Source organism: Heptranchias perlo, chromosome 20, assembly GCF_035084215.1.
Source record: "Heptranchias perlo isolate sHepPer1 chromosome 20, sHepPer1.hap1, whole genome shotgun sequence".
Classification (NCBI taxonomy): Eukaryota; Metazoa; Chordata; class Chondrichthyes; order Hexanchiformes; family Hexanchidae; genus Heptranchias; species Heptranchias perlo.
In genome coordinates, this window is record NC_090344.1 from 17,636,262 (window position 1) to 17,924,548 (window position 288,287).

At 45.9% G+C, this 288,287-nt stretch overlaps 1 protein-coding gene, 22 non-coding genes and 1 pseudogene across 23 annotated transcripts; 15 read left to right on the forward strand and 9 right to left on the reverse strand.

Annotated features, from left to right (window-relative positions):
• Positions 1–51,932: 51,932 nt before the first annotated feature.
• On the reverse strand, positions 51,933–52,004 carry trnag-ucc (transfer RNA glycine (anticodon UCC)). Its single transcript has one exon. It is a non-coding gene; the product is annotated as a tRNA-Gly (tRNA).
• Positions 52,005–70,575: 18,571 nt separating this feature from the next.
• Positions 70,576–70,668, reverse strand: trnay-gua (transfer RNA tyrosine (anticodon GUA)). Its single transcript has 2 exons — positions 70,632–70,668; positions 70,576–70,611 (listed from the first exon to the last, which is right to left on the reverse strand). It is a non-coding gene; the product is annotated as a tRNA-Tyr (tRNA).
• Positions 70,669–74,255: 3,587 nt separating this feature from the next.
• Positions 74,256–74,348, reverse strand: trnay-gua (transfer RNA tyrosine (anticodon GUA)). Its single transcript has 2 exons — positions 74,312–74,348; positions 74,256–74,291 (listed from the first exon to the last, which is right to left on the reverse strand). It is a non-coding gene; the product is annotated as a tRNA-Tyr (tRNA).
• A 20,061-nt stretch (positions 74,349–94,409) lies between these two features.
• Positions 94,410–126,086, forward strand: LOC137335945 (zinc finger protein 271-like; annotated as a pseudogene).
• On the reverse strand, positions 110,333–110,417 carry trnak-uuu (transfer RNA lysine (anticodon UUU)). Its single transcript is given in 2 exon segments — positions 110,333–110,368; positions 110,381–110,417. It is a non-coding gene; the product is annotated as a tRNA-Lys (tRNA).
• A 4,785-nt stretch (positions 126,087–130,871) lies between the features above and the next one.
• Positions 130,872–130,944, reverse strand: trnag-gcc (transfer RNA glycine (anticodon GCC)). The gene has a single exon. It is a non-coding gene; the product is annotated as a tRNA-Gly (tRNA).
• A 3,428-nt stretch (positions 130,945–134,372) lies between these two features.
• On the reverse strand, positions 134,373–134,454 carry trnas-gcu (transfer RNA serine (anticodon GCU)). The gene has a single exon. It is a non-coding gene; the product is annotated as a tRNA-Ser (tRNA).
• Positions 134,455–141,521: 7,067 nt separating this feature from the next.
• trnac-gca (transfer RNA cysteine (anticodon GCA)) lies at positions 141,522–141,593 on the forward strand. The gene has a single exon. It is a non-coding gene; the product is annotated as a tRNA-Cys (tRNA).
• A 5,415-nt stretch (positions 141,594–147,008) lies between these two features.
• Positions 147,009–147,081, forward strand: trnac-gca (transfer RNA cysteine (anticodon GCA)). The gene has a single exon. It is a non-coding gene; the product is annotated as a tRNA-Cys (tRNA).
• A 6,623-nt stretch (positions 147,082–153,704) lies between these two features.
• Positions 153,705–153,793, forward strand: trnap-agg (transfer RNA proline (anticodon AGG)). Its single transcript is given in 2 exon segments — positions 153,705–153,740; positions 153,758–153,793. It is a non-coding gene; the product is annotated as a tRNA-Pro (tRNA).
• A 4,844-nt stretch (positions 153,794–158,637) lies between these two features.
• On the reverse strand, positions 158,638–158,719 carry trnas-gcu (transfer RNA serine (anticodon GCU)). Its single transcript has one exon. It is a non-coding gene; the product is annotated as a tRNA-Ser (tRNA).
• A 10,056-nt stretch (positions 158,720–168,775) lies between these two features.
• Positions 168,776–168,846, forward strand: trnag-gcc (transfer RNA glycine (anticodon GCC)). Its single transcript has one exon. It is a non-coding gene; the product is annotated as a tRNA-Gly (tRNA).
• Positions 168,847–181,660: 12,814 nt separating this feature from the next.
• Positions 181,661–181,733, forward strand: trnav-cac (transfer RNA valine (anticodon CAC)). Its single transcript has one exon. It is a non-coding gene; the product is annotated as a tRNA-Val (tRNA).
• A 7,106-nt stretch (positions 181,734–188,839) lies between these two features.
• On the forward strand, positions 188,840–188,913 carry trnat-ugu (transfer RNA threonine (anticodon UGU)). The gene has a single exon. It is a non-coding gene; the product is annotated as a tRNA-Thr (tRNA).
• A 3,363-nt stretch (positions 188,914–192,276) lies between these two features.
• On the forward strand, positions 192,277–192,358 carry trnas-gcu (transfer RNA serine (anticodon GCU)). Its single transcript has one exon. It is a non-coding gene; the product is annotated as a tRNA-Ser (tRNA).
• A 4,984-nt stretch (positions 192,359–197,342) lies between these two features.
• On the reverse strand, positions 197,343–197,431 carry trnap-agg (transfer RNA proline (anticodon AGG)). Its single transcript is given in 2 exon segments — positions 197,343–197,378; positions 197,396–197,431. It is a non-coding gene; the product is annotated as a tRNA-Pro (tRNA).
• A 4,406-nt stretch (positions 197,432–201,837) lies between these two features.
• Positions 201,838–201,911, forward strand: trnat-agu (transfer RNA threonine (anticodon AGU)). Its single transcript has one exon. It is a non-coding gene; the product is annotated as a tRNA-Thr (tRNA).
• Positions 201,912–215,403: 13,492 nt separating this feature from the next.
• Positions 215,404–215,477, forward strand: trnan-auu (transfer RNA asparagine (anticodon AUU)). The gene has a single exon. It is a non-coding gene; the product is annotated as a tRNA-Asn (tRNA).
• Positions 215,478–219,960: 4,483 nt separating this feature from the next.
• Positions 219,961–222,293, reverse strand: LOC137335946 (zona pellucida sperm-binding protein 4-like; the record flags this gene model as incomplete). The annotated part of the gene is made up of 7 exons (XM_068001455.1): positions 219,961–220,146; positions 220,220–220,333; positions 221,106–221,178; positions 221,333–221,480; positions 221,717–221,906; positions 221,987–222,120; positions 222,196–222,293. Coding segments are annotated over 7 exons (906 nt in total), but the record flags the coding sequence as incomplete, so codon positions are not given.
• A 7,442-nt stretch (positions 222,294–229,735) lies between these two features.
• trnav-aac (transfer RNA valine (anticodon AAC)) lies at positions 229,736–229,808 on the forward strand. Its single transcript has one exon. It is a non-coding gene; the product is annotated as a tRNA-Val (tRNA).
• A 7,625-nt stretch (positions 229,809–237,433) lies between these two features.
• On the forward strand, positions 237,434–237,504 carry trnag-ccc (transfer RNA glycine (anticodon CCC)). The gene has a single exon. It is a non-coding gene; the product is annotated as a tRNA-Gly (tRNA).
• Positions 237,505–242,837: 5,333 nt separating this feature from the next.
• On the forward strand, positions 242,838–242,911 carry trnat-ugu (transfer RNA threonine (anticodon UGU)). The gene has a single exon. It is a non-coding gene; the product is annotated as a tRNA-Thr (tRNA).
• A 6,989-nt stretch (positions 242,912–249,900) lies between these two features.
• trnag-gcc (transfer RNA glycine (anticodon GCC)) lies at positions 249,901–249,971 on the forward strand. Its single transcript has one exon. It is a non-coding gene; the product is annotated as a tRNA-Gly (tRNA).
• A 17,045-nt stretch (positions 249,972–267,016) lies between these two features.
• On the forward strand, positions 267,017–267,102 carry trnak-uuu (transfer RNA lysine (anticodon UUU)). Its single transcript is given in 2 exon segments — positions 267,017–267,053; positions 267,067–267,102. It is a non-coding gene; the product is annotated as a tRNA-Lys (tRNA).
• Positions 267,103–288,287: the final 21,185 nt, after the last annotated feature.

Below are 288,287 nucleotides of genomic sequence, written 5' to 3' on the forward strand. Positions count from 1 at the left end.
TAAATAAACACAACTTGTTCTTGTTGTACAAAGAGTGAACTCTGTCTGTAATGAAAATTACTCACTCAGGTAACCCAGAATCAGCAACAGAGTCCTCATCTCACTGGCTGCTATTCTGGAAAAAAACACGGAATTAGTTTGAGAGAGCGTTAAAGTGATAGGGGATCAGAGGGAACTTTAAATAGGGAGTGGGACTGGGAATCAGTCGGTATAGCTATCTCTCGTGGGTGAGATCTACCTCTCTCCCTCACTGGGACCCTACAAACAGAGGTGAGATCTACCTCTCTCCCTCACTGGGACCTTACACACAGAGGTGAGGTTTACCTCTCTCCCTCATTGGGACCGTCCACACAGAGGTGTGCTCCACCTCCTTCCATGTCCTCGAGAAACACCAATTCCTTGACTCCAATCTTTCCCTGTTTATCTCTTCAATCTCCAAACCCCCAATGATTAAACCACATGTGGTCCTGACCTGCCGTCTCTCTCCTCCATGTCCCTCTCTAGTCTCCCTTTATATATCCCTTTCTAATATTCACACACAGGTCATTGATGAGCCCTGTATTGGGACAGGACAAGCTGCACACCCCTGAGTCCATACTTAGTAAGTGACAAATTTCTGAGCATGTTCTAAAAGTCCATTCATGCCTGACTGCTCACCAGGGTGTCCGAAGGAGGTGTCGCTGTGTGAGATGGGGTGAGTTCAGTTCACCTGCACCCTCCTCAGTCTCAGGTACGACCTGCTGTGAACGGTGTCGGACTTAGTGATCGCTCATCCACTGCCACCTATCACATTGGAGTCATGTGTGACTGAGGCCAGTGCTGGTTGGCTAAAACATTATTGTTTATTAAAGTTATATAATATGGCAGAATCCATGCAAATTAAAGACTTTCTGTGAAACGGCCTGAGATAAACAAACAAGTAAATATCTCTCCTGGGCCCTAAGTAACCAGCTGGGCTTTGGTGCTGAAAAATAATTTGTATTCAGATGCCCAGCATCAAGGGTGGAGGGAGATTGGAACTGGGGGGAGGGTCTGAACAAGTTCTGGTCAGTAATAGGTCAGTATTTGGGAATGGACTGTGTATATTGTAGCATTGATGGTACTGAGAGTTAGAGAGAGAATATTCACAGGATAAATCCCTCGCATATCAGTAATGGGTCAGTATTGGGGAATGGCCTCTGTATATTGGAGTGTTACTGGGCACTGAGTTTTAGAGAGAGAAAATTTACAGGATACATCCCTCCCAAACCAGTAATGGGTTAGTTTCGGGGAATGGGCTGTATATATTTGAGCATTAATGGTACTGAGTGTTAGCGAGATAACATTCACAGGTTAATTCCCTTCCATATCAGCAATGGGTCAGTATTGGGGAATGGGCTGTATATATTGGAGTGTTAATGGGTACTGAGTGTTAGAGAGAGAATATTTACAGGATAAATCACTCCCACATCAGTAATGGGTCATTATTGGGGTGATGTCTGGAGGGGATTGTTGGGACATAGAAAAGGGCAGAATGATCCAGGGAGGCAAACGGGAGGACGTCCATCTGTGTTCTCTTCAGCACATCAGAGGTGGGACAATGTCGGCTTGTAAAAAGTGGAGCTTGTTGTGTTTGTCAGAGGATGGTCACAGAATGAGAACAAATGACTCTTCATATCAGAGGCACAGATAAGATCTCCCAAAGGCCACAAGTGCACATTTCGCAACACATGCAAACAAGAGTGGGGAGAGAGAGAGAGAGAGAGAGCTGGGAGATTGTTTGAGTAACCAGGACACGGGACATTGTGAGGCCCCGAACCAGATGTCAATGTCCCAGACACTGACTGCTGCTCACCCACTGACATTGGGACAGTAAAGGGACTGCGATGGTCTCTGTATTTAAGTTTAAAGTCAAACGTCACCGAGGATGTGTTTATCAAAGGATTAGTGTAATCTGTACAAATGAGGGAGTCACTGATAGACCATTGCCCAATACTGACACACACATTACTGATATGGGTGGGATTTCTCTTTGATGTTGGTGGGATTTCCCTCTGATATGGGTGGGATTTCTCTCTGATATGGGTGGGATTTCTCTCTGATATGGGTGGGATTTCTCTCTGATATGGATGGGATTTCTCTCTGATATGGGTGGGATTTCTCTCTGATATGGGTGGGATTTCTCTCTGATAATGTGGGATTTCTCTCTGCCTACAATCCCCTGTCAGACAGTCAGTGCACCGGGGATTGAAATAATTCTAAATTGAAGGAGTGGGGTGAAAGTGCGGGGCGTCCAGCCCAAGGATTGCATTACAGGTGAATAGCGGATATATTTATTCATTCTCGGGATGTGTCGTCGTTTGCAAGGCCGGCCTTTATTGCCTGTCCCTAGTTGCCCTGAGAAGGTGATGATGCGCCCTCCTCTTGAACCGCTGGTGGCGGATTGAGACAACTGAGTGGCCACTTGATAGGGCAGTTAAGAGGCGGCCATGTTGGTGTGGGACTGGAGTCACCTATAGGCCCAGACCGGGCAGGTTTCATTCCCGAAAGGGACATTAATGGGCATTGAGTGTCAGGGAGAGAATATTCCTAGGATAAATCTCTCCCATATCAGGAATACGATGAGGGATTTTAGTTATGTGGAGAGATGGGAGACGCTGGGATTGTTCTCCTCAGAGCAGAGAAGGTTAAGGGGAGACCTGATCGAGGTGTTCAAAATCATGAGAGGGTTTGGATAGAGCAAATAGGGAGAAACCGTTTCCTCTGACAAGTGGGTCGGTAACCAGAGATCATCGATTTAAAATAATTGGCAAAAGATCTAGAGGGGAAATTAGGAGAAATGATTTTACACCGGGAGTTGTCATGATCTAGATCGCACTCCTTGAAAGCGGAAGGTGGAAGCAGGTTCCATCGGGACCGTCAAAAGGCAATTGGACATGGACTTGAAAGGGGCTAATTTGTAGGGTAATGGGGTAAAAGCTGGGGTGTGGGACCAAATTGGACAGCTCTTTTAAAAAGAGCCAGCACAGGCACGACGGGCCGTACGGCCTCCTTCTGCCCTGTAAGATTCTATGATTCTATTTCAGTATTGGGGCAATGGTATATCAGTAACTCCCTCAGGTGTACAGATTAGACTAATCCTTTGATAAACACAACCTCGGTGATGCTTGACTTTAAATTTAATTCCAGAGACCATCGCAGTCCCTTTACTGTCCCAATGTTAGTGGGTGAGCAGCAGTCAGTGTCTGGGACATTGACACCTCGTCAGGGGCCTCACAATATCCCGTGTCTTGGTGAATCAAATGCTCTCCCAGCTCTCTCTCTCTCTCTTGCGGACTTGTGGCCTTTGGGAGATCTTATCTGTGCCTCTGATATGAAGAGTCAATTGTTCTCATTCTGTGACCATCCTCTGACAAACACGATATCAGGAATGGGTCAGAATTGGGGAATGGCCTGTGTGTTGATTGGAAATTTATAGGGAATTGAGTGCTACAGGCAGAATATTCGCTGGATAAATCCCTCCCACAATTGGTAATGGGTTGAGTGTAATGGAACTTTATATACTAACAGGAGGAGGCCATTCAGCCCCTCGAACCTGCTCTGCCATTCAGTTCGATCATGTCTGATCTGTATCTTAACTCCCTCTACACGCTATGGTTCCATATCCCTTCATACCCTCATCCAACAAAAATCGATTAATCTCAGTTTTGACATTTTCACTTGACCCCCAGCCTCAACAGCTTTTTGGGGGAGAGAGTTCCAGATTTCCACTCCCCTTTGTGTGAAGAAATGCTTCCTGACATCACTCCTGAACGGCCGAGCTCGAATTTTAAGGTTCTGCCGCCACCCCCCGCCTTGTCCTGGACTCCCCCCACCCCCACACCCCCTCCAGCGGAAATAGTTTCTCTCCATCTACCCTATTAAATCCTTTAATCATCTTAAACCCCTCGATTAGATCACCCCTTCATCTTCTATACTCGAGGAAATACAAGCCGAGTCTATGCAACCTGTCCTCGTAATTTAACCCTTTTAGCCCCGGTATTAGTCTGGTGAATCTGGGCTGCACCCCCTCCAAGGCCAATATATCCGTCCTGAGGTGCGGTGCCCAGAACTGAACCCAATTCTCCAGATGGGGTCTGACCAGAGCCTCATATAACTGGAGCATAACTTCCTCACTTTGTATTCCAGCCCCCTTCAGATGAAGGCCAACATTCCATCAGCCTTATATATTATTTTCTGTACCTGCCCATTAGTTTTTAGTGATTTCTGTACATGGGCCCCTAAATCTTTCTGCTCTCTGTAGAGGGTACAAATCTAAAAGGGGTACAGGAACAGAGAGATCTGGGGGTATATGTGCACAAATCGTTGAAGGTGGCAGGTCAGGTTGAGAAAGTCGTTAAAAAAGCAGACGGGATCCTGGGCTTTATAAATAGATGCATAGAGTAAAAAAAGCAAGGAAGTCATGATGAACCTTTATAAAACGCTGGTTCGACCACAACTGGATTATTGTATCCAGTTCTCGGCACTATACTTTAGGAAAGATGTGAAGGCCTGATAGAGGGTGCAGAAGAGATTTACTAGAATGATTCCAGGGATGAGGGACTTTAGTTAAGTGGATAGACTGGAGAATCTGGGGTTGTTCTCCTTGGAACAGGGACGGTTGCGAGGAGATTTGATCGAGGTATTCAAAATCATGAAGGGTCGAGACTGAGTATATAGAGAGAAACCACCCAGCCTAATGCCACTTTCCAGCACTTGGTCCGTAGCCCTGTGGGTTAATGCACTTCAGGTGCACATCCAGGTACTTTTTAAATGAGTTGAGGGTTCCTGCCTCTCCCACCCTCTCAGGCAGTGAGTTCCAGGCCCCCACCACCCTCTGGGTGAAATAATTCTAAATTGAAGGTGTGGGGTTGAAGTGCGGGGAGTCCAGCCCAAGGATTGCCTTACAGGTGAATAGCGGATATATTTATTCATTCTCGGGATGTGGGCGTCGCTGGCAATGCTGGCATTATTGTCCATCCCTCGTTGCCCTGAGAAGGTGGTGGTGAGCCCTCACCTTGAACTTCAGAGGGGAATTAAGCGTCATCCACGTTGGTCTGGGACTGGAGTCACATATCGGCTCAGACCGGGTATGGACGGCAGGTTTCCTTCCCCAAAAGACATTGGTGAACCAGTTGGGTTTGTACAATCCGACAGTTTCACAGTCATTGTTACTGACACCAGCTCTTTATTTTTAACTGGTTTATAAACTGAATTCAATTTTTCAAATGGACATGGTGCGATTTGAACTGCCGTTCATACTGGATTAATAGTCCAGGCCTCTAGATCAATAGTCCAGAGATATAACCAATGTGCTACCGTGCCCTCGGTAACCTCAATCTTTCTGCAGCACTTTATTCCTCTGTGTCTTAAACTGTGTGTGAAAATGGACGCCTGACTTTCCATCTCAATCCCAACTGCCCCTTGTCCAAGGCCTGGTCCCTGATGGTTTCATCGATCTCTGTTATCACCAATTTGCTGATTCCCTGAATCCCCGTGAGTTAACGCCAGGATACAAGGAAGTTGCTCGATCCCAAACTGCACCCAATGTCACTTCTGAGGCTGCCTGATATTCTCATTCCCTGCGACCAGCAGATTTGAATGTTGCACCGTGTGTCAAGGATCGGACAATGTTGGCCTTTAAAATGTGGGAGCTTGTTGTGTTCGTCAAAGGATGGTCACAGAATGAGAACAATACACTCTTCATATCAGAGGCACAGATAAGATCTCCCAAAGGCCACAGATGCACATTTCGCAACACATGCAAACAAGAGTGAGGAGAGAGAGAGAGAGAGCTGGGAGAGTGTTTGAGTAACCAGGACACGGGACATTGTGAGGCCCCTGTCCAGATGTCAATGTCCTAGACACTGACTGCTGCTCACCCACTAACATTGGGACAGTAAAGGGAGTGCGATGGTCTCTGTATTTAAATTTAAAGTTAAGAATCACCGAAGGTGTGTTCATCGAAGGATTAGTGTAATCTGTACACCTGAGGGGGTTACTGATAGACCATTGCCCAGTACTGACAGGTTACAGATATGGGTGGGATTTCTCTCTGATATGAGTGGGATTTCTCTCTGATATGGGTGGGATTTCACTCTGATATGGGTGGGATTTATCTCTGATATGAGTGGGATTTCTCTCTGATATAGGTGGGATTTCTGTCAGGTTACTCATATGGGAGGGACTCAAGCCACCCATATCAGAGACAAATCCAACCCACATCAGAGAGAAATCCCACCCATATCAGAGAGAAATCCCACCCATATCGGAGAGAAATTGCAACCATATCGGAGAGAAATCCCATCCATATCGGAGAGATATCCCACCCATATCGGAGAGATATCCTATCCATATCGGAGAGATATCCCACCAACATCAGAGAGAAATCCCACCCATATCAGTGACAAATCCCAACCACTTCAAAGACACATCTCACCCATATCAGAGACAAATTTCACCCATATCAGGGAGAAGTCCCACCCATAACAGAGACAAATCCCACTCATATTAGTGAAAAATCCCACCTATATCAGAGACAAATCACACTCATCTCAGAGAGAAATGCCAACCATATCTGAGTCAAGTTCCACTCATATCGGAGAGAAATCCCACCCATATAGAAATAAATCCAACCCATTTCACAGAGAAATCCCACCCATATCAGAGACAAATCCCAACCATTTCAGAGAGAAATCCCACCCATATCAGAGACAAATCCCAACCATTTCAGAGAGAAATCCCACCCATATCAGAGACAAATCCCACCCATATCAGAGACAAATCCCACCCATATCAGAGACAAATCCCAACCATTTCAGAGACAAATCCCACCCATATCAGAGACAAATCCCAACCATTTCAGAGAGAAATCCCACCCATATCAGAGACAAATCCCAACCATTTCAGAGAGAAATCCCACCCATTTCAGAGAGAAAGCCCACAACAAGCTGCCACTTTTTACAAGCCGGTATTGTCCCACCTCCGATGTGCTGAAGAGAACAAAGATGGACGTCCTCCCATTCACCTGCCTGGATCATTCTGATTCTGCCCATTTCTCAGTCCCAAAAATCCCCTCTCGGCATCACCTCAATACTCACCCATTACTGATATGGGAGGGATTTATCCTGTGAATATTGTCTCTCCAACACTCAGCACCGATTAACACTTCAATATACAAAGCCTATTCCCCAATACTGACCCATTACTGACCATAACTTGCTCAGATCTTCCCCCTTGTTCCAATCTCCCCGCACCCAGGAGAGATATTTACTTGTTTGTTTATCTCAGGTCCATTTCACTCAAATTCTTTAATTTGCATGGATTTTGCCATATTATAGATCGTCATTAATAGATAATGTTTCAGCCAACCAGCACTGGCCTCAGTCACACATGTCTCCGATGTGATAGGTGGCAGTGAATGAGTTGTCACTAAGTCCGACACCATTCACAGCAGGTCGTACCTGAGACTGAAGAGGGTGCAGGTGAACTGAACTCACTCCATCTCACACAGCGACACCTCCTTCGGACACTCTGGTGAGCAGTCAGGTATTAATGGACTTTTATAACAGGCTCAGAAGTTTGTGACTTACTAAGTATGGAGTCATGGGTGTGCAGCTGGTCCTGTCCCAATACAGGGCTCAGTAATGACCTGTGTGTGAATATTAGAAGGAGGTCTATAAAGGGAGACGAGAGAGGGACCTGGAGGTGAGAGACGACAGGCCAGGACCACATGTGGTTTAATCATTGGGGGTTTGGAGATTGAAGAGAGAAACAGGGAAAGATTGGAGTCAAGGAATTGGTGTTTCTCGAGGACATGGAAGGAGGTGGAGCTCACCTCTGTGTGTAAGGTCCCAGTGAGGGAGAGAGGTAGATCTCACCTCTGTCTGTCGGGTCTCAGTGAGGGAGAGAGGGAGATCTCACCTCTGTCTGTCGGGTCTCAGTGAGGGAGAGAGGTAGATCTCACCTCTGTCTGTCGGGTCTCAGTGAGGGAGAGAGGGAGATCTCACCTCTGTCTGTCGGGTCTCAGTGAGGGAGAGAGGTAGATCTCACCTCTGTCCATAGAGTCCCAGTGAGGGAGAGGGGGAGATCTCACCTACTGTAGATAGATATACCGACTGATTCCCAGTCCCATTCCCTATTTAAAGTTCCCTCTGATTCGCCTATCCCTTTATTGCTCTCTAATAATAATTCCATGTTTTTCTTTCCAGAATAGCAGCCAGTGAGATGAGGACTCTGTTGCTGATTCTGGGTTACCTGAGTGAGTAATTTTCATTATAGACAAAGTTCACTCTTTTTACAACAAGAACAAGTTGTGTTTATTTATCCTCTTCACGGAGAAAAACTTCCCAAGGTGCTTCACAGAGATCTGATCAAAGAAATGGATGACGTGACAGAGAAGGAGATGTTTGGAGGGGTGACCAAAACTTTGGTCCAAGAGTGTGTTTTAAGGAGGGTTTGAAAGGAGGAGAGGGAGGTGGAGAGGGGGAGAGGTTTAGGGAGGGAGTTCCAGAACTTGAGGTCTTGGTGGTTAAAGGCATGGCCGCCAATGGTGCGGTGAATGGAGTCGGCGGGAGATGTACAAGAGCCTGGAGTCAGAGGAACAGAGAGAGTTGGATTGTACTGCTGGAGGAGGTTTCGAGATAGGGAGGGGCGAGGACATGAAAGGATTTAAACAGCAGGATGAAAATTGTACATCAGAGGCGTTTGCGGACTGAGAACCAGTGGAGGGCAGCGAGCACAGGGGGTGATGCGTGAACGGGACTTGGTGCGAGTTAGGATACGGGCACCAGAGTTTTGGATGAGCTCAAGTTTATGGAGGGTGGAAGACGTGGTGCCGGCCAGGAGAGCACTGGAATAGTCGAGTCCGGACTGAGGGTCCGTGTGGTCAACCGTGTCAAAGGCTGCAGACAGGTGGAGAAGGAGGAGGAGGGAGAGTTCACCACGGTCACAGTCACAGAGAATTTTAGTTGAGACTTCGATTGGGGCCCTTTCAGGGTTGTGTCAGGGGCGGAAACCTGATTGAAGAGGTTCAAACATGGAGTTTATATTAAATTTCTCAATTTCTATTCTTTATACTTTTAATGACGAGTTTGATTTAAAATTTGTGCATTTGTAATCGGTATTAAATATTTACATTATTGATTTCTATGATTTATTCTCCTCTTTCTTGGACTCTGGGTTTGCCTGAAGAGAATTGAGAAAGTTTTCTATCTTTAAGATGTCCTGAAATCCTTGTTCTTTATTTACACATATAGACTGAGAATATTGTGGATATTATAGTTATATTTACACATTTCTCTCCAATATTTAGCTCAATGTAATTCGTTTAAAATTTAATTCCGATCTTTATATATCTGTATATTTAAATTATCGTTTCCTTTTATATCTTTGTTTATATTTCCCATCGTCGTTTATTGGTTATTTTTACATTCAGATCTTATATTTCTCTTTATGATATTTGATATCAATATCCTCAGTATTTATAGAGCATATTTATCAGAGGTTTTATTTAAAATATCATTAAAATACTATTTATATTCAGACTCCAATTTATTTATAGATTCAGTGTTGATCTATTCAATATTCATAGAAAATTATATAATTTTACATTTTATCAATGAAGAACAGACAACAGAAAGTTGTTCCAAATTTAGTTCCACCTGGGAACTGAGAAAGCCCATGATATCTCTCACCTACAATCGAGTGTTCCTCACCATCTACACTCAGTGTTCACAAGGGGACTGAGATACCCCATGATATCTCTCACCTACAATCGAGTGTCCCTCACCATCTGCACTCAGTGTTCACCTGGGGTCTGAGATACCCCATGATATCTCTCACTGACCATCGAGTGTCCCTCACCATCTGCACTCAGTGTTCACAAGGGGACTGAGATACCCCATGATATCTCTCACCTACCATCGAGTGTCCCTCACCATCTCCACTCAGTGTTCACCTGGGGACTGAGATACCCCATGATATCTCTCACTGACCATCGAGTGTCCCTCACCATCTGCACTCAGTGTTCACAAGGGGACTGAGATACCCCATGATATCTCTCGCTGACCATCGAGTGTCCCTCACCATCTGCACTCAGTGTTCGCAAGGGGACTGAGATACCCCATGATATCTCTCACTGACCATCGAGTGTCTCTCACCTTCTACACTCAGTGTTCACCTGGGGTCTGAGATACCCCATGATATCTCTACTTGACCATCGAGTGTCCCTCACCATCTCCACTCAGTGTTCACCTGGGGACTGAGATACCCCATGATATCTCTCACTGGCCATCGAGAGTACCTCACCATCTACACTCAGTGTTCACCTGGGGTCTGAGATACCCCGTGAAATCTCTCACTGACCATCGAGTGTCTCTCACCTTCTACACTCAGTGTTCACCTGGGGTCTGAGATACCCCATGATATCTCTACTTGACCATCGAGTGTCCCTCACCATCTACACTCAGTGTTCACCTGGGGTCTGAGATACCCCGTGAAATCTCTCACTGACCATCGAGTGTCCCTCGCCATCTACACTCTGTTTACCTGGGGACTGAGATACCCCATGATATCTCACACTGACCATCGAGTGTTTCTCACCATCCCCACTCCGTGTTCGCGAGGGGACAGAAATATCCCATGATATCACTCACTGACCATCGAGTGTCCCTCACCATCTACACTCAGTGTCCACCTGGGGACGAAAATACCCCATGATATCTCTCACCGACCATCGATTGTTCCTCACCATCTACACTCAGTGTTCACCTGGGGACTGAGATACCCCATGATATCTCTCACTGACCATCGAGTGTTCCTCACCATCTACACTCAGTGTTCACCTGGGGACTGAGATACCCCATGATATCTCTCACTGACCATCGAGTGTCCCTCACCATCTACACTCAGTGTCCACCTGGGGACGAAAATACCCCATGATATCTCACACTGACCATCGAGTGTCCCTCACCATCTACACTCAGTGTCCACCTGGGGACTGAGATACCCCATTATAGCTCTCACCGACCATCGAGTGTCCCTCACCATCTACACTCAGTGTTCACCTGGGGACTGAGATACCCCATGATATCTCTCACTGACCATCGAGTGTCCCCCACCATCTACACTCTATATCCACCTGGGGACGAAAATATCCCATGATATCTCACACTGACCATCGAGTGTCCCTCACCATCTCCACTCAGTGTTCACCTGGGGACTGAGATACCCCATGATATATCTCACTGAACATCGAGTGTTCCTCACCATCTCCACTCAGTGTTCACCTGGGGACTGAGATACCCCATGATATCTCTCACCGACCATCGAGTGTCCCTCACCATCTACACTCTGTGTTCACCTGGGGACTGAGATACCCCATGATATCTCTCACTGACCATCGAGTGTCCCCCACCATCTACACTCAATATCCACCTGGGGACTGAGATACACTATGATATCTCTCACTGACCATCCAGTGTCCCTCAACATCTACACTAAATATCCACCTGGGGACTGAGATACCCCATGATATCTCTCACCGACCATCGAGTGTCCCTCACCATCTACACTCAGTGTCCACCTGGGGACTGAGATACCCCATGATATCTTTCACTGACCATCGAGTGTCCCTCACCATCTACACTCAGTGTTCACCTGGGGACTGAGATACCCCATGATATCGTTCACCGACCATCGAGTGTCCCTCACCATCTACACTCAGTGTCCACCTGGGGACTGAGATACCCCATGATATCTTTCACTGACCATCGAGTGTCCCCCTCCATCTACACTCAATATCGACCTGGGGACTGAGATACCCTATGATATCTCTCACTGACCATCCAGTGTCCCTCACCATCTACACTAAATATCCACCTGGGGACTGAGATACCCCATGATATCTCTCACCGACCATCGAGTGTCCCTCACCATCTACACTCAGTGTCCACCCGGGGACTGAGATACCCCATGATATCTCTCATTGGCACTGACTGTCCCTCACCATCTTAGATATGGTGACCAAACCTGCACACAGTACTCCAGGTGAGGTCTCACCGAAGCCCTGTACAATTGTATTAAGACTTCCTTACTCTTGTACTCCATCCCCCTTGCAATAAAGGCCAACATACCGTTTGCCTTCCTAATTGATTGCTGTACTTGCATACTAACTTTCTGAGTTTATTGTATCAGGACACCCTTAATCTATCTGAATACCAACATTTAATAGTTTCTCACCAATTAAAAAATATTCCGTTTTTCTATTCTTCCGACCAAAGTGAATAACTTCACATTTCCCCACATTATACTCCATCTGTCACCTTCTTGCCCACTCACTTAATCTGTCTATACCCCTTTGCAGACTCTTTGTGTCCTCCTCACAGATTACTTACCCAATCACAGGGCATTGTGTAGCTGGGAGGTAACAGTTAATGTAGAGCAGAGAGATCTGTCTGTGAGGAGTGCGGGAGAGGGTGAGAGTGAGGGAGAGGATGAGAGTGAGGGAGAGGTTGAGAGTGAGCCCGACATCCTGAGTCTCTGTGTTAATAAAAGTAAAACAGAGCCCAACTTTGAGGGAGACGGAACGAAAACTGGTTTAGAGAATCGCTGGAATCCAGCTTTAAATTTACAGCTTTTCTATTTGGAGGAAGTGAAGCTGAGGTTATTGGTGCTTTCTGTTTCCTGAGAGCTGATGGTTAATCAGGAGAAGGGAGCACTGTCTGTGAGCAGTGAGTTACAGAGAGAGGTTGAGCTGGGAAAGAGATGGAAACCTGGGTTCGAGAAGGAGGGAAGTTTCCAGCTTTCATTTGGGGGATTTTCACCCCGGGCGGTGAGTGAATCTGAGGTTATAGGTGCTTCGGGGGGTACAAGCCGCTGTGTAACATGAACTACTCTTAATATTAACATTAAACATCTTTCTGTCACTCAGCCGCAGACTCCGCACTCACTGACCCGTGTGAAGATCACACAGTCCTGGACCAGTCCTGGAGGAGCACGGATTGTGTTAAGACTCAATGCACCGCTCAGTTGAAGAGCGATGATACACTTGTCCGAGGATGGTACAGATTTAAAAGGTATCGTGAAGGGTAAATTTCAGGTAAACCAGTCGATAAGGGAGGAGGAAATGTACAAAGGAGAACAGAGTGTGAGTGTAGGACTGAGAACTACAGGGAGAGCGGGATCATCAGTCAGAGAAATGGGGCAGGGAGTGGATACAGGGAAAGGGGAACAAACAGACTCAACAGAGAGAAACAGGGGAGAGAGGAATATAGAACAGGGAAAGAGAGTAATGGGAGATAAACAGGGTAGAAAGGAATATAGAACAGGGAAAGAGAGTAATGGGAGATAAACAGGTTAGAAAGGAATATAGAACAGGGAAAGAGAGTAATGGGAGATACCCGGGGTAGGGGGAATATAGAACGGGGACAGAGAGTAAAGGTACATACACGGGGTAGAGGGGAATATAGAACGGGGACAGAGATTAAAGGAAGACACCAGGGGTAGAGGGGAATATAGGACGGGGACAGATAGTAAAGGATGGGCCCCAGTTTCCGATACTTTTTCCCGGTTCCAGTCTCTCTCTCCGTTAATAAGTTCCATCAGTTCAGGGCCTGACTCTGTGAATGTTTTTTCAGTTCTGGTGGATGGAAGATTCCGGAGACTTCTGTCCCATTCGGTCACTGCTCCACAGAGTCCCCAGGCTGGTTAAAGGGTAATTTCAGACTTTCCAATCTCAGATTTACACTCACTGTCCAGCACTGTTCAGATCGCTCACATTCATCAATATTTACAAACCTCATTTCAGGTTCTCATCCGACCGTGGGACAGGGAGAAGTAACGAGGACAGTTTGTTTTACCAATTATGGAAATAACTGCAGGTGGCCCCGGGAGATAAAAATTAAAAACTGCACCAGTTACTTCGTTTATGAGTTGGGACCGACAAGTGGATACGTTGTTCATTGTACAGGTATATTGCTGTTTATAAATGTCCCAGGAGGGTGACTCTGGGAAACCCCCGTGTGATCAAGAGAAAAAATCAAACTTACTCGAGAACCTCCTTTTTGTCAGGGAAACAATGAATAAAGGAACTGAAACACAAAGTGAACTTTTCACCAATACTAAAGGACACGGAATCACAGGCTGCTGTCCGTCTCTATCGGAACTCTGTTCACTGCAGGACCCACGGGTCACGATAGGCCCCGATTGTATCATTGGACAGCCCACACTCCTTCTCCAGCGCCCACGGGTCGCGATAGGCCTCGAGTGTATCACTGGACACCCCACACTCCCTCTCCAGGTCCCATGGATCACGATAGACCCCGAGTGTATCACTGGACACCCCACACTCACTCTCCAGGTCCCATGGATCACGATAGACCCCGAGTGTATCACTGGACACCCCACACTCACTCTCCAGGTCCCACGGGTCACGATAGGCTCCGAGTGTATCACTGGACACCCCACACTCACTCTCCAGGTCCCATGGATCACGATAGACCCCGAGTGTATCACTGGACACCCCACACTCACTCTCCAGGTCCCATGGATCACGATAGACCCCGAGTGTATCACTGGACACCCCACACTCCCTCTCCAGGGCCCATGGATCACGATAGACCCCGAGTGTATCACTGGACACCCCACACTCCCTCTCCAGGTCCCACGGGTCACGATAGGCCCCGAGTGTATCACTGGACACCCCACACTCCCTCTCCAGGGCCCACTGGTCGCGATAGGCCCCGAGTGTATCACTGGACACCCCACACTCCCACTTCAGGACCCACCGGTCGCGATAGGCCCCGAGTGTATCACTGGACACCCCGTACTCCCTCTCCAGGGCCCAGTGGTCGCGATAGATCCCAGGTCTAACACTGGACACTGCGCACTCCCTCTCTAGTGCCCACGGGTCGCGATAGGCCCCAAGTGTATCACTGGAAACGCCAGACTGCTTCTCGAGGGCCGACGGGTCATGGTACTGAGTGTATCACTGGACACCCCATACTCCAGGGATGTCGTGACTGAGGGGAGTGGGATGTAATGACAGTGGGGAGTGGGATGTAGTGACTGACGAGAGTGGATTGTAGTGACTGAGGAGGGTGGGATATAGTGACTGAGGGAAGTGAGATGTAGTGACTGAGTGGAGTGGGATGTCGTGATTGAGGAGAGTGAAATATAGTGACTGAGGGGTTGAGGTGTATTGACTAAGGGGAGTGGGATGTAGTGTCTGAGGGGAGTGGAATGTAGCGAGTGAGGTGAATGGGATGCAGAGACTGAGGGGTGCGTGACGTAGTGACTGATGGGAGTGGAATATAGTGAATGAGGGGAGTGGAATGTAGTGGCTGAGGGGAGTGGAATGTAGTGACTGAGGGGAGTGGGATGTAGTGCTTCAGGGGAGTGTCATGTAGTGACAGAGGGGAGTGGGAAGTACAAGCTGAGGGGAGAGGGATGTAGAGACTGAGGGGAGCGAGATATAATGACTGAGGGGAGCAGAATGTAATGCTTGAGGGGTTTGGGATGTCGTGACTGAAGGGAAAGGGATATATTGACGGAGGGCAGTGGGATTTCGTGACTGAGGTGAAAGGGAACTGAGGCCTGAGAGACGATGAATGCAGAGACTGAGGGGAGTGGGATTTCATGACTGGGGCATGTGGGAACTGATGACTGAGAGTTGTGGGATGTTGAGACTGAGGGGAGTGGGATGTAGTCACTGAGGAGAGTAGGATGTAGTGAATGAGGGGAGTGTGATGTATTGACTGAAGGGAGTGCGATGTAGTAACTGAGTGGAGTAGGATGGCGTGACTGAGGGGATTGCGATAGAGTGACTGAGGGGAGTGGGATGGAGTGACTGAGGGGATTGGGATGTAGTGACTGATGAGGGTGGGATATAGTGATTGAGGGGATTGGGATGTAGCGACAGAGGGGAGTGGGATCTAATGACTGTGGGAAGTGGAATGTAATGACTGAGCGGAGTTGGCTGTAGTGACTGAGGTGAGTGGGATATAGTGTCTGAGGGGAGTGAGATGTAGTTACTGAGTGGAGTTGGAGGTCTTGACTGAGGGGAGTGGGATGCAGTGAATGAGGGGAATGAGATGTAGTGTCAGAGGGGATGGGGATTTTGTAACTGAGGGGAGTGGGATGTAGTGCCTGATGGGAGTGGGATGTAGTGACTGAGGGGAGTGGGATTGGATGATTATGGGTTATATTAAGACCAGTGTCTCCCATTCTCCGGACTCCAGTACCAGTCCGATGACCTGTCCGTGTGTGCTCCACTCCTGCACTCTCCCATGTTTCTGTCCCTTCATTACAGATCCAGAGACATCCACAAGTCAGGGACCCGAGCACCAAACGAATCTAGAATCCGCGGAGAGACCGTCCTCTATCCCAGCGGGGTCTCCAGACTCAGGTATCTGTCTTGTGGGTTCATTCAAACAGACTACTCACCAAATGTGACTCCTGAAATGCTCAGTCCCTGAGAATCATCCAGTCTCGAACTGAGGGGAGTGGGATGTAGAGTTGAGGTCAGTGGAGTGTAGTCACTGAGGGCAGTGGGATGTAATGCCTCAAGGGAGTGGGATGCATTGACTGAGGGGAGTGGGTAGTCGTGAATGAGGGGTTTAGGAAGTTGTGACTGAGTGGAGCGAGATATTGTGACTGAGGGGAGTGGGATGTATTGACTGAAGGGAGTGGGTTGTAGTGACTGTGGGGAGTGGGATGTTATGACTGAGGAGAGTGCGATTTGAAGATTATGGGTTATAGAAGTTTACAACATGGAATCAGGCCCTTCGGCCCAACATGTCCATGTCGCCCAGTTTATACCACTGAGCTAGTCCCAATTGACTGCACATGGCCCATATCCTTCTATACCCATCTTACCCATGTAACTGTCCAAATTATTTTTAAAAGACACATTTGTACCCGCCTCTACTACTGCCTCTGGCAGCTCGTTCCAGACACTCACCACCCTTTGAGTGAAAAGATTGCCCCTCTGGACCATTTTGGATCTCTCCCCTCTCACCTTAAATCTTTGCCCCCTCGTTATAGGCTCCCCTACCTTTGGGAAAAGATTTTGACTATCTACCTTATCTATGCCCCTCATTATTTTATAGACTTCTATAAGATCACCCCTAAACCTCCTACTCTCCAGGGAAAAAAGTCTCAGTCTATCCAACCTCTCCCTAAAAGTCAAACCATCAAGTCCCGGTAGCATCCCAGTAAATCTTTTCTGCACTCTTTCTAGTTTAATAATATCCTTTCTATAATAGGGTGACCAGAACTGTACACAGTATTCCAAGTGTGGCCTTACTAATGTCTTCCACAACTTCAATAAGACATCCCAACTCCTGTATTCAATGTTCTGACCAATGAAACCAAGCATGCTGAATGCCTTCTTCACCACCCTATCCACATGTGACTCCACTTTCAAGGAGCTATGAACCTGTACTCCTAGATCTCTTTGTTCTATAACTCTCCCCAACGCCCAACCATTAACGGAGTAGGTCCTGGTCCGATTCGATCTAACAAAATGCATCACCTCACATTTATCTAAATTAAACTCCATCTGCCATTCATCGGCCCACTCGCCCAATTTATCAAGATCCGTTGCAATCCTAGATAACCTTGTTCACTGTCCACAATGCCACCAATCGTGGTGTCATCTGCAAACTTACTAACCATGCCTCCTAAATTCTCATCCAAATCATTAATATAAATAACAAATAACAGCGGACCCAGCACCGATCCCTGAGGCACACTGCTGGTCACAGGCCTCCAGTTTGAAAAACAACCCTCTACAACCACCCTCTGTCTTCTGTCATCAATCTAGTTTTGTATCCAATTGGCTACCTCACCTTGGATACCGTGAGATTTAACCTTATGTAACAACCTACCATGCGGTACCTTGTCAAAGGCTTTGCTAAAGTCCATGTAGACCACGTCTACTGCACAGCCCTCATCTGTCTTCTTGGTTACCCCTTCAAAAAACTCAATCAAATTCGTGAGACATGATTTTCCTCTCACAAAACCATGCTGACTGTTCCTAATCAGTCCCTGCCTCTCCAAATGCCTGTAGATCCTGTCTCTCAGAATACCCTCTAACAACTTACCCACTACAGATGTCAGGCTCACCGGTCTGTAGTTCCCAGGCTTTTCCCTGCCGCCCTTCTTAAACAAAGGCACAACATTTGCTGCCCTCCAATCATCAGGCACCTCACTTGGGTTATATTAAGACCGATGTCTCCCATTCTCCGGACTCCTGTACCAGCCCGACGACCTGTGCGAGTATTCTCCGGTCCTGAACTCTCCCATGTTTCTGTCCCTTTATTACAGATCCAGTGACATCCACAAGTCAGGGACCCGAGGAACAAACGACTATAGAATCCGCTGAGAGTCCGTCCTCTATCCCAACGGGGTCTGCAGACTCAGGTATCAGTATTGTGGGTTCATTCAAACAGACTCTTCACCCAATGTGACTCCTGAAATGCTCAGTCTCCAAGAATCATTCAGTCTCGAACTGAAGGGAGAAGGATGTAGTGACTGAGGGAAGTGGGATGTAGTGACTGAGGGGAGTGGGATGGAATGACTCTGGGGAGTGGGATGTAGTGACTGAGGGGATTGGGAAGCAGTCACTGTGGAGGGTGGAATGCAGTGAATGAGGAGATTGGGGTGTAATGCCTGAGGGGAGTGGGATAAGTTGACTGACGGTAGTGGGATGTAATGCTTGATGGGAGAGGGATGTATTGACTGAGGGTAGTGGGATGTAGCGAATGAGGGGATTGGGATGTAATGACTGAGGGGAGTGGGATGTTTTGGCTGAGGGGAGTTGGATTTAGTGACTGAGGGGATTGCGTTGTAGTGACTGAGGGGAGTAGGATGTAGCGACTGAGGGGATTGGGATGCAATGACTGAAGGGAGTGGGACTTCTTGACTGAGGGGAGTGGGAACTCATTACTGAGAGCAATGGGAAGTAGTGACTGAGGGGAGTGGGATGTAGTGACTGAGGACTGTGGGATGTAGTGACTGAGCGGAGTGGGATGCAGTGTCTGAGGGGAGTGGGATGTAGTGAAAGAGGGAAGTTGGAACTAATGACTGAGAGGAGTGGGAAATAGCGAATGAGGGGCGTGGGATGTACTGACCGAGGGGAGTGGGATGTAATGACTGAGGGGTGTGGGTTGTAGTGACTGAGGGGAGTGGGATGTAGTGACTGAGGGGTGTGGGATGTAGTGACTGCGGGGTGTGGGATGAAGAGACTGAGTGGAGTGGGATGTGGTGACTTAGGGAAGTGTGATTGGATGATTATGAGATATATTAAGACCGGTGACTACCATTCTCCGGACTCCAGTACCAGCCCGATGACCTCTCCGTGAGTGCTCCACTCCTGCACTCTCCCATGTTTCTGTCCCTTTATAACAGATCCAGTGACATGCACAAGTCAGGGACCCGAGGAAAAAAATCATTTATCAGTCTTGTGGGTTCTTTCAAACAGACTCTTCACCCAATGTGACTCCTGAAATGCTCAGTCCCTGAGAATCATCCAGTCTCTAGCTGAAGGGAGTGGGATATAGTGACTGAGGGGAGTGGGGGGTAGTGAATAGGGCATTGGCGTGTAGTGACTGAGGGGAGTGTGCTATATTGCCTGAGGTGTTTGGGATGTCGTGATGAGGGGAGTGGGAACTGATGCCTGAGGGAAGATCAATTTAGAGACTGAGGGGAGTGGGATTTCGTGCCTGGGGGTATGGGAACTGTTGCCTGATAGGAGTGGGATGAAGAGTCTGAGGGGAGTGGGATGTAGTGACCGTAGGGAGTGGGTTGTCGTGACTGCAGGGAATGGGATGAACAGAATGAGGCGAGATGGATGTCGTGAATGAGGGGAGTGGAATGTAGTGACAGAGGTGAGTGGAATGCAGTGACTGAGGGAAGTGAGATGCAGTGCCTGAGCGGAGTGGTATGTAATGATTTTGCGAGCGGGATGTAGAGACTGAGGGGAGTGGGATGCAATGATTGAGAGGAGTGGGATGTAGCGACTTAGAGGTGTGGGATGTATTGACTGAGGGGAGTGGGATGCACAGAGTGAGGGGTTTGGAATGTAGCGACTGAGGGGAGTAGGATGAAGTGATTGATGGGACTGGGATGCAATGACGGTGGGGAATGAAATGCAGTGACTGAGGGGAATGGGATGCAGTTTCTGAGGGGAGTGGGATGCAGTGACTGAAGGGAATGGGATGCAGTGATTGAGGTCAGTGCGATGTTGTGACTGAAGGACGTGGGATGTAGTGACTGAGGGGAGTGGAATGTAGTGAATGAGGGGAGTGAGATGTAGTGACTGAGGAGAGTGGGATGTAGTGACTGAGGGGAGTGGGATGCAGTGACTGAAGGGAATGGGATGCAGTAATTTGATTCAGTGCGATGTTGTGACTGAAGGGCGTGGGATGTAGTGACTGAGGGGAGTGGAATGCAGTGAGTGAGGTTAATGTGATATTGTTACTGAGGGGCGTGGGATGTAGTGACTGCATGGAGTGGGATGTAGTGTCTGAGGGGAGTGAGATGTAGTGACTGAGAAGAGTGGGATGTAGTGACAGAGGGGATTGGAATGTAGTGACTGAGGGGAGTGGGATGTAATGACTGAGGGTGTGATATATCGTGACTGAGGAGAGAGGGATGCAATGACTGAGGGGAGTGTTATGTAGTGACTGAGGGGAGTGCGATGTAGTAATTGAGTGGAGTACAATGTCGTGACTAAGGGGATTGCGATGGAGTGACTGAGGGGAGTGGGATGTAGTGACCGAGGGGATTGGGATGTTGTGACTGATGACGGTGGGCTGTAGTGACTGAGGTGAGTGGGTTATAGTGACTGAGGGGAGTGAGATGTAGTTACTGAGTGGAGTTGGAGGTCTTGACTGAGTGGAGTGGGATGTAGTGAATGAGGGGAATGAGATGTAGTGTCAGAGGGGATGGGGATGTAGTAACTGAGGGGAGTGGGATGTGGTGCCTGATGGGAGTGGGATGTAGTGACTGAGGGGAGTGGGATACAGTGACTGAGGGGAGTGGGATTGGATGAGTATGGGTTATATTAAGACCAGTGTCTCCCATTCTCCGGACTCCAGTACCAGTCCGATGACCTGTTCGTGTGTTTTCACTCCTGCACTCTCCCATGTTTCTGTCCCTTTATTACAGATCCAGAGACATCCACAAGTCAGGGACCCGAGGAACAAACGAATCTAGAATCCGCTGAGAGACCGTCCTCGATCCCTGCGGGGTCTGCAGACTCAGGTATCTGTCTTATGGGTTCATTCAAACAGACTCTTCACCCAATGTGACTCCTGAAATGCTCAGTCCCTGAGAATCATCCAGTCTCGAACTGAGGGGAGTGGGATATAGAGTTGAGGTCAGTGGGGTGTAGTCACTGAGGGCAGTGGGATGTAATGCCTCAAGGGAGTGGGATGCATTGACTGAGGGGAGTGGGAAGTCGTGAATGAGGGGTTTAGGATGTTGTGACTGAGTGGAGCGAGATATTGTGACTGAGGTGAGTGGGATGTAGTGACTGAGTGGAGTGGGATGTATTGACTGAGGGGTGTGGGATGTAGTGGATGTGGGGAGTGGGATGTTATGACTGAGGAGAGTGCGATTTGAAGATTATGGGTTATATTAAGACCGGTGTCTCCCATTCTCCGGACTCTTGTACCAGCTCAACGACCTGTACGAGTGTTCTCCGGTCCTGAATTCTCCCATGTTTCTGTCCATTTATTACAGATCCAGAGGCATCCACAAATCAGCGACCCGAGGAACAAACGACTATAGAATCCGCTGAGGGACCATCCTCTATCCCAGCGGGGTCTGCAGACTCAGGTATCAGTCTTGTGGGTTCATTCAAACAGACTCTTCACCCAATGTGACTCCTGAAATGCTCAGTCTCCAAGGATCATTCAGTCTCGAACTGAAGGGAGAAGGATGTAGTGACTGAGGGAAGTGGGATGTAGTGACTGAGGGGAGTGGGATGGAATGACTCTGGGGAGTGGGATGTAGTGACTGAGGGGATTGGGAAGCAGTCACTGTGGAGGGTGGAATGCAGTGAATGAGGAGATTGGGGTGTAATGCCTGAGGGGAGTGGGATAAGTTGACTGACGGTAGTGGGATGTAATGCCTGATGGGAGTGGGATGTAGTGACTGATGGTAGTGGGATGTCGTCGCTGAGTGGAGTGGGATGTAGTGACTGAGAGAAGTGTGATTGGATGATTATGGGTTATATTAAGACCGGTGACTACCATTCTCCGGACTACAGTACCAGCCCGATGAGCTCTCCGTGAGTGCTCCACTCCTGCACTCTCCCATGTTTCTGTCCCTTTATAACAGATCCAGTGACATGCACAAGTCCGGGACCCGAGGAACAAACTCAGTTATCAGTCTTGTGGTTTATTTCAAACAGACTCTTCACCCAATGTGACTCCTGAAATGCTCAGTCCCTGAGAATCATCCAGTCTCTAACTGAAGGGAGTGGGATATAGTGACTGAGGGGAGTGGGGAGGATTGAATTGGGGATTGGCGTGTAGTGACTGAGGTGAGTGAATGAGGTGAGTGGGATATAGTGACTGAGGGGAGTGGGATGTAGTTACTGAGTGGAGTAGGATGTAGTGACTGAGGGGTGTGTGTTGCAGTCACTGAGGTGAGTGTGTTTTAGTGATTGAGGGTAGTGGAAAGTAGTGACTGAGGGGAGTTGGATGTAGAATCTGAGTGGATTTGGATTTAGTGACTGAGGGGAGTGGGATGTAATGACAGAGGTGAGTGGGATATAGAAACTGAGGTGTGTGAGATGTCGTGACAGGGGGAGTGGGATGTAGTGAATGAGGGCAGTTGGATATAGTGACAGAGGACAGTGGGATGTAGTGACTGAGGGGAGTCAGACGCAGTGACAGAGGAGAGTGGGATGCAGTGACTGAAGGGTGAGGGTTGCAGTGAGAGCGGGGAGTGGGATGTAGTGACTGATGGGAGTGGGCTGTCGTGAGAGAGGGGCGTGGGATGTAGTGACTGATGGGAGTGGAAAGGAGTGAAAGAGGGGAGTTGGATATTGTGACTGAGCGTAGTGGGTTGCAGTGAGAGAGTGGAGTGGGATGTAGTGGCTGAGGGGAGCGGGATGTAGTGAATGAGGGGAGTGGGATGTAGTGACCTCGGAGAGTGAGATATAGTGACTGTGGGAAGTGGGATGTGGTGACTGAGCGGATTGGGCTGTAGTGATTGAAGGGAGTGGGATGTGGTCTCTGAAGGGATTGGGAAGGAGTGACAGATTGGAGTTGGATGTAGTGACTGAGAGGACTGGGAAGCAGTGAGAGATTGGAGTGGGATGTAGTGTCTGAGGGGAGTGGGATGCAGTGCCTAAGTGGAGTGGGATGTCGTGACTGAGAGGAGTGGGATGTTGTGACTGAGTGGAGTGGAATATAGTGACTGAGGGGAGTGGGATGTCGTGACTGAGGGGAGTGGGATGTAGTGATTGAGGAAATTGGGTTGCAGTGACTGAGGAGATTGGAATGGAGTGACAGAGGGGAGGGGATGTAGTGACTGAGGGGAGTGGGATACCGTACCTGAGGTGAGTGCGATGTAGTGAATGAGGTGAGTGGGATGTAGTGACTGAGGGGAGTGGGTTATAGTGGCTGAGGGGAGTGGGATGTAGTGAATGAGGTGAATGGGATGTCGTGACTGAAGGGATTGTGATGCAGTGACTGAGTGGAGTGGGATGTAGTGAATGAGGTGAGTGCGATGTTGTGACTGAGGGGAGTGTGATGTAGTGACTGAGGGGAGTGGGATGTGGTGGATGAGGTGAGTGGGATGTCGTGACTGAGAGTTGATTGATGTAATGATTGAGTGAAGTGGTATGTAGTGACTGTGGGGTTTGAGCTTTGGTCACTGAGGCGAGTGGGAAATATTGAATGAGGGGAGTGGGATGTAGTGAATGAGGGGAGTGGGATGTCGTGACTGAGTGGAGTGGGATGCAGTGATTAAGAGGTGTGGGTTGCTGTGAATGAGGTGAGTGGGATGCAGTGACTGAGGGGAGTGGAATGTAGTGAGTGAGGGAAGTGGGATGCAGTGACTGAGGGGAGTGGGCTGTCGTGAGAGAGGGGCGTGGGATGTAGTGACTGAGGGGAGTGGAAAGGAGTGACAGAGGGGAGTGGGATAGAGTTACTGAGTGGAGTAGGATGTAGTGACTGAGGGGAGTGGCATCTTGTGACTGAGGGAGTGGGTTATTGTGACTGAGGAGAGTGGGATGTAGCAACTGAGCGGAGTGGCATCTCGTGACTGAGGGGAGTGCACTATTATGTCTGATGGGAGTGGGATGTAGTGACTGAGGGGAGTGGCACGTAGTGACTGAGGGTAGTAGGATGTTGTGACTGAGTGGAGTGCGATGCAGTGATTAAGGGGTGTGGGTTTGCTGTGAATGAGGTGAGTGGGATGCAGTGACTGAGGGGAGTGGGATGTCGTGAGTGAGGGGAGTGGAACGTAGAAACTGAGTGGAGTGGGATTTAGTGACAGAGGGGAGTGGGATGTAGTTGCTGAGTGGAGTAGGATGTAGTGACTGAGGGGAGTGGGTTGCAGTCACTGAGGTGAGTGTGTTTTAGTGATTGAGGGTAGTGGAAAGTCGTGGCTGAGGGGAGTTGGATGTAGAAACTGAGTGGATTTGGATTTAGTGACTGAGGGGAGTGGGATGTAATGACAGAGGTGAGTGGGATATATCAACTGAGGTGTGTGAGATGTCGTGACAGGGGGAGTGGGATGTAGTGAATGAGGGCAATGGGATGTATTGACAGAGGACAGTGGGATGTAGTGACTGAGTGGAGTCAGACGCAGTGACAGAGGAGAGTGGGATGCAGTGACTGAAGGGTGAGGGTTGCAGTGAGAGAGGGGATTAGGATGTAGTGACTGAGGGAAGAGGGTTGCAGTGAGAGAGTGGAGTGGGATGTAGTGACTGAGGGGAGTGGGATGTAGTGACTGAGGGGAGTGGGATGTAGTGGCTGAGGGGAGTGGGATGTAGTGATTGAGGTGAGTGGGATGTAGTGACTGAGGGGAGTGGGATGTAGTGACTGAGGGGAGTGTGATGTAGTGACTGAGGGGAGTGGGATGTCGTGATTGAGGGGAGTGGGATGCAGTGCCTTAGTGGAGTGGGATGTAGTGACTGAGGGGAGTGGGATGTAGTGATTGAGGGGATTGGGATGCAGTAACTGAGGAGATTGGAATGTAGTGACTGAGGGGAGTGGGATGTAGTGATTGAGGGGAGTGGAATATAGTGACTGAGGGAAGTGGGATGTGGTGACTGAGGTGATTGGGCTTTGTGAGAGAGGCGTGTGGGATGTAGTGGCTGAGAGGAGTGGGAAGCAGTGAGAGAGTGGAGTGGGATGTAATATCTGAGGGGAGTGGGATGTTGTGACCGAGTGCAGTGGAATGTAGTGACTGAGGGGAGTGGAATGTAGTGACTGAGGGGAGTGGGATGTAGTGATTGAGGGGATTTTGATGTAGTGACTGAAGGGAGTGGGATGTAGTGACTTGGGGGAGTGGGATGTCGTGATTGAGGGGAGTGGGATGCAGTGCCTAAGTGGAGTGGGATGTAGTGGCTGAGGGGAGTGGGACACCGTACCTGAGGTGAGTGCGATGTTGTGACTGAGGGGCGTGGGATGTAGTGGCTGAGGGGAGTGGGATGTCGTTGCTGAGCGGAGTGCAATGTAGTGACTGAGGGAATTGAGATGCAGTGACTGAGAGGATTCGGATGGAGTGACTGAGGGGACTAGGTTGTCGTGGCTGAGGGGAGTGGGATGTCGTGTATGAGGTGAGTGGGATAAAGTGACAGAGGATAGTGGGATGTATTGACTGAGGGAAGTGGGATGTGGTGACTGAGGGGAGTGGGATATAATGTCTGTGGGGTGTGGGATGTAGTGAATGAGTGTAGTGGGATATAGTGTCAGAGGATAGTGGGATGTAGTGACTGAGGGAAGTGGGATGTGGTGACTGAGGTGAGTGGGCTGTAGTGAGAGAGGGGAGTGGGATGTAGAGTCTGAGGGGATTGGGAAGGTGTGACAGAGGGGAGTTGGATCTAGCGACTGAGAGGAATGGGAAGCAGTGAGAGAGTGGAGTGCGATGTAATGTCTGAGGGGTGTTGGGATGCAGTGCCAAAGTGGAGTGGGATGTAGTGACTGAGAGGAGTGGGATGTAGTGACTGAGGGGAGTGGGATGTAGTGATTGAGGGGATTGTGATGCAGTGACAGAGGAGCTTGGAATGGAGTGACTGAGGGGAGTGGGATGTCGTGATTGAGGGTGTGGAATGCAGTGCCTAAGTGGAGTGGGATGTGGTGTCTGAGGGGAGTGGGATGCAGTGATTGAGGGGATTGGGATGCAGTGACTGAGGAGATTGGAATGGAGTGACTGAGGGGAGTGGGATGTAGAGATTGAGGGGAGTGGGATGCAGTGCCTAAGTGGAGTGGGATGCAGTGACCGAGGGCTTGGGATGTCGTGACTGAGGGGAGTGGGATGTAGTGATTGAGGGGATTGGGATGCAGTGACTGAGGAGATTGGAATGGAGTGACTGAGGGGATTGGGATGTAGTGATTGAGGGGAGTGTGATGCAGTGCCTAAGTGGAGTGGGAGGCGTGACTAGGGGAGTGGGATACCGTACCTGAGGTGAGTGCGATGTTGTGACTGAGGGGAGTGGGATGTCGTAGCTGTGCGGAGTGCAATATAGTGACTGAGGGAATTGGGATGCAGTGACTGAGAGGATTCGGATGCAGTGACTGAAGGGACTCGGTTGTAGTGGCTGAGGGCAGTGGGGTGTCGTGTATGAGGTGAGTGGGATGTCGTGACTGAGGGGAGTGGGATGTAGTGACTGAGGGGAGTGGTATGTAGTAGCTGAGGGGAGTGGGATATAGTGAATGAGGTGTCGGAAGTAGTGACTCAGGGGAGTGGGATGTAGTGGCTGAGGGGAGTGGGATGTAGTGAATGAGGGGAGTGGGATATAGTGACAGAGGAGAGTGGGATGTAGTGACTGAGGGAAGTGGGATGTGGTGAAAGAGGGGAGTGAGCTGTAGTGAGAGAGGGGAGTGGGATGTCGTGTCTGAGTGGATTGGGAAGGAGTGACAGAGAGGAGTTGGATGTAGCGACTGAGAGGAGTGGGAAGCAGTGATAGAGTGGAGTGGGATGTAGTGTCTGAGGGGAGTGGGATGCAGTGCCAAAGTGGAGTTGGATGTAGTGACTGAGGGGAGTGGGATGTAGTGATTGAGGGGACTGGGATGCAGGGATTGAGGGGATTGTGTTGCAGTGACTGAGGAGATTGGAATGGAGTGACTGAGGGGAGCGGGATTTCGTGATTGCGGGGAGTGGAATGCAGTGCCTAAGTGGAGTGGGATGTAGTGTCTGAGGGGAGTGGGATGTAGTGATTGAGGGGATTGGGATGCTGTGACTGAGGAGATTGGAATGGAGTGTCTGAGGGGAGTGGGATGTAGTGACTGAGGGAATTGGGATGCAGTGACTGAAGGATTCGGATGCAGTGACTGAGGGGACTCGGTTGTAGTGGCTGAGGGCAGTTGGATGTCGTGTATGAGGTGAGTGAGATGTCGTGACTGAGGGGAGTGGGATGTAGTGACTGAGGGGAGTGGGATGTAGTGACTGAGGGGAGTGGGATGAAGTGGCTGAGGGGAGTGGGATGAAGTGAATGAGGTGAGTGTGATGTAGTGACTGAGGGGAGTGGGATGTAGTTGCTGAGGGGAGTGGGATGTAGTGAATGAGGGAAGTGGGATGTGGTGACTGAGGGGAGTGGGCTGTAGTGAGAGAGGGGAGTGGGATGTACAGTCTGAGGGGATTGGGGAGGAGCGAGTGAGGGGAGTTGGTTGTTGTGACTGAGAGGAATGGGAAGCAGCGAGAGAGTGGAGTGGGATGTAGTGTCTGAGGGGAGTGGGATGCAGTGATTGAGGGGAGTGGGATGCAGGGATTGAGGGGATTGTGTTGCAGTGACTGAGGAGATTGGAATGGAGTGACTGAGAGTAGTGGGATGCAGTGCCTAAGTGGAGTTGGATGTAGTGACTGAGAGGAGTGGGATGTAGTGGCTGAGTGGAGTGGAATGTAGTGAATGAGGGTAGTGGGATTTAGTGACTGAGGTGAGTGGGATGTAGTAGCTGAGTGGAGTGGGATGTAGTGAATGAGGTGAGTGGGATGTATTGAGAGAGGGGAGTGGGATGTACTGTCTGAGGGGATTGGGAAGGAGTGACAGAGGGGAGCTGGATGTAGTGACTGAGAGGAGTGGGAAGCAGTGAGAGAATGGAGTGGGATGTAATGTATGAGGGATGTGGGATGCAGTGCCTCAGTGGAGTTGGATGTAGTGACTGAGAGGAGTGGGATGTTGTGACTGAGTGGAGTGGAATGCACTGACTGAGAGGAGTGGGATACTGTACCTGAGGTGAGTGCGATGTTGTGACTGAGGGGCGTGGGATGTAGTGGCTGAGGGGAGTGGGATGTCGTGGCTGAGCGGAGTGCAATGTAGTGACTGAGGGAATTGGGATTCTGTGACTGAGAGGATTCGGATGCAGTGACTGAGCAGAGTGGGATGTGGTGAATGAGGGGAGTGGGTTGTCGTGACTTAGGGGATTGGGATGCAGCGACTGAGGCGGGGAGATGTCGTGTCTGAGACGATTGGTTGTTGTGACTGAGAGGTGAGGTATTTAATGACTGAATGAAGTGGTATGTAGTGACTGTGGGGTTTGAGTTTTGGTCACTGATGGGAGTGGGATATAGCGAATGAGGGGAATGGGATGTCGTGAATGAGAGGAGTGGGATGCAGTGCCTGAGAGCAGTGGGAAGTAGTGACTGAGAGGAGTGGCATCTCGTGACTGAGGGGAGTGTGATGTAGTGACTGAGGGGAAAGGGATTAAGCAACTGAGGGGACTGGGATGCAGTTACTGAGGCTAGTGGCATCTGGTGACTAATGGGATGGGTTATAGTGACTGAGGGGAGTGGGATGCCTTGAATGATGGGAGTGAGATGTATTGACTGAGGAGAGTGGGATGTAGCAACTGAGGGGACGAGGATGCAGTTCCTGAGCGGAGTGGCATCTCGTGACTGAGGGGAGTGCGATATTTTGTCTGATGGGAGTGGGATGTAGTGACTGACGGTAGTAGGATGTTGTGACTGAGTGGAGTGGGATGCAGTGATTAAGGGGTGTGGGTTGCTGTGAGTGGGATGCAGTGACTGAGGGGAGTGGGATGTAGTGAGTGAGGGGAGTGGAACGTAGAAACTGAGTGGAGGGGGATTTAGTGACAGGTGAGTGGGATATAGAAAATGAGGTGTGTGAGATGTAGTGACAGGGGGAGTGGGATGTCGTGAACGAGGGGAGTGGGATCGAGTGACAGGTGAGAGTGGGATGTCGTGACTGAGGGGAGTCGGACGCAGTGACAGAGGAGAGTGGGATGCAGTGACTGAGGGGTGTGGGTTTCAGTGAAAGAGGGGTTTGTGATGTAGTGACTGAGGGAAGTGGGATGCAGTGACTGAGGGGAGTGGGCTGTCGTGAGAGAGGGGCGTGGGATGTAGTGACTGAGGGGAGTCGGACGCAGTGACAGAGGAGAGTGGGATGCAGTGACTGAGGGGTGTGGGTTTCAGTGAAAGAGGGGTTTGTGATGTAGTGACTGAGGGAAGTGGGATGCAGTGACTGAGGGGAGTGGGCTGTCGTGAGAGAGGGGCGTGGGATGTAGTGACTGAGGGGAGTGGAAAGGAGTGACAGAGGGGAGTTGGATGTTGTGATTGAGGGGAGTTGAATGCAGTGACAGAGGAGAGTGGGATGCAATGACTGAGGGGAGTGGGTTGCAGTGAGAGAAGGGAGTGGGATCTAGTGAATGAGGGGAGGGGGATGCAGTGCCGAAGTGGAGTGGGATGTAGTGGCTGAGAGGAGTGGGATGTTGTGACTGAGTGGAATGGAATGTACTGACTGAGGGGAGTGAGATGTAGTGACTGAGGGGAGTGGGATGTAGTGATTGAGGGAATTGGGATGCAGTGACCGTGGAGATTGGAATGGATTGACTGAGGGGAGCAGAATGAAGTGACTGAGGGGAGTCGGATGCAGTGACTGAGGGGAGTGTGATGCAGTAACTGAGGTGAGTGCGATGTTGTGACTGAGGGGCATGGGATGGAGTGGCTGAGGGGAGTGGGATGTAGTGACTGAGCGCAGTGCAATGCAGTGACTGAGGGGATTGTGAGACAGTGACTGACAGGATTGGGATGCAGTGACTGAGGGAAGTGGGATGTAGTGGCTGAGCGGAGGGGATGCAGTGAATGAGGGGAGTGGGATGTACTGACTGAGGGGAGTGGGGTGTAGTGACTGAGGGGAGTGGTATATAGTGACTGTGGGGTTTGAGTTTTGTTCACTGAGTGGAGTGGGATTTCGTGAATGATGGGCGTGGAATGAAGTGACTGAGGAGAGTGGGATGTCGCAACTGAGAGGAGTGGCATCTCGTGACTGAGGGGCGTGCCATATAGTGACTGATGGGAGTGGGATGCAGTGACTGAGGGTAGTCGGATGTAGTGAGTGAGAGGAGTGGAATGTATAAACTGAGTGGAGTGGGATTTAGTGACAGAGGGGAGTGGGATGTAGTTACTGAGTAGAGTAGGATGTAGTGACTGAGGAGAGTGGGTTGCAGTGACTGAGGTGAGTGTGCTTTAGTGACTGAGGGAGTGGAACGTAGTGACTGAGGGGAGTTGGATGTAGAAACTGAGTGGATTTGGATTTAGTGACTGAGGGGAGTGCGATGTAGTGACAGAGGTGAGTGGGATATAGAAACTGAGGTGTGCGAGATGTAGTGACAGGGGAAGTGGGATGTAGTGAATGAGGGTAGTAGGATATAGTGACAGAGGATAGTGGGATGTAGTGACTGAGGGGAGTCGGAAACAGTGACAGAGGAGAGTGGGATGCAGTGACTGAGGGGAGTGGGTTGCAGTGAGATAGGGGAGTGGGATGTAGTGACTGAGGGAAGTGGGATGTAATGTCTGAGGGGAGTGGGCTGTAGTGAGAGAGGGGAGTGGGATATTGTGACTGAAGGGAGCGGAATATCATGACTGATGGCTGTCGGCTATATTGACTGTGGAGACTCGGATTCAGTGATCGAGAGGGTGAGTGTAATGCCTGAGGGGAATGGGAAGTAGTGTCAGAGGGGAGTGGGATGCGGTGCCTGAGGGGAGTGGGATGTAGTACCTGAGAGGAGGGGGATGCAATGACTGACGGGAGTGGGATGCAGTGACTGAATGGAGTGGGATGTAGTGGGTGAGGGAAGGGGAATGTTGTGAGTGAGGGGAGTGGAATATAGTGAGTGAGGGGAGTGGGATGCACAGACTGAGGGGAGTGGGATGGTGCGACGGAGGGGAGTGGGATGTAGCAACTGAGGGGACTGGGAAGCAGTTACTGAGGCTAATGGCATCTCGTGACTGATGGGAGTGGGTTATAGTGACTGAGGGGAGTGGGATGCCATGATTGATGGGAGTGGAATTTAGTGTCTGAGGAGAGTGGGATGGAGCAACTGAGGAGAGTGGGATGCAGTTACTGAGTGGAGTGGCATCTCGTGACTGAGGGGAGTGCGATATAGTGACTGATGGGAGTGGGATGTAGTGACTGAGGGGAGTGGGTTGCTGCGAATGCGGTGAGTGGGATGCAGTGACTGAGGGGAATGGGATGTAGAGATTGAGGGGAGTGGAAAATAGAAACTGAGTGGAGTTGGATGTAGTGATTGAGGGGAGTGGGATGTAATGACTGAGAGGATGGGATGTAGTGATTGAGGGGTGTGGGATATAGTGACAGAGGTGAGTGGGATGCACAGACCGAGGGGAGTGGGATGGTGTGACTGAGTGGAGTCGGATGTAGTGACTGAGGTGAGTGGAATGCACAGGCTGAGGGGAGTGGGATGGTGTGACTGAGTGGAATTGGATGTAGTGATTGAGGGGAGTGTGCTGTAGTGGCTGAGGGGGGTGCTATGTTGTGATTGAGGGGATTGGGAGGTAGTGACTGAGGAGATTGGAATGGAGTGACTGAAGGGAGGAGGATGAAGTGACTGAGCGGAATGGGATGCAGTGTCTGAGGGGAATGGGATTTCGTTACTGAGGGGAGTGGGAATGTAGTGACTGAGGGGAGTGGGATGTAGTGACTGAGGGGAGTGGTGTGTAGTGACTGATGGATTTCAGCTATATTGACTGTGGGGAGTCGGATTCAGTGATCGAGGGGAGTGGGATGCACAGACTGACGGGAGTGGGATGTAGTGACTGATGGGAATGGCATGCAGTGACTGAGGGGACTGGGATGCTGTTACTGAGGGAAGTGGGAATGTAGTGATTGAAGTGAGTGGGATGTAGTGACTGAGAGGAGTTGGATGTAGTCACTGAGAGGAGAGAGATGTATTGACTGAGTGGAGTGGAGTGCACAGACTGACGGTAGTGGGATGTAGTGACTGAGTGGAGTGGGATGTAGTGAATGTGGGGCGCGGGATGTAGTGCCTGAGCAGAGTGGGATGTAGGAATAGAGGGGAGTAGGATGAAGTGACTGAGGGGAGTGGGATGTATTGAGTGAGGGGAGCGGAATTTAGTGAGTGAGGGGGATATGATGCAGTGACTCAGGGGTGTGGGTTTGCAGCGACTGAGGTTAGTGTAATGTTGTGACTGAGGGGCATGGGCTGTAGTGACTGAGGTGAGTGGGATGTAGTGACTGAGAGGAGTGGGATGCAGTGTCCGAGGGGAGTGGGATATAGTGACTGAGGGGAGTGGGTAGCAGTGACTGAGATCAGTGGGATGTAGTGACTGAGCGGAGTGGGATTTAGTGACGGAGAGGAGTGGGATTTTGTGACTGAGGTGAGTGGGATGTTGTGAGCGAGGGGAGTGGAATGTAGTGACTGAGGGGATTAGGATGTAATGACTGAGGTGAGTGGGATGTAGTGACTGAGTGCAGTGGAATGTAGTGACTGAGGGGAGTGGGATGTAGTGAATGAGGTGAGTGTGATGTAGTGACTGAGGGGATAAGGTTGTAATGACTGAGGTGAGTGGGATGTAGTGACTGAGTGCAGTTGGATGTAGTGACTGAGGGGATTAGGATGTAATGACTGAGGTGAGTGTGATGCAATGACTGAATGCAGTGGGATGTAGTGACTTAGGAGAGTGGGATGTGGTGACTGAGGGGAGTGCCATGTAGTGACAGAGCGGATTGGGATGTAGTGACTGAGAGGAGTGGGGTGTAGTTGCTGAGATGAGTGGGAAGAAGTGACTGAGAGGATTGGGATGCACTGATTGAGGGGAGTGGGATGTAATAACTGAGGGGATTGTCATCTCGTGTCGGAGGTGAGTGGGATATAGTGACTGAGTGGAGTGTGATATAGTGACTGAAGGGAGTCGGATACACTGAATGAGGGGAGTGGGATGTAGTGACTGAGAGGAGTGGGATGCAGTGACTGAGGGGAGAGGGATATAGTGACTGAGGGGAGTGGGTAGCAGTGACTGAGATCAGTAGGATGTAGTGACTGAGCGGAGTGGGATTTAGTGACGGAGAGGAGTGGGATATTGTGACTGAGGTGAGTGGGATGTAGTGACTGAGGGGAATGGGATGTAGTGTCTGAGCAGAGTGGGGTGTAGGAATTGACGGGAGTAGGATGAAGTGACTGAGGGGAGTGTGATGTATTGAGTGTTGGGGAGCGGAATTTAGTGAGTGAGGGGTGTGTGATGCAGTGACTCAGGGTTGTGGGTTTGCAGTGACTGAGGTTAGAGTAATGTCGTGACTGAGGGGCATGGTCTGTAGTGACTGAGGGGAGTGGGATGTCGTGACTGAGGGGAGTGGGATTTAGTGATTGAGGGGATTGGGATGTAGTGACTGAGGAGATTGGAATGGAGTTACTGAAGGGAGGAGGATGAAGTGACTGAGGGGATTTGGTTGCAGTGACTGAGGGGAATGGGATGTAGTTACTGAGGGGAGGGGTAATGTAGTGACTGAGGAGAGTGGGATGTAGTGACTGAAGTGAGTGGTGTACAGTGATTGATGGGTGTCGGCTATATTGACTGTGGGGAGTCGGTTGCAGTGATGGAGGGAAGTGGGATGTAGTGACAGAGGGGAGTGGGACTTTGTGACTGAAAGGATTGGGATGCAGTGTCTGAGGGGAGAGGGATGTAGTGACTGAGGGGAGAGTGATGTAGTGACTGAGGTGAGTGGGATGCAATGACTGAGAGGAGTTGGATGTAGTCACTGAGAGGAGAGGGATGTATTGACTGAGGTGAGTTCGATGCACAGACTGACGGGAGTGGGATGTAGATCGTGGCTGAAGTGGGATGTAGTTAATGAGGGGAGAGGTTTGCAGTGTCTGAGGAGAGTGGGATGTAATTACAGAGGGAGTAGGAAAAAGTGACTCGGGGGAGTGGGATGTTGTGAGTGAGGGGAGTGGAATGTAGTGACTGAGGGGAGTGGTTAGCAGCGGCTGAGGTGATTGTGATGACGTGACTGAGGGGATTAGGATGTAATGACTGAGGTGAGTGGGATGTAGTGACTGAGTGCAGTGGAATGTAGTGACTGAGGGGATTGGGATGCAGTGACAGAGGGGAGTGGGTTGTAGTCACTGAGGGGAGTGGGATGTAGTTAATGAGGTGAGTGTGATGTAGTGACTGAGGGGATTAGGATGTAATGACTGAGGTGAGTGTGAAGTAGTGACTGAGGGGATAAGGGTGTAATGACTGAGGTGAGTGGGATGTTGTGACTGAGTGCAGTGGGATGTAGTGACTTAGGAGAGTGGGATGTGGTGACTGAGGGGAGTGCCATGTAGTGACAGAGCGGAGTGGGATGTATTGACTGAGAGGAGTGGGGTGTAGTTGCTGAGATGAGTGGGACGAAGTGATTGAGAGGATTGGGATGCACTGATTGAGGGGAGTGGGATGTAGTCACTGAGGGGAGTGACATCTCGTGACGGAGGTGAGTGGGATATAGTGAGTGAGTGGAGTGTGATATAGTGACTGAAGGGAGTCGGATACACTGAATGAGGGGAGTGGGATGTAGTGACTGAGAGGAGTGGGATGCAGTGACTGAGGGGAGTGGGATATAGTGACTGAGGGGAGTGGGTAGCAGAGACTGAGATCAGTAGGATGTAGTGACTGAGCGGAGTGGGATTTAGTGACGGAGAGGAGTGGGATATTGTGACTGAGTGGAGTGGGATGTAGTGACTGAGGGGAATGGGATGTAGTAATTGAGTGGTGTGGGATTGGATGATTTTGGATTATATTAAGACTGGTGTCTACCATTCTCCGGACTCCAGTACCAGCCCGATGACCTGTCCGTGTGTTCTCCACTCCTGCACTCTCCCATGTTTCTGTCATCCACAAGTCAGGGACCCGAGGAACGACTCTCGAATCCGCTCAGATACCGTCCTCTATCCCAGCGGGGTCTGCGGACTCAGGTATTATTCTGGTGGGTTCATTGAAACAGACTCTTCACCCAATGTGACTCCTGACATGCTCAGTCCTTGAGAATCATCCAGTCTCGAACTGAAATGATTGGGATGCAGTTACTGAGGGGAGAGGGATGCAGTGAGTGAGAGGAGTGCGATGTTCTGACTGAGGGGAGTGGGATGTGATGATTGAGGTGAGTGGGATGTAGTGACTGAATGTCGTGGGATTTTGTGACTGAGGAGAGTGGGATGTAGTGACTGAGGGGAGTGTCATATAGTGTCTTTTGGAGTGGTATGTAGTGAATGAGGCGATTGGGTTTTAATCACTGAGGGGAGTGGGATTTAGTGACTGAGATGCGTGTCATGTAGTGACTGAGGGGAGTGGGATTTTGTGACTGAGTGGAGTGGGATGTAGTGACTGTGAAAAGTGGGATGCAGTGACGGAGTGGATTGGAATGTATTGACTGAGTGGCGTGGAATGTAGTGACTCAGGGGAATGTCATCTAGTGACTGATGGGTGTGGGATTTAGTGACTGAGGGGAGTGGGATGCAGTGCCTTAGTTGAGTGGGATGTAGTGACTGAGGGGAGTGGGATACAGTGCCTGAGGCGAGTGCAGTTCCTAGTGATATAAAGACCCTTGACCGTGAGCTATTTCTCCTCCCTCCAATTCCCATGTGACTCTTCTTGCGTTACAGTTTCGGAGAGGAAGACAAGTCCGAGAGCCGCTGATCAGTTGACATCAGACCGTCATTTGAATCCAACAGAGAAGGTCCATTTCAAACCAGGTATCTGTCATCTTCTGGTCGGCACGATCCAATCAGCCCCATTCCAGGGTCCGAGCCCCGAAGCATTCAGTCCCCGACACCATCCCCCAACATTTAGTGATTGCACCTCCCAAATCTCCTGGTTTATAATCTGACATCTCAGTCCATGTGATCAGTGCAAGTCTCTCCCAAAATGAACCTGGAAACCACACCCCCTCCCTTTTACTGTGTTTTGGTTGTCGCGCGGTGGGGTGGGTGGGTGGTCCTCATTTATTGCCCCCTCCCCCGTTGCCCTTTGAAAGTGGAGGTGTGGGGTGAGGGATAGTGAAAGCAGTGACCCTCGTTGCCTCATTCCGCTTCCAGGGCAGAAGACCTCGGGTTGGCTTGGCGCTCCGAGATTGCCCCCTCCTCTCCTCCCCTCCCCTCTCCTGTACCCGGTTGGTGTTTTGGCCTCTAACTCTGCTCAGGGGTGGGTGGTGCGGCTGAAAACATATCCTCTCCATGTTTCAGGGGCGCTGGTCCTGTCGGACGAGGCGTGTGAGCAGGTCAGTGCCGAGGTCCAAGTGATGTACTTCGGGAAAACCAAACTGGACACCGCCGAGAAAAAGGAAGCCCATCTCCGTCAGGTGAGCGATTGATTCTTCGTTCATTCTCGGGGTGTGGGCCTCGCTGGACAAGGCTGGCATTGATTGACCATCTGTAATTGGCATTGAATGAGCATCTGTAATTGGCATTGATGGGGAGGGGATTCCCCTGGAGTTAAGGGTAGGGGATTCTCCTGGTGCTATGGGGAGGAAATTCTCCTGGTGCTATGGGGAGGGGATTCCCCTCGTGTTATGGGGAGGGGATTCTCCTGGTGTTATGGGGAGGAGATTCCCCTGGTGCTATGGGAGGGGGTTCTCCTGGTGTTATGGGGAGGAGATTCCCCTGGTGTTATGGGGAGGAGATTTCCCTGGTGTTATGGGGAGGAGATTTTCCTGGTGTTATGGGGAGGGGATTCCCCTGGTGTTATGGGGAGGATATTCCCCTGGTGTTATGGGAGGGGTTTCTCCTGGTGCTATGGGGATGGGATTCCCCTGGTGTTATGGGAGGGGTTTCTCCTGGTGTTATGGGGAGGAGATTCCCCTGGTGTTATGGGAGGGGTTTCTCCTGGTGCTATGGGGATGGGATTCCCCTCGTGTTATGGGGAGGAGATTCCTCTGGTGTTGGGAGGGGATTCTCCTGGTGCTATGGGGAGAGGATTCCCCTCCTGTTATGGCGAGGAGATTCCCCTGGTGTTGGGAGGGGTTTCTCCTGGTGCTATGGGGAGGGGATTCCCCTGGTGTTATGGGGAGGAGATTCCCCTGGTGTTATGGGGAGGAGATTCCCCTGCTGTTATGGGAGGAGATTCCCCTGGTGCTATGGGGAGGAGATTCCCCTGGTGATATGGGAGGGGTTTCTTCTGGTGTTATGTGGAGGAGATTCCCCTGGTGTTATGGGGAGGAGATTCCCCTGGTGTTATGGGGAGGAGATTTTCCTGGTGTTATGGGGTGGGGATTCCCCTGGTGTTATGGGAGGGGTTTCTGCTGGTGTTATGGGGAGGGGATTCCCCTGGTGTTATGAGGAGGGGATTCCCCTGGTGTTATGAGGAGGGGATTCCCCTCGTGTTAAGGGGATTCCCCTGGTGTTATGGGGAGGGGAGATGTTTCCTGAGACCCCCTGGTAATGTGCGGTATAACTGTGATCCCTCTATCGTACCTGACTCCTCACCGGGAATTCTCACCCGTTCCCAGATACAAGAGATGTTTAAAGACCATCTCCCCTGCAAGAAATACACGCTGAAGTTTAACGGTGAAGAGGAGAATGTGAATGGGAAGAAGTAACAGATCGGAACCAAGAGATGAGGGAATGTCAGTGGGTGGGTTTCAACCCGACTCTGGGCCAATGTGTTGAAAAAGGGTGTTTAAAGGGTTTTTAAAAGGGGTGTTGAAATGGTGTTTAAAAGGGGTGTACAAAGTATGTTTCAAGGGTGTTTAAAAGGGGTGTTTAAAAGAGGAATTTAAAGTGTGTTTAAACGGTGTTTAAAAGGGGAGTTTAAAGTGTGTTTAAAATGGTGTTTATTAAGGTGATTAATAAAGAGGTTTTTGATAAGAAAGGGTTAATCAATCAGTCTTGAAATGGGCGAATGTAACACTGGCGATGGGTTTCTCTTTAAACTGTAGTAATGTCAGTTTTTAGCCTTTGTTTGTTCCGTCGGGAAGGAAGATTCTGAAATTCTAAGCTCTTCACATAGTGGGAATTATACAGCAATGTGAAGGCCGTAACCACCTGTTTGATGGGCGAAGTTAATCAGAGACTCGGGTAAGACGGGATTCAGCTCAGGCACAGGACGGGCAGAAAGGTTCCTTTGTGAGGGAGAGAAAGATTCCATTCATTAGAAGGGAGGACATGAAGCCTTTCATGCAACGAGAAGAAGGTGAATTTATATAGTGCCTTTAACGTAGTAAATCGTCCCAAGGGGCTTCACAGGAGCGATTATCAAACAAAATTTGACACCGAGCCATATAAGTAGATATGAGGACAGGTGACCAAAAGCTTGGTCAAAGAGGTAGGTTTTAAGGAGAGTCGTAAAGGAGGAGAGATGTAAAGAGTCAGATAGGTTTAGGGAGGTAATTTCAGAGCTTAGGGCCGAGGCAGCTGAAGGCACGGCCGCCAATGGTGGAGCGATGGGAATCGGCGGATGAGCAAGAGTCCAGAATTGGAGGAGGTTACAGAGAGAGGGAGGGGGTTGAGGTCCATGCAGAGATCTCGTAAGGTTGTAGGGGCTGGAGGAGGTTACAGAGATAGGGAGGGGGGAGGGCAATGCAGAGATCTCGTAGGGTTGTATGGGCTGGAGGAGGTTACAGAGATAGGGAGAGGGGGAGGGCCATGCAGAGATCTCGGAGTGTTTAGGGGCTGGAGGAGGTTACAGAGATAGGAAGTGAGGGGGTGGTGCGAGGGCCATGCACAGATCTCGGAGGGCTAAGGCCTGGAGGAGGTTATAAAGATAGGGAGGGTGGTGAGGGCCAATCAGAGATCTCGGAGGGTTTAGGAGCTGGAGGAGGTTATCGAGATAGGAAGGGGATCGAGAGCCATGGAGGGATTTGAACACGAGGATGAGAATTTTAAAATCGAGGCGTTGCCGGACCGGGGGCCAATGTAGATGATAAGAACATAAGAACATAATAAATAGGAGCAGGAGTAGGCCAATCGGCCCCTCGAGCCTGCTCCGACATTCAATAAGATCATGGCTGATCTGATCCGAACCTCAAATCTAAATTCATGTCCAATTTCCTGCCCGCTCCCCGTAACCCCTAATTCCCTTTACTTCGAGGAAACTGTCTATTTCACAGGCTCTTTCTCAGGCTGGTGCTTATCATCATTAATAGGGCAAAGTCAGCATGGCTTTACGAAGGGGAAGTCATGTATGACAAATTTGCTTGAGTTCTTTGAGGACATAACGTACAGTGTGGATAAAGGGGAACCAGTGGACATAGTGTATTTAGACTTCCAGAAGGCATTCGACAAGGTGCCACATAAAAGATTATTGCTCAAAATAAAGAATCACTGGATTGGGGGTAATATTCTGGCATGGGTGGAGGATTGGTTATCTAACAGGAAGCAGAGAGTTGGGATAAATGGTTCATTCTTGGATTGGCAACCAGTAGCCAGTGGTGTTCCGCAGGGGTCGGTGCTGGGTCCCCAACTCTTTACAATCTATATTAACGATTTGGAGGAGGGGACCGATTGTAACATATCAAAGTTTGCAGATGATACAAAGATGGGAGGGAAAGTAATGAGTGAGGAGGACATAAGAAACCTACAAGGGGATAAAGACAGGCTGGGTGAGTGGGCAGAGATTTGGCAGATGCAATACAATATTGGAAAATGTGAGATTATGCACTTTGGCAGGAAAAATCAGAGAGCAAGTTATTATTTTAATGGCAAGAAACTGGAAAGTACTGCAGTACAAAGGGATCTGGGGGTCCCAGTTCAAGAAAATCAAAAAGTTAGTTTGCAGGTGCAGCAGGTGATCAAGAAGGCCAACGGAATGTTGGCGCTTATTGCTAGGGGGATAGAATATAAAAACAGGGAGGTATTGCTGCAGTTATATAAGGTATTGGTGAGACCGCACCTGGAATACTGCATACAGTTTTGGTCTCCATACTTAAGAAAAGACATATTTGCTCTTGAGGCAGTACAAAGAAGTTTCACTCGGTTAATCCCGGGGATGAGGGGGCGGACATATGAGGAGAGGTTGAGTAGATTGGGACTCTACTCATTGGAGTTCAGAAGAATGAGAGGCGATCTTATTGAAACATCTCAGATTGTGAAGGGGCTTGATCGGGTGGATGCGGTAAGGATGTTCCCAAGGATAGGTGAAACTAGAACTAGGGGGCATAATCTTAGAATAAGGGGCTGCTCTTTCAAAACTGAGATGAGGAGAAACTTCTTCACTCAGAGGGTAGTCGGTCTGTGGAATTTGCTGCCCCAGGAAGCTGTGGAAGCTACATCATTGAATAAATTTAAAACTGAAATAGACAGTTTCCTGGAAGTAAAGGGAATTAGGGGTTACGGGGAGCGGGCAGGAAATTGGACATGAATTTCGATTTGAGGTTAGGATCAGATCAGCCATGATCCTATTGAATGTCGGAGCAGGCTCGAGGGGCCGATTGGCCTCCTCCTTCTCCTATTTCTTATGTTCTTATGTTCTTAGCCGTAACCTCATGGCCCGGCATATTCCTCACTCTCCCATTACCAACAAGCGAGGGGATCAACCCTGGTTCAATGAGAAGTGAGGAACAGCATGCCAGGAGCAGCACCAGGCGATCCTAAAAATGAGGTGCCAACCTGGTGAAGCGACAACTCAGGACTACATGCATGCTGAACAGCGGAAGCCACATGCTATAGACAGAGCTAAGCGATTCCTCAACCAACGGATCAGATCAAAGTTCTGCAGTGCTGCCACATCCACTCGTGAATGGTGGTGGACAATTAAACAACTAACGGGAGGAGGAGGCTCTGTGAACATTCCCATCCTCAACGATCGCGGAGTCCAGCACGTGAGTGCAAAAGACAAGGCTGAAGTGTTTGCAACCATCTTCAGCCAGAAGTGCCGAGTGGATGATCCATTTCGGCCTCCTCCCAATATCCCCACCACCACTGAAGACAGTCTTCAGCCAATTCGATTCACTCCACGTAATGTATAGAAACAGCTGAGTGCACTAGATACAGCAAAGCTTATGAGCCCCGACAAAAACCCGGCTGTAGTGCTGAAGTCTTGTGCTCCAGAACTAGCCCTGCCTCCAGCCAAGCTGTTCCAGTACAGCTACAACACTGGCATCTACCCCACAATGTGGAAAATTGCCCAGGTATGTCCTGTCCAAAAAAGGACATATCCAATTCGGCCAATTACTTGCCCATCAGCCTACTCTCACTCATCAGCAAAGTGTTGGAAGGTGTCGTTGACAGTGCTATCAAGCGGCACTCACTCACCAATAACCTGCTCATCGATGCTCAGTTTGGGTTCCTCCAGGACCACTCGGCTCCAGACCTCATTACAGCCTTGGTCCAAACATGGACAAAAGAGCTGAATTCCAGAGGTGAGGTAAGAGTGAGTGCCCTTGATATTAAGGCAGCATTTGACTGAGTGTGGCACCAAGGAGCCCGAGTAAAATTTAAGTCAATGGGAATCAGGGGGAAAACTCTCCAGTGGCTGGAGTCATACCTAGCACAAAGGAAGATGGTAGTGGTTGTTGGAGGCCAATCATCTCAGCCCCAGGGCATTGCTGCAGGAGTTCCTCAGGGCAGTGTCTGTGGCCGAACCATCTTCAGCTCCTTCATCAATGACCTTCCCTCCATCATAAGGTCAGAAATGGGGATGTTAGCTGATGATTGCACATTGTTCATTTGCATTCGCAACCCCTCAAATAATGAAGCATTCCGTGCCCGCATGCAGCAAGACCTGGACAACATCCAGGCTTGGGCTGGTAAGTAGCAAGTAACATTCGCGACAGACAAGTGATAGGCAATGACCATCTCCAACAAGAGAGATACTAACCATCTGCCCTTGACATTTAATGGCATTACCATCGACGAATCCCCCACCATCAACAGCCTGGAGGTCACCATTGACCAGAAACTTAACTGTACCAGCCACATAAATACAGTGGCTACAAGAGCAGGTCAGAGGATGGGTATTCTGCAGTGAGTGACTCACCTCGTGACGCCCCAAAGCCTTTCCACCATCTACAAGGCACAAGTCAGGAGTGTGATGGAATACTCTCCACTTGCTTGGATGAGTGCAGCTCCAACAACACTCAAGGAGTTCGACACCATCCAGGACTAAGCAGCCCACTTGATTGTCACCCCATACACCACCATAAACATCTACTCCATTCACCAACGGCGCATTGTGGCTGCAGTGTATACCATCCACAGGATGCACTGCAGCAACTCGCCATGGCTTCTTCGACAGCACCTCCCAAACCCGCGACTTGAACCACCTAGAAGGACAAGAGTGGCAGGCACATGGGAACAACACCACCTGCACGTTCCCCTCCAAGTCACACACTATCCCGACTTGGAAATATATCGCCGTTCCTTCATCGTCGCTGGGTCAAAATTCTGTAATTCCCTTCCAAACAGCACTGTGGGAGAACCTTCACCACACGGACTGCCGCGGTTCAAGACTGCGGCTCACCACCACCTTCTCAAGGGCAATTAGAGATGGGCAATAAATGCTGGCCTAGCCAGCGACGCCCACATCCCATGAACGAATAAAAAAAAAGATGCATTACAACATGGATATATGTGAAGTTATCCACTTCAGAAGGAGAAACAGAAAGGCAGAGTATTACTTAAATGGTGATAGATTGGGTAACGTTGATGTACAAGGGACCTGGGTGTCCTTGTACACCAGTCACTGAAAGCAAACATGCAGATGCATCAAGCAGTTAGGAAGGGAAATGGTATGCTGGCCTTCATTGGCAAGAGGACTTGAGTACAGGAGCAAGGGTATCTTGCTGCAATTATAAAGTGCCTTGGTGAGACCAGACATGGAGTATTGTGTGCAGTTTTGTTCTCCTTACCTAAGAAAGGATATACTTGCCATAGAGGTAGTGCAGCGAAGGGTCACCAGACTGATTCCTGGGATGGCAGGACTGTTTTATGAAGAGGGATGAGATCGACTAGGCCTGTATTCACTGGAGTTTACAAGAATGATAGAGAATATCATTTAAACGTATACAATTCTTAAAGGGCTAGAAAGACTGGATGCAGGAAGGACGTCTCCCCTGGCTGGGGGTCTCGAACGAAGGTTCACAGTCTCAGGATTCAAAGTAGGACATTTCGGACTGAGAAGACGAGAGATTTCTTCACTCAGAGGGTGGTGAGCCTGTGGAATTCTCCACCACAGAAGGCTGTGGAGGCCAAGTCACTGGATATATTTAAGAAAGAGCGAGATAGATTTCTGGACACAAAAGGCATCAAGTGGTATGGGGAGAAAGCAGGAATATGGAATTTAGACAGAGGATTAGCCATGATCACATTGAATGGCGGAGCAGACTCGAAGTGCCGAATGGCCTCCGCCTGATCCTATTTTCTATGTTTCTATGTTTCTCAGTCTCCGTCCATGTACAGCACACAGTGGGTAAAAGGGAACGATTCACTCCTGTCTGGTACTGTACGGCCCGTGTGTGTCTCAGTGTCTGCTCCGGTACATGTACAGTACACAGTGGGTAAAGGGGAATGATTCGCTCCTGTCTGGTACTGTACAGCCCGTGTGTGTCTCAGTTTCAGCTCCTGTACATGTACAGCACACAGTGGGTAAAAGAGAACGATTCACTCCTGTCTGGTGCTGTCCAGCCCGTGTGTGTCCCAGTGTCAACCCCCGTACCTGTACAGCACACAGAGGGTAAAAGAGAACGATTCACTCCTGTCTGGTACTGTACGGCCCGTGTGTGTCTCAGTGTCAGCTCCTGTACATGTAGAGTACACAGTGGGTAAAAGGGAACAATTCACTCCTGTCTGGTAATGTACCGCCCGTGTGTGTCCCAGTGTCAGCTCCCGTACATGTACAGCACACAGTGGGTAATGGGGAACGATTCACTCCTGTCTGGTACTGTACGGCCCGTGTGTGTCTCAGTGTCAGCTCCTGTAAATGTACAGCACACAGTGGGTAAAAGGGAACGATTCACTCCTGTCTGGTACTGTACGGCCCGTGTGTGTCTCAGTATCAGCTCCTGTACATGTACAGTACACAGTGGGTAAAAGGGAACGATTCGCTCCTATCTGGTATAGCATGGCTCTTGTGTGTCTCAGTGTCAACTCCTGTACATGTACAGTACACAGTGGGTAAAAGGGAACGATTCACTTCTGTCTGGTACTGTATGGCCCGTGTGTGTCTCAGTGTCAGCTCCTGTACATGTACAGTACACAGTGGGTGAAAGGGAACGATTCACTCCTGTCTGTTACTGTACGGCCCATGTGTGTCTCAGTGTCAGCTCCTGTACATGTACAGTACACAGTGGGTAAAGGGGAACTAGTCACTCCTGTCTGGTACTGTACGGCCCGTGCATGTCTCAGTGTCAGCTCCTGTACATGTACAGTACACAGTGGGTAAAAGGGAACGATTCACTCCTGTCCGGTACTGTACGGCGCGTGTGTGTCTCAGTGTCAGCTCCTGTACATGTGCAGTACACAGTGGGTAAAAGTGAACAATTCGCTTCTGTCTGGTACGGTACGACCCGTGTGCATCTCAGTGTCAGCTCCTGTACATGTACAGTACACAGTGGGTAAAAGGGAACGATTCACTCCTGTCTGTTACTGTACGGCCCGTGTGTGTCTCAGTGTCAGCTCCTGTACATGTACAGTACACAGTGGGTAAAAGGGAATGATTGACCCCTGTCTGGTACTGTACGGCCCGTGTGTGTCTCAGTGTCAGCTCCTGTACATGTACAGTACACAGTGGGTAAAAGGGAATGATTGACCCCTGTCTGGTACTGTACGGCCCGTGTGTGTCTCAGTGTCAGCTCCTGTACATGTACAGTACACAGTGGGTAAAGGGGAATGATTCGCTCCTGTCTGGTACTGTACGGCCCGTGTGTGTCTCAGTTTCAGCTCCTGTACATGTACAGCACACAGTGGGTAAAATAGAACGATTCACTCCTGTCTGGTGCTGTCCAGCCCGTGTGTGTCCCAGTGTCAGCCCCCGTACCTGTACAGCACACAGTGGGTAATAGGGAACGATTCACTCCTGTCTGGTACTGTACGGCCCGTGTGTGTCTCAGTGTCAGCTCCTGTACATGTGCAGTACACAGTGGGTAAAAGGGAACGATTCACTCCTGTCTGGTACTGTACGGCCCGTGTGTGTCTCACTGTCAGCTCCTGCACATGTACAGTAGACAGTGGGTAAAAGGGAACGATTCACTCCTGTCAGGTACTTGTAAATCTCATCTATGTCTCAGTGTCAGCTCCTGTGATGGAGCTGTACATATCGGGTAAAAGGGAACGATTCACTCCTGTCTGGTAATGCCGAACCGTATGTGTTTACCGCAGAGGGTAGAAAGGCATGTCTGAGGATTTAAGTAGCAGATGGCAGGGCGGGTGTGATGTGCATTATTACGGACACGCAAGTAGGTGGTCTTTGCGATGGAGAGGAGAGTGGTTCAGACGCTCAACTCGGGGTTGATTTGGACATCGAAGTTCCGAACAGTCGGGATTCCCCTCAGACAAAAGCCCGGAATGGGAATGCAATCAGTGCAAGGATGTGAAGATTGTGAGACCAAAGATCATGACTTTCGAATTCTAACTGGAGGAAATTATGTCTCATCTATAACAGAATGTCGGTCTGACAACACAACGACATTGGAAGGGTCAAGAGAGGCGCTGGTTTTATCAGCATGCAGCTGAAAGTTGGTCCATCTCTGCGGGCTATGTCACCAATGGGCAGCATGTAGATGAGGAAGAGGAGGGAGCCAAGGATTGAACCTTTAGAGACAACAGAGATAACGGTGATAGGGTGGGAAGAGAAGCTTCTCCTGGCCGTGATTAGATCGGTGAGTGAACGAAGTGAGGGTTGTCCCAACAAAAGAGGTCAGAGTCAGATGAATGAGGAGGTCACAGTTTACTGCAGGTGGACGGGGAAATCTGCAGGGCTATGGGGCAAGAGCAGGGGCATGCGACTAATTGGACAGCTCTGTCACAGGGCCGCCTCAGGTACGATGGGTCGAATGACCTTCTGTGCAGTATGGTTCTTTCATTTTATGTGTGGGTGTGTGTGTGTGGGAGGGTGCGGAATGTTGGGCCATGGAGGGATTTAAACCCAAGACTGAGAATTTCAACTGGAAAGCGATGTTGAACTGAAAGTCAGCGAAGTTCAGTGAGGCCGAACAGGACCTGGTCCGGGTCCAAAGGTCGAGGATGAGTGGCCGGCCAGGAGAAAACTGGAGGAATGGAGTCTGGAGGGGACAGGGGCATAGGTGAGGCTTTCACTGGCAATGAGTGAGGGAAGCACTGGGACTTCATGACGGAGGTCAAATCGGATCCTGAGCTGAGCTCAGTTGCAGGTGACAAATTTTACTAGAGCCATGTATCAAATGTAGAATAAACGGGTGAAGGTGTGCAGTAAAACAACGGAGAGAGGAATGGCAACGAAGCTCGTTCAGTGTCCGATACCTAATATCACCCACAGTCATTTCTCGGTTCATATCCTGAACCTGTCGTTCTGTCAGAGACTCAAATTCATATTTGAACTGGGAAACTGCAGTACCAGAGTGAAACGGGTCTGTTTGTGTCCCTGGATTCAGTGTAGACTGTGGAGAAATCCGTAACAGTGATAAATGAATGGGCAGGAGTGAACGTGGTCAATTCAATTCTATGAAAACTGTAAATGAAGCCACTTATTATTGTTGGATCAGTCATGAACGAGCACAGCTTGTAACTCTATTCCTGTGAGAAACCCGATTAAGATAATGTCCTGGACGTTGAGATGTTTCTTTATATCCACGTCATTATTGTACATTGGAATCAAAGCTGTTGATGCAACGTGTTTGTTCAAGTTACTCTAATTAATGACAGTGATCAGCGGTATAACCGTGTCAGGGGAGAATTATCCTCTGTATAAATCAGGGGTGGTTGGAATGAATCAGCTCACGGTGCCTGCTGGAGCAGTGGTTTCCAGGCCAACAGAAGTCAGTATCTCTCACAGAAATGGGATACACAGTAATCGATCAGATACAACTCATTTATTATTCTGTTCTTGCGGCCCTTGGAATTTCTGGTAAGTTGTTATCTCAACTGTTAATGGTGTAAATCGGTGTTAACTATGCTGCTCTACTTGGCAATTCATTTCTCCCATCATGTTTTACACTGCAACCTGTTCTGTTCTTTCAATTGATGGAATGTTTTGTCTCTGCTCTTTTGGTCTTGTCGGAATTACATTATATATGTAATGTACCTTGTATATCCAACCCTGGGATTGTTGCTGGATTATTGTCTGTGCTGAATGTATTTGAATCAGGTGTCTGGGCTAAGAGCTGTTGCCAGACCACCAGGAGCTGCTAACAGTTTGATATTGTGGAACAAACCTGTCCTGGAATATTATTTCATCAATGTGCTTTCAGTGATTGATAATGAGACAGCTCACGGTCTCGGTGTTACAAGGAGGCAGCACAATCTCCTCCCTCCACAATAATATGGTTCAGTTTAACTGGGATTTCAATGTATTTATTGGTTCTGACTGTTATGAAATATTATTTCATTATATGTGTATCTGCTACAGCCCCAGAGGTCTGGTTACTGAATTGAATTTGCTGCTGATTCTTTCACATCTCATTCTCTGAGGCACTGTGGATGAATTCATTGTAAAATGCAATGTTTTGATGTTATGTTGTATCAGTTTGCACTGTTTCTGTTGGAATCATGAGCCCTTCTATTTATCTGCAGATTGTGAGCAGCAGCGGGGATGTTGGCGTTTTGTTAATTGAACAATGCCGCCATCTAACGGTGTACTTTATAGTTACAGGAGAAGTGATTTCAATTATTGCGAGGTGTGTGTAACAGGCTTTCGATTGTTTCTTCCTTGCATTGTAGATGAAGTGAACAGTGCAGGGAAACACGTGGAGACCTATATGATCTATAGAAACATTAAACTATTCAGAGAGGTTTCACCATTTAATAAACTGACACTGATAATAGAATCGTTGGAACACGGGGCAGGTGAACAGAAAACAGGCGCAGGATGTTAGGATTTAGTCGGATGTGAAATCGGGCATTGCTAAAGAGAGGAAAGACTGAGGAGAGATAGAGAGGAGCGATAGAGAACGCGACTGAGAAGGAAAATGAGAGGGAGGGGAGAGAAGAAACGAGAGAAAGGAGAGAGAGGGAGAGCTGGAGAGGTCGAAACACACAGAGTGAAAGAGAGAGAGACACAGAAAGAGAGAGAGGGAGAGCAAAAAAGGAAACAGAGAGGAGAGAGACAGAGAGAGAGGCCGATGATCTGCAGGTGCTGGTGAATCGAGTGACGGTCAGATCTTGATGTGATGTTTGGTTTGAGTTTCCCGTCTGCAAATCCTCCCCTTATAATACCCTGTAAAAGTATGTAACAAAAGTCCTCACCTTGAATACAGGGAATACAGGATAGCAATTCAGAACAGGCAAATCTAGTTTCTATGGAAGATTCTTCCTGCTCATTCCCCCAGACTGTAAATCCCCGTCTCACACACTTACCCTTCTCTCTCTGCTGAAATCCAAACCCATCGCACCATCTCCAACATTGGGTTGGTTTGGAGGCATTGAATCTGAGTTGGGAAATACAATTGGAGAAAATTTATACAATTCAGAAACAAAACTATTTAAAATCAAATAACATGGATTGTTGCTTCGCGCCAAGTGGGAAACAGATTTTGTTTTGGCTGTGGGTGAGTGTTTGCGCCCGGTTACACAGCGAGTCCCCCTCTCTCTCTCTCTGCTTCATTATTGATTCAGGATTTTCGAAAGCAAAAGGATCTTTCACCTAACGCTTTTCCACCAAATTTTGAAATCCCTCTGCTGGGAAGTAGCGATCAAAATGATCAGGCAGAGCAGCGAGATGTAACTGTATGACATATTCCATTTCATTCCCGTTATCTTCGTCGAGGCTGTTCTCTCCACCACAGAGGGTTGTGGATGCTCAGTCGTTTAGTGTATTCAAGATTGAGTTTGAAAGAGTTTTGGACAAGGCAATCATGGGATATGGGGATAGGGCAATAAAGTGGAGTTGAGGTGGAAGATCAGCTGTGATCTATTGAATGACGGAGCAGGCTCGAGGGCGGAACTAGAACCTCTAGTTCTTGACTCCACAGCCAGGGGAATCAACCTCTCAGCATCTACCCTGTCAAGCCGTCTAAGAAAGTTATACATTTCAATGAGATTCCGTCTCATTCTTCTAACTCCACCGAATATAGGCCAATTTTACACAGTATTTCCTCATACTACAATTGCAGCAAGACCTCCTTACTCTGATATTCCAACACCGTTGCAATAAAGGCTAGCATATCATTTGCCTTCCTCACTCTCATTAGATACTTTGAGGCTCACTATTTCCAGCATGTTTTTCCTCTATTCCGTCTATAGGGAAAATAAATGAAGGTGGAAAACATTTTACTATAATTATACCCGTTTATGTTTTGGAAACAATGGGCCCGATGTTAGCAGGGCTGCGGGTTCTCCCCGGGGGGGCTATCGGGCGCGTGGGTAACGCGCCCGGTGAAATTAGTCAGCTCCCCGCGCGATTGTAGCATCCAATCCACTAATTGGATCCACTTCCCTGCTCCTCCGGATTCCCCACTGCTGATCTGCGCGTCGGGCGGACTGCGCATGCACAGTAAGATCTGTCAGCTGGAGGAGCTCTATTTAAAGGGGCAGTCCTCCACTGACAGATGCTGCAACAAATAACAAAAATTACAGCATGGAGCAGCCCAGGGGGAAGGCTGCTCCCAGTTTAATGATGCCTCACTCCAGGTATCAATAAGTGAGGAGGAGGGGGAGGACAGAGATCTTCCTCCCGGCCTGCCTCTGCCACCAGGAAGGCCTGGCTCACCAGCGCAACCAACATATCGCCCACCTGCATACTGTGCAGGAGGCGCTCCAATTATGTCAGTAGGTCAGCCAAAGTGAGTACACGTAGTCTTTCCCCTACACTCCGTCTGCCACATCACTGCCCCCACCCCACATCTCCTTCAGCACTGCCAACACAACTCTGTCACATCACCCCTCATACCCACTCAAACCTCATCGTCATCTTACCTGCACCGACTCACCTCGCCAGTACTCATCCCGCCACTACCACTCAACCCAATCCTCATACAATCTCATGGCTCTATCTCATAATCACCCTCTCGTGCATCTCTTTCACGGCCAGCCTCACTCAACCTGCCACTACCTGTGCTGCAGCCACAGGGCATGCATCACATATGTGCAGTAGGCAGCGTAAGGCAAACGTGTCGTGAGCATGAAGGGGATGCACAAGGGTGTTTGAGGGTTTGTCATGGGTGTTACTTACAATGAATTTCTGACAAGCTCACATTACATATTATATTGGCACCATTACTACCATGTCTTCGCGAATGCTGTCTGGTTTGTGCAATAATGCCCTCTCCTGAGGATCACTATGAGGACCCACAACTGATACCACCCATTGTGTCACTGCAGAGTGGGTGTAGGTGTATTTGCAGGGCTCTTTTGCGCAGATGACTGAGAGACATCGGCGCTGTCCCTGGTTGCAACCTGGAAGGATGCGGAGGAGAAGTTGTTGAGGGCAGTGGTGACTTTGACAGCGACAGGTAAGAAGATGGTGCTCGGGCCAGCCAGGAGCAGCTCGGCATGAAAGAGGCTGCAGATCTCCACGACTACATGTCGAGTGACTCTGAGCCTCCGTGTGCACTGCTGCTCAGAGAGGTCCAGGAGGCTGAGCCTCGGTCTGCGGACCCTGTGGCGAGGATAGTGCCCTCTGCGACGCATCTCTCTCTGCGGTAGCCCTCCCTCCTGCTGTACAGGTGGATGTGTCACAGCACTCTGTTGTGGAGCTCCACGTGTCAGAGGTGGACGGCGTGGATGGCGAGGCTGTTGAGGCTGGTGATGCTGTTCACCCTCCGAGGAGGTCAAGACTGCAGCTACGGCGGCCCCCATCCGCAAGATGTACATCTGAGGGGGTCCGCAAGGTAGGTACGGTCCGCAAGGTAGGTACATGTCTGCGGACCCCGGCGTAAGTGTGCGGGTTGATGACTTTGACTGTCAGGAGGAGGGTGGTGGAGGCCAAACTTTGTCCCAAGTGACAGAGTGGCCTCCTGCAATGGGTGAGGGTCTCCCACCACCACCTGTCAAATAGACCTTTGCAGCTGCCACAGGCTGACAGCTGCAACACGTCCATTTGACCTGGGAGTGTTTCCCCCAGTGTGGGAAACAGTCCGAGTTTGCTCTTGAATCCCACCCCTCCTCACATAATCCCTTAATCAGGTCAGTTAATGACCTGAAATACCTAAATAAATACTTTCAAGTGGCATCCCGCTGGCTTTAATTGCCTGCGGGATTCCCTCCAGCGGGGGCTGCGCGCGCACGCCGGCGCGTCAGCGGAGAACCCGGAAGTGCGCCGGTTCGGGGCGGGCTCCGGTCACGCGCCGGGATTCTCCGATTTTCTGCAAACTTCGAGTTTCTGAAGGAAATAAACTCATAAGAACACTTAATTGCGATGGCCGGGAATCGAACCCGGGTCAACTGCTTGGAAGGCAGCTATGCTCACCACTATACCACCATCGCTGACAATTCAGCGCACTAAAATATTTCCTAAACATCAGATCCTGAACAGACATGGCCGGCGCGGACACGATGGGCCGAAGGGCCTCTATCCGTGCTGTATAACTCTATGACTCTATGACTCTATGACACTGCAGGCTGTTGCATTTTGTTTTTCATTTCAACTGGTTTCTGACGGATCCTTTCTCGCTCTTTTGCAGTTCCCGTTTCCGCCCAGTAGATGTCGCCAACTCCCAATCTATGGAAATAACACAACAGCCAGTAATTCTTCACCTTATATCGGCCGCATTACCCATTCAGTGAGGTTAAATAATTACATTAAATGATTACGGGGTCCTGACTACCAACTGGGCACGAATGGCAGCTTAATATTCAAGTCTATAAGATCTTTAGAAAGGACAAGGAAATAGGGAAAGGAGGAGGAGCAGCAATATTGCTAAAGGACAATATTACAACAGTTGAAATATAGGTTATCAGTGAGGGTGAGCGGGCAGTGTAAACACTCTGAGAGAGACACATCACAAATGCCCCCACTGTATTCCCCCAGAAGGTATAAGTCGGGCGAGTGCTGGAGGATTTCTTTATTCTGTGTGAAAGTATTTGTGAGATTGTGGAAATGTCTGGAAGAGGAAAAACCGGCTGTAAAGCTCGGTCCAAGGCCAAGTCTCGTTCATCCCGGGCCGGACTGCAGTTCCCTGTGGGCCGTGTTCACAGGCTTCTGCGAAAGGGCAACTACGCTGAACGTGTGGGTGCCTGAGCCCCGGTCTATCTGGCTGCTGTGCTCGAGTATCTGACGGCTGAAATCCTCGAGCTGGCCGGCAACGCGGCCCGGGACAACAAGAAGACCCGAATCATCCGCAGACGCCTGCAGCTGGCCATCCGCAACGACGAGGAGCTCAACAAGCTGCTGGGACGGGTGACCATCGCTCAGGGCGGGGTGCTGCCTGATATCCAGGCCGTGCTGCTGCCGAAGAAAAGCGCTGGGAGTACCAAGAGCAAGTAAAGCGGCCAAGATTTAATCGACTAACAGGACAAAGGCAGGACCAATCTTATTAAATCCTTTGAATAATTAACAGAAAGTGCAAATGAGGGTAACCTGGTCGATGTAATACATTTGGATTTTCAGTAGGCCTTTTATCAGGTACCGCATTGTAGACTCATGGCAAAGTTCAGTGCACGTGGAGTCAGGGGACAGGTAGCGGAATGGACAGCAAGCTGGCGACAAAACAGAAAACAGAGAATACGGGTTACGGGTCGCTGCTTAGAGTGGCAAAAAGTGGGAATTGGTTTAACACAGGGATCAGTGCGGGGAACACTGCTGTTCACAATTAACATTAACGATTTGGATTCGGGAATTGGAAGTAACATTTCAAAATTTGACGATGACACAATATTGAGGGGTACAGTTAATACAAAGGAATAATGCATCAAAATGCAAGAGGACATTAATAAACTTGCAGAATGAAAAATAAGGAGCTCACATACTGCTTGGATAATAACAGAATAAATGGGATAGAGCAGCAAAGCGATCGAGGGATACAGATAGACAAATTACTAAAAGTAGTGAATAAAAGTAGCTTCGCCAGTGTTATCGTCTCACAAAGACACTTGCCCTGAATCTGTGAAAAGATAATGAGCATGAACTGGGACTGAAGCCGAACAAATCCCCAGTAACAGTGTGGCCCGGCCCGGACATCTCATTCTCTCTGTTTTATATCAGACAGTATCCCACCTTCATGTACAGCAATAGAGAGAGAGAGAGAGAGAGAGAGAGAGACAGTATCAGTCTTACACTTCCTATCTGTGTCCAAATCACGCTCAATAGCAGTATCCACCTTCATATACAGCACCAGAGAGAGAGAGGGAGGCAAACACGGTGAGAGAGACAGAGAGAGCGGTGAGACACAGTGCCAGACAGACGTTAACAGTATTAGTTCCACACTGACCGGTAAAGTTCCGTTTTATCCAGAAAGATCGCGTTGGAGAGACAGAACATGCAATCTCATCTCTCACTGATGTTGTACAAGGGACAGAAACACTAATAATCCCACACTCAGGGACAGTGCAGAAAGTGACAGAAACAATGGGTCACATTTAACCCTCTAATGCCTGTTCTACTATCTGCAGTTTTACAGCTCAGAGCTGTTCGATATTACTCTCAGTGATCGAGAGTTTCACTCCGATTGAAATAAATTGGGACTGTTGCTGCCTGATATTAATCCTACACGGTCCCAGCAAATACACCGACTCCTACTTTCCTCCGGCGTTTCTCCAGGATTGGTTTGAGAAATCCTCCCTCCAGTTTCGGAGTCACACATTATAGGGGCCATTAATGAACAGGATCCTTTGGCTCGTTCCACAACCGCCCAATTTATCTATGAAAGCCCCTTTACCATCAAAAGACACCGAGAGAAACAGCAGGGAAGGAAACATCCACTTTAATAGTTGGAGATTGTAAAGTCAGTCTGGATTCCAGCGTTGGGCACTGGTGGAATCCTATCTGTTTCCCATTCTGGTGCCTGTTCCTGCATTGCTTGTGGACCCCATTCCCTCTGACCTTTCCCCCAGACCCACTTCCTTTGCTCAGACTCGGAAAAATTCCAATTGGGGGAAGTTTCCATCGATTTTTGTCTTGGGAATTAAACCAGATATCTGCGCATGCGTGTCTCAGCCCCGCCCCCAGCGCTGGTTGCTGGTGAGCAGAAGAGCGCATGCGCGCTGCGCTCCCCCATCAAGGCCTGTGGGCGCCATTCCCTTAGTGAGCGGAAGAAGATGGTTTAAAACAGCCGGGAATGGAGAGATCACGGTCCCCGGGGCAAGGGAGCAAAGAGCAGCCTCGTTACAGCAGCTCATCGCTCCGGGACCGTGTCCGCAGATGGGCTCAGAGATCGGCAGTGATTCCGGGGGAAGGGCAAGGGGAGTCCGGGGGCTGTTTGTAAGAGGCGGAGTGGATCAGGAACTGGTCCCGGAACATGGAGTGAGAGGGGGGAAGGGAGAGGTCATTCTCGGGCTGTGTGTGTCCAGGGTGTGTCCAGGGGAAGGGAGAGAGAATGGGAAGAACCTGCTGTTAAAATCATTGCTGCTTTCTCTCCCCAAACCAATAGTGAATGGCCCTGGTTTAGTTCCAGTCTCACCCTTTTTATTGTTATTGGACAGTGAAGAGCCGGACAGTAAGGATGTGGGGAGTTATACAAAGAACACCTATTGCAGGCACCAGGTGAGAAGTGTGAAGGACACATTTTAAACAGCCGCTGTTATGTTTGGGTTGAACGGTTAGTCCCATGGGAGAGGGGATTAGAAACCTGACCTGGACAAAGGTCCCTGCCCCATCGGGTAGTCCCACTCATGGATCAGTGCAGGGGTTGGGTTGTGTCTGGATGTCACTAAATTGTTGTAAAACAGCCCAACACACCTGGTATGCAGAAGCTGAGTGCTGCAGTACTGCAGTGGAGTCAGACACTGACACTGTTTGTATCACTGGTTTTCATTTGTGGATATTCAAAATGATCATTAGCAGAGATATTAAACCGTTTCTTGAGTGACAACAGATCATTTTTCTTCCTACAGGCGAATACTTGGAGGATCCTGTATGAATGTGATGTTTCCTCCACCCGAGGCACAAGGAACTATGCAGCCAGCTCCTTCTCACACACAGTAGGTACATTATCACCGACAGAGCACAGAGACACAGACAGGTCATCAGTTCCACAGTCTCAGACAGCAGAAGTAGTCAGTCCCACACTGATCCCAAGTTCCAGAGACACACTTTCAATCCAACATTCAAACAGAGCAGGTGAGGCAGACACTGTTCCATTTCCCCCGAACTCTGTCCCGCTGACAGGCAGATACAAAAATCCCAGTCCAAAATTACACTCTCAGAGTGAAAGGCACTTTGTCAATCTCACAATAGGGCAACATAGCTATGAATTAAATACCAGAGAGAAATCACACATCGTATCCGATTGAAAGAGACAGAATGAATCCCAATAATGTACCCGAGATTCCAATTGAATACTATCCCAGAACTCACACACATGATTTAATACATGCAATATCCATTCATAAAGTGCACCATTTGCTACAAATTGCATACAAATCCAAAACTCACGTAGAGTATCGATTGAGAAATACTGAAATATCGTAAACCTGAGAAACAAATTGGATTCCAGTTCAGAATGCACTCATAGTATGAGAGTTAAAGAAAGAGTATCAATACTATTAATGCAGTCCAAAAATCTCATACAATATTAGGCTGAAAGTTACAGAATTAATTCCATTTCTACAGACTGAGCTACACATTACATACCAATTCAAAAATGTCACCATATCAGTTTGAAAGATACATTACCATTCACAACATTACTCACAGAGATACAGATTTAATAGTTGTCCAAAAAGCACACAAATTATCTGATTAAAGCCTACAGCATCCAATCCTAAAGTGTATCCATATTTACCAATTAAATAATGAGAATAACTATTTAAACATTAAAATATAAAAGTTACAGTATTGAATGACATAATGTAAGCTGCGAATAATTACATACAGATAAGAATGAATCTCACACTCAGATAAAGTACCAGAGACACAGACACAGAATGAATCCAACACTCACAGATGCAGAGTGAATGCCAAACTCACATACAGTACTAGAGACTGTCAGATACAGAGTGAATCCCACACTCATGTATCATAACACAAATGACAGATACAGAATGAATCCCACACTCATGTATGGTACCAGAGTCTGAGAGATACAGAAAGAATCCCACACTAACATACAGTATGAGAAACTGTAAATTTAGAATGAATTCAACACCTACAGACAGTACTGGAGACTTTATATACAGAATCTATCCAACACTCACATCGAGTACCAGAGAGTGACAGATACAGAATGAATCCCACACTCAGAGAGGGACAGATAGAGAATGAATCCCACACTCAAACACAGTATGAGAGACTGAATATATAGAATTAATTCAACACCTACATACAGCACTGGACACTGACAGGCACAGATTAAATCCTAAACTCACACAGTATCAGAGACTTACCATATGGAGTGAATCGCAAACTCACACACACTACTGACAGATATAGAATGAATCCCACACTCACACACAGTATCAGAGACTGACAGATACAGAATTAATCTCACACTCACACACAGTACCAGAGAATGACAGATACACAATGAACCACACACTCACACACAGTATCAGAGACTGACAGATACAGAATGAATCCCACACTCACACACAGTATCAGAGACTGACAGATACAGAATGAATCCCAAACTCACATACAGTACCAGAGACTGATAGATCCAAAATGAATCTCACAGTCACCTCCAGTAGTACAGGCTGAGTTACACATTACATACCAGTCCAAAAATCTCAGAGTTTCAGATTGAAAGTTACAGTATCAATTGCATTAGTGCAGACTGAGCTACACATTATATACCACTACAAAAAACTGATACAGATTCAGACTGAAATATACAATATTCCATTCATGCAGACTGACCTACACATCATATACAATTCAAAAATATCGCCATATCAGTTTGGAAGATACATTAATTCAAATTGTGTTCCCATCAATACAGATTTATCAGTAGTCCAAAAAGTGCACACATTCTCTGATTATAACCAATAGCATTACATTTTAAAATGTATCATTATCAGCAATTAAACACTGGGAAAATTATTTGTACATTATGGTATTAAGGATACAGTTTTGAACACCATACTGTAAACGGATATACAAATTACATAAAGATAAAGAATGAATCTCACACTCACACACAGTACCAGAGACTGACAGATACTGAATCAATCCCACACTCACACACAGTACCAGAGACTGACAGATACTGAATCAATCCCACACTCACCTACAGTAGCAGAGATTGACAGATACTGAATCAATCCCACACTCACATACAGTAGCTGAGATTGACCCATACTGAATCAATCCCACACTCACATACAGCACCAGAGACTGACAGAAACAGAATGAATCCCACACTCACACACAGTAACAGGGACTGACATATAGAATGAATCCCACACTTACACACAGTGCCAGAGGCTGACAGGAACCGAATGAATCCCACACACACACAGTTCCAGATTAACAGATTCTGAATGAATTCTACACGCACACAGTACCAGAGAATGACGGATACAGAATGAATCCCACACTCATACACAGTACCAGAGACTGACAGGTACAGAATGAATCCCACACTCACACACAGTACCAGAGACTGACAGATACAGAATGAATCACACACTCACACACAGTACCAGAGACTGACAGATACAGAATGAATCATACAGTCACATTACTGCAGACTGAGCTACACATTACATACCAGTCCAAAATCTCATCACGTCAGATTGAAAGATACAGTATCAATTCCATTGATACAGACTGAGCTACACATTACATACCAGCCCGAAAATCTCATAAATGATCAGACTGAAAGTTACAGTAACAATTGCATTAATGCAGACTAAGCCACACATTATATAGGAGTCCAACAATTTCATACAGTGCCAGACTCAATGATACAATATCAATTCTATTAGCACAGACTGAGTTACATGATACACACCAGTTCAAAAATTTCATAGAATCTCAGATTGAAAGATTCAGTATCACTTCCATTATTGCAGACTGAGTTACACATCACCTTCCAGTACAAAAATCTCACAGAGTGTCAGACTGATCGATACAGTATCAATTCCAATAGTGCAGGTTGAGCTACATATTACATACCAGTCCAAAAATCTCATACAATGTCAGACTGAAATGCAGAATGAATCCCATTCTTGCAGACTGAGCTACATATTACTTACCAGTCTAATAATTTCACCGTGAACAGATTGAAAGGTACATTACCATTCACAATAGATTTCAGAGATTAAGATGTAATACCACTACAAAACTCACACAAGTTGTTTGATTAAAGAAAATAGAAAAGTGTATCCATATTTACAAATTAAATACTCGGCAAAGAGCTCTATATAATTTAAAGTATTAAAGATACAGTTTCAAATCCGAGACTGTAAACTGAAATAAGAATACAGAATGAATCTCAGAGACCGAATTACAGAATGAATCCCACACTGAGATAAAGTAGCAGAAAATGGAGATACAGAATGAATTCCACACTCACAGACAGCACCAGAGACTGACAGATATAGAATGAATCCCACACTCACAGACAGCACCAGAGACTGAGAGTTACAGAATGAATCCCACACTCACAGACAGCACCAGAGACTGAGAGTTACAGAGTTAATTCCACACCCACAGACAGCACCAGAGACTGAGAGTTACAGAGTTAATTCCACACTCACAGACAGCACCAGAGACTGAGAGTTACAGAGTTAATTCCACACTCACACATAGCACCAGAGACAGGCAGAAACAGAATAAATCCCTCACTCACATACAGTACCAGAGACTGACAGATACAGAATAAACCCCATGGACATGAATTCAGATTTGAGGTTAGGATCAGATCAGCCATAATCTAATTTAATGGCGGAGCAGGCTCGAGGAGCCAATTGGCCTACTCCTGCTCCTATTTCTTATGTTTTTATGTTCTTATGTTCTAGATGTTCTCACTGCCCCAGGCCCATTTTCTCCAGTCGCATCTCCCACCAATCTTGCATACGTTGCTTCGCTCTGAAATTGTGCATTTTTTTCACACTGGGGTTTAATTTGAAAAAAACATTGCTGTGATCAGCTAGTGTTGTTAAGGAGACGGAGCACAAGAAGATACATAAAAGTCCAATGATAACAGTGACTGTTAAGACACTGTGAGCTAAAGTTGAAGGTCGGCAACATTTAAAGTGTCAGGTCGCAGATCTTTTCCAAATCTTGACACAAATGGCAAGAAAATTCAACGCAGACTTTGATCAATGTCACGACTTTCAAATAGCGGACATTTTATACAAGGCAAGAAAGATTTACAAGGATGTTGCCTGGACTGTAGAATTTTAGCTAAGAGGAAAGATTGGATAGGCTGGGGATGTTTTCTTTGGAACAGAGGAGACTGAAGGCAGATTTAATTGAGGTGTACAAAATTATGAGGGGCCCAGATAGTGTGGATTGGAAGGACCCATTTCCCTTCACAGAGAGGATAGTAACCAGGGGCATAGATTTAAAGTGATTGGTAGGAGGATTAGTGGGGAACTGAGGAGAAATTATTTCTCCCAAGGGTTGTGGGGGTCTGGAACTCACTGCCTGAAAGGATGGTAGAGACGGACAGTCTCATTGCATTTAAAGAGTACGTGGGTACGTAATTGAAGTGCCGTAAACTATAAGGCTACAGACCAAGAGCTGGAAAGTGGGATTAAGCTGGATAGCTCTTTTTCGGCCGGCACAGACACGATGGGCCGAATGGCCTCTTTCTGTGCCGTACATTTCTTTGATTCTATGATTCTAATTAAGAATAAGCAGGGTAGTTCATGGGTCATGAGAACGTTACTGAAGAAAAATAACTGCTGGGAACCAAGCAATGTGTCCTTTTCAACCACAGACTGGGGAAGTTCCAGCTCGAGTGACAGAGATGGGTCACTGCAGGGTATAAAAGTGAGAGGATACTGATGTAAGGGGCAGTCAGGACTGGAGACACCGGAGATCAAGCTCAGGGCGCCTGAGGTTCCATCCAGTGGGATCATCTAGTGTACAGGGGGAACTTGCATGTTTACTCTGATACGGTACAGGAAAGAGAATTTGCTCAAATATTTCTTACTAAGATATTAAAGTTGCTGACTCTCAGACTTGTAATCAATAAGACAATGCATCAGTTAGAACCTTCCACCCCTAAGTCTCTCCGCTCCTCTGCTATAAAATTTAGACCATTTAGTTTATATTTCATCTCATTTTTCTTCATCTCAAAATCTATCACGTCACATTTCTCTCCATTAAACTTCACCTGCCTGTTTCCGAACCTGTGGACGTCACAATGAAGTCACTGACTCCTCTTCACAGTTCCCCACGCTGCCAATTTTGGCGGCATCGAGAGATTTTCACCTTGTGTCCCACATACCCAAGCTCAGATCATTCTCTATATTGAGAAGAGCAATGGTCACAACACTGACCCTGGGGGACACCACCTTTTACATCCCTCCAGTCTGAAGAACATCCATTAACCACTACTCTCTGTTTTCTGCCCTTAACACAACTTCCGATCCACACTGCCTCATTCATTTTAATACTGTGAGTATTAATTTTATCAACAAGCCTCCTGTCCGGCATCTTATCAAACACCTTTTCACAATCCATCTACACAACATCCACTCCATTCCCTTTATCAGTAGACTCGAGTTATCTCAAATAATCCATGTTCGCTATTCTTAATTTATGTGTTTTTCCAACAAATGTTGAAATGTTTGCTCCACCTCATCTGGTTTCATCTGTTTCAAGCCACAACAGAAAGGTCGGGTTTGCTCCTGGAGCTTAAGATAAGTTATTTTTTTACGATGATGCTTCAGACAATGGGGACATCTGGGCTTAGACCCGCCCATTCAGTGCCGCAACTCACGCCCCTCACACACTCCGATTGGTTGGAGGACCAAATGTTCTCTCATCCCTCCAGTCAATTTACCATAAAACCATAAGATCATAAGAGATAGGAGCAGGAGTAGGCCATTCGGCCCCTCAAGCCTGCTCCGCCATTTAATGAGATCACGGCTGATCTGATTTTTACCTCAACTCCACTTACCCGCCCTTTCCCCATATCCTTTGACTCCCTTGCGAATCAAAAATTTGTCGAACTCAGCCTTGAATGTATTCAATGACTCAGCCTCCACAGCTTTTTGGGGTAAAGAATTCCAAAGATTCACGATCCTCTGGGAGAAGAAATTCCTCCTCATTTCCGTCTTAAACGGGCGACCACTTATTCTGAGACTATGCCTCCTAGTTTTAGATTCCCCCATGAGGGGTAACAACCTCTCAGTATCTACCCTGTCGAGTCCCCTCAGAATCTTGTCTGTTTCAATAAGATCTCCTCTCATTCTTCTCAATTCCAATGATTATAGACCCAACCTGATCAATCTTTCCTCATAAGACAACCCTTCCATACCCGGAATCAACCGAGTGAACCTTCTCTGAACTGCCTCCAATGCAAGTATGCCCTTTCTTAAATAAGGTCACCAGAACTGTACGCAGTACTCCAGATGTGGTCTCACCAGCACCCTGTACAGTTGTAGCATGACTTCCCTGCTTTTACACTCCAACCCCCTCGAAATAATGGCCAATATTCCGTTTGCCTTCCGGATTACCTGCTGCACTTATATGTTGACTTTTTATGTTTCATGTACGAGGACACCCAGATTCCTCTGTACCGCAGCATTTTGTAGTATTGCTCCATTCAAATAATATTTTGCTTTTTTATTTTTCCTCCCAAAGTGCATGACTTCATATTTCCCACATTATATTCCATCTACCAAATTTTTGCCCATCCGCTTAACCTGTCAATATCTTTTTACAGTCACTTTTTGTCCTTATCGCAACTTGCTTTTCCACCTATCTTTGCATCATCAACAAATTTGCCCACAAGACACTCTGTTCCTTCATCCAAGCCATTATTATATACTGTAAAAAGTTGAGGCCCCAGCACTGATCGCTGCGGCACCCCACTCGTTACAGGAAATTCCTATAAATTCCTGCTGCTCCTTTTGGTCCGGATATCTCGTTAATCACCAGGGCGGGATTAATGGAGAAACTGACGGTTCTGAGGTGCAGTTGGAAAATAAACATTAATTGAACCCGTCAGTTGCAACAATTAATAAAACGAAATTAATACAAGTTACCGAAAAAAATATTTTCCGGAGTTCACCAAAGTGGGGGGAGGGGGCTTCTATGACGTGTGTTTGTGCCGGTTAAAATGGCACGAAGGGCTGGGCTTTCAGTTTATTTCATTATCCTTGATCCAAACGCGCTCTCCCTGCTTCAAATGTTTTTTTCTTTTCGTCCAGATATTAAGGTAAGCAATGGCGGCTGTACCACCCAGCATGCAGTGCGGTACAGATTGTGCCCTATCTAAATCAGTGGAGCACAGTGCGCAGGCGCGGTAGTGACTCATTATCGGGCAGTGTGTCCTGAGCATGCGCGGCCAGTCGAGGCTGCGGGAGGAGCGCGTTCGGTGCAGGTGAGAGGATCGGAGCAAGAGGATCAATAAACCCCGGGGCCAGGGTCCGGGCTCAGGCCCAGGCTCAGGCTTCACAAACCCCGAGTGCGGCCCCAGACCCGAATATAAAACAGTGAACATTATCCCCCCTCACTACCCGCCGGTTTCCGGTTTCTCCCGTTTCGCTCCGGACCAACTCTCAACAAAAGGCCGCGGCCCCGCGCATGCGCGGAGTATACTGGGACTTCTCAGGGAGACAGGGAACGTCTGTAAATGAAGGAGAAATGGAGATCGGTCAGGGAGCGTCTGTAAATATAGGAGAAATGGTGATCGGTCAGGGAGCGTCTGTAAATAAAGGAGAAATGATGATCTGTCAGGGAGCGTTTGGAAATAAAGGAGAAATGGTGATCGGTCAGGGAGCGTCTGTAAATGAAGATGGAATGGTGATCGGCCAGGGAGCGTCTGTAAATGAAGTAGAAATGCTGATCCGTTAGGGAGTGTCTATAAATGAAGGAGAAATGATGGTGGGTCAGGGAGCGTCTGTAAATGAAGGAGAAATTGTGATCGGTCAAGGAGCGTCTAAAAATGAAGGAGAAATCGTGATCGGTCAGGGAGCGTCTAAAAATGAAGGATAAATAGTGATCGGTCAGGGAGTGTCTGCAAATGAAGGAGAAATGTTGATCGGTCAGGGAGCGTCTGTAAATGAAGTAGAAATGCTGATCCGTTAGGGAGTGTCTATAAATGAAGGAGAAATGATGGTGGGTCAGGGAGCGTCTGTAAATGAAGGAGAAATGGTGATCGGTCAAGGAGCGTCTAAAAATGAAGGAGAAATAGTGATCGGTCAGGGAGCGTCTAAAAATGAAGGATAAATAGTGATCGGTCAGGGAGTGTCTGCAAATGAAGGAGAAATGTTGATCGGTCAGGGAGCGTCTGTAAATGAGTGAGAAATAACGATCTCTACACCTTTAGTCATCCAGGGATCTCGAGCTTTGGAGGCCGTTCCTTTCCTCCTCGTGGGAATCTGTCCACTCTGTCCTCAAACCAACTCCTCCTTGAAGGCCTCCCATTGTTCAATTACTGTTCTGCCTGCCAATTTGTGATTCCAATCCACCTGGACAAGATCCCTTTTTAACTCACTGGAATTCGCCCTCCTCCAGTTAGGAATTTTCACATTTGACTGTCCCTTGTCCTTTTCCATAACTGTTCTAAACCCAATGAGATTATGATCACTGCTGCCCCACTGAAACATGATCCACAGGCCCCACTTCATTCTCCACACCGAGCTCACTGCTGTTCTCACATTCACTCTCTCACGATCACTCTCACATTCACTCTTTCACACTCTCACAGTCACTCACTCACATTCACTCTCTCACATTCACTCTCATATTCACGCTCTCACCCTTTCACTCATGGTTTAGGGCCACTGAAAGATGATGCGATGGGTTTGGATTTCAGCTCAGGGAGGAGGGAGAGTGTGTGGGATGGGGATTTACAGCTTTGAGGAACAAGAGAGGAAAGAATGTTCCATAGAAACTAGAATTGTCTGTTCTAAATTTGTTTCCTGTACTTACAGTGATAACTTTTATAAACTCCTTTTACAGGGTATTTGAAGGGGTGGATTTGCAGACAGGAAACTCAAACCAAAGACCACGTCAAGATCTGACAGAGTCACACGATTCATCAGGACCTGAATATCATCGGCCTTTGAATGTGGAAGGAGAAATGTTTGTCTGTTCTGTCTTTGGGAAAAGATTTGAAACATCAGTGTGAGTGGAAAAGCACCAAGACACACACACCCGAGTGAGAGTGTTCCAGTGCACTGACTGTGGAAAGAGCTTTAACCAGTTCCAAAGCCTGAAAAAACATTGCACCATTCAAAGCAGGGAGACACCGTACACGTGTTCTGTGTGTGGACGAGGCTTCGACTGATCGTCCAACCTGGAGAGACACAAGGTCACCCGGACCACGGAGAAACCGTGGAAATGTGGGGACGGTGGGAAGGGATTCAATTACCCGTCACAGCTGGAAATTCATCGACGCAGACACACCGGGGAGAGGCCGTTCATCTGCTCCGTGTGTAAGAAGAGATTCACTGAGTCATCCCACCTGCTGACACACCAACGAGTTCACTCTGATGAGATACCTTTTACATGCTCTGACTGTGGGAAGAGCTTTAAAAGCAGAAACAAACTTCTGAGACATCAGCACGGTGACACTGGGGAGAGGCCGTTCATCTGCTCTGTGTGTAAGAAGAGATTTACTCGTTCGTCCACCCTGCTGAGACACCAGCGAATTCACACTGGGGAGAGGCCATTCTCCTGCTCTGTGTGTGGGAAGAGATTCACTCAGTCATCCACCCTGCTGATACACCAGCGAGTTCACACTGGGGAGAGGCCATTCTCCTGCTCTGTGTGTGGGAAGAGATTCACTGAGTCATCCAACCTGCTGAGACACCAGCGAGTTCACACTGATGAGAAACCTTTTAAATGTTCTGACTGTGGGAAGAGATATAAAAGCAAAAGGAATCTGCTGACACACCAACGTACTCACACTGGGGAGAGACTTTTTAAATGTTCTGAATGTGAGAAGGGCTTTAAAAGCACAAATGATCTGCTGAAACACCAACACACTCACACTGGGGAGAGACTGTTCACCTGCTCCGTGTGTGGGAAGGGATTCACTAATTCAGCCCACCTTCTGAGACATCAACTTGTTCACACTATTGAGTGACCTTTAAACTCAGTGACTGTGAGAAGAGCTTCAAAAGCAGAAATGAACTGCTGACACAGCAACTCACACCTATTGGGGAGAGACTGTTCACCTGCTCCGTGTGTGGGAAGGGATTCACTCAGTCATCACACGTGCTGAGACACCAGCGAGTTCACATATGACTGCAGGGGTTGGATTCTGCTGTTAATCCCATCCAGGACTGAACCATGTTCATTCTGACAGTTGGGGTTTGTTTCTTCTGATGTTAATAACCCCTATAACTGGGCTGGAGTTTAATATTCTGAATATCTGTAAAATAAATCAGCTTTATTTTAAACACTTTATTGTTGATTTTGGTCTTTCCCACCTGAGTGTTTAGCATCACCTGACTGGAGCTCAGAAAGGACAATCTGCGGGGAGGATCGTCCGGTGGGAACAGAACTTCAGCCTGGACACAGTCCTTCAGGGCCACACTGAGAGGGGCAAACGGCACTTTGGTCTTTCTCGTCTCTCTTCACTGACAGTAAAGTCGCCGTGCGGGTTTATCTTGCGTGTAAGAAATGTGTCCCAGCCGCTCTCTTTCATGGTTCCGATCTCCTAGGCACGGAACAGAAGGGTCCTTTCCAATGGATTCAAGAAGGACAATGGTGAATGCTGGAAAAGTGCTGTCAAATCAGAGATTGGTGTAAAACTGTGATCGATTCCTGACTGGAAGTGAAACGGCAGGTTTAAGTCTCCAGTCTAAAAATAACTGGTAATTATTCTATGAAGATTTAAATTGTTTGTGTGACAGTCCTGAGTCTACCAATTAAGGCAGGCGAAAATAAACCCATTTAAAATCAGTGGGTTAAAGTGTGCAATAAAATAATGAAGAGTTAATTCACAGGAGCCTGTTAACTGCTGGTACAATTATACAACAGTCATTTGATCTGCAGGTAAAGAAGGACCTGCAGTGTGTTTCCAGAATTCCCTGTTTTATTGATGTCTTTGTGTTAGACACCAGGATAATGAAAGATACACGACCCTGACCATTCACGGGGTGGGGGCGATCTCGACAGTTACTCTGGGATCACCCCCGCTGCGGGACTCCACCACTGACCTTGCTGAAGGTTGCAGGCTCAGGGAGTGGGGCCTCCAGGAGTGGACTGTAAGAAAGCTGGGTTTCAGTATCCTGATAAATATATGCCGAGGAACCAGAGGAATCCTTACTAAGGAACCATCTGGGGTTTTACATGTCAGTGTAGGTCTCGGGGTGAATGATTCCTGATTCGCAGAACTGTCTTACTTTTAACCCAGATCGGATCAGGATCAATTCAGTTTACAGGAGAATTGGGACAAATATCACCCACAATCGATGGAGACAAAAGCAGCCATTAGAGAAACTCAGAGATCTTTGGAAAAGAAGATGGTGCACAATTGTGGTAATAATAGTAAAAGATTTTCCAGCTACGTCAGGAGTCAGAAGACCATTAAAGATGGTTTAGGTCCACTGAAAGACAGTTCAGGACAGATCCCTGGGCTATGGTACAGCTGATAAATGAGTATTTCTCATCAGTCTACACTCCTGTGGATGATGCTCAGATTCCAGCTGTGGGATGTGCTGTCAACAATAACATCATAAATATTAAAATAGAAAGGGATGTGATCTTGGATAAAATATGAAATCTCAAAATGGATTGTGCTCCAGGTCCAGATGATATCCACCCCCGGGTGTTCAAAGAGATGGGACGGGTGCTCTGTGAGCCCATTGCCTGTATCTTCAACAGCTCAATAGAGTCGGCGATTGTACCCTGAGATTAGAAGGTAGCTCACATAGTTCCAATTTTCATTTACGGGGACAAAATTGAACAGCAAAATTGAAGTCAATGGGAATCGGGGGAATACTCTCCAGTGGCTGGAGTAATACCTAGCACAAAGGAAGATGGTAGTGGTTGTTGTAGGCTAATCATCTCAGCTCCAGGACATTGCTGCAGGAGTTCCTCAGGGCAGTGTCCTCGGCCCAACCATCTTCAGCTGCATCATTAATGACCCTCCCTCCATGATAAGTTCAGAAATGCAGATGTTCGCTGATGATTGCACAGTGTTCAGTTCCATTCACAACCCCTCAGATAATGAAGCAGTCTGTGCCTGCATGCAGCAAGACGTGGACAACATCCAGGCTTGGCCAGATAAGTGGCAAGCAACATTCGCGCCAGACAAGTGCCAGGCAATGACCATCTCCAACAAGAGAGAGTCTAACCATCTCCCCTTGACATTCAATGGCATTACCATCACCGAATCCCCCACCATCAACATCCTCGGGGTCACCATTGACCAGAAACTTAACTGGACCAGCCATATAAATACTGTGGCTACAAGAGCAGGTCAGAGGCTGGGTATTCTGCGCCAAGTGACTCACCTCCTGACTCCCCAAAGCCTTTCCACCATCTACAATGCACAAGTCAGGAGTATGATGGAATACTCTCCACTTGCCTGGATGAGTGCAGCTCCAACAACACTCAAGAAGCTCGACACCATCCAGGACAAAGCAGCCCGGTTGATTGGCATCCCATCCACCGAGCACCAATCACACATCCCACCACAAGATCTTTAATATCCCGTCTCATCCCCGGCCACCATCCAATTTATCCTAATTTGTCCTCCATATCTTCCCATTTAGGGTGTCCGCCTGCGTTAGAGCCACGGATCCGCTGCATTTCCGAATCGAATTGGGAATCTCTTGAAGTAAATCACTCTCCTCCTCACAGTTTATTATCCTCACTGTTCACTGCACTTTCAAGTTTTGTGTCATCTGCAAATTTGGAAATTGTGCCCTGTATACCCAGGTCCAAGTCATTAATATATATCAAGAAAAGCAGTGGTCCCAGCACCGACCCCTGGGGAACACCACTGCCCACCTCCCTCCAGTCCGAAAAACAACTCTTCACCACTACTCTCTGTTTCCTGCTATTTAGCCAATTCTATATCCATGCTGCTACTGCCCATTTTATTCCATGGGCTTCAATCTTGATGACAAGCCCATTATGCGACACTTTATCAAACGCCTTTTGAAAGTCCATACACACCACATCAACTGCATTGCCTTCATTGACCTTCTCTGTTACCTTATCAAAAAATCTGTATCAAGTTAGTTAAACAAGATTTGCCTTTAACAAATCCGTGCTGGCTTTCCCTAATCCTTGTCCAAATGACTGCTAATTCTATCCCGGATTATCGTTGCTAGAACTTTCCCCACTACCGAGGTTAAATTGACTGGTCTGCAGTTGCTGGGTTTTATCTTTCACCCTTTCTTGAACAGTGGTGTAACATTTGCAATTCTCCAGTCCTCTGGCATCACCCCCATACCTAGGGATGTTTGGAAGATTATGGCCAGCACCTCTGCAATTTCTACCATTACTTCCCTCAGCAACGTAGGATGCATCTCATCCGGACCAGGTGACGTTTCTCCTTCAAGTACAGCCAGCCATTCAAGTACCTCCTTTTTATGAATTTTTAGCCAATCCAGTATCTCAACTGCATCTTCCTTTACTGACACTTTGGCAGCATTTTCTTCCTTGGTAAAGACAGATACAAAGTATTTATTTAGTACCTCCGCCATGCCCACTGTCTCCCACTGCTACTTACTCACTATAACTGGGGCCAGTGGTGCAATGGATAAGGCATTTGACTAAAAATCACAAGATTATAAGTTCGACTCCTATCGGGCTTGGAATTTTTTTTTGCAAACTGTGCATTATTTTATCACATTCAATACCTTGCAAGCTGTCCTACTTGCTGGTGCTGCCTGGCTGCATACCTGGTAAGTGCCTTCTTAGTGCAGCAAGCAATGGTTCAGTGTCATAATCTGAAAGTCATGAATTCAATCTTCAGAGAAGGCATGAGGGATTACGAAGATTTTTTTCCATCTCTCACCTCATCTTTCCATCTTTCTGCAGAGCAAAATGAAGAGCTTTTGCTGACTGCAGCACATCAAAAGATTTGCTGCCCCTTGTCCTCTCTGTACCCAAACACACAGTGAAATTTTGGAAGTTCATGGGCTATGGACTCAGTGACAACACTCTTGTTTCTGTATAATTGCACCAAGACAATCGGTGAGTGGAGAATATAATCAACGATCCCACTACTTCTCACATGCCAAGTGAGCGCTCTACCAGTTGAGCTAATTCCTCGTTTGCTGTTTGTAAATCACCCTTCACAGTTCCCGCCTCGCACTCGCCTCCAAGCTGCTCCACGACCAGCAGAGAAATCTTGCCTTGGGTTGCCGCTCCCTGAATATATGAAATACTTTGCTCCAATCGGCGGTATTGAGCATCAGCAAGTGAGGAACAGCAGAACGGGAAGCCACAGTAATCATGAATGATGCTGAGAAGAGCCCGAGCCTGCGGAAGGAAGACGAGGTCACCGGAAAGCAACAGTCGCCCGAGCTTGAGGGAGCAGCGTGAGCCCTGACTGACTGATCGAAGACCTTTTTGCCTGAAATTGAGGGCGATTTGAAGTGTTGCTGCTCAAAGGCACTCCCTGCTGGTGAGCAGAGGCAAATGCTCGAGTGAAACAGCCGTGCTTGGGCAGAAACAGAAAGCTTTCAGGTTTGAGAAAGGAAAAGTGGTGTCCTGTGACTCAGTGGCAACATGTTAATCTGGGAGGTGCCTGTAAAGTTCAAAGAGCGACCTTGAGGTAATTGCTGCTTATTCCAAAAGCACACTCACTCCTTCGAGCCGGAATTGAACCAGCGACCTAAGGATGACTTTAATTGTTTAATTCACTACAGTCCTCCGCTCTACCAGCTGAGCTATCGAAGGGAAGTGATAAAAATTGATGTCTGTGGTGATTGTTCACCGTGCGCCTGTTGACATGTTCAGACTCATGGACTCCAGTGCTGATCGAAGACTTCTTTCACCTGAAAGCGAGAGCTGAGTGTTTTGAAGTATTGCTGCTCAAAAGCACTCCCTGCTGGTGAGCAGAGGCAAAACAGCCGTGTTTGGGCAGACACAAAAAGTTTTGCGGCTTGAGAAAGGAAAAGAGGCGTCCTGTGCCTTCATGGCAACATGTTAATCTGTAAGGTGCCTGTAAAGTTAAGAGAGCGACCTTGAACTAACTGCTGCTTATTGCAAAATCACGCATACTCCTTCGAGCAGGAATTGAACAAATGACGTAAGGATGACTTTATCTTATTTTCCACGACAGTCTTGTCGCGCTACCAGCTGAGATATCGAAGGGAAGCGGCAAAAATGTTTCACTTTGGTGATTGTTCACCGTGCACCTTTGACACACCCGGACTCGTGGATTCCAGTGCTCATGACTGAGGCTGACTCGGTACCTGCTCATACCGCAGCGCTGTGGGAGTGTGAGCTGCTCTGTGTTCTCCACAGCCTGGGCCAGTGACACAATGAATAATGTGACTGATTATTGATCTGGAGATTGTGGGTTTAAGTTTACGGAGGGTGTCAAGTGGAAGGCCGGGCCTGGAGAGCATTGGAATAGTCGAGTCTGGAAGCAAACAAAGGCACGGATGAGGGTTTCAGCAGCAGAACTTCATTCTGGCAGTTGGGATTTGTTTCTGCTGATGTTAATAACCGCTATAACTGGGCTGAAATTCAATATTCTGGATCTATGTCAAATAAATCAACTTTGTTTCAAACGGAATGGTTCAATTACTTGCTGAATTCAAGATAAGAGACTAATTGATGTCCTAATTACCGATTATTATGCCTATTCTCCTTTCTCACTGCAGATTATTTCAGCTCGCATACCTTCAATTACTCTCATGGCCAAGTCCCAGTTCCCCGGTCCTTCCTGATTGCCTTATCCAGCCTTCAGATCCATGGAAGGTATCGGTAATGTACCCGGGATCACTAAACACAAAACCCAGTCTGTGAATCACTTTCAGCTACTGGACTTATCGTGTGTCCCACAGCATCTCTCTCACCTTCAATGCGTGAATAGAGCATCAGGCCTGGAAATCTCGTCTTCAATTTAAATACACTCATCAAATGTATTTAACAAAATACAAACAAGTAAACACATCACGGACCAATAATCCAGCACTAAATTCAAAGGAGTAAGTCTGTTATCAAACTCCTTGAGTGGACAGAATAAAGAAAAATCCCAAATCTAAGATTCCCTCGAATCCTTTGCAAATACCTTACAAATCTTGACAATAATCAACAATTCTAATTTAATGTTGACCTTTATCTTGAGTGGGGTTGGAATACAGAAGTGATGCTTCAGTTGCAAAGAACCTTGGTCAGACCTCATCTGGAGAACTGGGCACTGAACCTAAGGAGAGATAAATCGGCCTTGGGAAAGATACAGTGCAGATTCACCAGAATGATGCCGGGGTTAAAAGGATTAAATTCTGAGGATAGGTGGCATGAACTTGGTTTTTATTCCCATGAGTTTGGAACATTGAGATGTGATCTCACTGAGGTGTTTAAAATAATAAATGTACACAATAAGGTAGATACAGCGAAATGATTTCTTCTGGAGGGGGAATCCAGAACAAGTCAGTAATATATATGAAGAAAAGCAGTGGTCCCAGCACCGACCCCTGGGGAACACCACTGTATACCTCCCTCCATTCCGAAAATCAGTCATTCACCACTACTCTCTGCTTCATGTTATTCAGCCAATTCTGTATCAATGCTGCTACTGCCCCTTTTATTCCATGGGCTTCAATCTTGATGACAAGCCTATTATGCGGCACTGTATCAAACGCCTTTTGAAAGTCCATACACACCACATCAACCGAATGGTCCTCATCGACCCTCTCTGTTACCTTGTCAAAAAACTGTATCAAGTTAGTTAAACACGATTTGCCTTTAACAAATCCGTGCTGGCTTTCCCTAATCCTTGTCCAAGTGACTGCTAATTCTATCCCGGATTATCGTTGCTAGAACTTTCCCCACTACCGAGGTTAAACTGACTGGTCTGTAGATGCTGGGTTTTATCATTCACCCTTTCTTGAACAAGAATGTAACATTTGCAATTCTCCAGTCCTCTGGCATCACCCTCATACCAAGGGATGTTTGGAAGATTATGGCCAGTACCTCTGCAATTTCCACCGTTACTTCCCCCAGCAAAGTAGGATGCATCCCATCCGGACCAGGTGACGTTTCTACTTTAAGTACAGCCAGCCTTTCAAGTACCTCCTCTTTATGAATTTTTCGCCAATCCAGTATCTCAACGACATCTTCCTTTACTGACACTTTGGCAGCATTTTCTTCCTTGGTAAAGACAGATGCAAAGTATTTATTTAGTGCCTCCGCCATGCCCACTGCCTCCTACTGCTACTTGCTCTCTCTATCCTGGGCCAGTGGTGCAATGGATAACGCATTTGACTAAAAATCACAAGATTATAAGTTCGACTCCAATCAGGCTTGGATTTTTTTTTGCAAACTGTGCATTATTTTATGGCCTTCAATACCTTGTAAGCTGTCCTACTTGCTGGTGCTGCCTGGCTGCATACCTGGTGAGTGCCTTCTTAGTGCAGCAAGCAGTGCATCAGTGTCATAATTTGAAAGTCCTGAATTCAATCCTCACAGAAGACATCAAGGATTACGAAGCTTTTTTTTTCCATCTCTCACCTCATCTTTCCATCTTTGCTGCAGAGCAAAATCAAGAACTTTTGCTTGCTGCAGCCCATCAAAAGATTTGCTGCCCGTTGACCTCTCTGTACCCAAACACACAGCGAAGTTTTGGAAATACATGGGCTATGGACTCACTGACAACACTCTTGTTTCTGTATAATTGCACCAAGACAAACGGTGAGTGGAGAATATAATCAACGATCCCACTACTTCTCACATGCTAAGTGACAGCTTTACCAGTTGAGCTAATTCCTCGTTTGCTGTTTGTAAATCGCCCTTCACAGTTCCCGCCTCGCACTCGCCTCCAAGCTGCTCCACGACCAGCAGAGAAATCTTGCCTTGGGTTGCCGCTCCCTGAATATATGAAATACTTTGCTCCAATCGGCGGTATCGAGCACCAGCAAATGAGGAACAGCAGAACGGGAAGCCACAATAATCATGAATGATGCTGAGAAGAGCCCGAGCCTGCGGAAGGAAGATGAGGTCACTGGAAAGCAACAGCCGCCCGAGCTTGAGGGAGCAGCGTGAGCCCTGACTGACTGACTGACTGATCGAAGAACTTTTTGCCTGAAATTGAGGGCGATTTGAAGTGTTCCTGCTCAAAGGCACTCCCTGCTGGTGAGCAGAGGGAAATGCTCGAGTGAAACAGCCGTGCTTGGGCAGAAACAGAAAGCTTTCAGGTTTGAGAAAGGAAACGTGGTGTCCTGTGACTCAGTGGCAACATGTTCATCTGGGAGGTGCCTGTGAAGTTCAAAGAGCGACATTGAGTTAATTGCTGCTTATTCCAAAAGCACACTCACTCCTTCGAGCCGGAATTGAACCAGCGACCTAAGGATTACTTCAATTGTTTAATTCACTACAGTCCTCCGCTCTACCAGCTGAGCTATCGAAGGGAAGTGATAAACAGTGTTGTCTTTGGTGATTGTTCACCGTGCGCCTGTTGACATGTTCAGACTCGTGGAGTCCGGTGCTGATCGAAGACTTCTTTTGCCTGAAAGCGAGAGCTGAGTGTTTTGAAGTATTGCTGCTCAAAAGCACTCCCTGCTGGTGAGCAGAGGCAAAACAGCCTTGTTTGGGCAGACACAGAAAGTTTTGCGGCTTGAGAAAGGAAAAGAGGCGTCCTGTGCCTTCATGGCAACATGTTAATCTGTAAGGTGCCTGTAAAGTTAAGAGAGCGACCTTGAACTAACTGCTGCTTATTGCAAAATCACGCATACTCCTTCGAGCAGGAATTGAACAAATGACGTAATGATGACTTTATCTTATTTTCCACGACAGTCTTGTCGCTCGACCAGCTGAGATATCGAAGGGAAGCGGCAAAAATGTTACACTTTGGTGATTGTTCACCGTGCACCTTTGACACACCCGGACTCGTGGATTCCAGTGCTCATGACTGAGGCTGACTCGGTACCTGCTCATACCGCAGCGCTGTGGGAGTGTGAGCTGCTCTGTGTTCTCCACAGCCTGGGCCAGTGACACAATGAATAATGTGACTGATTATTGATCAGGAGATTGTGGGTTTAAGTTTACGGAGGGTGTCAAGTGGAAGGCCGGGCCTGGAGAGCATTGGAATAGTTGAGTCTAGAAGCAAACAAAGGCACGGATGAGGGTTTCAGCAGCAGAACTTCATTCTGGCAGTTGGGATTTGTTTCTGATGATGTTAATAACCGCTATAACTGGGCTGAAATTCAATATTCTGGATAAATGTCAAATAAATCAACTTTGTTTCAAACAGAATGGTTCAATTACTTGCTGAATTCAAGATAAGAGACTAATTGATGTCCTAATTACCGATTATTATGCTTTTTCTCCTTTCTCACTGCAGATTATTTCAGTTCGCATACCTTCAATTACTCTCATGGCCAAGTCCCAGTTCCCCAGACCTTCCCGAGTGCCTCTCCCAGCCTTGGGATCCAGGGAAGGTATCGGTAATGTACCCGGGATCACTAAACACAAAACCCAGTCTGTGAATCACTTTCAGCAACTGGATTGTCGTGTGTCCCACAGCATCTCTCTCACCTTCGATGTGTGAATAGAGCATCAGGCCTGGAAATCTCGTCTTAAATTTAAATTCACTCAGCAAATGTATTTAACAAAATACAAACAAGTAAACACATCACGGCTCAATGATCCAGCACTAAATTCAAAGGAGTTATCAAACTCCTTGAGTGGACAGAATAAAGAAAAATCCCAAATCTAAGATCACCACGAATCCTTTGCAAATACCTTACAAATCTTGACAATAATCAACAAGTCTAATTTAATGTTGATCTTCATCTTGAGTGGGGTTGGAATACAGAAGTGATGCTTCAGTTGCAAAGAACCTTGGTCAGACCCCACCTGGAGAACTGGGCACCGAAACTAAGGAGAGATAAATCGGCCGTGGAAAAGATATAGTGTAGATTCACCAGAATTATGCCGGGGTTAAAATGATTAATTTAGGAGGATAAGTGGCATAAACTTGGTTTTTATTCCCATGAGTTTAGAACATTGAGATGTGACCTCGTCGAGATGTTTAAAATAATAAAGGGATTCAATAAGGTAGATACAGAGAAATGATTTCTTCTGGAGGAGGAATCCAGAACAAGAGGGCATAAGAAATAGGAGCAGGAGTGGGGATACGGCCCCTCGAGCCTGCTCTGCCATTCAGTAAGTACATGGCTGATCTTCTACCTTAACTCCACTTTCCTGCCCAATTCCTTGATTCCCTCCGAGTCCAAAAAATTCTCGATCTCATTCTTGAATATACTCAATGACTGAGCATTCACAGCCCTCTGAGGTAGAGAACTCCAAATATTCACAACCCTCTGAGTGAAGAATTTTTTCCTCATCTCAGTCCTAAATGGCCGATCCCTTATCCTGAGACTATGCCCCCTAGTTCTAGACTCTCCAGCCAGGGGAAACAGCCTCTCAGCATCAATCCTGTCAAGCTCTCTAAGAATTTTAGACGTTTCAATGAGATCACTTCTCATTCTTCTAAACTCCATCGAATATAGGGCCATTCTATCAAACTCTCATCTTACAACAATCCTCTCATCCCAGGAATCAATTGAGTGAACCTTCGTTGCACCCCCTCTAAGGCAAGTATATCCTTCCTCAGGTAAAGAGACCAAAACTGTGCGCTGTACTCCAGGTGTGGTTTCATCAAAGCCCAATATAACTGCAGCAAGACTTCCTGACTCTTATTTTCCAACACACTTGCAATAAAGTCCAGCATACTATTTGCTTTCCTAATTGTTTGCTGTACCTGTATGTTAACTTTCTGTGATCAGTGTACAAGGACACCCAAATCCCTCTGAACACCGTCATTTCTTAGTCTCTTAACTTTTACAAATATTCTGCTTTTCTATTCTTCCTACCAAATTGAATAATTTCGACATTTCCCCACATTGTACTCCATCTGCCACCTTCATGATAATCTTAAAATTAGAGCTCGGTCATTTATGAGCAAAATAAGGTGGCAATTTTTCACACAAAGGGGAGTGGAAATTACAAACTCACTTCCCCGAAAGGCTGTGGATGCTGGGGCTCGATTGAAATTTTCAATATTGAGATTGATAGATTTGTGTTGTGTGAAGGTTGCAAGGGATATGGAGCAAAGACAAGTAAATGGAGTTGTGGTACAGATTAGTCCGGATCCAATTGAATGGTAGAGTGGGCTTCAGGGGCTAAATGGCTAATTCCAGTTCCTGACACCAATCACCTCCAGTCTGATAAATAAAACCCACAGTCACTGACACAAATTTATCCTGTCTGATATAAACCAACCCCACAGTCACTGATACCAATCTCCTCCTGTCTGATATAAATCAACCCCACAGTAACAGACACCAATGTTATCCTGTCTGATATAAACCAACCCCACAGTCACTGATACCAATCTCCTCCAGTCTGATATAAACCAACCCCACAGCCACTGAAACCAATCTCGTCCAGTCTGATATAAACCAACCCCACAGCCACTGATACCAATCTCGTCCAGTCTGATATAAACCAACCTCACAGTCACAGGCACCAAGCTCAAACCGTCTGATATAAATCAACCCCTCAGTCACTGATACCAATCTCCTCCTGTCTGATATAAACCAACCCCACAGTAACTGACACAAAACTTATCCTGTCTGATATAAATCAACCCCACAGTTACTGACACCAATCTCCTTCTGTCTGATATCAACCTACCCCATCCTCAATGACAACAATCTCACTGAATGGTGGAACAGGCTTGAGGGGCTGAATGGCCTACTTCTGTTCCTAATGTTCCGATGCCACACTGAAGTTGCTAACATTCCTCTTCACAGTTCTTAATGCTCCCTATCCTGGTGTTGTCAGGAAATGTTGATCTTATGCCCTTGTTCCCAAGCCCAGGTCATTTCTGGATATTGAGAAGAGCAATGGTCCCAACACTGCCCCTGGGGGACACCACTGTTTACATCCCCACAGTCTAAAAAACATCCATTAACCACCACTCTGCCCTTTCTCCAACTTCCCATCCACACTGACCCACTCCCTTTAATACCGTGAGCTTTAATCTGATCAACAAGCCTCCTGTCCGGCATCTTCTCAAACACTTTTTAACAATCCATCTTCACAACCTCCATTGCATTTTATCCCCACACTGTGTTATTCCCTCCAATAATCCCTGCTGTCTGTCCTGAATTAATCCATTTCATTCCCAATGTTGAAATCTTTGCTCCACCCACTCGGTTCCATCGGTTTTTCTCCACAACACAAAGGGCCAGTTTTCCCCAAGAGTTTCACACCAATCAGCTTTCAAAATGAGGCAGAGTTTCAGCCAATGAGGGAGATCCGGGCTCAGCCCCGCCCACTCGGTGCCGCAAGTCCCGCCCCTCACACACTCCCATTGGTTGGAGGACCAACCGCCCGCTCGGTCCTCCAGTCCCTCTCCGCTCTTCCTATTGGTCCGGAGCTCCCGTCAATCACCCGGGCAGTGTGAGCTGAGCATGCGCGGCGGGCGGGAAGTGAGGCCGAGATCGTGTCGGCAACAGGTGAGAGATGGGCGGGGGGAGCGGGTTAATAAACCCCGGGGGAGGGGGCGGGGGCGGGGGCGGGGGCTTCACAAACCCCGAGTGCGGCCCCGGGCCCGAATATCAAACAGTGAACATTCTCCTCTCTCTCTCTACACTCCGGGGGCTCCGGTTTAGATCAGACCCGAAACTCAACACACGGCCCGCGGCCTCCGAGCATGCGCAGAGTCAGCGTCAAACCTCGTGACTCATCGAATCAGGGAGCGTCTGTAAATGAAGGAGAAATGGTGATCGGTCAGGGAGAGTCTGTAAATGAAGGAGAAATGGTGATCGGTCAGGGAGCGTCTGTAAATGAAGGAGTAATTGTGATCGTTCAGGGAGCGTCTGTCAATGAAGGCGAAATGGCGATCAGTCAGGGAGCGTCTGTAAATGAATGAGAAATGGTGATCGGTCAGGGAGCGTCTGTAAATGAAGGAGAAATGGTGATCGGTCAGGGAGCGTCTGTAAATGAAGGAGAAATGGTGATTGTTCAGTGAGCGTCTGTAAATGAAGGCGAAATGGTGATCGGTCAGGGAGCGTCTGTAAATGAATGAGAAATGGTGATCGGTCAGGGAGCGTCTGTAAATGAAGGAGAAATGGTGATCGGTCAGGGAGCGTCTGTAAATGAAGGAGAAATGGTGATCGTTCAGTGAGCGTCTGTCAATGAAGGCGAAATGGTGATCGGTCAGGGAGCGTCTGTAAATGAATGAGAAATGGTGATCTGTCAGGGAGCATCTGTCAATGAAGGAGAAATGGTGAACGGTCAGGGAGCGTCTGTCAATGGAGGAGAAATGGTGATCGGTCAGGGAGCGTCTGTAAATGAAGGAGTAATTGTGATCGTTCAGGGAGCGTCTGTCAATGAAGGCGAAATGGTGATCGGTCAGGGAGCGTCTGTAAATGAATGAGAAATGGTGATCTGTCACGGAGCGTCTGTCAATGAAGGAGAAATGGTGAACGGTCAGGGAGCGTCTGTCAATGAAGGAGAAATGGTGATTGGTCAGGGAGCATCTGTAAATGATGGAGTAATTGTGATCGTTCAGGGAGAGTCTGTCAATGAAGGAGAAATCGTGATCGGTCAGGGAGTGTCTGTAAATGAAGGAGAAATGGTGATCGGTCAGGGAGAGTCTGTAAATGAAGGAGAAATGGTGATCGGTCAGAGAGCGTCTGTCAATGAAGAAAAAATGGTGATAGGTCAGGGAACGTCTGTAGATGAAGGAGAAATGGTGATCGGTCAGGGAGCGTCTGTAAATGAAGGAGAAATGGTGATCAGTCAGGGAGCGTCTGTAAATGAATGAGAAATTGTGATCGTTCAGGGAGCGTCTGTCGATGAAGGAGAAATGGTGAAGGTCAGGGAGCATCTGTAAATGAAGGAGAAATGGTGGTCGGTCAGGGAGCATCAGTAAATGAAGGAGAAATTATGAATGTCAGGGCGAGTCTGTAAATGAGGAAGAAAATGTGACGGCTCATAAGAACATAAGAAATCGGGGGCAAATTTGCCAATCATGCCCCCTACATTCAAGTCCAAATCATTAAGATATACCACAAACAGCAATGGACCAAATACTGAGCCCTGTGGCTCACCACTGGAAACAGATATCCATTCGCAAAGACATCCATCGACTTTTACCCTTTGTTTCCTGTTACTGAGCCAATTTTGGATCTAATTCGCCACATTTCCCTGTATCCCATGGGCTTTTACCTTTCTGACCAGTCTGCCATGTGGGACCTTGTCAAATGCCTTACTGAAATCCATGCAGACAACATCCAACAGCACGACCATCATCAATCCTCCTTATCACTTCCTCAAAGAATTCAATCAGATTTGTAAGGCATGACCTTCCCTGAACAAATCCATGCTGACTATCCCTGATTAAACCATGCCTTTCCAAGTGACAGTTTATCCTATCTCTCAGTATTGATTCGAATAGTTTGCCCACCACCGAGGTAATTCTTCGCCCTATCCCTCGTACCCTTTTTAAACAATGGTCTTACGTTTGCAGTCTTCCAGTCCTCTAGTACCTCCCCTGTATCTAATGAGGATTGGAAAATGATCCTCAGAGCATCCGCCATTTCCTCCCTGGCTTCCTTCAATAGCCGAGGAAACAAGTCACCAGGGCCGGATGGATTATCAACTTTCAAGGATTCCAGTCCCTCTGGTACTTCCTCTCTCGTTATGTTTACCTCATCCAATATTTCACACCTCTCCTCTTTAACTACTACGTCCGGATCATCCTGTTCCTTTGTGAATACGGAGAAAAAATATTCATTTAAAACCCTACCCACATGTTCTGCTTCTACACACAAGTCACCCTTATCATCCCTGATAGGTCCCACCTTTTCCTTCGCTATCCTCTTGTTCTTAATGTACTGATAAAATATCTAACATTCTTCTAAACTCCAGAGAGTATAGGCCCATTCTATTCAATCTCTCCTCATAGGACAACTGTCTCATCCCAGGAATCAATCTAGTGAACCTTCGCTGCATATACCCTTCCTGAGATAAGGAGAGCACAACTGTACACAGTACTCCAGGTGTGGTCTCACCAAAGCCGTGTACAATTGCAACAAGACTTCCTTATTCTTCTACTCCAACCCCCTTTGCAATAAATTCCAACATTCCAGTTGCCTTCTGAATTGCTTGCAATACCTGCATGTTATCTTTCGGTGTTTCTTGTACGAGGACACCCAAATCTCTCTGAACACCAACATTTAATAGTTTCTCACTGTTTAAAAAATTCTGTTTTTCTATTCTTCCTACCAAAGTGAATAACCTCACATTTCCCCACATAATACTCTATCTTCCACCTTCTTGCCCACTCACTTAACCTGTCTGTATCCCTTTGCAGGCTCTTTGTGTCCTCCTCACAGTTTACTTTCCCACCTAGCTTCATGTCGTCAGCAAACTTGGATACATTACACTCGGTCCCATCATCGAAGTCATTGATATATATTGTAAATAGCTGAGGCCCAAGCACTGATCCTTGCGGCACCCCACTAGTTACACGTCCAGACCATCAATATATATCAAAAAGAGTCATGGTCCTGACACCAACCCCTGCGGAACACCACTGTATACTTCCTTCCAGTCTGTAAAACAACGGTTCACCACTGCTCTCTGCATTCTGTCTCTCAGCCAATTTTGCACCCATGCTGCCATGGGCTTCAATTTTACCAACAGGTCCATTCGGTGGCACTTTACCAAACGCCTTTTAAATGTCCGTGTACACAACATCGAGTGCACTACCCTCATCAACCCTCTCCGTTATTTCATTGAAGAACTCAATCAAATTAAATGATTTTACTTTTATCAAATCTACTTTTAACAAATCTATATTGACTGTCATTTATTAACGCACGTTCTTCCAAGTGAGAATTAATTTTGTCCCGGATTCTGGTCTCTTGAAGTTTCCCACCACCGACGTTAGGCTGACTGGCCTGTAATTGCCGGGTTTATCCCTCTCCCATATTCTTGAACAGGGGTGTAACACATGCAATCCTCCAGTCCTCAGACATCACTCCCATATCCAAGGAGGATTGGAAGATTGTGGTCAGAGCCTCCTCTATCTACACCCTAACTTCCCTCAGTAATCTAGGAGGCATCCCATCTGGACCGAAAGACTTTTTTACTTTGAGCACTGCCAGTCTTTTATGTACCTCCTCTTTATCTATTTTTATCGTCTCCAATATCACTACTACCTCCTCCTTTACTGTACAATGGCAGAATCCTCTTCTCTGGTGAAGATGGATGTAAAGTATTCATTTAGTGCCTCAGCCATGCCCTCTGCCTCCACAAGAAGATCTCCTTTTTTGTCCCTAATCGACCCCACCCTTCCTTTGACTCCCCTTTTACTATTTGTATGTTTATAAAAGACTTTTGGATTCCCTTTTATGTTAACCACCAATCTATTCTCATACTCTCTCTTTGCACCTCTTATTCCCTTTTTTTGGATCTCCTCTGTACTTTCTTTGTTCAGCCTGGTTCACTACTGTATTATGAACCTTACATTCGTCATAAACCTTCTTTTTCTGTTTCATTTTAATCTCTATCTCTTTAGTCATTCAGGGAGCTCTAGCTTTGGATGCCCTTCCTTTCTCCCCCGTGGGGATCTGTCTGCTCTGTACCTGAACCAACTCCTCCTTCAAGGCCTCCCATTGTTCAATTACTGTTTTGTTGCCAATTTTTGATTCCAATCCACCTGGACAAGATCCCGTTTTAACTCACTAGAATTCGCCCTCCTCCAGTTAAGTATTTTCACATTTGTTTGTTCCTTGTCCTTTTCCATAACTATTCGAAACCTAATGAGATTATGATCACTGCTGCCCCACTGAAACATGCTCCACCTGCCCCACTTCATTCTCGACACCGAGGTCACCGCTGTACTCACATTCACTCTCTCACATTCACCCTCTCACATTCGCTCTCTCACATTCACTCTCTCACATTCACTCTCTCACATTCACCCTCTCACATTCACCCTCTCACATTCACTCTCTCACATTCACTCTCTCACATTCACTCTCTCACATTCACCCTCTCACATTCACCCTCTCACATTCACTCTCTCACATTCACTCTCTCACATTCATTCTCACATTCACTCTCTCACATTCACTCTCTCACATTCACTCTCTCACATTCACTCTCTCACGCTCTCTCACCCTTTCACTCATGGTTTAGGACCACTGAAAGATGATGCAATGGGTTTGGATTTCAGCACAGGGAGGAGGGAGAGTGTGTGGGACGGGAATTTATAGCTTTGGGGGAACAAGAGAGGAAAGAATGTTCCATAGCAACTGGATTAGCCTGTTCTGAATTTCCATCCTGTACTTTCAGTGATGATTTTTGTAAATTCATTTTACAGGATATTGGAAGGGGAGGATGTGCAGACGGGAAACTCAAACCAAAGACCACGTCAAGAACTGACAGAGTCACTCAATTCATCAGGACCTGAATATCATCGGTCTTTGAATGTGGAAGGAGAAATGTTCATCTGTTCTATCTCTGGGAGAAGATTTCAAACATCAGTGTGAGTGGAAAAGCACCGAGACACACACACCCCCGAGTGAGAGTGTTCCAGTGCACTGACTGTGGAAAGAGCTTTCACCAGTTACACAGCCTGAAAAAACATCACACCATTCACAGCGGGGAGAAACCGTACACGTGTTCTGTGTGTGGACGAGGCTTCAACTGATCGTCCAACCTGGAGAGACACAAGGACACCCGGACCACGGAGAAACCGTGGAAATGTGGGGACTGTGGGAAGGGATTCAATTACCCTTCAGAGCTGGAAACTCATCGACGCAGTCACACTGGGGAGAGGCCGTTCACCTGCTCCGTGTGTGGGAAGGGATTCGCTCAGTCATGCGCCTCCTGATACACCGAACGCACTCACACTGGGGATAGGCCATTCTCCTGCTCCGTGTGTGAGAAGAGATTCACTCGGTCATCCAACCTGCTGAGACACCAGCGAGTTCATTCCGATAATAGACCTTTCAAATGTTCTGACTGTGGGAAGAGGTTTAAAAGCAAATGTAATCTGCTGAAACACCAACGCACTCACACTGGGGAGAGGCCGTTCATCTGCTCCATGTGTGGGAAGGGATTCATTATTTCATCTGAACTGCTAATGCACCAGCTAGTTCACTCTGGGGAGAGATCTTTGAAATGTTCTGACTGTGAGAAGAGCTTTAAAAGCAGAAACGAACTGTGGAGACACCAACGCACTCACACTGGGGAGAGACTGTTCACCTGTTCCGTGTGTAAGTAGAGATTCACTCGGTCATCCCACCTTCTGTCACACCAGCGAGTTCACTCTGGAGAGAGACCATTAAATATTCTGACAGTGAGAGGGCTTTAAAAGCACAAATGATCTGCTGAAACAGCAACGCACTCACACTGGGGAGAGACTGTTCACCTGCTCCGTGTGTGGGAAGGGATTCACTGATTCATCCCACCTTGTCAGACATCAACTTGTTCACACTGGGGAGAGACCTTTTAACTCAGTGACTGTGAGAAGAGCTTTAAAAGCAGAAACGAACTATGGAGACACCAGCGCACTCAAACCGGGGAGAGGCCGTTCACCTGCTCCGTGTGGAAGAAGAGATTCACTCGGTCATCCCACCTTCTGTCACACCAACGATTTCACTCTGATGAGAGACCCATTAAATGTTCTGACTGTGAGAAGAGCTTTAAAAGTGGAAACGAATTGCTGAGAGACCAACGCACTCACACTTCAGAGAGCACGTTCACCTGCTCCATGTGTAAGAAGAGATTTACTCAGTCATCCCACCTTCTGTCACACCAGCGAGTTCACACTGGGGAGGGACCTTTAAATGTTTTGACAGTGAGAGGGCTGTAAAAGCACAAATGATCTGCTGAAACACTAACGCACTCACACTGGGGAGAGACTGTTCACCTGCTCCCTGTGTGGGAAGGGATTCACTATTTCATCCCACCTTCTGAGATGGGTTGCACCCAAGCAGAACCGGGACCAATATCCTCGCGGGGGCTTTTGCTAGTTCTGTTGGTGACGGTTTAAGCTATATCGCAGAGGAATGGGTAGCAAAGGGCAGGTAAAGATAGAACAAATTCAGACCAGGAAACGGGGAGTAGAAAAGCAGTTAGTTACGTAGTTAGCGACTCAGAAAGGCAAAAGAAGCAAAGGTTAAATAGTGTTCAGCACAGGAATTTGACGGGGTTAAAGGGCATATACTTCAATGCAAGGAGTATTACAAACAAAGCGGATGGGGTGATACAAATAGTGTACAAAATTATGAGGGGCCTCGATCGAGGAGACAGGAAGTACCTGTTTCCCCTAGCGGAGAGTTCAAGAACTGGAGGACATAGATTTAAACTGATTGGCGGAAGGATTAGAGGGGACATGAGGAAAATCTTTTTTACCCAGAGGGTGGTGGGTGTATGGAATTCACTGCCCGAATTGGTGGTACAGGCAGGGACCCTCAACTCATTTAAAAAGTACCTGGACCTGCACCTAAATTGCTGTAAGCTGCAGGTCTACGGACTGGGTGCTGGAAGGTGGGATTAGAATGGGCACCTCGTTGTTCTTCGAGCCGGCGCGGACACGATGGGCCGAATGGCCCTCTTCTGTGCTGTATTTATTCTATGTTTCTATGGTTCTATGAGCTGAGGGCACAGTTAGACACATGGCGGCATGATATCATTGCTTTAATGGAAACCTGGGTTAAAGAGGGGGATAATTGGCAGCTCAATATTGGATTGTTTCGCAGGCTATTGAGTTTTCAGGCAGGATAGAGTGGGTGATAAAATGGATGGTGGTAGCATTATTGGTTAAAGAGTCAATTACAGTTGTGAGGAGGGGTGATATGCTAAATGGATCATCAATTGAGGCCATATGGGTTGATTTAAGAAATAAAAAAGGGGCTGTCACACTACTAGGCGTGTACTATCGACCCCCGAATAGCAAAAGAGAGATAGAAGAACAAATATGTCGGCAAATTTCTGAGTGCAAAAACAAGAGGGCAATAATAGTCGGGGACTTCAACTATCCTAACATCAACTGGGATTCAAACAGCGTGAGGGGCACAGAGGGCGCAAAATTCTTGATCGGTGTCCAGGAGAACTTTTTTAGCCAGTACGTGACAAGCCCAACAAGAGTGGATGCAATTCTAGATTTAGTCTAGATGGGAAATGAAGATGGACAAGTGGGTGAAGTGACAGTGGGTGGCTATATTGGGGATAGTGACCATAATTCAGTTAGTTTTAGCATTATTATGGAAAAGGACAAAGTTAAATCAGGAGTAAACGTTTTAAATTTGGGGAAGGCAAATTTTACAGCTCTAAGAGGTGATTTGGCAGAAGTGGACTGGACACAACTACTTGAGGAGAAATCAGTGGCAAGCCAGTGGGAGGCACTAAAAAGTGAAATTCTATGGGTGCAATGCAGACACGTCCCCTCAATGAAAAGGGTGACACTGCCAAATTTAGAGCCCCCTGGTTGTCTAGAAGTATACAGGGCAAGATAAAGCAGAAAAAGAAAGCATATGACTGTCACAGAAAACGAAATACTGCAGAAAGCCTAGGGGAGTATGGAAAGTACAGGGATGACGTAAAAAAGGAAATAAGGAAAGCAAAGGGAGGGCATGAAAAAATATTAGCTGGTAAGATTAAAGAAAACCCAAAGATGTTTTATCAGTACATTAAGAACAAGAGGATAGTGAAGGAAAAGGTGGGACCTATCAGGGATGATAAGGGTAACTTGTGTGTAGAAGCAGAGGATGTGGGTAGGGTTTTAAATGAATATTTTGTCTCCGTATTCACAAAGGAAGGGGATGATCCGGACGTAGTAGTTGAAGGGGAGAGTTGTGAAATATTGGATAAGGTAAACATAACGAGAGAGGAAGTACTAGATGGACTGGAATCCTTGAAAGTTGATAAGTCACCAGGGCCGGATGGATTGTTTCCTGGGCTATTGAAGGAAGCCAGGGAGGAAATAGCGGATGCTCTGAGGATCATTTTCCAATCCTCACTAGATACAGGGGAGGTACCGGAGGACTGGAAGACTGCAAACGTAGTACCATGGTTTAAAAAGGATACGAGGGAAAGGCTGAACAATTATTGGCCGGTCAGTCTTACCTCGGTGGTGGGCAAACTATTCGAATCAATACTGAGAGATGGGATAAACTGTCACTTGGAAAGGCATGGTTTAATCAGGGATAGTCAGCATGGATTTGTTCAGGGAAGGTTATGCCTTACAAATCTGATTGAATTCTTTGAGGAAGTGACAAGGAGGATTGATGAGGGTAGTGCTGTTGGATGTTGTCTACATGGATTGTAGTCAGGCATTTGACAAGGTCCCACGTGGCAGACTGGTCAGAAAGGTAAAAGCCCATGGGATACAGGGAAATGTGGTGAATTAGATCCAAAATTGGCTCAGTAACAGGAAACAAAGCTTATAATTCGATGGATGTCTTTGCGAATGGAAGTCCATTTCCAGTGGTGTGCCGCAGGGCACAGTGTTGGGTCCCTTGCTGTTTGTGGTATACATTAATGATTTGGACTTGAATGTTGGGGGCATGATTAGCAAATTGCAGACGACACACAAATTGACCGTGTAGCTGATAGTGAAGAGGATAGCTGCAGACTCCAAGAAGATATGAATGGGTTAGTGGAATGGGCGGAAAAGTGGCAAATGCAGTTCAACCCGGAGAAGTGTGAGATAATGCACTTAGGGAGGGCAAACAGTAAAAGGGAATACGCAGTAAACGGGAATATATTGAGAGGGGGAGAGGAAGTGAGATACCATGGAGTGCATGTGCACAGGTCCCTGAATGCGGCAGTACAGGTAGATAAGGTTGTGAAGAAGACATATGGAATGCTCTCCGTTATCAGCCAAGGTATAGAATACATAAGCAGGGATGTAACGATGGAATTGTATAAAATGCTGGTAAGGCCACAGCTGGAATATTGTGAGAAGTTCTGGTCACCACATTACAGGAAGGATGTAATTGCTCTGGAGAGAGTGCAGGGAAGATTTAGAAGAATGTTGCCAGGGTTTGTAAATTGCAGCTATGAGGAGAGATTGGATAGGCTGGGGTTGTTTTTCTTGGAGCAAAGGAGGCTGAGGGGAGACTTGATTGAGTTTTACAAAATGATGAGGGGACTGCATTGAGTCGACATGAAGTATCTGTTTCCCCTAGTGGAGAGGTCAAGAACTAGAGGACATAGAGTTAAGATGATTGGCAGAAGGATTAGAGGGGACATGAGGAAAAACTTTTTTACCCAGAGGGTGGTGGGTGTTTGGAATTCCCTGCCTGAATTGGTGGTAGAGGCAGGGACCCTCAACTCTTTTAAAAAGTACCTGTACCTGCACCGAAAGTGCTGTAAGCTGCAGGGCTATGGACCAGGTGCTGGAAGGTGGGATTAGAATGGGCAACTGGTTGTTCTTCGAGCCGACGCGGACACGATGGGCCGAATGGCCCCCTTCTGTGCTGTATCTTTTCCATGGTTCTCTGGTTACCCTATATCCAGTAATACCAGGTTTTGGCAGTTGTCAGAAATAGTCCCTTCGTGGTCGTCAATTGTAGGATTTAAACCACTATTTTCAGGATTATAATCTAATCCAATCTAAGGACTGGTTCCTGACAACAGCAAGATCACCACTGGTACTGGTATTGTGGTTGAAGGCAAAACAGATTTATTCAGCACATCACAATTAGTGCAAAAAAGGTGATACTTAAAAAAGAGAAAAAGTCACAGTCTGTTCCTTGAAACCTCGGAAGTATCCCTCCAAGTGACTACGGTGCGGTCTCTCTCTCTCTCGCTGTGATCTGTTGACTGAAGAGTTCTCTTCTTCCTTGCCAGAATCTTGTGCGCCTTCCTCAGATTTTGAGGTCTCTTCTTATCCCCATTTTCAGTCAATGTGGCAGTTCACTATCACATCCACATCTCTCAGCCTCACCATTATTCATGTCTCTCAACCTTCAGAAGTTACATTCCAAGCATAACTCCCGGTACCATCTGTGTCTTGTTGTTACAGACTTAACGATACCTTATCTTAGAGTTTACATTGCCAGCCTTCACAGAACCATTTGTATAAACAGACTTCTATTCACTTGCTTGTGGAGGCTCGAGATAGAGAGGCCTAAGCCTGCGTGACTCCTTGATTTAATTAATCTTCAGTCCCAGTTATCTACGTCTTTTAGACATTATGCTATTCCAGCACATCCTCCCTTTGTGCCTCTGATTTACCCACAGTCTGTTACTTCCCACTTTAATGTTGTCAGCATTCTATTAGTTTTAACTGCAAACTTGACTATAATAACCATCATGCATCCTTCTCGGCCCACCAGCACTTTCTTATTGAATACACGTTACATGGTTCATTCTATATTAATACACAGTACAGTTTACATTTATAGACACACAGATTCATGGTACATTTCATTCTACTTCTCCTATTGATTATAATTATACTGAATTATATCTGTTAATGGGTTAATCCTTACACATTGTTCTTGCTCTTCCTGACTCTTAAACACCATTGTACAGGACTCTTCTGTTCCGTTCCGAGGAGCCCTGAACCATAAAAGGGAGCGGCTGGGACACATTTCTTACACGCCTCAAGATTAACCCGCATGGCGACTTTGCTGTCAAGGAAGAGAGACGAGAAAGACCAAAGTGCCGTTTGCCCCTCTCAGTGTGGCCCTGAAGGACTGTGTCCAGGCTGAAGTTCTGTTCCCACCGGACGATCCTCCCCCCAGATTGTCCTTTCTGAGCTCCAGCCAGGTGATGCTAAACACTCAGGTGGGAAAGACCAAAATCTACAACAAGGTATTTGAAACTAAGCTGATTTATTTAACATGTATCCAGAAAATTAAACTCCAGCCCAGTTATAGGGGTTATTAACATCAGCAGAAACAAACCCCAACTGTCAGAATGAACATGGTTCAGTCCTGGATGTGATTAACAGCAGAATCCAACCCCTGCAGTCATATGTGAACTCGCTGGTGTCTCAGCATGTGTGATGACTGAGTGAATCCCTTCCCACACATGGAGCAGGTGAACAGTCTCTCCCCAATGGGCGTGAGTTGATGTGTCAGCAGTTCATTTCTGCTTTTAAAGCTCTTCTCACAGTCAGTAAATTAAAAGGTCACTGAATAGTGTGAACAAGTTGATGTCTCAGAAGATGAGATGAATTAGTGAATCCCTTCCCACACACAGAGCAGGTGAACAGTCTCTCCCCAGGGTGAGTACGTTGGTGTGTCAGCAGATTCCTTTTGCTTTTAAACCTCATCTCACAGTCAGAACATTTAAAAGGTCTCTTATCAGTGTGAACTCGCTGGTGTCTCAGCAGGGTGTATGAACGATTAAATCTCTTCTTACACACAGAGCAGGAGAATGGCCTCTCCCCAGTGTGAGTGCGTTGGTGTGTCAGCAGATTAATTTTGCTTTTAAACCTCTTCTCACAGACGGAACATTTAAAAGGTGCCTCATCTGAGTGAAGTCGCTGGTGTATCAGCAGGTTGGATGACTGAGTGAATCTCTTCCCACACACGTAGCAGGAGAACGGCCTCTCCCCAGTGTGAACTCGCTGGTGTCTCAACAGGTGGGATGACCGAGTAAATCTCTTCTTACACACGGAGCAGGAGAACGGCCTCTCCCCAGTGTGAGTGCGTTTGTGCGTCAGCAGATTAATTTTGCTTTTAAACCTCTTCTCACAGTCAGAACATTTAAAAGGTCTCTCATCGGAGTGAAGTCGCTGGTGTATCAGCAGGTTGGATGACTGAGTGAATCTCTTCCCACACACACAGCAAGAGAACGGCCTCTCCCCAGTGTGAACTCGTTGGTGTATCAGCAGGGTGGAGGACTGAGTGAATCTCTTCCCACACACAGAGCAGGAGAACGGCCTCTCCTCAGTGTGAACTCGCTGGTGTGCCATCAGGTGGGATGAACGAGTAAATCTCTTCTTACACAAGGAACAGGAGAACGGCCTCTCCCCAGTGTGAGCGCTTTGATGTCTCAGCAGATTAATTTTGCTTTTAAAGCTCCTCTCACAGTCAGAACATTTAAAAGGTCTCTCATCAGTGTGAACTCGCTGGTGTCTCAGCAGGTTGGATGACTGAGTGAATCTCTTCTTACACACGGAGCAGGTGAACGGCCTCTCCCCAGTGTGACTGTGTCGATGAGTTTCCAGCTCTGACGGGTAATTGAATCCCTTCCCACAGTCCCCACATTTCCACGGTTTCTCCGTGGTGAGGGTGTCCTTGTGTCTCTCCAGGTTGGACGATCAGTCGAAGCCTCATCCACACACAGAACACGTGTACGGTTTCTCCCCGCTGTGAATGGTGCGGTGATTTTTCAGGCTGTGTCACTGGTTAAAGCTCTTTCCACAGTCAGTGCACTGGAACACTCTCACTCGGTGCTTTTCCACTCACACTGATGCTTGAAATCTTCTCCCACAGACAGAACAGAGGCCGTTGATATTCAGGTCCTGATGAATCGAGTGACTGTCAGATTTGACGTGATCTTTGGTTTGAGTTTCCCTCTGCAAATCCTCCCCTTCTCATACCCTGTAAAACGTTATAAAAGTTATCACTGTAAGTAGAGGATACAAATTCAGAACAGACAATTCTAGTTTCTATGGAACATTCTTTCCTCTCTTTTTCCTACAAAGATGTAAATCCCCGTCCCACACACTGTCCCTCCTCCCTGTGCTGAAATCCAAACCCATCGCATCACCTTTCAGTGTCCCAAAACCATGAGCAAAAGGGTGAGAGAGCGTGAGAGAGTGAATGTGACAGAGGGTGAATGTGGGAATGTGAATGTGAGAGAGTGAATGTGAGTACAGCAGTGGGCTCGGTGTGGAGAATGAAGTGGGGCAGGTGGAGCATGTTTCAGTGGGGCAGCAGTGATCATAATCTCATTAGGGTTAGAATAGTTACGGAAAAGGACAAGGAACAAACAAATGTGAAAATACTTAATTGCAGGAAGGATAATTCCAGTGAGTTAAAAAGGGATCTTGTCCAGGTGGATTGGGATCAAAAATTGGCAACAAAACAGTAATTGAACAATGGGAGGCCTTGAAGGAGGAGTTGGTTCAGGTACAGAGCAGACGGATTCCCACGAGGAGGAATGGAACGGCCTCCAAAGCTCGAGATCCCTGGATGCAGAGATCACCATTTCTCCTCCATTTACAGATGCTCCCTGACCGATCACCATTTCTCCTTCATTTACAGACGCTCCCTGACCGATGACCATTTCCCCTTCATTTACAGACGCTCCCTGACCGATCACCATTTCTCCTTCATTTACAGACGCTCCGTGACCGATCACCATTTCTCCTTCATTTACAGACGCTCCCTGACCGATCTCCATTTCTCCTTCATTTACAGACGCTCCCTGACCGATCACCATTTCTCCTTCATTTACAGACGCTCCCTGAGAATTCCCAGTTTACACCGCGCATGCGCGGGCCCGCGGCCTTTTGTTGAGAGTTGGTCCGGAGCGAAACGGGAGAAACCGGAAACCGGCGGGTAGTGAGGGGGGATAATGTTCACTGTTTTATATTCGGGTCTGGGGCCGCACTCGGGGTTTGTGAAGCCTGAGCCTGGGCCTGAGCCCGGACCCGGGCCCCGGGGTTTATTGATCCTCTTGCTCCGATCCTCTCACCTGCACCGAACGCGCTCCTCCCGCAGCCTCGACTGACCGCGCATGCTCAGGACTCACTGCCCGATAATGAGTCAGACTGCGGCTGCGCACTGTGCTCCACTGATTCAGATAGGGCACAATCTGTACCGCGCTGCATGCTGGGTGATGCAGCCGCCATTGATGGTCTTAATATCTGGCCGAAAAGGAAATCGATTGGAAGCAGGAAGAGCGCGTTTGGACCAAGGATTAGAAAATAAACTGAAACCCCAGCCCTTCGTGCCATTTTAACCGGCACAAACACACCGCGTTGACGCGCCCACCCTCCCCACACTTTGGTGAACTCCAGAAAATATTTTTTTCGGTAACTTTTATTAAATTTGTTTTATGAAATATTGCAACTGACGGGTTCAATTAAGGTTTATTTTCCAACTGCACCTCAGGACCGCCAGTCTCACCATTAACCCCGTCCTGGTGGTAAATTTATAGGAATTTCCAATAACTAGTGGGGTGCCGCAGGGATCAGTGCTGGGGCCTCAACTATTTCCAATATGTATCAATGACTTGGATTTGTGGCCAAATTTGCTGATGATACAAAGATAGGTGGAAAAGCAAGTTGCGATGAGGACACAAAGTGTCTGCGAAGGGCTGCTGACAGGTTAAGCGAATGGGCAAAAATTTGGCAGATGGAATATAATGTGGGAAAATGTGAATTCATCCACTTTGGGAGGAAAAAATAAAAAAGCAAAATATTATTTGAATGGAGAAATACTCCAAAATGTTGCGGTACAGAGGGATCTGGTGGTCCTCTTGCATGAAACACAAAAAGTCAACATATAGGTGCAGCAGGTAATCCGGAAGGCAAACAGAATATTGGCGTTTATTTCGAGGGGGTTGGAGTATAAAAGCAGGGAAGTCATGCTACAACTGTACAGGGTGCTGCTGAGACCACATCTGGAGTACCGCGTACAATTCTGGTGCCCTTATTTAAGGAAGGACATACTTGCATTGGAGGCAGTTCAGAGAAGGTTCACTCGGTTGATTCCGGGTATGGAAGGGTTGTCTTATGAGAAAAGATTGAACAGGCTGGGTCTATACTCATTGGAGTTTAGAAGAAGGAGAGGAGATCTTATTGAAACATACAAGATTCTGATGGGGCTCGATAGGGTAGATGCTGAGAGGATGTTACCCCTCATGAGGGAATCTAAAACTAGGGGACATAGTCTCAGAATAAGGTGTCGCCCGTTTAAGACAGAAATTTCTTCTCCCAGAGGGCTGTGAATCTTTGGAATTCTTTACCCAATGAACTGTGGAGGCTGAGTCATTGAATACATTCAAGGCTAAGTTAGACAAATTTTTGATCAGCAAGGGAGTTAAAGGATATGGGGAACGGGCGGGAAAGTGGAGTTGAGGTAAAAATCAGATCAGCCATGATCTCATTGAAAGGCTGAGCAGGCTCGAGGGGCCGAATGACCTATTCCTGCTTCTATCTCTAAGGTCTTATGGTAAATTGACAGGAGGGATGAGCGGACAGTTGGTCCTCCAACCAATCGGTGTTGCAGCACCGAATGGGCGGGTCTGAGCCCAGATGTCCGTCATTGTCTGAAGCATCATTTTTAAAAATTAATTTATCTTAAGCTCCAGGAGAAAACTTGACCTTTCTGTTGTGGCTTGAAACAAATGAAACCAGATGAGGTGGAGCAAACATTTCAACATTTGTTAGAAAAACACATTAATTAAGAACAGCCATCATGGATTATTTTAGATAACTCAAGTCCATTGATAAAGGGAATGTTGTGTAGATGGATTGTGAAAAGGTGTTTGATAAGATGCCGGACAAGAGGCTTGTTGATAAAAATAAGACTCAAGGTATTAAAATGAATGAGGCAGTGTGGGTCGGAAGTTGTGTGAAGGGCAGAAAACAGAGAGTAGTTGTTAATGGATGTTCTTCAGACAGGACAGATGTAAACAGTGCTGTCCCCCAGGGTCAGTGTTGGGACCATTGCTCTTCTCAATACAGAGAATGATCTGAGCTTGGGTATGTGGGACACAAGGTGAAAATCTCGAGATGACGCCAAAATTGGCAGCGTGGGGAACTGTGAAGAGGAGTGTCAGTGACTTCATTGTGACGTCCACAGGTTCGGAATCAGGCAGGTGAACCGGGTACGGTAGCATAGTGGTTATGTTACTGGGCTAGTAATCCAGAGGCCTGGACTAAAATCCAAAGTCATGAGTTCAAATCCTGCCACGGCAGCTGGCGAATTTAAATTCAATTAATTAAATTCAATTAATTAAATAAAAATCTGGAATTAAAATACTCGTATCAGTAATGATGGCCATGAAACTACCGGATTGTCGTAAAAACCCATCTGGTTCACGAATGCCCTTTAGGGAAGGAAGCCTGCCGCCCTTACCCGGTCTGGCCTGTATGTGACTCCAGACCCACAGCAATGTGGTTGATTCTTAATTGCCCTCTGAAATGGCCTCGCAAGCCACTCAGTTGTAAAATCTCGCTACGAAAAGTCATAATAAGAATAAAACCGGACGGACCACGAGGCACCGGACACGACAACGGCAAAACACCAAGCCCAGTCGACCCTGCAAGGTCCTCCTGACTAGCATCTGGGGACTTGTGCCAAAATTGGGAGAGCTGTCCCACAGACGAGTCAAGCAACAGCCTGACATAGCCATACTCACAGAATCATATCTTTCAGCCAACGTCCCAAACTCTTCCATCACCATCCCTGGGTATGTCCTGTCCCACCGGCAGGACAGACCCACCAGAGGTGGCGGTACAGTGATATACAGTCAGGAGGGAGTGGCCCTGGGAGTCCTCAACATTAACTCTGGACCCCATGAAATCTCATGGCATCAGGTCAAACATGGGCAAGGAAACCTCCTGCTGATTACCACCGACCGTCCTCCCTCAGCTGATGAATCAGTCCTCCTCCATGTTGAGGAAGCACTGAGGGCAGCAAGGGCACAAAATATACTCTGGGTGGGGGACTTCAATGTCCATCACCAAGAGTGGCTCGGCAGCACCACTGCTGACCGAGCTGGCCGAGTCCTGAAGGACATAGCTGCTAGACTGGGCCTGCGGCAGGTGGTGAGCGAACCAACACGAGGGAAAAACTTACTTGACCTCGTCCTCACCAATCGACCTGTCGCAAATGCATCTGTCCATGACAGTATTGGTAGGAGTGACCACCGCACAGTCCTCGTGGAGTTGAAGTCCCGTCTTCGCACTGAGGACACCATCCAACGTGTCGTGTGGCACTACCACCGTGCTAAATGGGATAGATTCAGAACAGATCTAGCAGCTCAAAACTGGGCATCCACGAGGCGCTATGGGCCATCAGCAGCAGCAGAATTGTATTCCAGCACAATCTGTAACCTCAAGGCCCGGCATATTCCTCACTCTACCATTACCAACAAGCCAGGGGATCAACCCTGGTTCAATGAGGAGTGTAGAAGTGCATGCCAGGAGCAGCACCAGGGGTACCTAAAAATGAGGTGCCAACCTGGTGGAGCTACAACTCAGGACTACACGCATGCTAAACAGCGGAAGCAACATTTCCAAAGACAGAGCTAAGCGATTCCACAACCAACGGATCAGATCAAAGCTCTGCAGTCCTGCCACATCCAGTCGTGAATGGTGGTGGACAATTAAACAACTAACGGGAGGAGGAGGAGGCTCTGCAAACATCCCCATTCTCAATGATGGCGGAGTCCAGCACTGTGAGTGCAAAAGACAAGGCTGAAGCGTTTGCAACCATCTTCAGCCAGAAGTGCCGAGTGGATGATCCATCTCAGCCTCCTCCCGATATCCCCACCATCACGGAAGCCAGTCTTCGGCCAATTCGATTCACTCCACGTGATATCAAGAAACGGCTGAGTGCACTGGATACAGCAAAGGCTATGGGCCCCGACAACATCCCAGCTGTAGTGCTGAAGACTTGTGCTCCAGAACGAGCTGCGCCTCGAGCCAAGCTGTTCCAGTACAGCTACAACACTGGCATCTACCCGACAATGTGGAAAATTGCCCAGGTATGTCCTGTCCACAAAAAGCAGGACAAATCCAATCCGGCCAATTACCGCCCCATCAGTCTACTCTCAATCATCAGCAAAGTGATGGAAGGTGTCATCGACAGTGCTATCAAGCGGCACTTACTCACCAATAACCTGCTCACCGATGCTCAGTTTGGGTTCCGCCAGGACCACTCGGCTCCAGACCTCATTACAGCCTTGGTCCAAACATGGACAAAAGAGCTGAATTCCAGAGGTGAGGTGAGAGTGACTGCCCTTGACATCAAGGCAGCATTTGACCGAGTGTGGCACCAAGGAGCCCTAGTAAAATTGAAGTCAATGGGAATCAAGGGGAAAACTTTCCAGTGGCTGGAGTCATACCTCGCACAAAGGAATATGGTAGTGGTTGTTGCAGGCCAATCATCTCAGCCCCAGGGCATTGCTGCAGGAGTTCCTCAGGGCAGTGTCCTAGGCCCAACCATCTTCAGCTGCTTCATCAATGACCTTCCCTCCATCATAAGGTCAGAAATGGGGATGTTCGCTGATGACTGCACAGTTTTCAGTTCCATTCGCAACCCCTCAGATAATGAAGCAGTCCGAGCCTGCATGCAGCAAGACCTGGACAACATCCAGGCTTGGGCTGATAAGTGGCAAGTAACATTCGCGCCAGATAAGTGCCAGGCAATGACCATCTCCAACAAGAGAGAGTCTAAACACCTCCCCTTGACATTCAACGGCATTACCATCGCCGAATCCCCCACCATCAACATCCTGGGGGTCACCATTGACCAGAAACTTAACTGGACCAGCCATATAAATACTGTGGCTACAAGAGCAGGTCAGAGGCTGGGTATTCTGCGGCGAGTGACTCACCTCCTGACTCCCCAAAGCCTTTCCACCATCTACAAGGCACAAGTCAGGAGTGTGATGGAATACTCTCCACTTGCCTGGATGAGTGCAGCTCCAACAACACTCAAGAAGCTCGACACCATCCAAGATAAAGCAGCCCGCTTGATTGGCACCCCATCCACCACCCTAAACATTCACTCCCTTCACCACCGGCGCACTGTGGCTGCAGTGTGCACCATCCACAGGATGCACTGCAGCAACTCGCCAAGGCTTCTTCGACAGCACCTCCCAAACCCGCGACCTCTACCACCTAGAAGGACAAGGGCAGCAGGCGCATGGGAACAACACCACCTGCACGTTCCCCTCCAAGTCACACACCATCCCGACTTGGAAATATATCGCCGTTCCTTCATTGTCGCTGGGTCAAAATCCTGGAACTCCCTTCCTAACAGCACTGTGGGAGAACCGTCACCACACGGACTGCAGCGGTTCAAGAAGGTGGCTCACCACCACCTTCTCGAGGGCAATTAGGGATGGGCAATAAATGCTGGCCTTGCCAGCGACGCCCACATCCCGTGAACGAATAAAAAAAAACATTATGCTATTCCAGCACATCCTCCCTTAGTGCCTGTGATTTCCCCAAAGTCTGTTCATTCCCACTTTAATATTGTCAGCATCCTTTTAATTTTAACTGCAAACTTGACTGTAATAACCATCATGCATCCTTCTCGGCCCACCAGCACTTTCTTATTGAATACACGTTACATGGTTCATACTATATTAATACACAGTACAGTTTACATTTCGAGATACATAGATTCATAGTACATTTCATTGTACTTCTACTATTGATTATAATTATACTAAATTATATCTGTTAATGGGTTAATCCTTACACATTGTTCTTGTTCTTCCTGACTCGAAACACCATTGTAAAGGAGCCTTCTGTTCCGTTCCGAGGAGCCCTGAACCACGGAAGAGAGCAGCTGGGACACATTTCTTACACGCCTCAAGATTAACCCGCATGGCGACTTTGCTGTCAGGGAAGAGAGACGGGAAAGACCAAAGTGCCGTTTGCCCCTCTCAGTGTGGCCCTGAAGGACTGTGTCCAGGCTGAAGTTCTGTTCCCACCGGACGAACCTCCTCCCAGATTGTCCTTTCTGAGCTCCAGTCAGGTGATGCTAAACACTCAGGTGGGAAAGACCAAAATCTACAACAAGGTGTTTGAAACTAAGCTGATTTATTCAACATGTATCCAGAAAATTAAACTCCAGCCCACTTATAGGGGTTATTAACATCAGCAGAATCAAACCCCAACTGTCAGAATGAACATGGTTCAGTCCTGGATGGGATTAACAGCAGAATCCAACCCCTGCAGTCATATGTGAACTCGCTGGTGTCTCAGCACGTGTGATGACTGAGTGAATCCCTTCCCACATATGGAGCAGGTGAACAGTCTCTCCACAATATGCACGAGTTGATGTGTCAGCAGTTCATTTCTGCTTTTAAAGCTCTTCTCACAGTCAGCGAATTAAAAGGTCACTCAATAGTGTGAACAAGTTGATATCTCAGAAGGTGGGATGAATTAGTGAATCTCTTCCCACACACGGAGCAGGTGAACAGTCTCTCCCCAGTGTGAGTGTGTTGGTGTTTCAGGAGATCATTTGTGCTTTTAAAACACTTCTCACAGTCAGAACATTTAAAAAGTCTCTCCCCAGTGTGAGTACGTTGGTGTGTCAGCAGATTCCTTTTGCTTTTAAACCTCAGCTCACAGTCAGAACATTTAAAAGGTCTCTCATCAGTGTGAACTCGCTGGTGTCTCAGCAGGGTGTATGACCGAGTAAATCTCTTCTTACACACAGAGCAGGAGAACGGCCTCTCCCCAGTGTGAGTGCGTTGGTGTGTGTCAGCAGATTAATTTTGCTGTTAAACCTCTTCTCAGACGGAACATTTTAAAGGTGTCTCATCTGAGTGAAGTCGCTGGTGTATCCGCAGGTTGGATGACAGAGTAAATCTCTTCTTACTCATGGAGCAGGAGAACGGCCTCTCCCCAGTGTGAACTCGCTGGTGTACCAGCAGGTTGGATGACAGAGTAAATCTCTTCTTACACACGGAGCAGGAGAACGGCCTCTCCCCAGTGTGAACTCGCTGGTGTTTCAGCAGGTGGGATGACAGAGTAAATCTCTTCTTACACACGGAGCAGGAGAACGGCCTCTCCCCAGTGTGAGTGTGTTTGTGCGTCAGCAGATTAATTTTGCTTTTAAACCTCTTCTCACTGTCAGAACAATTAAAAGGTCTCTCGTCGGAGTGAAGTCGCTGGTGTATCAGCAGGTTGGGTGACTGAGTGAATCTCTTCCCACACACAGAGCAGGAGAACGGCCTCTCCCCAGTGTGAACTCGCTGGTGTGCCATCAGGTGGGATGACCTAGTAAATCTCTTCTTGCACAAGGAACAGGAGAACGGCCTCTCCCCAGTGTGAGCGCTTTGATGTCTCAGCAGATGAGTTTTTCTTTTAAAGCTCCTCTCACAGTCAGAACATTTAAAAGGTCTCTCATCAGTGTGAACTCGCTGATGTCTCAGCAGGTTGGATGACTGAGTGAATCTCTTCCCACACACGGAACAGGTGAACGGCCTCTCCCCAGTGTGACTGTGTCGATGAGTTTCCAGCTCTGACGGGTAATTGAATCCCTTCCCACAGTCCCCACATTTCCACGGTTTCTCCGTGGTCCGGGTGTCCTTGTGTCTCTCCAGGTTTGACGATCAGTTGAAGCCTCGTCCACACACAGAACACGTGTACGGTTTCTCCCCGCTGTGAATGGTGTGATGTTTTTTCAGGCTGTGTAACTGGTTAAAGCTCTTTCCACAGTCAGTGCACTGGAACACTCTCACTCGGGTGTGTGTGTCTCGGTGCTTTTCCAGTCACACTGATGTTTGAAATCTTCTCCCACAGACAGAACAGACAAACATTTCTCCTTCCACATTCAAAGGCCGATGATAGTCATGTCCTGATGAATCGAATGACTCTGTCAGATTTGACGTGATCTTTGGTTTGAGTTTCCCTCTGCAAATCCTCCCCTTCTCATACCCTGTAAAAGGAGGTTATAAAAGTTATCACTGTAAATACAGGATAGAAATTCAGAACAGACAATTCGAGTTTCTATGGAACATTCTTTCCTCTCTTTTTCCTCAAAGCTGTAAATCCCCATCCCACACACTCTCCCTCCTCCCTGTGCTGAAATCCAAACTCATCGCATCATCTTTCAGTGTCCCTAAACCATGAGCAAAAGGGTGAGAGAGCGTGAGAGAGTGAATGTGAGAGAGTGAATGTGAGAGTGAGAGAGTGAGTGTGAGAGAGTGAGTGTGAGAGAGTGAATGTGAGAGAGTGAGTGTGAGAGAGTGAGTGTGAGAGAGTGAGTGTGAGAGAGTGAGTGTGAGAGAGTGAATGTGAGAGAGTGAATGTGAGAGAGTGAATGTGAGAGAGGGAATGTGAGTACAGCAGTGGGCTCGATGTGGAGAATGAAGTGGGGCAGGTGGACCATGTTTCAGTGGAGCAGCAGTGATCATAATCTCAATAGGTTTAGAACAGTTACGGAAAAGGACAAGGGACAAACAAATGTGAAAATAATTAAATGCAGGAGGGATAATTTCAGTGAGTTAAAAAGGGATCTTGTCCAGGTGGACTGGAATCAAAAATTGGCAACAAAACAGTAATTGAATAATGGGAGACCTTCAAGGAGGAGTTGCTTTGGGTATAGCGTAGACAGATTCCCACGAGGAGGAATCGAACGGCCTCGAAAGCTCGAGCTCCCTGGATGACTAAAGACACAGAGATCACCATTTCCCCTTCATTTACAGACTCTCCCTGACCGATCACCATTTCTGCTTCATTTACAGACTCTCCCTGACCGATCACCATTTCTGCTTCATTTACAGACTCTCCCTGACCGATCACCATTTCTGCTTCATTTACAGACTCTCCCTGACCGATCACTATTTCCCCTTCATTTACAGACTCTCCCTGACCGATCACCATTTCTGCTTCATTTACAGACTCTCCCTGACCGATCACCATTTCTGCTTCATTTACAGACTCTCCCTGACCGATCACCATTTCTGCTTCATTTACAGACTCTCCCTGACCGATCACCATTTCTCCTTCATTTACAGACGCTCCCTGACCGATCACCATTTCTCCTTCATTTACAGACGCTCCCTGGGAATTCCCAGTTTACACCGCGCATGCGCGGGGCCGCGGCCTTTAGTTCAGAGTTGGTCCGGAGCGAAACGGGAGAAACCGGAAACCGGCGGGTAGTGAGGGGGGATAATGTTCACTGTTTTATATTCGGGTCTGGGGCCGCACTCGGGGTTTGTGAAGCCTGAGCCTGGGCCTGAGCCCGGACCCGGGCCCCGGGGTTTATTGATCCTCTTGCTCCGATCCTCTCACCTGCACCGAACGCGCTCCTCCCGCAGCCTCGACTGACCGCGCATGCTCAGGACACGCTGCCCGATAATGAGTCAGACTGCGCCTGCGCACTGTGCTCCACTGATTCAGATAGGGCACAATCTGTACCGCGCAGCATGCTGGGTGATGCAGCCGCCATTGATGATCTTAATTTCTGGCCGTAAAGCAAAGACATTGGAAGCAGAGAGAGCGCGTTTGGACCAAGGATTAGAAAATAAACTGAAACCCCAGCCCTTCGTGCCATTTGAACCGGCACAAACACACAGCGTTTACGCGCCCACCCTCCCCCCTCTTTGGTGAACTCCAGAAAATACTTTCTTCGGTCACTTTTATTAAATTTGTTGTATTAAATGTTGCAACTGACGGGTTCAATTAATGTTTATTTTCCAACTGCACCTCAGGACCGCCAGTCTCACCATTAACCCCGCCCTGGTGATTAAGGAGAGTTCTGCACCAATAGGAGGAGCGTAAATTTATCGGAATTTCCAATAATTAGTGGGGTGCCGCAGCGATCAGTGCTGGGGCTCAACTATTTCCAATATATATCAATGACTTGGATGAAGGAACAGAGTGTCTTGTGGCCAAATTTGCTGATGATACAACGATAGGTGGAAAACCAAGTTGCGATGAGGACACAAAGTGTCTGCGAAGGGACGCTGACAGGTTGAGCTAATGGGCAAAAAATTGGCAGATGGAATATAATGTGGGAAAATGTGAATTCATCCACTTTGGGAGGAAAACATAAAAAAAGCAAAATATTATTTGAATGGAGAAATACAACAAAATGCTGTGGTACAGAGTGATCTGGCAGTCCTCTTGCATGAAACACAATAAGTCAACATATAGGTGCAGTGGGTAATCCGGACGGCAAACAGAATATTGGCGTTTATTTCTAGGGGGTTGGAGTGTTAAAGCAGGGAAGTCATGCTACAACCGTACAGGGTGCTGGTGAGACATCTGGAGTACTGAATACAGTCCTGGTGCCCTTATTTAAGGAAGGACATACTTGCATTGGAGGCTGTTGAGATAAGGTTCACGAGGTTGATTCCGGGAATGGAAGGGTTGTCTTATGAGGAAAGATCGAACAGGCTGGGTCTACACTCATTGGAGTTTAGAAGAATGAGAGTGGATCTTATTGAAACATACAAGATTCTGAGGAGACTCGACAGGGTAGATGCTGAGAGAATGTTATCTCTCATGGGGGAATCTAAAACTAGGGGGCATAGTCTCAGAATAAGGGGTCGCCCGTTTGAGACGGAAATGAGGAGGAATTTCTTCTCCTAGAGGGTCGTGAATGTTTGGAATTCTTTACCCCAAAAAGCTGTGGAAACTGAGTCATTGAATACATTCAAGGCTGAGTTACACAAATTTTTGATCAGCAAGGGAGTTAAAGGATTTGGGGAAAGGCGGAAAAGTGGAGTTGAGGCAAACATCAGATCAGCCATAATCTCATTAAATAGCAGAGCAGGCTCGAGGGGCCGAATGGCTTACTCCTGCTCCTATCTCGTGTGGACTTTTGGTCTTATGGTAAATTGACAGGAGAGATGATCGGACAGTTGGCCCTCCAGCCAATCGGAGTGTTTGAGGGTCGGGAGTTGTGGCATCGAATGGGCGGGTCTGAGCCCAGATGTCCGTCATTGTCTGAAGCATCATTTTTAAAAATTAATTTATCTTAAGCTCCAGGAGAAAATCGACCTTTCTGTTGTGTCTTGAAACAGATGAAACCAGATAAGGTGGACCAAACATTTCATAATTTGTGAGAAAAACACATTAATTAAAAAACAGCCAACATTGATTATTTGAGATAATTCAATGCTGCTGATGAAGGGAATGAAATCGATGTTTTGTAGATGGATTGTGAAAGATGTTTGATAACATGCCAGACAGGAGGCTTATTGATAAAATTAATATTCGCTGTATTTAAATGAGTGGGGCAGTGTGGATAGGAAGTTGTTCAAAGGGCAGAAAACAGAGAGTAGTGTTTAATGGATGTTCATCAGGCTGGAGGGACGTAAACAGTGGTATCCCCCAGGGTCAGTGTTGGGACCATTGCTCTTCTCAATATAGAGAATGATCTGAGCTTGTGTATGTGAGACACTAAATGGTCAAAGTTTAAAAGTAGAGGATCAGAGAGACTTAGGGGAGGAAGGTTCTAACTAAAGCATTGTCTTATTAATTAACAAGTCTGAGAGTCAGCAACTTTAATGCCTTATTAACAAATATATGAGAACATTCTCTTTCCTCTACCGTACCAGAGTAAACATGCAAGTCCACCGTGTACATTAGATGATCCCGCTGGATGGAACCTCAGGCGCCCTGAGTTTGACTTCCAGTGTTTCCAGTCCCGACTGCCCCTTACATCATGTTCCCCTCACTTTTATACACTGCAGTGATCCAACTCTGTCACTGGAGCTGGAACTTCCCTAGCCTGTGGTTTACTAAGACACATTGCTTGGTTCCCAGCAGTTATTTTTCTTCAGTAGCGTTCTCATGACCCCTAAATTATATGTGACTCCAGACCCACAGCAATGTGGTTGATTCTTAATTGCCTTCTGAAATGGCCGAGCAAGCCACTCAGTTGTACAATCTCGCTAAAGAACGTCATAATTAGAATAAAACCGGACGGACGCCCCTGCATCGGACCACTGGGCACTGGACACGACAAAGGCAAACCAAGCCCAGTCTACCCTGCAAAGTCCTCCTCACTAACATCTGGGGACTTGTGCCAAAATTGGGACAGCTGTCCCACAGACTAGTCAAGGAACAGCCTGACATAACCATATTAACAGAATCATGCCTTTCAGCCAAAGTCCCAGTCTCTTCCATCACCATCCCTGGGTATGTCCTGTCCCACCGGCAGGACAGACCCACCAGAGGTGGCGGTACAGTGATATACAGTCAGGAGGGAGTGGCCCTGGGAGTCCTCAACATTGACTCCGGACCCAATGAAATCTCATGGCATCAGGTCAAACATGGGCAAGGAAACCTCCTGCTGATTACCACAGAGAGACTGTGACTTGCACATTCCCCTCAAAGTCACACACCATCCCGACTTGGAAATATATCGCCGTTCCGTCATCGTCGCTGGGTCAAATCCTGGAACTCCCAACCTAACAGCACTGTGGGAGAACCTTCACCACACGGACTGCAGCGGTTCATGAAGGCGGCTCACCCAACACCTCCTCAAGGGCAATTAGGGATGGGCAATAAATGCTGGCCTCGTCAGCGACGCCCACATCCCATGAATGAATATAACAAACTACGCTGCTTGTTGTAAATTAGAATCCTGGAATCAAAGAAATTTACGGCATAGAAAGAGGTCATTCGGCCCATTGTGTCAGTGCCGGCCGACAAACAACGATCCTGCTTAATCCCACTTTCCAGCCCTTGGTCTGTTGCCTTGTAGGTTACGGCACTTCAAGTACATACCCACGTACTCTTTAAATGCGATGAAGGTGTCCGCCTCTACCACCCTTTCAGACAGTGAGTTCCAGACCCCCACAACCCTTGGGTGAAGGAATTTCTCCTCAGCTCCCCACTAATCCTTCTACCAATCACTTTAAATCAAAGCCCCCAGTTATTAACCTCTCTGCTAAGGGAAATGGGTCCTTCCAATCCACACTCGGCCCCTCATAATTTTGTTCACCTCCATTAAATCTGCCCTCAGCCTCCCCTGTTCCAGAGAAAATAACCCCAGCCTTTCCAATCTTTTCCCTTCGCTAAAATTTTACAGTCCAGGCAACATCCTTGTAAATCTTTCTTGCCTTGTATAAAATGTCTGCTATTTGAAAGTCGTGATATTGATCAAAGTCTGCGTTAAGTTTTGTTGCCATTTGTGATCTATTACCTGACACTTTAAATGTTGCCGACCTTTAACTGTAGCTCACAGTGTCTGAACAGTCACTGTTATCATTAGCCTTTTATATATCTTCTTGTGATCCATCTCCTTAACAACACGAGCTGATCACAGCAATGTTTCCTTCAAATGGAATCTCATTGTGAAAAATGCACAATTTCAAAGCGAAGCAACATATGCAAGATTGGTAGGAGATGCGACTGGAGATAATGGGCCTGGGGCACTGAGAACATCTCTTGAGCATTAAGATATTCAGTATCCGAAGAAGCTGGGAGATGAGGTCGTTGTGTCTATTTATCCAGGTATCTGCAAAATCCATCGTCTCTCAATGCTCAGCATCATTCTCCCGCTCTCCTGCTTTCCAGTTAAGGTTTTTTTCTCGTTAAGTCGCAGTATTTGCTTTGAACATCTATTTCACCTGCATCTGGAGGAGCAGAGGAGGCTGGAGATAAAGTAGTGACAGAAACAGAAGGAGATGGCTCGTGATGGCAGAATCTTGTGTGTGCCGGTTGCTTCAAGTGAGACATGACAGCCCTGTGTTGCCCTGCATCATTCCAAGGAGCTGCACTGATTCGGTGCGTGCGTTTTGGAAATGGAAACAGTTCCACCAGCAGCTTGTGGTAATATTTCCCCTCACTGTCCATTTCATTTATCCACCAACCCGCAATTGGTGCTGTCATTGTCTGAACAAGTCTTTCATGTTCCAACAGCAAATTCATTTTTATGCGAGCAACTTGTCTGGGGCTAAAGTGACGTGAGTTTCAAAGGGACAAGTCGGAAAGGCAGCGTTGGTCTGCTTGCTTGAATGAAAATTGCAGCAGATTCGCTGGTGGTCTCGTGCTGAGGATTCGGCGCTCTCGCCGCCGTGGCACCATGTTTGATTCCCGATCAGGAAACTTGACTTTCCTGGTGTTGTTCAAAATAGCACCAACCAAATTCCCCCGACTAAGCACAAAGCTCGCTCCTGATCAACATGAGCAATTTCACCGCTCCCCATAAGAGCGATACACAATGCACTTTCTTGCCTTCTGTAAAATGCCTCCTGTTCCAAAGTCGTGCCGCTCATCAAAGTCTGCATGAAGATATCATGCCATTTCTGTCATGATTTGGAAAAGCTCTGTTGCCTGACACTTTAAATGTTGGCGACCTTTAACTGTAGCTCACAGTGTCTGAACAGTCACTGTTATCATTAGCCTTTTATGTATCTTCTTGCACTCCATTTGCTGAACAACTCTCGCTGATCACAGCATCGTTTTCTTCAAATTGAATCCCAGTGAGAAAAAATGTACAATTTCAAAGCTAAGCAAATTGTGCAAGATTGGAAAAAGACTATGAGAGGACATAATTGGCTTGGATCGGTAATCTGTTGAGCATTAAGACATTCATTATCTGAAGGAAGCACTGAGATGAGATTTTTGTCCAGATTTATCAGTATAGAAAAGAAGCAAGGAGTTGAGATCCTTTTGTCCATTCACCCTGCAACATACAAAATCCTTCGCCTCTCAATGCCCAGCATCTTTCTTTCCAACTCCTTGCTCTGCAGGGAAGTCTTGGTTTCATTAATTCTCCGTGTGTGCAGCAAACATCTAATTCACCTGGCAGATCTGGCCGTGTCTTCGAGTCAAACGTCATCCCATCGTGTTGACATCATGTTAGCAAATCAAGATAAGCCGTTTTATGTTGATGGAATGCATTCGAGCCAGTTTTCCAGATCAATATGTCGAGGAACCAACAAGGGAACAGGCTATTTTAGATCTAGTATTGTGTAATGAGACTGGATTAATTAGTAATCTTATAGTAAATGATTCTCTGGGGAAGAATGATCATAATATGATAGAATTGCATGTTGAGTTTGAGAGTGATGTCGTTAAGTCCGAAACTAGGGTTTTAAATTTAAACAAAAACAATGACGAAGTTATGAGGGGTGAGTTGGCTAAGGTAGTTTGGGAAATTAGATTAAAATATGATGGCAGATAAGCAATGGCGAACATTTAAAGAAATAATTCATTATTCCTCGACAAAATTACATTCGTTTGAGGATTAAAAACTCCAACGGAAAAGTGGTGCAACCTTGGTTAACTGGAGAAATTAATGATAGTATTAGGTTAAAAGAGCCTTACAATTTTGCCAAAAAGAGTACGATTAGGAGGGTTTTGGAAATCAGCAAAGGATGACCAAGAAATTGCTAAAATGGGAGAAAATAGAATGAGGGTAAACCAGCAAGAAATATAAAAATGGATTGTTAGAGCTTCTACAAGTATGTATAAAGGAAGTGATTAGCGAAAGTAAACACGTGTCCCTTGGAGGCAGAGACAGGAGAATTTACAATGGAGAATAAGAAAATGGCAGAGACGTTAAACAAGTATTTTGTATCTGTCGTCATCGTAGAAGACACAAAAATCATACCAGAACTATTGGGGAACCAAGGTTCTAATGAGAGTGAGGAACGTAAAGCAATTAAGATTAGCAATGAAAAAGTACCGATAAATTAATGGGACTAAAAGCTGACAAATTCATTGGCCTTGATGGCCTACATCCTAGGGTTTTAAAAGAGTTGGCTGCAGAGATAGTGGATGCATTGATTTTATTTTCCAGAGTTCCCATGATTCTTGAAAGGTCCCCATGGATTGGAAGATACCAAATGTAACCCCGCTGTTCAAGAAAAGAGGAAGAGAGAAAACAGGGAACGACAGGCTATTTAGCCTCAAAATAGTAGTCGGGAAATTGCGAGAATTTATTGCTAGGGACTTGGTAAGAGGACACTTAGAAAATCATAATATGGTTAGGCACATGGAACACCCTTTTATGAAAGGGAAATCGTGTATGACAACTCTATTAGAGGTTTTGAGGGTGCAGATAGAAGGTACGTTGGTTCTGTCTTCACAAAGGAGGACACAAATAACCTCCCGGAAATGTTCGGGTACCAAAGGTCAAGTGAGAGGGAGAAACTGAAGGAAATCAGTATTAGGAAAAAAATAGTGCTAGGGAAATTAATGGGGCTAAAAGCTGACAAATCCCCAGGGCCTGATAATCTACATCCCAGAGTACTAAAGGAAGTGGCCTTGGAAATAATGGATGCATTGGTGGTCATCTTCCAAAATTCTATGGACTTTGGAACAGTTCCTACAGTTTGGAGGGTGGTAAATGTAACCCCACTATTGAAAAAAGGAGGGAGAGAAAAAACAGGGAATTACCGACCAGTTAGTCTAACATCATTAGTGGGGAAAATGCTGGAGTCTATTATAAAGGATGTGATAACAGAACACATAGAAGGTAAAACGGATTGGACAAAGTCAACATGGGTTTATGAAAGGGATTGGGGATTTGTTGACGTACAGAAAACAGAAAGTCGGAATGAAGAGGTCATTTTCGGGTTGGCAGGTTGTAACTCGTGGAGTGCCGTGAAGATCAGTGCTTGGGCCTCAGCTGTTTACAATCTATATTAATGAATTAGAGGGGACCGAGTGTAATGTATCCAAGTTTGCTGACGATACAAAACTAGGTGGGAAAGTAAGCTGTGAGGAGGACGCAAAGAGGATGCAAAGTGATACAGACAGGTTAAGCGAGTGGGCCAGAAGTTGGCAAATTAAGTATAAAGTGGGGAAATGTGAGCTTATTCACTTTGGTAGGAAGAATAGAAAAGCAGAATACTTTTGAAAAGGTGAGAGATTAAGAAATGTTGGTATTCAGAGGAACGTGTGTGCTTGGACACGGATCACGGAAAGTTAATATGCAGGTGCAGCAAGCAATTATGAAAGCAAATGGTATGTTGGCTTTTATTGTGAGGTGGTTGGATTACAAAGATAAGGATGCGTTGCTGTAATTATATACCTGAGGAAGGAGGAAGTCTCCGAAAGCTTGTGAATTTAAAATAAAATTGCTGGACTATAACTTGGTGTTGTAAAATTGTTTACAGTAATTATATAGGGCTTTGGTGAGAATGCATCTGGAGTACTGTGTACAGTTTTGATCTCCTTATCTGGGGATCGATATACTTGTCTTCGGGTGGGTGCAACAAAGGTTCACTAGATTGATTCCTTGGATAAGAGGGTTGTCCTGTGAGGGGAGATTGAGTAGAATGGGCCTATATTCTCTGCAGTTTACAATAATGAGGTGATCTCATTGAAACATGTGAAATTCTTAGAGGGCTTGACAGGGTAGATGCTGGGATGCTGTTTCCTCTCGCTGGAGAGTCTGGAACTAATGGTTATAATCTCATGATAAGGGGCCGACCATTTAGTACAGTGATTTCTTCACTGAGACGGTTGTGAACCATTGGAATTCTCTACCCCAGAGGCCTGTGAATGCTGAGCCATTGAATAGATTCAAAACTGAGGATCGAGAGATTTTTGGACACAAAAGAACTGAAGGGATATGGGGATAGGTCGGGAAAGTGGAGTTGAGTTCGAAGATCAGCAATGACCTTATCAGATGGCGAAGCAGGCTCCAGCGACTGTTTGGCCAACTCGTGCTCCTTTCGCTGATGTGGGTCCGCTGAAAAAGCAGAACTTGCCAGCTGTTGTAAAACTTTTTGCCTGAACAGGGACTTGAACCCTGGACCCTCAGATCACTACCTATTTTAAAAGTCTGATGCTCTACCGACTGAGCTATCCAGGCTCGCTGTCAAATTGATTTCCATTGTAGCGATTCATGGTGGGACTCTGAATTATCCCTGTCGATGCCGAATTCGGGGGAGTATCCCTTTTGTGCAATTTTCAGCAACGTGTTGAGGAGAATCCTTGTTTCCGTTGAACATGGTGTAAGAAATATGGACAGTGAAATCATGAGTTTACAACTCTTCTTGTTTGTACAAAATGTCTTGTCATTCGTTTGCAGCAATAAAAAAAAACACTTTTCCCAGTGGCTCAAAAACTAAACTTTTTCCACACGGGAGCTGGAAAAGGCCTCTCGACATTTCAGCCGATCAACAATTGAAAGCTGAATAATTTCACCCGATGCACCGTGACAACGGGCAGCAGATTTGTCTCCCGAATTTTCCCTACACGACACTTCAAACCGATGAATACCTGCTTCACGGAAAGAAGAATTGTGTTTTTGGTTCTTTCGATTTAAAGATGTCGTGCCGGCCCCTTTACCATTTCAACTATCACCAATTGCCCCCTCTCCCTCCTATGTCCAAATAAACTCTCACCTGCTTTTGTAAGACGGGAGGCCAGAGGAGCCTCAGTGCCCACATGGGGACATGAAGAAGTCGATGCGTTATGGAACCGGTTGGACCTTGATCTCCAGTCAAAATGTTTAGAAGGTTCAACTATTGACATGGCGCTGGAGCTCACAATCTCGGCATTTCTCGAGTGTATAATTATTGTAGAAATAACGCGCGCCGACCGATTGCGCCACTGGAGCCGCGCACGGTCTGTGTCACCAGTGCTCCCATCAAACAGCTTCATCCTCGGTCTCTCAATTATCGCTTCGTGATCTTTCCCACACAGAAGCCTCGAACCAAGAGGCGATTCGTTAAACATCAGCAGTGAACTTTAAAAGCCGTGGAATCTGAAACAAAACCCCAAAAGATAAGACTTTAAATTATATTAGTAATGATTTAAGGACAGTTTTTTCATGGTATTTAAGGAGGATTTGCGGAAATTGGGAGCTGAAAGTAAGAAACTCTCTCAGAGCTGTCGTTGATTGAAGAGATGGGCGTTATTTCATTTGAAAACCGAGGCTCGGAACTTCCTGATGGAGAAGTGTGACAGAAGATTGTGGTTAGTGGCAGTTGCCGGGGAGATCGAGAGGAGAGGGAGAAAAGTCAAAGTCACAGCTGTGACAGCTCAAGTGCTCTGCTTATCTGTAATATTTAAAAAGTATTGTACAGTACAGGGCAAACCGATTTAGTGTCGGTTATCAAAAATACTAAAAGACACGGGGTCAAAGGCGGATTTGTGAAGAGGGAACGGATTTAACCGCCGGACTGAAATCATTCCCCATGAATCTGAAGCGTCTTGGGGAAAACGGCAGTGCGAACTGTTATGTTCGTGCCAAGACTTGAAAGACCCTCCAATTACCGACAGTATCTTTGAACGAGTTGTGCAGCCAAACCGCGATAGAAGCCGCTTTGCATTCGTCAAACGTGAAGGGGACGATATTGGGGTTTGATGAGGGTCGATTTCAATTATTTGAAATCTCACCATGTGACCCGAAGATTGACGGCAGAATCGAGTTTTTCCTGTAAGTCCTGGATTGAAGGGAAAGGCGCAACAAGCAGGTCGGAGAAATGAAGAGCAGAAAATGTGAATGAAGCTTAAAAATCCCTGTATGTTGAAAGACTCAGTCCCCAGTGGTGGAGAGGATTGGGATTTCAAGCTGTTTCACAGCTCACACACACATCATTGGCTCATTGAATCACCTTCAACAACTCGATTACATCATCACTTAATCTTCTATACACAAGGAAATACAAACTTTGTCCACGCAACCTGTTCGCATAATTTAAATATTTTAGCCCAGGTATCATTCTGGTCAATTCTGGTGAATCTGCACTGCACCCCCGCCAAAGCCAATATCTCCTCCCTCAGGCGTGGTGTCCAGAACTGAATGCAGTACTCTAAATGTGGTCTCAGCAGAATTTATTTAACTTTAAAAAAAATTTTATTCGTTCATGGGATGTGGGCGTCGCTGGCAAGGCCAGCATTTATTGCCCATCCCTAATTGCCCTTGAGAAGGTGGTGGTGAGCCGCCTTCATGAATCGATGCAGTCCGTGTCGTGAAGGTTATCCCACAGTGCTGTTAGGAAGGGAGTTCCAGGATTTTGACCCAACAACGATGAAGGAACGGCGATATATTTCCAAGTCGGGATGGTGTGTGACTTGGAGGGGGACGTGCAAGTGGTGTTGTTCCCATGTGCCTGCTGCCCTTGTCCTTTTAGGTGGTAGAGGTCGCGGGTTTGGGAGGTGCTGTCGAAGAAGCCTTGGCGAGTTGCTGCAGTGCATCCTGTGGATGGTACACACTGCAGACACAGTGCGCCGGTGGTGAAGGGAGTGAATGTTTAGGGTGGTGGATGGGGAGCCACTCAAGCGGGCTGTTTTGTCCTGGATGGTGTCGAGCTTCTTGAGTGTTGTTGGAGCTGCACTCATCCAGGCAAGTGGAGAGTATTCCATCACACTCCTGACTTGTGCCTTGTAGATGGCTTTGGTGAGTGAGGAGGTCATTCACTCGCCGCAGAATGCCCAGCCTCTGACCTGCTCTTGTAGCCACAGCATTTATGTGGATGGTCCAGTTACGTTTCTGGTCAATGGTGACTCCCAGGATGTTGATGGTGGGGGATTCGGCGATGGTAATGCCATTGAATGTCAAGGGGAGGTCGTTAGGCTCTCTCTTGTTGGAGATGGTCATTGCCTGGCACTTATCTGGCGCGAATGTTACTTGCCATTATCAGCCCCAGCCTGCATGTTGTCCAGGTCTTGCTGCATGCAGGCATGGACTGCTTCATTATCTGTGGGGTTGCGAATGGAACTGAACACTGTGCAATCATCAGCGAACGTCCCCATTTCTGACCTTATGATTGAGGGAAGGTCATTGATGAAGCAGCTGAAGATGGTTGGGCCCAGGACACTGCCCTGAGGAACTCCTGCAGCAATATCCTTTGGCTGAGATTATTGGCCTCCAACAACCGCCACCATCTTCCTTTTTGCTAAGTATGACACCAGCCACTGGAGAGTTTTCCCCCTAATTCCCATTGATTTCAATTTTACTTGGGCTCCTTGATGCCACACTCGGTCAAATGCTAGCTTGATGTCAAAGACAGTCACTCTCACCTCACCTCTGGAATTCAGCTCTTTTGTCCATGTTTGCTCTTAGGTTGTAATGTGCTCTGGAGCCGAGTGGTCCTGGCAGAACCCAAACTGAGCATCGGTGAGCAGGTTATTGGTGAGTAAGTGCCGCTTGATAGCACTGTCGACAACACCTTCCATCACTTTGCTGATGATTGAGAGTGGACTGATGGGGCGGTAATTGGCCGGATTGGATTTGTCCAGCTTTTTGTGGACAGGACATACCTGGGCAATTTTCTAATTTGTCGGGTAGATGCCAGTGTTGTAGCTGTACTGGAACAGCTTGGCTAGAGGCGCGGCTAGTTCTGGAGCACAAGTCTTCAGCACTACAGCCGGGATGTTGTTCGGGCCCATAGCCTTTGCTGTATCCAGTGCACTCAGCCGTTTCTTGATATCACGTGGAGTGAATCGAATTGGCTGAAAGCTGGCTTCTGTGATGGTGGGGATATCGGGAGGAGGCCGAGATGGATCATCCACTCGGCGTTTCTGGCTGAAGATGGTTGCAAACGCTTCAGCCTTGTCTTTTGCACTCACGTGCTGGACTCTGCCATCATTGAGGATGGAATTGTTTACAGAGCCTCCTCCTCCCGTTAGTTGTTTAAATGTACACCACCATTCACGACTGGATGTGGCAGGACTGCACCGCTTGGATCTATTCCATTGTTTGCGGAATCGCTTAGCTCTGTCTACATCATGTTGCTTATGCTGTTCAGCATGCATATAACTTCCACACCTTTGTATTCCAGCTCCCTTGAGATAAAGGCCCACATTCCATTATCCTTTTTGATTACTTTTGTACCTGTCCACTGATTTTTAGTGATTGCTGTACTTGGACCCCTAAATATCTCTGCTTCCCCACAGTTGCTTGCTTCTCTCCATTTAGAAAATGCTGTTCATGATCTTGCTTAGGTCCAAAGTGAATGACCTCACACTTTCCCATATTGAAAGTTTGAACACGCTGGGTGTCTTATCTATAGAAACGAGAAGGCTGAGGGTGACCTGATATAGTACTTTAAGATTATGCAAGGATTTGATAGGTCAGATGTAGATAAGGTGTTTGTACTTTGGTGGTAGGGACTCCAAAACCTGGGGCTAATAATATAAGATAGTGTTTAATAAATCCAAAATAACATTCAAGAGAACCATATTTACGCAGAGAGTCGTTAGAATGTGCAACTCGCTCGCACAAGGAGTAGTTAAGGCGAAAAGCATGGATGCATTTAAGGGGAAGCGAAATAATCACATGGAGGAGAAAGGAATATTCGGGTTTGTCATAGGGTTCGATGAAGAGGGGTTGGAGGTGGCTCGTCTGCAGCATAAACACCGGTATGCTCTAGTTGTGCCGAATTGCCTGTTTCTGTGATGTACATTCTATGTAATTCTATGTAAGCTCCATCTGACACAGCTTTACCAACTCACTTAATCCATCAATTTCCTTTTGCAACTTTATGCTCCCATCTGCACTACTCACGGTGCCACCAAACTTGGTGTCGTCGACAAACTTGGATATACGGCTCTCTATTCCTTCATCTACCTCATTTATACACATAGTAAAAAGCTGATGCCCCGGTACAGATCCCTGGGGAACTCCACAAATCACATCCTGTCAATTTGAGCGCAGATCCATTATCCCTACTCTCTGTCTGCTACCTCCAAACCAACTCCCTACCCATGTCAATAGGTTGCTTTAATTTCCATGCGCTCTCATTGTTTTTAACACTCTCTTATGTGGTACCTTATCGAATGCCTCTTGAAGTCAATGTACATATAACACCCATAGACACTGCATTATCTACCACGTTATTTACATCTTCAAAATCTTCAGCTTGTTTCGTTAGACTTGACTTACCCTTTACAAATCCATGCTGGCTCACTCTGATCAATTCATATTTATCCAAGTGCTCAGTCATTCTTTCCCTAATAACAGATACGGGTAACTTCCCCACAACAGGCATCAGACTAATAGGATTATAATTTCCTACTTTATCTCTCCTCCCCTTCCTAAATAATGGAGTGACATTGGCATTTTTTCAATCCATGGAACAAATCCTGAATCATGACAGTATGAAAGATCATGACCAAAGCTTGTAAAATTTCCTCACTTACTCCTTTTAATCCCCTGGGGTGGTAACCATCAGATCCTAGAGATATGACTATCTTTAGTCTCATTATTTTCTTCATTACCATTATTTTACTTACACTGAATCGCCTTGATTTATTTTCAGTTTTCCTCGTGTCTATGGTATATTATCCTCATCCTTTTCTGCGATTATTTCGCTGGTCTGCCATTTCCTGATTTTCAATTACAATATCACCGCCATTTGTCTTTAAGGGTTCCACATTACTCTTAGTCACCCTTCTTTCTCTTAATACACGTGTAAAAACCTTGAGACTTGTCCTTAATTTCCCTCACAAGTTTTTCTCTTTTACCCTTTTTTCACCTCTTATGATTTTTTTAGTTTCAGCATCACAATAAACAACACTTCGCTGTCAAATTTGCTTAATTAGTTCTTCAGTGTCAGAGCGAGAATTGTCTGATCCTCTAGTTTATTTAATGTAACAAACAAACACAAGCACAAATATTCATCCGTGCACCAACGCACTGATGGACACACAAAGATAAACATAGCCAGAAACGCAACCAGTATCTGGATTCACAAGTAAACGGGCAAGCGAAATAGACAAAGATAAAACAGTCTGAACCACCAACAGAATGTGCCGTGTCGGTGAAAAGGATCTCAACTCCCTGCTTCTTTTCTGTACTGATAAATGTAGACAAAAATCTCATCTCGGTGCTTTTTTCAGATAACGAATGTCTTAATGCTGAAGAGATCGCTGATCCAAGCCAATTATCCCCAGTCGCAATCTCCTTCCAATCTTGCACGTGTTGCTCAGCTTTGAATTTGTGCATTTTTTCACACTGGGATTTAATTTGAAGGAAACGATGCTGTGATCTGCTAATGTTGTTAAGGAGATGGAGCACAAGAAGATAGATAAATGGCCAATGATAACAGTGACTGTTTAGACACTGTGAGCTTCAGTTAAAGGTCAGCAACATTTAAAGTGTCAGGTAGCAGATCTTTTCCAAATCTTGACAGAAATGGCAAGAAAACTTAACGCAGATTTTGATCAATATCACAACTTTCAAATAGCGGACATTTTATACAAGGCAAGAAAGATTTACAAGGATGTTGCCTGGACTGTAGAATTTTAGCTAAGAGGAAAGATTGGATAGGCTGGGGTTGTTTTCTTTGGAACTAAGGAGGCTAAAGGCAGATTTAATTAACGTGTACAAAATTATGAGGGGAATTGATAGTGTAGATTGGAAGGACCTATTTCCCTGAACAGAGAGGTTAATAACCAGGGGTATAGATTTAAAGTGATTGGTAGAAGGATTAGTGGGGAGCTGAGGAGAAATACTTTCACCCAAGGGTTGTGGGATCTGGAACACACTGCCTGAAAGGGTGGTCGAGGCGGACACCCTCATCGCATTTAAAGAGGTTTTTTTTATTCGTTCACGGGATGTGGGCGTCGCTGGCAAGGCTGGCATTTATTGCCCATCCCTAATTGCCCTCGAGAAGGTGGTGGTGAGCCGCCTTCTTGAACCGCTGCAGTCTGTGTGGTGACGGTTCTCCCACAATGCTGTTAGGAAGGGAGTTCCAGGATTTTGACCCAGCGACAATGAAGGAACGGCGATATATTTCCAAGTCGGGATGGTGTGTGACTTGGAGGGGAACGTGCAGGTGGTGTTGTTCCCATGTGCCTGCTGCCCTTGTCCTTCTAGGTGGTAGAGGTCGCGGGTTTGGGTGGTGCTGTCGAAGAAGCCTTGGCGAGTTGCTGCAGTGCATCCTGTGGATGGTGCACACTGCAGCCACAGTGCGCCGGTGGTGAAGGGAGTGAATGTTTAGGGTGGTGGATGGGGTGCCAATCAAGCGGGCTGCTTTATCTTGGATGGTGTCGAGCTTCTTGAGTGTTGCTGGAGCTGCACTCATCCAGGCAAGTGGAGAGTATTCCATCACACTCCTGACTTGTGCCTTGTAGATGGTGGAAAGGCTTTGGGGAGTCAGGCGGTAAGTCACTCGCTGCAGAATACCCAGCCTCTGACCTGCTCTCGTAGCCACAGTATTTATATGGCTGGTCCAGTTACGTTTCTGGTCAATGGTGACCCCCAGGATGTTGATGGTGGGGGATTCGGCTATGGTAATGCCGTTGAATGTCAAGGGGAGGTGGTTAGACTCTCTCTTGTTGGAGATGGTCATTGCCTGGCACTTATCCGGCGCGAATGTTACTTGCCACTTATCAGCCCAAGCCTGGATGTTGTCCAGGTCTTGCTGCATGCAGGCTCGGACTGCTTCATTATCTGAGGGGTTGCGAATGGAACTGAACACTGTGCAGTCATCAGCGAACATCCCCATTTCTGACCTTATGATGGAGGGAAGGTCATTGATGAAGCAGCTGAAGATGGTTGGACCTAGGACACTGCCCTGAGGAACTCCTGCAGCAATGCCCTGGGGCTGAGATGATTGGTCTCCAACAACCACTACCATCTTCCTTTGTGCTAGGTATGACTCCAGCCACTGGAGAGTTTTCCCCCTGATTCCCATTGACTTCAATTTTACTAGGGCTCCTTGGTGCCACACTCGGTCAAATGCTGCCTTGATGTCAAGGGCAGTCACTCTCACCTCACCTCTGGAATTCAGCTCTTTTGTCCATGTTTGGACCAATGCTGTAATGAGGTCTGGAGCCGAGTGGTCCTGGCGGAACCCAAACTGGGCATCAGTGAGCAGGTTATTGGTGAGTAAGTGCCGCTTGATAGCACTGTCGACGACACCTTCCATCACTTTGCTGATGATTGAGATTTGTCCTGCTTTTTGTGGACAGGACATACCTGGGCAATTTTCCACATTGTCGGGTGGATGCCAGTGTTGTAGCTGTACTGGAACAGCTTGGCGAGAGGCGCAGCTAGTTCTGGAACACAAGTCTTCAGCACAACAGCTGGGATGTTGTCAGGGCCCATAGCCTTTGCTGTATCCAGTGCACTCAGCCGTTTCTTGATATCACGTGGAGTGAATCGAGTTGGCCGAAGACTGGCTTCCGTGATGGTGGGGATATCGGGATGAGGCTGAGATGGATTATCCACTCGGCACTTCTGGCTGAAGATGGTTGCAAACGCTTCAGCCTTGTCTTTTGCACTCACGTGCTGGACTCTGCCATCATTGAGAATGAGGATGTTTACACAGCCTCCTCCTCCCGTTAGTTGTTTAATTGTCCACCACCATTCACGACTGGATGTGGCAGGACTGCAGAGCTTTGATCTGATCCGTTGGTTGTGGAATCGCTTAGCTCTGTCTATAGCATGTTGCTTCCGCTGTTTAGCATGCATGTCGTCCTGAGTTGTAGCTTCACCAGGTTGGCACCTCATTTTTAGGTACGCCTGGTGCTGCTCCTGGCATGCTTTTCTGCACTCCTCATTGAACCAGGGTTGATCGCCTGGCTTGTTGGTGATGGTAGAGTGAGGAATATGCCGGGCCATGAGGTTACAGATTGTGCTGGAATACAATTCTGCTGCTGCTGATGGCCCACAGCGCCTCATGGATGCCCAGTTTTGAGCTGCTGGATCTGTTCTGAATCTATCCCATTTCGCACGGTGGTAGTGCCACACAACACGTTGGATGGTGTCCTCAGTGCGAAGACGGGATTTCATCTCCACGAGGACTATGCGGTGGTCACTCCTACCAATACTGTCATGGACAGATGCATTTGCGACAGGTGGATTGGTGAGGACGAGGTCAAGTCAGTTTTTCCCTCATGTTGGTTCGCTCACCACCTGCCGCAGGCCCAGTCTAGCAGTTGTGTCCTTCAGGACTCGGCCAGCTCGGTCAGTCGTGGTGCTACCGAGCTCACTCTTGGTGATGGACATTTTGTGCACTTGCCACCCTCAGTGCTTCCTCCAAGTGGTGTTCAACATGGAGGTGGACTGATTCATCAGCTGAGGGAGGACAGTCGGTGGTAATCAGCAGGAGGTTTCCTTGCCCATGTTTGACCTGATGCCATGAGATTTCATGGGGTCCAGAGTCAATGTTGAGGACTCCCAGGGCCACTCCCTCCCGACTGTATATCACTGTACCGCCACCTCTGGTGGGTCTGTCCTGCCGGTGGGACAGGACATACCCAGGGATGGTGATGGAAGAGTCTGGGACGTTGGCTGAAAGATATGATTCTGTGAGTATGGCTATGTCAGGCTGTTGCTTGACTCGTCTGTGGGACAGCTCTCCCAATTTTGGCACAAGTCCCCAGATGTCAGTGAGGAGGACCTTGCAGGGTCGACTGTGCTTGGTGTTTTGCCGTTGTCGTGTCCTGTGCCTCGTGGTCCGTCCGGTTTTATTCTTATTGTGACTTTTCGTTGCGAGATTTTACAACTGAGTGGCTTGCTAGGCCATTTCAGAGGGCAATTAAGAATCAGCACATTGTTGTGGGTCTGGAGTCACATCTCGGCCAGACCGGGTAAGGGCAGCAGGCTTCCTTCCCTAAAGGACATTAGTGAACCAGATGGGTTTTTACGACAATCCAGCAGTTTCATAACCATCGTTACTGATACTGGTATTTTAATTCCAGATTTTTATTTAATTAATTGAATTTAATTTAAATTTTTCTCCATTAAATAGCTGCCGTGGCGGTGATTTGAATTCATGACTCTGGATTTTAGTCCAGGCCTCTGGATTACTAGCCCAGTAACATAACCACTATGCTACCGTACCCTTGGTACGTGGGTATATACTCAAAGTGCCATAACATACAAGGTTACAGACCAAGAGCTGGGAAGTGGGATGAAGCTGGATAGCTCTATTTCGGCAGGAACAGACACGACGGGCCGAATGGCCTCTTTCTGTGCCGTAAGTTTATTTGATTCTCTGATTCTAATTAACAGTAAGCAGGCTAGTTTAGGGGTCATAAAAATGCTACTGAAGAAAAGTAACTGATGGGAACCAAGCAATGTGCCCTTGTAAACCACAGATTTGGGAAGTTCCAGCTCCAGTGACAGAGATGGATCACTACAGGGTATAAAAGTGAGAGGATACTGATGTAAGGGGCAGTCGGGAGTGGAGACACTGGAGATCAAGCTCAGGGTGCCTGAGGTTCCATCCAGCGGGATCATCTCGTGTACACGGGGGACTTGCATGTTTACTCTGGTGCGGTAGAGGAAAGAGAATTTGCTCATATATTTCTAAATAAGGTATTAAATTTGCGGACTCTCAGAATTGTTAATTAATAAGACAATGCATTAGTTAGAACCTTCCACCCCTAAGTCTCTCTGCTCCTCTACTTTTAAACTTTGACCATTTAATCTCATTTTTCTTCCTCTCAAAATGTATGACGTCACATTTCTCTCCATTAAACTTCACCTGCCTGTTTACGAACCTGTGGACGTCACAATGACGTCACTGACACTCCTCTTCACAGTTCCCCACGCTGCCAATTTTGGCGTCATCTAGAGATTTTCACCTTGTGTCCCACATACCCAAGCTCAGATCATTCTCTGTATTGAGAAGAGCAATGGTCCCAACACTGACTCTGGGGGACACCACCATTTACATCCCTCCAGTCTGAAGGACATCCATTAACCACTACTCTCTGTTTTCTGCCCTTTACACAACTTCATTTCCACACTGCCCCATTCATTTTAATACCGTGAGTATTAATTTTATCAACAAGCCTCCTGTCCGACATCTTATCAAACACCTTTTCACAATCCATCTACACAACATCCAATACATTCCCTTTAACGGTAGACTCGAGTTATCTCAAATAATCCATGTTGGCTATTCTTAATTAATGTGTTTATCCAACAAATGTTGAAATGTTTGCTCCACCTCATCTGGTTTCATCTGTTTCAAGCGACAACAGAAAGGTCGAGTTTGCTCCTGGAGCTTAAGATAAATTATTTTTTTTAAATGATGCTTCAGACAATGGGGTCATCTGGGCTCAGACCCGCCCGTTCGGTGCCGCAACTCACGCCCCTCACACACTCCGATTGGTTGGAGGACCAACTGTTCTCTAATCCCTCCAGCCAATTTACCATAAGACCATAAGATCATAAGGGATAGGATCAGGAGTAGGCCATTCGACCCCTCGAGCCTGCTCCGCCATTTAATGAGATCATGGCTGATCTGATGTTTACCTCAACTCCACTTACCCGCCCTTTCCCCATATCCTTTGACCCTCTTGCGAATCAAAAATTTGTCGAACTCAGCCTTGAATGTATTCAATGACTCAGCCTCCACAGCTTTTTGGGGTAAAGAATTCCAAAGATTCACAACCCTCTGGGAGAAGAAATTCCTCCTCATTTCCGTCTTAAACGGGCGACCACTTATTCTGAGACTATGCCTCCTAGTTTTAGATTTCCCCATGAGGGGTAACAACCTCTCAGTATCTATCCTGTCGAGTCCCCTCAGAATCTTGTATGTTTCAATAAGATCTCCTCTCATTCTTCTAAATTCCAATGAGTACAGACCCAACCTGTTCAATCTTTCCTCATAAGACAGCCCTTCCATACCCGGAATCAACCGAGTGAACCTTCTCTGAACTGCCTCCAATGCAAGTATGCCCTTCCTTAAATAAGGTCACCAGAACTGTACGCAGTACTCCAGATGTGGTCTCACCAGCACCCTGTACAGTTGTAGCATGACTTCCCTGCTTTAACACTCCAACCCCCTCGAAATAAAGGCCAATATTCCATTTGCCTTCCGGATTACCTGCTGCACTTGTATGTTGACTTTTTATGTTTCATGTACGAGGACACCCAGATTCCTCTGTACCGCAGCATTTTGTAGTATTTCTCCATTCAAATAATATTTTGCTTTTTTATTTTTCCTCCCAAAGTGCATGACTTCATATTTTCCCACGTTATATTCCATCGACCAAATTTTTGCCCATCCTCTTAACCTGTCAATACCTCTTTACAGTCACTTTGTGTCCTTATCGCAACTTGCTTTTCCACCTATCTTTGTATCATCAACAAATTTGGCCACAAGACACTCTGTTCCTTCATCCAAGCCATTATTATATACTGTAAAAAGTTCAGGCCCCAGCACTGATCGCTGTGGCACCCCACTCGTTACAGGAAATTGCAATAAATTCCTGCTGCTCCTTTTGGGCCGGATATCTCGTTAATCACCATGGCGGGATTAATGGAGAAACTGACGGTTCTGAGGTGCAGTTGGAAAATAAACATTAATTGAACCCGTCAGTTGCAACAATTAATAAAACGAAATTAAAACAAGTTACCGAATAAAATATTTTCTGGAGTTCACCAAAGTGTGTGTGGGGGGGCTTCTATGCCGTGTGTTTGTGCCGGTTTAAATGGCACGAAGGGCTGGGCTTTCAGTTTATTTCATTATCCTTGATCCAAACGCGCTCTCCCTGCTTCAAATGTTTTTGCTCATCGTACAGACATTACGATAACCAATGGCGGCTGTACCACCCAGCATGCATCGCGGTAGAGATTGTGCCCTATCTAAATCAGAGGAGCACAGTGCGCATGCGCAATAGTGACTTCATGATCAGGCAGCATTTCCTGAGCATGCGCGGTCAATGGAGGCTGCGGGAGGAGCGCGCTCGGTCCAGGGAAGAGGATCGGAGCAAGAGGATCAATAAACCCCGGGGCCCGGGTCCGGGCTCAGGCTTTACAAACCCCGAGTGCGGCCCCAGACCCGACTATAAAACAGTGAACATTATCCCCCCCTCACGACCCGCCGGTTTCCGGTTTCTCCCGTTTCGCTCCGGACCAACTCTCAACAAAAGGCCGCGGCCCCACGCCTGCGCGGTGTAAACTGGGAATTCTCAGGGAGCGTCTGTAAATGAAGGAGAAATGGTGATTGGTCAGGGAGCGTCTGTAAATGAAGGAGAAATGGTGATCGGTCAGGGAGTGTCTATAAATGAAGGAGAAATAATAGTGGGTCAGGGAGCGTCTGTAAATGAAGGAGAAATGGTGATCGGTCAGGGAGTGTCTATAAATGAAGGAGAAATGGTGATCGGTCAGGGAGCGTCTGTAAATGAAGTAGAAATGCTGATCCATCAGGGAGCGTCTGTAAATGAAGGAGATATGGTGATCGGTCAGGGAGCGTCTGTAAATGAAGGAGGAATGGTGATCGGTCAGGGAGCGTCTGTAAATGAAGTAGAAATGCTGATCCGTCAGGGAGTGTCTATAAATGAAGGAGAAATAATGGTGGGTCAGGGAGCGTCCGTAAATAAAGGAGAAATAGTGATCGGTCAGGGAGCGTCTAAAAATGAAGGAGAAATAACGATCTCTACACCTTTTGTCATCCAGAGATCTCCAGCCTTGGAGGCCGTTCCTTTACTCCTCGTGGGAATCTGTCTGCTCTGTACTCAAAGCAACTCCTCCTTCAAGGCCTCCCATTGTTCAATTACTGTTTTGTTGCCAATTTTTGATTCCAATCCACCTGGACAAGATCCCTTTTTAACTCACTGAAATTCGCCCTCTTCCAGTTAGGAATTTTCACATTTGACTGTCCCTTGTCCTTTTCCATAACTGTTCTAATCCTAATGAGATTATGATCACTGCTGCCCCACTGAAACATGCTCCACCTGTCCCACTTCATTCTCCACACCGAGCCCACTGCTGTTCTCACATTCACTCTCTCACATTCACTCTGTCACAGTCACTCTCTCACGCTTACTCTCACATTCACTCTTTCACACTCTCTCACATTCACTCTCTCACATTCACTCTTTCACACTCTCTCACATTCACTCTCTCACATTCACTCTCTCACATTCACTCTCTCACACTCACTCTCTCACATTCCTCTCTCACCCTTTCACTCATGGTTTAGCACCACTGAAAGATGATGCGATGGGTTTGGATTTCAGCTCAGGGACGAGGGAGAGTGTGTGGGACGGGGATTTACAGCTTTGAGGAACAAGAGAGGAAAGAATGTTCCATAGAAACTAGAATTGTCTGTTCTAAATTTTTATCCTGTACTTACAGTGATAACTTTTATAAACTCATTTTCCAGGGTATTTGAAGGGGTGGATTTGCAGACAGGAAACTCAAACCAAAGACCACGTCAAGATCTGACAGAGTCACTCGATTCATCAGGACGTGAATATCATCGGCCTTTGAATGTGGAAGGAGAAATGTTTGTCTGTTCTGTCTTTGGGAAAAGATTTGAAACATCAGTGTGAGTGGAAAAGCACCGAGACACACACACCCGAGTGAGAGTGTTCCAGTGCACTGACTGTGGAAAGAGCTTTAACCAGTTCCAAAGCCTGAAAAGACATCACACCATTCACAGCGGGGAGAAACTGTACACGTGTTCTGTGTGTGGACGAGGCTTCGACTGATCGTCCAACCTGGAGAGACACAAGGACACCCGGACCACGGAGAAACCGTGGAAATGTGGGGACTGTGGGAAGGGATTCAATTACCCGTCACAGCTGGAAATTCATCGACGCAGTCACACTGGGCAGAGGCCGTTCATCTGCTCCGTGTGTAAGAAGAGATTCACTGAGTCATCCCACCTGCTGACACACCAACGAGTTCACTCTGATGATAGATCTTTTACATGCTCTGACTGTGGGAAGAGCTTTAAAAGCAGAAACAAACTTCTGAGACATCAGCACGGTGACACTGGGGAGAGGCCGTTCATCTGCTCTGTGTGTAAGAAGAGATTTACTCGTTCGTCCACCCTGCTGAGACACCAGCGAATTCACACTGGGGAGAGGCCATTCTCCTGTTCCGTGTGTAAGAAGAGATTCACTCAGTCATCCAACCTGCTGAAACACCAGCGAGTTCACACTGGGGAGAGGCCATTCTCCTGCTCCGTGTGTAAGAAGAGATTCACTCAGTCATCCACCCTGCTGAGACACCAGCGAATTCACACTGGGGAGAGGCCATTCTCCTGCTCAGTGTGTAAGAAGAGATTCACTCAGTCATCCAACCTGCTGAGACACCAGCGAGTTCACATTGGGGAGAGGCCATTCTCCTGCTCCGTGTGTAAGAAGAGATTCACTCAGTCATCCAACCTGCTGAGACACCAGCGAGTTCACACTGATGAGAGACCTTTTAAATGTTCTGACTGTGGGAAGAGATTTAAAATCAAAAGGAATCTGCTGACACACCAACATACTCACCCTGGGGAGAGACTTTTTAAATGTTCTGACTGTGAGAAGGGCTTTAAAAGCACAAATGAGCTGCTGAAACACCAACGCACTCACACTGGGGAGAGACTGTTCACCTGCTCCGTGTGTGGGAAGGGATTCACTAATTCATCCCACCTTCTGAAACATCAACTTGTTCACACTATTGAGTGACCTTTAAACTCAGTGACTGTGAGAAGAGCTTCAAAAGCAGAAATGAACTGCTGACACATCAACTCACACCTATTGGGGAGAGACTGTTCACCTGCTCCGTGTGTGGGAAGGGATTCACTCAGTCATCACACGTGCTGAGACACCAGCGAGTTCACATATGACTGCAGGGGTTGGATTCAGCTGTTAATCCCATCCTGGACTGAACCATGTTCATTCTGACAGTTGGGGTTTGTTTCTGCTGATGTCAATAACCGCTATCACTGGGCTGGAGTTTAATATTCTGGATATCTGTTAAATAAATTAGCTTTGTTTTAAACACTTTATTGTTGATTTTGGTCTTTCCCACCTGAGTGTTTAGCATCACCTGGCTGGATTCCAGAAAGGACAATCTGGGGGGAGGATCGTCCGGTGAGAACTGAACTTCAGCCTGGACACAGTCCTTCAGGGCCACACTGAGAGGGGCAAACGGCACTTTGGTCTTTCTCGTCTCTCTTCACTGACAGTAAAGTCGCCGTGCGGGTTTATCTTGCGTGTAAGAAATGTGTCCCAGCCGCTCTCTTTCATGTTTCAGATCTCCAAGGAATGGAACAGAAGTGTCCTTTCCAATGGAGTCAAGAAGGACAATGGTGAATGCTGGAAAAGTGCTGTCAAATCAGAGATTGGTGTAAAACTGTGATCGATTCCTGACTGGAAGTGAAACGGCAGGTTTAAGTCTCCAGTCTAAAAATAACTGGTAATTATTCTATGAAGATTTAAATTGTTTGTGTGACAGTCCTGAGTCCACCAATTAAGGCAGGCGAAAATGAACCCATTTAAAATCAGTGGGTTAAAGCGTGCAATAAAATAGCAGAAGAGGTAATTCACATGAGCCTGTTAACTGCTGGTACAATTATACAACAGTCATTTGATCTGTAGGTAAAGAAGGATCTGCAGTGTGTTTCCAGAATTCCCTGTTTTATTGATGTCTTTGTGTTAGACACCAGGATAACGAAAGATACTCGACCCGGACCATCCACAGGGTGGGGGCGATCCCGACAGTTACTCTGGGATCACCCCCGCTGCGGAACTCTACCACTGACCCTGCTGAAGGTTGCAGGCTCAGGGATTGGGGCCTCCAGGAGTGGACTGTTTTGAAAGCTGGGTTTCAGTATCCTGACAAATGTATGCCGAGGAACCAGAGGAATCCTTACTGAGGAATCGTCTGAGGTTTTATCTGTCAGTGGAGGTCTTGTGGTGAATGATTCCTGACTCCCCGAACTGTCTTACATTTAACTCAGGTCAGGCCAGGATGAATTCAGTTCACAGGAGAATTGGGACAAATATCACCCACAATCAAGGGAGACAAAAGCAGCCATTAGAGAAGCTCAGAGATCTTTGGAAAAGAAGATGGTGCACAATTTTAATAATAGTAAAAGCTTTTCCAGCTGCGTCAGGAGTCAGAAGACCATTAAAGATGGTTTAGGGCCACTGAAAGACAGTTCAGGACAGATTCCCGGACTATGGCAGAGCTGTTAAATGACTATTTCTCATCAGCCTACACTCCTGTGGATGATGCTCAGATTCCAGCTGTGGGATGTGCTGTCGACAATAGCATCATAAATATTAAAATAGAAAGGGATGTGATCTTGGATAAAATATGAAATCTCAAAATACTTTGTGCTCCGGGTCCAGATGATATCCACCCCCGGATGTTTAAAGAGATGGGACGGGTGCTCTGTGAGCCCCTTGCCTGTATCGACAACTGCTCAATAGAGTCAGGGATTGTTCCCTGAGATTGGAAGGTAGCTCACGTAGTTCCCATTTTCATTAACGGGGACAAATCATAGCCAGGGAATGACAGGCCCATCAGTGTGACATCGATCAGAGGGAAGATGCTTGAAGGGATCCGAAGAGATGCTATTTATTATCACGGGGAAAAAGAAGGAGCCATTAGAGATACTCAACACGGCTTCCGGGAAAGAAGTTCGTGTCTCAAAAACTTGCTGGAGTTTTTTGAAGAAGTTACCGGATTAGTGGATGAGGGTAATCCGGTTCACATTGTCTATCTCAGGGGTGCGAAACTCATTTTCTATGGTGGGCCTGATCCGATATCCTGACACTTGGCCTGGGCCACATTCAACAAAAGTTGTAAACTAAAAATAGATGAAGATGGACTATATTGGTGCTTGCTTGCATTTGGGTTTCATTTACTGCTACTGCGGCTCCCGATACCTGGCACCTCTTAGCTTGAACCATTGCATCAACATTTGGAGTAAATGACTGGGCTGAGGCCTGTCTTGGATAAAAACATGAGGACCACTTGTCATTACAGTACTTTTTGCCCCAAACACTAACCGTGGAAGTGAATTTCACAGTCTCACAACTCCCTACGTAAAGAAGTTGCTCTTGATCATTGCTCTATAACAGATAGCAGGGGTTAAGGGTCGCTTCGCTGCTCAGACTGTATAAGGTGGAATGAGGTGTTCCACAAGGATCGGTTCTGGGACACTGTTCACAATTTACATAAACGATTTGGACTCGGGAATCGGAAGTACAATTTCAAAATTTACGGATGACACCAGATTAGCGGGGCGGGGGGCTGTGGGTGGGTGGGGTGGGGTATAGATAATATTGATGAAGATTGCGACCAAATACAAGAAAACATTAATAAACTGGCAAAATGGGTGTATAATTAGCAAATGAATCTAAATGCAGATGCGGGTGAAGTGGAGCATTTTGGTAGAAAGAACAAGGAGGCCGCATGCTACTTGGACAATAAGAGTCTAAATGTCCTTGGTTCCAAAGAAAACAATCCCAGCCTATCCAATCTTTCATCATAGCTAAAATTCTCAACTCCTGGCAACGTCGTCGTAAATCTCCTCTGTACCCTTTAATATTCTCTCTCTCTCTCTCTCTGCCATTTGGGTCTCTTTCTCTCTGTCTGTGTAATTGACACAATGTTTATTCAGTGTACTGGGACGTACTGTTCTCCGTGACTGGCCTGTTTGAACAACAACGACACCTTTTGATTGGTGTGATGCTGTCCCAGCCTAATATAAGATATGCAATTTGAGAACCTTTCACTCATTCACCTGACGAAGGGGATAATCTCCGAAAGCTTGTGATTTTAAAATAAAATTGTTGGACTATAACCTGGTGTTGTAAGATTCCTTAGATTTGTCCACCCCCGTCCATCACCGGCATCTCCACATCATGGCCCTCTCCAGAGCAATCACATCTTTCCCCTAATGTGGTGACCAGAACTGTACGCAGTACTCGAGCTGTGGCCTTACTAGTGTTTTATGTAGTTGTCAGATAACATCCCTGCTATTATATCCTATGCCTAGACTAATAAAGGAAAGTATCCCGAATGTCTTCTTAACCACCTTATCTACCTGTCCTGCTACCTTCAGTGATCTGTGGACATGCACTCCAAGTTCCGCTCTTCGGCTCCACCTCTCCGTATCCTCCCAAGCAATGTGGTTTCAGAGCAGCTAATTCTGGAACGTCTCACTTGATAATACAAGTCATAAGTCGAAACCAATTTGGTAAAGGGAGACTAATATTGGTGACTGGAAATAGTTAGTGTACAACTTGATATTGCTGCACACCGGAATAGAAAACGAGATTGGATGGACAGAAGAGGTCTGAAAGGATGGCCGAGCGGTTGTCGGAGGTAGTGAACGTTTACACTGGCTGCACAATGAGAGCGGTTCGTTGGTCTCGGGATATGATTCTCGCTTCGGGGGTTTTATTGATTGATGTGCGAGAGGTCCTGGTTTCAAATCGCGGACGAGCCCTGCTGTCTCGCTGCTATTAGTGAAAAGTCTCCAATTGGCTTCTGACATCTTTCCAGTGTTGCTGTTGGTAGAATTGAATTGCACCCAGAGCATGTTTGAGCTCCATCGGACAGAGTTCGGAAGTTTCCATGTCACAACACACGTGAAGTAAATAAAATGTCTCAAGATGATGAGGAGATTGAAGCTGACTGTGAATTTATCTCAATTCAGACGGTCTCATTGATATTGGATGATGGGATCGAGAGCCACATATCCAAGTTTGCTGATGACACCAAGATGGGCAGCATTGTAAGCAGAGTAGATAGAGGCATAAAATTACAGAGAGACAGTAATATAATAAATGAGTGGGAAAAACTGTGGCAAATGGATTTGAATTGACGCAAGTGTGAGGTCATCCACTTTGGACCTAAAAAGGATAGATCAGAATACGTTCCAAATGGAGAAAAACTCGAAACTGTGGAGTTCCAAAAGGACATAGGGTCCATGTACATAGATCATTAAATATCATGGACAGGTACAGAAAATAATCGAAAAGGCTAATGGAATGCTGGCCTTTATATCTAGAGGACTAGACGACAAGGGGATAGACATTATGCTACAGCTATACAAACCTCTGGACCACACCTGGAGTACTGTGTTCAGTTCTAGCACCGCATCTTTGGAAGGATATATTGGCCGTGAATGGAGTGCAGCGTAGATTTACTAGAATGATACCTGGACTCCAAGGGTTAATTACGAGGAGAGATTACACAAACGAGGGCTATATTCCCCGAAATTTAGTAGATTAAGGGCTGATTTGATCGAAGTTTTCAAGATATTAATGAGAACTGATGGGGTTGATGGAGAGAAACCATTTCCGCTGGTTGGGGAGTCCAGGATGGGGGGACACGGCCGAAACATTAGATTCAGGACTTTCAGGATTGAAGTTAGGAAATACTTCTATCAGCAAAAGGAGGTGGAAGTTTGAAAATCTTTTTCTCAAACGGCAGTTGATGCGAGCTCAATTGTTGATTTTAAAGCTGAGATTGAAATTATTTTGTTCACCAAAGGGATGAAGAGATATGCGGCTGAGGCCCATATATGGAGTTCCGTCACAGATCAGCCATGATCTCATTGAATTGTGGAACAGGCCCGAGGTGCCCAAATGGCCCACTCCTGTTCCGAAGTTCCGCATGTTGGCCGGGAATCGAACCCGGGTCTCCCGCGTGGCAGGCGAGAATTCTACCCCTGAACCACCAATGCTCATAAAGGCTGCCTTGCTTGTTTCCATTTGAAATGATCTCTGAACGAACATGCCGTTTGCTGTTGGGATGGCCGAGTGATTGAAGCGTTGGTCTCAAAATTCCAATGGTGTTTTTCTCCCTCGATTTGAATTCTGCTCGCAGCGTCACTGTTTAAAGATCTCTTCAATGCTGAAATAAAAAAATGGAGTTAGTTGACCGCATTTATTTCTCGCTCAGCATGACAGATATTTCAGCGTGGCCGGTGCTTTTGATTGGGTGCCCAAACTTCTCTTGAAAGAATTCAAGACCCGAGAAGGAATCTCTCCCAATCTGTAACTTAAATTCTGCTAGTTTACAAGACCTGACATTTATACTCTTTATTTTCTTTTCGTGTATCTCTCTATCTCCCCCTGTCTCTGACTCTTGTCTCTCTGTGTTGTCCCCGATGTAATTCTGATCTAAACTGCAAAACCAGCAGAGATGGGTAAAGAATAAAAAGATTGAGGCGGTTGGACAAGTAAAGGTGGAACCCAGCTGATAAATTCGGAGCTAATGTACCCACATTTATGTCTCTTCGCCCTCATAGTGAATGGAAGCAGCAATTTGAGTGTAGTATACTTATGGTAGAGTGTAAACTATGACGATGCCGAGACAGACGACAATGTCGTTTCGGAGCAATTCTTTCTGTAAATTGTTACTTGAAAATACAAGTCGTACATTCAAAACGAATTTGATAAAGAGAGGCTAATATTGTCGATGTGAAATAATTCGTGTACAACCTGATGTTGCTCTACATCGTACATCGTACAAGAAAGCGAGATTGGAGGGACAGAGCGTTCTGAAAGGATGGTGGATCGGCTTCAAGGCAGCGAAATTTTACAGTGGCTGCACGGCTCTGTTGCCAGTTGGTCTTTGGGTCTGATTCTCGCTCAGGGAGTTCCACTGGTTCAAGTGCCGGATCAGCCCCGTTGTGTCCCCATTTTTGGTCAAAAATCACCAATTGGCTTCTCACAGCTTTTCAGCGGTTTTGACTTATCTCCAGCAGAGAATGTTTGAGCGCCAGAGGACAGAATGCAAAGGGTTTGTCCACGCAACACACTGAGACGAAATGAAGACAAGTTTTCTAGAAGTTGTACTGACTGAAGCCGGCAAATTAATTTATCCCAACTCAGGCGATCTCACGGGTACAGAATACAAAAGGTAAAGGATGCTGAATTGGACTGGAACCAAATCCCTGATTTCCCACCGGCAGGCGAAGATACTAACACTGAAATACTAATGCACACACAACGGCAGGCTGCACGTGTAGCGTTGGGTACATGTCCAGAACATGCAGTCTGGCAGAGTTCCCGTGATGACCCTACGCAGTTTGCACTACTGCCGTGCAGTTCCTGTGGGTTACGTAAGGAGTGGGTCAAACATAGCCGTGTAATTCAATGGGGGCTTGAAACCACCTCACATCGCCACTGTGAAATGCTCAAATAAATAAGAGCTGTAGTTACCAGGCAGTGTTTACTCCCTCAGAGCATAAAGGATAATCCAGCCCATTGTTCACCTAAAAGATTTCACGACATGAGACTGAATTTATTTTAACCTGTACTTTAAATTCTGCTCAATCACAGAATTTGGAGATTTATACTATTTTTCTTTGCATGCATCTCTCTATCTCTGTCTGTGTTTCTTCTTTCTCTCTATTTCCCCTGATGGACTTATCAGGCTTTCTTGAACGGCCAGGTCTGGAAACCCGGGATGGGACAAGACTGTCGGATCTTCAGTCCAGTTGCTTTATTTCGACGGGATGAGCTTTGCTGTTTTTCGTCTCCGCTTTCGGAAAATATAAACCCAGATGGAAATTCCCCTCCTCGGGTCCGGTCACCTCCCGGTAATGGAAATGAACCCGATCTATCACTCGGTCTTAATATCTGTATTCTCATTGCTTAAGAATAAAATTACGGGGCTACAGCTAGTCTCAGGACACATTTTAGAAATTAACACATAACAGACTTATTCGGAAACGTGGGATTAAAGGGCAGGTGATAACCTGGGCACATAATTGGCTAAAGGGAAGGAGGCAGAGAGCAGTGGTGAACGGATGTTTTTCTGACTGGAGAGAAATATGCAGTGTGATCCCCCGGGGGTCGGTATTAGGACTATTGCTTTTCTTGTTTTTATAAATGACTTGGATGTGGGAATAGGGAGTACGATTTCGAAGTTTGCGGATGATTCAAAACTTGGCAAAGGAGCAAATAGTGAGGAAGATAGTAGCAGATTTCAGGAGGACATAGACAGACTAGTGAAACGGGAAGTCACGTGACAGATTTAACGCAGATCAGTTTGAAGTGATGCACTTTTGGAAGAAGAACAATTTATGGCTGGTTGCAAGAGCAGAGGGATCTGGGGTGCATATTCACAAAACAGGGCAAGTTGATAAGGCGGTTAAGCAAGCGAATGGTGTACTTCGCTTTGTAAATAGGACATTGAATATAGAAACAAGGAAGTCATACTAAACCATTACAAATCATTGGTTAGGCTCAGCTGGAATATATTGTACGGTTCTGGGCACCACACTTTAGAATGAAAAGGCATTGAAGAGGATTCAGAGCAGGTTGACCTGGATAATACCAGGGTTGAGGAACTTCAGTTATGTGGAGAGATTGGAGAAGCTGGAATTATTCCACTTACAGCAGAGAAGGTTAAGGAGTGAATCTAATGGATGTATTCAAAGTAATGAGGGGTTTTGAAATATCAAGGAGGTAGGAATTGCTTCCTCTGGCAAGTGGGTCAGTAACCAGAGGTCATAGATTTAAAATAATTGGCAAAAGAACTAGAGGGGAGTTGAGGAGAATTTTAACCGTGAAATTCGCTTTTCTATTCCCTTATGAATATCGCAGATTATAATGTCCAGGCGGGGTGGGACTGAATGGGGGATAGAGTGCGGAGATTGGAATGGAAGCTCATCAGAATGAACTTGGTCTCATCAGTTTTTGTTATTTTTCCTACCAGTTGCCCGAAGCAGGCGGTGAACCTTCTTCTCGAGAGAGGATCGTCATTTCAGTTCAGAAGGAAAAAGGTATCAAGAAAATCGGGTGACACAGACACGGAATGATCCGAGACTGACAGCAATTCCCATTTAAACTGACACAGACACGGAATGATCCGGGACTTACAGCACATCCCTTTTAAACAGACACAGGCACGGAATGATCCGGACATCAATCATCATTATGGTACATAAGTTTTTCTTACGTTGACCATAAGATTTGCTCCTTTCACAATGACTCCGCTATTCTCTTTGATGCTTCGCGACCATTCTCATTTCAACACGTTCGTGGAAGGAACTTTTGCTGATTTCAGCAAACAACGCAAAAACCTCTGCCCGCCGTTTCGAGAAGGATGGGACTTTAACCAGACCTGCTGAATGAGGGAAAGAAGACTTAAACACAATAACGACGAGGGTGGGATTCGAACCCACGCGTGCAGAGCACAATGGATTAGCAGTCCATCGCCTTAAACTCTCGGCCACCTCGTCACATGAGGAAACCTGCGAAATCCCTTTTATTCAAAATGAAAATACTGGTTATGTTGCCAATCTGAAATAAAAACAGGAAATGTGGATATCCTCAGCAGGTCAGGCAGAATCTTTAGATATAGAAACAGAGTTGACGTTTCAGGTCGATGACCATCACATGAGTATTACATCACACTCCTGACTTGCGCCTTGCAGATCGTAGAACAGCTTTGGAGAGTCACGAGGTGAGTCACTCACCGCAGAACATCCAGCCTCTGACCTGCTCTTGCAGCCACAGAATCGATGTGGCTGGCCCAGTTAAGTTTCTGGTCAATGGTGATCCTCAGGATGTTACTCGGGGGGATTCGGCGATGGTAATGCCATGGTAATGTTAATCTCCCACAGAAGAAATTTACTGGAAAGATTCATAAGAACATAAGAACATAAGAAATTGGAGCAGGAGTAGGCCAATCGGCCCCTCGAGCCTGCTCCGCCATTCAATAAGATCATGGCTGATCTGATCCCAACCACAAATCGAAAGAACACAAGAAGTAGGAGCAGGACCTGGCCACACAGCCCCTGGGCCCTCTCCGCCACCCACAGGGCATTGACCGATCCGAACTCAGCTTCATGTCCAATTTCCTGCCCGCTCCCCATAACCCCTAATTCCCTTTACTTCTAGAAAACTGTCTATTTCTGTTTTAAATTTATCTAATGATGTAGCTTCCACAGCTTCCTGGGGCAGCAAATTCCACAGACCTACCACCCTCTGAGTGAAGAAGTTTCTCCTCATCTCAGTTTTGAAAGAGCAGCCCCTTATTCTAAGATTATGCCCCCTGGTTCTAGTTTCACCCATCTTTGGGAACATCCTTACTGCATCCACCCGATCAAGCCCCTTCACAATCTTATATGTTTCAATAAGATCGCCTCTCATTCTTCTGAACTCCAATGAGTAGAGTCCCAATCTACTCAACCTCTCCTCATATGTCCGCCCCCTCATCCCCAGGATTAACCGAGTGAACCTTCTTTGTACTGCCTCGAGAGCAAGTATGTATTTTCTTAAATATGGAGACCAAAACTGTATGCAGTATTCCAGGTGCGGTCTCACCAATACCCTATATAACTGCAGCAATACCTCCCTGTTTTTATATTCTATCCCCCTAGCAATAAAAGCCAACATTCCGTTGGCTTTCTTGATCACCTGCTGCACCTGCATACCAACTTTTTGATTTTCTTGCACTAGGACCCCCAGATCCCTTTGTACTGCAGTACTTTCCAGTCTCTCACCATTAAGAAAATAACTTGCTCTCTGATTTTTCCTGCCAAAGTGCATAACCTCGCATTTTCCAATATTATATTGCATCTGCCAAATCTCCGCCCACTCACCCAGCCTGTCGATATCCCCTTGCAGGTTTTTTATGTCCTCCTCACTCTCTACTTTCCCTCCCATCTTTGTATCATCTGCAAATTTTGATATGTTGCACTCGGTCCCCTCCTCCAAATCGTTAATATAGATTGTAAAGAGTTGGGGACCCAGCACCGACCCCTGTGGAACACCACTGGTTACTGGTTGCCAGACCGAAAATGAACCATTTATCCCAACTCTCTGCTTCCTGTTCGATAACCAATCCTCCACCCATGCCAGAATATTACCCCCAATCCCGTGATTTTTTATCTTAAGTAATAATCTTTTATGTGGCACCTTGTCGAATGCCTTCTGGAAGTCTAAATACACTATGTCCACTGGTTCCCCTTTATCCACCCTGTACGTTATATCCTCAAAGAACTCAAGCAAATTTGTCAGACATGACTTCCCCTTCATAAAGCCATGCTGACTTTGTCGTATTAAATTATGCTTATCTAAATGTTCCGTTACTGTCTCCTTAATAATAGACTCCAAAATTTTACCCACCACAGATGTTAAGCTAACTGGCCTATAATTTCCAGCCTTCTGCCTACTACCCTTTTTAAATAACGGTGTTACATTAGCAGTTTTCCAATCTGCCGGGACCTCTCCTGAGTCCAGGGAATTTTGGAAAACTATCACCAAAGCATCCACAATCCCTACTGCCACTTCCCTCAAGACCCTAGGATGGAAGCCATCAGGTCCAGGGGATTTATCCGCTTTGAGTCCCATTATTTTACTGAGTACCATCTCCTGAGTGATTTTAATCGTATTTAGCTCCTCCCCCCGTAGAGTCCCCTGTTTGTCCAGTGTTGGGATATTCTTAGTGTCCTCTACTGTAAAGACTGAAACAAAATATTTGTTCAGCATTTTTGCCATCTCCATGTTTCCCACCATTAATTTCCCGGTCTCATCCTCTAAGGGACCTACGTTTGCCTCAGCCACCCTTTTTCTTTTTATATAACTATAGAAACTCTTGCTATCTGTTTTTATATTTTTTGCTAATTTCTTTTCATAATCTAACTTCCCTTTCTTAATCAATCCTTTAGTTACTTTTTGCTGTCTTTTGAAGAATTCCCAATCTTCTATCCTCCCACTAAGTTTGGCTACCTTATATGTCCTTGTTTTTAGTCGGATACTATCCTTGATTTCTTTACTTAGCCACGGATGGCTGTCATTTCTTTTACACCCTTTTTTCCTCAGTGGAATATATTTATTTTGAAAGTTGTAAAATAACTCCCTAAATGAACACCACTGCTCATGTACCGTCTTACCCTTTAATCTATTTTCCCAGTCCACTTTAATCAATTCCGCTCTCATACCATCATAGTCTCCTTTATTCAAGCTCAGTACGCTTGTTTGAGAATCAACCTTCTCACCCTCTAATTGGATATGGAATTCAACCATGTTGTGGTCGCTCGTTCCAAGGGGATCCTTAACTAGGACATTATTAATTAATCCTGACTCATTACACAGGACCAGGTCCAAGGTTGCCTGCCCCCTTGTAGGATCAGTTACATACTGCTCAAGAAATCCATCCCTGATGCACTCAATGAACTCGTCCTCAAGGCTGCTCTGCCCAATTTGATTTGTCCAGTTAATATGATAATTAAAATCCCCCATAATTATGGCTGTTCCCTTCTTACATGCCCCGACTATTTCCTGATTAATACTTCTTCCAGCATAGTTGCAACTATTAGGAGGCCTATATACTACGCCCACTAATGTTTTTTTCCCCTTATTATTCCTTATCTCCACCCAAACTGTTTCATTATCTTGATGCTTTGTCCCAATATCATTTATCTGTATTACAGTGATTTCTTCCTTTATTAACATAGCCACCCCACCTCCCCTTCCTTCCTGCCTGTCCTTCCTGATTGTTAAATACCCTGGCATATTTAATTCCCAGTCGTTGTCACCCTGCAGCCATGTTTCTGTAATGGCCACAAGATCATACCCATACGTAGTTATTTGTGCCGTTAACTCGTCCATTTTGTTACGAATGCTACGTGCATTCAGATAAAGAACTTTCAAATCTGTTTTGTGACGCTTAGTTCCTGCTTTTTCCTTTTTTAACACTTTACCTATAACTCCATACCTTCTGTCCCTTCCTGTTACGCTTTCCTCTCTCTCCCTGCTCAGGTTCCCAACGCCCTGCCACTTTTGTTTAAACCCTCCCCAACAGCACTAGCAAACACTCCTCCTAGGACAGCGGTCCCGGCCCTGCCCAGGTGCAGACCATCCGGTTTGTACTGGTCCCACCTCCCCCAGAACCGTTTCCAGTGTCCCAGGAATTTGAATCCCTCCCCCTTGCACCATTCCTCTAGCCACGTATTCATTTGAAATATCCTCCTATTTCTACTCTGACTAGCACGTGGCACTGGCAGCAATCCTGAGATTACTACCTTTGAGGTCCTATTTTTAAATTTACCTCCTAACTCCCTATATTCTGCTTTTAGGACCTCATCCCCTTTTTTACCTATATCGTTGGTGCCTATGTGCACCACGACAGCTGGCTGTTCTCCCTCCCCCTCCAAAATGTTCTGTAGCCGCTCCGAGACGTCCTTGATCCTTGCACCAGGGAGGCAACACACCATCCTGGAGTCTCGGTTGCGGCCGCAGAAACGCCTGTCTATTCCCCTTACAATTGAGTCCCCTATCACTATAGCTCTTTCACTCTTTTTCCTCCCAGCCTGTGCAGCAGAGCTACCCGTGGTGCCAGGAAGTTGGCTGCTGCTGCCTTCCCCTGATAAGTCATCCCCCCCCAACAGCATCCAAAGTGGCATATCTGTTTGAGAGGGGGATGGCCACAGGGGACCCCTGCACTACCTGCCTGCACCTCTTACTCTTCCTGGTGGTCACCCATTCACTTCCTGCCTGTATACCCTTTACCTGCGGTGTGACCAACTCGCTAAACGTGCTATCCACGAGTTTCTCTGCATCGCGGATGCTCCACAATGAGTCCACCCGCAGCTCCAGCTCCGAGATACGATCGGTCAGTAGCTGCAGGTGGACACACTTCCCGCACACATGGTCGGCAGGGACACTGGTAGTGTCCATGACTTCCCACATCTTGCAGGAGGAGCATATCACGGGTGCGAGGTCTGCTGCCATGGCTTGCCTTAGCTTAGTTACCCCTTTTAAATTACGTTGAAATTAGAAAATGTTAACTATACGAGGGACCTAGGTTCACTAAAAAAAACACTATCTGCTATAAAACCTGCAGATCTTCCCTTTCTTATTACTTTACTTACAGTAAAATGGTAGAAATACTCACCTGAACCTACTCACCAATCAGCTGCCTCCCCTGTGCCGCGTCACTTTCTGACTGGTGACGTCACCCCGAACTGCCGCTGGTCTCAGAGTCTCGCTCTCAGAGCAAGCTCTGGTCTCACTCTCTCCGCGCTGTTTATATCCCCGCTCTGGTCTCACTCTCTCCGCACTGTTTATATCCCCGCTCTGGTCTCGCTCTCTCCGCACTGTTTATATCCCCGCTCTGGTCTCGCTCTCTCCGCACTGTTTATATCCCCGCTCTGGTCTCACTCTCTCCGCGCTGTTTATATCTCCGCTCTGGTCTCGCTCTCTCCGCGCTGTTTATATCTCCGCTCTGGTCTCACTCTCTCCGCGCTGTTTATATCCCCGCTCTGGTCTCGCTCTCTCCGCACTGTTTATATCCCCGCTCTGGTCTCACTCTCTCCGCGCTGTTTATATCCCCGCTCCGGTCTCGCTCTCTCCGCGCTGTTTATATCCCCGCTCTGGTCTCGCTCTCTCTGCGCTGTGTATATCTCCGCTCTGGTCTCACTCTCTCCGCGCTGTGTATATCTCCGCTCTGGTCTCGCTCTCTCCGCGCTGTTTATATCCCCGCTCTGGTCTCACTCTCTCCGCGCTGTTTATATCCCCGCTCTGGTCTCGCTCTCTCCGCACTGTTTATATCCCCGCTCTGGTCTCACTCTCTCCGCGCTGTTTATATCCCCGCTCTGGTCTCACTCTCTCCGCGCTGTTTCTATCCCCGCTCTGGTCTCACTCTCTCCCGCCGCTCACCGACTGAACTCTCGCTCTCTCCGCGCTGTTTATATCCCCGCTCTGGTCTCGCTCTCTCCGCGCTGTTTATATCTCCGCTCTGGTCTCGCTCTCTCCGCGCTGTTTATATCCCCGCTCTGGTCTCGCTCTCTCCGCGCTGTTTATATCTCCGCTCTGGTCTCGCTCTCTCCGCGCTGTTTATATCCCCGCTCCGGTCTCGCTCTCTCCGCGCTGTGTATATCCCCGCTCTGGTCTCGCTCTCTCCGCGCTGTTTATATCTCCGCTCTGGTCTCGCTCTCTCCGCGCTGTTTATATCCCCGCTCTGGTCTCGCTCTCTCCGCGCTGTTTATATCCCCGCTCTGGTCTCGCTCTCTCCCGCCGCTCACCGACTGGACTCTCGCTCTCTCCGCGCTGTTTATATCTCCGCTCTGGTCTCGCTCTTTACCGCCGCTCACCGACTGGACTCTCGCTCTCTCCGCGCTGTTTTTATCCCCGCTCTGGTCTCGCTCTCTCCCGCCGCTCACCGCTCTCAGGTCCACTACCGCTCTGCAGGAAAAGCAAGGCAAAGCAGCACCTCCTTCCCCCACTTCACCAAACTCCCACACGTACCGAACTCTCAGCACACTGTGTTGTCCTCACACCGAGGGAGTGATGTGTGAGTGAGTGAGGGAGGGAGTGAGGGAAGGAGGAAATGAGGGATGGATAGAGTGAGTGAATTAGCGTGTTCGTGAGTGTGCGAGTGACTGAATGAGTGAGAGCGAGAGGGAGGTCTGGAGAGCAGGCAGGAGCGATAAAATTACAAATGAGAGACAGGCAGACAAGAGAGGAATCACTGCTGGATCTAGTAATGGGGAATGAAACGGAGGAGATAGGAGAAGTAAGTGTCGGCGAATATCGAGGCACTAGTGATAAGGTTTATAATAATAATTGAGAAAGACGGCCACACGCCTATTGCCAGCACTCTCTGCGAGCATCCGCGGGTCAAATAGAGGCTTTCAGCATTTTCCACTTTTATTTCCTGGCGACGTCACAATTTCGACACTCACAGCTTCTTATTTCATGGCCAGAATGCAATTTATACACTTTCCCTTTCGTTAAGTCCCACTTCAGTTCCGTAACCTGTAAATGAATCTATTGACTTAACAAATATTACAGTCACTTCACACACTATCTCCTCCTGTCCACTCTTGCCAAATGCCTGCTGGATGTTTATTTATTACATTGATTCGATATTCTGTACACTTACATATATGGCACTGAGAGCATGATCTTGTGAAACTGCACATTGAACCTGTTGTTTCTTGTGTTGACTGTAACGATCTACAGAGCTAGGGGCAGAGCACATTTAGAGAGCACTTGACAGCTGCTGGAGAAACATCTGGTTGAAATTCAGGTGTCGTTTGTCTGGTGCTTCCAGTTCCGTGTTCTGTGGTAAGGATGTGCTCACTGAAGCTTAGTGACAAGGCTTTCCATGTCGGGTTGTGCATCGCATCTGTACAGAATAGTGTGACTCATTCCGTTCATGATTCATTTCTGATTGCTGTATTTATTTGTCTCCCAGAATAACTGATGAAGCTTCTTTTCATGTTGGCAACATCAACATTGGTGACTGCCAGCTACTGAGCTCCATTACATTGTGCGTGCAAGAATGGTCAACAGATGTTGGGGTGTAGCTCAGTGGTAGAGCATTTGACTGCAGATCAAGAGGTCTCTGGTTCGAATCCAGGCGCTCCCTTGCACATTCTAAGTGCTTCTTTTGGGGACTCAGAAAATCAGTCATCTGTTGCTGTCGTTGTTCATATTGAGTTTGCCGCACAGAACCAGGCCTTTTGACCCAACGGGTCTGTGCCAGCCTTTATGCTTCACACAAGACTCCTCCCTCCCTACTTCTTTTGCCCCCATCCGCACACTCTTCCATTCCTTTCGCCCCCTTGTGTTTATCTAGTTTGCCATTTCATGTATCGATGTTATTTGCCTCAACTACTCCTTCAGGTAGCGAATTCCACATTCTTGCAACTCTTTGGTAAATAAGTTTCCCATGAATTCTCCATTGGATTTATCAGTGACTATCTTATATTGATAACCGATAGTTTTAGAGTCCCCTACGAGTGGAATCATTTTCTCTCCGTCGACCCAATCAAACCCTTTCATTATCCAAAGACCTCCATCATGTCAGCCATCAGCCTGTTAAATCTATCCTGAAAGGTATTCTCTTTCAGTTCTGGCATCATCATTATTTTCACCTTCGCCAATTCCTCGATATCCTTTTGATATTAGGGAGACCAGAAGCGTTCACAGTGCTCCAAGTGTGGTTTAACCAAGGATCTCGGACTACAGGTACACAAATCACTAAAAGTGGTGACGACATTAAAAAATACAAGCCAAGCACTGGGGTTCATTTCCAGGGGGATAGAATTGAAAAGCGGAGAAGTTATGTTAAGCATGTATAGTCTCCCTGATGAATACTGAGACAAAGTAACTATTCAATATTCCAGCCATTTCACTGTTATTACCTCTGAGTATATCTTGTGTATCCCTTCTTGGCCCTATCCCCATCCTGATGTTATTGACATTTCAGTGCAATAATTGACTATTTCTTGATAATTTAATTTTGTATTTCCTTTCTGCTTTCCTGATTGCTTGTTGACATCCTTCCTAACGTCTTCATTTTCCCCTTTATCATCCTTTCCTTTATTGTCCATGTAGTTAGAATATGCATTTGTTCAATTTCAATTTTACCCTTATCTCTTTATTCATCCACAATGTTTTATTATTGACTATTTGTTGTTTTTTTTAGAGGAATGTATTTCTCTTGAACTGTATTCATCACCGTTTCAAATATTTCCCAAAACCTGTTCTATATCTTTGTCAAGATTTTTTCCAAGTTCACCTTCCCAGGTTCCAATCTCACCCCCTCAAAAATAGTTTGTTTCCAATCTATTAATTTGGTCTTTGTCTTACTGATGTCTCTCTCAATCTTTTACGGTGGAGGGATTGAGGTTGGGAGTGATGTGTGAGTGAGTGAGGGAGGGAGTGAGGGAAGGAGGGAAGGAGGGATGAATAGAGTGAGAGAATTAGCATGTTCGTGAGTGTGCGAGTGACTGAATAAGTGAGAGCGAGTGGGAGGTGTGGAGAGCAGGCAGGAGTGATAACATTACAAATGAGAGACAGGCAGACAAGAGAGGAATCACTGCTGGATCTAGTAATGGGGAATGAAACGGAGGAGATAGGAGAAGTAAGTGTAGGCGAATATCGAGGCACAAATGATAAGGTTTAAAAAAATAATTGAGAAAGACGGCCACACGCCTATTGCCAGCACTCTCTGCGAGCATCCGCGGGTCAAATAGAGGCTTTCAGCATTTTCCACTTTTATTTCCTGGCGACGTCACACTTTCGACACTCACAGCTTCTGATTTCATGGCCAGGATGCAATTTACACACTTTCCCTTTCGTTGAGTCCCACTTCTGTTCTGTAACCTGTAAATGAATCTGTTGACTTAACAAATATTACAGTCACTTCACACACTATCTCCTGCTGTCCGCTCTTGCCAAATGCCTGCTGGATGTTTATTTATTACATTGATTCGATATTCTGTAAACTTACATATCTGGCACTGAGAGCATGATCTTGTGAATCTGCACATTGAACCTATTGTTTCTTGTGTTGACTGTAACGATCTACAGAATTGGGGCAGAGCACAGTGAGAGAGCACTTGATCGCTGCTGGAGAAACATTTGGTTGAAATTCAGGTGTCGTTTGTCTGGTGCTTCCAGTTGCACGTTCTGTGGTTAGGATGTGTTCACTGAAGTTTAGTGACAAGGCTTTCCATGTTGGGTTGTGCATCGCATCTGTGTACAATAGTGTGACTCAATCCGTTCATGAATCATTTCTGATTGCTGTAATTATTTGTCTCCCAGAATAACTGATGAAGCTTCTTTTCAGATTGGTTCTTTCAACAGTGATGACTGCCAGGTACTGAACTCTGTTGCATTCCCTTGTCTGTGGACGATGTCAGTGGGTGAATTGCTTAATTGCAGTGTTTAATTATCAATCAAGCGATCGCTGGTTTAAATCCCGATACTCCCTCTACTTTCGAAATGATTTTGTGATTCATACAGTAAGTCTGAATTCCCTGTAGCAGCAGGATTGTTGTTTGCTTTGAAGCTTCAGCAGAGAAACAGGTTTGCTATCTCGATTGGTCACTTCCGATATTTATGCACCACATGAGTCTCCTCCTGCCATATTTCATCTCGTTCAATCAGCCATACATTCCTTTCTCTTTCATCTCTTCATCGAGCTTCCCCTTGAAAGCATCTATGCAATTTGCCTCAACGATTCCTTTTGGTGGCGAGTTACACATTATTACCGCCCTTTGGGTCAAGAAGATTCTCCTGAATTCCCTCACAAATGGAAACGTTTTTTTCTCCGTCACCCAATCGAATCCTTTCAAAATCTTAAAGACCTCTATCAGGTCACTCCTCAGTCTTCCCTTTTCTAGAGAAAAGAGCTTCAAGCTGTTTAGTCCTCCTGAGAAGTATATGCTCCGAGTTCTATTATCATCCTTGTGAATCTTTTTTTCAGCTTTGCCAATTCCTCTTTATTCTTCTTATAATCTGTCGACCAGAATTGTTCACGTTACTCCAAGTGTGGTTTCCTTTTTCACTTCACCTCTGAACTTTCCATTCTCAGCCTGGTTCTGACTTGTATTATCAACCTGACATCTGCCATACGGCCACTTCCTCTGTTTCATTTTATACTCTATCTCTTTCGTCATCCAGAGATCTCTGGCTTTAGTTGCTTCTTGTGGGAATGTACACAGACTGTACCCGAACAACCTCCTCTTCAAAAGTGCCCATTGCTCGATTACAGTTTTGATTCCATTTTACCAGGGCCGGATCAGTTCTCAACCCTCTGTAATTGACCCTCTTCCAATTAAGTGTTTTTACTCTAGATTACTCCTTCTCCTTTTCCATTGCTATTCTAAACCTGATGATACTCTGTTCGCTATTCCCTAAATGCTCCCCCAACGACACTTGCTCCACATTAACTATCTCATTCCCTAGAACCAGATCCATCATTGCCTCCTAACTACAGTTGCTTCACACACTAGCTCCTCCTGCCACACTTGCCTAATGCCTGCTGGATGCATCTTTATTATATTCTGTGCACTTACATATATGGCACTGAGAGCATGATCTTGTGAATCTGCACATTGAACCTGTTGTTTCTTGTGTTAACTGTAACGATCTACAGAACTAGGGGCAGAGCACAGTGAGAGAGCACTTGATAGCTGCTGGAGAAACATCTGGTTGAAATTCAGGTGTCGTTTGTCTGGTGCTTCCAGTTGCACGTTCTGTGGTTAGGATGTGTTCACTGAAGTTTAGTGACAAGGCTTTCCATGTTGGGTTGTGCATCGCATCTGTGTACAATAGTGTGACTCAATCCGTTCATGAATCATTTCTGATTGCTGTAATTATTTGTCTCCCAGAATAACTGATGAAGCTTCTTTTCAGATTGGTTCTTTCAACAGTGATGACTGCCAGGTACTGAACTCTGTTGCATTCCCTTGTCTGTGGACGATGTCAGTGGGTGCATTGCTTAATTGCAGTGTTTAATTATAAATCAAGCGATCGCTGGTTTAAATCCCGATACTCCCTCTTCTTTCTAAATGATTTTGTGATTCATACAGTAAGTCTGAATTCCCTGTAGCAGCAGGATTGTTGTTTGCATTGAAGCTTCAGCAGAGAAACAGGTTAGCTATCTCGATTGGTCACTTCCGGTATTTATGCACCACATGGGTCTCCTCCTGCCATATTTCATCTCGTTCTATCAGCCATACATTCCTTTCTCTTTCATCTCTTCATCGAGCTTCCCCTTGAAAGCATCCATGCAATTTGCCTCAACGATTCCTTTTGGTGGCGAGTTCCACATTCTTACCGCCCTTTGGGTCAAGAAGATTCTCCTGAATTCCCTCACAAATGGAAACGTTTTTTTCTCCGTCACCCAATCGAATCCTTTCAAAATCTTAAAGACGTCTATCAGGTCACCCCTCAGTCTTCCCTTTTCTAGAGAAAAGAGCTTCAACCTGTTTAGTCCTCCTGAGAAGTATCTGCTCCGAGTTCTATTATCATCCTTTGAATCTTTTTTTCAGCTTTGCCAATTCCTCTTTATTCTTCTTATCATCTGTCGACCAGAATTGTTCACGTTACTCCAAGTGTGGTTTCCATTTTCACTTCACCTCTGAACTTTCCATTCTCAGCCTGGTTCTGACTTGTATTATCAACCTGACATCTGCCATACGGCCACTTCCTCTGCTTCATTTTATACTCTATCTCTTTCGTCATCCAGAGATGTCTGACTTTAGTTGCTTCTTGTGGGAATGTACACAGACTGTACCCGAACAACCTCCTCTTCAAAAGCCGCCCATTGCTCGATTACAGTTTTGATTCCATTTTACCAGTTCTCAACCCTCTGTAATTGACCCTCTTCCAATTAAGTGTTTTTACTCTAGATTACTCCTTCTCCTTTTCCATTGCTATTCTGAACCTGATGATACTCTGTTCGCTATTACCTAAATGCTCCCCCAAGGACACTTGTTCCACATTAACTATCTCATTCCCGAGAACCAGATCCATCATTGCCTCCTAACTACAGTTGCTTCACACACTAGCTCCTCCTGCCACACTTGCCTAATGCCTGCTGGATGCATCTTTATTATATTCTGTGCACTTACATATATGGCACTGATAGCATGATCTTGGAAAACCACGCATTGAACCTGGCACTGCATTTGTTGACTGAAAGTATCTTAAGAGCTGGGGGGCAGAGCACAGTGTCAGAGCATTTGACAGCAGCTGAAGACCTCTGCTTGAAATTCTGATGTCGTTTGTCTGGTGCTTCGAGTTCCGCGTTCTGTGGTGAGGATGTATTCACTGAAGCCGAGAGACAAGGCGTTCCAAGTTGGGTTGTGCATCGCATCTGTACACAATAATGTGACTCACTCCATTCATGAAATATTTCTGATTGCCGTAATTATTTGTCTCCCAGAATAACTCATGAAGCTTCTTTTCATGTTGATAATATCAACATTGTTGACTGCCAGCTACTGAGCTCCATTACATTGTGCGTGCAAGAATGGTCACTAGATGAGGGGGTGTAGCTCAGTGGTAGAGCAATTGATTGCAAATCAAGAGGTCTCTGGTTCCGAATCCAGGCGCCCCCTTGCACATTCTAAGTGCTTCTTTTGAGGAGTCAGAAAATCAGTCATCTGTCGCTGTCGTTGTTTATATTGAGTTTGCCGCACAGATCCAGTCCATTTGACCCAATGGGGCCGGGCCAGCCTTTGTGCTTCACACAAGACTCCTCTCTCCCTAATTCACTTACCCCCAGCCGCACACTCTTCCATTCCTTTCGCCCGCGTGTGTTTATCTCGTTCGCCATTTCATGTATCGATGTTATTTGCCTCAACTGCTCCTGAAGGTCGCGAATTCCACATTCTTGCAACTCTTTGGTAAAGAAGTTTCCCATGAATTCTCTATTGGATTTATTAGTGACTATCTTATATTGATAACCGATAGTTTTAGAGTACCCTACGAGTGGAAACATTTTCTCTACGTCGACCCAATCAAACCCTTTCATTATCCAAAGACCTCCATCATGTCAGCCATCAGCCTGTTAAATCTATCCTGAAAGGTATTCTCTTTCAGTTCTGGCATCATCATTATTTTCACCTTCGCCATTTCCTCGATATCCTTTTTATAATAGGGAGACCAGAAGTGTTCACAGTGCTCCAAGTGTGCTTTAACCAAGGATCTAGGACTGCAGATACACAAATCACTAAAAGTGGTGTCGACAAAAAAAGAACAAACCAAGCACTGGGGTTCATTTCCAGGGGGATAGAATTGAAAAGCGGAGAGGTTATGTTAAGCATGTATAGTCTCCCTGATAAATACTGAGGAAAAGTAACTATTCAATATTCCAGCCATTTCACTGTCATTACCTCTGAGTCTATCTTGTGTATCCCTTGTTGGCCCTATCCCTATCCTGATGTTATTGACGTTTCAGTGGAATAATTGACTATTTATTGATAATTTAATTTTGTATTTCCTTTCTGCTTTCCTGATTGCTTTTCGACATCCTTCCTAACATCTTCATTTCCCCCTTTATCATCCTTTCCTTTATTGTCCATGTGGTTCGAAGATGCCTTTGTTTAATTTCAATTTTACCCTTATCTCTTTATTCATCCACAATGTTTCATTGTTGGCTATTTGTTGTTTTCTTTAGAGGGATATAGTTCTCTTGAACTCTATTGATCACCGTTTCAAATATTTCCCAAAACCTTTTCTCCATCTTTGTCAAGATTTTTTCCAAGTTCACCTTCCAAAGTTCCAATCTCACCCCCTCAAAAATAGTTTGTTTCCAATCTATTAATTTGGTCTTTGTCTTACTTATGTCTCTCTCAATCTTTTACGGTGGAGGGATTGAGGTTGGGAGTTAGTATGTGAGTGAGTGAGGGAGGGATGGAGGGAGTGAGGGAAGGATGGAATGAGGAATGGATAGAGTGAGTGAATTAGCGTCTTCGTGAGTGTGCGAGTGACAGAATGAGCGAGAGCGAGAGGGAGGCAGGGAGAGCAGGCAGGAGTGATAAAACTACAAAAGAGAGACAGGCAGACAAGAGAGGAATCACTGCTGGATCTAGTAATGGGGAATGAAACGGAGGAGATAGAAGTAAGTGTAGGCGAATATCGAGGCACTAGTGATAAGGTTTAAAATAATAATTGAGAAAGACGGCCACACGCCTATTGCCAGCAATCTGCGAGCATCCGCGGGCCAAATAGAGGCTTTCAGCATTTTCCACTTTTATTTCCTGGCGACGACACACTTTCGACACTCACAGCTTCTTATTTCATGGCCAGGATGCAATTTACACACTTTCCCTTTCGTTAAGTCCCACTTCTGTTCCGTAACCTGTAAATGAATCGATTGACTTAACAAATATTACAGTCACTTCACACACGATCTCCTCCTGTCCGCTCTTGCTAAATGCCTGCTGGATGTTTATTTATTACATTGATTCGATATTCTGTACACTTGAATATATGGCACTGAGAGCATGATCTTGTGAAACTGCACATTGAACCTGTTGTTTCTTGTGTTGACTGTAACGATGTAAAGAGCGGGGGGCAGAGCAGAGTGAGAGAGCATTTGACTGCAGCTGGGCAAAAGTCTGGTTGAAATTCAGGTGTCGTTTGTCTGGTGCTTCATGTTCCGTGTTCTGTGGTAAGGATGTGTTCACTGAAGCTTAGTGACATTGCTTTCCATATTGGGTTGTGCATCGCATCTGTACACAATTGTGTCACTCACTCTATTCATGAAACATTACTGATTGCCCGAGTGATTTGTCTCCCTGAATAACTGATAAAGCTTCTTTTCATGTTGGTTTTTCAACATTGATCACTGCCAAGTACTGAGCTCCGTCACCTTGTGTGTGTAAGAAGCGGGGCTGGTTGTGGGGGTGTCGTTCAGTGGCAGAGCATTTGACTTCAGATTAAGAGGTATTTGGTTCAAATCCAGGTACCCCTTTGCATTGTAATTGCTTATCGTGTGATGCGTAGGGTAAGTGTACCCTCCCTGCAGAAGCAGGATTGTTGCTGATGTTCTGTTACGTTCTGCCGACAGCAGTTGAGAAGTCCACTCATCTCGATTGTTCCATCCTGATGTTTACGCTCCACATGAGTCTCCTCCCTCCCTCCTTCATCTCACCCGATCACCCTGCCCTTTACTTCATCTGCTTATCCTGCTTCCCCTTTAAAGCATCTATGCCATTCGCCTGAACTATTCCTTTTGCTGGGAGTTTCACATTCTTACCAAACTTTCGGTAAAGATGTTTCTCTTCAATTCCGATTGGATTTATTAGTGACTAGCTCATGTTTATGACCTCTCGTTTTGGTCTCCCTCACAAATGGAAACATTCTGACGACGTCTACCCTACCAAACCCTTTAATTATCTTAAAGATCTCTATCAGGTCATCCCCCAGTCTTCTCTTTTCGAGAGAAAAGAGCTCCAACCTGTTGAGCCTTTCCTGATAAGTATTTCTTGATAAGTCCGAGTTCTATTATCATCCTTGTGAATCTTTTTTGCTGCTTTGCCAATTCCTCTCTAATCTTCTTATAATCTGGAGACCAGAACTTTTCACATTACTTCAAGTGTGGTCCAACCAAGGTTCTATTCCTGCTTATCATCTGGCTTTCAATTGTATCCCTTAGTGGTCTCAGCCCGGATCCCTGTGGAATACCACTTCTCATCTTTTGTCAGTCTGAGTAACTGCCCTTACCCTTAATCTCTGTTTTCTTTTTTGTAGCCAGCTTGCTATCCATTCTGATACTTGTCCACTGACTCCACATCCTCAGACCTTAGATATGAGTTTATAATGCTGAACCTTATCGAAGGCTTTTTGAAAATCCAAATTTATTACGACTGCTACATCAGCCATGTCTATTCTTTCTGTTACTTCTTCAAAGAATTCAATAAGATTGCTCAAGCATGACCTTCCTTTCTGAAATCCGTGCTGTCTATTATTTATTATAATTTAGTTTTCTAGATATTTTTTCTGTTGCATCATAGAGTAATCATTCCATTATCTACACTAACACCGATTATAAACTCACTGTTTTGTTGCTCCCTGGGCTTGTTCTATCTCCCTTGTTTTATTTTAGGAATAGGATTGCTGTCCATCAGACCTCTAACAATATTCCCTTTTCTAATGAATGTTTACACATATGAAAGAATATCTCTACTGCCTCTTCCCTAATGTCTATTAACATGCGCGGCTGCAATCGATCCTGACTGGGGGTCCTTTCCTCTCTAAGTTTGATTAGTTTATCAATTATCTTTTATGTTTTGTAGTGAAATTGCAGTTAAGGAGGAGGAGTGTGAAACATTGGATGGAATAAACATGTTGAGAGAAGAAGTATTAAGGAGATTAGCATCTTTGAATGTAGATAAATCCCCAGGGCCGGATGAAATGTATCCCAGGCTGTTAAAAGAAGCAAGGGAGGAAATAACGAAGACTCTGAACATCATCTTCCAATCCTCCCTGGATAAGGCGTGGTGCTGGAGAATTGGAGGACTGCTAGTGTCTTACCGTTATTTAAAAAGGGAGATAAGGATAGACCGAGTTATTATCGGCCAATCAGTTTTACCTCGGTGGTGGGCAAATTTTTGGAATCAATTCTGAATGACACGTTAAACCATCACGTAGAAAGGAACGGGTTAATGAAGGACAGTCAAGATGGATTTATAAGGGAAGGTCGTGACTGACTGACTTGATTGAATTTTTTGAGGAGGGAACAAGGATTGTCAATGACGGCAGTGCATTTGATGTCGTCCACAAGGATTCTAGCAATGGTCGACGGGAGTTTTTATGACTGGAAGGCTATTTCCAGTCAGGTTCCGCATGGCTCACTATTAGGTCCCTTGCTTTTCCTGGTATATATTAATGATTTTAACTTAAATGTACGGGCATGATAAAGAAGTTTGCTGAAGATACAAAAATTGACGGTCAACTTTTGTATTCTCTGCAAACTTCTTTATCATGCCCCCTAAATTTAAGTTAAAATCATGAATATATAGTGAGGAGGAAACCTGTAGACTGCAGGAAGATATCAACGGACTGATCAGGTGGGCAGAAAATTGACAAATTGAATTCAATCCGGACAGGTGTGAGGTGATGCATTTGGGGAGGGCAAACAAGGCAATGGAATACAAAATAAATGGAATGATACTGAGAGGTAGAGGACGTGAGGGACCTTGGAGTGCATTTGCTTTCTTCGCCGAGGCATAGAATATAAGAGCAGGGACGTTATGCTCGAGCGGTATAAAACACTGGTTATATCACAGCTTAAGTACTGCATACAGTTCTGATCACCATATTACAGGAAACAATGTAATTGTACTGGAGAGGATACAAAGGAGAGTGGACGAATGAGTGAATGAGTGAGTGAATGAGTGAGTGAGTGATTGAGTGAGTGAGCGAATGAGTGCGTGAGTAAGTGAGTGAGTGAGTGATTGAGTGAGTGAATGGGTGAGTGAGTGAGTGAATAAGTGAGTGAGTTGATGAATGAGTGATTGCGAGAGGGAAGCAGGGAGAGAAGACAGGAGCGATGAAATGACAAAAGGGAGACAGGCAGACAAGAGAGGAATCACTGCTGGATCTCGTAATGGGAAGTGAAATGGAGCAGATAAGAGAAGTAAACGTTGGGGAACATCTAGGCACGAGCGATCACAACATAATAAGGTTTATAAATATCATTGCGAAAGACGGTCACAGTTCCGTCGCCTGCACTTTCTGACTGCATTTGACGACCAAAAGTAGTTTATGGAGAATTTTCCACTTTTGTTTCCTGGAAATTACACACTTTGGGCACTCACAGCCTCTTATTTCATGGCTAGGATGTAAATTCTGTAATTTACAAAGTTTTCCATTCGTAAAGACCCATTTCTGTTCCGTAACCAGCAATTGGATGTATTGACTTAACATATAGAATCATAGAAAGGTTACAGCACAGAAGGAGACCATTCGGCCCATCGGGCGCGGGCCGGCTCCCTGCAAGTGCAACCCAGTGACACTCCCCCATCCTATCCCCGTAGCCCTGCAATTTTTTCCCTTCAAGTACTTATCCAGTTCCCTTTTGAAGGCCATTATTGAATCTGCCTCCACGACCTCCTCGGGCAATGCATTCCAGATTCTAACAACTCAATGCGTAAAACAGTTTCTCTCTATCTACTCTGCAAGAAACCTCATGGTTTTGAAGACCTCCATCAAATTTCGTCTCAACCTTCTCTGCTCTGAGGAGAACAACCTCAGCTTCTCCAGTCTATGCACGTAACTGAAGTCCCACATCCCTGAAATCATTCCAGTAAATATTTTCTGCACCCTCTCTAAGGCCTTCACATCCTTCCTAAAGCGTGGTGCCCAGAATTTGACACAATACTCCAGTTGAGGCCAAAGCAGTGTTTTACAAATGTGAAGCCCTGAGAGGGGGTGCAGAAAAAAATTACTAGCATAATTCCAGGAATGAGGGACTTTAGTTACATGGATCGACTGGAGAATATGGGGTTGCTCTCCTTGGAACAGAGACGGTTTTGTCGAGTTTTGATAGAGGTATTCAAATCATGAAGGATCTCGACATGGAAGAAGGAGAGAAACTGTTCACATTGGCGGAAGGGTTAAGAACCAGAGGACATCGATTTAAGGTGATTGGCAAAATAACCAAAGGTGACATGAGGAAAAACTTTTTCACGCAGTGAGAGGTTCGGATTTGGAATGCACTGCCCGAGGATGTGATGGAGGCAGATTCAATCACGGCCTTGAAAGGGGAGCTGGATAAGTACTTGAAAGGAAAAAAAATGCAGGGCTTCGGGGAAAGGCAAGGGAGTGTTTCTAGCTGGATCGCTCTTGCAGAGAGCCAGCACGGACTCGATGGGCCAAATGGCCTCTTTCCGTGCTGTAACCTTTCGATGATTCAACTTTATGTGTTGGAGGCGATTCAAAGGGAACAGAGCGTGCCGTAAATCGACACACCTCTCAGTATCCTCGCAAGCAATGTAGTTTAAGAGCAATTAATCCTGAAACGTCTTACTTGATAACTCAAGTCGTACACTCGAAACCAATTTGGTAAAGGAAGACTAATATTGGGGACTGGAAATAGTTAGTGTACAACTTGATATTGCTGTACACTGGAATAGAAAACGAGATTGGATGGACAGAAGTGGTCTGAAAGGATGGCCGATCGGCTGTGGGACGCAATGAACTTTTACACTGGCTGCACAATTGAGCAAACAGTGGCTCGTTGGTCTAGGGGTATGATTCTTGCTTAGGGCGTTTCATTGAATAATATGCAAGAGGTCCCGGGTTCAAATCCCGGACGAGCCCTCCTGTGTTGCTCATTTCAGTGAAAAGTCACCAATTGTCTTCTTACTTCTTTTCAGTGTTGCTGTTGGTGGAACTGAATTCTTTCCAGACCATGTTTGAGCTCCAGTGGACTGAATGCAGAAGATTCTTCGGCGCAACACACAGAAAGCAAATAAAATGTCTCAAGATGATGAGGAGATTGAAACTGAATTTGCATTTTTCCCAATTCAGGCGGATATTGGATGGCGGGATAGAAAGCCAAGTTTGCCGATGACGCCAAGATAGGCAGCATTGTTAGCAGTGCAGATGAAAGCATAAAATTACAGAGATGCATTAATACAATGAATGACTGGGTAAAATTGTGTCAAATCGATATCTGTTTAGTCAAGTGTGAGGTCATCCACTTTGGACCTAGAAGGATAAATCAGAGTATTTTCGAAATGGTGAAAAGCTCGAAAAAGTGAAGGTCCAAAAAGACTTCGGGGTCCATGTACATAGATCATTAAAATGTCATGGACAGGTAAAAAAAATAATCAAAAAGGTTAATGGAATGTTGGTCTTTATATCTAGACGACTAGAATACAAGGGGATTGGCATTATGATACAGTTATACAAAGCTCTGGTTAGACCACACCTGAAGTATTGTATTCAGTTCTGGGCAACGCACCTTCGGAAGGATATATTGGCTGTGGAGTGAGTGCAGCGTCGATTTACTAGAATGTTACCTGGACACCAAGGGTTAAATTAGGCGGAAAGTTTACACAAACTGGGGTTTACCTCGAATTTAGTCGATTAAGGGCTGATTTGATCGAACTTTTCAAAATATTAAAGGGAACTGATGGAGCAGATCGAGAAAAACTATTTCCGCCGGTTGGGATGTCTAAGACTTGGGGACATAGCCTAAACATTCGGGTCAGGACTTTCAGGAGTGAAGTTGGGAAACACTTCTCCAAAGCAAAGGGAGGTAGAAGTTTGGAACTCTCTTCCGCAAACGGCAGTTGATGCGAGCTCAATTGTTAATTTTAAACCTGAGATTGATCGATTTTTGTTAACTGAAGTTATTAAGCGATATGGGGCTGAGGCGATTATATGGAGTTCGGTCACATATCAGCCATGATTTGTTTGAATTGCGGAACAGGCTCGAGGGGTGAAATGGCATACTTATATTCCTCAGCTCCTCATTGGTGAGAATGATTCTGCATTGGCCGGAAATCGAACCAAAGTCTCCCGCATAAGAGGTGAGAATTCGACCCCTGAACAACCAATGCGCGCGTTCTTAATAGCGGCAAGTGTCCATTTGGAATCCGATCTGAACGAACATGCCGTTTACAGCTGCGGTGGCCGAGTGTTTCAAGCGTTGGACTCAAAATTCAATTGAGGTTTTCCTGCGCAGGTTTGAATTCTGCTCGCAGAGCTTCTGTTTCAAGATCACTTCAGTGCTGAAATAGATTAACTTGGAGTTAATTGACCGCATTTATCTCTCTCCCAGAATGAGAGATTCTACAGCGTGGCCGGTGCTTTTAATTAGTGTCGGATCTTCTCTTGCAAGATTACAAGACCCGAGAAGGAATCTCTCCCAATCTGTAACTTAAATTCTGCTAGTTTGCAAAACCTGACATTTTTACTCTTTATTTTCTTTGTCTGCATCTCTCTCTCTCTCCCTGTCTCTGTCTCTTGTCTCTCTGTTTTGTCCCGATGGACTTCTCAGGATTCCTTGAACGGCGACAGCTGATCTCACCAGCAACAATAGCAGAGAATGTGAAAGGAAAAAAAAGACTGAGACAGTAGGAAAAGGAAAGGTGCAACCCAGCTGATAAATTGGTCGCTAATGTATCCACATTCATGGATCTTCGCTCTCATAGTGAATGAAAGCAGCAATTTGAGTAAAGTGTACTTATGGTGGAGTGTAAACTATGACGATGCCGAGACAGACGACAATGTCGTTTCAGAGTAATTCATTCTGTAAAGTGTTACTTGATAATACAAGTCGTACATTCAAAACAAATTTGATATTTTTGATGTGATATAATTAGTGCAGAACTTGACATTGTACAAGAAAGCGGGATTCTATCGACAGAGCCTTCTGAAAGGATGGCGGATCGGCTGCGTGGCAGCGAAATTTTACAGTGGTTGCACGGCTCTGTTGCCAGTTGGTCTTTGGGTCTGATTCTCGCTCAGGGAGTTTCATTGGTTCAAATCCAGGATAAGCCCCGTTGTGTCCCCATTTTTAGTCAAAAATCACCAATTGGCTTCTCACATCTTTTCAGCGGTGCAGAAGGCAGGTTTGACTTATCTCCAGCAGAACATGTTTGAGCACCGGAGGACAGAATGCAAAGGGTTTGTCCACGCAACACACGGAGACGAAATGAAGATAATCTTTCAAGAAGTTGGACAGATTGAAGCCGTCACATGAATTTATCGCAATTCAGGCGATCTCATGGGTGCAGAATACAAAAGGTAAAGGATGCTGCATTGTCCTGGAAACAAACTCATGGTTTACCGCCGGCAGGCAAGGGTTTCACAATGAACCACCAATGCTCACACGGCTGCAGACTGCACGTGTAACGTTGGATACATGTCTGGAACATGCAGACTGGCAGAGTTCCGGTTTGTCCACCTCAAAAATTTCAAGAATTGCCTTCAAGCTGCACCTTAAAATCTGCTCAATCACAGAATTTGGAGATTTATACTATTTTTCTTTGCATGCATCTCGATATCTATGTCTGCGTTTCTTCCCTCTCTGCCTTTCCCCCTGATGGACTTATCCAGCTTCTTTGAACGGCCAGACGGGTTTCTGGAACGCCCAGGTTTCCAGACTGTAGAATCTTCAGTCCATTTATTGTATTTCGACAGGATGATCTTTGCTATTTTTCCGTCTCCGTTTTCAGAAAATATAAGCCCAGATGGGATTTCATCTCCTCGGGTCCCGTCACCTTCGGCTAATGGGAATGAACCCAATCTATCATTCGGTCTTAATATCTGTATTCTCATTGCTTAAGAATAAAATTACGGGGTTACAGTTATTTTGAGGACACATTTTAGAAATTAACACATAACAGACTTATTCAAAAACTAGAAGCACGTAATCAGCTAAAGGATAGGAGGCAGAGAGTCGTGGTGAACGGATGTTTTTCTGACTGGAGAGAAATATGCAGTGGGATCACCCAGGGGTCGGTATGAGGACTATTGCTTTTCTTGTTATATATACATGACTTGGATGTAGGAATAGGGAGTACAGTTTCGAAATTTGCGGATGATACAAAACTTGGCAACCGAGAGCATAGTGAGGAAGATAGTAGCAGACTTCAGGAGAACATGGACAGACTGGTGAAATGGGCAGTCACGTGACAGATTTAACGCCGATCAGTGTGAAGTCATGCACTTTTGGAAGAAGAACAAGAAGAGGCAGTATAATCTAAATGGAATAATTTATGGGGGGTTGCAAGAGCAGAGGGACCTGGGGGAGCATATTTACAAAACAGGGCAAGTTGATAAGGTAGTTAAAAAGCGTATGGGATATTTGGCTTTGTAAATTGGGGCATTGAATTTAAATACAAGGAAGTCACACAAAACCTTTACAAGTCACTGGTTAGGCCTCAGCTGGAATATATTGTACACTTCTGGGCACCATACTATACGAAGGATGAAAAAGGATTGAAGGGGATTCAGAGCAGGTTGACCTGGATGATACCAGGGATGAGGAACTTCAGTTATTTGGAGAGATAGGAGAAGCTGGGATTATTCTCCTTACAGCAGAGATGGTTAACGGGAGACCAAAGAGAGGTATTCAAAATAATGAGGGGTTTTGAAATAGCAAGTAGGGAGAAATTGTTTCCTCTGGCAACTGGGTCGGTAACCAAAGATCATAGATTTCAAATAATTGGCAAAATAACCAGAGAGGAATTTAAGAGATTTTTTTTCACACGGAGGGTTTGTTAAGATCAGGAACGCACTTCCTGAAAGGGTGGTGGAAGCAGATTCCACAGGATCATTCAAAAGGCAATTGGACATGTACTTGAGGGGGACTAATTTGCAGGGTTATGGGGAAAATCTGGGGTGTGGGCCTAATTTGGACAGGACTTCGAAAAATAGCCGGCACAGGTACGATGGCCGAATGGCCTCCTTCTATGCTGTAAGATTCTATGATTCTATGATTACCTTCTGAATCGTTGGAATTGATAATATTTAGTGTTGTGGAGCCAAGAAAATTATAAACGTGATATTCGGCTTCTCCATTCCCTTATGAATATCGCAGATTATAATGTCCAGGCGGCGTGGGACTGAATGGTGGATAGAGTGCGGGGATTGGAATGGAAGCCCAGCAGAATGAACTTGATGTCAACAGCAGGCGGTGAACCTTCTTCTCCAGAGAGGATCGTCATTTCAGTTCAGAAGGAAAAAGGTATCAAGAAAATCGGGTGAAATCGACACGGAATGAACCGGGACTGACAGCACATCCATTTTAAACAGACACAGACACGGAATGATCCAAGACTTACAGCACATCCCTTTTAAACAGACACAGACACGGAAAAATTCCGGGACTGACAGCACATCCCTTTTAAACTGACACAGACACGGAATGATCCGTGACTGACAGCACATCCCTTTTACACCGATAGAGACACGGAATGATCCTGACTTAAATCATAATTATGGTACATAAATTTCTCTTACGTTGACGACAAGATTTACTCGTTTTACAACGACATCACTGTCCACTTTTATTATTCGCGACCTTGCAATCTCAATACCTTCTTGGTAGGAACTGTTGCTGATTTCAGCAAACAATGCAAAAACTTCCTTCTGCCGTTTGCCGACCTTCTGGATGGACTGAATGAAAGAAACAAGATTAAACACAACGTCGACGAGGATGAAACTCGAACCCACGCGTGCAGAGCACAATCGATTAGCAGTCCATCGCCTTAACCACTCGGCCACCTCGTCGCATGCGCAAATTTGCGAAAGCTCCTTTATTCAAAATGAAAATACTGCCGATGTTGCCAAACTGAAATAAAACAGTAAATGCCGGACATCCTCAGCAGGTCAGGCAGAATCTTGAGATACAGAGTTAACATTTCATGTAGATGACCATCACATGAGTATTCTATTACAATCCTGACTTGCGCCTTGCAGATGGTGGGACGGCTTTGGGGTGTCAGGAGGTGAGTTACTCGGCGCAGAATATCCAGCCTCTGACCTGCTCTTGTTGCCACAGCATTCAGCTGGCTGGTCCAGTTAACTTTCTGGTTCATGGTTACCACCAGGATGTTGATGGTGGGTGATTCCTGGAAAGATTCTAGGAATGAGGGGCTTTAGTTTCATGGATGGACTGGAGAAGCTGGGGTTGTTCTCCTTGGAATAGAGACAGCTGCGAGGAGATTTAATAGAGGTATTCAAAATCATGAAGGATCTGGACAGAGTAGATAGAGAGAAACTGTTCCCATTGGCGGAAGGGTCAAGAACCAGAGGACAGAGATTTAAGGTGTTTTGCAAAAGAGCGAAAGGTGACAAGAGGAAAAACTTTTTTACACAGCGAGTGTTTCGGATCTGGAATGCACCGCCCGAGGGGTGGTGGAGGCAGATTCAATCATGGCCTTCAACAGGGAACTGGATAAGTATTTGAAATGAAAAAAAAATACAGGGCGACAGTGAAAGGGCGGGGTGGGGTCTTGCTGGATTGCTCTTGCAGAGACCCGGTACGGACTCGATGTGCCGAATGGCCTTTTTCCATGCTGTAACCTTTCCATGATTCTATTCTGTGTGTCGGGGGCGATGCAAAGCGACCGGAGCGTGACGTAAATCGACCTGCTCATGTCCATTCCCTGATAATAAATCCGAGTGTGATGTAAAGAAGAAATACATAATTATGGTACATATCTTTCATCTTATGCTCACCACGAGAGATACTTCGTTTACCAGTGGGCCATTGCGCACTTTGATTGAAACTTCACCTAGATCACCCCTTACAATCCCAACACCTCCGTGCAAGAAACATTTTGGGTGGCAATTCAGACTTTGCTGATTTGTGCAAACAGATGTAAGCCAGCAATGCGGAAACGCACTTCTTCGGAAAGAAGATTTTTGGGTGACGCGGCCAAAATGAACAGCTCTACTAATTGTAGCAGAGGGGGGATCCGAACCCACATAATCGAAAGATTGACTCCACCATCTTGGACAACTGCATTGCTCTCCTCCATACCAGTCTGTCCATTTCTGATATAAAAATTCAGAGGGCTGAAAGCTTACCTCTGGTTCTTTCTCCACAGGTGCTGCCTGACCTGCTGAGTGTTTCCAGCATTTTCTGTTTTCATTTTTGTGAATTCACAATGGCTGTTTTCCTGAAAACACCCAGTTTGACCCAAGGACAAAGCTCGCACTTCACTTTCCCCACACGCTTTAAAGTCTGTCGTTTCTGAACAAAATCCCCTCCGCGCCGGACATTCAAAGGACCTTTCGCTCACGGCCAACCTCCTGTCATCGACACTTTTTCACCATTCCCGCGCTTCTCATTTCTCCTCATTCCTTTTCAATCGGACATTTCCACAGACCGATTAAGATCAAGCGGAACATTTCCGGTCTTACTGTACCGCCCAGACTGAAAAAAGTGCACCTTTCAGCCGTCATTCGCAGCTCTGTCGCGCCGCCCGTCTCTCCCGCACATCAACTGCTCGGGCAAAAGCTCCAACGACCATGAAAACAAAACCCAGTTCTTCAGTTAACATCCCCCGTGTCACAAGATACCTCATGGAAATTTCACGGAAAAGTATGCCGCTGTCCTTCCGAATGCCAGCCCTGCTTTCTTAGTGCTTGTCTCTGGAACAGTCACGCAGATCGAAATGTATCGATTGGTTTCAAGGCACAAATGAACATTGGTGCGAGCGGGACATGTGCCCCCGAGAAACAGCGGTCGATGTGGAGCAAACTTAAAGGCGTAAGAATGTGAAAGTGAATGTTACAGTTGGCAAGGCCGCAGGAAAGTCTCAATGAAATGGACGATGATTGTGGAAGGAAGAAAATGCTGGAAGAAGCGACAGGTCTGAATTTTGGATCATCCAGCAGAGACACATGAGAGAACAAAAACAGGATACAGACAAAGGTGCTGGAGGCAGAAAGAAAAAGCACGAAATAAGAGGAATGAAAAGAGAGTAACTTAGTGGAGCGCGAAGAGATAAAGTAGTATAGTGGTTATGTTAAGTGGCTAATAAGCCAGAGACCTGGACTCAGAATCCGGGGTCACGAGTTCATAATCCCGCCATGACAGCTGGAGAAATTCAATTCATGAAAAATAAAAGTTGGAATTAAAATACCAGTATCAGTAATGGTGGCCATGAAACAACCGGATTGTTGTAAAAACCCATCTGGTTTACTCATGCCCTTCAGGGAAGGAAACCTGCCTTCCTTACCCAGTCTGGCCTCTATGTGACTCCAGACCCACAGCGACCAATGTGGTTCATTCCTAATTGCCCTCTAAAATGGCCTGGCAAACCACTCAGTTGTAAAATCTCGATTAACAAAAAAGTCTTAATAAAACCGGACGGGCCACCAGGCACCGCACACGACAAAGGCTCAAACCAAGCCCAGTCGAGTCTGCAAAGTCCTCCTCACGAACATCTGGGGACTTGTGCCAAAATTGGGAGAGCTGTCCCACAGACTTGTCAAGCAACAGCCTGACATAGCCATACTCACAGAATCATTCCTCTCAGCCAAAATCCGCAGACTCTTCCATCACCATCCCGGGGTATGTCCTGTCCCACTGGCAGGATAGACGGACCAGACAGTGGCGGTACAGTGATATGCAGTCAGGATGGGAGTGCTCAACATTGACTGTGGACCTCATGGCACCAGGTCAAACATGGGCAAGTGAAACCACCTACTGACAAGCCCTCAGCAGCTGATATCAGTCCTCCTCCATGTTGAACACCACTTGGAGGCAGCACTGACGGTAGCTGGAAGACTTCAATGCTCATCACCATAGGTGGCTCGGTAGCACCACTCCTCGCCGAGGCCTGAAGGGCATTGCTGCAAGATTGGGACGACTGTAGATGGTGAATGAATCAACACGAGGGAAAAACCAACTTGACCTCGTCCTCACCAATCGACGTGTCGCAAATGCATCTGTCCATGACAGTATTGGTAGGAGTGACCACTGCACAGTCCTCGTGGAGACGAAGTCCTGTCTTCGCACTGAGGATACCATCCAACGTGTTGTGTGGCACTACCACCGTGCTAAATGGGATAGATTCAGCAGCTCAAAACTGGGCATTCCATGAGGTGCTGTGTGGCCATCCTGCAGTAGCATAATTGTATTCCAGCACAATCTGTAACTTCTTCGCCCGTCATATTCCTCACTCTGCCAAAAAGCCAGGGAATCAATCCGGGTGCAATGAGGAGTGTGGAAGAGCATGCCAGAAGCAGCACCAGGCGTACCTAAAAATGAGGTGCCAACCTGGTGAAGCGACAACTCAGGGCTAAACATGCTGTAGATTAGAGCAAAGCGAATCCACAACCAACGGATCAGATCAAAGCTCTGCAGTCCTGCCACAGCCAATCGTGAATGGTAGTGGACAATGAAACAACTAACGGGAGGAGGAGGCTCTGTGAGTGCAAAAAGTGATGGACGAGTCCAGCACGTGAGTGCAAAAGACAAGGCTGTAAGCGTTTGCAGCCAGAAGTGCCAAGTGGATGAATCCATCACGGCCTCCTCCCAATATTCATCGCAGCCAGTCATCAACCAATTCGATTCACTCCACGTGATATCAAGAAACGGCTAAATGCACTGGATACATCAAAGGCTATGGGCCCCGACAACATTCCGGCGGTAGGACTGAGGTCTTGTGCTCCAGAACTAGCTGCGCCTCTAGCCAAGCTGTTTCAGTACAGCTACAACACTGGCACCTACCCGACAATGTGGAAAATTGCCCAGGTATGTCCTGTCAACAAAAAGCAGGACAAATCCAATCTGGCCAATTACTGCCCCATCAGTCGACTCTCAATCATCAGCAAAGTGATGGAAGGTGTCGTTGACAGTGCTATCAATCGGCACTTACTCACCAATAACCTGTTCAACGATGCTCAGTTTGATTCCGCCAGGACCACTCGGCCCCAGACCTCATTACAGTCTTGGTCCAAACATGGACAAAAGAGCTGAATTCCAGAGGTGAGGTGAGAGTGACTGCCCTTGACATCAAGGCAGCATTTGACCGAGTGTGACACGAAGAAGCCCTAGTAAAATTGAAGTCAATGGGAATCAGGGGAAAACTCTCCAGTGGCTAACACAAAGGAAGATGGTAGTGGTTGTTGGAGGCCAATCATCTGAGCCCCAGGTCATTGCTGCAGGAGTTCCTCATGGCAGTGTCCTTGGCCCAACCATCTTCAGCTGCTTCATCAATGACCTTCCCTCCATTATAAGGTCAGAAATGGGGATGTTCGCTGATGATTGCACAGTGTTCAGTTCCATTCGCAACCCCTCAAATAACGAAGCAGTCCGAGCCCGCATGCAGCAAGACCTGGACAACATCCAGGCTTGGGATGACAAGTGGCAAGTAACATTCGCGCCAGACAAGTGCCTGGCAATGACCATCTCCAACAAGAGAGAGTCCAGCCACCTCCCCTTGACGTTCAACGGCATTACCATCGCCGAATCCCCCACCATGAACATCCTGGCGGTCACTATTGACCAGAAAATTTACTGGACCAGCCATGTAAATGCTGTGGCGACGAGATGCTGGGTATTCTGCGGAGAGTGACTCACCTCCTGACTCCCCAAAGCCATTCCGCCGTCTACAAGGCTAAGGTCTGGAGTATAATGGAATACTCTCCCCTTGCCTGGATGAGTGCAGCTCCAACAACACTCAAGAAGCTCGACACCATCCAGGACAAAGCAGCCCCCTTGAATGGCACCCTAGCCACCACCCTAAACATTCACTCCCTTCACCACCTGCGCACAGTGGCTGCAGTGTGTACCATCCACGGGATACACTGCAGCAACTCGCCAAGGCTTCTTCGACAGCACCTCCCAAACCGACGACCTCTACCACCTAGAAGGACAAGAGCAGCAGGCACATGGGAACAAAACCACCTGCACGTTCCCCTCCAAGTCACACACCATCCCGACTTGGAAATATATCGCCGTTCCTTTATCGTCGCTTGGTCAAAATCCTGGATTTCCATTCCTAACAGCACTTTGGGAGAACCTTCACCACACGGACTGCAGCGGTTCAAGAAGTCGGCTCACCACCACATTCTCAAGGGGCAATTAGGGATGGGCAATAAATGCCGGCCTCGCCAGCGACGCCCACATCCAGTGAACGAAGAAAACATTAATGTGAAGACATTGGCTGCAGCAGCGGGGTTGCACTTTTTATTTTCCTACTGTCTCAATCTTTCTTTATTAACTGGACAAATCAAATTGGGCAGGGCAGCCTTGAGGAAGAGTTTATTGAGTGTATTCGGGATGGATTTCTTGAGCAGTATGTAACTGATCCAACAAGGGGCCAAGCAACCTTGGACCTGGTCCTGTGTAATGAGCCAGGATTAATTAATAATGTCCTAGTTAAGGATCGCCTTGGAATGAGTGACCATAACATGGTAACATTCCATATCGAATTAGAGGGTGAGAAGATTGGTTCTCAAACAAGCGTACTGAGCTTGAATAAAGGAGACTATGATGGTATGAGAGCGGAATTGATTAAAGTGGACTGGGAAAATAGATTAAAGGGTAAGAAGGTACATGAGCAATGGTGTTCATTCTAGGAGTTATTTTACAACTTTCAAAAAAAAAATATTCCACTGAGGAAAAAAGGGTGTAAAAGAAATGACAGCCATCCGTGGCTAAGTAAAGAAATTAAGGACAGTATCCGACTAAAAACAAGGACATATAAGGTAGCCAAACTTAGTGGGAGGATAGAAGATTGGGAAGACTTCAAAAGACAGCAAAAAGTAACTAAAGGATTGATTATGAAAGGGAAGATAGATTATGAAAAAAAATTAGCAAAATATATAAAAGCAGATAGCAAGAGTTTCTATAGTTATATAAAAAGAAAAAAGGGTGGCAAAGGTAAACGTCGGTCCCTTTCGAGGATGAGAACGGGAAATTAATGGTGGGAAACATGGAAACGGCAAAAATGCTGAACAAATATTTTGTTTCAATCTTTACGGTAGAGGACACTAAGAATATCCCAACACTGGACAAACAGGGGGCTCGAGGGGGGGAGGAGCTAAATACGATTAAAATCACTAAGGAATTGGTACTCAGTAAAATAATGGGACTGAAGGCGGATAAATCCCCTGGACTTGATGGCTTACATCCGAGGGTCTTGAGGGAACTGGCAGTTGGGATTGTGGATGCTTTGGTAATAATTTTCCAAAATTCTCTGGACTCGGCAAAGGTCCCGGCAGATTGGAAAACTGCAAATGCAACACCCTTATTTAAAAAGGGTAGTCGGCAGAAGGCTGGAAATTATAGACCAGTTAGCCTAACATCTGTGGTGGGTAAAATTTTGGAATCTATTATTAAGGAGACAGTAGCGGAACATTTGGATAAACATAATTTAATAGGACAAAGTCAGCATGGCTTTACGAAGGGGAAGTCATGTCTGACAAATTTGCTTGAGTTCTTTGAGGACATAACGTGCAGGGTGGATAAAGGGGAACCAGTGGACGTAGTGTATTTAGACTTCCAGAAGGCATTCGACAAGGTGCCACATAAAAGATTATTGCTTAAGATAAAGAATCACTGGATTGGGGGTAATATTCTGGCACGGGTGGAGGATTGGTTATCCAAAAGGAAGCAGAGAGTTGGGATAAACAGTTCATTCTCGGACTGGCAACCAGTAGCCAGTAGTGTTCCGCAGGGGTCGGTGCTGGGTCCCCAACTCTTTACAATCTATATTAACGATTTGGAGGAGGGGACCAAGTGTAACATATCAAAGTTTGCAGATGATACAAAGATGGGAGGGAAAGTGGAGAGGGAGGAAGACATAAAAAACCGACAGGGGGATACAGACAGGCTGGGTGAGCAGGCGGAGATTTGGCAGATGCAATACAATATTGGAAAATGTGAGGTTATGCACTTTGGCAGGAAAAATCAGAGAGCAAGTTATTATCTTAAAGGCGAGAAACTGGAAAGTACTGCAGTACAAAGGGATCTGGGGGTCCTCGTGCAAGAAAATCAAAAAGTTAGTATGCAGGTGCAGCAGGTGATCAAGAAGGCCAACGGAATGTTGGCTTTTATTGCTCTGGGGATAGAATATAAAAACAGGGAGGTATTGCTGCAGTTATATAAGGTATTGATGAGACCGCACCTGGAATACTGCATACCGTTTTGGTCTCCATACTTAAGAAAATACATACTTGCTCTCGAGGCGGTACAACGAAGGTTCACTCGGTTAATCCCGGGGATGAGGGGGTGGACATATGAGGAGAGGTTGAGTAGATTGGGACACTACTCATTGGAGTTCAGAAGAATGAGAGGCGATCTTATTGAAACATATAAGATTGTGAAGGGGCTTGATCGGGTGGATGCGGTAAGGATGTTCCCAAGGATCGGTGAAACTAGAACTAGGGGGCATAATCTTTGAATAAGGGGCTGCTTTTTCAAAACTGATATGAGGAGAAACTTCTTCACTCAGAGGGTAGTAGGTCTGTGGAATTTGCTGCCCCAGGAAGCTGTGGAAGCTACATCATTAAATAAATTTAAAACGGAAATCGACAGTTTCCTAGAAGTAAAGGGAATTAGGGGTTACGGGGAGCGGGCAGGAAATTGGACATGAATTTAGATTTGAGGTTAGGATCAGATCAGCCATGATCTTATTGAATGGCGGAGCAGGCTCGAGGGGCCGATTGGCCGAATCCTGCTCCTATTTCTTATTGACCTTCTCTGCTGGTGTTGCAGGTTCGATCAGGCATCGCCGTTTCAGGAAGCCTGAGAAGTCCGTCAGGGGACAATACAAGAGACAGAGACAGGGAGAGATAAAGAAATGCATGCAAAGAAAATAAAGAGAATACATAGAATCATACAGTCATAAAATGGTAACAACACAGAAGGAGGCTATTCGGTCCATTGAGCCGGTGCCGGCTCATTGTAAGAGCGATCCAGTCTGTCCCACTCACCCGCTCCTTCACGTGTGTTGCGCCTTGGAAACTTCCACACCCTGTCCTCTGGAGCTCAAATATTCTCTGGGAAAAAATCAATTCTCCCAACAGCAACACCGAAATGATGTCGGAAGCTAATTGCTGACTTTTCACGAAATGCACTGAGATAGGAAAGATCGAGCGAAATTTGAAACTGAGATCTCACGTATATCATTTAACGCAAAAGCTCCAAGCGAGAATCATACCCCGAGACCCACGAACCGCTGACATTGAAATCGTACACCAGTTAAAATTTGCGCTGCCTCCCACTGCCTATCGGCCATCCTTTCAGACCTCTTCTGTCCATCCAATCTCGTTTTCTATTCTGGTGCACAGCAATATCAAGTTGTACATTAACGACTTCCAGTGACCAATATTAGTCCCCCTTTACCAAATTGGTTTCGACTGTACGACTTGAATTATGAAGTAAGACGTTTCAGAATTAGGTGCTCTGAAACCACATTGCTTGGGAGGAGACTGAGAGATCCAGATGAACAGCGGAACGTTGGAGTGTATGTCCACAGATCACAGAAGGTAGTAGAACAGGTAGATAAGGTGGTTGTGAAGTCACAAAGGATACTCTCCTTTATTAGCCGAGGCATAGAATATAAGAGCAGGGAGGTTATGGAAGAAATGTATGCAACAATAGTTAGGCCACAGCCAGAATACTGCGTACAGTTGTGGTCACACATTACAGGATAGGTGTGATTGCACGAGAGAGGGTACAGAGGACATTTACGACAACGTTGCCAGAACTGGAGAATTTTAACGATGAGGATAGATTGGATAGGCTGGGATTGTTTGCTTTGGAACTGATGAGGCTTTTGGGAGATTTAATTAAGGTGTATAAAATTATGACGGGCCTAGATAGAGTGGATAGCAAGAACCTATTTCCCTTAGCAGGGAGGTCAATAATCAGGGTACATAGATCTAAGATAATTGGTCGAAGGATTAGAGGGGAGCGGAAGATTTAATTCCCAGCCAGTGAGCGGTGGGTGTCGGGAATTCACTGCCTGAATGGGTGGGAGAGGAGGAAACTCTCATCGCATTGAAAAATAAAAACTTCAACATGCACGTGAAGATCCGTAACCTACAAGATTAGTGACCAAACGCTGGAAAGTGAGATGAGGCTCGGTACCGATTTTTCGGTAAGCACAGGCAAGATGTGCAGAATGGCTTCCTTCAGTGGCCTAACTTTCTATGATTCGATGATATGATTGCCGTCTGTCTCGGCATCGCGATAATATACACTCTACCATAAGTATATTTAATCAAATTGGTGCTTTGTTTCACTGTGAGAGCGAAGAGACATAAGTGTGTAGACATTGGCTGCTGCAACTCGGTTGCACCTTTACTTTTCCTACCGTCTCAGTCCTCTTCTCCAGCCTTCTCTGCTGGTGTTGCAGGTGAGATCAGCCTTCGCCGTTCAAGGAAGCCTGAGAAGTCCATCAAGGGACACACAGAGAGACATGAGACAGAGACAGGGAAAGATAGAGATATGCATGCAAATCAAATAAAGAGTATGAATGTCAGGTTTTGCAAACTAGAAGAATTTAAGTTACAAATTGGGAGAGATTCCTTCTCGGGTCTTGAAATCTTAGAAGAGAAGATTGGACGCCCGATTAAAAGCACCGGCCACGTTGAAGCATCTGGGAGAGAGGTAAATGTGGTCAATTAATTCCATTTAATATATTTGAGCATTGAAGAGATCTTTGAAGAGGAGCGCTTCGAGCAGAATTCAAACCGAGGCAGGAAAACCACATAGGAGTTTTGAGACCACCGCTTCAACCTCTCGGCCATCCCAGCTGCAAACGGCATGTTCGTTCAAACAGGATTCCATTCAGAAACATGCAATTTCTGTATAAGTTAGCATTGGTGGTTCAGGGGTAGAATTCTCGCCTGCCCCGCGGGAGACCCGGGTTCGATTCCCGGCCAATGCACGATCATTTTGCATTCTGCACCAAGGAGGAACTTCGGAACAGGATTGTGGTTTTTGGTCCTTCCAGCCTGTTCCGCAACTCAATGAGATCATGGCTGAGTTGTGACCGAAGTCCCTGTACCCGCCTTCGTCCCATAGTTCTCAATACGTTTGGTTAACAAAAATCTATAAATCACGCGTTTGAAATTAACAATTGAGCTTACATCAACTGCCGTTTGTGGAAGAGACTTCCACATTTCTACCTCCCTTTGCTTGTGGAAGTGTGTCCTAACTTCACTCCCGAAAGTCCTGACTCTAATGTTTAGGCTATGCCCCCAAGTCCAAGACACCTCAACGAGCGGAAATAGTTTCTTTGTAACTACCCCATCAGTTCCTCTTAATATCTTGATAATTTCGATCATATCAGCCTTTAATCTACTAAATTGCAAGGAATACAACCATAGTTTGTGTAATCTCTCCTCGTAATTTAACGCTTAGAGTCCAGGTATCATTCTAGTAAATCTACACTGCACTCCCTCCAAGGACGGTATATCCTTCCTAAGGTGCGGTGCCCAGAACTGAACACAGTACTCCAGGTGTGGTCCAACCAGAGCTTTGTGTCGATGTAGCATAATGTCTATTCCCTTGTATTCTCATCCTCTAAATATACAGGCCACCATTCCATTATCCTTTTTGATTATTTCCTGTACCTGCCCATGACATGTTATTGATCTATGTACATGGACACCTAAGTTCCTGTGGAACTTCACAGTTTCGAATTATTCACCTTTTGTAAAGTATTCTGATCTATCATTGTGAAGTCCAAAGTGGATGACCTCACACTTGCCAAAATTGAAATCCATTTGCCACGGTTTTGGCCATTCATTTATTATATTAATGTCTCTCTGGAATGTTATGCTTTCATCTGCACTGCTCACAACGCTGCTCATTTTGGAGCCATCCACAAACTTCGATATGTTGTTCTCTATCCCGTTATCCAATATCAATTAGACCGCCTGACCTTGGGGAAATTCACATTCAGCATCAATCTCTTCATCATCTTGAGACATTTTATTTACTTTACATGTGTTGCCCAGGCATAGAATGTCAGAGCAGTGAGGTTGTTCTTGAAATGAATATAACACTAGTTAGGCCACAGCTGGAGTATTGCCTACAGTTGTGGTCACCACATTACAGGAAAGATGCGACTGCACGAGAAATGGTACAGATGTGATTTACGACGATGTTTAGAGGACTGGAGAATTTTAGCTATGAGAATAGATTGGATAGGCTGAGGGTGTTTTCTCTGGAACCGAGGAGGCTGAGGGGAGATTTAATTGAGGTGTACAAAATTATGACAGGCCTGGATAGAGTGGAAAGGAAGGACCTGTTTCACTTAGCAGGGAGGTCAATAAAAAGGGCGCATAGATTTAGGGTAATTGGTCGAGGATTAGAGTGGAGCAGAGGGGATTTTGTTCCACCCAGCGGGTGGTGGGGGTCTGGAACTCACTGCCTGAGAGGGTGGGAGAAGCAGAAACCCTCATCGGATTTAAAAAGCACTTCAATATGCACTTGAAGAGCCATAACCGACAAGACTACGGACCAAACGCTGGTAAGTCGGGCGATGCTGGATACCTCTTTTCCGGCCGGTACAAACACGATCGGCGGAATGGCCTCCACTGGCGTAAATTTTTCCGATTGTCTGATTCTCTGATATGATTGCCGTCTGTCTCGGCATGGTGATAACATACACTCTACCATAAGAATACTTTAATCAAATTGGTGATTTGATTCACTGTGAGAGCGACGATACATAAATGTGTAGACATTGGCTGCAGCAGCTGGGTTGCACCTTTACTTTTCCTACCGTCTCAGTCTTTCTTTAATCTTCTCTGCTGGTGTTGCAGGTTCGATCAGCCGTCGCCGTTCCATTTCACGCTCAGGCCTACCCGCACTCGGTACTGTCATGGCCTGAACACGTCTTTCGTGTTCTCACAGAAAATGCCACTTTTGCGAGCAGCTTGTCTGGACTGGACTGCACTGAGCTGGGACACTGGGAGTATTCAATTAATGAAATCAGTACTTCAAACAGAAAAAAATCTTCACTCATTCATCCTGATACATTAGGGTCTCATTAGAAGCCGAAAAAGCCCATCAGGCAACAACACAAGAGACAGAGATAGGGAGAGAAAGAGAAATGCATGCAAAGAAAATATAGGTTTTCAATAGAATCTTACAATCATCAAATGGTTACAGAACAGAAGGAGGCTATTCGGCCCATCGAGCCCGTGCCGGGTCATTTCAAGAGCAATCCAGTTAGTCCCATTCCCCCGCTCCTTCCGGTCGCTCTATATTTTTATGCCTTCAAATATTTATCGAATTCCTTTTTAAAACCCACGATTCAATCTGCTTCCACCATCCTTTCAGGCAGCGCATTCCAGATTATAACTACTCGCTGGGTAAAAAAGTGTTTCCTCATGTCGCCTTTGGTTCTTTTGCCAATCACCGTCAATCTGTGTCCTCTGGTTCTCGATCCTTCCGACAATGGGAACAGGTTCTCTTTATTTACTTTATCTGAACCCTTCATGACTTTGAATACTTCTATCAAATCTCCTCTTAACGTTCTCTGCTCGAAGGAGAACAACCCCATCACGGGGTAAATGCGATCAATCAGCTTCAATTCATTAATTTGAGCATTAAACAGCTCTTTAAACGTTACTGTGACATTATGGTAGCGTGGCCTCGCGGTCTAAAGTGTTCCATCAAATTTCTATAGAGGCGTGGGTTTGAATCCCACTGATGCTAGAATTTCTGGCAATGTTTATTTTGATCTGTTCACAGAAAACCCGATTGTCGTGCGATGGAGCAGAGGATGTGAAAGAAGCTGAAAGTGAACGTGCAGATATTATTTTCATCAAGGGGACAGGACACGTTTCCACAGGTAAGCGTCTCTCACCTTAAGATTCTTTCCAGCAGAGTGGGACAGTTGATCAGAGTGACCGGGCTCCAGCGGCGCAATCAGTCAGTGCGTCGTCCTTATATGACTGTACAGGGTCGGGAAATGGCGAGGTTGTTAGTTGAGTCTCACCGAGATAAACGAATCTTTTTCCTTTTGAACATTTCGAACGGAGCAAAAGGAATAATTGAGGTGTTCCAAAATGCATCAATTATTTGTCTCGCCACGTGGTTCCTCTTGTTGCAATAGCAGATGTGATATTTAGTGTTATCAGTTTACAGGAGGTAGACTGCGGTATTGGAGCCACGCACTATGATTTTGATCCATCTGTAAATTGTGGGATTTAGCTTGAGCTTTAAACCAGCGCGTTAGACCGCTCAGCCACGATAATTTCCATCTTGCGATCTTCAGGAGCTACTTCTACAGCATAGAATTACTGCAAGCAAGAATTCTACCCCTGAAGCACCAATGCTTGCACGGCAGCCGGATGCATTTGTCCAGTTGGAAACCTGTCTGATGGAACATGCAGTCTGATAGAACCGGAAGTCCAGCAGATTGACTTTTGCGGTGAGCAGATGATGAGCCTCCTTCTTGAGAGTGTTTCGCCAATCCAGCTCAGAGTGGATTAAGCATTATAAATTCGGGTGGGACTGGAGCCACTTGTATAAGAGGAAGTGTAGGGGGTTGTTTCCCTTCCTTGAAGGGCATTAATGATCCTGTTGAGGTTTTGATGCAAAATTTCACTTCCCAGCGCCGAAATCACCGAACCCTGAGCTAAAATTCAACGATGGTGAGATTTGGACACACAACTTTTGCAGTGATTAGAAGAAGTCCCACGTGCTACCCATGGCGCCACAAATCGGCTATCGATTAGGTTATTTCACGTTACCCATATGCTGCTTTGGAACTTTTGCTGCGGTGCAGTAAGTGGTTCAAAAGCTCAGTGGAGATTCAAAGCAGCTCCTGAGAAAGCGACACAGCGACGGTTTGTGCAATGCATATTCCTCTCTCTCTCTCCCATTTGCTCACTCTCGCTTTCCATCTTGAGCTCTCACTCTCCCCGTTTATCTCATGAGCGCTGGAATACCAAGGGGTGGAAGTTATGTTAAAGCTGCACAGAGCTCTGGCAAGACCCCATCTGGAGGACAGCATTCAATTCTGGGCACCCCACCTCAGGAAGGATGTATGAACCTGGATGTTCGAGGGGCTGAATGGCCTACTCATGTTCCTATGTTCCAATAAATGAAAGAATAATTCAAGTATGGAGACCCGAATGTATCAGGATGAGTGAGTGAAGAATGTTTTCTGTTTGAAGTGCTGATTTCATTCATTGAATGCTCCCAGTGTCCCAGCTCAGTGCATTCCAGTCCAGACAAGCTGCTCGCAAAAGTGGCATTTTCTATGAGAACACGAAAGACGTGTTCAGGCCATGACAGTACCGAGTGCGGATAGGCCTGCGCGTGAAATGGAAAATTGAGGTGAAATACTCCCACAAGCAGCGGGTGGCTCTGTTTCCATTTCCACAATACACGCACGCACGGGCCGAATCGATGCAGCTCCTGGGAAATCAGCGAGGCGACGCAGGGCTGCCGTGGATCATTTGAAGCAACTGGCACACACAAGATTCGGCCCGTTTCACGTGGAATCTCCTGTTTCTGAATCTTCTTTCCTTCCTGCTTCCTCTGCACCTCCAGCTGCCAGTTGAATTAGATGCTTGATGCAAACACAGCGAATACATGAAACCCATCTTGACCTGGTCAGCAGGGAGAGGGAAAGGATGGTGCTGGCCATTGAGAAGGGATGGATTTTGCACATACCGGGAAAAATAGACGCAAAGGTCTCATCTCCCTGCTTCTTTGCTTTGCGGAATATCTTAGCATTCAGAGATGATCTCACTGCCCCCCAGGCCCATGACCCCCACTCGCACTCTCCTTCCAATCTCAAACACTTTGCTTAGGTTTGAAATTGTATATGTTTTCACACTGGGATTTAATTTGCAGAAAGCGATGCTGTGATAACCCGGGGCTATTGAGGAGATGCAGTGCAAGAAGATATATAAAGGGCTAATTATAATAATGACAGTTCTCACACTGTGAGCTACAGTTAAAGGCTGACAACATTTAAAGTCTCATGCAGCAGGTCTGGGCCCAAATCTTTCACGTGGCATCTCCTTCTGCTTCTGTCACTCCGTTTCCTCCACGTAGAGTTCATTTGGAATTCCTGTGCGGCTGCATTGCGCATTTTCCAGAACTGCTTCGAGCGCAATTCGCTCCAGTCCATCAATTGCAGATATTAGTTTCATTAAGGGGAGAGGACACCTTTTCACAGGCAAGGGCTGTTCATCCTATTATTTTTCTGCCAGATTAGGGCAGATGATCAAAGTAACCGGATTGGGTGAACTGTCCGTACAGGTGCCTGGTGGGCTCGTGGTTATGATTCAGCGCTTACACTGATATAATTAATTACATGAAACCAAATAAACTCTACGAAAAGAGGAATATTTCTGTAAACACCATTAACCAACCTATAACATTTTGTTGCAGACTGAAAGAAACCCTAACATGGTTACCGAGTGACACTCATAAGTTTAATAATGATTTGTTTTGTTTGTGAAACGCTTTTCCGACTGCATTTTAGGAGACTGTTTGGAAATGTTCATTGTGTATGAGACCAGGAGTTTGGTGCAGCCGTTGTTAAATTGAACAGGAACAGCCAATTGTCGACCTATCAACACAGGAGAAGAAACTCGCCCCTGGAGGTACATCTGGAGCAAGTTCCAAAAGAATGAAAAAATTCTGCCCGGGAACGAATCGGGGGCTTTTTGCGTGTGAGGCAAACGTAATAATCGCGATAATACCGAAACCGCAACACGGTAAGTATTTTTAAAAATGCTCAGTGTTTATCACACCAGTAACCTGGTGCAACCGCTGATCAATTTCACATTACCGGTGCTTTGTATCAAACAGAAGTTAGCAGCAAAAAGTGTTATTAATGGTAATAGTGGGACTGAGAAATGCTTAAACAACCGGCACTCTATAAAACAGAACTCCAATTATCGGTTTAAATAAAATCCTGAACTGACAGAGCGGAGGGCAATTAAAGATTGAATTATATCGCAATTCACTGAATCCAAACAACGTTTAAAGAAGTGAATCTCTCAGGAGTAGGATTCCTGCGCTTTTGGTGAGGAAGTTTGGTTGGCTGCTGCTTTCGTCCCCTGCACTCCCAGAAGCGCGGTGGTGGTCAGTACCGATCGCCATCCATATGGATTTCGGATCCACAAGTTTCCTGTGGAGCTGGTGGCAGAACTGCAGCATCTGACTTCAGATCCGAAGACTAAGTGTTTGAATGACGTTGGGTCGCAGCATTTTCACTGCGGCTCAGGGCTCTGCGACTGATTTTATGTCGGGACAGTGTTTGAGGGATTGGCTGTTCAGCATTTGCGCAGTAAAGCAAAATTACATTTCATACATCAATGTTTTTTTTCTGTTACTTTCTGTTTAGACCCTTTCCAGTTTTAAATGGAAACAGATATCAGTATTTAAGGGATGTGCTGAGCAATGTTTGTGGAATCAGTGTAATTAAATTTGATACCTCAATGTTGTTTTATTCTGTAACTTTCTATTTACACCTTCTCCAGTTTTACATAGAAACAGGTATCAATGTTTGGAGGGTGTGGTGTGCAAAGTTTGTGTAATCAGCATAATTCAGTGTAATACAATGAATGGCTTTTTCTGTTACTTTCTATTTAGACCCTCTCCAGTTTTATATAGAAACAGGTCTCAATTTTTAAGGGCTGTGGTGTGCAATGTTTATGGAATCAGCGTAATTAAATTTGCTTATTGAGTCTATTCCGTCTCCAGCCCAAACTCTTGTCGTTAGATTTGTAACTTCACCGAGTTCAAACTGGGATAAATCCACCGTCCAGCCACTCGGCAATCATAAATTTTAATTGAACTTTACTCTGGCCCAGAGTCACCCGCTGTCATTCAGTCTTTCTCGGGCACATTAACATCATAACCACTGGTTTAAAAGAGAAAACTGCCGTCCGTTTCACTGGAAGTGCAAGAGACAACTTTGTAGACACCGGCTCGTTGGACCTTTTCATTTCAACTCATCTCATTTTCAGCAAACCAGAACGTTACTGAAATAGAGAATGGTGAATAACAGCTCGAAAAATCAATGTTGTCTGTCATTGGGTGACTGAGTCTTCCAACATACAGACATACAGACATTTCGGGGCAAGGGGAGTTTGAAGTTCAGAAATAACACAGCACAGATTTTCACTCGTGCAAGCTGCACACCCTTTATTTTGGAAAAGTAAACTGATGGTAAGACCGCTGTTACATTGATCACTACAAGCTGAAGCTTTCGCTCGGTGCGCAAGACGTCGTGTTTCTATAGCGCAATTGGTTCCTGTTAATTAATAATGGTTGGTGGTTCAATTCCACTCACAGAGGGTGACTGTTACCTTAGCATTCATTGTCTCGCATTGCCGGGTTTCTAAAGTGCTGCTGTCAGCTGAGCACGGCTGATATTCCAACATTTCGCCTGCGGTCGGAGAGCAGGCACACGAACAATAAATACAAAACCGAGATTGGCTTCAAGGTAATCAGAATTCTTCGTGACAGACCAGATCCGAAGAGAATGCTCACGGTTTGCCGGAGAGCTGTCTCGCTGTGACGTGGATATTTCTGCAGTGAGCGAGAGGCAAACTGTTTCCCATTTTTCCGTGATGAATGTCACTCCCCTTACTTTGGAAAAGTAAAATGGTATTCACATTCCGACAGGTTTCAGTTGATTTGTGAGGGATCATTAAAGGATCCTGCAGCGCTGCCTCCGTTAACAACAGCAGTTCTGAGCCGCATCTCAGAAGCAGCAACAATCCCATCATTTTTTTGCTGTTCCCCAGCTCCCGGAGTGAGCGAGACCGTGACAGCAGCGTCATTCAGGCCGCCTGTCCGGCCCTGCCCTCTCCAATCACCGGCTGCCGATGGAAAGCAGCGAATGCAGTCTCAGACCGAGCATTATTGCCCTTCCCTGGGAAACTGGATACCACGGCCCGACCAAACGTCCCCATACACCGAGCACAGGCAGAGGAAACTCCGGGGAGTTTATATACTGATCACTCGGCCTTCCAGCAGGATTTAGCGAGAATCAGAGAGAGTGAAACTGCCATTGGGCCTCACTGAGAAAATCGGGGTCAGTAAATTAGAGATTCTGGAGTAAGGATGAGCCAGCGGTTGAGGTCGCTGTATTCAGATCGCAGTTTCCCTGGTGTTGTGGTTTTGAATCCTCAATCTTCACAATCAGTCCTTTGCTTGCCCGAAATTCTTTCTTGTGCCTTAGGCTGGAGGCGTTTTTTTTTCTGCACAGTTGATTTGCTACTTCCAGAAACCCAACCCGACATCCGTCTCCGGCAGGTTTGTTTTTATTGGTTGTAAGAATGTGTAGTGTTTGGGGTCAGCAGAACACGGCCCGTGGAATCAATCCATTGTGGCATTGACCAGTTGTTCCAATTCCTTTGCCACGAGACTCATCTGGCGAAATGGAAATCCAGATGTGGCTCATTGCAATTGCGATTATTAAATAAAAATGAGTCATGGACACGGTCTTTAGGCCTATGGTCTCAATACTCATATTCGCATGTGGACTTTAAACTTTTTGTGTGTTGTTGATAAAATTGTGAAAAGCAGAGTGCGAATGTTTTTGATCGTTGTGAGTCCTTTACTTCCTCGGTAACTGAATGGTGGGAGATGTTTGTTATGAAACAGACACATATGAAGTACATCTCACTGTATATTGTGCGCGTGCAAGATGTTTTCTGCTAAAATTCGTTCATGTGACTTAAACAATGCCACCATAGCCACACCTGCGGCTAGTCAGCAATTTCTCTTGGACAACACTGACATAGAGGATGGCCGAGTGCACTGAGTCCGGACATTGATGCTTCAGGACTGTCAGGGTGGGATTCGATTTTCGTCTCTAACAAAATTTCTATAGCAACGGAAAGAATGGCGGCTGCTGTTGCATAAACATCACAGTCAAACAAACACACACTCTTTGTATCTACTCACTTGAGGGTGTACAAGAGTGGGGGGCACTAGTTAATGTACTTTAGCTGAGGCGGCACTAGTTGGGGTTGTATGATAGAGTGGAGCAGCCGTTGCCCTTCTGTATTACGAAGGTGGGAATCCAGACTACTTGTATCACAAGCACGGAACATTTTTAACCAAGTCCTAAAATACCGCCTGTAAAATGAGAACGGGTGACAATTCAACACAGGGAAAACACAGCAAACTCATTTAAGTTTAGACTGTCACTTGTTAACCAAGGTGGAAAGCCAACAAAGTGGAGCATTGTTCAGGGATGTCCTGTTCATAATCGGCTGGAAAAAGCCAATCCGGCAAATTATTACCCCATCAGTCTGCACTCAATCATCAGCAAAGTGATGGAAGGTGTCGTCGACAGTGCTATCAAGCGGCACTTACTCACCAATAACCTGCTCACCGATGCTCAGTTTGGGTTTCGCCAGGACCACTCGGCGACAGACCTCATTGCAGCCTTGGTCCAAACCTGGACAAAAGAGCTAAATTCCGGAGGTGAGGTGAGAGCAACTGCCCTTGACATCAAGGCACCTTTTGACCGATGTGTCTTCAAGAAGCCCTAGGAAATTTGAAGTCAACGGGAATCAGGTGGAAAACTCTCCAGTGGCTGGAATCTTACCTGGCGCCAAGTAAGATGGTAGTGGTTGTTGGAGGCAAATCATCTCCGCCCCAGGACATCACTGCAGGAGTTCCTCAGGGCGGTGTCCGACGCCCAACCATCGTCAGCTGCTTTATCAATAGCCTTTCCTCCATCATAAGGTCAGAAATGGGGATGTTCGCTGATGATTGCACAGTGTACATTTCCATTCGCAATCCCTCTACTAATGAAGCAGTACGTGCCCGCGTGCAGCAAAACCTGGACAACATTCAGTCTTGGGCTGATGAGTGGCAAGTAACATTCAAGTGCCAGGCAATGACCAACTCTAACAAGAGAAAACCTAACCAACTCCCCTTGACATTCAACGGCATTACCATCGCCGAATTCCCCGCCATCAACAGCCTGGGGGTCACCATTGACCAGAAACTTAACTGGACCAGCTACATAAATACTGTGGCGACAAGAGCAGGTCAGAGGCCGGGTATTGTGCGGCGAGTGACTCATCTCCTGACTCCCCAAAGTCTTTCTACTATCTACAATGTACAAGTCAGGAGTGTGACGGAATACCCTTCACTTGCCTGGATGTGTGCAGCTCCAGCTTCAATCAAGAAGCTCGACATCATCCAGGACAAAGCAGCCCGCTTGATTGGCACCCCATCCACCACCCTAAACATTCACCCCCTTCACCACCAGCGCACCGTGGCTGCAGTGTGTACCATCTGCAGGATGCACTGCAGCAATTCGCCAAGGCTTCATCGACAGCATCACCCAAATCCGCGACCTCTATCACCTAGAAAGTCAAGGGCATATGACACATAGGAACAACACCACCTGCATGTTCCCCTCCAAGTCACACACCATCCTGCCTAGGAAATATATCGCCGTACCTTCATTGTCGCTGGGTCAAAATCCTGGAACTCCCTTCCTAACAGCACTGTGGGCGAACCTTCACCATACGGACTTTAGCGGTTCAAGGAGCTGGATCACCACCACCTTCTCAAGCACAATTAGGGATGGCCAATAAATGCTGGCCTTGCCAGCGACGCTCAAATCTCATAGAATCGTAGAATGTTTACAGCACGGAAGGAGGCCTTTCGGCTCCACGCAATCGTAATCCAGCTAGTCTCACTCACCCGCCCTTTCCCTGTAGCCCTGCATTTTTTTCCTTTCAAGCAATTATCCAGTTGCCTTTGAATCTTCCTTCACCGCCCCCTCGGGCAGTGCATTCCAGATCCTAACCATTCGCTATTTAAAAACGTTTTTCCTCATGTCACCTTTGGTTCTTTTGCCAATCACCTGAAATCTATGTCCTCTGGTTCTCGACCCTTCTACCATTGGGAACAGTTTCTCTCTATCTATTCTGTCTAGACCCATCATGATTTTGAATTCCTCTATCAAATCTCCCCGCAACCTTCTCTGTTCCAACGAGAACAACCCCAGCTTCTCCAGTCTGTCCAAGTAACTAAATTCCCTCATCCCTGCAATCATTCTAGTAAATCTCTCCTGCACCCTCTGTAAGGCCTTCACATCTTTCGTGAACTGCGGTGCACAGAACCGGACACAATACCATAGTTGTGGCCGAAACAGTGTTTTATAAAGGTTCATCATGACTTCCATACTTTTTTACTGGATGCCTCTATTTATGAAGTCCAGGATCCCGTATACCTTTTCAACCGCATTCTCAACCTGCTCTGAAGCCTTCAACGATTTGTGCACATAAACCACCAGATCTCTCTGGGCCTATACCCATTTTGGAGTTGCGCCCTTTAGTTTATATTGCCTCTCCTGATTCTTCCTACCGAAATGTATCATGTCGCATTTTTTGTGTTAAATTTCATCTGCCACTTGTCCGCCCATGCCACAGGCCAATATATAACCTCTTGAAGTCTGTCACCATCCTTCACACTGTTCACTACCCTTCCAAGTTTTGTGTCATCTGCAAATTTTGAAATTGTGCCCTGTACAAGCAAGTCCAAGTCATTAATATAAATCAAGAAAAGCAGTGGTCCCAGCATTGACTCCTGGAGAACACCATTGTACCCCTCCCTCCAGTCCAAAAAACAACCAATCACCACTACTCTCTGCTTCCTGTCCCTTAGCCAATTCTGCATCCATGTTTCTACTGCCCCCTTTAATCCATGGACCTCAATCTTACTGATAAGCCTACCGTGCGGCACTTTATCAAACACCTTTTGAAAGTCCATATGCACCACATCAACTGCGTTGCCTTCATCTACCCTCTCTGTTAACTCAACAAAAAACTCTATCATGTTAGTTAAACACGATTTGCCTTCAACAAACCCATGCCGGCTTTCCCTAATCAATCCACAGTCGTCCAAGCGTCTGTTAATTCTGTCCCGGATTATCGTTTCTAAAAGTTTCCCCACCATTGAGGTTAAACTGACTGGCATATAAATGCTGGTTTTATCCTTACAACCTTTTTTGAACAAGGATGTAACGTTTGCAATTCTCCAGTCCTCTAGCACCACCCCCGTATCTGTGGATGTTTGTAAGATTATGGTCAGTACCTCCTGCTATTTCCACCCTTCCTTCCCTCAGCAGCCTACGATGCATCCCATCCGGACCGGGTGACTTATCTACTTTAAGTGCAGCTAGCCTTCCGAGTACCTCTTCTTTATCAATGTTTAGCCCATTCAGGATCTCAACTGTATTTACCTTTACCGAGACTCTGGCAGCATCTTCTTCCTTGGTAAAGACGTATACAATGTATTCATATAATATCTCTGCCATCCTCTCTGCCTCCATGAATAGCTCTCCTTTATGGTCCCTTATCAGAGTACGGCTCCTACTGCCCGTTTAATGTTTACATGCCAGTTTATGTTGGCCGCCAGTTTATTCTCACACTCTCTCTTTGCCCCTCATTTCCTTTTTCACTTCCCCTCTGAACTTTCCACATTCAGCCTGGTGAATGAATGAATGAAAAACATGCTGGAATTCCGTCAGTCTGAAACAGAAAGTTATTGGTTGATTAATGGCGATTTGAACAACTATTCGTCTTTTTACTGAGTTTAATGATTTTTGCGAAATTAATACAACAAACTATTTTGTAAAACTTAATCCCCTGAATGGGACCCGGCCCCGTCTCCCAGCACTGAGAACATTTGAAGACGGCAACTATCTTCCGAGCATTTCCTATAACCGTTTGCACAGCAGAGTTTCCGTAGTGTAGTGGCTATCACGTTCGCCTCACACGCGAAAGGTCCCCGGTTCGAAACCGGGCGGAAACATTTTCAAAACGTCATCCACTAAAAATCAATAAATATGAAAACGCGCAAGATTTCACTCTGTAGTGAAATATGAATAAAATACAGAACCGGTATATTTTCCTTTCTCTGTCCAGTTCTGCACACACTCAAACATTACACAGATACCGAAAATATATCTCCCTCACTTCAGTTTCCTGCCCTGCCTGTGCAGAAATCTCCTCTCAAAGCTACTCATTGCGACTGGTTTTTGTTGATTTGTGAGAGATTTTTAAAGGACCCTGAAGAGCTGCATCGGTTAATAACTATAGTTCTAAACAGCATGGCAACCGCGGCAACAAACACATCCGTTTTTCGAAGTTCGATGTTCCCCAGCTCCCGGATTGAGTGCGGCCACGACAGCAACGACATTCAGGCCGCCTGTCCGGCCCCGCTCCCTCCAATCACAGGTTGCTGGCGGAAGGCCGCAAATACCGCCTCAGACAGCGCAATACTGCCGATCCCTGGGAAACAATATACCACCGAAGCTTTGACAACACATCGCAGGCATCATTTGTCCCGCAAACATAGATACTTGCCAGCTGTTTCAAAGTTTATTGCCTGAACAAGGATTTGATTTCTGCACACTCAAATCACGAGCCGCTTATAGAAATCTCAGAGTCTACCGACTGAGCGACCCAGGCTCAATATACGAAAAAGATCCATTGTACAAATTTATGGTAGGACTCTGAATTATCCTTCGTGAACGTCGAACTGAGTTGAAGATCCCTTTTATAAAATTGTCAGTGACGTGTTGAGGAGAATCCTTGTTTCTGTTGAACATGATGTAAGAAACATGGACAGTTAACTCTTGAGTTTACAATTCTTCTTGTTTGTGCCAAATGTCTTCTCATTCGTTAGCACCAATTAAAATAACCCTTTATCCAGTGGCTCAAAAGCTAAACTTGCCCCACACGGGAGTTGGAAAAGGCCTCTCGACCTTTCATGTATTAACATCTGGAAGCTGAATAATTTCATCCGTTACAGAGTGACACCAGGCAGCAGATTTCCCTTCCAAATTTTCCCCACACGAAACTTCCACCCGATGAATATCCGCTTAAAGAAAAGAAGAATTGTGTGTTTGGTTCTTCAGATTTAAAGATTTCGCACCGGCCCCTTTGGCACATCAGCTGCCGCTTATAGCCCCCCTCTCCCCCCATAAACAAGCAAACTCGCACCTACTGTTGCAAGATGGTCGGCCAGAGGAACCCAAGTGCCCACATGGGAACACTAAGAAGCAGATGCGTTATGGAACAGACCAGTTGCACCTTGAACTCCAGTCAAAATGTTCGGAGTAAAATGTTCGTCTGTTCTCGGTGAGGCTGAAACTCACAACCTGGGCATTTCTGAAGCTGATAAAAGTGCCGCACGCTGACCGCTTGCGCTACAAGAGCTTCGAGATCTTTCTCCGATTTCTCCAAGAAGCCTCCAATCAAGATGCGCTTCGTTAAATATCCGCAGTGACCTTCAAAAGCCCTGGAATCTGAAACAAAACCCCAGAAGATAAGAACTTTTAATTATATTATTATTAACTTAGGGACAATTTTTGATGGTACTTTAAGGAGGATTTGGGGAAAGTGTGAGACGAAACTGAGAAACTCTCCCTGGGCTGTCGTTGATTGAAGAGATGGGCGTTATTTCATTTGAAAACCGAGGCTCGGAACTTCCTGATGGAGAAGTGTGACAGAAGATTGTGGTTCGTGGCAGTTGCCGGGGAGATCGAGAGGAGAGGGAGAAAAGTGAATGTCACGGCTGTGACAGCTCAAGTGCTCTGCTTATCTGTAATATTTAAAAAGTAACGTACAATACGGGGCAAACCGATTTGGTATCGCTTATCAAAAATACTAAAAGACACGGGGTCAAACGTGGATTCGTAAAGAGGGAACGGATTTAACCGCCAGAGCGATATCATTCCACATGAATCTGAAGCGACTTGGGGAAAACGGAAGTGCGAACTGTTATGTTCGTGTCATGACTTGAAAAACTCTCCAATTACCGACAGTATCTTTGAACGAGTTGTGTCAGCAAAACCGCGATTGAAGCCGCTTTGCATTTGTCAAACGTGTCGGGGACGATATTGGGGTTAATAAGGGGCGATTTCAATTATTTGAAATATCACTGTATGTCATGACTCAAAAATCGACTGTAAAATCGAGTTTTTCCTGTAAGTCGTGAATTGAAGGGAAAGGCGCACCAATCAGATCAGGGAAACGAAGAGCAGAATACGTGAATGAAACTTGCACGATTGAAAATCCCTGTTTGTCGGAAGACTCAGTCCTCAGTGGTAGAGAGGATTGGTGTTTCGAGCAGTTATTCACCAGCCTCAATTTCAGTAATTTCCCGTTTCCTGACAATGAGATGAGTCGAAATGAGCAGGTCCAACGAGTCGGTCTGTAACACAGGCCAATGTCTCAGTGCAGCTCATGACCCAGTCACTGGGCTCTATTATAGCCGCTCTTGTCAGCAACACACAAAGAGAAATTGTAAATCTGAAACAGAAAGTGATACTGTATAAAACTTTGTATCAACCACCAGGTTTTCCCTCTTTTCGGCTTTTAAAACAATCTGTTTCACAGTTTGTCAAACCCGAAACAGCCTCTGGGATTTGCTGATTGGAATTTCAATGGAAATTGCGAACGTCACTAATTATCGGAACAAATATACCCGCTGAGGTTTCGGGGTTGTTACTGGTTTATTTATATCAGTGAGTAACCGATTTTAAACTTGGTGAGGGTCTAAACATAAGGTAAGAGCCTGGGATAGACAAGAGATTCTTCAATGTATCAAGTTAAATTACACTGATTCCACCAACACTGGACATCACATCCCTTAAACATTGTTACCTGTTACTATATAAAACTGGTGAGGCTGGAAATGGAAAATAACTGAAAAAACCTTCATTGTATCAAACTTATTATTATTATACAAACAATGCACAGCCTATCCCATAAAAAAGACTCAATGTAAAACCAGTCGCCAGTTCCAGAGCTGCTGTGCCGGTTATGTGATTTGCATCCGATTCTGACTGACTTAGTATCAGACGCGCTCCCGTCAACAGTAAACGGATGGGGCCGGATCCATAAGAGAAAAATGAGGACCGACCTCCGCATAACCTGCCCTCATAATTTAACCATTTTAGCCCCGGTATCATTCTGGTCATTCTGCGCTGCACCCCCTCCAAGGCCAATATTTCCTTCCTGAGATGTGGTGCCCAGAACTGAATGCAGTACTTTAAATGGGGTCTCAGCAGGGATTTCTATCTGTAACATACTTCTCCCCTTTGAATACCAGCTTCCTTGAAATTAAGGCCAACATCCCATAAGACATTTTAATTAATTTTTCTTCCATTCCACTGGCTTTGAGCGATTTCTGTACTTGGACCCCTAAATTTCTCTGCTCCTCCACAGTTCCTAGCTTCTCACCATTTAGAAAATACTCTGATCTATCTTGCTTCAGTCCAAAGTAGATGAACTCACACTTCTCCATATTGAAAGTTTGAACAGACTGGGGCTCTTCTGCATCGAAAAGAGAAGGCTGAGGGGTGACCTGATATAGGACTTTAAGATCATGCAAGGGTTTGATAGGTTAGACGTAGATAATGTGTTTGCATTTGTGGAGGTGGGGTCTCCAAATCATTGGGGCCATGAATATAAGGTAGTCACTATTTAATTCAATATGGCATTCAAGAGGAACACATTTACCCAGAGAGTAGTTAGAATGTGCAATTCGCTCCCACAAGGAGTAGTTCAGGCGAATAGCATGGATTCGTTTACAGCGAAGCGAGATAAACACATGGAGGAGAAAGGAATATAAGGGTTTGCTCATAGGGTCAGATTAAATGGGGATGGCGGAGGCGTGTTTGCAGCATGAACACCGGCATTGTCCAGTTGGGCCGAATTGCCTGTTTCCGTGATGTACATTCTATGTAATTCTATGTTACTCCATCTGCCACAGTTTTGCCAACTCGCTTAATTTATCAATTTCCCTTGGCAACTTTATGCTTCCATCTCCACGACTCACTGTGACACCTAACTTGGTGTCAGCGACACACGTGGATATACGGCTCTCTATTCCTTCGTCTCCGTCATTTATATGCCGGGTCTCTGTCTCCCACCTTCTAACCAACTCCCTGCCCATTTCATTAGGTTGCCTTAAATTCTACGCACTGTCATTGTCGTTAACAGTCTCTTATATGGTACCTTATCGAATACCTCTGGAAGTCAATATCATATAACAACCATGGACACTCCATTATCTACCACGTTAGTTACATCTTCATAAAGTTCAACTCGTTTTGTTAGACTTGACTTACCCTTTACAAATCCATGCTGGCTCTCTCTGATCAATTCATGTTTATCCAAGTGCTCAATCTTTCCTTCTCTAATAACGGATACTGGCAACTTCCCCACAACGGATGTCAGACTAATGGGTCTATAATTTCCAACATCATCACTGCTACCCATCCCAAATAATGGGTTGACATTGAAATTGTTTCCATCGAAGGAACAATTCCTGAATCAAGAGAGTTTGAACGATCATGACTAAAGCATGTACAATTTCCTCACCTAGTCCTCTCAGTCCCCTGGGATGGTCACCATCAGGTCATAGAGTCATAGAGTTATACAGCAGGAATAGAGGCCCTTCGGCCCATCGTGTCCGCGCCGGCCATCAGCCCTGTCTACTCGAATCCCATATTCCAGCATTTGGTCCGTAGCCTTGTATGCTATGGCATTTCAAGTGCTCATCCAAATGCTTCTTGAATGTTGTGAGGGTTCCTGCCTCCACAACCCTTTCAGGCAGTGATTTCCAGACTCCAACCACCCTCTGGGTGAAAAAGTTCTTTCTCAAATCCCCTCTAAACCTCCCGCCTTTTCCCTTGAATCTATGTCCCCTTGTTATAGTACCCTCAACGAAGGGAAAAAGCTCCTTAGTATCCATCCTATCTGTGCCCCTCATAATTTTGTACACCTCAATCATGTCCCCCCTCAGCCTCCTCTGCTCCAAGGAAAACAAACCCAATCTTCCCAGTCTCTCTTCATAGCTGAAGCGCTCCAGCCCTGGTAACATCCTGGTGAATCTCCTCTGCACCCTCTCCAAAGCGATCACATCCTTCCTGTAGTGTGGCGACCAGAACTGCACACAGTACTCCAGCTGTGGCCTAACCAGTGTTTTATACAGCTCCATCATAACCTCCTTGCTCTTATATTCTATGCCTCGGCTAATAAAGGCAAGTATCCCATATGCCTTCTTTACCACCTTATCTACCTGTTCCGCCGCCTTCAGGGATCTGTGAACTTGCACACCAAGATCCCTCTGACCCTCTGTCTTGCCTAGGGTCCTCCCATTCATTGTATATTCCCTTGCCTTGTTAGTCCCTCCAAAGTGCATCACCTCGCACTTTTCCGGGTTAAATTCCACTTGCCACTCTTCCGCCCATCTGACCAACCCATCTATATCGTCCTGCAGACTGAGGCTATCCTCCTCGCTATTTAACACCTTACCAATTTTTGTATTATCAGCGAACTTACTGATCATACCTTTTACATTCATATCCAAGTCATTAATGTAGACCACAAACAGCAAGGGACCCAGCACCGATCCCTGTGGTATCCCACTGGCCACAGGCTTCCAGTCACAAAAACAACCTTCGACCATCACCCTCTGCCTTCTGCCACTAAGCCAGTTTTGTATCCAAAGTGCCAAGGCACCCTGGATTCCATGGGCTCGTACCTTCTTGACCAGTCTCCTGTGGGGGACTTTATCGAATGCCTTACTGAAATCCATGTATACCACATCCACTGCGTTACCCTCATCCACACGCCTAGTCACCCCCTCAAAAAATTCAATCAAATTAGTCAGACATGATCTTCCCTTGACAAAGCCATGTTGACTATCCCTGATTAATCCTTGCTTCTCCAAGTGGAGACTAATTTTGTCCTTCAGAATTTTTTCCAATAATTTTCCTACCACTGATGTTAGGCTCACTGGCCTGTAGTTCCCCGGTTTTTCCCTACTCCCTTTCTTGAATAATGGTATTACATTAGCGGTTCTCCAGTCCTCTGGCACATCCCCTGTGGCCAGAGAGGTTCTGAATATATGTGTCAGAGTCCCCGCAATCTCCTCCTTTGCCTCACACAGTAGCCTGGGATACATTTCGTCCGGGCCTGGGGATTTATCCATTTTTAGGCCTGCTAAAACCGCCAATACCTCCTCCCGCTCGATGTTAATATGTTCGAGTATATCACAGTCCCCCTGCCGTATTTCTATGTCAACATCGTCCTTCTCCATAGTGAAAACAGATGCAAAAAATTCATTTAGAACCCCACCTACATCTGCCGGCTCCACACACAGATTGCCATTTTTGTCCCTAATGGGCCCTATTTTTTCCCTAGTCATCCTCTTACCCTTAATATACTTATAAAACATCTTAGGATTTTCCTTTATTTTGCCTGGAGATTTGTCTATCTTTGATCTAATTATTTTCTCCATTGCCATTATTTTACTTATACTGAAACCCCTTGATATATTTACAGTTTTCCTCATATCTCTGATATGTTAGGCTCATTTATTTCTGTGAAGAACGAAGCAAAGTAAATATTTAGCAACTCTACATTTCATGATTTTCAATTACAATATCACCTCCATCTGTCTTTAAGCGGCCCACATTACTCTAAGCCTCCCTTCTTTCACTTAATATACTGGTAAAAATCTTGACTGTTGTCCTCATTTTGCCTAAAAGGTTTTTCTCCTTTTCCCTGTTTGGACATCTTACGGTTTTTTATTTTCAGCACCAAAATGAACAATACTTTGCTGTAAAGTTCGTCTCAATAGTTCTTCACTTTCAGAGCGAGAATTGTCTAAACCGGTAATTTATTTAATGTAACAAACATAAGTACACATAATCATCGGTGTATCAACGCATTGATGGACACACAAAGATAAACACAACGAGATATGCAGGCAGCATCGGGATGCACAGGTGAACGGACAAGCGAAACAGACAAAGATGAAACGGTCTGAAACCCAAACAGACAGTGACGGATCGCTGATAGACATTAGTGAGAGGAGGTGGGACTGAGTAGCCATGAATGGGCGCTGTGGCTTAGTTGGTTAAAGCATCTGTCTTGTAAACAGGAGATCCTGGGTTCAACTCCCAGCAGTGCCTTGCGTAGCTAACTATTTTTACCTAATTTGTGGAATTAAGCGACAAAATGACACTTTGGAATTGGTGTTTGTTCAGGTTTGAGGAGGAAACGGATATCAGATTGACTCTTCTGAAACGCCCTTTCATTGTGCAGACAGACTTCTCAGAGAATGTGTCAGCAACGGGTTAACTTAAAGACACGTTCTTGTTTCTGGGCTCGTTGGGGTCAGTGTATAATTCGCGATTTGAGGTTCAAACCCGGAAGTAGTCCTAATTTGGACTTCGGCTTGTGATCTTGACCTGCGGTGAAAATCTTTGCAAAGAGGAAAATGAAGACCCCAGATCACTCCACCTGAATTTCCAGACCCCGATGAAATATATCCCAGGCTGTTAACAGAAGCAAGGAAGGAAATAACGGAGGCTCTGACCATAATTTTCCAATGCTCCCTGGTTCCAGGTGATATGCCGAAGGATTGGAGGACTGCTGAAGTTGTACTGTTGTATAAAAAGGGAGAAAAGGATAGATGAAGTAATTACAGGCCAGTCAGCCTAACCTCGGTCAGGCTGATGGTATTCTATTAAATCTACTCTGCACTTCCTCCACTGCCAATACAGGGAGGAGGGGACTCTTGACTGACAAGCCTCAGCTCTATCAGGAGAGGGAGACTGACCCACGCTCTCTCTTGCTTCTGGGATGTGCCACTTTTGAAAAACAAAAAGGTGAATTTCTCTATAACTTTTGAACGCTCTGTCTCACTGCACATGATTTAAAGTGTATTGTGGGACGCTGTGAGTGTCTCTGTACCTGTAAACTCTGTGACTCACTGCACGGATGTTTAATGTGCACTGTAGGATAGTATGTAAGTATCTCTGTATCTTTAAACTCTCTGTCTCTCTGCACAGGTATTGAAAGTGTATTGTAGGATGGTGTGTTTGTCTTTATGCCTTTAAACTCTCTGTTTCACTGCACAACATTGACAGTGTATTGTAGGACGGTGTGAATGGGATGAGGGTCTGTGGGGCGAAGTGTAGCCGATTGGGAGCAGCGCCCGTTTGCGGGCTGAGTATTGCACGCTTGACTTTCTCTCTCCCTTCTATCTTTCTTTCTCTCTTCCTTTCTTTCACCTCCCTCTCTCCCATTCTTTCTTACACTCCCTTTTCATTCCTCTTATTTCGTGCTTTGTCTTTCTGCCCCAGCACCTTTGTCTGTATCCTGTTTTTGTTCTCTCATGTGTCTCTGTTGGATGATCCAAAATTCAGACCCGCCGCTTCTTCCAGCTTTTCCTTCCTTCCACAATCATCGTTCATTTCATTGAGACTTTCCTGCGGCCTTGCCGACTCTAACATTCACTTTCACATTCTTACGCCTTTAAGTTTGCTCTCCATCGACCGCTGTTTCTCGGGGGCACATGTCCCGCTCGCACCAATTATCATTTGTGCCTTGAAACCAGTCGATACATTTCGATCTGCTCCAGAGACAAGCTCAAAGAAAGCAGGGCTGGCATTCGGTAGGACAGCGCATACTTTTCCGTGAAATTTCCATGGGGTATCTTGTGACACGGGGGATGTTAACTGAAGAACTGGGTTTTGTTTCCATGGTCGTTCGAGCTTTTCCCCGAGCAGTTGATGTGCGGGAGAGACGGGCGGCGCGACATTGCTGCGAAAGACGGCTGAAATGTGCATTTTTGGCAATCTGGGCGGTGCAGGAAAGTCGGAAATGTTCCGCTTGATCTTAATAGGTCTGTGGAAATGTCCGATTGAAAAGGAATGAGGAGAAATGAAAAGAGCGGGAATGGTGAAAAAGTGTCGATAACAGGAGGTTGGCCGTGAGCGAAAGGTCCTTTGAATGTTCGGCGTGGAGGAGATTTAGTTCGGAAACGGCAGACTTTAAGCGCGTGAGGAAAGTGAAGTGTGAGCTTTGTCCTTGGGTCAAATTGGGTGTTTTCAGGAAAACAGCCATTGTGAAATCACAAGAATGAAAACAGAAAATGCTGAAAACGCTGAGCAGGTTAGGCAGCACCTGTGGAGAAAGAACCAGAGGAAACGTTTCAGCTCTATGAGCTTTGTCATCCGATCTCAATGGCTGACCATGTGCGTGAGTAACTGCGCTGTTTCAGATGCTGGTTTCGATCTCTGAATTATGAGGGTTCGAATCTCACTGCTGCCAGAATTTGGAGACCTTTCCATTTTCGCCGCCTCACCAATTACCCATCTTTGATCGGAAGTGCTTTTCCGCATTGCTGATTTACACCTGTTTGCACAATTCAGCTAAGTCTGGATTGCCACCCAACTGTTTCTGAGACGGAGGTGTTGGGACTGTGAAGGGTGATCTCGGTGAAGTATCAATCAATGTGCACAATGGCGCCCTGGTGAACCGAGTACCTCTTATCGTCAGTATAATATAAAAGATATGCACCATAATTATGAATTTCTTCTTTGCATCACACTCGGATTTATTATCAGGGAATGTACATGAGCAGGTCGATTTACGTCACGCTCCGGTCGCTTCGCATCGCCTCCCACAAATAGAATAGAATCATTGAAAGGTCACAGCACGAAAAGAGGCCATTCGGCACATCGAGTCCGTGCCGGCTCTCTGCAAGTGCAATCCAGACAGACCCACTCCCCCACCCTTTCCCTGTAGCCCTGTATTCTCTTTCGTTTCAAATACTTATCCAGTTCTTTATTGAACACCATGATTGAATCTGCCTCCACCACCCCCTCGGGCGGTGTATTCCAGATCCTAAACACTCGCTGTGCAGAAAAGGTTTTCCTCATGTCACTTTTGGTTCTTTTGCCAAACACCTTAAATCTATGTTCTCTGGTCCTTGAACCTTCCGCAAATTGGAACAGTTTCTCTCTATCTCCTCTGTCAAGATCCTTCATGATTTTGAATACCTCTATCAAATCTCCTCGTAACCGTCTCTGTTCCAAGCAGAACAACCCCAGCTTCTCCAATCTATTCATGAAACTTATACCCCTCATCCCTGGAATCATTACAGTAAATCTCTTCTGTGGGGATTCGTTAGTAACATCGCCGAATCCCCCACCATCAACATACTAGTGGTCATCATTAACCAGAAATTTAACTGGACCAGCTACATAAATATTGTGGCGACAAGAGCAGGTCAGAGGCTGGATATTCTGCGCCAAGTGACTCACCTTCTAACTCCCTAAAGCCGTTCAACCATTTACAAGGCGCAAGTTGAGTGAGTTGGAATACTCATGTGATGGTCATGGACCTGAAACGTTAACTCTGTTTCTGTGTCGAATGATTCTGCCTGACCTGCTGAGGATGCACACATTTACAGTTTTTATTTCAGATTGGCAACATAGCCAGAATTTTAATTTTGAATAAAGGGGGTTTCGCATATTTCTGCATGCGACGAGGTGGCCGAGAGGTTAAGGCGATGGACTGCTAATCCATTGTGCTCTGCACGCGTGGGTTTGAATCCCATCCTCGTCGTTATTGCGTGTAAGTTTTGTTTCTCCCATTCAGTCCACCCAGAAGGTCTGGTGAAAGTCCCATCCTTCTCGAAACGGCAGACGGAGGGTTTTGCATTGTTTGCTGAAATCAGGTGTTAAGATTGTGAGATTGTGAGATCGCGAAATATCAGAGTGGACATTGGTGTCATTGTAAAATGAGTAAATCTTATGGTCAACGTAAGAGAAACTTCCGTCCCATAATTATGATTTATGTCCGGATCATTTCGTGTCTGTGTCTGTTTAAAAGGGATGTGCTGTAAGTCCCGGATCATTCTGTGTGCGTTTTACGCGATTTTCTTGATACCTTTTTCCTTCTGAACTGAAATGACGATCCTCTCTCGAGAAAAAGGTTCATCGCCTGCTTCGGGCAACTGGTCGGAAAAATAACAAAAACTGATGAGACCAAGTTCATTCTGCTGGGCTTCCATTCCAAGCTCCGCACTCTATCCCCCATTCAGACCCACCCCGCCTGGACAGTATAATCTGCGATATTCATAAGGGAATGGAAAAGCAGAATATCACGGTTATAATTTTATTCGTTGCTCAACACTGAATAGCTTCAATTGTAATGATTCAAAAGGTAATCATCGGATCATAGAATCTTACAGCACAGAAGGAGGCCATTCGGCCGTCGTGCCAGTGTCGGCTTTTTCGAAGACCTGTCCAAATTAGACCCACACCCCAGATTTTTCCCCATAACCCTGCAAATTAGTCCACTTCAATTATGTCCAATTGCCTTTTGAATGATCCCATGGAATCGGCTTCCACCATCCTTTCAGGAAGTGCGTTCCTGATCTTAACAACCCTCTGTGTGAAAAAAATTCTCCTCAATTCCCCTCTAGTTATTTTCCCAATTATTTTAAATCTATGATCTCTGGTTACCGACCCACATGCCAGAGGAAACAATTTCTCCCTACTTGCTCTTTCAAAACCCCTCGTTATTTTGAACACCTCTATTAGGTCTCCCGTTAACCATCTCTGCTGTAAGGAGAACAATCCCAGCTTCTCCAATCTCTCCAAATAACTGAAGTCCCTCATCCCTGGTATCATCCAGGTCAACCTGCTCTGAATCCTCTTCAATCCCTTTTCATCCTAAAGTGTGGTGCCCAGATCTGTACAATATACTCCAGATGAGACCTGAACACTGATTTGTAAGGATTAGTATGATTTCCATTTTTTGTATTCAATGCCCCTATTTGCAAAGCGAAGTATCCCATATGCTTTCTTAACCGCCTTATCAACTTGCCCTGTTTTCTGAATATGAACCCCCAGGTTCCTCTGCTCTTGGAACCCCCCATAAATTGTTCCATTTAGATTATACTGCCTCTCCATGTTCTTCTTCTAAAAGTGCATCACTTCACACTGATCGGCGTTAAATCTGTCACGTGACCTCCCATTTCACCAGTCTATCCATGTCCTCCTGAAGTCTGCTATCATCATGCTCACTATTTACTACGTTGCCAAGTTCTGTATCATCCGCAAACTTCGAAATTGTATTCCCTATTCCCACATCCAAGACATTTATATATAACAAGAAAAGCAATAGTCCTAATACCGACCCCTGGGGGATTCCACTGCATATTTCTCCCCAGTCAGAAAAACATCCGTTCACCACTACTCTCTGCCTCCTATCCCCCAGCCTATTACTTGCCCACGTTACCACCGGCCCTTTAATCCCACGTGCTTTTAGTTTTCGAATAAGTCTGAATTTCTAAAATGTGTTCTGAAAATAACTGTAACCCCGTAATTTTATTGTTAAACAATGAGAATACAGATATTAGGACCGGATGATAGATCGGGTTCATTCTCATTATCCGCAGGTGACGGGACCCGAGCAGGGGAAATCCCATCTGGGTTTATGTTTTCCGAAAACGGAGACGGAAAAAAGCAAAACACAACCCGTCGAAATCCAACAATTGGACGAAGAACCGACAGCCTTTTCCCATCCCGGGTTTGCAGACCTGGCTGTTGAAGGAAGCCTGATAAGTCCATTAGGGATCAACAGCGAAAGTGAAGAAACGCAGACAGAGATAGATAGATACATGCAAAGAAAAATAGTATAAATCTCCAATTCTGTGATTGAGCAGAATTTAGGTGGCAGCTTAAAGGAAATTCGTCGCATGCCGTGAAATCTTAGACGTGTACATAGGGCTGGATTCTTACATTATTTCTGAAAAAAGTAAACGCTGCCTGGTAACTACAGCTCTTATTTATTTGACCATTTTACAGTGGCGGTTTGAAGTGATTTCGAATCTCAGTGAATTTCAAGACCATGCTTGACCCACTCGTTTGGTCACCCACAGGTAGCACGCGGTTGGAGACTGCGCAGGCTTATCACAGGAACTCTGCCAGACTGCATGTTCCAGACTTGTATCCAACGCTACACGTGCAGCCTGCAGCCGTGTGTGGATTGGTGGTTGAGTGTAGAACCCTCGCCTGCCGACGGGAAACCAGGGGTTTGGTTCCAGGCCAATGCAGCTTCCTTTACCTTTTGTATCTGTACCCATGAGATCGCCTGAATTGGGATAAATTCATGTGACGGCTTCAATCTGTACAACCTCTTGAAAGATTATCTTCATTTCGTCCACGTGTCTTTCGTGGACATACCCTCTGCATTCTCTCCTCTGGTGTTAAAACATGCTCGGCTGGAGATAAGTCAAACCTGCCTTCTGCACTTACTTCAAAGATATGAGAAGCCAATTGCTGGTTTTTGACGAAAAATGGGGACGCAAGGGGGCTCGTACCGGGATTTGAACCAGTGAAACTCCCTGAGCGAGAATCAGATCCAAAGTCCAACTGGCAACAGAGCCGTGCAGCCACTGTAAAATTTCGCTGCCACGCAGCCGATCCGCCATCCTTTCAGAACACCATGGCCATCCAATCTCGCTTTCTTGTACGATATACCGTGTGGAGCAATATCAGGTTCTAAACTAATTATTACAGATCAACAATATTATTCTCTCTTTATCAAATTCGTTTTGAATGTACGACTTGTATTATCAAGTAACACTTTACAGAATGAATTACTCTGAAACGACATTGTCGTCTGTCTCGGCATCGTCATAGTTTACACTCCACCAGAAGTACACTTTGCTCAAATTGCTGCTTTCATTCACCATGAGAACGAAGAGCCACGAATGTGGAAACATTAGCTGCGAAATTATCAGCTGGGTTGCACCTTTCCTTTTCCTGCTGTCTCAGTCTTTTTTTTCTTTACCCTTCTCTGCTATTGTTGCAGGTTAGATCAGCCATCGCCGTTCAAGGAAGCCTGAGAAGTCTATCGGGGACAACACAGAGAGACAAGAGACGGAGACATGGAGAGATGGAGAGATGCAGACAAAGAAAATAAAGAGTATAAATGTCAGGTTTTGCAAACTAGCAGAATTTAAGTTACAGATTGGGAGAAATTCCTTCTTGGGTCTTGAAATCTTGCAAGAGAAGATTGGACACAAGTTAAAAGCACCGGCCTCGCTGGAGAATCTCTCATTCTGGGAGAGAGATAAATGCGGTCAATTAACTCCAATTAATCTATTTCAGCACTGAAGTGATCTTTAAACAGTAGCTCTGCGAGCAGAATTCAAACCTGGGCAGGAAATCCTCAATTGAATTTTGAGTCCAACGCTTTAAACACTCGGCCACCGCAGCTGTGAACGGCATGTTCATTCAGATCGGATTCCAAATGGACACATGCTGCTGTGACAAACGCGCGCATTGATGGTGCTTGGGGTCGAATTCTTACTTGTTACGCTGGAGACCTTGGTTCGATTCCCGATACAATGCAGGATCATTCTGCAACAATGAGGAGCTGAAGAGCAAAAGTATACTATTTGGCCCCTCGAGCCTTATGCGCAATTCAGTGAGATCCTGGTTGATATGTAACCTAACTGCATATTATCGCCTTAGCCCCATGTCCCTTAACGCCTTTGGTTAAAAAAAATCTATCAATTTCAGTTTTAAAATTAACAATTGAGCTCGCATCAACTGCCGTTTGTGGAAGAGAATTCCAAACTTCTCCCTCCCTTTGCTTGCAGAGGTGTTTCCCAACTTCACTCCTGAAAATCCTGACCCTAATATTTAGGCTAAGACCCCGAGTCCTGGACACACTAACGGGCGGAAATCTTTTTTTTCTATTTCCCCCATCAGTTCCCCTTAATATTTTGAAATGTTCGATCAAATCAGCACTTAATCGACTGAATTCGAGGCGAACCCCAGTTTGTGTAATCTCTCCGCGTAATTTAAACTGTGGAGTCCAGGCAACATTCTAGTAAATCGACGCTGCACTCCCTTCATAGCCAATACATCCTTCCTAAGGTGCGTTGCCCAGAACTGAATGCAATAATCCAGGTGTGGTCCAACCAGAGCTTTGTATAACTGTATCATAATGCCTATCCCCTTGAATCTAGTCCTCTGGATATAAAGACCAACATTCCATTAACCTTTTTGATTATTTTTTGTACCTGTCCATGACATTTTAATGATGTATGTTCATGGACCCCTAAGTCTTTTTGGACCTCCACTGTTTCGAGCTTTTCACCATTTAGAAAGTACTCTGATTTATCCTTTTAGGTCCAAAGTGGATGACCTCACACTTGACGAAATTCATATCGATTTGCCACAATTTTGCACATTCATTTATCATATTAATGCCTCTCTGTAATTTTATGCTTTCATCTGCACTGCTTACAATGCTGCCCATCTTGGTGTCATCGGCAAACTTGGATATGTGGCTTTCTATCCCGTCATCTAATATCCGCCTGAATTGGGAAAAAAACAAATTCAGCTTCAACCTCCTCATCATCTTGAGACATTTTATTTGCTTCATGTGTATTGCGCCGACGAAACTTCGGCATTCAGTCCACTGGAGCTCAAACATCCTCTGGACATAATTCAGTTCTCCCAACAGCAAAACTGAAAAGAGGTGAGAAGCCAATTGGTGACTTTTCACTAAAAGGCAAAACACATGCGGGCTCGTCCGGGACTTGAACCCGGGACCTCCCGCATATCACTTAATAAAACGCCCTAAGCGAGAATCATACCCCTAGACCAACGAGCCGCTGTTATTGCAGCTGGCAGCCAGTGTAAAAGTTGGTTGCGTCCCACAGCCGATCGACCATCCTTTCAGACCACTTCGATCCATTCAATCTCGTTTTCTATTCGGGTGGACAGCAATATCAAGTTGTGCACCAACTATTTCCATTCACCAATATTAGTCTCACTTTACCAAATTGGTTTCGAGTGCACGACTTGAGTTATCAAGTAAGACGTTTCAGAATTAGTTGCTCTTAAAATACATTGCTTGTGAGGATACTCAGAGTCGTATCGATTCATGGCACGCTCTGTTCCATTTGCATTGCAACCGACACATAAAATTGAATCATAGAAAGCTTACAGCACGGAAAGAGGCCATTCGCGCCATCGAGTCCGTGCGAGATCTCTGCAAGAGCAATCCAGCTGGAACCACTCCCCCGCCTTTCCCCGAAGCCCTGCATTTTTTTTCCTTTCAAGCACTGATCCAGCTCCCCTTTGAAGGCCATGATTGAATCGGCCTCCATCACACCCTCGGGCAGTGCATTCGAGATCCGAACCTCTCGCTGTGTAAAAAAGTTTTTCCTCATGTCACCTTTGGTTATTTTGCCAATCACTTTAAATCTATGTCCTCTGGTTCTTGACCCTTCCACCAATGGGAACAGTTTCTCTCCATCTTCCATGCCGAGATCCTTCATGATTTTGAATACGTCTATCAAATCTCTACAAAACCGTTTCTGTTCCAAGGAGAACAATCTCAGATTCTCCGGTCTATCCACGTAAGTAAAGTCCCTTATCCCTGGAATTATGATCGTATTTTTTTTCTGCACCCCCTCGAAGGCCTTCACATCTTTCCTGAAGTGCGGTGTCCAAAACCCCACACAAAATTTCAGTTGTGTTCGAACCAGTGTGTTATAAAGTTTCATCCTGACTTCTATACTTTTGTACTTTTGTACTCTATACATCTATTTCTAAAGCCCAGGATCCCGTATGCTTTTTAACCGCTTTCTCAACCTGTCCTGCCACATTCAACGATTTGTACACATAAATCCCTCTTTGTTCCTCTACCGCTTTTACATTTGTGCCCTGGAGTTTATTTTGCCTCTCCTCGTTTTTCCGACCGAAATGTATCACTTCGCATTTTTTTTGCGTTAAATTTCATCTGCCCCGTCTCCGCCCATGCCACCAGCCTGTCGATATCCTTTGAAGTCTATCACTATACTTATCACTGTTTACTACCCTTCCAAGGTTTGTTTCATCTGCAAATTTTGAAATTGTGCTCTGTGCACTCGAGTCCAAGTCTTTAATATATATCAAGAAAAGCAGTGGTTCCAGCACTGATCCCTGGGGAACGCCACTGTACACCTCTCTCCAGTTCGAAAAACAACAGATCACCAGTAATCTGTTTCCTTCTGTTCGTCAATTCTGCATTCATGTTGTTACTGCCCCGTTTATTCCATGGACCGCAATCTTGATGAGAAGCCCACCATGCGGCACTTTAGCAAACACCTTTTGAAAGTCCTTATACACCACATCAACTAAATTGCCCTCATCTACCCTCTCTGTTACCTCATCAAAAAACTCTAACAGGTCAGTTAAGCACGATTTGCCTTTAACAAATCCGTGCTGCCTTTCCCTAATCAATCCACCCTCGTCCAAGTGGCTGTTAATTCTGTCCCGGGTTATCGTTTCTAAACGTTTCCCCACCACTGAGGTTAAACTGACTGGCCTATAGTTGCTGGGTTTAATCGTACACTCTTTTTTGAACAAGGGTGTAACCTTTGCAATTCTCCAGTCCTCTGGCACCACCCACATATCTAAGGATGTTGGTAGATTATGGCCAGTACCTCCGCAATTTCCACCCTTACTTCCCTCAGCAACCGAGCATGCATCCCATCCGGACGTGGTGGCTTATCTACTTTAAGTACAGCCAGCCGTTCAAGTGCCTCTTCTTTATCAATTTTTAGACCATCCAGTATCTCAACGATAACTTCCTTTGCTGAGACTCTGGCAGCAGCTTCTTGGTAAAGATAGATGCAAAGTACTCATTTGGTACCAAGGCCATCCCCTCTGCCTCCATGAGCAGACCTCCTTTATCGTGCCGAATCGGCCTCACCCCTCCCCTGACTACACGTTTACTGTTTGCATGCCTGTCGAAGTCTTTTGGATACCCTTTTATGTTGGCCGTCAGTCTATAGTCATATTTCTCTTTGCCTCTCATTCCCTTTTTCACTTCCCCTCTGAACTCCCAAAATTCGGCCTGGTGAATTAACGCATAAAAAAGTAAGCATTTCTTTCAGCCGGAAACAGAAAGTTACTGGTTGATCAATGGCGATTTGAACAAGTATTCGTCTTTTTTACAGAGTTGAATGAGTTTTGCGAAATTAATACAGTGAACTAATACAGTAAAGTTGAATTCCTGATCGGGAACCGCCTCAGACGGCGCATTACTGCCCATCCCTGGGAAACAAGATACCATCGAAACTTTGACAACACATCGCAGGTCCCCCTACAAAGTCACAGCTTGCCAGCTGTTCCGAAATCTGGAGCCTGGACAGGGAGTTAAACGCTGGACCTTCAGCTCACTGCCCACTTTAAAAGTCTGATACTCTACCGACTGAGCTCCCCAGGCTCGATACTACATAAGCTCCCATCGTACATATTCATGGGAGGTCTCTGAATTATCCCTGCAGCCGTCGAACGAGGGTGAGGTCCGTTTGATCAAATTCTCAGGAACATGTTGAGGAGAATCCTTGTTTCTGTTGAACAAGAGGTAAGAAACATGAACAGTGAACTCGTGAGTTTACAATTCTTCTTGTTTGTGCCAAATGTCGTGTCATTCGTTAGCAGCAATTAAAATAGCACTTGACCCAGCAGCTCAAAAGCTGAACTTGTCCCACACGGGAGTTGGAAAAGGCCTCTCGACCTTTCAGCGTATTAACATCTGTAAGCTGAATAATTTCACCCGTGACACAGTGAAACCAGGCAGCATATTTCTCTTCCAAATTTTCCCAACACGAAACTTCCAACCGATGAATATCGGTTTAAAGAAAAGAAGATCTTGTACCGGCCCCTTTGCCATATGAGCTGCCGCTAAAAGCCCCCTCTCCCCCTATGAACAAGTAAACTGGCACTTGCTATTGAAAGACGGTAGGCCAGAGGAACCCAAATGCCCACATGGGAAAACTAAGAAGTCGATTGTTGACCTCCATACGTTTGTCCCACAAGAGCGGATTGTAAAAACGACTGGTTGTTAACAAGTTGCGTTATGGAAGATACCATTTCTACCTTGAACTCCGATCAAAATGTTCGGAGTAAAAGGTTTGATTGTTTTAGAAGACGCTCGAACTCACAACCTGGTCATTTCTGGAGCCCATACTGCTATAAATAAGTAACGCACGCTTAACAATTGTGCGATACGAGAGCAGCGAACAACCGACAGCATCAGCGCTCCTGCCAAACAGCTTTATTTTCGGTCTCTCAATTATCATGATGTGGAGATGCCGGTGATGGACTGGGGTTGACAATTGTAAACAATTTTACAACACCAAGTTATAGTCCAACAAATTTATTTTAAATTCCAAATTTAAAATAAATTTGTTGGACTATAACTTGGTGTTGTAAAATTGTTCTCAATTATCACTTCGAGATCTTTCTCAAACACAAACCTCCAATCAAGATGCGCTTCGTTAAATAACAATTCCTAAATCAAGAGAGTTTTGATCGATCATGACGAAAGCATGTACAATTTCCTCACCTGTTCCATTTCATCCCCTGGGGTGGAAATCATCAGCTCCTGGAGATTTGTCCATCTTCCGCCTCCTCATTTTCTCCATTGCCATCATTTTACTTGTGCTGAATCCCCTTGATTTATTAACAGTTGTCCTCGTGTCTCTGGTATGTTAGCGTCATCCATTTCTGTGACGACCGATGCAAAGTAAAAATTTAGCAACTCTGCCATTTCCTGATTTTCAATTACAATATCACCTCCATCTGTCTTTAAGCAGCCCACATTACTCTCAGCCTCCCTTCTTTCTCTTAATATACTCGTAAAAACCTTGAGAGTTGTCCTCATTTTAAATCATAAGTTTTTCTCCTTTTCCCTTTTTGCTCCTCTTACGATTTTTTTAGTTTCAGCACCACAATAAACAACACTCCGCTGTAAAGTTCGGCTCAATAGTTCTCCAATGTCAGAGCGAGAATTGTCTGAAGCCCTGATTTATTTATTGTCACAAATACAATCACACATAATCATCCATGTATCAACGCACTGATGGATACACAAAGATAAACTCAGCGAGAAATGCAGTCAGTATCGGGATGCACAGGTGAACGGACAAGCGAAATGGACAGAGACAAAACGGCCGAAACCCCCAACATTGAAGTGTCGCTGATAGATATTAGTGAGGAGGTGGGGGCCCCATGTCATCAATTGGCGCTGTGGCTTAGTTGGTTAAAGCATCTGTCTAGTAAACAGGAGATCCTGGGTTCAACTCCCAGCAGTGCCTTGTGCAGCTCGTTATTTTACCTAATTTATGGAATAAAGCGACAAAATTACAATGTGTGTTCGTATTTGTTCAGGTTTCAGGAGGAAACGGATAACAGAATGACTGTTCAAAAACGCCCTTTCATTCCACAGACAGACCTATCAGAGAATGTGTCTGTAACACGTTAATTTAAGGACACGTTCTTGTTTCTGGGCTCGTTGGGATCGGGGTATAATTCACGATTTGAGGTTCAAAGCCGGAAGACATCCTAATTTGGACCAAGACTTGTGATCTTGACCTGCGGGACAAACGTTTGCAAAGAGGAAAAAGAAGTCCTCAAATCGCTCGACCTGAATCTGCAGGCCCAGATGAAATATATCCCAGGATGTTAACAGAAGCAAGGAAGGAAATAGCGGAGGCTCTGACCATCATTTTCCAATCCACCCTGGGAAAAGGTGTCGTGCAGGAGGATTTGAGGATTGCTAACGTTGTACCATTGTTGAAAAAGGGATACAGGGATAGATCGAGTAAATACAGGCCAGTCGGCCTGAACTGGAGCTGAAGTATGAATCGTCATTTAGAAAGGCACGGATTAATCAAGGACAGTCAGCGTGGATTTGTGAAGTGATGGTCGTTTGAATTGAATTATTTGAGGAGGTATCAAGGAGGATCGATGAGGGTATCGCGATTGATGGAGTCAACGTGGATTTTAACGAGGCTTTTGACAAAGTCCTACAGGGCAGATTTGTCAAAAATGTAAAAGCCCATTGGATCCAAGGGACATTGGCAAGTTGAATCCAAAATTGGCTGAGTAGCAGGAAGCAAGCGGTTGTGGTCGACGGGTGCTTTTGTGACTGGAAGGCTGTTTCGAGTGGGGTTCCATGCGGCTTCGTACTCGGTCCCTGCTTTTCATGGTACAGATCATTGATTTAGACTTAAATGTAGGGGGCATGATGAAGAAATTTGCAGATGATACAAAAATTGTTCCTGTGGTTGAGAGTGAGGAGGAAAGCTGTCGACTGCAGGAAGATATCCATAGAGCGGACAGGTGGATAGAAAAGTGGCAAATGCGATTCAATCTGAAGAAGTGTGAGGTAATGCATTTAGTTGGGGGGGGGGGGCAAAAGACAAGGGAGTGTACAATAAACATTGTAATTAATTTGCCATTGACAAGCCCATTCTGCAAATTTACTAATGTCTTCCTTTATTATTCGCATTTTTCCTTTGTATTAACTACAGCTCACAATTAGGTGTCGTCCCTAAATTTTGAAATTGTACTTCCGATTCCAGTGTCCAAATCATAAATGTAAATTGTGAACAGCAGTGGTCCCAGCACCGATAAATTTTGCAAAACAGTGGTCCCAGCACCGATAAATTTTGAAAAACAGTGGTCCCAGCACCGATAAATTTTGAACAACAGTGGTCCCACCACTGATAAATTGTGAACAGTGGTCCCAGCACCGATAAATTATGAACAACTGCGGTTCCAGTAATTTTGATCTTGAATTGCAGTTGAAACTTTTGCAGAAAAGGAAATAACGTCCCCAAATCGCTCGACCTGAATCTCCAGGCCCAGATGAAATATATCCCAGGATGTTAACAGAAGCAAGGAAGGAAATAGCGGAGGCTCTGACCATCATTTTCCAATCCACCCTGGCAAAATATGTCGTGCAGGAGGATTTGTGGATTGCTGACGTTGTACCATTGTTTAAAAAGGGAGAAAGGGAAAGATCGAGTAAATACAGGCCAGTCAGCCGAAACTCGAAGGGAAGTATGAATCGTCATTTCGAAAGGCACGGATTAATCAAGGACAGTCAGCGTGGATTTGTTAAGGGATGGTCGTTTGAATTGAATTATTTGAGGAGGTATCAAGGAGGATCGATGAGGGTATCGCGATTGATGTAGTCAACATGGATTTTAACGAGGCTTTTGACAAAGTCCTACAGGGCAGATTTGTCAAAAATGTAACAGCCCATTGGATCCAAAGGACATTGGCAAGTTGAATCCAAAATTGGCTGAGTAGCAGGAAGCAAGCGGTTGTGGTCGACGGGTGCTTTTGTGACTGGAAGGCTGTTTCGAGTGGGGTTCCATGCGGATTTGTACTAGGTCCCTGCTTTTCATGGTACAGATCATTGATATGGACTGAAATGTAGGGGGCATGATGAAGAAATTTGCAGATGATACAAAAATTGTTCCTGTGGTTGAGAGTGAGGAGGAAAGCTGTCGACTGCAGGAAGATATCCATAGAGCAGACAGGTGGAAAGAGAAGTGGCAAATGCAATTCAATCTGAAGAAGTGTGAGGTAATGCATTTAGTCGGGGGGGGGGGGCGGCAAAAAGGCAAGGGTGTATATAATAAATATTGCAATTAATTTGCCATTTACACGCCCGTTCTGCAAATTTACTGATGTCTTCCTTTAGAATTCGCATTTTTCTTTGTATTAACTACAGCTCGCAATTCGGTGTCGTCCCTAAATTTTGAAATTGTACTTCCGATTCCTGTGTCCAAATCATGAATGTAAATTTTGAACAAAAGTGGTCCCAGCACCGATAAATTGTGAGCAACAGTGGTCCCACCACTGATAAAGTGTTAACAACAGTGGTCCCATCACTGATATATTGTGAACAACAGTTGTGCCAGCATCGATAAATTGTGAACAACCGTGGTCCCAGCACCGATAAATTGTGAACAACAGTGGTCCCACCACTGATAAAGTGTTAACAACAGTGGTCCCATCACTGATATATTGTGAACAACAGTTGTGCCAGCATCGATAAATTGTGAACAACCGTGGTCCCAGCACCGATAAATTGTGAACAGCAGTGGTCCCAGCACCGATAAATTGTGAACAGCAGTGGTCCCAGCACCGATAAATTGTGAACAACTGTCGTCCCAGGAATTTTGATCTTGAACTGCAGTTGAAACTTTTGCATAAAAGGAAATAACGTCCCCAAATCGTCCCACGTGAATCTGAAACGCCTTGGGAAGAAGTTCAATAGAAACAATCAGGACTTTAAAGGCACCTCAACGACCTGAACTTTCGTTGAATGAATTTTGTTAGCCATTGCATTCGACCGTGAAATCGCTCTTGACTTTCATCTCACTGAAGCAGAGTGTGGCCGCTTTGTATCTGTGAGCATGTCGGTGGCGTGTTTAGCTTTGATATTGATCGCTTCCAATTTGTAAAAATCATCAAGCGTCAGGGAAAAGAAACCGAGAATCGAATTGTCCGTCTAAGTGATGAAGTGAAGGGATTGGTGCTCCAAGCAAATCTGGAAAATGCGCAGTGCAATTGGTCAGGAGTTCTTAATCCACCCTCCAGCCACTCGGCAATCATATTAACTGAGCTTTACTCTGGCCCAGTGTCACCGCACTGAAATCGAGTATTTGTGCGGCATGTTTTTCTTCATAGTTGCTGGTTTAAGAGTGAAGGCCGGTTGGTTGGATTTTCACTCCTGCAAGTTTCAACCATTCATTTTGGACTGACTGTAGACAGTTGTTATATTGGTCGCTGCAAACTCAAAGTTTAGCCCAGTGAATTATTGGTTTAGCAGGTGATCTCTTCACCTGTTCTCGGTGGTGTTATCCGTTAGCGTGAAAGTTTGATTGTTCGAGCCCTTATTTGATTTTTCCTCAGGATTCACGCCTCAAAGTTCCAGGGTTTCAACGCATGTTTTGGAATCAAGAAAATGTACCGGAATCATTGCCAGCTGAGCAGGGCTGATATTCCACCATTTACCCTGCGGTCGGAAATCAGGCACATGAATCATATAAAGGAATGGAACATTGGCTTCACGGTAATTACAATTCTCCTTGACAGACAAGCCCCCGAAAGGCCCGAAGGGAGGCCGCACTTGCTGCAGGAGAGCTGGTTCGCTGTGACATGGAGATTTCTGTAGTGAGCGAGACCAGACTATTTTTCTGTTCAGAGAATAAATGTCACACCGTTTATTATGGAAAAGCAAAACGGTGGGATTTTTTTTCATAGCCCGATGCCTTTCGTATTGTATCAGAAGTTCCTTGTTGCGTTAGTTTTATCTTGATCGCAGAACCGGTCAGTTAATTTTAAATTTAACAACGACTGCACTGAACATTTAATCCCACTCTGAAGATGCAGTCTATAAAATGAAGAAATTTCATCACATCGAAGCACAAAAATCTTATTAAAGTTTTGACTGTCTCTCGGTAACCACGTCAGTATCTCCTTCAGTCTGAAATAGAAAGTTATTGGTTGATTAATGATGATTAAAACAGTCATTCATCTCTGAACAGGGTTTAATTATTTTCATGTAATTAATTTAATAAGTTCATAACTCGTGCTGAAGTTGATTTACTGACCGGGGATCGAACCACGCCGCAGTGAGAGCACTGAATTTTAACCACCAGTCCATCGGGGAGCTCCCAAGATTGCGCACGAGACAAAGTGGGACTGATGACATTTATTTTTCTTTCACTCTTCCGTGATTCATTCAGCTCTGTGTTTATTCTCAGGCCTCTTATCCCTCCCTTCTTTTCAGCTTCTGACTGCGGATATTCCTGTCGTCAAATATGAATAATATAGAATATCTCACAGCCCCGGTATATTTACTCTTTCTCTGTGCAGTTCTGTGCAAAGTCAAACTGTACGTAGATAACGACAATGTCTCTCCCTCACCCCCGACAGCATGAGATGTCACTTTAAACTGCCAGTTGCTTCAAATGATTCACGATGGACCTGCTTTGCCTTGCAGTTTTCCCAGGAGCTGCATTGATTCGGAGCGTGAATTTTGGAAATGGAAACATTTACACCGCCAGCTTGTGGGAGTATTTTCCCTCACTTACCATTTCATGTACATGCCTACTTGCACTTGGTGCTTTCATTGCCTGATCATCACCTTCTGTCGCGATAGTTGCTTGAACAGAAATTGGCATTTTGTGCGAGCAGCTTGTCTCGCACGATAATGACCTGAATTACAAAGGGGCAAGTGGGAAAGGCCGCGTTGCTCTGCTTGTTCGCAGCAAAGAATTTTCAGCGTTTCCTTGTGGTCCAGTGTTTAGGATTCAGCGCTTTCATTACCATGGCAACGATTCGATTGGTGTCTGTCTCGGCACCCGCATATGATACACTCCACCATAAGTGTACTGGACTCAAATTGCTGATTTTTCACTGTGAGGGCGAAGAGACACAAATGTGTGGACATTCGTTACGAATTCATTAGCTGGGTTGCACATTTGCTTCTCCGACCGTCGCAATCTTTCCATCTTTACACTTCTCTGCTGGTATTGCAGGTTCGATCGTCCTTGGCGGTTCAAGGAAGCCTGAGAAGTCCATCAGGAGAAAACACAGAGATTCAAGAGACAGAGACAGGGAGAGATTAAAGTATGGAAACAAATAGTTTGAATGTCAAGTTCTGCGAACGAACAGGATTTAGGATGGAACATGGGAGAGATTCCTTCACGTGTCTTGCAATTTTGCAAGAGAACATTGGGCTCCGAATTAAAAGCGTCGTTGGCGATGGAGCACCTCTCTGAGGGAGCGAACAAGGTCCGTTCGATCCATTTCCAATGCATTTGAGTATAGAATAAACTTTGAAAACTAACAGGATTCGAATCTGTGTAGGGAAACCCCATTAGACTTCAAGTGCAACGCCTTAACCACTCGGCCATCGCAGCTGCAAAAGCTTTTGATGCACGGCTGTAAATCAGAATGCGTAGGGTTATCACACGAGATCTGTGATACTTCGTTCTCTCAGACAGGTTTCCAACTGGAAACTTACAGCTTGTTGATGTGCTGACTTTGCTGTCTCAGTGATGGAATTCTCGTTTATCACGTGGGAAACAACGGTGTGAATTCAGGATTATTTTCATTCTCCTGAATTCATCGCGTGAATTGTGCGACCTTCGCCCTCAGCTTCAATCTGCGCACCATTTTGAGACATTTTTCTTTCTCCACGTGTGTTGCGTCGAAGCGGGGTTGGAAAACCACATTGCAAGTCCTCCGCCTTAATCATTGGGTCATCGCAGCTGCAAGCGACAAATCCGACACGGCTGCAGAAGAGAATGAAGAAGATTATGACAGAAGAGCTCTGAGACTGTATGTTATTTTAGACAGGTTTCGAAATGACCACATGCCTCCGGCTGCTGTGCGGACTTTGTTATTTCAGCAAAAAAATTCTTGCTTTCTGCGCGGGAGGCCCGGGTTCGATCACCGCCCACTGGAGGGGCATTTTCATTTTCCATTCACGAAGTCACGTGAATTGGGAGACGTTTACATTCAGCTTCAATCTGGACACCATCTTGAGACATTTTCCTTTCTCCATGTGTGGCGTTGTCCACAGAACCTCTGCATTCTGTCCTCCATGCACTGGAATTAAGACAATCCTGCCGACTGCACCGCTGACAAGACGTGAGAAGCCAATTAGTGATTTTGAACTAAAAATGGTATCACCGTATGGCTCGTCCGGGATCTCTCACATAACAATCAGCAAATTCCCAAAGCGAGAATCATACCCCAAGATCAACGACCCACTGATAACAGAGGGGTGCAACCAACGCAGAATTCGGTGCCACCCACAGCCGATCGGCCACCATTCTGTCCATCCGACGTACAGCAATGTGAAGTTGTACACTAACTATTTCATATCAACAATATTAGCCTCTCTTTACCACATTCGTTTCGAATGTGCGACTTGTATTATCAAGTGAGACTTTGCAGAATTAATTGCTCGAAAGCTACATTGTTGTCTGTCTCGGCATCCGTATCTACCACAAGTATAACAGTGACTACACTTCAAAAATACTTCATTGGCTGTATAGCGCTTTGGGACGTCATGAGGTCGTGAAAAGCGCAATATAAATGCAAGACTGTGTTTTTATACTGGGCTAAAAGTACTGATGATTTCATTATGAGGACGAAGAGACATCAATATGTGGACATTGGCTACGAATTCATCATCTGGGTTGGTCCTTTACTTTTCCGTCCGTCTCAGTCTTTCGAACTTTACCGTTCTCTGCTGGTGTCGCAGGTTCGATGATCTTTGGCCGTTCAAGGAAGCTTGAGAAGTCCATCAGGGGAAAACAGAGAGGGACAGAGACAGAGAGAGATAGAGAGATAAAAGTATAGAAAAAAAAGCCTGAATATCAAGTTAGCAGAATTTGAAATGAAGCTTGAGAGAGATGGAATCATACACTCATAGAATCGTTACTGCACAGAAGGAGGCCATTCGGCCCATTGAGCCTGCCCCGGCTCTCTTTAAGAGCGATCCAGTTAGTCCCATTCCCCCGTTCTTTCCCTGTAGACCCGCAAATATTTTTCCTTCAAATATTTATCCAATTCCTTTTAGAAAGTCACGATTAAATCTGCTTCCAGCACCCTTTCAGGAGATGCATTCCAGATTATAACTACTCGCTGATTTAAAACGTTGTTCCTCATATTGCCTTTGGTTCTTTTGTCAACCACCGTAAATCTGTGTCCTCTGGTTCTCGACCCTTCCGCCAACGGGAGCAGTTTCTGTTTATTCACTTTATCTAAGCCCGTCATGATTTTGAACACTTCTATCAAATCTCCTCTCAACCTTCCTGCCCTGAGGAGAACAACCCCAGCTTCTCCAGTCTATACACGTAACTGAAATCCCTCATCCCTGGAACCATTCCAGAAAATCTTTTCTGTATCCTCTCTGTGGCCTTCACATCCTTCCTAAAGTGCGGTACCCAGAATTGGACACAATACTCCAGTTGTGGATTATTGTGAAGTTTCCTTCAAGCACCTTGAAATTTTGCAACAGACCATTGGGCTCCCAATTAAAAGGCTCTGCCGCGGTGGAGAATCGCTCTGAGAGAAGGAAATGCGGCCCGTTATCTCCAGTTCATATTTATTTGAGCATTGAACAAAACTTTAAACAATAGCACCGCGAGCAGCATTTCAATGTTTCACCGAAAGACCCTGTCGAGTTTCAGATCTAACGCCTGAACCACTCGGCCATCACAAGCAGCGAGTGCTGGTAATGCAGGGCTGTAAATCAGATTGCGCAAGGTACTCAGAGGAGATTTGTGGAATTATATGTTGTTTCAAACAGGTTTCCAACTGGACACAGAGAGCCCGATACCATGCAAACGTTGCTGTTTCTCTGGTAGAATTTGCACTTACCACGCGAGGGAACAGGGTTCGTATTCCCGACCAATTAAGGCGCATTTTTATTCTGCACTTCTGAGATCGCCTGATTTGGGATAAATTCACCTTCAGTTTCAATCTGCACACCGCTGTGAGGCATTTTACTCTCTCCGTGTGTGTTGCGTCGACAAACCGGCTGCATTCTGGCCTCTGGACCTCAAACATGCTCGAGAATTAAATCAATCCTGCTTTCTGCAACGCTGAAAAGATGTGAGAAAGAAATAAGTGAATCTTCATTGGAAATAGTGAAACAGGAGGGTTCTGGGATTTGAACTGGGGACCTCTCACATATCAATCAGTGAAACGCCCAAAATGAAAACCATAATCCGAGAACAAGGAGCCGTCAGTAACACAACCGGACAACCAGTCGAAAATTTCCCTGCTACCCACAACCGATCGCCCATTCATTCAGACCGCTTCTGTCCATCGAATCATAGAATGGTTACAGCAGAGAAGGAGGCTATTCGGCCCATCGAGCACGTGGCTGCTTTTTGTATGATCAATCAAATTCGTCACATTCCCCGGCCCTTTCCCGGTGCTCTACATTTTTCCCCTTCAAATTCCTTTTTTGAGTCACGATTGAATCTGCTTCCACCACCCTTTCAAGCAGCACATTCCAGATCATAACTACTCGCTGCGTAATTGTGATTTTCCTCATATCGCCTTTTGTTCTTTTGCAATCAGCTCAAATCTGTGTCCTCTGGTTCCCGACCCTTCCGCCAATTAAACCAGCTTCCCTTGATTTACTTTATCTAAACCCTTCATTAATTTGAAAACTTCTATCAAATCTCCTCTGAACCTTCTCTGCTCTCAGGGGGAGACTCTATCATTACCAACAAGCCAGGAGATCAACCCTGGTTCAATGAGGAGTGTAGAAGAGCATGCCAGGAGCAGCACCAGGCGTACCTAAAAATGAGTTGCCAACCTGATGAAGCGACAACTCAGGACGACATGCATGATAAACAGCGGAAGCAACATGCTATAGACAGAGCTAAGCGATTCCACAATCAACGGATCAGATCAAAGCTCTGCAGTCCAGCCACATCCAGTCGTGAATGGTGGTGGACAATTAAACAACTATCGGGAGGAGGAGGCTCTGCAAACATCCCCATCCCCAATGATGGCGGAGTCCAGCACGTGAGTGCAAAAGACAAGGCTGAAGCGTTTGCAACCATCTTCAGCCAGAAGTGCCGAGTGGATGATCCTTCTCGGCCTCCTCCCGATATCCCCACCATCACAGAAGCCAGTTTTCAGCCAATTCGATTCACTCCACGTGATATCAAGAAACGGCTGAGTGCACTGGATACAGCAAAGGCTATGGGCCCCGACAACATTCTGGCTGTAGTGCTGAAGATTTGTGCTCCAGAACTTGCTGCGCCTCTCGCCAAGCTGTTCCTGTACAGCTACAACACTGGCATCTATCCGACAATGTGGAAAATTGCCCAGGTATGTCCTGTCCACAAAAAGCAAGACAAATCAAATCGAGCCGAATACCGCCCCATCAGCCTACTCTCAATCATCAGCAAAGTGATGGAAGGTGTCGTCGACAGCGCTATCAAGCGGCACTTACTCACCAATAACCTGCTCACCGATGCTCAGTTTGGATTCCGCCAGGACCACTCGGCCCCAGACCTCATTACAGCCTTGGTCCAAACATGGACAAAGGAGCTCAATTCCGGAGGTGAGGTGAGAGTGACTGCCCTTGATATCAAGGCAGCATTTGACCGAGTGTGGCACCAGGGGGAAAACTCTCCAATGGCTGGAGTCATATCCAGCGCAAAGGAAGATGGCAGTGGTTGTTGGAAGCCAATCATCTCAGCCCCAGGACATTGCTGCAGGAGTTCCTCAGGGCAGTTTCCTCGGCCCAACCATCTCCAGCTGCTTCATCAAAGACCTTCCCTCCATCATAAGGTCAGAAATGGGGATGTTCGCTGATGATTGCACAGTGTTCAGTTCCATTCGCAACCCCTCAAATAATGAAGCAGTCCGAACCCGCATGCAGTAAGACCTGGATAACACCCAGGCTTAGGCTTATAAGTGGCAAGTACCATTCGCGTCAGACAAGTGCCAGGCAAAGTCCATCTCCAACAAGAGAGAGTCTAACCACCTCCCCTTGACATTCAACGGCATTACCATCGCCGAATCACCCACCATCAACATCCTGGGGGTCACCATTGACCAGAAACTGAACTGGACCAGCCATATAAATACTGTGGCTACGAGAGCAGGTCAGAGGCTGGGTATTCTGCGGCGAGTGACTCACCTCCTGACTCCCCAAAGCCTCTCCACCATCTACAAAGCACGAGTCAGGAGTGTGATGGAATACTCTCCACTTGCTCGGATGAATGCAGCTCCAACAACACTCAAGAAGCTCGACACCATCCAAGATAAAGCCGCCCGCTTGATTGGCACCCCATCCACCACCCTAAACATTCACTCCCTTCACCACCGGCGCACTGTGGCTGCAGTGTGTACCATCCACAGGAGAACTGTCACCACACGGACTGCAGCGGTTAAAGAAGGCGGCTCACCACCACCTTCTCAAGGGCAATTAGGGATGGGCAATAAATGCCGGCCTCTCCAGCGACGCCCACATCCTATGAACGAATAAAAAAAACAACCCCAGCACAAGGCAAATGCGGTCAATTAGCTTCAATTAATTTGTTTGATCATTAAACATACCTTTAAAGACAGGCCTTGTTTTGTGGAAGTGTGAGCTGGTGGTTTAAATCGCTGGTTTCAATGTCTGGGGGGTTCCTCGATTCTAATTTTAACACTGACAGAATTTCTGCAAATATCCATTTTGACCTGTTCACAGAAAACCCGATTGCAGTGCGATGGAGCAGAGGATGTGAAAGAAGCTGAAAGTGGAAGAGCAGATATTATTTTCATCACAGTGACTGGACACGTTTCCACAGGTAAGGACATCTCACCTTCAGATTCTTTCCAGCAGAGTGGGACAGGTGATCAGAGTGACCGGGCTCTCGCGGCGCAATCGGTCCTTATATGAGTTACAGGCTCGGGAAATGCCGGGGTTTTTTAATTCGAGTCTCACCGAGATCAAACAATCCTTTTCCTTGTGAACATTTCGACCGGAGTTGAAGGTACAATTGGTCTGTTTCAAAATTCATTTAATTATCTGAAATGCCATGCGGTTCCTCCGGACTACTCGGTTGCAAGAGCAGATGAGATGTTTAGTATTACTTGTTTACAGGAGGGAGGCTGCGGTTTTGTATACACAAACTATGATTTTGATCCATCTTCAAATCGTGGGATTTAACTGGAGCTTTAAACCAGCGCCAGAGGCCGCTCAGCCAGGATACTTTCCATCCTACACTTCAGGAGCGAGTTTTACAGGAATAGAATTACTGCAAGCAAGAATTCTACCCCTGAAGCACCAATGCTCGCACGGCAGCAGGAAGCATGTGTCCAGTTAGAAACCTGTCTGAAGGAACATGCAGTCTGACAGAGCCGGAAGTCCAGCAGATTGACTTTCGGTCTGAGCAGATGTTGAGTCTCCTCCTTGAGAGAGTTTCGCCAATCCAGCTCAGAGTGGTTTAAGAATCATGAATTCGGGTGTGACTGGAGCCACTTGTGCAAGATGAAGTGTCGGGGGCAGTTTCACATCCTTGACGGACATTAATGATCCTGTTGCGGTTTTGGTGCAAAATTTCACTTCCCAGCTCCCGAACTAAAATCCAACGCCGTTGCAACTCGAATCCACAACCTTTGAATGGCTTATCAAAAAAAAACAAGCAGAAGTCCAACACACTAGCCATTGCACCACAGGGTCAGTTGCCAAAGAAACCCGAATAAAAAGAAAGACGTGTTTCTCCGGTCCAGGGGCAAAGTAACAATGGATGTTATTCAAAAAACTGTCCCCTCGAATCTGTCTTTATATATTTTTTTGTAAAGCTTCGATTTTAAAAGTTATAAAAAGCCGAAATAAATAAAGTAAATTATCAGAATCGAATCCGTGATTAAGGCGTTACAACATACTCTAAGCAATTGAGTTAACCGGCCGTACTGACGGTCCATTTGACATTTTAATTAATTTCTGTACCTGTACGCTAGTTGGTAGCGCTTTCTGTACTTGGACTCCTAAATCTCTCTGCTCCTCCACAGTTCCTAGTTTCTCACCATTTAGAAAACATTCTGATTTATATTTCTTAGATTTAAATTGGATGATCTCGCTCACCCCCCATTGAACTATATTTGCCGCAGTTTTGCCCACTCACTGAATCTATCAATTCCCACTTTTCAACTTCCTGCTTCAATCTGCATGACTTATTGCGTCACCAGAAGGCTGCGTGTTCAAATCACGGGGTAACCGTTACTTTTCGAGCTGATCAGATTCTGGATCGTTCCGGGATGAATATTGTATCTGCTTTTTGTCAATAAACAGAACCTTGCTCTAAAGTCTGCTTCCCTGGTTCTCAATTTTCAGGAAGGCGTCTCATTCCGCCCTCGACTTTTGACCTTGACCTGCGGTCCCCAAATCGCTCCACTTGAATCTCTAACGCTTTGGGTAGACGTTCAGTGCAAACAATCAGGAATTTAAAGGCACCTCAATGACCTGCACTTTCTTGGAATGAGTTTTGTTCGCCATTGTATTCGACCGTGAAATCGCTCCCGGCTTTCATCTCACTGAAGTGAAGAGTGTGACCGCGTTACATCTGTCAGAGTGGAAGTGACGAGTTTGGGGTCGGTATGGGTCGTTTACAACTTTTGAAATCTCACCAAGCAGCAGAGAAAAAGAAACTTAGAATCAAATTGTCCCTGTCAGTGATGAATTGAAGTGAATATCGCTCCAAGCAGATCTGGACAACTCGCAGCGCAGCCTCACAGGAGTTCCAAATCCACCTTCTCGCCACTCGGCAATCGCATGAACTGAACTTTACTCTGACCCAGTGTCACCCCGCTGAAATCGAGTTTGTCTCGGCCACACTTTTTCTGAACATCATGGTTACTGGTTTAAGAGTGAAAACTGCCGTCCGCTTCACTGTAAGTGCAAGAGACAACTTTGTAAACACCGAGTCGTGTCACAGACCTGCTCGTCGGACCTGCTCATTTCATCTCATCTCATTTTCAGCAAACCTGAATATTACTGGAATAGAGAATGGCGAATCACAGCTCGAGAAATCAATCCTCTCGACCATTAGGGGACTGAGCCTTCCAACATACAGGCGTTTAATGGCAAAGTGAGTTTAATGTTCAGGAATAATAGAGCACAGATTTTCGGTCGTGCAAACTTCACACACTTTATTTTGGAAAAGTTAACTGATAGCAGAGAGAATTTATTTTGATCGCTGCAACCTGAATTTTTAGTTCGTTGAATCAGTAGTTCAACAGCAAACGTGCGCTGTCTCTGTGGCGCAATCGGTTAGCGCGTTCGGTTATTAACCGAAAGTTTGGTGGTTTGATCCCACCCAAGGACAGTAGGGAAACTTTTATCTTCATGGTATCGCATTTCCTTGTTCTGATGTTTGTTTTGGCTGCAAAACAAATGCTCGGTTTCGATGGCCAGCTGAGCACGGCCGATCTTCCACCATTTGACCTGTGATTGGCTTCGCGGAAATCTGAATTCTTCTTGATCGACAAGGTCCGAAGGTTGCAGGAGAGCCGCTTCACGCTGACATGGATATTTATGCAGTGACCGACACCAGACTGTTTCCACAATGAATGTCACCCCCTTTTATTTTGGAAACGCAAAATTGTATATTCACATTCCGATGGGTTTCACTTGATTTGTGAGAGATCATGAAAGGATCCTGCAGCGCTGCCTTGGATAATAACAACAGTTCTAAGCCGCATTTCAGTCGCGGCAACAAATCCTCACATCCGAGTATCTGCCCCCTGAAATCCGAGTATTTGCACCGTTACACCGGAATATCTGCACCATTACACCGGAGTATCTGCACCTTTAAATCCGAGCATCTGCACCTTTGCAGCAGAGTATCTGCACCCTCACAGTGGTGTATCTGCACCCTCACACTGGGATATCTGCACCGTTACACCGGAGTATCTGCACCGTTACAACCATTAACTCATCAACTGTCCCTAATCCTCTTTATCAGCGTCGGGAGACCTAAACAAAACCCAACAGAGAAGACATTGGCTTTATGATTCTTCACTAATGTCCGGACACATTTTTATTTCCGGTACTTTCAGGGAGATTTGGGGAAAGTGGCCGCTGATAGTCAGAAATTAATGCTTGTTGTTTTTTTTCCAGCGGGCTCGTTGGTCTAGGGCTATGATTCTCGCTTCGGGTTTGTGATTTGAAATATGTGAGAGATCCCGGGTTCAAATCCCGGACGAGCACTCATTTTTTCCCCCCCAGACTTTTGATGTTGAGCTGCTGTTCAAACTGGCAGGGTGTTTGGAGGTATCTCAATGATCTCACGTCCTCTGAACGCATTCTACTTGCAATTGCAATGGACCTTGAAACCGCTCTCGGATTTCATCTCACTGATGCAGAATGTGGCCGCTTTTTATCTGTCAGCGTGCAGGTGACGAGGTTGTGGTTGATACCGCGGGCACACCTGTCCGGACATTGGTATTCAGAATGTACAAAATGCTGTCTCAAATACTCTGTTGTCATCCAGGGAGCTCTAGTTTTGCATGCCCTAACTTTCCCCGAGTAAGAATGTGTCCAGTCTGTACCCGAACGATCTCCTCACTCAAAGCCTCCCATTGCTCATTTACTGTTTTACCTGTCAATCTTTGATTCCAATCCACCTGGACCCGATCCCTTTTCAACTCGCTGAAATTCGCTCTTCCCAGTTGAGTATTTTCATACTTGATTTGTCCTTGCATTGTCCACAACGACACATTGGACCCTCTTTGCATCCTCCTCACAGCTCACATTTCACCCCAGCTTTGTGTCGTCTTCAAACTTGGAAATGTTACATTCCGTTCCCTCATCCATATCACATATTGTCCAATTTGATTTCGACAAGTTGGGTGAGTGGGCAACAACATGGCAGATGGAGTATAACGTGGATAAATGTGATGTTATCCACTTTGGTTGTAAAAATAAAGAGAGATTGTTATCTGAATGGTGATAGATTGGGAAGTGCAACGAGACCTGGGTGTCCTTGGACACCAGTCGCTGAAAGCGAGCATTCAGGTGCAGCAAGCGGTTGGGAAGGTGAATGGTATGTTGGCCTTCATTGCAAGAGGATTTGAGTACAGGAACAGGGTCGTCTTACTGCATTGATACAGGGCCTTGGTGAGGCCACACCAATATCTGGAGTATTGTGTGCAGTTTTGGTCTCCTTATGTGAGGAAGGATGTCCTTGCCATGGAGGGAGTGCAACGAAGGTTTACCAGACTGATATATATTGTGACTAGCTGGGGCACAAGCAGTGATCCCTGCGGTACCCCACTGGTCACTGCCTGCCACCCGGAAAAAGACCCGTTCATTCCTACTCTGTTTCCTGTCTGTCAACCAATTCTCAATCCATGCCAGTCTATTCCCCCCAATCCCATGTGCTTAAATTTTGCACGCGACATCTTGTGTGGGACCTTATCAAAAGCCTTCTGAAAATCCAAGTACACCACATCTACTGGTTCTCCCCTATCTATTCTACTAGTTACATCCTCAAAAAACTCCAGTAGATTTGTTAAGCATGATTTCCCTTTCACAAATCTATGCTGACTTTGTCTAATCCCATTGATGCCTTCCAAGCGTTCTGCATTAACATCTTTTAAAATAGACGAGCATTTTCCCCACGACTGATGTTAGGCTAACTGGTCGTAATTCCCTGTTTTTTCTCTCCCTCCTTTTTTAAATGGTGGAGTTACATTTGCCACCTTCCAATCTGTAGGAACCGTTGAGGAGTCCATAGAATTTTGGTAGATGATCACGAATGCATCCACTATTTCCAGGGCCACTTCGTTTTGTACTCTGGGTTGGAGATTAGCAGACCGTGGGGATTTTTCAGCCTTTCGCCCCATTAATTTGCCGAGCACTATTTTTTTTTTAACTAATACTTGTTTCCTTCAGTTTGTCCCTCACTAGGCCCTTGGTTCCCTAACATTTCTGGAAGGTTATTTGTATCCTCCTTTGTGAAGACAGAACAAAAAGTATGTGTTTAATTGTTCTGCCATTTCTTTGTTTCCAATTATAACTTCCCATTTCTGACTGTAAGGAACCTACATTTGTCTTCACTGATCTTTTTCTCTTGACATATTTTTATAGAAGCTTTTACAGTCAGTTTTTATGTTCCCTGCTAGTTTACTCTATCTTTCCCCTCTTAATCAATCTCTTTGTCCTCCTTTGCTGAATTCTAAACTGCTCCCAATCCTCAGGCTTGCGGCTTTTTCTGGCAATTTTATATGTCTCCTCTTCGGATCTAATACTATCCCTAATTTCTTTTGCAAGCCACGGTTGAGCCATCTTTCCTGTTTTATTTTTGCGCCAGACAGGAATGAATAATTGTTGTAATTCGTGCACACGTTCTTTAAATATTAGCCATTGCCTCCAGACCGTCATCCCTTTTAGTAAAGTTCCCCAATCTATCCTGGCCAACTCACACCTCATACTTTCGTAATTTCATTTATTTAGATTCAGGACCCTAGTTTCGGATTCAACTACTTCACTCTCCATCTTAATGAGGAATTCTATCAAGTTATGGTTGCTCTTCCTTCAGGGACCCCGCACAACAAGATTGTTAATTAATCCTTTCTCAGTGCAAAATACCCATTCTAGGATCGTCTGTTCTCTAGTTGGTTCCTCAACATATTGGTCGAGAAATCCATTACGTACACAATCCAGGAATTCCTCCCCCACAGTATTATTGCTAATTTAGCTTGACCAATCGATGTGTAAATTAAAGTCACCCATGATTATAGTTGTACCCTTCTTGCATGCGTCCCTAATTTTCGGTTTAATGCCCTCCCCTACAGCTTGGGGGGAGGGGGCAATAGACAACCCCCACCGACGCTTTCACCCCTTGGTGTTTTAGCTCCACCCATAGAGATTCCACATCCTGATTTTCGGAGGAAATATCCTTCCTTACTATTGCATTGATTTCCTCCTTTACTCGCAACGCTACCCCACCTCCTTTCCCCTTTTTGCCTGTCGTTCCTAAATATTGAATACCCGTGGATGTTCAGTACCCATCCTTGGTCACCCTGCAACTATGTCTCCATAATCGCAACTATATTATACCCGTTAATATCGATCTGCATTTAATACATCTACCTTATTGCGAATGCTCTGCACATTAAGACAACGCCTTTAGACTGGTTTTGAAGATTGCTAGCCATCTTAGTATTATTTTACACTGTGAGCCTATTTGTTTTTTCTGCCTTCCACTATTGCTTCTTCCCGTTCTGTCTTGTTTCAACCTCCTCCGCCTCCCTGCTCAAATTCCCATCCCCAACAGCACTAGCAAACACCTTCACGAGGACATCGGTCTTGGTCCTGCTCCGGCGTAGCCCATCCCACGTGTACAGGTCCCACCTTCCGCAGAACCGGTCCCAATGTCTCAGGAACTTAAATCCCTCCCACACCATCCCTGCAGCCACATATTCATCTGGTCCATTCTCCTGTTCCAAAAGCTGGAGAGATCAGCAGCCAGCAGGCATGCTAGGAGAGCCCAACACTTCAGGCTTGGCAAACTGGTCAATCGATGCCCTCAGTGAACAGGTAATGCCAGAGTCATGGGCCCAGGACCAACCCACAGGTTCAGAGTTAGAGGCAAATGAACCAGTCATTCCTGCCCGACACCATTTTACGACAAACCCACCGCAACTTTGCCCCGGATCTCAATCCGAATTGTGGGGGTGGGGGCAGGGGTAATTGTTGGCTGCAGCCGTCGGATGCTGCACAAACAATTCTCAAACCAGGCACCAAGTTAACTCACTGCAAAGAGTAAAATCCAGCGAGCATTTGGAAGATAACACGAGACCTGCAATCATCTATAACAGGAGTTTATTATCCAACAGACATCTACAGTTCCATAGAGCTGCACTCGGAGCCCACCCTGCGGCCAGGCTCCATTTTCCACATAGCAACAGTCCCGACCAACAGGGCCAAGGAGAGCAGCGCTACCCCAATCGCCAATCCAGGAACACGGGAGGGTGAATCAACAGCAGCATCTGTGGGGAGAATCCAGGGTTAGATGGGCACCAGATACTCCATCACTAGACACAAGTGGAGCTTACTGCTTACCTTTCTCGTCCTGGTGGATTCGAGCAGCCAACCTCGCTTCACCTTCCAGGAAAAGGATGGGTCCATTTGCGGTCACCAAGACCCCAGACCGGTCATCGGCGCTTCTTCGCCTTTCTGGGGGACAAGGAGAACAAGAGACAGTTTATGGTGAATGATTAAATCTTCAGCTCTCTGCAAATCCTGAATCAGATGGCCTCATGCAAAAAACATCAAGGCCCTGGGTACCGGACTGAGTTTAGAGTTCCGGCTATAATTGAATCCGGTTCTCACCAAACCGATTCTCAGAAGGACGCGGCATCTGAGCAGAGTTTGCAATTGCTGCCGCCACAATGGCCAGTCTGGTCTCCTGGTGAAGAGACACTGTTTGATGCATTACTTTGACCCGCAGTTTCATGAGACTTTGACAATTGGCCAGGTGTCCGGCCCCGGGACATCCGTTCGGTTCCACCCTGAATTCCCGGTGTCAGAAAGGGGACAATTAGATGCTGGTTAAATGTTCTACGAGGCCAAGGGTGGACTCTTCCGAACCGGATGTGGAACACACCCGTGCCAACAATGGGGATTCTGCTCCTCAGGGATCGGCAATTAGGACAGCTCAGCATCCGGGCAAGTAGCAAGGAACCAAAAATACTTCATTCATCCCAACTCAAGGATTAGAGCATCCTTCACAATTACTGACCTGGTGCAAGATGTGCTCAGACCCGCTGACCTAGATTGCTAGTCTAATGGAAACCGGCACCGAATGGAACGGGACAAGTTCCCAGATCCGGGACACTCAGCAAGTGGACGAGCACTGGGCACAGGGTGAGGGAGCCCCATGTCCAGATGTCCCACACCCACCCCTCCCAATCAGGGTTTAGTTTCTATTCAGATCGCAGGTACTTACTGGAGCTGCAGGGAGCCGTGCAGTTCTCTCGGGTGGCAGGGTAGCAAACCTCAGCACTACAGTGGAAATAAACCTGCAAAGGGACAGTGCGGTATGGTCAATCCCACAGGTTGCAGTCAGATTAATGCTTCTACAGTCAACCGACCAACAGAGGCCTGCTCACTTATTAAGATCCAGGCAACAAGTGATACCAAGTGACGGGGAAAGAAGCACTGAAGGAAACTCACCTCTCCGGTCAGAGCCCGGCCCGAAACTCGGTCCCAGAAAGCGAACGTGCTGACTACAAAACGATTATGGTGAGTTGGGAACCGCAAATGGGAAGCAGCGTTTACTGGTATGAGGCGGGTTTTGTAGTTATCACCAGCAAAGGGGCACCTGGAACAGAGACAGAGGGGCGTCACGGGGAGAGGAGACCTCCAATAGATGGCCACACGGTTATAGGTTTACATCAACCCAATTATTCCGGAGAATGGACCAAAATGTCACCTTCGAAGGAATATTTCCCCAATCACTAACCCGGACTGAAGTAACGATTTCTGTATTAATCCCCACCCATGTCGCCCTCTCCCCAATCCCCACACTGCCTCAAGCCCCCTCACTCGATCCCTTACCTCTCCACCAGGAGGTCCCATCGGAGCCCCGAATACGGCTCTGGGGTGGGGGTCGCCCAGCAGTCATTGAGCACCAGCACAAGGGACGGATCGTTCCGGTTCAGGACACGAACCTCCACAAACACGGGGTCCCGGAGCACACTCAGGATCGGGTAGTCACTGGCCACATACCAGCTCCGGTAGCCACCATCTGGAAAGAGAAAGATGAATGGCGGGCACTATTTGGAGAGAGACTGAATTTGGACACTACTATCAGCGAGCACTCGTTACCTCTCGCTAGTCTCAGCTCCAGAAGCAGGATCCCGGCCTCAGTAGCTGGCAGTGGCGGAGAAAGGCTGTAAACTCTGGGCTTCACCTGCAGATCAGACTCCTGGCTTCCCTTGTAACTGCACTGGACATGGAGCCTGCAAGAGAACGGACACAGCTGGAGAATTCAGCTCCTCACTGTCTCTACCCGCTGAATGTGCTCCTATTCTCACCTGAAAGAGCTGTCCCGGGTCACCGATCCCAAAGCGCCATCCAAGATCTCAAACTCACCCAACACATCCGTTTCATACAGGATGTTCACCCCGTCCAGCTACAAGAGACAGAAGACCATCAGTCCCGAACTGAGCCATTGACGGGACTCCCAGCCCGCAATACCTACCCGCTGAGTAGCGCCACATTCAGTGACTGCGAACTGAAAGAGCACAGTGTCTGCAGAGGCCACGGTTGGACTGCACTCAGCTCCGTCTCCATCCTTCAGATGGAGGGTTGTTAGGTTTACAGGAGGCAGCGTCAAATCCTTGGAGATCGCGATCAGGACCCGCCCATCCTTGGTGCAGACTGCAAGAGAGGCAATGGAAGGCGGTTAGTTGCCCCACGGGGAGGGTCAAGGGAACAGTTACCGGGAGGGGGACAAACCCCATCCATGTTTCAGTTTCTATCCCACCCCATTATCTGTCTAATGGAGACCAGTGGACCAACTACAGCTCATCACCGCGCTGCTTGGACTGAAATTGCCCGCATCTCCGATAGAAATCAAATATGAAATCCAAATGGTCAGTGGCAGCAGGTGCCGGAGCTCGTTCACTCTGCCCTTCCTCAGTGTGACTCCCAAGTTATCGAGCAACAGTAGAATGATTCGAACTCCAGATACTGGGTCAAAGGGCGATTAACTATTGCCCTTTCTGTATCTGATTAACAGCCACCCCCCAATCCCACCATCAAATCTACTCTGCGGGATTGGAAGCTCCCAATCCCACCACCGGTTCCACTCTCCGAACTGGAAACGTTTGAATTTCCAACTGGCGTTGTAGGACAGGAAGGAGAGAGATGAAACTGTCCAGGGAAACCGCGTGCAGCTGGATTGCGGGTGACCCTGGAAAGTCCTGGCCCAGAATATAGACAGACCAAGAATACACACACCTGGCAAATTGTCCAGTGAATAGAAACATGGCGGCGCATCCCGATTCCCCGCATCGAAGCAGCAGCCTCTCTGCACACACTCAATGGCTTCAATTCCCGGAAATCCGCAGTCTTTGCGGTTTTTAGGAGACAACCAACATTTATCGGCGGGGAAAAGAAGAGAGGGCGGCTGAGCTGAACAGATTACAACAAATAACAAAACAAGAATCCCCCAACCCCTCTATTATAACAAGCGAACTCTCCTAAGTAAGTGATAAGGGAAAGCCGACTCCCCCTTTTTATAGCAGCGCTGTTTAACCCGCAGTAACGGAATGTCCCAATCAGCATGAGGCAGAGTCCGTGGCCCACGAGCTCCCGAACATCAACCCGCATTCGCACGGCTCACACGGATGGGCCTGTTTTTATTGGCAGAATAAAGGTGAGACTGGCTCCAACGTCACCTCTGTTTCTTCATCACAACCAAACTGGAACCAAATCGCATTATTTGTTTTTTTCTTGCTTTTTAGTCACCTTTATTTTTTAGACCGAACGTCACCTATAATAGTTTATTAAAAATAGGCCCCATCTCCGTGTGACCGGTGGGAATGCGGGTTTTTCAATACTAATTAATAAACAGAGTGAAATCAATATGTTATTCTACAGATACGGTACGGCAGCAGAGTGGTGATGTCACTGAAATAGCAATCCAGCAGGCCTGGCTGAATAATCTCCAAGTCATAAGTTCAAATCCCGCCACGGCAGCTGAGGAATTTAATTTCAATTAATTAAATAAAATCTGGAATTAAAATACTGGTATCAGTAATGGGTTGCTATGAAACTACCGGATTGTCGTGAAAACACATCTGCTTCACGAATATCCTTCAAAGAAGGAAACCTGCCGTCCTTACCCGGTCTGGCCTGAATATGACTCCAGACCCACAGCAATGTGGTTGATTCTTAATTGCCCTCTGAAATGGCCCAGCAAGCAACTCAGCTGTATAAATCCCGCTGAAAAAAAAGTCAAAATAAGAATAAAACCGGACGGACCACTCCGCACGGGACACGACAAAGATTAAAACAAGCCCAGCTACCCCGCAAAGCCCTCCTCACTAACATCTGGAGACTTGTGCCAAAATTGGGGGAGCTGTCCCACAGACGAGTCAAGCAAGAGCCTGACACAGCAATGCTCACAGAATCATGCTTTTCAGCCAACGTCCCAGATTCTTCCATCACCATCCCTGGGGATGTCCTGTCCCACCGGCAGGACAGATCCGACCAGAGGTAGCGGTACAGTGATATACAGTCAGGAGGGAGTGGCCCTGGGTAGTCCTCAACATTGACTCTGGACCCCATGAAAACTCATGGCATAAGGTCAAACATGGGCAAGGAAACCTCCTGCTGATTACCAGCTACCGTCCTCCCTCAGCTGATGATATCAGTTATCCTCCATGTTGAGCACCACTTGGAGGAAGCAATGAGGGTGGCAGGGGCACAGATTGTACTTTGGGTGGGAGACTTCAATATCCACTACTGACCGAGCTGGTCGAGTCCTGAAGAATATAGCTGCGAGAGTGGGCCTGCGTTGGGTGTTGAGCGAACCAACCTCGTCCTCACCAATCTACCTGTCGCAAATGCATCTGTTCCATGACACCACTGCACAGTCCTCATGGTGACGAAGTCCCGTCTTCGCACTGAGGATACCATCCAACGTGTTGTGTGACACTACCATTGTGCTAAATGGGATAGATGCAGAACAGATCCAGCAGCTCAAAACTGGGCATCCATGAGTTGCTGTGGGCCATCAGCAGCAGCACAATCTGTAATCTCATGGATCGGCATATCCCTCACTCTACCATTACCAACAAGCCAGTGGATCAACCCTGGTTCAATGAGGAGTGTAGAAGAGCATGCCAGGAGCAACACCAGGCGTCCAAATAATGAGGTTTCAACCTGGTGAACCGACATCTCAGGACTACATGCATGCTAAACAGCGGAAGCAACATGCTATAGACAGAGCTAAGCGATTCCACAACCAACGGATCAGATCAAAGCTCTGCAGTCCTGCCACATCCAGTCGTGAATGGTGGTGGATAATTAAACAAGTCATGGGAGGAGGAGGCTCTGTAAACCTCCCCATCCTCAATGATGGCAGAGCCCAGCACGTGAGTGCAAAAGACAAGGCTGAAGCGGTTGCAACCATCTTCAGCCAGAAGTGCCGTGTGGATGATCCATCTGGGCCTCCTTCCGATATCTCCAAAATCACAGAAGCCAATCTTCAGCCAACTCGATTCACTCCACGTGATATCAAGGAACGGCTGGAGTGCACTGGATACAGCAAAGGCGATGGGCCCGGACAACATCCCGGCTGTCGTGCTGAAGTCTTGTGCTCCAGAACTAGCCGCCCCTCTCGCCAAGCTATTCCAGTACAGCTACAAGACTGGCATCTACCCGAAAATGTGGAAAATTGCCCAGGTATGTCCTGTCCAAAAAAGCAGGACAAATCCAATCCGGCCAATTACCGCCCCATTAGTCTGCTCTCGATCATCAGCAAAGTGATGGAAGGTGTCGTCGACAATGCTATTAAGCGGCACTTACTCACCAATAAACTGCTCACCGATGCTCGTTTGGGTTCCGCCAGGAGCACTCAGCTCCAGACCTCATTACAGCCTTGGTCCAAACATGGACAAAAGAGCTGAGTTCCAGAGGTGAGGTGAGAGGTACAGACCCTTGATATCAAGGCAGCATTTGACCGAGTGTGGCACCAAGGAACCCTAGTAAAATTGAAGTCAATGGGAATCAGGGGAAAACTCTCGAGTGGCTGGATTTATACCTAGCACAAAGGAAGATGGGAGTGGTTGTTGGAGGCCAATCATCTCACCCCCAAGGCATTGTTGCAGGAGTTCTGCAGGGCAGTGCATTAGGCCCAACCATCTTCAGCTGCTTCATCAATGACCTTCCTTCCATCATAAGGTCAGAAATGGTGACGTTCGCTGATGATTGCACAGTGTTCAGTTCCATTCGCAATCCCTCAAATAATGAAGCAGTCCGAGCTCGCATTCAGCAAGACCTCGACAACATCCAGGCTTGGGCTGATAAGTGCCAAGTAACATTGGCGCCAGACAAGTGCCAGGCAATGACCATCTCCAACAAGAGAGAGTCGAACCACCTCCCCTTGACATTAAACGGCATTAACATCGCCGAATCCCCCATCATCAACATCCTGGGTTCACCATTGATCAGAAACTTAACTGGACCATCCAATAGTGCGGCTACAAGAGCAGGTCAGAGGCTGAGTATTCTGCGGCGAGTGACTCACCTCCTGATTCCCAAAGCCTTTCCCCATATACAAGGCACAAGTCAGGAGTGTGATGGAATACTGTCCACTGGCCTGCATGAGTGCAGCTCCAACAACACTCAAGAAGCTCGACACGATCCAGGACAAAGCCGCCCGCTTGATTGGCACCCATCCACCACCCTAAACATTCACTCCCTTCACCACCGACCCACAGTGGCTGCAGTGTGTACAATCTTTGGGATGCACTGCAGCAATTCGCCAAGGCTTCTTCGACAGCACCTCCCAAACCTACGACCTTTTCCACCAAGAATGACAATGGCAGCAGGCAGATGGGAACAATACCACCTGCACGTTCCCCTCCAAGTCACACACCATCCCGACTTCGAAATATATCGCCGTTCCTTCATCACTGTTGGGTGAAAATACTGGAACTCCCTGCCGAACAGCACTGTGGGAGAACCTTCACCACACGGACTGCAGCGGTTCAAGAAAGCGGCTCACCACCACCACTCAAGGGTGATTAGGGATGGGCAATAAATGCTGGCCTCGCCAGCGACGCCCACATCCCATGAACGAATATATATAAAAAAACTTAAATACTGTGGCTACAATAGCAGGTCAGAGGCTGGGCATTCTACGGCGAGTGACTCAGCTCATGACTCTCAAAAATCTTTCTACCATCTACAAGGCACAAGTCAGGAGTGTGATGGAATACCCTCCACATGCCTGGACGAATGCATATTCAACAACAATCAAGAAGCTAGGCACCATCCAGGACAAAGCAGCCCGATTAATTGGCACCCCATCCACCATCTTTAACATTCACTCCCTCCAGCGCACCGTGGCTGCAGTGTGTACCATCTACAAGATGCACTGTAGCCATGCAATTCGCCAAGGCTTCTTCGACAGCACCACCCAAACCCGCGACCTCTACCAGCTAGAAGGACAAGAGCAGCAGGCCCATGGGAACAAAACCCCCTGCACATTCCCCTCCAAGTCACACACCATGCTCACGTGACGCTGGGTCAAAATCCGAGAACTCCCTGCCGAACAGCACTGTGGGAGAACCTTCAGCACACGGACTTCAGCGGTTCATGAAGGCGGCTCACCGCCACCTTCTCAAGGCAAATTAGGGATACACAATAAATGCTGGCATTGCCAGCGACGGTCAAATCCCATGAAATCATAGATTTCGGAGAAAGGTTGCAGCACGGAAGGAGGCCATTCGGCTCGATATAACAGCAATCCAGCTCGTCCCACTCCCCCACCGTTTCCCCGTAGCCGTGCAATTCTTTTCCTTTCAAGAAATTATCCAGTTCCCTTTTGAAGGCCATGATTGAATCTGCCTCCACCACCCCCTCGGGCAGTGCATTCCAGGTCCTAGCCATTCGCTGTGTAAAGAAGTTTTTCCTCATTTCACCTTTGGTTCTTTTGCCAGTCACCTGAAATCTATGTCCCCTGTTTCTTGACCCTTCTGCCAATGAGATCAGTTTCTCTCCACCTATTCTGTCCAGACCCATCATCATTTTGAATACCTTGATTAATTCTCCTCGCAACCGTCTCTGTTCCAAGGAGAACAACGCAACTTCTCCAGTCTATCCAAGTAACTAGAGTCCCTCATCCCTGGAATCATTCTATTAAATCTCTTCTGCACCCTCTCGAAGGCCTTCACATTTTTCCGAAAGTGCGGTGCACAGAACTGGACACAATACTCCAGTTGTGGCCGAATCAGTGTTTGATAAAGGTTCATCATAACGTCCATGCTTTTTTACTCTATGCCTCTATTTAAAAAGCCCAGGATCCCGTATGATTTTTAACGGCTTTCTCAACCTGCTCTGCCACCTTCAAATATTGGTGCACATAAACCCGCAGAACTCTCTGAACCTGTGCCCCTTTTAGATTTGTGCCCTCTAGTTTATATTGCCTCTCCTCGTTCTTCCTAGCGAAATGTATCACTATTCATGTTTCTGCGTTAAATTTCATCTGCCATGTGTCCGCCAAGCAGCCAGTCTGTCTATCACCTCTTGAGGTGTATCACTATCCTTCACAGTGTTTACCGCCATTCCAAATTTTGTTTCATCAGCAAATTTTGAAGTTGTGCCCAGTACACCCAAGTCCAAGTCATTAATATATATGAAGAAAAGCAGTGGTCCCATCACTAACCCATGGGGAACACCACTGTACACCTCCCTCCAGTCCACAAAACAACCGCTCACCACTACTTTCTGTTTCCTGTCCCTTAGCCAAATCTGTATCCATGTTTCTATTGCCCCCTTTATCCATGGGCCGCAATCTTACTGATAAGCCTACAGTGGGGCACTTTATTAAATGCCTTTTTAAAGTCCATATACACCGTATCAACTGCATTGCCTTCATCTACCCTCTCTGTTATCTCATCAAAATATTCCATCAGGTTAGTTAAACTCGTTTTGCCTTTAACTAATCCGTGCCGGCTTTCCCTAATCAATCCACACTCGTCCAAGTGATTGTGAATTCTGTCCCCGATTGTCGTTTCTAAAAGTTTCCCCAACACTGAGGTTACCTGACTGGCCTCTTGTTGCTGGGTTCACCCTTGCACTCTTTCTTGAACAAGGGTGTAACATTTGCAATTCTCCGCTCCTCTGCACCACCGCCGTATCTTTGGATATTTGGATGATTATGGCCAGTACCTCTGCAATTTCCCCTCTTACTTATATCAGCAACCTGAGATGCATCCCATCCGGATCGGGTGACTTATCTACTTTAAGTGCAGATAGCCTTTCAAGTACCTCTTTTTTATCAATGTTTCGCCCATCTGGTATCTCAACTATATCTTCCTATACTGAGACTCTGGCAGCATCTTCATCTTTGGTAAAGACAAATGCAAAGTATTCATTTAGTCCCTGAGCCACCCACTCTGCCTCCATGAGTAGATCTCCTTTATGGTCACTAATCAGAGTAGGGCTCTTACGACCCATTTAATGTTTACATGCCTGTGGAAGTCTTTTGGATTCCCTTTTATGTTGGCCTCCAGTCTATTCTTATACTCTCTCTTTGACCCCTCTTATTTCCTCTTTCACATCCCCTCTGAACTTGCTGTATTCTGCCTGGTGAATGAATACATAAAAAAAAGTTAGGATTTCCGTCAGCCTGAAACAAAAAGTTATTAGTTGATTAATGGCGATTTGAACAACTATTCGTCTTTTTTCAGAGTTTAATGAGTATTGCGAAATTAATACAGTAAAATATTTTGTGGAAGTTAATCCCCTGAACGGGAAAGGGACCCGTCTCCCACACTGAGAGCATTTGCAGACGGCAGCTATCTTCTGAGGGTTTCCTGTAAGATCGTGTGTAACAGCGTTTCTGTAGTGTAGTGGTTATCACGTTCGCCTAACACGCGAAAGGTCCCCGGTTCGAAACCGGGCAGAAACATTTTGAAAACGTTACGCACTAAAATTCAATAAGTGTGAAAAAAGCAAGAATTCAGTCTGTGGTTAAATGTGAATAAAATACCACACCTCACAGAACAGGTATATTTTCCATTCTCTGTGTAGTTCAATACAAACTCAAACACTACACATATACAGACAGTGTTCAACACTCACTCACGTTTCCTGAACTGACGGTGCAGAAAGCCCCTCTCAAAGCTGCACATTGCGAATAATTTCAGCTGATTTGTGAGAGATCATTAAAGGCTCCTGAAGTGCAGCTTCGGTTAATAACCACAGTTAAAGACAGCATTGCTGCCGCGGCAACAAACATCGGTTTTTCGATGTTTGATGTTCCCCAGCTCCCGGATTGATTGAGGCCACGACAGAAACAACATTAAGCCCCTCTTTCGGCCCCGCTCTCTCCAAACACACGTTGCTGGCGGGAAGCTGCAATTCCCGCTACAGACAGCGCATTACTGCCCATCCCTGGTAAACAAGACACCACCGAAGCTTTGACAACACATCACAGGCATCGTCTGTCCCGGAGCTGTTGCTCCGCAACAAAGGCAGAACTTACCAGCTGTTTCAAAATTTATAGCTTGAACACTGGACTCTGATATCACAACCCGCTTTAAAAGTTTAATGCTTTAACGACTGAGCTACCCAGGCTCGCTCGTCGTTAAGTTCCCATCTTAAATATTCATAAGAGGACTCTGAATCATCCCTCGAAGACGTCGAACGGGGGTGAGGGTCCCTGTTATAAAATTCTCAGTCACGTGTTGAGGGGTATCCTTGATTTTATTGAACATGATCTAAGAAACATGGACAGTGAACTCGTGAGTTTAAAATCCTTCTTGTTTGTGCCAAATGACTTGTCATTCGTTGGCACGAATTAAAATAACACTTTACCCAGTGGCCCAAAAGCTGAACTTGTCCCACACGGGAGTTGGAAAAGGCCTCTCGACCTTTCAGCGTATTAACATCTGTAAGCTGAATAATTTCACCCGTGACACAGAGACACCAGGCAGCATATTTCCCTTCCAAATTTTCCCCACACGAAACTTCCAACCGATGAATATCCGCTCAACGAAAAGAATAATCGTATGTTTGGTTCCTTCGATTTAAAGATCTCACTCCGGCCCCTTTGCCATGACAGCTGACGCTGAGATCCCCCTCTCCCTCGAAAACAACGAAACTCGCATCTGCTCAAGCAAGACGGAAGGCCAGAGGAACCCAAGTGCCAACATGGGAACACGAAGAAGTAGATGCATCATGGAACATACCAGTTGCACTTTGAACTCCAGTCAAAATGCCCGGATTGAAAGGTTTGATTGTTGAAGGTGAAACTTGAACTCACAACCTGAGCACTTCCAGAACCCATACTGCTTACATAAATACCGAAGTATCAGTGATTTTATCAAACAGCTTGATTTTCAGCCTCTCAATGATCGCTTCGGGATCTTTGTCAAAGAGAAGCCGCCAATCAAGAGGCGCTTCGTCAAATATCCGCAATGATCTTTAAAAGCCGTGGAATCTAAACAAAACCCCAAAAGATAAGAACTTTTATTTGTATTATTATTAACTGAAGGACATTTTTTCATGGTACCTCAAGGAGGATTGAGGCAAAGTGGGACCTGAAACTCAGAAACTCTATCTGGGCTGTCCGTGACTGAAGAGATGGACGTCATTTCATCTGAAAACTGAGGCACGGAAATTTCTCGTGGAGAAGTGTGACAGAAGATTGCGGTTGGTTAGTGGCAGTTGCGGGGGAGATCTAGAGGAGAGGGAGAAAAGTCAAAGTCACAGCTGTGACTGCTCAAGTGCTCTGCTTATCTGTAATATTTAAAAACGTAGTGTACAGTACAGGGCAGTGTCCTAGGCCCAATGGTCTTCAGCTGCTTCATCAATGACTTTCCCTCCATCCTAAGGCCATAAATGGGGATGTTCGCTGATGATTACACAGTGTTCAGTTCCATTCACAACCCCTCTGATAAAGAAGCAGTCCGTGCCCGCATGCAGCAAGACCTGGACAACATCCAGGCTTGGGCTGATAAGTGGCAATTAACATTCGCGCCAGACAAATGCCAGGCAATGGCTGTCTCCAACAAGAGAGAATCTAACCATGTCCCCTTGACATTCAACGGCATTACCATCGCCGAATCCCCAACCATCAATATCCTTGGGGTCACAATTGACCAGAAACTTAACTGGACCAGCCACATAAATACTGTGGCTATAAGAGCAGGTCAGACGCTGGATATTCTGCAGCGAGTGACTCACCTCCTGACTCCCCTCAGCCTTTCCACCATCGAAAAGGCGCGAGTGAGAAGTGTGATGGAATACTCTCCACTTGCCTGGATGAGTGCTCGACACCATCCAGAACAAAGCAGCCCAATTGATTGGCACCCCATCCACCACCCTAAACATTCACTCCCTCCACCACCGGCGCACAGTGGCTGCAGTGTGCACCATCCACAGGATGCACTGCAGCAACTCGCCAAGGCTTCTTCGACAGCACCTCCCAAACCCACGAACTCTACCAGCTCGCAGGACAAGGGCAGCAGGCACATGGGAACAATACCACCGGCACATTCCCCTCCAAGTCACACACCATCCCGACTTGGAAATATCGGAACATAGGACAAAGGAACAGGAGTAGGCCATTCAGCCCCTCGTGTCTGCTCCGCCATTTGATAAGATCATGGCTGATCTGCGATCTAATTCCATATACCTGCCTTTCGCCCATATCCCTTAATACCTTTGGTTGCTAAAAAGCTATCGATCGCTCATTTAAATTTAGCAATTGAGCTCGTATCAATTGCCGTTTGCGGAAGAGAGTTCCAAACTTCTACCGCCCTTTGTGTGTAGAAATGTTTTCTAATCTCGCTCATGAAAGGTCTGGCTCTAATTTTTAGACTGCGCCCCCTACTCCTAGAATCCCCAACCAGCGGAAATAATTTCTCTCTCTCCACCCTATCCGTTCCCCTTAATATCTTATAAACTTCGATCAGATCACCCCTTAACCTTCGAAACTCAAGAGAATGCAACCCCAATTTGTGTAATCTCTCCTCGTAACTTAACCCTTGAAGTCCGGGTATCATTCTAGTAAACCTACGCTGCACTCCCTCCAAAGCCAATATGTCCTTCCGAAGGTGCGGTGCACAGAACTGCTCACTGTACTCCAGGTGCGGTCTAACCAGGGTTTTGTATAGCTGCAGCATAGCTTCTGCCCCCTTGTACTCTAGTCCTCTAGATATAAAGGCCAGCATTCTATTAGCCTTATTGACTATTTTCTGCACCTGTTCATGACACTTCAATGAACTATGTAACTGAACCCCTAAGTCCCTTTGGACATCCACTGTTTTTAACATTTTCCCATTTTGAAAGTATCCTGTTCTATCCTTTTTTGATCCAAAGTGGATGACCTCACATTTGTCTGCATTGAATTCCATTTGCCACAATTTTGCCCATTCACCTAATCTATCAATCTCCCTTTGTAATTTATGTTTTCATCGACATTATATCGCCGTTCCTTCATCGTCGCTGGTTCAAAATCCTGGAACTCACTACCGAACAGCACTGTGGGAGAACCTTCACCACACGGACTGCAGCGGTTCAACAAGACGGCTCACCACCACCTTCTCAAGGGCAATTTGCGATAGGCAATAAATGCCGGCCTCGCCAGCGACGGTCACATCCCATGAACGAATAAGAAAAAACCTCAACCAAACAAACAGATCTTTTGGATGGGTTCACCAATTGAGAATCGGATTTAACTGCTGTGTTTGGGCACACGGCCCCACACTGCTGAACTCCCAGCCCCTTCCATCAGCACTCGCTTTCTTTCACACACCGACTGGATTTCAACATGTTGCTGTTCCATCTGAAATTCATCAACGGCCTCTCTGACAAAATATCGAGTGAATCCTAATGCTTGGCATCCTGGCAATTCCCCACGCTGCATGCAGTGACAAAATCTGTTCTTCCACCGAAGTTTTCTGCTGACTGGGTATTTTCAACATTCTCGATTTGGGTGCATGGGCAGGTCACATTGTATGGTCCGACTTTCTTGTCCTCAGAGTCCAGGGCTTTGCATTCAAAAAAAGAAAATGAAAGCGCTTTTATTCTGACTCAGCTCAGACGAAAGATCATCGAACTGAAACATTAAGTCTGTTTCTGTATCGAAAGATTCTGTCTGACCTGCTGACGATTTCCAGCATCGACTGTTATTATTTCAGATTGGCAACTTAGCCAGTATTTTCATTTTGAATAAAAGGACTTTCGGAGTGTTACTCTTGTGATGCGATGGCGGAGATGTTAAGGCAACGGATTATTAATATATTGTGTTTCGCACGCGTGGGTTCGAATCCATACTCGTCGTGATTGTGTTCAAGTCTTGTTTTTCTCATTCACTCCATCCAGAAGGTGTGGATGTGAGTCCCGTGCTTCCCGAAACGGCAGACCGAGCTTTTTGGGTTGTTTGCTGCAATCAGCAACAGTTCCTTCCACGAAGGTGCAGAGATTGGGAGATCGCGACGCATCAAACGGACAGCGGTGTCCTGGTGAAAATAGTTGATCTTGTGATCAGCGGAAGAGAAACTAATCGACCACAATTGTGATTTATATCCCGGATCATTCCGTGTCTGTCTGTTTAAAAGGGATGTGCCGTAAGTCCCGGATTATTCCGTGTTTGTGTCTGTTTAAAAGGGATGTGCTCCAAGTCCCGGATCATTCCGTGCCTGTGTCACCCGATTTTCTTGATACCTTTTTCCTTCTGAACTGAAATGACGAGCCTCTCTCGAGAAGAAGATTCACCGCCTGCGTCGGGCAACTGGTAGGAAAATTAACAAAACTGATGAGACCAAGTTCATTCTGCTGGGCTTCCATTCCAATCTCCGCAGTCTATCCCCCATTCAGTCCCACCCCCGCCTGTACATTATAATCTGCGATATTGGTAAGGGAATGGAGATGACGAATATCACGTTAATAATTTTCTTGGTTCCTCAACACTGAATAGCATCAATTGTAATGATTCAGGAGGTAAACATAGAATCACAGAAGCTTACAGCACAGAAGGAGGCCATTCCGCCGTGGTACCTGTGCTGGATCTTTCGAAGAACTGTCCAATTAGACCCACACCCCAGATTTTTCCCTGCAAATTAGTTCTCTTCATGTACATGTCCAATTGCCTTTTGAATGATCCTGTGGAATCTGCTTCCACCACCCTTTCAGAGAGTGAGTTCCTGATCTTAACAAACCCTCCGTGTGAAAAAATTCTCCTCAATTCCGCTCTCGTTCTTTTCCCAATTATTTTAAATCTATGATCTCTGTTTACCGACCCACTTGCCGGAGGAAACAGTTTCTCCCTACTTGTACTTTCAAAACCCCTCATTATTTTGAATATCTCTATTAGGTCTCCGGTTAACCATCTCTGCTGTAAGGAGAATAATCCCAGCTTCTCCAATCTCTCCAAATAACTGAAGTCCCTCATCCCTGGCATCATCCAGGCCAACCTGCTCTGAATCCTCTTCAATGCCTTTTCATCCTAAAGTGTGGTGCCCAGAACCGTACAATATACTCCAGCTGAGGCCTAAACACAAATTTGTAAGGATTAGTATGACTTCCTTTTTTTTGTATTCAATGCCCCTATTTGCAAAGCAAAGTATCCTTTATGATTTGTAAACCGCCTTATCAACTTGCCCTGATTTCAAAACATGCACGCCCAGGTCCCATTACTCTTGCATCCCACCCCACCCCCCACCCCCCCACCCCCACCCCCATAAATTGTTCCATTTAGATTATACTGCCTCTCCATGTTCGTCTTCCAAAAGTGCATCACTTCACACTGATCGGCGTTAAATCTGTCACGTGACTGCCCATTTCACCATTCTGTCCATGTCCTCCTGAAGTCTGCTACTATCTTCCTCACTATTTACTACTTTGTCAAGTTTTGTAACATCCGCAAACTTCGAAATTGTACTCCCTATTCCCACATCCAAGTCATTTATACGTAACTAGAAAAGTAATAGTCCGAATACCGACCCCTGGGGGATCCCACTGCATGTTTCCCTCCAGTCAGAAAAACATCCGTTCACCACTACTCTCTGTCTCCTATCCCTCAGCCAATTATGTGCCCGCATTACCACTGGCCCTTTAATCCCACGTGCTTCTAGTTTTCGAATCAATCTGTCATGTGTTAATTTCTAAAATGTGACCTGAAAATAACTGTAACCCCGTTATCTTATTCTTAAGCAATGAGAATACAGATATTAAGACCGAGTGATCGATCAGGCTCATTCCCATTACACGCAGGTGACGGGACCTGAGGAGGGGGAATCCCATCTGGGTTTATATTTTCCGAAAACAGAGACGGAAAATCGCAAAGATCATCCCGTCGAAATACAACATTTGACTGAAGATCCGACAGCCATATCCCATCCAGACCTGGCCGTTCAAGGAAGCCTGATAAGTCCATTAGGGGAAAACACAGAGAGAGAAGAAATGCAGACAGAGATAGAGAGAAGCACGCAAAGAAAATAACAGTATAAATCTCCACATTCGGTGATCAAACTGAATTTAAGGTGTAACTTAAATTAAATCCCATATCGTGAAATCTTATAGGTAAACATTTGGCTGGATTATCTCTTTATCTCTGAGAGAAGCACTGCCTGGTAATTACAGCTCTTATTTATTTGAGCATTTTGCACCATGATTGTCAGTTGGTTTCGAAAGCACAGTGAATTTCAAAGTCTATGCCTTATCTTATTCGCTCGTTAACCCACAGGTACCGCGCGGCTGTAAAAGCAGGCTGCACAGGAGCTTTGCAGACTGCATATTCAAGACATATATCACACGCTACACGTGCAACCTGCAGCTGTGTGTGCATTAGCGGTTCAGTGGTGGAACCCTCGTCTGCCGGTGGGAAACCAGGGGTTTGGTTCCAGGCCAATGCAGCATTCTTTACATTTTCATTCTGCGCACATGAGATCGACTGAATTGGGATAAATTCACGTGCCGGCTTCAATCTGTAAAACTTCTTGAAAGATTATCTTCATTTCGTCTCCGTGTGTTACGTGGACAAACCCTTTGCATTCTGTCCTCTGGTGCTCAAACATGCTCTGCTGGAGATAAGTCAAGCCTGCCTTCTGCACCGCTGAAAAGATGTGAGAAACCAATTGGTGATTTTTGATTAAAAATGGGGACACAACGGGGCTCATCCGGTTTGAACCAATGAAACTCCCTGAGCAAAAATCAGGCCCAAAGGCAACGGAGATGTTCAGCCAGGGTAAAATTCCGCTCCCATATACCCGATCCGCCATCCTTTCAGAACGCTGTGTCCATCCAATCTCTCTTTCTTGTACCAAATACCATGTCGAGCAATATCAGGTTCTACACCAATTATTTCAAATCAACAATATTAGAGTGTCTTTATCAAAATCGTTTTGAATGTACGACTTGTAATATCAAGCAACAATTTGCAGAATCAACTGCGCTGAATATTGTCGACTGTCTCGATATCGTCACAACACACACTCGACCATCCGTCAACTTTCCTCAAATTGCTGCTTTCATTCACTATGAGAGCGAAGAGACCTAAGTGGACATTTGCACATAGCAGATGTGCCAGCATTGGTGGTTCAGTGGTAGAATTCTCGCCTCCCACGCGAGGGACTCGGGTTCGATTCCCGGCCAATGCAGAATCGTTTTGCATTGTGCACCAATGAGCAACTTGGGAACTGGAGTCGGCCATTTGGCACCTCGAGACTGTTCCGCAATTCAATGAGATCATGGCTGTTCTGTGACCTCCCTCCATAAAACCGCCTGAGCAACATATACCTCAATTCCTTTGGTTCAAAAAAACCTATCAATCTCAGGTTTAAAATTAACAATTAAGCTCGCATCAACTGCTGTTTGCGAAAGAGAGTTCCAAACTTCTACCTCCCTTTGCTTGTGGAAGTGTTTCCCAACTTCATTCCTGAAATTGCTGACTCTAATGTTTAAGCGATGTCCCCTCGTCCCAGGCACCCAACGAGCAGAAATAGTTTCTTTCGAACTACCACAACAATTCCCCTTAATATCTTGAAAACTTCGACAAAATCAGCCCTTAACCTACCAAATTCCAGGGAAAACAACCCGAGTTTGTGTAATCTCTCGTTGGAATTTAACCCTTGGAGTCCAGGTATCATTGTAGTAAATCAACACTGCACTCCCTCCACCGTCAATATATCCTTCCTCAGGTGCGGTGCCCAGAACTGAACACAGTACTCCAGGTGTTGTCAAACCAGAGCTTTGATTAGCTGTAGCATAATGTCTATTCTCTAGTATTCTATTCCTCTAAATAAAAAAGGCCAGCATTACATTAACCTTTTTGATTATTTTCTGCACCTGTCCATGACCTTCTAATGATCTATGTAGCTGGACCCCTGAGTCCCTTTGGACCTCCACAGTTTCGAGCATTTCATCATTTAGAAAGTATTCTGAAATATCCTCCTCAGGTCCAAAGTGGATGACCTCACACTGGACTAAATTGAAATCCATTTGTCAGTTTTGCCCATTCATTTATTATATTAATGTCTCTGTAATATTGTTCTTCCATCTGCACTGCGTACAATGCTGCCCATCTTGGGGTTATCGGCTAACTTGGATATGTGGCGTTCTATCCTGTCATCTAATGTCAATGAGGCCGCCTGAAGGTAAATTCACATCGAGCTTCAATCTCCTCATCAGCTTGAGACATTTATTTACTTCACATGCGTTTCGCCTTGGAAAGTTCCGCACTCTCTCCTCTGGATCTTAAAAATGCTCTCGATATAATTCAATTCGACCAACAGCAACACTGAAAAGGTATCAGAAGCCAATTGGTGACTTTTCACAAAAAGCCTTGTGGTTGTCAGGTTCGTCGTGGATTCGAACCCGGGGCCGTTCGTATCATTAATCAATATAATCCCCCAAGTGAGAATCAAACCCCGAGAAAAACAAACCACTGGCTGTGAGACAGCCAGGATCAATGTCCGCTGCCTCCCACAGCCGAGCAGCCAACTTTCAGGCCGTTTCTGTCCATCCCATCTCGTTTTCTATTCTGGTGTACAGCAATATCAACTTGTGCACTTACTATTTTAAGTCACTAATATTAGTCTCCCTTTACCAAATGGTTTTGACTGTACGACCTGTATTATCAAGTAAGACGTTTCAGAATTAGTTGCTCTGAAACTACCATGCTTGGGAGGATACTGAGAGGTGTAGATCAACACAGGGACGTTTGAAGTGCATGTCCACAGATCGCTGAAGGTAGATGGACAGGTAGATAAGGTGGTTAAAAGGCATACCGGATACTTTCCTTAATTAGCCGAGGCATAGACTGCAATAGCAGTGAGATTATGCTAGAACTGTACATAACATTAGTTAGGCCACAACTTGAGTACTGCGTGCAGTTGTGGTCATCACATTACAGGAAAGATGTGATTGCACTGGAGACTCGTGACTCCCCGAAACCTTTCTAACATCGACAAGGCATAAGTCAGGAGTGTGATGGAATGCTCTCCACTTGCCTGGATGAGTGCAGCTCCAACAACACTCAGGAGGCTCGACACAACCCAGGAAAAAGCAGCCCACTTGATTGGCACATCATCCACCACCTTAAACATTCACTCCCTCCACCACCAGCGCACCGTGGCTGCAGTGTGTACCATCCACAAGATGCACCTCCCAAACCCGCGACCTCTACCACCTGGAAGGACAAGGGCAGAAGGCACATAAGAACACCGCAACCTGCACGGCCCCCTCCAAGTCACACACCATCGTTACTTGGAAATATATCGCCGTTCCTTCATCGTCGCTGGGTCAAAATCCTGGAACTCCCTTCCTAACAGCACCGTGGGAGAACCTTCACCACACGGACTGCAGCGGTTCAAGAAGACGGATCACCTCCATCTTCTCAAGGGCAATTAGGATTGGGCAATAAGTGCTGGACTTTCCACCGACGCTGACATCCCATGAATGATTAAAAAAATGTTCGGATTTCCTTCAGTCTGAAACAGAATGTTGCTGGTTGATTAATGGCGATTAGAACGAGTATTCGTCTTTTTTACAGAGTTTCATGAGTTTTGCGAAATTAATACAATAAACTATTTTGTAAAACTTAATTCCCTGAACGGGAATCTGACCCGCCTCTCGCACTGAGAGCATTTGTAGACGGCAGCTATCATCTGAGTTATGCCAATATGCATTTACACAGTGAACTTTTCGTCGTGCAGTAATTATCACGCACTAAATAACTCCGGTTCGAAACCGAGCGGAAACATTTTGAAAACGTTATCCACCAACAATTAGTGAATATAAATGAAGCAAGAATTCACTCTGTAGTTAAATATGAAAAAAAACACAACACCTCATAGAACCTCTGCACAGTTCTACACAAACTCAAGCATTACAGAGATACCGACAGTGTCTCTCCCTCACTCCCGTTTCCTGCCCTAATGGTGCAGAAAGCCCCTCTCAAAGCTGCACATTGCGACTGTTTTCAGTTGATTTGTGAGAGATCATGAAAGAATCCTGCAGCGCTGCGTCGGTTAATAACTGCAGTTCTAAACAGCACTGCATCCATCAGTTTTCCGATTTCGATGTTCCCCAGCTCCCGGATTGAGTGAGGCCACGACAGCAACAACATTCAGGCCGCCTGTCCGGCCCCGCTCTCTCCAATCACACGTTGCTGGCGGAAAGAAGCGAATGCCGCCGAAGAAAGCGCATTTCTGTCCATTCCTGGGAAACAGGATACCACCGAAGCTTTGACAGCACATCGCAGGCACCGTCTGTCCCGCAGTTGTTGCTCCGCTGCAAAGACGGAACTTGCCAGCTGTTTCAAAATTTACAGCCTGGACCAGACTTTGAACCTTCAGATCATTTTCGGGTTTAAAAGTCCGATGTTCTTCCGATTGAGCTACCCGGACTCGCGATTGGAAAAGTTTCCATTATGCAGATTCCTGCACTATGAATTATCCCTCGTTGACGTCGAACCATGATGAGGATCCCTTTTTGAAAATTCTCAGTAACGTGTTGAGGGGATTCCTTGTTTCTGTTGAACATGATGTAAGAAACGTGGAGTGCGAACTTGTGAGTTTACAATTCTGTTTGTTTGTGCCAAATGTCTTGTCAATCGTTAGCACCAATTAAAATAACACTTTACCCAGTGGCTCAAAAGCTAAACTTGTCCCACACGGGAGTTGGAAAAGGCCTCTCGACCTTTCAGCGTATTAACATCTGTAAACTGAATAGTTTCACCCGTTACACAGTGACACCAGGCAGCAGATTTCCCTTCCAAATTTTCCTTCCAAATTTTCCTCACACGAAACTTCCAATCGACGAATATCCACTCAACGAAAAGAAGATTTGTGTGTTTGGTTCTTTAGATTTACGGACCTCGTGGAGGCCGCTTTGCCATATCAGCTGTCGTTAATCGCCCCCTCTTCCCTTATAAACAAGTAAACTCGCACCTGCTATTGCAAGACGGTCGGCCAGAGGAACTCAAGTACCCACAAGTGCCTACATTGGAACACTAAGAAGTAGATGCCTTATGGAACATGCCAGTTGCACCTTGAACTCCGGTCAAAATGCTCGGATTGGAATGTTTGTCTATCCAAGGTGCGACTCGAATTCATAACCTGGGTATTTCTAGAGTCCTCTAATTACCGCAGACTGACCGATTGCACCACAACCTTATACACCCAGAAACGCTACTCACTGTGATATCTAATTTGATGCTAGCGACAAACGTGGCGATACGGCTTCCTATACCTTCACCTACGTTATTTATACATATAGTCAAAAGCTAATGCCCCAGCACTGATCACATCCTGCCAATTTGAGTACATACCTTATTATTCTGGCTCTCTGTCTCCCACCTTCTAACCAACTCCGAACCCATTTCATTAGGTTGCCTTAAATTCTACGCACACTCATTGTTGTTCACAGCTTCTTATGTGGTACCTTATCGAATGCATCTGGAAGTGAATATTATATAACACCCAAGGAAACTCCATTATCTACCACGTTAGTTACACCTTCAAAAAGTTCAACTAGTGTTGTTAGACTTGACTTACCCTTTACAAATCCATGCTGGCTCTCGTTGATAACTTCATATTTATCCAAGTGTTCAGTCATTATTTCCCTAATAACAGATACTGGTAACTCCCCCACAACAGACTTCAGACTAATGGGTCTTTAATTTCTAACTTTATCTCTCCTACCCATCCTAAATAATGGAGTGAGAGTGACAATGTTTCAATCAAAGGAACAATTCCTGAATCAAGAGTCTTTTGAACGATCATGACTAAAACATGTACAATTTCCTCGCCTATTCCTCTTAGTCCCCTGGGATGGTAACCATCAGGTCCTGGAGATTTGTCTATCTTTCGTCTCATTATTTTCTCCATTACCATTATTTTACTTATTCGAATCCCCTTGATTTATTTTCAGTTTTCCCCGTGTCTCTGGTATGTTAGCTCCATCCATTTCTGTGAAGACCGATGAAAAGTAAATATTTAGCAACTCTGGCATTTCCTGATTTTCAATTACAATATCACCTCCATCTGTCTTTAAGGGGCCCAAGTTACTCTTAGTCACCCTTCTTTCTCTTAATATACGTGAAAAAACCTTGATTGTTGTCAATATTTTCCCTCACAAGTTTATCTCCTTTTCCCTTTTTGGACCTCTTACGATTTTTTAGTTTCGGCACCATAATAAACAACACTTCGCTGTAAAGTTTGGGTCAATAGTTGTCCAATGTCAGAGCGAGAATTGTCTGAACCCCTAATTTATTTAATGTAACAAATACAAGCACACATAATCATCCGTGTATCAACGCACTGAGGGATACATAAAGTTAAACACAGAGAGAAATGCAGGCGAAATTGGGATGCACAGGTAAACGGACAAGCGAAACAGACAAAGATAAAACGGTCTGAACCCCAAACAGACAGTAACGTGTCGCTGATAGATATTAGTGAGAGGAGGTGGGCGAACAATGATATCAAGTGGCGCTGTGGCTTAGTTGGTTAAAGCATCTGTCTTGTAAACAGGAGATCCTGGGTTCAACTCCCAGCAGTGCCTTCCGTAATTTATTATTTTCACCTAATTTGTGGAATTAAACGACAAAATAAGAGTGTGGAATTTGTATTTGTTCAAGTTTCAGGAGGAAACGGATATCAGAATGACTGATCAAAAACGCCCTTTCATTGTACAGACAGACCTCTCATAGAATGTGTCCGTAACACGTTAATTTATTTGTTTTTGGGCTCGTTGGGGTTGTGGCATAATTCACGATTTGAGGTTTAAACCCGGAAGTGGTCCTAATTTTGACCGAGACTTGTGATCTTGACCTGCGGTGCAAACTTTTGCAAACAGAAAATAGAAAATCCCCAAATCATTCCACCTGAATCCCCAGGCCCGGATGAAATATATCCCAGGTTGTTAATAGAAGCAAGAAAGGAAATAACGGATGCTCTGACCATCATTTTCCAATCATCTCTGGTTACAGATGTGATGCCGGAGGATTGGAGGACTGCTAAAGATGTACCGTTATTTAAAAAGGGAGAAAGGTGTAGATCGAGTAATTACTGGCCAGTCAGCCTAACCTCGGTCAGGCTGAAGGTATTCCATTAAATCTACACTGTACTTCCTCCACAGCCAATACTGGGAGGAGGGGACTCTTGACTGACAAGCCTCAGCTACATCAGGAGAGGGAAACTGACCCTCGGTCTCTAATATTCCTGGGATGTGCTACTTTTGAACAAAAAGGTGAGTGTCTCTATACCTTTAAACTCGCTGTCTCACTGCACATGTATTGAAAGTGTTTCGTAGGACTGTGTGTGAGTGTCTCTATACCTTGAAACTCGCTGGCTCACTGCACATGTATTGAAAGTGTATCGTAGGACGGTGTGTGAGTGTCTCTATACCTTGAAACTCGCTGTCTCACTGCACATGTATTGAAAGTGTATCGTAGGACTGTGTGTGAGTGTCTCTATACCTTTAAACTCGCTGTCTCACGACACATGTATTGAAAATGTATCGTAGGACGGTGTGTGAGTGTCTCTATACCTTGAAACTCGCTGTCTCACTGCACATGTATTGAAAGTGTATCGTAGGACGGTGTGAGTGTCTTTATACCTTTAAATTCTCTGTTTCACTGCACAGCATTGACAGTATATTGTAGGATGTTGTGAATGGGACGAGGGTCAGTGGGGCGAAGTGCAGCCGATTGGGAGCAGCGCCCGTTTGCCGGGTGAGTATTGCACGGTTATCTTTCTCTCTCCCCTCTTTCTTTCTTTCTTTCTTTCATCGCCTTCTATCGCATCCTTTCTTTCACTCTCTTTTCATTCCTCTTAATTCGTTCTTTTTCTTTCTGCCTCCAACACCTTTGTCTGTATCCTGTCTTTGTTCTCTCATGTGTCTCTGCTGAAAGATCCAAAATTCAGACCCGCCGCTTCTTCCAGATTTTTTTCCTTCCACAATCATGGTCCATTTCATTGAGACTTTACTGCGGCCTTACCGACTCTAACATTCACTTTCACATTCTTATGTCTTTAAGTTTGCTCCACATCGACCGCTGTTTCTCGGGGGCACATGTCCCGTTCGCACCAATGTTCATTTGTGCCTTGAAACATTCCCACCTGCGAGACTGCTCCAGAGACAAGCTCAAAGAAAGCAGGGCTGGCATTCGGAAGGACAGCGGCATAATTCTCGTGAAATTTCCATGGCGTATCTTGTGACACGGGGGATGTTAACTGAAGAACTGGGTTTTGTTTCCATGGTCGTTGGCGCTTTTCCCCGAGTAGTTGATGTGCGGGAGAGACGGGCGGCGCTACATCGCTGCGAATGACGTCTGAAATGTGCACTTTTGGCAATCTGGGCGGTGCAGGAAGATCGGAAATGTTCCACTTGATTTTAACAGGTCTGTGGAAATGTCCGATTGAAAAGGAATGAGGAGAAATGCAAAGAGCGGCAGTGGTGAAAAAGTGTCGATTACAGGAGGTTGGCCGTGAGTGAAAGGTCCTTTGAATGTCCGGCGTGGAGGGGATTTTGTTCGGAAACGACAGACTTTAAAGCGCGTGGGGAAAGTAAAGTGCGAGATGCGTCCTTTGGTCAAATTGGGTGTATTCAGGAAAACAGCCATTGTGAAATCATAAAAATGAAACCAGAAAATGCTGAAAACACTCAGCAGGTCAGGCAGAACCTGTGGAGAAAGAGCTAGAGGTAACGTTTCAGCTCTATGACATCTTTCAGCCGCAACGAATCGATTGCCATGTGGGACAGTGGCTTAGTTTTCGAAAATGTTAGATTTGATCTCTGATTTGCAAGGTTTCGAATTCCACCGCTGTAAGAATTTACTGGCGCTGTTCAGTTTGGTCTCTTCACCAAAAATCCTTCTTTTCTAAGAAGTGCCTTTCCGCATTGCTGGCGAACATCTGTTTGCTCAAATCAGCAAAGTCAAATTAGCACCTAAACTGTTTCTTGCACGGAGGTGTTGGGAGTGTAAGGTGTGATCTAGGTGAATTATCAATCAAAGTGCACAATGGTCCCCTGGGAAACCGAGTATCTCTTATGGTCAGCATAATATAAAAAATATGTACAATAATTACATATTCCTTCTTTCCCTCACACTAGGATTTATTATCAGGGAATGTACATGACCAGGTCGATTGATGTCACGCTCCGGTCGTTTAGCATCGTCTCCTACAAATAGAATAGAAGCATAGAAATGTTACAGCACGGAAAGAGGCCATTCGCCACATTGAGTCCGTGCCGGCTCTCTGCAAGAGCAATCCAGGAAGACCCACTCCCCCGCCCTGTATTTTTTCCTTTCAAATACTTATCCAGTTCCCTTTTGAAGGCCATGAATGAATCTGCCTCCAAGACCCCCTCGGGCGGTGCATTCCACATCATAACCACTCGCTGTGTAAAAAAAGTTTTTCCTTCAACTTTGGTTCTTTTGCCAAAGACCTGAGATCTATGTGCTCTGGTCCTTGACCCTTCCGCCAACGGGATCAGTTTCTCTCTATCGACACTCTTCATGATTTTGAATACTTCTATCAAATCTCCTCGCAACCGTCTCTGTTCGAAGGAGAACAACCTCAGCTTCTCCAGTCTATCCATGTAACTAAAGACCCTCATCCCTGGAATCTTTCCAGTAAATCTCTTCTGTGGGAGATTACCATTACCATGGCATTACCATCGCCGAATCCCCCCGAGTAACATCCTGAGGATCACCATTGACCAGAAACTTAACTGGGCCAGCCACATAAATACTGTGGCTGTCAGAGCAGGTCAGAGGCTGGATGTTCTGCGGTGAGTGACTCACCTCGTGACTCTCCAAAGCTGTTCGACGATCTGCAAGGCGCAAGTCAGGAGTGTGATGTAATACTCATGTGATGGTCATCGACCTGAAACGTCAACTCTGTTTCTATATCTAAAGATTCTGCCTGACCTGCTGAGGATGTCCAGCATTCATTGTTTTTATTTCAAATTGGCAACATAACCAGTATTTTCATTTTGAATAAAAGGGATTTCGCAGGTTTCCTCATGTGACGAGGTGGCCGAGAGGTTAAGGCGATGGACTGCTAATCCATTGTGCTCTGCACGCGTGGGTTCGAATCCTCGTCGTTATTGTGTTTAAGTCTTCTTTCCCTCATTCAGTCTGTCCAGCAGGTCTGGTGAAAGTCCCATCCTTCTCGAAACGGCGGGCAGAGGTTTTTGCGTTGTTTGCTGAAATCAGCAAAAGTTCCTTCCACGAACGTGTTGAAATGAGAATGGTCGCGAAGTATCAAAGAGAAAAGCGGAGTCATTGTAAAAGGAGCAAACCTTATGGTCAACGTAAGAAAAACTTATGTACCATAATGATGATTTATGTCCGGATCATTCCGTGCCTGTGTCTGTTTAAAAGGGATGTGCTGTAATTCCCGGATCATTCCGTGTCTGTGTCAGTTTAAATGGGAATTGCTGTCAGTCTCGGATCATTCCGTGTCTGTGTCACCCGATTTTCTTGATACCTTTTTCCTTCTGAACTGAAATGACGATCCTCTCTCGAGAAGAAGTTTCACCGCCAGCTTCGGGCAACTGGTAGGAAAAATATCAAAAACTGATGAGACCAAGTTCATTCTGATGAGCTTCCATTCCAATCTCCGCACTCTATCCCCCATTCAGTCCCACCCCGCCTGGACATTATAATCTGCGATATTCATCAGGGAATAGAAAAGCCGAATTTCACGGTTAAAATTCTCCTCAACTCCCCTCTAGTTCTTTTGCCAATTATTTTAAATCTATGACCTCTGGTTACTGACCCACTTGCCAGAGGAAGCAATTCCTACCTACTTGATCTTTCAAAACCCCTCATTACTTTGAATACATCCATTAGATTCACTCCTTAACCTTCTCTGCTGTAAGTGGAATAATTCCAGCTTCTCCAATCTCTCCACATAACTGAAGTTCCTCAACCCTGGTATTATCCAGGTCAACCTGCTCTGAATCCTCTTCAATGCCTTTTCATTCTAAAGTGTGGTGCCCAGAACCGTACAATATATTCCAGCTGAGCCTAACCAATGATTTGTAATGGTTTAGTATGACTTCCTTGTTTCTATATTCAACGTCCTATTTACAAAGCGAAGTACCCCATTCGCTTGCTTAACCGCCTTATCTACTTGCCCTGTTTTGTGAATATGCACCCCAGGTCCCTCTGCTCTTGCAACCAGCCATAAATGGTTCTTCTTCCAAAAGTGCATCACTTCAAACTGATCTGCGTTAAATCTGTCACGTGACTTCCCGTTTCACTAGTCTGTCTCTGTCCTCCTGAAATCTGCTACTATCTTCCTCACTATTTGCTCCGTTGCCAAGTTTTGAATCATCCGCAAACTTCGAAATCGTACTCCCTATTCCCACATCCAAGTCATTTATAAAAACAAGAAAAGCAATAGTCCGAATACCGACCCCTGGGGGATCACACTGCATATTTCTCTCCAGTCAGAAAAACATCCGTTCACAACTGCTCTCTGCCTCCTTCCCTTTAGCCAATTATGTGCCCAGGTTATCACCTGCCCTTTAATCCCACGTTTCCGAATAAGTCTGTTATGTGTTAATTTCTAAAATGTGTCCTGAGACTAGCTGTAGCCCCATAATTTTATTCTTAAGCAATGAGAATACAGATATTAAGACCGAGTGATAGATCGGGTTCATTTCCATTACCGGGAGGTGACGGGACCCGAGGAGGGGAATTTCCATCTGGGGTTATATTTTCCGAAAGCGGAGACGAAAAATAGCAACGCTCATCCCGTCGAAATAAAGCAACTGGACTGAAGATCCGACAGCCTTGTCCCATCCCGGGTTTTCAGACCCGGCCGTTCAAGGAAGCCTGATAAGTCCATCAGGGGAAACAGAGAGAAAGAAGAAACGCAGACAGAGATAGAGAGATGCATGCAAAGAAAAATAGTATAAATGTCCAAATTCTGTGATTGAGCAGAATTTAAAGTACAGGTTAAAATAAATTCAGTCTCATGTCGTGAAATCTTTTAGGTGAACAATGGGCTGGATTATCCTTAATGCTCTGAGGGAGTAAACACTGCCTGGTAACTTCAGCTCTTATTTATTTGAGCATTTCACAGTGGCGATGTGAGGTGGTTTCAAGCCCCCATTGAATTACACGGCTATGCTTGACCCACTCCTTACGTAACCCACAGGAACTGCACGGCAGTGGAGCAGACTGCGTAGGGTTATCACGGGAACTCTGCCAGACTGCATGTTCTGGACATGTACCCAACGCTACACGTGCAGCCTGCAGTTGTGTGTGCATTAGTATTTCAGTGTTAGTATCTTCGCCTGCCGGTGGGAAATCAGGGATTTGGTTCCAGTCCAATTCAGCATCCTTTACCTTTTGTATTCTGTACCCGTGAGATCGCCTGAGTTGGGATAAATTAATTTGCCGGCTTCAGTCAGTACAACTTCGAGAAAACTTGTCTTCATTTCGTCTCAGTGTGTTGCGTGGACAAACCCTCTGCATTCTGTCCTCTGGCGCTCAAACATTCTCTGCTGGAGATAAGTCAAAACCGCTGAAAAGCTGTGAGAAGCCAATTGGTGATTTTTGACCAAAAATGGGGACACAACGGGACTGATCCGGCACTTGAACCAGTGAAACTCCCTGAGCGAGAATCAGACCCAAAGACCAACTGGCAACAGAGCCGTGCAGCCACTGTAAAATTTCGCTGCCTTGAAGCCGATCCACCATCCTTTCAGAACGCTCTGTCCCTCCAATCTCGCTTTCTTGTACGATGTACGATGTAGAGCAACATCAGGTTGTACACGAATTATTTCACATCGACAATATTAGCCTCTCTTTATCAAATTCGTTTTGAATGTACGACTTGTATTTTCAAGTAACACTTTGCAGAATGAATTGCTCTGAAACGACATTGTCATCTGTCTCGGCATCGTCATAGTTTACACTCTACCATAAGTATACTTCACTCAAATTGCTGCTTCCATTCACTATGAGGAGCGAAGAGACATAAATGTGGGTACATTAGCTCCGAATTTATCAGCTGGGTTCCACCTTTACTTGTCCAACCGCCTCAATCTTTTTATTCTTTCCCCTTCTCTGCTGGTTTTGCAGTTTAGATCAGAATTACATCGGGGACAACACAGAGAGACAAGAGTCAGAGACAGGGGGAGATAGAGAGATGCACGAAAAGAAAATAAAGAGTATAAATGTCAGGTCTTGTAAACTAGCAGAATTTAAGTTACAGATTGGGAGAGATTCCTTCTCGGGTCTTGAAATCTTTCAAGAGAAGTTTGGGCACCCAATCAAAAGCACCGGCCACGCTGAAATATCTGTCATGCTGAGCGAGAAATAAATGCGGTCAACTAACTCCAATTTTTCTATTTCAGCATTGAAGAGATCTTTAAACAGTGACGCTGCGAGCAGAATTCAAATCGAGGGAGAAAAACACCATTGGAATTTTGAGACCAACGCTTCAATCACTCGGCCATCCCAACAGCAAACGGCATGTTCGTTCAGAGATCATTTCAAATGGAAACAAGCAAGGCAGCCTTTATGAGCATTGGTGGTTCAGGGGTGGAATTCTCGCCTGCCACGCGGGAGACCCGGGTTCGATTCCCGGCCAATGCAGCAAGTTTTTGCATTCTGGACCATGCGGAACTCAGGAACAGGAGTGGGTCATTTGGGCACCTCGAGCCTGTTCCACAATTCAATGAGATCATGGCTGATCTGTGACGTAACTCCATATATGGGCATTAGCCGCACATCTCTTAACACCTTTGGTGAACAAAATAATTTCAATCTCAGCTTTAAAATCAACAATTGAGCTCGCATCAACTGCCGTTTGCGAAAAAGATTTTCAAACTTCCACCTCCTTTTGCTGACAGAAGTATTTCCTAACTTCAATCCCCCCATCCTGGACTCCCCAACCAGCGGAAATGGTTTCTCTCCATCAACCCCATCAGTTCTCATTAATATCTTGAAAACTTCGATCAAATCAGCCCTTAATCTACTAAATTTCGGGGAATATAGCCCTAGTTTGTGTAATCTCTCCTCGTAATTTAACCCTTGGAGTCCAGGTATCATTCTAGTAAATCTACGCTGCACTCCATTCACGGCCAATATATCCTTCCTAAGATGCGGTGCTAGAACTGAACACAGTACTCCAGGTGTGGTCTAACAAGAGGTTTGTATCGCTGTAGCATAATGTCTGTCCCCTTGTCGTCGAGTCCTCGAGATATAAAGGCCAGCATTCCATTGGCCTTTTCGATTATTTTCTGTACCTGTCCATGATATTTAATGATCTATGTACATGGACCCTATGTCCTTTTGGAACTCCACAGTTTCGAGTTTTTCTCTATTTAGAACGTATTCTGATCTATCCTTTTTAGGTCCAAAGTGGATGACCTCACACTTGCGTCAATTCAAATCCATTTGCCACAGTTTTGCCCATTCATTTATTATATTACTGTCTCTCTGTAATTTTATGCCTCTATCTACTCTGCTTACAATGCTGTCCATCTTGGTGTCATCAGCAAACTTGGATATTTGGCTCTCTATCCCATCATCCAATATCAATGAGACTGTCTGAATTGAGATAAATTCACAGTCAGCTTCAATCTCCTCATCATCTTGAGACATTTTATTTACTTCACTTGTGTTGTGACATGGAAACTTCCGAACTCTGTCCTCTGGAGCTCAAACATGCTCTGGATGTAATTCAATTCTACCAACAGCAACACTGGAAAGATGTCAGAATCCAATTGGAGACTTTTCACTAAAAGCAGCGAGACAGCAGGGCTCGTCCGCGATTTGAACCCAGGATCTCTCGCATATCAATCAATAAAACCCCCGAAGCGAGAATCATATCCCGAGACCAACGAGCCGCTCTCACTGTGCAGCCAGTGTAAACGTTCACTGCCTCCGACAACCGCTTGGCCATCCTGTCAGACCTCTTCTGTCCATCCAATCTCGTTTTCTATTCCGGTGTGCAGTAATATCAAGTTGTACACTAACTATTTCCAGTCACCAATATTGGTCTCCCTTCACCAAATTGGTTTCGACTTATGACTTGTATTATCAAGTGAGACGTTCCAGAATTAGTTGCTCTGAAACCACATTGCTTGGGAGGATACGGAGAGGTGGAGACGAACAGCGGGAACTTGGAGTGCATGTCCACAGATCACTGAAGGTAGCAGGACAGGTAGATAAGGTGGTTAAGAAGACATTCGGGATACTTTCCTTTATTAGCCTAGGCATAGGATATAATAGCAGGGAGGTTATCTGACAACTACATAAAACACTAGTAAGGCCACAGCTCGAGTACTGCGTACAGTTCTGGTCACCACATTAGGGGAAAGATGTGATTGCTCTAGAGAGGGCCATGATGTGGAGATGCCGGTGATGGACTGGGGTGGACAAATGTAAGGAATCTTACAACACCAGGTTATAGTCCAACAATTTTATTTTAAAATCACAAGCTTTCGGAGATTATCCCCTTCGTCAGGTGAATGAGTGAAAGGTTCTCAAATTGCATATCTTATATTAGGCTGGGACAGCATCACACCAATCAAAAGGTGTCGTTGTTGTTCAAACAGGCCAGTCACGGAGAACAGTACGTCCCAGTACACTGAATAAACATTGTGTCAATTACACAGACAGAGAGAAAGAGACACAAATGGCAGAGAGAGAGAGAGAGAGAATATTAAAGGGTACAGAGGAGATTTACGACGATGTTGCCAGGAGTTGAGAATTTTAGCTATGATGAAAGATTGGATAGGCTGGGATTGTTTTCTTTGGAACCAAGGACATTTAGACTCTTATTGTCCAAGTAGCATGCGGCCTCCTTGTTCTTTCTACCAAAATGCTCCACTTCACCCGCATCTGCATTTAGATTCATTTGCTAATTATACACCCATTTTGCCAGTTTATTAATGTTTTCTTGTATTTGGTCGCAATCTTCATCAATATTATCTATATCCCACCCCACCCACCCACAGCCCCCCGCCCCGCTAATCTGGTGTCATCCGTAAATTTTGAAATTGTACTTCCGATTCCCGAGTCCAAATCGTTTATGTAAATTGTGAACAGTGTCCCAGAACCGACCCTTGTGGAACACCTCATTCCACCTTATACAGTCTGAGTAGCGACCCTTAACCCCTGCTATCTGTTATAGAGCAGTGATCAAGAGCAACTTCTTTACGTAGGGAGTTGTGAGACTGTGGAATTCACTTCCACGGTTAGTGTTTGGGGCACACAGTTCTGTAATGACAAGTGGTCCTCATGTTTTTATCCAAGACAGGCCTCAGCCCAGTCATTTACTCCAAATGTTGATGCAATGGTTCAAGCTAAGAGGTGCCAGGTATCGGGAGCTGCAGTAGCAGTAAATGAAACCCAAATGCAAGTAAGCACCAATATAGTCCATCTTCATCTATTTCTAGTTTACAACTTTTGTTGAATGTGGCCCAGGCCAAGTGCCAGGATATCGGATCGGGCCCACCATAGAAAATGAGTTTCGCACCCCTGAGATAGACAATGTGAACCGGATTACCCTCATCCACTAATCCGGTAACTTCTTCAAAAAACTCAAGCAAGTTTGTGAGACACGACCTTCTTTCCCAGAAGCCGTGTTGAGTATCTCTAATGGCTCCTTCTCTTTCCCCGTGATCATAAACAGCATCTCTTCGGATCCCTTCAAGCATCTTCCCTCTGATCGAGGTCACACTGATGGGCCTGTCATTCCCTGGCTATGATTTGTCCCCGTTAATGAAAATGGGAACTACGTGAGCTACCTTCCAATCTCAGGGAACAATCCCTGACTCTATTGAGCTGTTGAAGATACAGGCAAGGGGCTCACAGAGCACCCGTCCCATCTCTTTAAACACCCGGGGGTGGATATCATCTGGACCTGGAGCACAAAGTATTTTGAGATTTCATATATTATCCAAGATCACATCCCTTTCTATTTTAATATTTATGATGCTATTGTCGACAGCACATCCCACAGCTGGAATCTGAGCATCATCCACAGGAGTGTAGACTGATGAGAAATAGTCATTTAACAGCTCTGCCATAGCCCGGGAATCTGTCCTGAACTTTCTTTCAGTGGCCCTTATCCATCTTTCATGGTCTTCTGACTCCTGACGCAGCTGGAAAAGCTTTGACTATTATTAAAATTGTGCACCATCTTCTTTTCCAAAGATCTCTGAGCTTCTCTAACGGCTGCTTTTGTCTCCCTTGATTGTGGGTGATATTTGTCCCAATTCTCCTGTGAACTGAATTCATCCTGGCCTGACCTGAGTTAAATGTAAGACAGTTCGGGGACTCAGGAATCATTCACCCAGAGACCCACACTGACAGGTAAAACCCCAGACGGTTCCTTAGTGAGGATTCCTCTGGTTCCTCGGCATATATTTGTCAGGATACTGAAACCCAGCTTTCTTACAGTCCACTCCTGGAGGCCCGACTCCCTGAGCCTGCAACCTTCAGCAGGGTCAGTGGTGGAGTTCCGCAGCAGGAGTGATCCCAGAGTAACTGTCGGGATCGCCCCCACCCCGTGAATGGTCAGGGTCGTGTATCTTTCATTATCCTGGTGTCGAACACAAAGACATCAATAAAACAGGGAATTCTGGAAACACACCGCAGATCCTTCTTTACCTACAGATCAAATGCCTGTTGTATAATTGTACCAGCAGTTAACAGGCTCATGTGAATTACCTCTTCTGCTATTTTATTGCACGCTTTAACCCACTGATTTTAAATGGGTTTATTTTCGCCTTCCTTAATTGGTGGACTCAGGACTGTCACACAAACAATTTAAATCTTCATAGAATAATTACCAGTTATTTTTAGACTGGAGACTTAAACCTGCCGTTTCACTTCCAGTCAGGAATCGATCACAGTTTTACACCAATCTCTGATTTGACAGCACTTTTCCAGCATTCACCATTGTCCTTCTTGACTCCATTGGAAAGGACCCTTCTGTTCCGTGCCTAGGAGATCTGAACCATGAAAGAGAGCAGCTGGGACACATTTCTTACACACAAGATAAACCCGCACGGCGACTTTACTGTCAGTGAAGAGAGACGAGAAAGACCAAAGTTCCGTTTGCCCCTCTCAGTGTGGCCCTGAAGGACTGTGTCCAGGTTGAAGTTCTGTTCCCACCGGACGATCCTCCCCCCAGATTGTCCTTTCTGAGCTCCAGTCAGGTGATGCTAAACACTCAGGTGGGAAAGACCAAAATCAACAATAAAGAGTTTAAAACAAAGCTAATTGATTTAACAGATATCCAGAATATTAAACTCCAGCCCAGTTATAGGGGTTATTGACATCAGCAGAAACAAACCCCAACTGTCAGAATGAACATGGTTCAGTCCAGGATGGGATTAACAGCAGAATCCAACCCCTGCAGTCATATGTGAACTCGCTGGTGTCTCAGCACGTGTGATGACTGAGTGAATCCCTTCCCACACACGGAGCAGGTGAACAGTCTCTCCCCAATAGGTGTCAGTTGATGTGTCAGCAGTTCATTTCTGCTTTTGAAGCTCTTCTCACAGTCACTGAGTTTATAGGTCACTCAATAGTGTGAACAAGTTGATATCTCAGAAGGTGTGATGACTGAGTGAATCCCTTCCCACACACGGAGCAGGTGAACAGTCTCTCCCCAGTGTGAGTGTGTTGGTGTTTCAGCAGATCATTTGTGCTTTTAAAGCCCTTCTCACATTCAGAACATTTAAAAAGTCTCTCCCCAGTGTGAGTACGTTGGTGTGTCAGCAGATTCCTTTTGATTTTTTATCTCTTCCCACAGTCAGAGCATTTAAAAGGTCTCTCATCAGTGTGAACTCGCTGGTGTCTCAGCAGGTTGGATGACTGAGTGAATCTCTTCTTACACACAGAGCAGGAGAATGGCCTCTCCCCAGTGTGAATTCGCTGGTGTCTCAGCAGGGTGGATGACTGAGTGAATCTCTTCTTACACACTGAGCAGGAGAATGGCCTCTCCCCAGTGTGAACTCGCTGGTGTTTCAGCAGGTTGGATGACTGAGTGAATCTCTTCTTACACACGGAACAGGAGAATGGCCTCTCCCCAGTGTGAATTCGCTGGTGTCTCAGCAGGGTGGATGACTGAGTGAATCTCTTCTTACACACTGAGCAGGAGAATGGCATCTCCCCAGTGTGAATTCGCTGGTGTTTCAGCAGGGTGGACGAACGAGTAAATCTCTTCTTACACACAGAGCAGATGAACGGCCTCTCCCCAGTGTCACTGTGCTGATGTCTCAGAAGTTTGTTTCTGCTTTTAAAGCTCTTCCCACAGTCAGAGCATGTAAAAGGTATCTCATCACAGTGAACTCGTTGGTGTGTCAGCAGGTGGGATGACTCAGTGAATCACTTCTTACACACGGAGCAGGTGAACGGCCTCTCCCCGGTGTGAATGCGTCGATGAATTTCCAGCTGTGACGGGTAATTGAATCCATTCCCACAGTCCCCACATTTCCACGGTTTCTCCGTGGTCCGGGTGTCCTTGTGTCTCTCCAGGTTGGACGATCAGTTGAAGCCTCCTGTACGGTGTCTCCCTGCTTTGAATGGTGCAATGTTTTTTCAGGCTGTGTAACTGGTTAAAGCTTTTTCCACAGTCAGTGCACTGGAACACTCTCACTCGGGTGTGTGTGTCTCGGTGCTTTTCCACTCACACTGATGTTTGAAATCTTTTCCCAAAGACAGAACAGACAAACATTTCTCCTTCCACATTCAAAGGCCGATGATATTCAGGTCCTGATGAATCGAGTGACTCTGTCAGATCTTGACATGGTCTTTGGTTTGAGTTTCCTGTCTGCAAATCCACCCCTTCAAATACCCTGTAAAAGGAGTTTATAAAAGTTATCACTGTAAGTACAGGAAACAAATTTAGAACAGACAATTCTAGTTTCTATGGAACATTCTTTCCTCTCTTGTTCCTCAAAGCTATAAATCCCCATCCCACACACTCTCCCTCCTCCTTGAGCTGAAATCCAAACCCATCGCATCATCTTTCAGTGGTGCTAAACCATGAGTGAAAGGGTGAGAGAGTGAATGTGAGAGAGTGAATGTGAGAGAGTGAATGTGAGAGAGTGAATGTGAGAGAGTGTGAAAGAGTGAATGTGAGAGTGAGCGTGAGAGAGTGAATGTGAGAGTGAATGTGAGAACAGCAGTGCGCTCGGTGTGGAGAATGAAGTGGGGCATGTGGATCATGTTTCAGTGGGGCAGCAGTGATCATAATCTCATTGAGTTTAGAACAGTTATGCAAAAGGACAAGGGACAGTCAAATGTGAAAGTTCCTAACTGGAGGAGGGCTAATTTCAGTGAGTTAAAAAGGGATCTTGTCCAGGTGGATTGGAATCAAAAATTGGCAACAAAACAGTAATTGAACAATGGGAGGCCTTCAAGGAGGAGTTGGTTTGAGTACAGAGTGGACAGATTCCCACGAGGAGGAAAGGAACGGCCTCCAAAGCTAGAGATCCCTGGATGACTCAAGGTGCAGAGATCGTTATTTCTCCTTCATTTACAGACACTCCCTGACCGATCACTATTTCTCCTTCATTTACAGACGCTCCTTGACCGATCACCATTTCTCCTTCATTTACAGACGCTCCCTGACCCACCATCACTTCTCCTTCATTTATAGACATTCCCTGACGGATCAGCATTTTTAACTTCATTTACAGACTCTCCCTGACCGATCACCATTCCACCGTCATTTCCAGACGCTCCCTGACCGATCACCATTTCTCCTTTGTTTACAGACGCTCCCTGACCGATCACCATTTCTCCTATATTTACAGACGCTCCCTGACCGATCACCATTTCTCCTTTGTTTACAGACGCTCCCTGACCGATCACCATTTCTCCTTCATTTACAGACGCTCCCTGACCGACCACCAATTCTCCTTCATTTACAGACGCTCCCTGACCGATCACCATTTCTCCTTCATTTACAGACGCTCCCTGAGAATTCCCAGTTTACACCGCGCATGCGCGGGCCCGCGGCCTTTTGTTGAGAGTTGGTCCGGAGCGAAACGGGAGAAACCGGAAACCGGCGGGTAGTGAGGGGGGGATAATGTTCACTGTTTTATATTCGGGTCTGGGGCCGCACTCGGGGTTTGTGAAGCCTGAGCCTGGGCCTGAGCCCGGACCCGGGCCCCGGGGTTTATTGATCCTCTTGCTCCGATCCTCTCACCTGCACCGAACGCGCTCCTCCCGCAGCCTCGACTGGCCGCGCATGCTCAGGACACACTGCTCGATAATGAGTCAGACTGCGCCTGCGCACTGTGCTCCACTGATTCAGATAGGGCACAATCTCTACCGCGCTGCATGCTGGGTGGTACTGCCGCCATTGCTTATCTTAATCTCTGGTCGAAAAGCGAAAATATTTGAAGCAGGGAGAGCCCGTTTGGATCAAGGATAATGAAATAAACTGAAAGCCCAGCCCTTCGTGCCATTTAAACCGGCACAAACACACGGCATAGAAGCCCCCCCCCCCCCATACACACACACTTTGGTGAACTCCAGAAAATATTTTATTCGGTAACTTGTATTAATTTCGTTTTATTAATTGTTGCAACTGACGGGTTCAATTAATGTTTATTTTCCAACTGCACCTCAGAACCGTCAGTTTCTCCATTCATCCCGCCATGGTGATTAACGAGATATCCGGACCAAAAGGAGCAGCAGGAATTTATCGGAATTTCCTGTAACGAGTGGGGTGCCACAGCGATCAGTGCTGGGGCCTCAACTTTTTACAGTATATAATAATGGCTTGGATGAAGGAACAGAGTGTCTTGTGGGCAAATTTGTTGATGATACAAAGATAGGTGGAAAAGCAAGTTGCGATAAGGACACAAAGTGACTGTAAAGAGATATTGACAGGTTAAGCGGATGAGCAAAAATTTGGTAGATGGAATATAACGTGGGAAAATATGAGGTGATGCACTTTGGGAGGAAAAATAAAAAAGCAAAATATTATTTGAATGGAGAAATATTACAAAATGCTGCGGTACAGAAGGATCTGGGTGTCCTCGTACATGAAACATAAAAAGTCAACATACAAGTGCAGCAGGTAATCCGGAAGGCAAACGGAATATTGGCCTTTATTTTGAGGAGGATGGAGTATAAAAGCAGGGAAGTCATGCTACAACTGTACAGGGTGCTGGTGAGACCACATCTGGTGTGCTGCGTACAGTTCTGGTGACCTTATTTAAGGAAGGGCAGACGTGCATTGGAGGCAGTTCAGAGAAGGTTCACTCGGTTGATTCTGGGTATGGAAGGGCTGTCTTATGAGGAAAGATTGAAGAGGTTGGGTCTATAATCATTGGAGTTGAGAAGAATGAGAGGAGATCTTATTGAAACATACAAGATTCTGAGGGGACTCGACAGGGTAGATACTGAGAGGTTGTTACCCCTCATGGGGGAATCTAAAACTAGGAGGCATAGTCTCAGAATAAGTGGTCGCCCGTTTAAGACGGAAATAAGGAGGAATTTCTTCTCCCAGAGGGTTGTGAATCTTTGGAATTCTATACCCCAAAAAGCTGTGGAGGCTGAGTCATTGAATACATTCAAGGCTGAGTTCGACAAATTTTTGATTCGCAAGGGAGTCAAAGGATATGGGGAAAGGGCGGGTAAGTGGAGTTGAATTAAACATCAGGCTCGAGGGGCCGAATGGCCTACTCCTGCTACTATCTCTTATGATCTTATGGGCTTGTGGTAAATTGACTGGAGGGATGAGAGAACAGTTGGTCCTCCAACTAATCGGAGTGTGTGAGGGGCGTGAGTTGCGGCACCGAATGGGCGGGTCTAAGCCCAGATGTCCTCATTGTCTGAAGCATCATTTTAAAAAAATAATTTATCTTAAGCTCCAGGAGCAAACTCGACCTTTCTGTTGTGGCTTGAAACAGATGAAACCAGATGAGGTGGAGCAAACATTTCAACATTTGTTGGATAAACACATTAATTAAGAATAGCCAACATGGATAATTTGAGATATCTCGAGTCTACCGTTAAAGGGAATGTAGTGGATGTTGTGCAGATGGATTGTGAAAAGACATTTGATAAGATGCCGGACAGGAGGCTTGTTGATAAAATTAACACTCACGGTATTAAAATGAATGCGGCAGTGTGGATAGGAAGTTGTGTAAAGGCCAGAAAACAGATAGTAGTGTTTAATGGATGTTCTTCAGACAGGACAGAGGTAAACAGTGGTGTCCCCCAGGGTCAGTGTTGGGACCATTGCTCTTCTCAATATAGAGAATGATCTGAGCTTGGGTATGTGGGACACAAGGTGAAAATCTCGAGATGAGGCCAAAATTGGCAGCGTGGGGAACTGTGAAGAGGAGTCAGTGACGTCATTGTGACGTCCACAGGTTCGGAAACAGGCAGGTGAAGTTTAATGGAGAGAAATGTGACGTCATACATTTTGAGAGGAAGAAAAATGAGATGAAATGTAAACTAAATGGTCAAAGTTTCAAGTTGAGGAGCAGAGAGACTTCGGGGTGAAAGATTCTAACTGATGCATTGTCTTATTAATTGACAATTCTGAGAGTCAGCAACTTTAATTCCTTATTAAGAAATATATGAGCAAATTCTCTTTCCTCTACCGCACCAGAGTAAAGATGCAAGTCCCCCGTGTACACGAGATGATCCCGCTGGATAGAACCTCAGGCATCCTGAGCTTGATCTCCAGTGTCTCCACTCCCGACTGCCCCTTACATCAGTATCCTTTCACTGTTATACCCTGTAGTGATCCATCTCTGGCACTGGAGCTGGAACTTCCCTAATCTGTGGTTTAGAAGGACACATTGCTTGGTTCCCAGCAGTTACTTTTCTTAGTAACGTTCTCATGACCCCTAAACTACCATGTTTACTGTTAATTAGAATCAGCGACGCCCACATCCCGTGAACGAATAAAAAAAAAAAATTACGGCACAGAAAGAGGCCATTCGGCCCGTCGTGTCTGTTCCTGCCGAAAAAGAGCTATCCAGCTTAATCCCACTTTCCAGCTCTTGGTCTGTAACCTTGTATGTTATGGCAATTTGAATATATACCCACGTACTCTTGAAATGCGATGAAGGTGTCCGCCTCCACCACCCTTTCAGGCAGTGTGTTCCAGACACCACAACCCTTGAGTGAAAGAATTTCTCCTCAGCTCCCCACTAATCCTTCTACCAATCACTTTAAATCTATACCACTGTTTATTAACCTCTCTGATCAGGCCCCTCATAATTTTGTACACGTTAATTAAATCTGCCTTTCGCCTCCTCAGTTCCAAAGAAAACAATTCCAGCCTATTCAATCTTTCCTCTTAGCTAAAATTCGACAGTCCAGGCAACATCCTTGTAAATATTTCTTGCTTCGTATAAAATGTCTGCTATTTGAAAGTTGTGACATTGATCAAAGTCTGCGTTAAGTTTTCTTGCCATTTGTGTCAAGATTTGGAAAAGTTCTGCTTCCTAACACATTAAATGTTGCTGACCTTTAACTGAAGCTCACAGTGTCCGAACAGTCACTGTAATCATTGGCCTCCATCTCCTTAACAACACTTGCTGATCACAGCATAGTTTCCTTCAAATTGAATCCCAGTGTGAAAAAATGCACAATTTCAAACACGTGCAAGATTGGAAGGAGAGTGCGACTGGGGATAATTGGCTTGGATCAGTGATCTCTTCAGCATTAAGACATTCATTATCTGAAAAAAGCACGGAGATGAGATTTTTGTCCTTATTTATCAGTACAGAAAAGAAGCAGAGAGTTGAGATCCTTTTCACCTATACGTCACATTCTGTTGGGGGTTCAGACTGTTTTATCTTTGTCTATTTCGCTTGCCCGTTTACTTGTGAATCCAGATACTGACTGCGTTTCAGGCTGTGTTTATCTTTGTGTATCCATCAGTGCGTTGATGCACGGATGAATATTTGTGCTTGTGTTTATTTGTTACATTAAATAAACTAAAGGATCAGACAATTCTCGCTCTGACACTTAAGCAAATTTCACAGCGAAGTGTTGTTTATTGTGATGCTGAAACTAAAAAAATCATAAGAGGTGAAAAAAGGGAAAACGAGAAAAACTTGTGAGGGAAATTAAGGACAAGTCTCAAGGTTTTTACACGTGTATTAAGAGAAAGAAGGGTGACTAAGAGTAATGTGGGACCCTTAAAGACAAATGGCGATGATATTGTAATTGAAAATCAGGAAATGGCAGACCAGCTAAATACTCGAAAAGGATGAGGATAATATACCAGAGACACGAGGAAAACTGGAAATAAATCAAAGCGATTCAGTGTAAGTAAAATAATGGTAATGAAGAAACTAATGAGACTGATGATAGACAAATCTCCAGGATCTGATGGTTACCACCACAGGGGATTAAAAGGAGTAAGTGAGGAAATTTTACAAGCTTTGGTCATGATCTTTCATAGTGTCATGATTCAGGATTTGTTCCATGGATTGAAAAAATGCCAATGTCATTCCATTATTTAGGAAGGGGAGGAGAGATAAAGTAGGAAATTATAAACCTATTAGTCTGATGCCTGTTGTGGGGAAGTTCCCCGTATCTGTTATTAGGGAAAGAATGACTGAGCACTTGGATAAATATGAATTGATCAGAGTGAGCCAGCATGGATTTGTAAAGGATAAGTCAAGTCCAACGAAACAAGCTGAACATTTTGAAGATGTAATAATGTGGTGGATAATGGAGTGTCTATGGGTGTTATATGTACATTGACTTCAAGTGGCATTCGATAAGGTACCACATAAGAGAGTGTTAACACAAATGGGAGCACATGGAAATTAAAGTAACCTATTGACATGGGTAGGGAGTTGGTTTGGAGGTAGGAGACAGAGAGTAGGGATAATGGATCTGCGCTCAAATTGACAGGATGTGATTTGTGGTGTTCCCCAGGGATTGGTACCGGGGCATCAGCTTTTTACTGTATGTATAAATGAGGCATATGAAGAAATAGAGAGCCATATATCCAAGTTTGTCGACGACACCAAGTTAGGTGGCACAGTGAGTAATGTCGATGGCAGCATGAAGTTACAAAGCGAAATTGATAGATTGAGTGAGTTGGTAAAACTGTGTCAGATGGAGCTTACATAGAATTACATAGAATGTACATCACAGAAACAGACAATTCGGCCCAACTAGACTATGCCGGTGTTTATGCTGCAGACGAGCCTCCTCCAACTCCTCTTCATCTAACCCTATGAGCAAACCCTAATAGTTCTTTCTCCTCCATGTGTTTACTTAGCTTCCCCGTAAATGCATCCATGCTTTTCGCCTTAGCTACAACTTGTGGTAGCGAGTTGCACATTCTAACGACTCTCTGCGTAAATATGGCTCTCTTCAATGTTATATTGCATTTATTAAACACTATCTTATATTATTGGCCCCAGGTTTTGGAGTCCCTACCCCCAAAGTACATACACCTTATCTACATCTGACCTATCAAAACCTTGCATAATCTTAAAGTACTATATCAGGTCACCCTCAGCCTTCTCGTTTCTATAGATAAGACCCCCAGCGTGTTCAAACGTTCAATATGGGAAAGTGTGAGGTCATTCACTTTGGACCTAAGCAAGATCATTAACAGCATTTTCTAAATGGAGAGAAGCAAGCAACTGTGGGGAAGCAGAGATATTTCGGGGTCCAAGTACAGCAATCACTAAAAATCAGTGGACAGGTACAAAAGTAATTAAAAAGGCTAATTGAATGTGGGCCTTTATCTCAAGGGAGCTGGAATACAAAGGGTGGAAGTTATATGCATGCTGAACAGCAGAAGCAACATGATATAGACAGAGCTAAACGATTCCACAAACAATGGAACAGATCCAAGCTGTGCAGTCCTGCCACATCCAGTCGTGAATGGTGGTGGACAATTAAACAACTAACGGGAGGAGGAGGCTCTGTAAACAATCCCATCCTCACTGATGGTGGAGTTCAGCACGTGAGTGCAAAAGACAAGGCTGAAGCGTTTGCAACCATCTTCAGCCAGAAGTGCCGAGTGGATGATCCATCTCGGCCTCCTCCGGATATCCCACCATCACAGAAGCCAGTTTTCAGCCAATTCGATTCACTCCACGTGATATCAAGAAACGGCTGAGTGCACTGGATACAGCAAAGGCTGTGGGCCCCGACAACATCCCGGCTGTAGTGCTGAAGACTTGTGCTCCAGAACTAGCCGCGCCTCTAGCCCAACTGTTCCAGTACAGCTACAACACTGGCACCTACCCGACAAATTGGAAAATTGCCCAGGTATGTCCTGTCCACAAAAAGCAGGACAAACCCAATCCGGCCAATTACCGCCCCATCAGTCTACTCTCAATCATCAGCAAAGTGATGGAAGATGTCATCGACAGCGCTATCAAGTGGCACTTACTCACCAATAACCTGCTCACTGATGCTCAGTTTGGGTTCCGCCAGGACCACTCGGCTCCAGACCACATTACAACCTTGGAGCAAACATGGACAAAAGAGCTGAATTCCAGAGGTGAGGTGAGATGACTGTCTTTGACATCAAGCCAGCATTTGACCGAGTGTGGCATCAAGGAGCCCAAGTAAAATTGAAATAAATGGGAATTAGGGGGAAAACTCTCCAGTGGCTGGTGTCATATTTAGCACAAAGGAAGATGGTGGCGGTTGTTGGAGGCCAATAATCTCAGCCCCAGGACATTGCTGCAGGAGTTCCTCAGGGCAGTGTCCTGGGCTCAACCATCTTCAGCTGCTTCATCAATGACCTTCCCTCAATCATAAGGTCAGAAATGGGGATGTTCGCTGATGTTTGCACAGTGTTCAGTTCCATTCGCAACCCCTCAGATAATGAAGCAGTCCGTGCCTGCATGCAGCAAGACTTGAACAATATGCAGGCTTGGGCTGATAATGGCAAGTAACATTCGCGCCAGACAAGTGCCAGGCAATGACCATATCCAACAAGCGAGAGTCTAACGACCTCCCCTTGACATTCAACGGCATTACCATCGCCGAATCCAACACAATCAACATTCTGGGGGTCACCATTGACCAGAAACTTAACTGGACCATCCACATAAATACTGTGGCTACAAGAGCAGGTCAGAAGCTGGGTATTCTGCGGCGAGTGAATGATCTCCTCACTCACCAAAGCCATCTACAAGGCACAAGTCAGTTGTTTGATGGAATACTCTCCACTTGCCTGGATGAGTGCAGCTCCAACAACACTCAAGAAGCTCGACACCATCCAGGACAAAGCAGGCCGCTTGAGTGGCACCCCATCCACCACCCTAAACATTCACTCCCTTCACCAACGGCGCACAGTGGCTGCAGTGTGTACCATCCACAGGATGCACTGCAGCAACTCGCCAAGGCTTCTTCGACAGCACCTCCCAAACCCACGACCTCTACCACCTAAAAGGACAAGGGCAGCAGGAACATGGGGACAACACCACCTGCACGTCCCACTCCAAGTCACACTTCATCGTGACTTGGAAATATATTGCCGTTCCTTCATCGTCTCCAGGTCAAAATCCTGGAACTCCCTTCCTAACAGGACTGTGGGAGAACCTTCACCACACGGACTGCAGCGATTCATGAAGGCGGCTGACCACCACCTTCTCATGGGCAATTAGGGATGGGCAATAAATGCCGGCCTTGCCAGCGACGCCCACATCCCATGAACGAATAAAAAAAATCTTACAGTTGCATGAACTCTGCTGAGACCACATTTAGAGTACCGCATTCAGTTCTGGACACCACGCCTGAGGGAGGATATATTGGCTTTGTCGGGGGTGCAGTGCAGATTCACCAGAATTGACCAGAATGATACCTGGGCTAAAATATTTAAATTATGCGAACAGGTTGCGTGGACAAAGTTTGTATTTCCTTGTGTATAGAAGATTAAGTGATGATGTTATCGATTGTAGAAGTTAATTAAATGAGCCAATGGTGTGTGTGTGAGCTGTGAGACATCTTGAAATCCCAATCCTCTCCACCACTGGGGACTGAGTCTTCCAACAGACAGGGATTTTCACTCGTGTAAGTTTCATCCACATTTTCTGCTCTTCATTTCTCCGACCTGCTTGTTGCGTCTTTCCCTTCAATTCAGGACTTACAGGAAAAACTCGATTCTGCGGTCAATCTTCGGGTCAGATGGGGAGATTTCAAATAATTGAAATCTACCATTATCAAACCCAATATCGTCACCTGAACGTTTGACGAATGCAAAGCGGCTTCTATCGCGGTTTTACTGCACAACTCGTTCAAAGATACTGTCGGTAATTGGAGGGTCTTTCAAGTCATGACACGAACATAACAGTTCGCACTGCTGTTTTCCCCAAGACGCTTCAGATTCATGGGGAATGATTTCGGTCTGGCGGTTAAATCCGTTCCCTCTTCACAAATCCCCCTTTGACCCCGTGTCTTTTAGTATTTTTGATAACCGACACTAAATCGGTTTGCCCTGTACTGTACATAACTTTTTAAATATTAGAGATAAGCAGAGCACTTGAGCTGTCACAGCTGTGACTTTGACTTTTCTCCCTCTCCTCTGGATCTCCCCGGCAACTGTCACTAACCACAATCTTCTGTCACACTTCTCCATCAGAAAGTTCCGAACCTCGGTTTTGAAATGAAATAACGCCCATCTCTTCAATCAACGACAGCTCAGAGAGAATTTCTTAATTTCAGCTCCCACTTTCCCCAAATCCTCCTTAAATACCATGAAAAAACTGGCCTTAAATCATTACTAATATAATTAAAAGTCTTATCTTTTGGGGTTTTGTTTCAGATTCCACGGCTTTTAAAGTTCACTGCGGATGTTAAACGATTCGCCTCTTGGTTGGAGGCTTCTGTGTGGGAAAGATCACGAAGCGATAATTGAGAGACCGAGGATGAAGCTGTTTGATGGGAGCACTGGGGACACAGACCGTGCGCGGCTCCAGTGGCGCAATCGGTCAGCGCGCGTTATTTCTACAATAATTATACACTCGAGAAATGCCGAGATTGTGAGTTTCAGTCTCACCTAAAGTAGTTGAACCTTCTGAACATGTTGACCGGAGTTCAAGGTACAACCGGTATGATCCAGAACGTATCGACTTCTTCCCATGTGGGCACTGAGGCTCCTCTGGCCAACCGTGTTGCAATAGCAGCTGCGAGTTTACTTGTTTATAGAGGGAGAGGGGGCGATTGGCGACAGCTGAAATGGTAAAGCGGCCGGCACGAGATCTTTAAATCTAAAGAACCAAACACACAATTCTTCTTTCCGTGAAGCAGGGATTCATCGGTTTGAAGTGTCGTGTAGGGAAAATCAGGAGGCAAACCTGCTGCCTGGTGTCACGGTGTATCGGGTGAAATTATTCAGCTTTCAATTGTTGATCGGCTGAAAGGTCGAGAGGCGTTTTCCAGCTCCCGTGTGGAACAAGTTTAGCTTTTGAGCCATTGGGTAAAGTGTTTTATTTTTATTGCTGCTGAGGAATGAAAAGACATTTTGTACAAACAAGAAGAATTGCAAAATCACGAGTTCGCTGTCAATGTTTCTTCCATCATGTTCAACAGAAACAAGGATTCTCCTCAACACGTTGCTGAAAATTGTATCAAAGGGACACTCCCCCTAATTCGACATCGACAGGGATAATTCAGAGTCCTACCATGAACCTGTATGATGGAAACAAATCAAACAGCGAGCCTGGATAGCTCAGTCGGTAAAGCATCAGATTTTTAAAAACAGGTAGTGATCTGAGGGTCCAGGGTTCAAGTCCCTGTTCAGGCTAAAAGTTTTAAAACAGCTGGCAAGTTCTGCTTTTCCAGCGGAACAACATCAGCGAAAGGAGCAAGAGTTGGCCATCCAGTCCCTCGAGCCTGCTTCGCCATTTGATAACGTCATCGCTGATCTTCGACCTCAACTCCACTTTCCCGTCCTATCCCCATATCCCTTGAGTTCCTTAGTGTCCAAAATTCTATCTATCTGAGTTTTGAATCAATTCAACGGCTCAGCATCCACAGCCCTCTGGGGTGGAGAATTCCAATGGTTCACAACCCCCTCAGTGAAGAAATTATTCCTCATCTCTGCACTAAATGACTAAATTACAGCAAGACTTCCTTATCTTTGTACTACAATCACCTCGCAATAAAGGCCAACATACCATTTGCTTTCCGAATTGCTTGCTGCACCTGCATGTTAAATTTCTGTGATCCGTGTACAAGGACACACAAATACCTATGAATACCAACATTTCGTAGTCTCTCACCTTTTAAAAGATATTCTGTTTTTCTATTCTTCCTACCAAAGTGAATAACCTCACATTTCCCCACTTTATACTTCATTTGCCAAATTGTAGCACACTCACTTAACCTGTCTGTATCACTTTGCATCCTCTTTGCGTCCTCCTCACAGCTTACTTTCCCACCTAGTTTTGTATCGTCAGCAAACTTGGATACATTGCACTCGGTCCCTTCATCTAAGTCGTTGATATAGATTGTAAATATCTGAGGCCCAAGCACTGATCTTCATGGCACCCAACTGGTTACAACCCGCCAACCCGAAAATGACCTGTTTATTCCGACTTTCTGTTTTCTGTACGTCAACAAATCCTCAATCCATCCTAATATATTACCCACAATCCCATGAGCCCTAATCTTGTTTAACAAACTTTTGTGTGGCACCTTATCGATTGCCTTTTGAAAATCCAAATATTCTATATTCACTGGTTCTCCCTTATCTACCCTGCTATCTGCACCCTCAAAACCTCGAATTGAGTTGTCAAACATGAATTCCCTTTCATAAAACCGTGTTCCATGTGCCTAACCATATTATGATTTTCTAAGTGCCCTGTTACCACGTCCCTAGTAATAGATTCTCGCAATTTCCCGACTACTATTGTCAGGCTAAATTCCCTGTAGTTCCCTGTTCTCTCTCCCCCTCCTTTCTTGAATAGCGGGGTTACATTTGGTACCTCCCAATCCATGGGGACCTTTCTAGAATCATGGGAACTCTGGATGATAAAACCAATACATCCACTATCTCTGCAGCCACTTCTTTAAAACCATAGGATGTAGGCCATCAGGGCCAATGAATTTGTCAGCTTTTAGTCCCATTAATTTCTCCAGTACTTTTTCTTTACTAATCTTAATTGCTTTAGGTTCCTTACTCTCATTAGACACTAGGTACCCCATTATTTCCGATATGTTCTTGTGTCTTCTACTGTGAAGACAGATACAAAATATTTGTTTAACGTCTCTACCATTTCCTTATTCACCATTATAAATTCTCCTGTCTCTGTCTCCAAGGGACCCATGTTTACTTTCGCTAATCTCTTCCTTTATACATACTTGTAGAAGCTCTAAAAATCCATTTTTATATTTCTTGCTGGTTTACCCTCATTCTATTTTCTCCCATTTTAGCTATTTCTTGGTCACCCTTTGCTGATTTCTAAAAACCCTCCGACTCCTCAGGCTTACTACTCTTTTTGGCAACATTGTAAGCCTCTTTGAACCTAATTCTATCATTAATTTCTCCAGTTAACCAATGTTGGACCACTTTTCCGGTGGAGTTTTTAATCCTCAAGGGAATGTAATTTTGTTGAGGAATAATGAATTATGTCTTTAAATGTTCGCCATTGCTTATCTACCATCATATTTTTAAACTAATTTCCCGAACTGCCTTAGCCAACTCACCTCTCATAACTACTCTATTGGGTTTTAAAAAAAATTATGACCCGAGCTTCGGTCTTAACGACATCACTCTCAAACTCAATCTGAAATTCTATAATATTATGATCATTCTTCCCCAGAGGATCATTTACTATAAGATTACTAATTAACCCTGTCTCATTACACAATACTCGATGTAAAATAGCCTGTTCCCTTGTTGGTTCCTCGACATATTGATCCAGAAAACTGGCTCGAATGCATTCCATCAACATAAAACAGCTTATCTTGAGTTGCTAACATGATGTCAGCACGATGGCACGTATTATGACTGGAAGACAAGGCCAGATCTGCCAGGTGAATTAGATGTTTGCTGCAAACAAGGAGAATTAATGAAACCAAGACTTCCCTGCAGAGCAAGGAGTTGGAAAGAAAGATGCTGGGCATTGAGAGGAGAAGGATTTTGTAAATAGCAAGATGAATGGACAAAAGGATCTCAACTCCCTGCTTCTTTTCTATACTGATAAATATCGACAAAAATCTCACCTCTGTGCTTCTTTCAGATAATGAATGTCTGAATGCTCAAGAGATCACTGATCCAAGCCAATGATCTCCACTCGCACTCTCCTTCCAATCTTGCACACGTTGCTTAGCTTTGAAATTGTGCACTTTTTCACATTGCGATTCAATTTGAAGAAAACGATGCTGTGATCAGCTAGTACTGTTCATGAAATGGATTACAAGAAGATACATAAAAGGCTAATGATAACAGTGACTGTTCAGACACTGTCAGCGACAGTTAAAGATTGGCAACATTTAAAGTGTCAGGCAGCAGATCTTTTCCAAATCATGATAGAAATGGCAAGAAAACCACACGCAGACTTTGATGAGCGGCACGACTTTCGAACAGGAGGCATTTTACAGAAGGCAAGAAAGTCCATTGTGTATCGCTCTTATGGGTTGTAAAATTGAAGAATGATGAGCTGCTGGCTGTTCAGGCAGTTTTCATTCAAGCAAGCAGACCAACGCTGCCTTTCCGACTTGTCCCTTTGAAACTCACGTCACTTTCGCCCCAGACAAGTTGCTCGCACAAAATGGAATTTACTGTTAGAACATGAACGATTTGTTCAGACAACGACAGCCCCAAATGCGGGTAGGCAGTTACACTACTTTATCTCCAGCTTCCTCTGCTCCTCCAGATGCCGGTGAAATAGATGTTCAAAGCAAATACTGCGACTTAACGAAAAAAAACCTTAACTGGAAAGCAGGAGAGGGGAAGAATGATGCTGGGCATTGAGAGACGATGGATTTTGCAGATACCTGGATAAATAGGCACAACGACCTCATCTCCCTGCATCTTCGGATACTGAATATCTTAATGCTCAAGAGATGTTCTCACTGCCCGAGGCCCATTTTCTCCAGTCGCATCTCCCACCAATCTTGCCTATGTTGCTTCGCTGTGAAATTGTGCAATTTTTCACACTGGGATTCCATTTGATGAAAACATTGCTGTGATCAGCTAGTGTTGTTAAGGAGATGGAGCACAAGGAGATACATAAAAACCTAATGACATCACTGCCTCTTCGGACAGCGTGAGCGACAGTTAAAGCTGGGCAATATTTAAAGTGTCAGGCAGCAGGCCTTTTCAAAATCTTGACACAAATGGCAAGAAAACTTCACGCGGACTTTGATCAGCGTCATGACTTTAAAAAAGCCGGCATTTTATACCGGCATTCCACACTCTGGTCCTTGACCCTTCCCCTGGGATTCTCACTATGAACAGGTGGGTTTTGTTTTGAGAAAGGATGTCCCAGCTCTCCACCTTTAAAGGGACAAGGACAGGACCAGATGGGCTGAATGGCACTGCTTCATGACATCACTGCAGTGCCTAATAACCCTGCTCAGTATGGTCGGTGAGTGTTTGATTGGACAGCGTGGAGGGTGTGGAGGGAGCTTTACTCTGTGCTGTCCCTGCCATTAGAGTGTTTGATGGGACAAGGCGAGGGAGCTTTACTCTGTATCTAACCCGTGCTGTCCCTGCCTTGAGAGGGTTTGATGCGACAGTGTAGAGGGAGCATTACTCTGTGTCTAACCTGTGCTGTAGTTATCCTGGGTGTGTTTGATAGGGCAGTGCTGAGGGAGCTTTACTCTCTATCTAACCCGTGCTGTACCTGCCCCAGGAGTGTTTGATGGGACAATGTAGAGGTAACTTTATTTTGTATCTAACCCGAGCTGGACCTGCCCCTGGGAGGGTTTGATGGTACAGTGTGGAGGGAGCTTTACTCTGTATGTAACCCGTGCTGTACCTGCCCTGGGAGTGTTTGATGGTACAGTATAGAGGGTCTTTAGTCTGTATCTAACCCGTGCTGTACCTGTCTGGAGAGTGTTGACACTGGGTGCTCACCTCGATGAGAACAACATTTAACCCGAAGATGATAAGATAAACCCATCTGCTCCTCCCCTGTCCACAGACCTTGGGAGACATTGAGTGTCCCTAACACATTTTGACAATGCCCAAAATCAAATTTTGATCACCTCCCTCAGATCTCCCCTTACCGTTCTTTGTTCTATGAAAAGAGTCCCAGTTTCTCTACTCTCTCCTCATAACTAAAGTCTCTCGTCACTGGTAGCATTTCAGTGAATCTCTTCTGCACCCTCTCCATGGCCTTGACATCTTCCCTAGTGTAAGGTCCCCAAAACTTGACAAAATATTCTAACCGCAGCCTAACCAATAACGTGTACAGGTTTACATGGCCTCTCTCCTTTTGTGCTCTATACCCCTATTTGTAAAACCGAGGATCACATGAATTTTTTCAACCACTTTATCAACTTGACCTCCCACTTTTAAAGGTTTGTGTATCTGAACACTTAGCAGGTTTTCGAGATATTAACATAACATGGCTACAATACATTGACATTAAATGTCTGATATAATGTGTATTATGGGAAAGAGAAGTTTAATCTGAGTTAGAAACTCAAACAGGCGCTTGACTGCAGGCAGGTCGCCATGGCAACACAAATCAGCCATTCCATTCCACAGAATCGGCTGGTTGGAATCTCTAATCCGATAAGGGGAAGGAACAGGAATTCGTCTGTTATTAGCCATAATGTAAACCTAAACCAGAGTGAGCAATATAGTAGATTAGATTGTAATGTGTGATGCTTATTTAATGAATATGAAATTTTATCTCCTGATGTCAAGTAGCATACAGGGTAAGATAAGGCAGAAAAGGAAAGCTCATGTCAGACACCGAGAGCTCAATAATACAGAAAGCCTAGAGGAGTATAAAAAGTGCAGGGGTGAAATTAAAAAGGAAATTAGGAAACCAAAGAGAGAGCATCAAAAAATATTGACAAATAAAATCAAGGAAAATCCAAAGATATTTTATAAATACATTAAGAGCAAGAGGAAAACGAAGGAAAGAGTAGGGCCTTTTAGAGACCAAAAAAGGTACCTATATGTGGAGGCGGATGATGTAGGTCTGGTTCTTAATGAATACTTTGCTTCCGTCTTCACAAAAGAGAGGGATGCTGCAGACGTTGTAGTTAAGGAGAAGGAGTGTGAAATATTGGATGTGATAAACTTAGTGAGAGAAGCAGCCTGAAGGGGTTCAGCATCTTTGAAAGTAGATAAATCACCAGGGCCGGATGAAATGTATCACAGGGTGTTAAAAGAAGCAATGGAGGAAATAGCGGAGGCTCCGACCATCATTTTCCAATTCTCAGTGGATACAGGTGTGGTGCTGGAGGATTGGAGGACTGCTAATGTTGTACTATTGTTTAAAATGGGAGCGAGGAATAGACCGAGTAATTACAGGCCAGTTAGTCTAACTTCGGTGGTGGGCAAGTTTGGGAATCAATTCTGAGGGACATGATAAACCATCACTTAGAAAGGCACGGAGTAATCAAGGACAGTCAGCGTGGATTTGTTATTGGAAGGTCGTGTCTGACTAACTTGATTGAATTTTTTGAGGAGGTAACAAGGTGAGTCGATGAGGGTAATGCATTTGAAGTAGTCTACATGGATTTTAGCAAGAGTTTTGACAAGATTGCACATGGCAGACTGGTCAAAAAAGTACAATCTCATGGGATCTTAGGGAGAGTTGCAATTTGGATCCAAAATTGGCTCAGTGGCAGGAAGAAAAGGGTAATGATGGAGGGGTGTTTTTTTGACTGGAAGGCTGTTTCCAGTGGGGTTCTGCAGAGCTCAGTACTGGGCCCCGTGCTTTTTGTGATGTATATTAATGATTTGGACTTAAATGTAGGGGGCTTGATCAAGAAGTTTGCAGATGATACAAAATTGGCCGTATGGTTGATAATGAGGAGGAAGCTGTAGAGTGCAGGAAGATATCAATGGACTGGTCAGGTGGGCATAAAAGTGGTAAATGGAATTCAATCCGGAGAAGTGTGAGGTAATGCATTTGGGTCCGGCAAATAAGGCAAGGGAATACACAATAAATGGGAGGATACTGAACGGTATAGAAGAAGTGAGGGACCTTGGAATGTAAGTCCACAGATCCCTGAAGGTGGAAGGACAGGTTGATAAGGTGGTTAACACGGCATATTGTATACTTTCCTTTATTAGCCACGGCATAGAATATAAGACCAGGGAGGTTATGCTGGAACTGTATAAAACAATGTTTTTTTCTAAAACGTGAGTACTGTGTACAGTTCTGGTCACCACAATACAGGAAGGGTGTAATTGCACGAGAGAGGATACAGAGGAGATTTACGAGGATGTTGCCAGGACTGGATAATTTTAGCTATGAAGAAAGATTGATAGGCTGGGATTGTTCTCTTTGAAACAGAGGATGCTGAGGAGTGATTTAATTGAGGTGTACACATTTATATATGACCTAGATAGAGTTGATAGGAAGGACCGATTTCCCTTAGCAGAGAGTTCAATAAACAAGGGGCAGGGCATAGACTTAAAGTGATTGGTAGAAGGATTATTGAGGAGCTGAGGAAAACATTTTTCACCCAGAGGGTCGTAGGTGTCTGGAACTCACTGCCTGAAAGGGTGGTAGAGGCAGAAACCCTCAACTCATTTAAAAGGTACCCGGATATGCACCTGAAGTGCCGTGACCGACAAGGCTGTGGACCAAGTGCTGGAAAGTGGAATTAGGCTGGGTGGCTCATTTTCGGCTGGCGCGGACACGATGGACTGAATGGCCTCCTTCTGTGCTGTAAATTTTCTATGATTCTATGATTCCAATTAACACTAAGCAGGGTAGTTTAGGGGTCATGAGAACACTACTGAAGAAAAGTAACTGCTGGGAACCAAGCAATGTGTCCTTGTAAACCACAGATTAGGGAAGTTCCAGCTTCAGTAACAGATGGATCACAACAGGGTATAAAAGTGAGGGGATACTGATGTAAGGGGCAGTTGGGACTGGAGACACCGGAGATCAAGCTCAGGGAGTCCGTGGTTCCATCCAGAGGGCTGATCTCGTCTACACGGGGGATTTGCATGTTTACTCTGGAACGGTAGAGGCAAGAGAATTTGCTCATATATTTCTTAATGAGGTATTAAAGTTGCTGACTCTCAGACTTGTTCATTAATAAGACAATGCATTAGTTAGAACCTTCCATCCCTAAGTCTCTCTGCTCCTCTACTTTTAAACTTTGACCATTTAGTTTACATTTCATCTCATTTTTCTTCCTCTCAAAATGCATAACGTCACATTTCTCTCCATTAAATTTCACCTGGCCCATTTACTAACCCGTGGACGTCACAATGAAGTCACTGACTCCTCTTCACAGTTGCCCTGGTGCCAATTTTGGCGTCAACTAGAGATTTTCACCTTGTGTCCCACATACCCAAGCTGAGATCATTCTCTATATTGAGAAGAGCAATGGTCCCAACACTAACCCTGGGGGACAGCACTGTTTACATCCCTCCAGTCTGGAGAACATCCATTAACCACTACTCTCTGTATTCTGCCCTTTACACAACTTCCTGTACACACTGCCTCATTCCTTTTAATACGGTAAGTATTAATTTTATCAACAAGCCTCCTGTCCGGCATCTTACCAAACACCCTTTCACAATCACTGTTCACAACATCCACAACATTCCCTTTATCAGTGGACTTGAGTTATCTCAAATGATCCATGTTGGCTGTTCTTAATTAAAATGTTTTTCCAACAAATGTTGAAATGTTTGCTCCACCTCATCTGGATTGATCTGTTTCAAGACGCAACAGAATGGTCGAGTTGTCTCCTGGAGTTTAAGATAAATTAGGTTTTAAATATTATGTTTCAGACGATGACGGACATCTGGGTTTAGACCCTCCCATTCGGTGCCACAAGTCCCACCCCTCACACACTCCGATTGGCTGGAGGACCAACTCACCCTCTCACCCCTCCAGTCAATTTCCGCTCCTCCTTTTGGTCCGGAACTCTCCTTAATCACCAGGGCCGGGATTAGTGGTGAGACTGACATCCTGAGGTGCAGTTCGAAAATAAACATTAATTGAACCCGTCAGTTGCAACATTTAATAAAACGAAATTAATAAAAGTTACCGTAAAAAATATTTTCTGGAGTTCACCAAAGTGGTGGAGTGTCTGCGCTGTGTGTTTGTGCCGGTTTCAATGGCACGAAGAGCTGGGGTTTCAGTTAATTTTATTTTCCTTGGTCCAAACGCGCTCTCGCTTCTTCCAATGTATTTGCTTCTCAGCAAGATGTTAAGACCAGCAATGGCGGCTGCAACACCCAGCATGCAGCGCGGTACAGATTGTGCCCTATTTGAATCAGTGGAGCACAGCGCGCAGGCGCAGTCTGACTCATTATCAGACAGTGTGTCCTGAGCATGCGCGGTCAGTCGAGGCTGCGGGAGGAGCGCGTTCGGTGCAGGTGAGAGGATCGGAGCAAGAGGATCAATAAACCCCGGGGCCCGGGTCCGGGCTCAGGCCCAGGCTCAGGCTTCACAAACCCCGAGGGCGGCCCCAGACCCGAATATAAAACAGTGAACATTATCCCCCCTCACTACCCGCCGGTTTCCGGTTTCTCCCGTTTCGCTCCGGACCAACTCTCAACAAAAGGCCGCGGGCCCGCGCATTCGCGGTGTAAACTGGGAATTCTCAGGGAGCGTCTGTAAATGAAGCAGAAATGGTGATCGGTCAGGGAGCGTCTGTAAATGAAGGAGAAATGGTGATCTCTGTATCTTTTGTCATCCAGGGAGCTCCAGCTTTGGAGGCCGTTCGATTCCTCCTCGTGTGAATCGGTCTACTCTCAACCTGAACCAACTCCTCCTTCAAGGCCTCCCATTGTTCAATTACTGTTTTGTTGCCAATTTTTAATTCCAATCCCCCTGGACAAGATCCCTTTTTAACTCATGAAATTCGCCCTCCTCCAGTTAAGTATTTTCACATTTGTTTGTTCCTTGTCCTTTTCCATAACTATTCTAAACCTAATGAGATTATGATCACTGCTGCCCCACTGAAACATGCTCCACCTGCCCCACTTCATTCTCCACAACGAGCCCACTGCTATACTCACATTCACTCTCTCACATTCACTCTCACATTCCTCTCACCCTTTCACTCATGGTTTAGGGCCACTGAAAGATGATGTGATGGGTTTGGATTTCAGCACAGCGAGGAGGGAGAGTGTGTGGGACGGTGCTTTACAACTTTGAGGAATGAGAGAGGAAATAATGTTCCATAGAAAGTAGAGTTATCTGATCTGAATTTCTATCCTGTACTTACATTGATAACTTTTATAAACTCCTTTTACAGGGTATGAGAAGGGGAGGATTTGCAGAGGGAAACTCAAACCAAAGATCACGTCAAGACCTGACAGAGTCACTCAATTCATCAGGACCTGAATATCATCGGCCTTTGAATGTGGAAGGAGAAATGTTTGTCTGTTCTATCCGTGGAAGAAGATTTCAAACAGCAGTGTGAGTGGAAAATCACCGAGACACACACACCCGAGTGAGAGTGTTCCAGTGCACTGACTGTGGAAAGAGCTTTAACCAGTTACACAGACAGAAAAATCACCGCACCATTCACAGCGGGGAGAAACCGTACACGTGTTCTGTGTGTGGACGAGGCTTCAACTGATTGTCCAACCTGGAGAGACACAAGGACACCCGGACCACGGAGAAACCGTGGAAATGTGGGGACTGTGGGAAGGGATTCAATTACCCGTCACAGCTGGAAATGCATGGACACAATCACACTGGGGAGAGGCCGTTCACCTGCTCCGTGTGTAAGAAGAGATTCACTCAGTCATCCCTCCTTCTGTCACACCAGCGAGTTCACACTGGGGAGAGACCTTTTAAATGTTCTGACTGTGAGAAAAGATTTAAAATCAGAAATGATCTGCTGAAACACCAACACACTCACACTGGGGAGAGACTGTTCACCTGCTCCGTGTGTGGGAAGGGATTCACTCAGTCATCACACGTGCTGAGACACCAGCGAGTTCACATATGACTGCAGGGGTTGGATTCTGCTGTTAATCACATCCAGGACTGAACCATATTCATTCTGACAGTTGGGGTTTGTTTCTTCTGATGTTAATAACCCCTATAACTGGGCTGGAGTTTAATATTCAGAATATCTGTTAAATAAATCAGCTTTGTTTTAAACACCTTGTTGTCGATTTTGGTTTTTCCCACCTGAGTGTTTAGCATCACCTGACTGGAGCTCAGAAAGGACAATCTGGGGGGAGGATCGTCCGGGGGGAGCAGAACTTCAGCCTGGACACAGTCCTTCAGGGCCACACTGAGAGGGGCAAACGGCACTTTGGCCTTTCTCGTCTCTCTTCACTGACAGCAAAGTCACTGTATGACATCCAGTCTGAAAATGACTGTGGTAATTATTCCATGAAGATTTCACCTGTTTGAGTGACAGTCCTGAGTCTACCATTTAAGGGAAGCGTTAACTCATTTAAAATAAACCCGTTAAAAATAAATGAGTTGAAGTCTGAATTGAAGTAGCAGAGGGAGGAGTTCACAGGAGCCTGTTAACTGCTGGTACAATTATTCAACAGTCATTCGATCTCCAGATAAAGAAGGACCTGCAGTGTGTTTCCAGAATTCACAGTTTTATTGATGTGTGCGTGTTAGACACCAGGATCACTAAAAATACACGACCCGGACCATCCACAGGGTGGGGGCGATCCCGACAGTTACTCTGGGATCACTCCCACTGCGGAACTCCACCACTGACCCTGCTGAAGGTTGCAGGCTCAGGGAGTGGGGCCTCCAGGGGTGGACTGTAAGATAGCTGACAAATATATGCTGAGGTACCAGAGGAATCCTTACTAAGGAACCGTCTGGGATTTTACCTGTCAGTGTGGGTCGAGCGGTGAATGATTCCTGAGTCCCCGAACTGTCTTACATTTAACCCAGATCAGATCAGGATGAATTCAGTTTACCGGAGAATTGGGTCAAATATCACCCACAATCGAGGGAGACACAAGCAGCCTTTAGAGAAGCTCAGAGATCTTTGGAAAAGAAAATGGTGCACAATTCTGAGAATAATAGCAAATGTTTTTTCAGCTACGTCAGGAGTCAGAAGACCATTAAAGATACTTTAGGGCCACTGAAAGACAGTTCAGGACAGATTCCCGGGCTATGGCAGAGCTGTTGAATGATTATTTCACATCAGTCTACACTCCTGTGGATGATGCTCAGATTCCAGCTGTGGGATGTGCTGTCAACAATAACATCATAAATATTAAAATAGAATGGGATGTCACTTTGGATAAAATGTGAACTCTCAAAATGCATTGTGCTCCAGGTCCAGATGATATTCACCCACGGGTGTTTAAAGAGATGGGACGGGTGCTCTGTGAGCCCCTTGCCTGTATCTTCAACAGCTCAATAGAGTCAGGGATTGTTCCCTGAGATTGGAAGGTAGCTCATGTAGTTCCCATTTTCATTAAAGGGGACAAATCAGAGCCGGGGTATGACAGGCCCATCAGTGTGACCTCGATCTGAGGGAAGATGCTTGAAGGGATCCTAAGAGATGCTGTTTATGATCACGGGGAAAGAGAAGGAACCATTAGAGATACTCAACACGGCTTCTGGGAAAGAAAATGCTGTCTTACAAACTTGCTTGAGTTTTTTGAAGAAGTTGCTGGGTTAGTGGATGAGGGTAATCCGGTTCACATTGTCTATCTCAGGGGTGTCAAACTAATTTCCTATGGTGAGCCTGACCCGATATCATGACACTTGGCCTGGACCACATTCAGCAAAAGTTATTAAACTGGAAACAGATGAAGATAAACTATATTGTTACTTACGTACATTTCGATGTTGTTTGCTGCTACTGCTGCTCCTGATAGCTGATCTTCTTTCCCGGAAGCCGTGTTGAGTATCTCTAATGGTCCCTTCTGTTTCCTCGTGATCATAAACAGAATCTCTTAGGATCCCTTCAAGCCTCTGAGCTTGAACTATTGCACCAACATTTGGAGTAAATGACTGGGCTGAGGCCTGTCTTGGATAAAAACATGAGGACCACTTGTCATTACAGAACTGTGTGCCCCAAACACTAACCGTGGAAGTGAATTCCACAGACTGCCTACTCCCTATGTAAAGAAATTTCTCTTGAATACTGCTCTAAAACAGATAGCAGGGGTTAATTGTAGCGACTCACACTGTATAAGGTGGAAAGTGATGTTCCACAAGGATTGGTTCTGGGACCACTGTTCACAATTCACATAAACGATTTGGACTCGGGAATCGGAAGTACAATTTCAAAATTAACAGATGACACCAGATTGGCGGGTGGGGTGGAGTTTACATAATATTGATGAAGTTTGCGACCAAATACAAAATACATTAATAAACTTGTAAAATGGGTGCATAATTGGCCAATGAATTTTAATGCAGATGACAGTGAAATGGAGCATCCTGGTAGCAGGAATTTGGAAATTGTGCCCTGTATACCCAAGTCCAAGTCATTAATGTATATCAAGAAAAGCAGTGGTCCCAGCACCGACCCCTGGGGAACACCACAGTATACCTCCCTCCTCTCTGAAAAACAACCATTCATCACTACACTCTGTTTGCTGTTATTTAGCCAATTCTGTATCAATGCTGCTCATCGACCCTCTCTGTTACCTGATCAAAAAACTGTATCAAGTTAGTTAAACACAATTTGCCTTTAACAAATCCGTGCTGGCTTTCCCTAATCCTTGTCCAAGTGGCTGCTAATTCTATCCCGGATTATCGTTGCTGGAACTTTCCCCACTACCGAGGTTAAACTGACTGGTCAGTAGCTGCTGGGTTTTATCTCTCACCCTTTCTTGAACAGGGGTGTAACATTTGCAATTCTCCAGTCCTCTGGCATCACCCCCATATCTAAGGATGTTTGGAAGATTATGGCCAGTACCTCTGCAATTTCCACTGTTACTTCCCTCAGAAACCTAGGATGCATCCCATCCGGACCAGGTTACGTATCTACTTTAAGTACAGCCAGCCATTCAAGTACCTCCTTTTTATGAATTTTTAGCCAATCCAGTATCTCAACTACATCTTCCTTTACTGACACTCTGGCAGCATCTTCTTGGTAAAGACAGATGCAAAGTATTTATTTAGTACCTCCGCCATGCCCACTGCCTCCTGCTGCTGTTTCCTCAGTATAACACGGGCCAGTGACGCAATGGATAACACATCTGACAACGGATTAGAAGACTGTAGGTTTGACTCCTACCTGGCTCTGAATTTTTTTTAACTTGTGCATTATTTTATGGCCTTCAATACCTTGCAAGCTGTCCTACTTGGTGGTGCTGCCTGGCTCCATACCTGGTAAGTGCCATCTCAGTGCAGCAAGCAGTGCATCAGTGTCATAATCTGAGGGTCCTGAATTCAAACTTCAGAGAAGGCATCAGGGATTACGAAGCTTTTTTTCCATCTCTCACCTCATCTTTCCATCTTTGCTGCAGAGCAAAATCAAGAACTTTTGCTGACTGCAGCACATCAAAAGATGTGCTGCCCCTTGACCTCTCTGTACCCAAACACACAGTGAAGTTTAGGAAGTTCATGGGCTATGGACTCGCTGACAACGCTCTTGTTTCTGTATAATTGCAGCAAGACAATCGGTGAGTGGAGAATATAATCAACGATCCCACTACTTCTCACATGCTAAGTGAGCGCTCTACCAGTTGAGCTAATTCCTCGTTTGCTGTTTGTAAATCGCCCTTCACAGTTCCCGCCTCACACTCGCCTCCAAGCTGCTCCACGACCAGCAGAGAAATCTTGCCTTGGGTTGCCGCTCCTTGAATATATTAAAAATTTGCTAAAATCGGTGTTATCGAGCATCAGCAAGTGAGGAACAGCAGAACGGGAAGCCACAGTAATCATGAATGATGCTGAGAAGAGTCCGAGCCTGTGGAAGGAAGACGAGGTCACCGGAAAGCAACAGCTGCCCGAGCTTGAGGGAGCAGCGTGAGCCCTGACTGACTGATCGAAGACCTTTTCACATGAAATTGAGGGCGATTTGAAATGTTGCTGCTCAAAGGCACTCCCTGCTGGTGAGCAGAGGGAAATGCTCGAGTGAAACAGCGATGCTCGGGCAGACACAGAAAGCTTCAAGGTTTGAGAAAGCAAAAGAGGCGTCCTGTGCGTTCATGGCAACATGTTAATCTGTAAGTTGCCTGTAAAGTTAAGAGAGCGACCTTGAACTAATTGCTGCTTATTGCAAAAGTACGCGTACTCTTTTGAGCCGGAATTGAACAAATGATGTAAGGATGACTTTGTCTTATTTTCCACAACAGTCTTGTCGCTCGACCAGCTGAGTTATCGAAGGAAAGAGGCAAAAATGGATTCCAGTGCTCATGACTGAGGCTGACTCGGTACCTGCTTGTACCGCAGTGCTGTGGGAGTGTGAGCTGCTCCGTGTTCTCCACAGCCTGGGCCAGTGACACAATGAATAATGTGACTGATTATTGATCTGGAGATTGTGGGTTCAAGTTTACGGAGGGTGTCAAGTGGAAGGCCGGGCCTGGAGAGCATTGGAATAGTCGAGTCTAGAGGTAAACAAAGGCACGGATGAGGGTTTCAGCAGCAGAACATCAATCTGGCAGTTGGGATTTGTTTCTGATGATGTTAATAACCGCTGTAACTGCCCCTGGGGGACACCACTGTTTACATCCCCACAGTCTGAAAAACATCCATTAACCACCACTCTGCCCTTTCTCCAACTTCCCATCCACACTGACCCACTCCCTTTAATACCGTGAGCTTTAATCTGATCAACAAGCCTCCTGTCCGGCATCTTCTCAAACACTTTTTAACAATCCATCTTCACAACCTCCATTGCATTTTATCCCCACACTGTGTTATTCCCTCCAATAATCCCTGCTGTCTGTCCTGAATTAATCCATTTCATTCCCAATGTTGAAATCTTTGCTCCACCCACTCGGTTCCATCGGTTTTTCTCCACAACACAAAGGGCCAGTTTTCCCCAAGAGTTTCACACCAATCAGCTTTCAAAATGAGGCAGAGTTTCAGCCAATGAGGGAGATCCGGGCTCAGCCCCGCCCACTCGGTGCCGCCAGTCCCGCCCCTCACACACTCCCATTGGTTGGAGGACCAACCGCCCGCTCGGTCCTCCAGTCCCTCTCCGCTCTTCCTATTGGTCCGGAGCTCCCGTCAATCACCCGGGCAGTGTGAGCTGAGCATGCGCGGCGGGCGGGGAGTGAGGCCGAGATCGGGTCGGCAACAGGTGAGAGATGGGCGGGGGGAGCGGGTTAATAAACCCCGGGGGAGGGGGCGGGGGCTTCACAAACCCCGAGTGCGGCCCCGGGCCCGAATATCAAACAGTGAACATTCTCCTCTCTCTCTCGACACTCCGGGGGCTCCGGTTTAGATCAGACCCGAAACTCGACACACGGCCCGCGGCCTCCGAGCATGCGCAGAGTCAGCGTCAAACCTCGTGACTCATCGAATCAGGGAGCGTCTGTAAATGAAGGAGAAATGGTGATCGGTCAGGGAGCGTCTGTAAATGAAGGAGAAATGGAGATCGGTCAGGGAGCGTCTGTAAATGAAGGAGAAATGGAGATCGGTCAGGGAGCGTCTGTAAATGAAGGAGAAATGGTGACCGGTCAGGGAGCGTCTGTAAATGTAGGAGATATGGTGATCAGTCAGGGAGTGTCTGTAAATGAAGGAGAAAAGGTGACCGGTCAGGGAGCGTCTGTAAATGTAGGAGAAATGTTGATCGGTCAGGGAGCGTCTGTAAATGAAGTAGAAATGGTGACCGGTCAGGGAGCATCTGTAAATGTAGGAGAAATGGTGATCGGTCAGGGAGTGTCTGTAAATGAAGGAGAAATGGTGATCGGTGAGGGAGCGTCTGTAAATGAAGGAGAAATGGTGATCGGTCAGGGAGTGTCTGTAAATGAGGGAGAAATGGTGATCGGTCAGGGAGCGTCTGTAAATGAAGGAGAAATGGTGTTCGGTGAGGGAGCATCTGAAAATGAAGGAGAAACAGTGATCGGTCAGAGAGCGTCTGTAAATAAAGGACAATAGTGATCGGTCAGGGAGCGACTCCAACCCCCTTGCAATAAATTCTAACTTTCCATTTGCCTTCCTGGTTGCTTGCTGTACCAGCAAGTTAACTTTGTGTTTTTTGTACGAGGGCACCTTAATTTCTCTGAACACGAACATTTAATATTTTCTCACCATTTAAAAAGTATTCTGTTTTTCTATTCTTCCTACCAAAGTGAATAACCTCACATTTCCCCACATAATACTCTATCTACAACCTACTTGCCCATTCACTTAACCTGTCTATATCCCTTTCCAGACTCTTTGTGTTCTCCTCACAGCTTACTTTCCCACCTAGCTTGATATCATCAGCAAACTTGGATACATTACACTCAGTTCCATCATCTAAGTCATTGATATATATTGTAAGTAGCTGAGGCCCAAGCACTGATCCTTGCGGCAGCCCACTGTTTACATGTCTAGGTAATTAATATATCTCAAAAAGACTCATGGTCCAAATACCAACGCCTGTGGAACATCACTGTATACTTCCTTCCAGTCTGTGAAACAATGATCCACCACTGTTCTCCACATTGTCTGGCAGCAAATTTTGTATCCATGCTCCCATGGGCTTCAATTTTACTGACAGTTCCATTAGGTGGTACTTTACCAAACGCCTTTTAAATGTCCATGTACACAACATCGAGGGCAGTACCCTCATCAACCCTCTCCGTTATTTCTTTGAAGAACTCAATCAAATTAGACAGACATGATTTTACTTTTAACAAATCTATATTGACTGTCATTTATTAACCCACGTTCTTCCAAGTGAGAATTAATTTTGTCCCGGATTCTGGCCTCTAGAAGTTTCCCACCACCGACGTTAGGCTGACTGGCCTGTAATTGCCGGGTTTATCCCTCTCCCACAATTTTGAACAGGGGTGTAACACTTGCAATCCTCCAGTCCTCAGACATCACTCCCATATCCAAGGAGGATTGGAAGATTGTGGTCAGAGCCTCCGCTATCTACACCCTTACTTCCCTCAGTAATCTCGGAGGCATCCCATCTGGACCGAAAGACTTTTTTACTTTGAGCACTGCCAATCTTTTAAGTACCTCCTCTTTACCTATTTTTATCGTCTCCAATATCACGACTACCTCCTCCTTAACTGTTACAATGGCAGAATCCTCTTCTCTGGTGAAGACGGATGTAAAGTATTCATTTAGTGCCTCAGCCATGCCCTCTGCCTCCACAAGAAGATCTCCTTTTTTGTCCCAAATCGACCCCACCCTTCCTCTGACTCCCCTTTTACTATTTGTAAAAGACTTTTGGATTCCCTTTTATGTTAACCACCAATCTATTCTCATAATCTCTCTTTGCACCTCTTATTCCCTTTTTTAGATCTCCTCTGTACTTTCTTTGTTCAGCCTGGTTCACTACTGTATTATGAACCTTAAATTCGTCATAAGCCTCCTTTTTCTGTTTCATTTTAATCTCTATCTCTTTAGTCATCCAGGGAGCTCTAGCTTTGGATGCCCTTCCTTTCTCCCCCGTGGGGATCTGTCTGCTCTGTACCTGAACCAACTCCTCCTTCAAGGCCTCCCATTGTTCAATTACTGTTTTGTTCCCAATTTTTGATTCCAATCCACCTGGACAAGATCCCTTTTTAACTCACTGAAGTTAGCCCTCCTCCAGTTACGTCGTTTCACATTTGTTTGTTCCTTTTCCTTTTCCGTAACTATTCTAAACCTAATGAGATTATGATCACTGCTGCCCCACTGAAACATGCTCCACCTGCCCCACTTCATTCTTCACACCGAGCCCACTGCTGTACTCACATTCACTCTCTCACATTCACTCTCTCACATTCACTCTCTCACGCTCTCTCACCCTTTCACTCATGGTTTAGGACCACTGAAAGATGATGCAATGGGTTTGGATTTCAGCACAGGGAGGAGGGAGAGTGTGTGGGACGGGTATTTATAGCTTTGGGGGAACAAGAGAGGAAAGAATATTCCATAGCAACTGGATTAGCCTGTTCTGAATTTCCATCCTGTACTTTCAGTGATGACTTTTGTAAATTCATTTTACAGGGTATTGGAAGGGGAGGATGTGCAGACGGGAAACTCAAACCAAAGACCACGTCAAGATCTGACAGAGTCACTCGATTCATCAGGACCTGAATATCATCGGCCTTTGAATGTGGAAGGAGAAATGTTTCTCTGTTCTATCTCTGGGAGAAGATTTCAAACATCAGTGTGAAAGGAAAAGCACCAAGACACACACACCCGAGTGAGAGTGTTCCAGTGCACTGACTGTGGAAAGAGCTTTCACCAGTTACACAGCCTGAAAAAACACCACACCATTCAGAGCGGGGAGAAACCGTACACGTGTTCTGTGTGTGGACGAGGCTTCAACTGATCATCCAACCTGGAGAGACACAAGGACACCCGGACCACGGAGAAACCGTGGAAATGTGGGGACTGTGGGAAGGGATTCAATTCCCCGTCACAGCTGGAAACTCATCGACGCAGTCACACTGGGGAGAGGCCATTCACCTGCTCTGTGTGTAAGAAGAGATTCACTCTGACATACAGCCTCCTGATACACCAGCGCACTCAAACTGGGGAGAGGCCATTCTCCTGCTCCGTGTGTGAGAAGAGATTCACTCGGTCATCCAACCTGCTGAAACACCAGCGAGTTCATTTCGATAATAAACCTTTCAAATGTTCTGACTGTGAGAAGAGGTTTAAAAGCAAATGTAATCTGCTGAAACACCAACACACTCACACTGGGGAGAGGCCGTTCATCTGCTCCGTGTGTGGGAAGGGATTCATTATTTCATCTGAACTGCTAATGCACCAGCTAGTTCACTCTGGGGAGAGACCTTTGAAATGTTCTGACTGTGAGAAGAGCTTTAAAAGCAGAAACGAACTGTGGAGACACCAACGCACTCACACTGGGGAGAGACTGTTCACCTGTTCCGTGTGTAAGTTGAGATTCACTCGGTCATCCCACCTTCTGTCACACCAGCGAGTTCACTCTGGAGAGAGACCTTTTAAATGTTCTGACTGTGAGAAGAGCTTTAAAAGCAGAAACGAACTGTGGAGACACCAACGCACTCACACTGGGGAGAGACTGTTCACCTGTTCCGTGTGTAAGTTGAGATTCACTCGGTCATCCCACCTTCTGTCACACCAGCGAGTTCACTCTGGAGAGAGACCGTTTAAATGTTCTGACAGTGAGAAGGGCTTTAAAAGCACAAATGATCTGCTGAAACACCAACGCACTCACACTGGGGAGAGACTGTTCACCTGCTCTGTGTGTGGGAAGGGATTCACTAATTCATCCCACCTTGTCAGACATCAACTTGTTCACATTGGGGAGAGACCTTTTAACTCAGTGACTGTGAGAAGAGCTTTAAAAGCAGAAACGAACTATGGAGACACCAGCGCACTCACACTGGGGAGAGACCGTTCACCTGTTCCGTGTGTAAGAAGAGATTCACTCGGTCATCCCACCTTCTGTCACACCAACGATTTCACTCTGATGAGAGACCCATTAAATGTTCTGACTGTGAGAAGAGCTTTAAAAGTGGAAACGAATTGCTGACAGACCAACGCACTCACACTTCGGAGAGGCCGTTCACCTGCTCAATGTGTAAGGAGATTTACTCAGTCATCCCACCTTCTGTCACACCAGCGAGTTCACACTGGGGAGAGACCTTTAAATGTTTTGACAGTGAGAGGGCTTTCAAAGCACAAATGATCTGCTGAAACACCAACACACTCACACTGGGGAGAGACTGTTCACCTGCTCCCTGTGTGGGAAGGGATTCACTTTTTCATCCCACCTTCTGAGATGGGTTGCACCCAAGCAGAACCGGGACCAATATCCTCGAGGGGGCTTTTGCTAGTTCTGTTGGTGACGGTTTAAGCTATATCGCAGAGAAATGGGTAGCAAAGGGCAGGTAAAGATAGGACAAATTCAGACCAGGAAACGGGAAGTAGAAAAGCAGTTAGTTACGTAGTTAGCGACTCAGAAAGGCAAAAGAAGCAAAGGTTAAATAGTGTTCAGCACAGGAATTTGACGGGGTTAAAGGGCATATACTTCAATGCAAGGAGTATTACAAACAAAGCGGATGGGGTGATATCAATAGTGTACAAAATTATGAGGGGCCGAGATAAAGTAGACAGGAAGTACCTGTTTCCCCTAGCGGAGAGTTCAAGAACTGGAGGACATAGATTTAAACTGATTGGCGGAAGGATTAGAGGGGACATGAGGAAAAACTTTTTTACCCAGAGGGTGGTGGGTGTATGGAATTCACTGCCCGAATTGGTGGTACAGGCAGGGACCCTCAACTCATTTAAAAAGTACCTGGACCTGCACCTAAAGTGCTGTAAGCTGCAGGTCTACGGACTGGGTGCTGGAAGGTGGGATTGGAATGGGCACCTCATTGTTCTTCGAGCCGGCGCGGACACGATGGGCCGAATGGCCCTCTTCTGTGCTGTATTTATTCTATGTTTCTATGGTTCTATGAGCTGAGGTCACAGATAGACACATGGCGGCATGATATCATTGCTTTAATGGAAACCTGGCTTAAAGAGGGGGATAATTGGCAGCTCAATATTGGATTGTTTCGCAGGCTATTGAGTTTTCAGGCAGGATAGAGTGGGTGATAAAATGGATGGTGGTAGCATTATTGGTTAAAGAGTCAATTACAGTTGTGAGGAGGGGTGATATGCTAAATGGATCATCAATTGAGGCCATATGGGTTGATTTAAGTAATAAAAAAGGGGCTGTCACACTACTAGGAGTGTACTATCGACCCCCGAATAGCAAAAGAGAGATAGAAGAACAAATATG